Here is a 278745-nt window from a genome sequence, read left to right on the forward strand (position 1 = left end):
GCAATGTGAACACTTCTGCTTCCCAGGCACAGAGAAGGTGCTAGCAGGGAATTCTCTGCCTGCCTTTCCCCAGTGCTCTGCAATCTCTCCAGGACAACAGCAAATCTGGGGCTCTGTGCTTTCTTTCGTTCTGAACAAGTGTTACTGTTTTCTGCACAAAAGCGATTCTGCGAAGCAATGTGAACAGGCACAGAGAAGGTGCTAGCAGGGAATTCTCTGCCTGCCTTTCCCCAGTGCTCTGCAAGCTCTCCAGGACAACAGCAAATCTGGGGCTCTGTGCTTTCTTTCGTTCTGAACAAGTGTTAGTGTTTTCTGCACAAAAGCGATTCTGCGAAGCAATGTGAACAGGCACAGAGAAGGTGCTAGCAGGGAATTCTCTGCCTGCCTTTCCCCAGTGCTCTGCAAGCTCTCCAGGACAACATAGAATCTGGGGCTCTGTGCTTTCTTTCGTTCTGAACAAGTGTTAGTGTTTTCTGCACAAAAGCGATTCTGCGAAGCAATGTGAACACTTCTGCTTCCCAGGCACAGAGAAGGTGCTAGCAGGGAATTCTCTGCCTGCCTTTCCCCAGTGCTCTGCAAGCTCTCCAGGACAACAGCAAATCTGGGGCTCTGTGCTTTCTTTCGTTCTGAACAAGTGTTACTGTTTTCTGCACAAAAGCGATTCTGCCAAGCAATGTGAACAGGCACAGAGAAGGTGCTAGCAGGGAATTCTCTGCCTGCCTTTCCCCAGTGCTCTGCAAGCTCTCCAGGACAACATCAAATCTGGGGCTCTGTGCTTTCTTTCGTTCTGAACAAGTGTGACTGTTTTCTGCACAAAAGCGATTCTGCGAAGCAATGTGAACACTTCTGCTTCCCAGGCACAGAGAAGGTGCTAGCAGGGAATTCTCTGCCTGCCTTTCCCCAGAGCTCTGCAAGCTCTCCAGGACAACATCAAATCTGGGGCTCTGTGCTTTCTTTCGTTCTGAACAAGTGTGACTGTTTTCTGCACAAAAGCGATTCTGCGAAGCAATGTGAACAGGCACAGAGAAGGTGCTAGCAGGGAATTCTCTGCCTGCCTTTCCCCAGTGCTCTGCAAGCTCTCCAGGACAACATAGAATCTGGGGCTCTGTGCTTTCTTTCGTTCTGAACAAGTGTGACTGTTTTCTGCACAAAAGCGATTCTGCGAAGCAATGTGAACACTTCTGCTTCCCAGGCACAGAGAACGTGCTAGCAGGGAATTCTCTGCCTGCCTTTCCCCAGTGCTCTGCAAGCTCTCCAGGACAACATAAAATCTGGGGCTCTGTGCTTTCTTTCGTTCTGAACAAGTGTTACTGTTTTCTGCACAAAAGCGATTCTGCCAAGCAATGTGAACACTTCTGCTTCCCAGGCACAGAGAAGGTGCTAGCAGGGAATTCTCTGCCTGCCTTTCCCCAGTGCTCTGCAAGCTCTCCAGGACAACAGCAAATCTGGGGCTCTGTGCTTTCTTTCGTTCTGAACAAGTGTGACTGTTTTCTGCACAAAAGCGATTCTGCGAAGCAATGTGAACACTTCTGCTTCCCAGGCACAGAGAAGGTGCTAGCAGGGAATTCTCTGCCTGCCTTTCCCCAGTGCTCTGCAATCTCTCCAGGACAACAGCAAATCTGGGGCTCTGTGCTTTCTTTCGTTCTGAACAAGTGTTACTGTTTTCTGCACAAAAGCGATTCTGCGAAGCAATGTGAACAGGCACAGAGAAGGTGCTAGCAGGGAATTCTCTGCCTGCCTTTCCCCAGTGCTCTGCAAGCTCTCCAGGACAACAGCAAATCTGGGGCTCTGTGCTTTCTTTCGTTCTGAACAAGTGTGACTGTTTTCTGCACAAAAGCGATTCTGCGAAGCAATGTGAACACTTCTGCTTCCCAGGCACAGAGAATGTGCTAGCAGGGAATTCTCTGCCTGCCTTTCCCCAGTGCTCTGCAAGCTCTCCAGGACAACAGCAAATCTGGGGCTCTGTGCTTTCTTTCGTTCTGAACAAGTGTTACTGTTTTCTGCACAAAAGCGATTCTGCCAAGCAATGTGAACAGGCACAGAGAAGGTGCTAGCAGGGAATTCTCTGCCTGCCTTTCCCCAGTGCTCTGCAAGCTCTCCAGGACAACATCAAATCTGGGGCTCTGTGCTTTCTTTCGTTCTGAACAAGTGTGACTGTTTTCTGCACAAAAGCGATTCTGCGAAGCAATGTGAACACTTCTGCTTCCCAGGCACAGAGAAGGTGCTAGCAGGGAATTCTCTGCCTGCCTTTCCCCAGAGCTCTGCAAGCTCTCCAGGACAACATCAAATCTGGGGCTCTGTGCTTTCTTTCGTTCTGAACAAGTGTTACTGTTTTCTGCACAAAAGCGATTCTGCGAAGCAATGTGAACAGGCACAGAGAAGGTGCTAGCAGGGAATTCTCTGCCTGCCTTTCCCCAGTGCTCTGCAAGCTCTCCAGGACAACATAAAATCTGGGGCTCTGTGCTTTCTTTCGTTCTGAACAAGTGTTACTGTTTTCTGCACAAAAGCGATTCTGCCAAGCAATGTGAACACTTCTGCTTCCCAGGCACAGAGAAGGTGCTAGCAGGGAATTCTCTGCCTGCCTTTCCCCAGTGCTCTGCAAGCTCTCCAGGACAACAGCAAATCTGGGGCTCTGTGCTTTCTTTCGTTCTGAACAAGTGTTACTGTTTTCTGCACAAAAGCGATTCTGCGAAGCAATGTGAACAGGCACAGAGAAGGTGCTAGCAGGGAATTCTCTGCCTGCCTTTCCCCAGTGCTCTGCAAGCTCTCCAGGACAACAGCAAATCTGGGGCTCTGTGCTTTCTTTCGTTCTGAACAAGTGTTAGTGTTTTCTGCACAAAAGCGATTCTGCGAAGCAATGTGAACACTTCTGCTTCCCAGGCACAGAGAAGGTGCTAGCAGGGAATTCTCTGCCTGCCTTTCCCCAGTGCTCTGCAAGCTCTCCAGGACAACATAGAATCTGGGGCTCTGTGCTTTCTTTCGTTCTGAACAAGTGTGACTGTTTTCTGCACAAAAGCGATTCTGCGAAGCAATGTGAACACTTCTGCTTCCCAGGCACAGAGAAGGTGCTAGCAGGGAATTCTCTGCCTGCCTTTCCCCAGTGCTCTGCAAGCTCTCCAGGACAACAGCAAATCTGGGGCTCTGTGCTTTCTTTCGTTCTGAACAAGTGTGACTGTTTTCTGCACAAAAGCGATTCTGCGAAGCAATGTGAACACTTCTGCTTCCCAGGCACAGAGAAGGTGCTAGCAGGGAATTCTCTGCCTGCCTTTCCCCAGTGCTCTGCAAGCTCTCCAGGACAACATAGAATCTGGGGCTCTGTGCTTTCTTTCGTTCTGAACAAGTGTTACTGTTTTCTGCACAAAAGCGATTCTGCCAAGCAATGTGAACACTTCTGCTTCCCAGGCACAGAGAAGGTGCTAGCAGGGAATTCTCTGCCTGCCTTTCCCCAGTGCTCTGCAAGCTCTCCAGGACAACATAGAATCTGGGGCTCTGTGCTTTCTTTCGTTCTGAACAAGTGTGACTGTTTTCTGCACAAAAGCGATTCTGCGAAGCAATGTGAACACTTCTGCTTCCCAGGCACAGAGAAGGTGCTAGCAGGGAATTCTCTGCCTGCCTTTCCCCAGTGCTCTGCAAGCTCTCCAGGACAACATAGAATCTGGGGCTCTGTACGTTCTTTCGTTCTGAACAAGTGTTAGTGTTTTCTGCACAAAAGCGATTCTGCGAAGCAATGTGAACAGGCACAGAGAAGGTGCTAGCAGGGAATTCTCTGCCTGCCTTTCCCCAGTGCTCTGCAAGCTCTCCAGGACAACAGCAAATCTGGGGCTCTGTGCTTTCTTTCGTTCTGAACAAGTGTGACTGTTTTCTGCACAAAAGCGATTCTGCGAAGCAATGTGAACACTTCTGCTTCCCAGGCACAGAGAAGGTGCTAGCAGGGAATTCTCTGCCTGCCTTTCCCCAGTGCTCTGCAAGCTCTCCAGGACAACATAGACTCTGGGGCTCTGTGCTTTCTTTCGTTCTGAACAAGTGTTACTGTTTTCTGCACAAAAGCGATTCTGCGAAGCAATGTGAACACTTCTGCTTCCCAGGCACAGAGAAGGTGCTAGCAGGGAATTCTCTGCCTGCATTTCCCCAGTGCTCTGCAAGCTCTCCAGGACAACATAGAATCTGGGGCTCTGTGCTTTCTTTCGTTCTGAACAAGTGTTAGTGTTTTCTGCACAAAAGCGATTCTGCCAAGCAATGTGAACACTTCTGCTTCCCAGGCACAGAGAAGGTGCTAGCAGGGAATTCTCTGCCTGCCTTTCCCCAGTGCTCTGCAAGCTCTCCAGGACAACATAGAATCTGGGGCTCTGTGCTTTCTTTCGTTCTGAACAAGTGTGACTGTTTTCTGCACAAAAGCGATTCTGCGAAGCAATGTGAACACTTCTGCTTCCCAGGCACAGAGAAGGTGCTAGCAGGGAATTCTCTGCCTGCCTTTCCCCAGTGCTCTGCAAGCTCTCCAGGACAACAGCAAATCTGGGGCTCTGTGCTTTCTTTCGTTCTGAACAAGTGTTAGTGTTTTCTGCACAAAAGCGATTCTGCCAAGCAATGTGAACACTTCTGCTTCCCAGGCACAGAGAAGGTGCTAGCAGGGAATTCTCTGCCTGCCTTTCCCCAGTGCTCTGCAAGCTCTCCAGGACAACAGCAAATCTTGGGCTCTGTGCTTTCTTTCGTTCTGAACAAGTGTTAGTGTTTTCTGCACAAAAGCGATTCTGCCAAGCAATGTGAACAGGCACAGAGAAGGTGCTAGCAGGGAATTCTCTGCCTGCCTTTCCCCAGTGCTCTGCAAGCTCTCCAGGACAACATAAAATCTGGGGCTCTGTGCTTTCTTTCGTTCTGAACAAGTGTTACTGTTTTCTGCACAAAAGCGATTCTGCCAAGCAATGTGAACAGGCACAGAGAAGGTGCTAGCAGGGAATTCTCTGCCTGCCTTTCCCCAGTGCTCTGCAAGCTCTCCAGGACAACATAGAATCTGGGGCTCTGTGCTTTCTTTCGTTTTGAACAAGTGTTAGTGTTTTCTGCACAAAAGCGATTCTGCCAAGCAATGTGAACACTTCTGCTTCCCAGGTACAGAGAATGTGCTAGCAGGGAATTCTCTGCCTGCCTTTCCCCAGTGCTCTGCAAGCTCTCCAGGACAACATAGACTCTGGGGCTCTGTGCTTTCTTTCGTTCTGAACAGGTGTTACTGTTTTCTGCACAAAAGCGATTCTGCGAAGCAATGTGAACAGGCACAGAGAAGGTGCTAGCAGGGAATTCTCTGCCTGCCTTTCCCCAGTGCTCTGCAAGCTCTCCAGGACAACAGCAAATCTGGGGCTCTGTGCTTTCTTTCGTTCTGAACAAGTGTGACTGTTTTCTGCACAAAAGCGATTCTGCGAAGCAATGTGAACACTTCTGCTTCCCAGGCACAGAGAAGGTGCTAGCAGGGAATTCTCTGCCTGCCTTTCCCCAGTGCTCTGCAAGCTCTCCAGGACAACATAGAATCTGGGGCTCTGTGCTTTCTTTCGTTCTGAACAAGTGTGACTGTTTTCTGCACAAAAGCGATTCTGCGAAGCAATGTGAACACTTCTGCTTCCCAGGCACAGAGAAGGTGCTAGCAGGGAATTCTCTGCCTGCCTTTCCCCAGTGCTCTGCAAGCTCTCCAGGACAACATAGAATCTGGGGCTCTGTGCTTTCTTTCGTTCTGAACAAGTGTTACTGTTTTCTGCACAAAAGCGATTCTGCGAAGCAATGTGAACACTTCTGCTTCCCAGGTACAGAGAAGGTGCTAGCAGGGAATTCTCTGCCTGCCTTTCCCCAGTGCTCTGCAAGCTCTCCAGGACAACAGCAAATCTGGGGCTCTGTGCTTTCTTTCGTTCTGAACAAGTGTTAGTGTTTTCTGCACAAAAGCGATTCTGCGAAGCAATGTGAACAGGCACAGAGAAGGTGCTAGCAGGGAATTCTCTGCCTGCCTTTCCCCAGTGCTCTGCAAGCTCTCCAGGACAACATAGAATCTGGGGCTCTGTGCTTTCTTTCGTTCTGAACAAGTGTGACTGTTTTCTGCACAAAAGCGATTCTGCGAAGCAATGTGAACACTTCTGCTTCCCAGGCACAGAGAAGGTGCTAGCAGGGAATTCTCTGCCTGCCTTTCCCCAGTGCTCTGCAAGCTCTCCAGGACAACATAGAATCTGGGGCTCTGTGCTTTCTTTCGTTCTGAACAAGTGTGACTGTTTTCTGCACAAAAGCGATTCTGCGAAGCAATGTGAACACTTCTGCTTCCCAGGCACAGAGAAGGTGCTAGCAGGGAATTCTCTGCCTGCCTTTCCCCAGTGCTCTGCAAGCTCTCCAGGACAACATAGAATCTGGGGCTCTGTGCTTTCTTTCGTTCTGAACAAGTGTGACTGTTTTCTGCACAAAAGCGATTCTGCGAAGCAATGTGAACACTTCTGCTTCCCAGGTACAGAGAAGGTGCTAGCAGGGAATTCTCTGCCTGCCTTTCCCCAGTGCTCTGCAAGCTCTCCAGGACAACAGCAAATCTGGGGCTCTGTGCTTTCTTTCGTTCTGAACAAGTGTTACTGTTTTCTGCACAAAAGCGATTCTGCGAAGCAATGTGAACAGGCACAGAGAAGGTGCTAGCAGGGAATTCTCTGCCTGCCTTTCCCCAGTGCTCTGCAAGCTCTCCAGGACAACATAGAATCTGGGGCTCTGTGCTTTCTTTCGTTCTGAACAAGTGTTAGTGTTTTCTGCACAAAAGCGATTCTGCCAAGCAATGTGAACACTTCTGCTTCCCAGGCACAGAGAAGGTGCTAGCAGGGAATTCTCTGCCTGCCTTTCCCCAGTGCTCTGCAAGCTCTCCAGGACAACATAGAATCTGGGGCTCTGTGCTTTCTTTCGTTCTGAACAAGTGTGACTGTTTTCTGCACAAAAGCGATTCTGCGAAGCAATGTGAACAGGCACAGAGAAGGTGCTAGCAGGGAATTCTCTGCCTGCCTTTCCCCAGAGCTCTGCAAGCTCTCCAGGACAACATAAAATCTGGGGCTCTGTGCTTTCTTTCGTTCTGAACAAGTGTTACTGTTTTCTGCACAAAAGCGATTCTGCCAAGCAATGTGAACACTTCTGCTTCCCAGGCACAGAGAAGGTGCTAGCAGGGAATTCTCTGCCTGCCTTTCCCCAGTGCTCTGCAAGCTCTCCAGGACAACATAGAATCTGGGGCTCTGTGCTTTCTTTCGTTCTGAACAAGTGTGACTGTTTTCTGCACAAAAGCGATTCTGCGAAGCAATGTGAACACTTCTGCTTCCCAGGCACAGAGAAGGTGCTAGCAGGGAATTCTCTGCCTGCCTTTCCCCAGTGCTCTGCAATCTCTCCAGGACAACAGCAAATCTGGGGCTCTGTGCTTTCTTTCGTTCTGAACAAGTGTTACTGTTTTCTGCACAAAAGCGATTCTGCGAAGCAATGTGAACAGGCACAGAGAAGGTGCTAGCAGGGAATTCTCTGCCTGCCTTTCCCCAGTGCTCTGCAAGCTCTCCAGGACAACAGCAAATCTGGGGCTCTGTGCTTTCTTTCGTTCTGAACAAGTGTGACTGTTTTCTGCACAAAAGCGATTCTGCGAAGCAATGTGAACACTTCTGCTTCCCAGGCACAGAGAAGGTGCTAGCAGGGAATTCTCTGCCTGCCTTTCCCCAGTGCTCTGCAATCTCTCCAGGACAACAGCAAATCTGGGGCTCTGTGCTTTCTTTCGTTCTGAACAAGTGTTACTGTTTTCTGCACAAAAGCGATTCTGCGAAGCAATGTGAACAGGCACAGAGAAGGTGCTAGCAGGGAATTCTCTGCCTGCCTTTCCCCAGTGCTCTGCAAGCTCTCCAGGACAACAGCAAATCTGGGGCTCTGTGCTTTCTTTCGTTCTGAACAAGTGTGACTGTTTTCTGCACAAAAGCGATTCTGCGAAGCAATGTGAACACTTCTGCTTCCCAGGCACAGAGAATGTGCTAGCAGGGAATTCTCTGCCTGCCTTTCCCCAGTGCTCTGCAAGCTCTCCAGGACAACAGCAAATCTGGGGCTCTGTGCTTTCTTTCGTTCTGAACAAGTGTTACTGTTTTCTGCACAAAAGCGATTCTGCCAAGCAATGTGAACAGGCACAGAGAAGGTGCTAGCAGGGAATTCTCTGCCTGCCTTTCCCCAGTGCTCTGCAAGCTCTCCAGGACAACATCAAATCTGGGGCTCTGTGCTTTCTTTCGTTCTGAACAAGTGTGACTGTTTTCTGCACAAAAGCGATTCTGCGAAGCAATGTGAACACTTCTGCTTCCCAGGCACAGAGAAGGTGCTAGCAGGGAATTCTCTGCCTGCCTTTCCCCAGAGCTCTGCAAGCTCTCCAGGACAACATCAAATCTGGGGCTCTGTGCTTTCTTTCGTTCTGAACAAGTGTTACTGTTTTCTGCACAAAAGCGATTCTGCGAAGCAATGTGAACAGGCACAGAGAAGGTGCTAGCAGGGAATTCTCTGCCTGCCTTTCCCCAGTGCTCTGCAAGCTCTCCAGGACAACATAAAATCTGGGGCTCTGTGCTTTCTTTCGTTCTGAACAAGTGTTACTGTTTTCTGCACAAAAGCGATTCTGCCAAGCAATGTGAACACTTCTGCTTCCCAGGCACAGAGAAGGTGCTAGCAGGGAATTCTCTGCCTGCCTTTCCCCAGTGCTCTGCAAGCTCTCCAGGACAACAGCAAATCTGGGGCTCTGTGCTTTCTTTCGTTCTGAACAAGTGTTACTGTTTTCTGCACAAAAGCGATTCTGCGAAGCAATGTGAACAGGCACAGAGAAGGTGCTAGCAGGGAATTCTCTGCCTGCCTTTCCCCAGTGCTCTGCAAGCTCTCCAGGACAACAGCAAATCTGGGGCTCTGTGCTTTCTTTCGTTCTGAACAAGTGTTAGTGTTTTCTGCACAAAAGCGATTCTGCGAAGCAATGTGAACACTTCTGCTTCCCAGGCACAGAGAAGGTGCTAGCAGGGAATTCTCTGCCTGCCTTTCCCCAGTGCTCTGCAAGCTCTCCAGGACAACATAGAATCTGGGGCTCTGTGCTTTCTTTCGTTCTGAACAAGTGTGACTGTTTTCTGCACAAAAGCGATTCTGCGAAGCAATGTGAACACTTCTGCTTCCCAGGCACAGAGAAGGTGCTAGCAGGGAATTCTCTGCCTGCCTTTCCCCAGTGCTCTGCAAGCTCTCCAGGACAACAGCAAATCTGGGGCTCTGTGCTTTCTTTCGTTCTGAACAAGTGTGACTGTTTTCTGCACAAAAGCGATTCTGCGAAGCAATGTGAACACTTCTGCTTCCCAGGCACAGAGAAGGTGCTAGCAGGGAATTCTCTGCCTGCCTTTCCCCAGTGCTCTGCAAGCTCTCCAGGACAACATAGAATCTGGGGCTCTGTGCTTTCTTTCGTTCTGAACAAGTGTTACTGTTTTCTGCACAAAAGCGATTCTGCCAAGCAATGTGAACACTTCTGCTTCCCAGGCACAGAGAAGGTGCTAGCAGGGAATTCTCTGCCTGCCTTTCCCCAGTGCTCTGCAAGCTCTCCAGGACAACATAGAATCTGGGGCTCTGTGCTTTCTTTCGTTCTGAACAAGTGTGACTGTTTTCTGCACAAAAGCGATTCTGCGAAGCAATGTGAACACTTCTGCTTCCCAGGCACAGAGAAGGTGCTAGCAGGGAATTCTCTGCCTGCCTTTCCCCAGTGCTCTGCAAGCTCTCCAGGACAACATAGAATCTGGGGCTCTGTACGTTCTTTCGTTCTGAACAAGTGTTAGTGTTTTCTGCACAAAAGCGATTCTGCGAAGCAATGTGAACAGGCACAGAGAAGGTGCTAGCAGGGAATTCTCTGCCTGCCTTTCCCCAGTGCTCTGCAAGCTCTCCAGGACAACAGCAAATCTGGGGCTCTGTGCTTTCTTTCGTTCTGAACAAGTGTGACTGTTTTCTGCACAAAAGCGATTCTGCGAAGCAATGTGAACACTTCTGCTTCCCAGGCACAGAGAAGGTGCTAGCAGGGAATTCTCTGCCTGCCTTTCCCCAGTGCTCTGCAAGCTCTCCAGGACAACATAGACTCTGGGGCTCTGTGCTTTCTTTCGTTCTGAACAAGTGTTACTGTTTTCTGCACAAAAGCGATTCTGCGAAGCAATGTGAACACTTCTGCTTCCCAGGCACAGAGAAGGTGCTAGCAGGGAATTCTCTGCCTGCATTTCCCCAGTGCTCTGCAAGCTCTCCAGGACAACATAGAATCTGGGGCTCTGTGCTTTCTTTCGTTCTGAACAAGTGTTAGTGTTTTCTGCACAAAAGCGATTCTGCCAAGCAATGTGAACACTTCTGCTTCCCAGGCACAGAGAAGGTGCTAGCAGGGAATTCTCTGCCTGCCTTTCCCCAGTGCTCTGCAAGCTCTCCAGGACAACATAGAATCTGGGGCTCTGTGCTTTCTTTCGTTCTGAACAAGTGTTACTGTTTTCTGCACAAAAGCGATTCTGCGAAGCAATGTGAACACTTCTGCTTCCCAGGCACAGAGAAGGTGCTAGCAGGGAATTCTCTGCCTGCCTTTCCCCAGTGCTCTGCAAGCTCTCCAGGACAACAGCAAATCTGGGGCTCTGTGCTTTCTTTCGTTCTGAACAAGTGTTAGTGTTTTCTGCACAAAAGCGATTCTGCCAAGCAATGTGAACACTTCTGCTTCCCAGGCACAGAGAAGGTGCTAGCAGGGAATTCTCTGCCTGCCTTTCCCCAGTGCTCTGCAAGCTCTCCAGGACAACAGCAAATCTTGGGCTCTGTGCTTTCTTTCGTTCTGAACAAGTGTTAGTGTTTTCTGCACAAAAGCGATTCTGCCAAGCAATGTGAACAGGCACAGAGAAGGTGCTAGCAGGGAATTCTCTGCCTGCCTTTCCCCAGTGCTCTGCAAGCTCTCCAGGACAACATAAAATCTGGGGCTCTGTGCTTTCTTTCGTTCTGAACAAGTGTTACTGTTTTCTGCACAAAAGCGATTCTGCCAAGCAATGTGAACAGGCACAGAGAAGGTGCTAGCAGGGAATTCTCTGCCTGCCTTTCCCCAGTGCTCTGCAAGCTCTCCAGGACAACATAGAATCTGGGGCTCTGTGCTTTCTTTCGTTTTGAACAAGTGTTAGTGTTTTCTGCACAAAAGCGATTCTGCCAAGCAATGTGAACACTTCTGCTTCCCAGGTACAGAGAATGTGCTAGCAGGGAATTCTCTGCCTGCCTTTCCCCAGTGCTCTGCAAGCTCTCCAGGACAACATAGACTCTGGGGCTCTGTGCTTTCTTTCGTTCTGAACAGGTGTTACTGTTTTCTGCACAAAAGCGATTCTGCGAAGCAATGTGAACAGGCACAGAGAAGGTGCTAGCAGGGAATTCTCTGCCTGCCTTTCCCCAGTGCTCTGCAAGCTCTCCAGGACAACAGCAAATCTGGGGCTCTGTGCTTTCTTTCGTTCTGAACAAGTGTGACTGTTTTCTGCACAAAAGCGATTCTGCGAAGCAATGTGAACACTTCTGCTTCCCAGGCACAGAGAAGGTGCTAGCAGGGAATTCTCTGCCTGCCTTTCCCCAGTGCTCTGCAAGCTCTCCAGGACAACATAGAATCTGGGGCTCTGTGCTTTCTTTCGTTCTGAACAAGTGTGACTGTTTTCTGCACAAAAGCGATTCTGCGAAGCAATGTGAACACTTCTGCTTCCCAGGCACAGAGAAGGTGCTAGCAGGGAATTCTCTGCCTGCCTTTCCCCAGTGCTCTGCAAGCTCTCCAGGACAACATAGAATCTGGGGCTCTGTGCTTTCTTTCGTTCTGAACAAGTGTTACTGTTTTCTGCACAAAAGCGATTCTGCGAAGCAATGTGAACACTTCTGCTTCCCAGGTACAGAGAAGGTGCTAGCAGGGAATTCTCTGCCTGCCTTTCCCCAGTGCTCTGCAAGCTCTCCAGGACAACAGCAAATCTGGGGCTCTGTGCTTTCTTTCGTTCTGAACAAGTGTTAGTGTTTTCTGCACAAAAGCGATTCTGCGAAGCAATGTGAACAGGCACAGAGAAGGTGCTAGCAGGGAATTCTCTGCCTGCCTTTCCCCAGTGCTCTGCAAGCTCTCCAGGACAACATAGAATCTGGGGCTCTGTGCTTTCTTTCGTTCTGAACAAGTGTGACTGTTTTCTGCACAAAAGCGATTCTGCGAAGCAATGTGAACACTTCTGCTTCCCAGGCACAGAGAAGGTGCTAGCAGGGAATTCTCTGCCTGCCTTTCCCCAGTGCTCTGCAAGCTCTCCAGGACAACATAGAATCTGGGGCTCTGTGCTTTCTTTCGTTCTGAACAAGTGTGACTGTTTTCTGCACAAAAGCGATTCTGCGAAGCAATGTGAACACTTCTGCTTCCCAGGCACAGAGAAGGTGCTAGCAGGGAATTCTCTGCCTGCCTTTCCCCAGTGCTCTGCAAGCTCTCCAGGACAACATAGAATCTGGGGCTCTGTGCTTTCTTTCGTTCTGAACAAGTGTGACTGTTTTCTGCACAAAAGCGATTCTGCGAAGCAATGTGAACACTTCTGCTTCCCAGGTACAGAGAAGGTGCTAGCAGGGAATTCTCTGCCTGCCTTTCCCCAGTGCTCTGCAAGCTCTCCAGGACAACAGCAAATCTGGGGCTCTGTGCTTTCTTTCGTTCTGAACAAGTGTTACTGTTTTCTGCACAAAAGCGATTCTGCGAAGCAATGTGAACAGGCACAGAGAAGGTGCTAGCAGGGAATTCTCTGCCTGCCTTTCCCCAGTGCTCTGCAAGCTCTCCAGGACAACATAGAATCTGGGGCTCTGTGCTTTCTTTCGTTCTGAACAAGTGTTAGTGTTTTCTGCACAAAAGCGATTCTGCCAAGCAATGTGAACACTTCTGCTTCCCAGGCACAGAGAAGGTGCTAGCAGGGAATTCTCTGCCTGCCTTTCCCCAGTGCTCTGCAAGCTCTCCAGGACAACATAGAATCTGGGGCTCTGTGCTTTCTTTCGTTCTGAACAAGTGTGACTGTTTTCTGCACAAAAGCGATTCTGCGAAGCAATGTGAACACTTCTGCTTCCCAGGCACAGAGAAGGTGCTAGCAGGGAATTCTCTGCCTGCCTTTCCCCAGTGCTCTGCAATCTCTCCAGGACAACAGCAAATCTGGGGCTCTGTGCTTTCTTTCGTTCTGAACAAGTGTTACTGTTTTCTGCACAAAAGCGATTCTGCGAAGCAATGTGAACAGGCACAGAGAAGGTGCTAGCAGGGAATTCTCTGCCTGCCTTTCCCCAGTGCTCTGCAAGCTCTCCAGGACAACAGCAAATCTGGGGCTCTGTGCTTTCTTTCGTTCTGAACAAGTGTGACTGTTTTCTGCACAAAAGCGATTCTGCGAAGCAATGTGAACACTTCTGCTTCCCAGGCACAGAGAAGGTGCTAGCAGGGAATTCTCTGCCTGCCTTTCCCCAGTGCTCTGCAAGCTCTCCAGGACAACAGCAAATCTGGGGCTCTGTGCTTTCTTTCGTTCTGAACAAGTGTTAGTGTTTTCTGCACAAAAGCGATTCTGCGAAGCAATGTGAACAGGCACAGAGAAGGTGCTAGCAGGGAATTCTCTGCCTGCCTTTCCCCAGTGCTCTGCAAGCTCTCCAGGACAACATAGAATCTGGGGCTCTGTGCTTTCTTTCGTTCTGAACAAGTGTTACTGTTTTCTGCACAAAAGCGATTCTGCCAAGCAATGTGAACACTTCTGCTTCCCAGGCACAGAGAAGGTGCTAGCAGGGAATTCTCTGCCTGCCTTTCCCCAGTGCTCTGCAAGCTCTCCAGGACAACATAGAATCTGGGGCTCTGTGCTTTCTTTCGTTCTGAACAAGTGTTAGTGTTTTCTGCACAAAAGCGATTCTGCGAAGCAATGTGAACACTTCTGCTTCCCAGGCACAGAGAAGGTGCTAGCAGGGAATTCTCTGCCTGCCTTTCCCCAGTGCTCTGCAAGCTCTCCAGGACAACAGCAAATCTGGGGCTCTGTGCTTTCTTTCGTTCTGAACAAGTGTGACTGTTTTCTGCACAAAAGCGATTCTGCGAAGCAATGTGAACAGGCACAGAGAAGGTGCTAGCAGGGAATTCTCTGCCTGCCTTTCCCCAGTGCTCTGCAAGCTCTCCAGGACAACATCAAATCTGGGGCTCTGTGCTTTCTTTCGTTCTGAACAAGTGTGACTGTTTTCTGCACAAAAGCGATTCTGCGAAGCAATGTGAACACTTCTGCTTCCCAGGCACAGAGAAGGTGCTAGCAGGGAATTCTCTGCCTGCCTTTCCCCAGAGCTCTGCAAGCTCTCCAGGACAACATCAAATCTGGGGCTCTGTGCTTTCTTTCGTTCTGAACAAGTGTGACTGTTTTCTGCACAAAAGCGATTCTGCGAAGCAATGTGAACAGGCACAGAGAAGGTGCTAGCAGGGAATTCTCTGCCTGCCTTTCCCCAGTGCTCTGCAAGCTCTCCAGGACAACATAGAATCTGGGGCTCTGTGCTTTCTTTCGTTCTGAACAAGTGTGACTGTTTTCTGCACAAAAGCGATTCTGCGAAGCAATGTGAACACTTCTGCTTCCCAGGCACAGAGAAGGTGCTAGCAGGGAATTCTCTGCCTGCCTTTCCCCAGTGCTCTGCAAGCTCTCCAGGACAACATAAAATCTGGGGCTCTGTGCTTTCTTTCGTTCTGAACAAGTGTTACTGTTTTCTGCACAAAAGCGATTCTGCCAAGCAATGTGAACACTTCTGCTTCCCAGGCACAGAGAAGGTGCTAGCAGGGAATTCTCTGCCTGCCTTTCCCCAGTGCTCTGCAAGCTCTCCAGGACAACAGCAAATCTGGGGCTCTGTGCTTTCTTTCGTTCTGAACAAGTGTTAGTGTTTTCTGCACAAAAGCGATTCTGCGAAGCAATGTGAACACTTCTGCTTCCCAGGCACAGAGAAGGTGCTAGCAGGGAATTCTCTGCCTGCCTTTCCCCAGTGCTCTGCAAGCTCTCCAGGACAACAGCAAATCTGGGGCTCTGTGCTTTCTTTCGTTCTGAACAAGTGTTACTGTTTTCTGCACAAAAGCGATTCTGCGAAGCAATGTGAACAGGCACAGAGAAGGTGCTAGCAGGGAATTCTCTGCCTGCCTTTCCCCAGTGCTCTGCAAGCTCTCCAGGACAACAGCAAATCTGGGGCTCTGTGCTTTCTTTCGTTCTGAACAAGTGTTAGTGTTTTCTGCACAAAAGCGATTCTGCGAAGCAATGTGAACACTTCTGCTTCCCAGGCACAGAGAAGGTGCTAGCAGGGAATTCTCTGCCTGCCTTTCCCCAGTGCTCTGCAAGCTCTCCAGGACAACATAGAATCTGGGGCTCTGTGCTTTCTTTCGTTCTGAACAAGTGTGACTGTTTTCTGCACAAAAGCGATTCTGCGAAGCAATGTGAACACTTCTGCTTCCCAGGCACAGAGAAGGTGCTAGCAGGGAATTCTCTGCCTGCCTTTCCCCAGTGCTCTGCAAGCTCTCCAGGACAACAGCAAATCTGGGGCTCTGTGCTTTCTTTCGTTCTGAACAAGTGTGACTGTTTTCTGCACAAAAGCGATTCTGCGAAGCAATGTGAACAGGCACAGAGAAGGTGCTAGCAGGGAATTCTCTGCCTGCCTTTCCCCAGTGCTCTGCAAGCTCTCCAGGACAACAGCAAATCTGGGGCTCTGTGCTTTCTTTCGTTCTGAACAAGTGTGACTGTTTTCTGCACAAAAGCGATTCTGCGAAGCAATGTGAACACTTCTGCTTCCCAGGCACAGAGAAGGTGCTAGCAGGGAATTCTCTGCCTGCCTTTCCCCAGTGCTCTGCAAGCTCTCCAGGACAACAGCAAATCTGGGGCTCTGTGCTTTCTTTCGTTCTGAACAAGTGTTACTGTTTTCTGCACAAAAGCGATTCTGCCAAGCAATGTGAACAGGCACAGAGAAGGTGCTAGCAGGGAATTCTCTGCCTGCCTTTCCCCAGTGCTCTGCAAGCTCTCCAGGACAACATCAAATCTGGGGCTCTGTGCTTTCTTTCGTTCTGAACAAGTGTGACTGTTTTCTGCACAAAAGCGATTCTGCGAAGCAATGTGAACACTTCTGCTTCCCAGGCACAGAGAAGGTGCTAGCAGGGAATTCTCTGCCTGCCTTTCCCCAGAGCTCTGCAAGCTCTCCAGGACAACATCAAATCTGGGGCTCTGTGCTTTCTTTCGTTCTGAACAAGTGTTACTGTTTTCTGCACAAAAGCGATTCTGCCAAGCAATGTGAACACTTCTGCTTCCCAGGCACAGAGAAGGTGCTAGCAGGGAATTCTCTGCCTGCCTTTCCCCAGTGCTCTGCAAGCTCTCCAGGACAACAGCAAATCTGGGGCTCTGTGCTTTCTTTCGTTCTGAACAAGTGTGACTGTTTTCTGCACAAAAGCGATTCTGCGAAGCAATGTGAACAGGCACAGAGAAGGTGCTAGCAGGGAATTCTCTGCCTGCCTTTCCCCAGTGCTCTGCAAGCTCTCCAGGACAACAGCAAATCTGGGGCTCTGTGCTTTCTTTCGTTCTGAACAAGTGTTAGTGTTTTCTGCACAAAAGCGATTCTGCGAAGCAATGTGAACACTTCTGCTTCCCAGGCACAGAGAAGGTGCTAGCAGGGAATTCTCTGCCTGCCTTTCCCCAGTGCTCTGCAAGCTCTCCAGGACAACATAGAATCTGGGGCTCTGTGCTTTCTTTCGTTCTGAACAAGTGTGACTGTTTTCTGCACAAAAGCGATTCTGCGAAGCAATGTGAACACTTCTGCTTCCCAGGCACAGAGAAGGTGCTAGCAGGGAATTCTCTGCCTGCCTTTCCCCAGTGCTCTGCAAGCTCTCCAGGACAACAGCAAATCTGGGGCTCTGTGCTTTCTTTCGTTCTGAACAAGTGTGACTGTTTTCTGCACAAAAGCGATTCTGCGAAGCAATGTGAACACTTCTGCTTCCCAGGCACAGAGAAGGTGCTAGCAGGGAATTCTCTGCCTGCCTTTCCCCAGTGCTCTGCAAGCTCTCCAGGACAACATAGAATCTGGGGCTCTGTGCTTTCTTTCGTTCTGAACAAGTGTTAGTGTTTTCTGCACAAAAGCGATTCTGCCAAGCAATGTGAACACTTCTGCTTCCCAGGCACAGTGAAGGTGCTAGCAGGGAATTCTCTGCCTGCCTTTCCCCAGTGCTCTGCAAGCTCTCCAGGACAACATAGAATCTGGGGCTCTGTGCTTTCTTTCGTTCTGAACAAGTGTTAGTGTTTTCTGCACAAAAGCGATTCTGCGAAGCAATGTGAACACTTCTGCTTCCCAGGCACAGAGAAGGTGCTAGCAGGGAATTCTCTGCCTGCCTTTCCCCAGTGCTCTGCAAGCTCTCCAGGACAACATAGAATCTGGGGCTCTGTGCTTTCTTTCGTTCTGAACAAGTGTGACTGTTTTCTGCACAAAAGCGATTCTGCGAAGCAATGTGAACAGGCACAGAGAAGGTGCTAGCAGGGAATTCTCTGCCTGCCTTTCCCCAGTGCTCTGCAAGCTCTCCAGGACAACAGCAAATCTGGGGCTCTGTGCTTTCTTTCGTTCTGAACAAGTGTGACTGTTTTCTGCACAAAAGCGATTCTGCGAAGCAATGTGAACACTTCTGCTTCCCAGGCACAGAGAAGGTGCTAGCAGGGAATTCTCTGCCTGCCTTTCCCCAGTGCTCTGCAAGCTCTCCAGGACAACATAGACTCTGGGGCTCTGTGCTTTCTTTCGTTCTGAACAAGTGTTACTGTTTTCTGCACAAAAGCGATTCTGCGAAGCAATGTGAACACTTCTGCTTCCCAGGCACAGAGAAGGTGCTAGCAGGGAATTCTCTGCCTGCCTTTCCCCAGTGCTCTGCAAGCTCTCCAGGACAACAGCAAATCTTGGGCTCTGTGCTTTCTTTCGTTCTGAACAAGTGTTAGTGTTTTCTGCACAAAAGCGATTCTGCCAAGCAATGTGAACAGGCACAGAGAAGGTGCTAGCAGGGAATTCTCTGCCTGCCTTTCCCCAGTGCTCTGCAAGCTCTCCAGGACAACATAAAATCTGGGGCTCTGTGCTTTCTTTCGTTCTGAACAAGTGTTACTGTTTTCTGCACAAAAGCGATTCTGCCAAGCAATGTGAACAGGCACAGAGAAGGTGCTAGCAGGGAATTCTCTGCCTGCCTTTCCCCAGTGCTCTGCAAGCTCTCCAGGACAACATAGAATCTGGGGCTCTGTGCTTTCTTTCGTTTTGAACAAGTGTTAGTGTTTTCTGCACAAAAGCGATTCTGCCAAGCAATGTGAACACTTCTGCTTCCCAGGTACAGAGAATGTGCTAGCAGGGAATTCTCTGCCTGCCTTTCCCCAGTGCTCTGCAAGCTCTCCAGGACAACATAGACTCTGGGGCTCTGTGCTTTCTTTCGTTCTGAACAGGTGTTACTGTTTTCTGCACAAAAGCGATTCTGCGAAGCAATGTGAACAGGCACAGAGAAGGTGCTAGCAGGGAATTCTCTGCCTGCCTTTCCCCAGTGCTCTGCAAGCTCTCCAGGACAACAGCAAATCTGGGGCTCTGTGCTTTCTTTCGTTCTGAACAAGTGTGACTGTTTTCTGCACAAAAGCGATTCTGCGAAGCAATGTGAACACTTCTGCTTCCCAGGCACAGAGAAGGTGCTAGCAGGGAATTCTCTGCCTGCCTTTCCCCAGTGCTCTGCAAGCTCTCCAGGACAACATAGAATCTGAGGCTCTGTGCTTTCTTTCGTTCTGAACAAGTGTGACTGTTTTCTGCACAAAAGCGATTCTGCCAAGCAATGTGAACACTTCTGCTTCCCAGGCACAGAGAAGGTGCTAGCAGGGAATTCTCTGCCTGCCTTTCCCCAGTGCTCTGCAAGCTCTCCAGGACAACATAGAATCTGGGGCTCTGTGCTTTCTTTCGTTCTGAACAAGTGTTAGTGTTTTCTGCACAAAAGCGATTCTGCGAAGCAATGTGAACACTTCTGCTTCCCAGGCACAGAGAAGGTGCTAGCAGGGAATTCTCTGCCTGCCTTTCCCCAGTGCTCTGCAAGCTCTCCAGGACAACAGCAAATCTGGGGCTCTGTGCTTTCTTTCGTTCTGAACAAGTGTGACTGTTTTCTGCACAAAAGCGATTCTGCGAAGCAATGTGAACACTTCTGCTTCCCAGGCACAGAGAAGGTGCTAGCAGGGAATTCTCTGCCTGCCTTTCCCCAGTGCTCTGCAAGCTCTCCAGGACAACATAAAATCTGGGGCTCTGTGCTTTCTTTCCTTCTGAACAAGCGTTAGTGTTTTCTGCACAAAAGCGATTCTGCGAAGCAATGTGAACACTTCTGCTTCCCAGGCACAGAGAAGGTGCTAGCAGGGAATTCTCTGCCTGCCTTTCCCCAGTGCTCTGCAAGCTCTCCAGGACAACAGCAAATCTGGGGCTCTCTGCTTTCTTTCGTTGTGAACAAGTGTTAGTGTTTTCTGCACAAAAGCGATTCTGCCAAGCAATGTGAACACTTCTGCTTCCCAGGTACAGAGAATGTGCTAGCAGGGAATTCTCTGCCTGCCTTTCCCCAGTGCTCTGCAAGCTCTCCAGGACAACATAGAATCTGGGGCTCTGTGCTTTCTTTCGTTCTGAACAAGTGTTACTGTTTTCTGCACAAAAGCGATTCTGCGAAGCAATGTGAACAGGCACAGAGAAGGTGCTAGCAGGGAATTCTCTGCCTGCCTTTCCCCAGTGCTCTGCAAGCTCTCCAGGACAACAGCAAATCTGGGGCTCTGTGCTTTCTTTCGTTCTGAACAAGTGTGACTGTTTTCTGCACAAAAGCGATTCTGCGAAGCAATGTGAACACTTCTGCTTCCCAGGCACAGAGAAGGTGCTAGCAGGGAATTCTCTGCCTGCCTTTCCCCAGTGCTCTGCAAGCTCTCCAGGACAACAGCAAATCTGGGGCTCTGTGCTTTCTTTCGTTCTGAACAAGTGTTACTGTTTTCTGCACAAAAGCGATTCTGCCAAGCAATGTGAACAGGCACAGAGAAGGTGCTAGCAGGGAATTCTCTGCCTGCCTTTCCCCAGTGCTCTGCAAGCTCTCCAGGACAACATCAAATCTGGGGCTCTGTGCTTTCTTTCGTTCTGAACAAGTGTGACTGTTTTCTGCACAAAAGCGATTCTGCGAAGCAATGTGAACACTTCTGCTTCCCAGGCACAGAGAAGGTGCTAGCAGGGAATTCTCTGCCTGCCTTTCCCCAGTGCTCTGCAAGCTCTCCAGGACAACAGCAAATCTGGGGCTCTGTGCTTTCTTTCGTTCTGAACAAGTGTGACTGTTTTCTGCACAAAAGCGATTCTGCGAAGCAATGTGAACACTTCTGCTTCCCAGGCACAGAGAAGGTGCTAGCAGGGAATTCTCTGCCTGCCTTTCCCCAGTGCTCTGCAAGCTCTCCAGGACAACATAGAATCTGGGGCTCTGTGCTTTCTTTCGTTCTGAACAAGTGTTAGTGTTTTCTGCACAAAAGCGATTCTGCCAAGCAATGTGAACACTTCTGCTTCCCAGGCACAGAGAAGGTGCTAGCAGGGAATTCTCTGCCTGCCTTTCCCCAGTGCTCTGCAAGCTCTCCAGGACAACATAGAATCTGGGGCTCTGTGCTTTCTTTCGTTCTGAACAAGTGTTAGTGTTTTCTGCACAAAAGCGATTCTGCGAAGCAATGTGAACACTTCTGCTTCCCAGGCACAGAGAAGGTGCTAGCAGGGAATTCTCTGCCTGCCTTTCCCCAGTGCTCTGCAAGCTCTCCAGGACAACATAGAATCTGGGGCTCTGTGCTTTCTTTCGTTCTGAACAAGTGTGACTGTTTTCTGCACAAAAGCGATTCTGCGAAGCAATGTGAACACTTCTGCTTCCCAGGCACAGAGAAGGTGCTAGCAGGGAATTCTCTGCCTGCCTTTCCCCAGTGCTCTGCAAGCTCTCCAGGACAACATAGAATCTGGGGCTCTGTGCTTTCTTTCGTTCTGAACAAGTGTTAGTGTTTTCTGCACAAAAGCGATTCTGCCAAGCAATGTGAACAGGCACAGAGAAGGTGCTAGCAGGGAATTCTCTGCCTGCCTTTCCCCAGTGCTCTGCAAGCTCTCCAGGACAACAGCAAATCTGGGGCTCTGTGCTTTCTTTCGTTCTGAACAAGTGTGACTGTTTTCTGCACAAAAGCGATTCTGCGAAGCAATGTGAACACTTCTGCTTCCCAGGCACAGAGAAGGTGCTAGCAGGGAATTCTCTGCCTGCCTTTCCCCAGTGCTCTGCAAGCTCTCCAGGACAACAGCAAATCTGGGGCTCTCTGCTTTCTTTCGTTCTGAACAAGTGTTAGTGTTTTCTGCACAAAAGCGATTCTGCCAAGCAATGTGAACACTTCTGCTTCCCAGGTACAGAGAATGTGCTAGCAGGGAATTCTCTGCCTGCCTTTCCCCAGTGCTCTGCAAGCTCTCCAGGACAACAGCAAATCTTGGGCTCTGTGCTTTCTTTCGTTCTGAACAAGTGTTAGTGTTTTCTGCACAAAAGCGATTCTGCCAAGCAATGTGAACAGGCACAGAGAAGGTGCTAGCAGGGAATTCTCTGCCTGCCTTTCCCCAGTGCTCTGCAAGCTCTCCAGGACAACATAAAATCTGGGGCTCTGTGCTTTCTTTCGTTCTGAACAAGTGTTACTGTTTTCTGCACAAAAGCGATTCTGCCAAGCAATGTGAACAGGCACAGAGAAGGTGCTAGCAGGGAATTCTCTGCCTGCCTTTCCCCAGTGCTCTGCAAGCTCTCCAGGACAACATAGAATCTGGGGCTCTGTGCTTTCTTTCGTTTTGAACAAGTGTTAGTGTTTTCTGCACAAAAGCGATTCTGCCAAGCAATGTGAACACTTCTGCTTCCCAGGTACAGAGAATGTGCTAGCAGGGAATTCTCTGCCTGCCTTTCCCCAGTGCTCTGCAAGCTCTCCAGGACAACATAGACTCTGGGGCTCTGTGCTTTCTTTCGTTCTGAACAGGTGTTACTGTTTTCTGCACAAAAGCGATTCTGCGAAGCAATGTGAACAGGCACAGAGAAGGTGCTAGCAGGGAATTCTCTGCCTGCCTTTCCCCAGTGCTCTGCAAGCTCTCCAGGACAACAGCAAATCTGGGGCTCTGTGCTTTCTTTCGTTCTGAACAAGTGTGACTGTTTTCTGCACAAAAGCGATTCTGCGAAGCAATGTGAACACTTCTGCTTCCCAGGCACAGAGAAGGTGCTAGCAGGGAATTCTCTGCCTGCCTTTCCCCAGTGCTCTGCAAGCTCTCCAGGACAACATAGAATCTGGGGCTCTGTGCTTTCTTTCGTTCTGAACAAGTGTGACTGTTTTCTGCACAAAAGCGATTCTGCGAAGCAATGTGAACACTTCTGCTTCCCAGGCACAGAGAAGGTGCTAGCAGGGAATTCTCTGCCTGCCTTTCCCCAGTGCTCTGCAAGCTCTCCAGGACAACATAGAATCTGGGGCTCTGTGCTTTCTTTCGTTCTGAACAAGTGTTACTGTTTTCTGCACAAAAGCGATTCTGCGAAGCAATGTGAACACTTCTGCTTCCCAGGTACAGAGAAGGTGCTAGCAGGGAATTCTCTGCCTGCCTTTCCCCAGTGCTCTGCAAGCTCTCCAGGACAACAGCAAATCTGGGGCTCTGTGCTTTCTTTCGTTCTGAACAAGTGTTAGTGTTTTCTGCACAAAAGCGATTCTGCGAAGCAATGTGAACAGGCACAGAGAAGGTGCTAGCAGGGAATTCTCTGCCTGCCTTTCCCCAGTGCTCTGCAAGCTCTCCAGGACAACATAGAATCTGGGGCTCTGTGCTTTCTTTCGTTCTGAACAAGTGTGACTGTTTTCTGCACAAAAGCGATTCTGCGAAGCAATGTGAACACTTCTGCTTCCCAGGCACAGAGAAGGTGCTAGCAGGGAATTCTCTGCCTGCCTTTCCCCAGTGCTCTGCAAGCTCTCCAGGACAACATAGAATCTGGGGCTCTGTGCTTTCTTTCGTTCTGAACAAGTGTGACTGTTTTCTGCACAAAAGCGATTCTGCGAAGCAATGTGAACACTTCTGCTTCCCAGGCACAGAGAAGGTGCTAGCAGGGAATTCTCTGCCTGCCTTTCCCCAGTGCTCTGCAAGCTCTCCAGGACAACATAGAATCTGGGGCTCTGTGCTTTCTTTCGTTCTGAACAAGTGTGACTGTTTTCTGCACAAAAGCGATTCTGCGAAGCAATGTGAACACTTCTGCTTCCCAGGTACAGAGAAGGTGCTAGCAGGGAATTCTCTGCCTGCCTTTCCCCAGTGCTCTGCAAGCTCTCCAGGACAACAGCAAATCTGGGGCTCTGTGCTTTCTTTCGTTCTGAACAAGTGTTACTGTTTTCTGCACAAAAGCGATTCTGCGAAGCAATGTGAACAGGCACAGAGAAGGTGCTAGCAGGGAATTCTCTGCCTGCCTTTCCCCAGTGCTCTGCAAGCTCTCCAGGACAACAGCAAATCTGGGGCTCTGTGCTTTCTTTCGTTCTGAACAAGTGTGACTGTTTTCTGCACAAACGCGATTCTGCGAAGCAATGTGAACACTTCTGCTTCCCAGGCACAGAGAAGGTGCTAGCAGGGAATTCTCTGCCTGCCTTTCCCCAGTGCTCTGCAAGCTCTCCAGGACAACATAGAATCTGGGGCTCTGTGCTTTCTTTCGTTCTGAACAAGTGTGACTGTTTTCTGCACAAAAGCGATTCTGCGAAGCAATGTGAACAGGCACAGAGAAGGTGCTAGCAGGGAATTCTCTGCCTGCCTTTCCCCAGAGCTCTGCAAGCTCTCCAGGACAACATAAAATCTGGGGCTCTGTGCTTTCTTTCGTTCTGAACAAGTGTTACTGTTTTCTGCACAAAAGCGATTCTGCCAAGCAATGTGAACACTTCTGCTTCCCAGGCACAGAGAAGGTGCTAGCAGGGAATTCTCTGCCTGCCTTTCCCCAGTGCTCTGCAAGCTCTCCAGGACAACATAGAATCTGGGGCTCTGTGCTTTCTTTCGTTCTGAACAAGTGTGACTGTTTTCTGCACAAAAGCGATTCTGCGAAGCAATGTGAACACTTCTGCTTCCCAGGCACAGAGAAGGTGCTAGCAGGGAATTCTCTGCCTGCCTTTCCCCAGTGCTCTGCAAGCTCTCCAGGACAACATAGAATCTGGGGCTCTGTGCTTTCTTTAGTTCTGAACAAGTGTTACTGTTTTCTGCACAAAAGCGATTCTGCGAAGCAATGTGAACAGGCACAGAGAAGGTGCTAGCAGGGAATTCTCTGCCTGCCTTTCCCCAGTGCTCTGCAAGCTCTCCAGGACAACAGCAAATCTGGGGCTCTGTGCTTTCTTTCGTTCTGAACAAGTGTGACTGTTTTCTGCACAAAAGCGATTCTGCGAAGCAATGTGAACACTTCTGCTTCCCAGGCACAGAGAAGGTGCTAGCAGGGAATTCTCTGCCTGCCTTTCCCCAGTGCTCTGCAAGCTCTCCAGGACAACAGCAAATCTGGGGCTCTGTGCTTTCTTTCGTTCTGAACAAGTGTTAGTGTTTTCTGCACAAAAGCGATTCTGCGAAGCAATGTGAACAGGCACAGAGAAGGTGCTAGCAGGGAATTCTCTGCCTGCCTTTCCCCAGTGCTCTGCAAGCTCTCCAGGACAACATAGAATCTGGGGCTCTGTGCTTTCTTTCGTTCTGAACAAGTGTTAGTGTTTTCTGCACAAAAGCGATTCTGCGAAGCAATGTGAACACTTCTGCTTCCCAGGCACAGAGAAGGTGCTAGCAGGGAATTCTCTGCCTGCCTTTCCCCAGTGCTCTGCAAGCTCTCCAGGACAACAGCAAATCTGGGGCTCTGTGCTTTCTTTCGTTCTGAACAAGTGTTACTGTTTTCTGCACAAAAGCGATTCTGCCAAGCAATGTGAACAGGCACAGAGAAGGTGCTAGCAGGGAATTCTCTGCCTGCCTTTCCCCAGTGCTCTGCAAGCTCTCCAGGACAACATCAAATCTGGGGCTCTGTGCTTTCTTTCGTTCTGAACAAGTGTGACTGTTTTCTGCACAAAAGCGATTCTGCGAAGCAATGTGAACACTTCTGCTTCCCAGGCACAGAGAAGGTGCTAGCAGGGAATTCTCTGCCTGCCTTTCCCCAGAGCTCTGCAAGCTCTCCAGGACAACATCAAATCTGGGGCTCTGTGCTTTCTTTCGTTCTGAACAAGTGTGACTGTTTTCTGCACAAAAGCGATTCTGCGAAGCAATGTGAACAGGCACAGAGAAGGTGCTAGCAGGGAATTCTCTGCCTGCCTTTCCCCAGTGCTCTGCAAGCTCTCCAGGACAACATAGAATCTGGGGCTCTGTGCTTTCTTTCGTTCTGAACAAGTGTGACTGTTTTCTGCACAAAAGCGATTCTGCGAAGCAATGTGAACACTTCTGCTTCCCAGGCACAGAGAAGGTGCTAGCAGGGAATTCTCTGCCTGCCTTTCCCCAGTGCTCTGCAAGCTCTCCAGGACAACATAAAATCTGGGGCTCTGTGCTTTCTTTCGTTCTGAACAAGTGTTACTGTTTTCTGCACAAAAGCGATTCTGCCAAGCAATGTGAACACTTCTGCTTCCCAGGCACAGAGAAGGTGCTAGCAGGGAATTCTCTGCCTGCCTTTCCCCAGTGCTCTGCAAGCTCTCCAGGACAACAGCAAATCTGGGGCTCTGTGCTTTCTTTCGTTCTGAACAAGTGTTAGTGTTTTCTGCACAAAAGCGATTCTGCGAAGCAATGTGAACACTTCTGCTTCCCAGGCACAGAGAAGGTGCTAGCAGGGAATTCTCTGCCTGCCTTTCCCCAGTGCTCTGCAAGCTCTCCAGGACAACAGCAAATCTGGGGCTCTGTGCTTTCTTTCGTTCTGAACAAGTGTTACTGTTTTCTGCACAAAAGCGATTCTGCCAAGCAATGTGAACAGGCACAGAGAAGGTGCTAGCAGGGAATTCTCTGCCTGCCTTTCCCCAGTGCTCTGCAAGCTCTCCAGGACAACAGCAAATCTGGGGCTCTGTGCTTTCTTTCGTTCTGAACAAGTGTTAGTGTTTTCTGCACAAAAGCGATTCTGCGAAGCAATGTGAACACTTCTGCTTCCCAGGCACAGAGAAGGTGCTAGCAGGGAATTCTCTGCCTGCCTTTCCCCAGTGCTCTGCAAGCTCTCCAGGACAACAGCAAATCTGGGGCTCTGTGCTTTCTTTCGTTCTGAACAAGTGTGACTGTTTTCTGCACAAAAGCGATTCTGCGAAGCAATGTGAACACTTCTGCTTCCCAGGCACAGAGAAGGTGCTAGCAGGGAATTCTCTGCCTGCCTTTCCCCAGTGCTCTGCAAGCTCTCCAGGACAACAGCAAATCTGGGGCTCTGTGCTTTCTTTCGTTCTGAACAAGTGTGACTGTTTTCTGCACAAAAGCGATTCTGCGAAGCAATGTGAACAGGCACAGAGAAGGTGCTAGCAGGGAATTCTCTGCCTGCCTTTCCCCAGTGCTCTGCAAGCTCTCCAGGACAACATAGAATCTGGGGCTCTGTGCTTTCTTTCGTTCTGAACAAGTGTGACTGTTTTCTGCACAAAAGCGATTCTGCGAAGCAATGTGAACACTTCTGCTTCCCAGGCACAGAGAAGGTGCTAGCAGGGAATTCTCTGCCTGCCTTTCCCCAGTGCTCTGCAAGCTCTCCAGGACAACAGCAAATCTGGGGCTCTGTGCTTTCTTTCGTTCTGAACAAGTGTTACTGTTTTCTGCACAAAAGCGATTCTGCCAAGCAATGTGAACAGGCACAGAGAAGGTGCTAGCAGGGAATTCTCTGCCTGCCTTTCCCCAGTGCTCTGCAAGCTCTCCAGGACAACATCAAATCTGGGGCTCTGTGCTTTCTTTCGTTCTGAACAAGTGTGACTGTTTTCTGCACAAAAGCGATTCTGCGAAGCAATGTGAACACTTCTGCTTCCCAGGCACAGAGAAGGTGCTAGCAGGGAATTCTCTGCCTGCCTTTCCCCAGAGCTCTGCAAGCTCTCCAGGACAACATCAAATCTGGGGCTCTGTGCTTTCTTTCGTTCTGAACAAGTGTTACTGTTTTCTGCACAAAAGCGATTCTGCCAAGCAATGTGAACACTTCTGCTTCCCAGGCACAGAGAAGGTGCTAGCAGGGAATTCTCTGCCTGCCTTTCCCCAGTGCTCTGCAAGCTCTCCAGGACAACAGCAAATCTGGGGCTCTGTGCTTTCTTTCGTTCTGAACAAGTGTGACTGTTTTCTGCACAAAAGCGATTCTGCGAAGCAATGTGAACAGGCACAGAGAAGGTGCTAGCAGGGAATTCTCTGCCTGCCTTTCCCCAGTGCTCTGCAAGCTCTCCAGGACAACAGCAAATCTGGGGCTCTGTGCTTTCTTTCGTTCTGAACAAGTGTTAGTGTTTTCTGCACAAAAGCGATTCTGCGAAGCAATGTGAACACTTCTGCTTCCCAGGCACAGAGAAGGTGCTAGCAGGGAATTCTCTGCCTGCCTTTCCCCAGTGCTCTGCAAGCTCTCCAGGACAACATAGAATCTGGGGCTCTGTGCTTTCTTTCGTTCTGAACAAGTGTGACTGTTTTCTGCACAAAAGCGATTCTGCGAAGCAATGTGAACACTTCTGCTTCCCAGGCACAGAGAAGGTGCTAGCAGGGAATTCTCTGCCTGCCTTTCCCCAGTGCTCTGCAAGCTCTCCAGGACAACATCAAATCTGGGGCTCTGTGCTTTCTTTCGTTCTGAACAAGTGTGACTGTTTTCTGCACAAAAGCGATTCTGCGAAGCAATGTGAACACTTCTGCTTCCCAGGCACAGAGAAGGTGCTAGCAGGGAATTCTCTGCCTGCCTTTCCCCAGTGCTCTGCAAGCTCTCCAGGACAACATAGAATCTGGGGCTCTGTGCTTTCTTTCGTTCTGAACAAGTGTTAGTGTTTTCTGCACAAAAGCGATTCTGCCAAGCAATGTGAACACTTCTGCTTCCCAGGCACAGTGAAGGTGCTAGCAGGGAATTCTCTGCCTGCCTTTCCCCAGTGCTCTGCAAGCTCTCCAGGACAACATAGAATCTGGGGCTCTGTGCTTTCTTTCGTTCTGAACAAGTGTTACTGTTTTCTGCACAAAAGCGATTCTGCGAAGCAATGTGAACACTTCTGCTTCCCAGGCACAGAGAAGGTGCTAGCAGGGAATTCTCTGCCTGCCTTTCCCCAGTGCTCTGCAAGCTCTCCAGGACAACAGCAAATCTGGGGCTCTGTGCTTTCTTTCGTTCTGAACAAGTGTGACTGTTTTCTGCACAAAAGCGATTCTGCGAAGCAATGTGAACAGGCACAGAGAAGGTGCTAGCAGGGAATTCTCTGCCTGCCTTTCCCCAGTGCTCTGCAAGCTCTCCAGGACAACAGCAAATCTGGGGCTCTGTGCTTTCTTTCGTTCTGAACAAGTGTGACTGTTTTCTGCACAAAAGCGATTCTGCGAAGCAATGTGAACACTTCTGCTTCCCAGGCACAGAGAAGGTGCTAGCAGGGAATTCTCTGCCTGCCTTTCCCCAGTGCTCTGCAAGCTCTCCAGGACAACAGCAAATCTGGGGCTCTGTGCTTTCTTTCGTTCTGAACAAGTGTTACTGTTTTCTGCACAAAAGCGATTCTGCCAAGCAATGTGAACAGGCACAGAGAAGGTGCTAGCAGGGAATTCTCTGCCTGCCTTTCCCCAGTGCTCTGCAAGCTCTCCAGGACAACATCAAATCTGGGGCTCTGTGCTTTCTTTCGTTCTGAACAAGTGTGACTGTTTTCTGCACAAAAGCGATTCTGCGAAGCAATGTGAACACTTCTGCTTCCCAGGCACAGAGAAGGTGCTAGCAGGGAATTCTCTGCCTGCCTTTCCCCAGAGCTCTGCAAGCTCTCCAGGACAACATCAAATCTGGGGCTCTGTGCTTTCTTTCGTTCTGAACAAGTGTTACTGTTTTCTGCACAAAAGCGATTCTGCCAAGCAATGTGAACACTTCTGCTTCCCAGGCACAGAGAAGGTGCTAGCAGGGAATTCTCTGCCTGCCTTTCCCCAGTGCTCTGCAAGCTCTCCAGGACAACAGCAAATCTGGGGCTCTGTGCTTTCTTTCGTTCTGAACAAGTGTGACTGTTTTCTGCACAAAAGCGATTCTGCGAAGCAATGTGAACACTTCTGCTTCCCAGGCACAGAGAAGGTGCTAGCAGGGAATTCTCTGCCTGCCTTTCCCCAGTGCTCTGCAAGCTCTCCAGGACAACAGCAAATCTGGGGCTCTCTGCTTTCTTTCGTTCTGAACAAGTGTTAGTGTTTTCTGCACAAAAGCGATTCTGCCAAGCAATGTGAACACTTCTGCTTCCCAGGTACAGAGAATGTGCTAGCAGGGAATTCTCTGCCTGCCTTTCCCCAGTGCTCTGCAAGCTCTCCAGGACAACAGCAAATCTTGGGCTCTGTGCTTTCTTTCGTTCTGAACAAGTGTTAGTGTTTTCTGCACAAAAGCGATTCTGCCAAGCAATGTGAACAGGCACAGAGAAGGTGCTAGCAGGGAATTCTCTGCCTGCCTTTCCCCAGTGCTCTGCAAGCTCTCCAGGACAACATAAAATCTGGGGCTCTGTGCTTTCTTTCGTTCTGAACAAGTGTTACTGTTTTCTGCACAAAAGCGATTCTGCCAAGCAATGTGAACAGGCACAGAGAAGGTGCTAGCAGGGAATTCTCTGCCTGCCTTTCCCCAGTGCTCTGCAAGCTCTCCAGGACAACATAGAATCTGGGGCTCTGTGCTTTCTTTCGTTTTGAACAAGTGTTAGTGTTTTCTGCACAAAAGCGATTCTGCCAAGCAATGTGAACACTTCTGCTTCCCAGGTACAGAGAATGTGCTAGCAGGGAATTCTCTGCCTGCCTTTCCCCAGTGCTCTGCAAGCTCTCCAGGACAACATAGACTCTGGGGCTCTGTGCTTTCTTTCGTTCTGAACAGGTGTTACTGTTTTCTGCACAAAAGCGATTCTGCGAAGCAATGTGAACAGGCACAGAGAAGGTGCTAGCAGGGAATTCTCTGCCTGCCTTTCCCCAGTGCTCTGCAAGCTCTCCAGGACAACAGCAAATCTGGGGCTCTGTGCTTTCTTTCGTTCTGAACAAGTGTGACTGTTTTCTGCACAAAAGCGATTCTGCGAAGCAATGTGAACACTTCTGCTTCCCAGGCACAGAGAAGGTGCTAGCAGGGAATTCTCTGCCTGCCTTTCCCCAGTGCTCTGCAAGCTCTCCAGGACAACATAGAATCTGGGGCTCTGTGCTTTCTTTCGTTCTGAACAAGTGTGACTGTTTTCTGCACAAAAGCGATTCTGCGAAGCAATGTGAACACTTCTGCTTCCCAGGCACAGAGAAGGTGCTAGCAGGGAATTCTCTGCCTGCCTTTCCCCAGTGCTCTGCAAGCTCTCCAGGACAACATAGAATCTGGGGCTCTGTGCTTTCTTTCGTTCTGAACAAGTGTTACTGTTTTCTGCACAAAAGCGATTCTGCGAAGCAATGTGAACACTTCTGCTTCCCAGGTACAGAGAAGGTGCTAGCAGGGAATTCTCTGCCTGCCTTTCCCCAGTGCTCTGCAAGCTCTCCAGGACAACAGCAAATCTGGGGCTCTGTGCTTTCTTTCGTTCTGAACAAGTGTTAGTGTTTTCTGCACAAAAGCGATTCTGCGAAGCAATGTGAACAGGCACAGAGAAGGTGCTAGCAGGGAATTCTCTGCCTGCCTTTCCCCAGTGCTCTGCAAGCTCTCCAGGACAACATAGAATCTGGGGCTCTGTGCTTTCTTTCGTTCTGAACAAGTGTGACTGTTTTCTGCACAAAAGCGATTCTGCGAAGCAATGTGAACACTTCTGCTTCCCAGGCACAGAGAAGGTGCTAGCAGGGAATTCTCTGCCTGCCTTTCCCCAGTGCTCTGCAAGCTCTCCAGGACAACATAGAATCTGGGGCTCTGTGCTTTCTTTCGTTCTGAACAAGTGTGACTGTTTTCTGCACAAAAGCGATTCTGCGAAGCAATGTGAACACTTCTGCTTCCCAGGCACAGAGAAGGTGCTAGCAGGGAATTCTCTGCCTGCCTTTCCCCAGTGCTCTGCAAGCTCTCCAGGACAACATAGAATCTGGGGCTCTGTGCTTTCTTTCGTTCTGAACAAGTGTGACTGTTTTCTGCACAAAAGCGATTCTGCGAAGCAATGTGAACACTTCTGCTTCCCAGGTACAGAGAAGGTGCTAGCAGGGAATTCTCTGCCTGCCTTTCCCCAGTGCTCTGCAAGCTCTCCAGGACAACAGCAAATCTGGGGCTCTGTGCTTTCTTTCGTTCTGAACAAGTGTTACTGTTTTCTGCACAAAAGCGATTCTGCGAAGCAATGTGAACAGGCACAGAGAAGGTGCTAGCAGGGAATTCTCTGCCTGCCTTTCCCCAGTGCTCTGCAAGCTCTCCAGGACAACAGCAAATCTGGGGCTCTGTGCTTTCTTTCGTTCTGAACAAGTGTGACTGTTTTCTGCACAAACGCGATTCTGCGAAGCAATGTGAACACTTCTGCTTCCCAGGCACAGAGAAGGTGCTAGCAGGGAATTCTCTGCCTGCCTTTCCCCAGTGCTCTGCAAGCTCTCCAGGACAACATAGAATCTGGGGCTCTGTGCTTTCTTTCGTTCTGAACAAGTGTGACTGTTTTCTGCACAAAAGCGATTCTGCGAAGCAATGTGAACAGGCACAGAGAAGGTGCTAGCAGGGAATTCTCTGCCTGCCTTTCCCCAGAGCTCTGCAAGCTCTCCAGGACAACATAAAATCTGGGGCTCTGTGCTTTCTTTCGTTCTGAACAAGTGTTACTGTTTTCTGCACAAAAGCGATTCTGCCAAGCAATGTGAACACTTCTGCTTCCCAGGCACAGAGAAGGTGCTAGCAGGGAATTCTCTGCCTGCCTTTCCCCAGTGCTCTGCAAGCTCTCCAGGACAACATAGAATCTGGGGCTCTGTGCTTTCTTTCGTTCTGAACAAGTGTGACTGTTTTCTGCACAAAAGCGATTCTGCGAAGCAATGTGAACACTTCTGCTTCCCAGGCACAGAGAAGGTGCTAGCAGGGAATTCTCTGCCTGCCTTTCCCCAGTGCTCTGCAAGCTCTCCAGGACAACATAGAATCTGGGGCTCTGTGCTTTCTTTAGTTCTGAACAAGTGTTACTGTTTTCTGCACAAAAGCGATTCTGCGAAGCAATGTGAACAGGCACAGAGAAGGTGCTAGCAGGGAATTCTCTGCCTGCCTTTCCCCAGTGCTCTGCAAGCTCTCCAGGACAACAGCAAATCTGGGGCTCTGTGCTTTCTTTCGTTCTGAACAAGTGTGACTGTTTTCTGCACAAAAGCGATTCTGCGAAGCAATGTGAACACTTCTGCTTCCCAGGCACAGAGAAGGTGCTAGCAGGGAATTCTCTGCCTGCCTTTCCCCAGTGCTCTGCAAGCTCTCCAGGACAACAGCAAATCTGGGGCTCTGTGCTTTCTTTCGTTCTGAACAAGTGTTAGTGTTTTCTGCACAAAAGCGATTCTGCGAAGCAATGTGAACAGGCACAGAGAAGGTGCTAGCAGGGAATTCTCTGCCTGCCTTTCCCCAGTGCTCTGCAAGCTCTCCAGGACAACATAGAATCTGGGGCTCTGTGCTTTCTTTCGTTCTGAACAAGTGTTAGTGTTTTCTGCACAAAAGCGATTCTGCGAAGCAATGTGAACACTTCTGCTTCCCAGGCACAGAGAAGGTGCTAGCAGGGAATTCTCTGCCTGCCTTTCCCCAGTGCTCTGCAAGCTCTCCAGGACAACAGCAAATCTGGGGCTCTGTGCTTTCTTTCGTTCTGAACAAGTGTTACTGTTTTCTGCACAAAAGCGATTCTGCCAAGCAATGTGAACAGGCACAGAGAAGGTGCTAGCAGGGAATTCTCTGCCTGCCTTTCCCCAGTGCTCTGCAAGCTCTCCAGGACAACATCAAATCTGGGGCTCTGTGCTTTCTTTCGTTCTGAACAAGTGTGACTGTTTTCTGCACAAAAGCGATTCTGCGAAGCAATGTGAACACTTCTGCTTCCCAGGCACAGAGAAGGTGCTAGCAGGGAATTCTCTGCCTGCCTTTCCCCAGAGCTCTGCAAGCTCTCCAGGACAACATCAAATCTGGGGCTCTGTGCTTTCTTTCGTTCTGAACAAGTGTGACTGTTTTCTGCACAAAAGCGATTCTGCGAAGCAATGTGAACAGGCACAGAGAAGGTGCTAGCAGGGAATTCTCTGCCTGCCTTTCCCCAGTGCTCTGCAAGCTCTCCAGGACAACATAGAATCTGGGGCTCTGTGCTTTCTTTCGTTCTGAACAAGTGTGACTGTTTTCTGCACAAAAGCGATTCTGCGAAGCAATGTGAACACTTCTGCTTCCCAGGCACAGAGAAGGTGCTAGCAGGGAATTCTCTGCCTGCCTTTCCCCAGTGCTCTGCAAGCTCTCCAGGACAACATAAAATCTGGGGCTCTGTGCTTTCTTTCGTTCTGAACAAGTGTTACTGTTTTCTGCACAAAAGCGATTCTGCCAAGCAATGTGAACACTTCTGCTTCCCAGGCACAGAGAAGGTGCTAGCAGGGAATTCTCTGCCTGCCTTTCCCCAGTGCTCTGCAAGCTCTCCAGGACAACAGCAAATCTGGGGCTCTGTGCTTTCTTTCGTTCTGAACAAGTGTTAGTGTTTTCTGCACAAAAGCGATTCTGCGAAGCAATGTGAACACTTCTGCTTCCCAGGCACAGAGAAGGTGCTAGCAGGGAATTCTCTGCCTGCCTTTCCCCAGTGCTCTGCAAGCTCTCCAGGACAACAGCAAATCTGGGGCTCTGTGCTTTCTTTCGTTCTGAACAAGTGTTACTGTTTTCTGCACAAAAGCGATTCTGCCAAGCAATGTGAACAGGCACAGAGAAGGTGCTAGCAGGGAATTCTCTGCCTGCCTTTCCCCAGTGCTCTGCAAGCTCTCCAGGACAACAGCAAATCTGGGGCTCTGTGCTTTCTTTCGTTCTGAACAAGTGTTAGTGTTTTCTGCACAAAAGCGATTCTGCGAAGCAATGTGAACACTTCTGCTTCCCAGGCACAGAGAAGGTGCTAGCAGGGAATTCTCTGCCTGCCTTTCCCCAGTGCTCTGCAAGCTCTCCAGGACAACAGCAAATCTGGGGCTCTGTGCTTTCTTTCGTTCTGAACAAGTGTGACTGTTTTCTGCACAAAAGCGATTCTGCGAAGCAATGTGAACACTTCTGCTTCCCAGGCACAGAGAAGGTGCTAGCAGGGAATTCTCTGCCTGCCTTTCCCCAGTGCTCTGCAAGCTCTCCAGGACAACAGCAAATCTGGGGCTCTGTGCTTTCTTTCGTTCTGAACAAGTGTGACTGTTTTCTGCACAAAAGCGATTCTGCGAAGCAATGTGAACAGGCACAGAGAAGGTGCTAGCAGGGAATTCTCTGCCTGCCTTTCCCCAGTGCTCTGCAAGCTCTCCAGGACAACATAGAATCTGGGGCTCTGTGCTTTCTTTCGTTCTGAACAAGTGTGACTGTTTTCTGCACAAAAGCGATTCTGCGAAGCAATGTGAACACTTCTGCTTCCCAGGCACAGAGAAGGTGCTAGCAGGGAATTCTCTGCCTGCCTTTCCCCAGTGCTCTGCAAGCTCTCCAGGACAACAGCAAATCTGGGGCTCTGTGCTTTCTTTCGTTCTGAACAAGTGTTACTGTTTTCTGCACAAAAGCGATTCTGCCAAGCAATGTGAACAGGCACAGAGAAGGTGCTAGCAGGGAATTCTCTGCCTGCCTTTCCCCAGTGCTCTGCAAGCTCTCCAGGACAACATCAAATCTGGGGCTCTGTGCTTTCTTTCGTTCTGAACAAGTGTGACTGTTTTCTGCACAAAAGCGATTCTGCGAAGCAATGTGAACACTTCTGCTTCCCAGGCACAGAGAAGGTGCTAGCAGGGAATTCTCTGCCTGCCTTTCCCCAGAGCTCTGCAAGCTCTCCAGGACAACATCAAATCTGGGGCTCTGTGCTTTCTTTCGTTCTGAACAAGTGTTACTGTTTTCTGCACAAAAGCGATTCTGCCAAGCAATGTGAACACTTCTGCTTCCCAGGCACAGAGAAGGTGCTAGCAGGGAATTCTCTGCCTGCCTTTCCCCAGTGCTCTGCAAGCTCTCCAGGACAACAGCAAATCTGGGGCTCTGTGCTTTCTTTCGTTCTGAACAAGTGTGACTGTTTTCTGCACAAAAGCGATTCTGCGAAGCAATGTGAACAGGCACAGAGAAGGTGCTAGCAGGGAATTCTCTGCCTGCCTTTCCCCAGTGCTCTGCAAGCTCTCCAGGACAACAGCAAATCTGGGGCTCTGTGCTTTCTTTCGTTCTGAACAAGTGTTAGTGTTTTCTGCACAAAAGCGATTCTGCGAAGCAATGTGAACACTTCTGCTTCCCAGGCACAGAGAAGGTGCTAGCAGGGAATTCTCTGCCTGCCTTTCCCCAGTGCTCTGCAAGCTCTCCAGGACAACATAGAATCTGGGGCTCTGTGCTTTCTTTCGTTCTGAACAAGTGTGACTGTTTTCTGCACAAAAGCGATTCTGCGAAGCAATGTGAACACTTCTGCTTCCCAGGCACAGAGAAGGTGCTAGCAGGGAATTCTCTGCCTGCCTTTCCCCAGTGCTCTGCAAGCTCTCCAGGACAACATCAAATCTGGGGCTCTGTGCTTTCTTTCGTTCTGAACAAGTGTGACTGTTTTCTGCACAAAAGCGATTCTGCGAAGCAATGTGAACACTTCTGCTTCCCAGGCACAGAGAAGGTGCTAGCAGGGAATTCTCTGCCTGCCTTTCCCCAGTGCTCTGCAAGCTCTCCAGGACAACATAGAATCTGGGGCTCTGTGCTTTCTTTCGTTCTGAACAAGTGTTAGTGTTTTCTGCACAAAAGCGATTCTGCCAAGCAATGTGAACACTTCTGCTTCCCAGGCACAGTGAAGGTGCTAGCAGGGAATTCTCTGCCTGCCTTTCCCCAGTGCTCTGCAAGCTCTCCAGGACAACATAGAATCTGGGGCTCTGTGCTTTCTTTCGTTCTGAACAAGTGTTACTGTTTTCTGCACAAAAGCGATTCTGCGAAGCAATGTGAACACTTCTGCTTCCCAGGCACAGAGAAGGTGCTAGCAGGGAATTCTCTGCCTGCCTTTCCCCAGTGCTCTGCAAGCTCTCCAGGACAACAGCAAATCTGGGGCTCTGTGCTTTCTTTCGTTCTGAACAAGTGTGACTGTTTTCTGCACAAAAGCGATTCTGCGAAGCAATGTGAACAGGCACAGAGAAGGTGCTAGCAGGGAATTCTCTGCCTGCCTTTCCCCAGTGCTCTGCAAGCTCTCCAGGACAACAGCAAATCTGGGGCTCTGTGCTTTCTTTCGTTCTGAACAAGTGTGACTGTTTTCTGCACAAAAGCGATTCTGCGAAGCAATGTGAACACTTCTGCTTCCCAGGCACAGAGAAGGTGCTAGCAGGGAATTCTCTGCCTGCCTTTCCCCAGTGCTCTGCAAGCTCTCCAGGACAACAGCAAATCTGGGGCTCTGTGCTTTCTTTCGTTCTGAACAAGTGTTACTGTTTTCTGCACAAAAGCGATTCTGCCAAGCAATGTGAACAGGCACAGAGAAGGTGCTAGCAGGGAATTCTCTGCCTGCCTTTCCCCAGTGCTCTGCAAGCTCTCCAGGACAACATCAAATCTGGGGCTCTGTGCTTTCTTTCGTTCTGAACAAGTGTGACTGTTTTCTGCACAAAAGCGATTCTGCGAAGCAATGTGAACACTTCTGCTTCCCAGGCACAGAGAAGGTGCTAGCAGGGAATTCTCTGCCTGCCTTTCCCCAGAGCTCTGCAAGCTCTCCAGGACAACATCAAATCTGGGGCTCTGTGCTTTCTTTCGTTCTGAACAAGTGTTACTGTTTTCTGCACAAAAGCGATTCTGCCAAGCAATGTGAACACTTCTGCTTCCCAGGCACAGAGAAGGTGCTAGCAGGGAATTCTCTGCCTGCCTTTCCCCAGTGCTCTGCAAGCTCTCCAGGACAACAGCAAATCTGGGGCTCTGTGCTTTCTTTCGTTCTGAACAAGTGTGACTGTTTTCTGCACAAAAGCGATTCTGCGAAGCAATGTGAACAGGCACAGAGAAGGTGCTAGCAGGGAATTCTCTGCCTGCCTTTCCCCAGTGCTCTGCAAGCTCTCCAGGACAACAGCAAATCTGGGGCTCTGTGCTTTCTTTCGTTCTGAACAAGTGTTAGTGTTTTCTGCACAAAAGCGATTCTGCGAAGCAATGTGAACACTTCTGCTTCCCAGGCACAGAGAAGGTGCTAGCAGGGAATTCTCTGCCTGCCTTTCCCCAGTGCTCTGCAAGCTCTCCAGGACAACATAGAATCTGGGGCTCTGTGCTTTCTTTCGTTCTGAACAAGTGTGACTGTTTTCTGCACAAAAGCGATTCTGCGAAGCAATGTGAACACTTCTGCTTCCCAGGCACAGAGAAGGTGCTAGCAGGGAATTCTCTGCCTGCCTTTCCCCAGTGCTCTGCAAGCTCTCCAGGACAACAGCAAATCTGGGGCTCTGTGCTTTCTTTCGTTCTGAACAAGTGTGACTGTTTTCTGCACAAAAGCGATTCTGCGAAGCAATGTGAACACTTCTGCTTCCCAGGCACAGAGAAGGTGCTAGCAGGGAATTCTCTGCCTGCCTTTCCCCAGTGCTCTGCAAGCTCTCCAGGACAACATAGAATCTGGGGCTCTGTGCTTTCTTTCGTTCTGAACAAGTGTTAGTGTTTTCTGCACAAAAGCGATTCTGCCAAGCAATGTGAACACTTCTGCTTCCCAGGCACAGTGAAGGTGCTAGCAGGGAATTCTCTGCCTGCCTTTCCCCAGTGCTCTGCAAGCTCTCCAGGACAACATAGAATCTGGGGCTCTGTGCTTTCTTTCGTTCTGAACAAGTGTTAGTGTTTTCTGCACAAAAGCGATTCTGCGAAGCAATGTGAACACTTCTGCTTCCCAGGCACAGAGAAGGTGCTAGCAGGGAATTCTCTGCCTGCCTTTCCCCAGTGCTCTGCAAGCTCTCCAGGACAACATAGAATCTGGGGCTCTGTGCTTTCTTTCGTTCTGAACAAGTGTGACTGTTTTCTGCACAAAAGCGATTCTGCGAAGCAATGTGAACACTTCTGCTTCCCAGGCACAGAGAAGGTGCTAGCAGGGAATTCTCTGCCTGCCTTTCCCCAGTGCTCTGCAAGCTCTCCAGGACAACATAGAATCTGGGGCTCTGTGCTTTCTTTCGTTCTGAACAAGTGTTAGTGTTTTCTGCACAAAAGCGATTCTGCGAAGCAATGTGAACAGGCACAGAGAAGGTGCTAGCAGGGAATTCTCTGCCTGCCTTTCCCCAGTGCTCTGCAAGCTCTCCAGGACAACAGCAAATCTGGGGCTCTGTGCTTTCTTTCGTTCTGAACAAGTGTGACTGTTTTCTGCACAAAAGCGATTCTGCGAAGCAATGTGAACACTTCTGCTTCCCAGGCACAGAGAAGGTGCTAGCAGGGAATTCTCTGCCTGCCTTTCCCCAGTGCTCTGCAAGCTCTCCAGGACAACATAGACTCTGGGGCTCTGTGCTTTCTTTCGTTCTGAACAAGTGTTACTGTTTTCTGCACAAAAGCGATTCTGCGAAGCAATGTGAACACTTCTGCTTCCCAGGCACAGAGAAGGTGCTAGCAGGGAATTCTCTGCCTGCCTTTCCCCAGTGCTCTGCAAGCTCTCCAGGACAACAGCAAATCTTGGGCTCTGTGCTTTCTTTCGTTCTGAACAAGTGTTAGTGTTTTCTGCACAAAAGCGATTCTGCCAAGCAATGTGAACAGGCACAGAGAAGGTGCTAGCAGGGAATTCTCTGCCTGCCTTTCCCCAGTGCTCTGCAAGCTCTCCAGGACAACATAAAATCTGGGGCTCTGTGCTTTCTTTCGTTCTGAACAAGTGTTACTGTTTTCTGCACAAAAGCGATTCTGCCAAGCAATGTGAACAGGCACAGAGAAGGTGCTAGCAGGGAATTCTCTGCCTGCCTTTCCCCAGTGCTCTGCAAGCTCTCCAGGACAACATAGAATCTGGGGCTCTGTGCTTTCTTTCGTTTTGAACAAGTGTTAGTGTTTTCTGCACAAAAGCGATTCTGCCAAGCAATGTGAACACTTCTGCTTCCCAGGTACAGAGAATGTGCTAGCAGGGAATTCTCTGCCTGCCTTTCCCCAGTGCTCTGCAAGCTCTCCAGGACAACATAGACTCTGGGGCTCTGTGCTTTCTTTCGTTCTGAACAGGTGTTACTGTTTTCTGCACAAAAGCGATTCTGCGAAGCAATGTGAACAGGCACAGAGAAGGTGCTAGCAGGGAATTCTCTGCCTGCCTTTCCCCAGTGCTCTGCAAGCTCTCCAGGACAACAGCAAATCTGGGGCTCTGTGCTTTCTTTCGTTCTGAACAAGTGTGACTGTTTTCTGCACAAAAGCGATTCTGCGAAGCAATGTGAACACTTCTGCTTCCCAGGCACAGAGAAGGTGCTAGCAGGGAATTCTCTGCCTGCCTTTCCCCAGTGCTCTGCAAGCTCTCCAGGACAACATAGAATCTGAGGCTCTGTGCTTTCTTTCGTTCTGAACAAGTGTGACTGTTTTCTGCACAAAAGCGATTCTGCCAAGCAATGTGAACACTTCTGCTTCCCAGGCACAGAGAAGGTGCTAGCAGGGAATTCTCTGCCTGCCTTTCCCCAGTGCTCTGCAAGCTCTCCAGGACAACATAGAATCTGGGGCTCTGTGCTTTCTTTCGTTCTGAACAAGTGTTAGTGTTTTCTGCACAAAAGCGATTCTGCGAAGCAATGTGAACACTTCTGCTTCCCAGGCACAGAGAAGGTGCTAGCAGGGAATTCTCTGCCTGCCTTTCCCCAGTGCTCTGCAAGCTCTCCAGGACAACAGCAAATCTGGGGCTCTGTGCTTTCTTTCGTTCTGAACAAGTGTGACTGTTTTCTGCACAAAAGCGATTCTGCGAAGCAATGTGAACACTTCTGCTTCCCAGGCACAGAGAAGGTGCTAGCAGGGAATTCTCTGCCTGCCTTTCCCCAGTGCTCTGCAAGCTCTCCAGGACAACATAAAATCTGGGGCTCTGTGCTTTCTTTCCTTCTGAACAAGCGTTAGTGTTTTCTGCACAAAAGCGATTCTGCGAAGCAATGTGAACACTTCTGCTTCCCAGGCACAGAGAAGGTGCTAGCAGGGAATTCTCTGCCTGCCTTTCCCCAGTGCTCTGCAAGCTCTCCAGAACAACAGCAAATCTGGGGCTCTCTGCTTTCTTTCGTTGTGAACAAGTGTTAGTGTTTTCTGCACAAAAGCGATTCTGCCAAGCAATGTGAACACTTCTGCTTCCCAGGCACAGAGAAGGTGCTAGCAGGGAATTCTCTGCCTGCCTTTCCCCAGTGCTCTGCAAGCTCTCCAGGACAACAGCAAATCTGGGGCTCTGTGCTTTCTTTCGTTCTGAACAAGTGTTACTGTTTTCTGCACAAAAGCGATTCTGCGAAGCAATGTGAACAGGCACAGAGAAGGTGCTAGCAGGGAATTCTCTGCCTGCCTTTCCCCAGTGCTCTGCAAGCTCTCCAGGACAACAGCAAATCTGGGGCTCTGTGCTTTCTTTCGTTCTGAACAAGTGTGACTGTTTTCTGCACAAAAGCGATTCTGCGAAGCAATGTGAACACTTCTGCTTCCCAGGCACAGAGAAGGTGCTAGCAGGGAATTCTCTGCCTGCCTTTCCCCAGTGCTCTGCAAGCTCTCCAGGACAACATAGAATCTGGGGCTCTGTGCTTTCTTTCGTTCTGAACAAGTGTGACTGTTTTCTGCACAAAAGCGATTCTGCGAAGCAATGTGAACACTTCTGCTTCCCAGGCACAGAGAAGGTGCTAGCAGGGAATTCTCTGCCTGCCTTTCCCCAGTGCTCTGCAAGCTCTCCAGGACAACAGCAAATCTGGGGCTCTGTGCTTTCTTTCGTTCTGAACAAGTGTGACTGTTTTCTGCACAAAAGCGATTCTGCGAAGCAATGTGAACAGGCACAGAGAAGGTGCTAGCAGGGAATTCTCTGCCTGCCTTTCCCCAGTGCTCTGCAAGCTCTCCAGGACAACAGCAAATCTGGGGCTCTGTGCTTTCTTTCGTTCTGAACAAGTGTGACTGTTTTCTGCACAAAAGCGATTCTGCGAAGCAATGTGAACACTTCTGCTTCCCAGGCACAGAGAAGGTGCTAGCAGGGAATTCTCTGCCTGCCTTTCCCCAGTGCTCTGCAAGCTCTCCAGGACAACAGCAAATCTGGGGCTCTGTGCTTTCTTTCGTTCTGAACAAGTGTTACTGTTTTCTGCACAAAAGCGATTCTGCCAAGCAATGTGAACAGGCACAGAGAAGGTGCTAGCAGGGAATTCTCTGCCTGCCTTTCCCCAGTGCTCTGCAAGCTCTCCAGGACAACATCAAATCTGGGGCTCTGTGCTTTCTTTCGTTCTGAACAAGTGTGACTGTTTTCTGCACAAAAGCGATTCTGCGAAGCAATGTGAACACTTCTGCTTCCCAGGCACAGAGAAGGTGCTAGCAGGGAATTCTCTGCCTGCCTTTCCCCAGAGCTCTGCAAGCTCTCCAGGACAACATCAAATCTGGGGCTCTGTGCTTTCTTTCGTTCTGAACAAGTGTTACTGTTTTCTGCACAAAAGCGATTCTGCCAAGCAATGTGAACACTTCTGCTTCCCAGGCACAGAGAAGGTGCTAGCAGGGAATTCTCTGCCTGCCTTTCCCCAGTGCTCTGCAAGCTCTCCAGGACAACAGCAAATCTGGGGCTCTGTGCTTTCTTTCGTTCTGAACAAGTGTGACTGTTTTCTGCACAAAAGCGATTCTGCGAAGCAATGTGAACAGGCACAGAGAAGGTGCTAGCAGGGAATTCTCTGCCTGCCTTTCCCCAGTGCTCTGCAAGCTCTCCAGGACAACAGCAAATCTGGGGCTCTGTGCTTTCTTTCGTTCTGAACAAGTGTTAGTGTTTTCTGCACAAAAGCGATTCTGCGAAGCAATGTGAACACTTCTGCTTCCCAGGCACAGAGAAGGTGCTAGCAGGGAATTCTCTGCCTGCCTTTCCCCAGTGCTCTGCAAGCTCTCCAGGACAACATAGAATCTGGGGCTCTGTGCTTTCTTTCGTTCTGAACAAGTGTGACTGTTTTCTGCACAAAAGCGATTCTGCGAAGCAATGTGAACACTTCTGCTTCCCAGGCACAGAGAAGGTGCTAGCAGGGAATTCTCTGCCTGCCTTTCCCCAGTGCTCTGCAAGCTCTCCAGGACAACATAGAATCTGGGGCTCTGTGCTTTCTTTCGTTCTGAACAAGTGTTAGTGTTTTCTGCACAAAAGCGATTCTGCGAAGCAATGTGAACAGGCACAGAGAAGGTGCTAGCAGGGAATTCTCTGCCTGCCTTTCCCCAGTGCTCTGCAAGCTCTCCAGGACAACAGCAAATCTGGGGCTCTGTGCTTTCTTTCGTTCTGAACAAGTGTGACTGTTTTCTGCACAAAAGCGATTCTGCGAAGCAATGTGAACACTTCTGCTTCCCAGGCACAGAGAAGGTGCTAGCAGGGAATTCTCTGCCTGCCTTTCCCCAGTGCTCTGCAAGCTCTCCAGGACAACATAGACTCTGGGGCTCTGTGCTTTCTTTCGTTCTGAACAAGTGTTACTGTTTTCTGCACAAAAGCGATTCTGCGAAGCAATGTGAACACTTCTGCTTCCCAGGCACAGAGAAGGTGCTAGCAGGGAATTCTCTGCCTGCCTTTCCCCAGTGCTCTGCAAGCTCTCCAGGACAACAGCAAATCTTGGGCTCTGTGCTTTCTTTCGTTCTGAACAAGTGTTAGTGTTTTCTGCACAAAAGCGATTCTGCCAAGCAATGTGAACAGGCACAGAGAAGGTGCTAGCAGGGAATTCTCTGCCTGCCTTTCCCCAGTGCTCTGCAAGCTCTCCAGGACAACATAAAATCTGGGGCTCTGTGCTTTCTTTCGTTCTGAACAAGTGTTACTGTTTTCTGCACAAAAGCGATTCTGCCAAGCAATGTGAACAGGCACAGAGAAGGTGCTAGCAGGGAATTCTCTGCCTGCCTTTCCCCAGTGCTCTGCAAGCTCTCCAGGACAACATAGAATCTGGGGCTCTGTGCTTTCTTTCGTTTTGAACAAGTGTTAGTGTTTTCTGCACAAAAGCGATTCTGCCAAGCAATGTGAACACTTCTGCTTCCCAGGTACAGAGAATGTGCTAGCAGGGAATTCTCTGCCTGCCTTTCCCCAGTGCTCTGCAAGCTCTCCAGGACAACATAGACTCTGGGGCTCTGTGCTTTCTTTCGTTCTGAACAGGTGTTACTGTTTTCTGCACAAAAGCGATTCTGCGAAGCAATGTGAACAGGCACAGAGAAGGTGCTAGCAGGGAATTCTCTGCCTGCCTTTCCCCAGTGCTCTGCAAGCTCTCCAGGACAACAGCAAATCTGGGGCTCTGTGCTTTCTTTCGTTCTGAACAAGTGTGACTGTTTTCTGCACAAAAGCGATTCTGCGAAGCAATGTGAACACTTCTGCTTCCCAGGCACAGAGAAGGTGCTAGCAGGGAATTCTCTGCCTGCCTTTCCCCAGTGCTCTGCAAGCTCTCCAGGACAACATAGAATCTGAGGCTCTGTGCTTTCTTTCGTTCTGAACAAGTGTGACTGTTTTCTGCACAAAAGCGATTCTGCCAAGCAATGTGAACACTTCTGCTTCCCAGGCACAGAGAAGGTGCTAGCAGGGAATTCTCTGCCTGCCTTTCCCCAGTGCTCTGCAAGCTCTCCAGGACAACATAGAATCTGGGGCTCTGTGCTTTCTTTCGTTCTGAACAAGTGTTAGTGTTTTCTGCACAAAAGCGATTCTGCGAAGCAATGTGAACACTTCTGCTTCCCAGGCACAGAGAAGGTGCTAGCAGGGAATTCTCTGCCTGCCTTTCCCCAGTGCTCTGCAAGCTCTCCAGGACAACAGCAAATCTGGGGCTCTGTGCTTTCTTTCGTTCTGAACAAGTGTGACTGTTTTCTGCACAAAAGCGATTCTGCGAAGCAATGTGAACACTTCTGCTTCCCAGGCACAGAGAAGGTGCTAGCAGGGAATTCTCTGCCTGCCTTTCCCCAGTGCTCTGCAAGCTCTCCAGGACAACATAAAATCTGGGGCTCTGTGCTTTCTTTCCTTCTGAACAAGCGTTAGTGTTTTCTGCACAAAAGCGATTCTGCGAAGCAATGTGAACACTTCTGCTTCCCAGGCACAGAGAAGGTGCTAGCAGGGAATTCTCTGCCTGCCTTTCCCCAGTGCTCTGCAAGCTCTCCAGAACAACAGCAAATCTGGGGCTCTCTGCTTTCTTTCGTTGTGAACAAGTGTTAGTGTTTTCTGCACAAAAGCGATTCTGCCAAGCAATGTGAACACTTCTGCTTCCCAGGCACAGAGAAGGTGCTAGCAGGGAATTCTCTGCCTGCCTTTCCCCAGTGCTCTGCAAGCTCTCCAGGACAACAGCAAATCTGGGGCTCTGTGCTTTCTTTCGTTCTGAACAAGTGTTACTGTTTTCTGCACAAAAGCGATTCTGCGAAGCAATGTGAACAGGCACAGAGAAGGTGCTAGCAGGGAATTCTCTGCCTGCCTTTCCCCAGTGCTCTGCAAGCTCTCCAGGACAACAGCAAATCTGGGGCTCTGTGCTTTCTTTCGTTCTGAACAAGTGTGACTGTTTTCTGCACAAAAGCGATTCTGCGAAGCAATGTGAACACTTCTGCTTCCCAGGCACAGAGAAGGTGCTAGCAGGGAATTCTCTGCCTGCCTTTCCCCAGTGCTCTGCAAGCTCTCCAGGACAACATAGAATCTGGGGCTCTGTGCTTTCTTTCGTTCTGAACAAGTGTGACTGTTTTCTGCACAAAAGCGATTCTGCGAAGCAATGTGAACACTTCTGCTTCCCAGGCACAGAGAAGGTGCTAGCAGGGAATTCTCTGCCTGCCTTTCCCCAGTGCTCTGCAAGCTCTCCAGGACAACAGCAAATCTGGGGCTCTGTGCTTTCTTTCGTTCTGAACAAGTGTGACTGTTTTCTGCACAAAAGCGATTCTGCGAAGCAATGTGAACAGGCACAGAGAAGGTGCTAGCAGGGAATTCTCTGCCTGCCTTTCCCCAGTGCTCTGCAAGCTCTCCAGGACAACAGCAAATCTGGGGCTCTGTGCTTTCTTTCGTTCTGAACAAGTGTGACTGTTTTCTGCACAAAAGCGATTCTGCGAAGCAATGTGAACACTTCTGCTTCCCAGGCACAGAGAAGGTGCTAGCAGGGAATTCTCTGCCTGCCTTTCCCCAGTGCTCTGCAAGCTCTCCAGGACAACAGCAAATCTGGGGCTCTGTGCTTTCTTTCGTTCTGAACAAGTGTTACTGTTTTCTGCACAAAAGCGATTCTGCCAAGCAATGTGAACAGGCACAGAGAAGGTGCTAGCAGGGAATTCTCTGCCTGCCTTTCCCCAGTGCTCTGCAAGCTCTCCAGGACAACATCAAATCTGGGGCTCTGTGCTTTCTTTCGTTCTGAACAAGTGTGACTGTTTTCTGCACAAAAGCGATTCTGCGAAGCAATGTGAACACTTCTGCTTCCCAGGCACAGAGAAGGTGCTAGCAGGGAATTCTCTGCCTGCCTTTCCCCAGAGCTCTGCAAGCTCTCCAGGACAACATCAAATCTGGGGCTCTGTGCTTTCTTTCGTTCTGAACAAGTGTTACTGTTTTCTGCACAAAAGCGATTCTGCCAAGCAATGTGAACACTTCTGCTTCCCAGGCACAGAGAAGGTGCTAGCAGGGAATTCTCTGCCTGCCTTTCCCCAGTGCTCTGCAAGCTCTCCAGGACAACAGCAAATCTGGGGCTCTGTGCTTTCTTTCGTTCTGAACAAGTGTGACTGTTTTCTGCACAAAAGCGATTCTGCGAAGCAATGTGAACAGGCACAGAGAAGGTGCTAGCAGGGAATTCTCTGCCTGCCTTTCCCCAGTGCTCTGCAAGCTCTCCAGGACAACAGCAAATCTGGGGCTCTGTGCTTTCTTTCGTTCTGAACAAGTGTTAGTGTTTTCTGCACAAAAGCGATTCTGCGAAGCAATGTGAACACTTCTGCTTCCCAGGCACAGAGAAGGTGCTAGCAGGGAATTCTCTGCCTGCCTTTCCCCAGTGCTCTGCAAGCTCTCCAGGACAACATAGAATCTGGGGCTCTGTGCTTTCTTTCGTTCTGAACAAGTGTGACTGTTTTCTGCACAAAAGCGATTCTGCGAAGCAATGTGAACACTTCTGCTTCCCAGGCACAGAGAAGGTGCTAGCAGGGAATTCTCTGCCTGCCTTTCCCCAGTGCTCTGCAAGCTCTCCAGGACAACAGCAAATCTGGGGCTCTGTGCTTTCTTTCGTTCTGAACAAGTGTGACTGTTTTCTGCACAAAAGCGATTCTGCGAAGCAATGTGAACACTTCTGCTTCCCAGGCACAGAGAAGGTGCTAGCAGGGAATTCTCTGCCTGCCTTTCCCCAGTGCTCTGCAAGCTCTCCAGGACAACATAGAATCTGGGGCTCTGTGCTTTCTTTCGTTCTGAACAAGTGTTAGTGTTTTCTGCACAAAAGCGATTCTGCCAAGCAATGTGAACACTTCTGCTTCCCAGGCACAGTGAAGGTGCTAGCAGGGAATTCTCTGCCTGCCTTTCCCCAGTGCTCTGCAAGCTCTCCAGGACAACATAGAATCTGGGGCTCTGTGCTTTCTTTCGTTCTGAACAAGTGTTAGTGTTTTCTGCACAAAAGCGATTCTGCGAAGCAATGTGAACACTTCTGCTTCCCAGGCACAGAGAAGGTGCTAGCAGGGAATTCTCTGCCTGCCTTTCCCCAGTGCTCTGCAAGCTCTCCAGGACAACATAGAATCTGGGGCTCTGTGCTTTCTTTCGTTCTGAACAAGTGTGACTGTTTTCTGCACAAAAGCGATTCTGCGAAGCAATGTGAACACTTCTGCTTCCCAGGCACAGAGAAGGTGCTAGCAGGGAATTCTCTGCCTGCCTTTCCCCAGTGCTCTGCAAGCTCTCCAGGACAACATAGAATCTGGGGCTCTGTGCTTTCTTTCGTTCTGAACAAGTGTTAGTGTTTTCTGCACAAAAGCGATTCTGCGAAGCAATGTGAACAGGCACAGAGAAGGTGCTAGCAGGGAATTCTCTGCCTGCCTTTCCCCAGTGCTCTGCAAGCTCTCCAGGACAACAGCAAATCTGGGGCTCTGTGCTTTCTTTCGTTCTGAACAAGTGTGACTGTTTTCTGCACAAAAGCGATTCTGCGAAGCAATGTGAACACTTCTGCTTCCCAGGCACAGAGAAGGTGCTAGCAGGGAATTCTCTGCCTGCCTTTCCCCAGTGCTCTGCAAGCTCTCCAGGACAACATAGACTCTGGGGCTCTGTGCTTTCTTTCGTTCTGAACAAGTGTTACTGTTTTCTGCACAAAAGCGATTCTGCGAAGCAATGTGAACACTTCTGCTTCCCAGGCACAGAGAAGGTGCTAGCAGGGAATTCTCTGCCTGCCTTTCCCCAGTGCTCTGCAAGCTCTCCAGGACAACAGCAAATCTTGGGCTCTGTGCTTTCTTTCGTTCTGAACAAGTGTTAGTGTTTTCTGCACAAAAGCGATTCTGCCAAGCAATGTGAACAGGCACAGAGAAGGTGCTAGCAGGGAATTCTCTGCCTGCCTTTCCCCAGTGCTCTGCAAGCTCTCCAGGACAACATAAAATCTGGGGCTCTGTGCTTTCTTTCGTTCTGAACAAGTGTTACTGTTTTCTGCACAAAAGCGATTCTGCCAAGCAATGTGAACAGGCACAGAGAAGGTGCTAGCAGGGAATTCTCTGCCTGCCTTTCCCCAGTGCTCTGCAAGCTCTCCAGGACAACATAGAATCTGGGGCTCTGTGCTTTCTTTCGTTTTGAACAAGTGTTACTGTTTTCTGCACAAAAGCGATTCTGCCAAGCAATGTGAACACTTCTGCTTCCCAGGTACAGAGAATGTGCTAGCAGGGAATTCTCTGCCTGCCTTTCCCCAGTGCTCTGCAAGCTCTCCAGGACAACATAGACTCTGGGGCTCTGTGCTTTCTTTCGTTCTGAACAGGTGTTACTGTTTTCTGCACAAAAGCGATTCTGCGAAGCAATGTGAACAGGCACAGAGAAGGTGCTAGCAGGGAATTCTCTGCCTGCCTTTCCCCAGTGCTCTGCAAGCTCTCCAGGACAACAGCAAATCTGGGGCTCTGTGCTTTCTTTCGTTCTGAACAAGTGTGACTGTTTTCTGCACAAAAGCGATTCTGCGAAGCAATGTGAACACTTCTGCTTCCCAGGCACAGAGAAGGTGCTAGCAGGGAATTCTCTGCCTGCCTTTCCCCAGTGCTCTGCAAGCTCTCCAGGACAACATAGAATCTGAGGCTCTGTGCTTTCTTTCGTTCTGAACAAGTGTGACTGTTTTCTGCACAAAAGCGATTCTGCCAAGCAATGTGAACACTTCTGCTTCCCAGGCACAGAGAAGGTGCTAGCAGGGAATTCTCTGCCTGCCTTTCCCCAGTGCTCTGCAAGCTCTCCAGGACAACATAGAATCTGGGGCTCTGTGCTTTCTTTCGTTCTGAACAAGTGTTAGTGTTTTCTGCACAAAAGCGATTCTGCGAAGCAATGTGAACACTTCTGCTTCCCAGGCACAGAGAAGGTGCTAGCAGGGAATTCTCTGCCTGCCTTTCCCCAGTGCTCTGCAAGCTCTCCAGGACAACAGCAAATCTGGGGCTCTGTGCTTTCTTTCGTTCTGAACAAGTGTGACTGTTTTCTGCACAAAAGCGATTCTGCGAAGCAATGTGAACACTTCTGCTTCCCAGGCACAGAGAAGGTGCTAGCAGGGAATTCTCTGCCTGCCTTTCCCCAGTGCTCTGCAAGCTCTCCAGGACAACATAAAATCTGGGGCTCTGTGCTTTCTTTCCTTCTGAACAAGCGTTAGTGTTTTCTGCACAAAAGCGATTCTGCGAAGCAATGTGAACACTTCTGCTTCCCAGGCACAGAGAAGGTGCTAGCAGGGAATTCTCTGCCTGCCTTTCCCCAGTGCTCTGCAAGCTCTCCAGGACAACAGCAAATCTGGGGCTCTCTGCTTTCTTTCGTTGTGAACAAGTGTTAGTGTTTTCTGCACAAAAGCGATTCTGCCAAGCAATGTGAACACTTCTGCTTCCCAGGTACAGAGAATGTGCTAGCAGGGAATTCTCTGCCTGCCTTTCCCCAGTGCTCTGCAAGCTCTCCAGGACAACATAGAATCTGGGGCTCTGTGCTTTCTTTCGTTCTGAACAAGTGTTACTGTTTTCTGCACAAAAGCGATTCTGCGAAGCAATGTGAACAGGCACAGAGAAGGTGCTAGCAGGGAATTCTCTGCCTGCCTTTCCCCAGTGCTCTGCAAGCTCTCCAGGACAACAGCAAATCTGGGGCTCTGTGCTTTCTTTCGTTCTGAACAAGTGTGACTGTTTTCTGCACAAAAGCGATTCTGCGAAGCAATGTGAACACTTCTGCTTCCCAGGCACAGAGAAGGTGCTAGCAGGGAATTCTCTGCCTGCCTTTCCCCAGTGCTCTGCAAGCTCTCCAGGACAACAGCAAATCTGGGGCTCTGTGCTTTCTTTCGTTCTGAACAAGTGTTACTGTTTTCTGCACAAAAGCGATTCTGCCAAGCAATGTGAACAGGCACAGAGAAGGTGCTAGCAGGGAATTCTCTGCCTGCCTTTCCCCAGTGCTCTGCAAGCTCTCCAGGACAACATCAAATCTGGGGCTCTGTGCTTTCTTTCGTTCTGAACAAGTGTGACTGTTTTCTGCACAAAAGCGATTCTGCGAAGCAATGTGAACACTTCTGCTTCCCAGGCACAGAGAAGGTGCTAGCAGGGAATTCTCTGCCTGCCTTTCCCCAGTGCTCTGCAAGCTCTCCAGGACAACAGCAAATCTGGGGCTCTGTGCTTTCTTTCGTTCTGAACAAGTGTGACTGTTTTCTGCACAAAAGCGATTCTGCGAAGCAATGTGAACACTTCTGCTTCCCAGGCACAGAGAAGGTGCTAGCAGGGAATTCTCTGCCTGCCTTTCCCCAGTGCTCTGCAAGCTCTCCAGGACAACATAGAATCTGGGGCTCTGTGCTTTCTTTCGTTCTGAACAAGTGTTAGTGTTTTCTGCACAAAAGCGATTCTGCCAAGCAATGTGAACACTTCTGCTTCCCAGGCACAGAGAAGGTGCTAGCAGGGAATTCTCTGCCTGCCTTTCCCCAGTGCTCTGCAAGCTCTCCAGGACAACATAGAATCTGGGGCTCTGTGCTTTCTTTCGTTCTGAACAAGTGTTAGTGTTTTCTGCACAAAAGCGATTCTGCGAAGCAATGTGAACACTTCTGCTTCCCAGGCACAGAGAAGGTGCTAGCAGGGAATTCTCTGCCTGCCTTTCCCCAGTGCTCTGCAAGCTCTCCAGGACAACATAGAATCTGGGGCTCTGTGCTTTCTTTCGTTCTGAACAAGTGTGACTGTTTTCTGCACAAAAGCGATTCTGCGAAGCAATGTGAACACTTCTGCTTCCCAGGCACAGAGAAGGTGCTAGCAGGGAATTCTCTGCCTGCCTTTCCCCAGTGCTCTGCAAGCTCTCCAGGACAACATAGAATCTGGGGCTCTGTGCTTTCTTTCGTTCTGAACAAGTGTTAGTGTTTTCTGCACAAAAGCGATTCTGCCAAGCAATGTGAACAGGCACAGAGAAGGTGCTAGCAGGGAATTCTCTGCCTGCCTTTCCCCAGTGCTCTGCAAGCTCTCCAGGACAACAGCAAATCTGGGGCTCTGTGCTTTCTTTCGTTCTGAACAAGTGTGACTGTTTTCTGCACAAAAGCGATTCTGCGAAGCAATGTGAACACTTCTGCTTCCCAGGCACAGAGAAGGTGCTAGCAGGGAATTCTCTGCCTGCCTTTCCCCAGTGCTCTGCAAGCTCTCCAGGACAACAGCAAATCTGGGGCTCTCTGCTTTCTTTCGTTCTGAACAAGTGTTAGTGTTTTCTGCACAAAAGCGATTCTGCCAAGCAATGTGAACACTTCTGCTTCCCAGGTACAGAGAATGTGCTAGCAGGGAATTCTCTGCCTGCCTTTCCCCAGTGCTCTGCAAGCTCTCCAGGACAACAGCAAATCTTGGGCTCTGTGCTTTCTTTCGTTCTGAACAAGTGTTAGTGTTTTCTGCACAAAAGCGATTCTGCCAAGCAATGTGAACAGGCACAGAGAAGGTGCTAGCAGGGAATTCTCTGCCTGCCTTTCCCCAGTGCTCTGCAAGCTCTCCAGGACAACATAAAATCTGGGGCTCTGTGCTTTCTTTCGTTCTGAACAAGTGTTACTGTTTTCTGCACAAAAGCGATTCTGCCAAGCAATGTGAACAGGCACAGAGAAGGTGCTAGCAGGGAATTCTCTGCCTGCCTTTCCCCAGTGCTCTGCAAGCTCTCCAGGACAACATAGAATCTGGGGCTCTGTGCTTTCTTTCGTTTTGAACAAGTGTTAGTGTTTTCTGCACAAAAGCGATTCTGCCAAGCAATGTGAACACTTCTGCTTCCCAGGTACAGAGAATGTGCTAGCAGGGAATTCTCTGCCTGCCTTTCCCCAGTGCTCTGCAAGCTCTCCAGGACAACATAGACTCTGGGGCTCTGTGCTTTCTTTCGTTCTGAACAGGTGTTACTGTTTTCTGCACAAAAGCGATTCTGCGAAGCAATGTGAACAGGCACAGAGAAGGTGCTAGCAGGGAATTCTCTGCCTGCCTTTCCCCAGTGCTCTGCAAGCTCTCCAGGACAACAGCAAATCTGGGGCTCTGTGCTTTCTTTCGTTCTGAACAAGTGTGACTGTTTTCTGCACAAAAGCGATTCTGCGAAGCAATGTGAACACTTCTGCTTCCCAGGCACAGAGAAGGTGCTAGCAGGGAATTCTCTGCCTGCCTTTCCCCAGTGCTCTGCAAGCTCTCCAGGACAACATAGAATCTGAGGCTCTGTGCTTTCTTTCGTTCTGAACAAGTGTGACTGTTTTCTGCACAAAAGCGATTCTGCCAAGCAATGTGAACACTTCTGCTTCCCAGGCACAGAGAAGGTGCTAGCAGGGAATTCTCTGCCTGCCTTTCCCCAGTGCTCTGCAAGCTCTCCAGGACAACAGCAAATCTGGGGCTCTGTGCTTTCTTTCGTTGTGAACAAGTGTTAGTGTTTTCTGCACAAAAGCGATTCTGCCAAGCAATGTGAACACTTCTGCTTCCCAGGTACAGAGAATGTGCTAGCAGGGAATTCTCTGCCTGCCTTTCCCCAGTGCTCTGCAAGCTCTCCAGGACAACATAGAATCTGGGGCTCTGTGCTTTCTTTCGTTCTGAACAAGTGTTACTGTTTTCTGCACAAAAGCGATTCTGCGAAGCAATGTGAACAGGCACAGAGAAGGTGCTAGCAGGGAATTCTCTGCCTGCCTTTCCCCAGTGCTCTGCAAGCTCTCCAGGACAACAGCAAATCTGGGGCTCTGTGCTTTCTTTCGTTCTGAACAAGTGTGACTGTTTTCTGCACAAAAGCGATTCTGCGAAGCAATGTGAACACTTCTGCTTCCCAGGCACAGAGAAGGTGCTAGCAGGGAATTCTCTGCCTGCCTTTCCCCAGTGCTCTGCAAGCTCTCCAGGACAACATAGAATCTGGGGCTCTGTGCTTTCTTTCGTTCTGAACAAGTGTTACTGTTTTCTGCACAAAAGCGATTCTGCGAAGCAATGTGAACACTTCTGCTTCCCAGGCACAGAGAAGGTGCTAGCAGGGAATTCTCTGCCTGCCTTTCCCCAGTGCTCTGCAAGCTCTCCAGGACAACATAAAATCTGGGGCTCTGTGCTTTCTTTCGTTCTGAACAAGTGTGACTGTTTTCTGCACAAAAGCGATTCTGCCAAGCAATGTGAACACTTCTGCTTCCCAGGCACAGAGAAGGTGCTAGCAGGGAATTCTCTGCCTGCCTTTCCCCAGTGCTCTGCAAGCTCTCCAGGACAACAGCAAATCTGGGGCTCTGTGCTTTCTTTCGTTCTGAACAAGTGTGACTGTTTTCTGCACAAAAGCGATTCTGCGAAGCAATGTGAACACTTCTGCTTCCCAGGCACAGAGAAGGTGCTAGCAGGGAATTCTCTGCCTGCCTTTCCCCAGTGCTCTGCAAGCTCTCCAGGACAACATAGAATCTGGGGCTCTGTGCTTTCTTTCGTTCTGAACAAGTGTGACTGTTTTCTGCACAAAAGCGATTCTGCCAAGCAATGTGAACACTTCTGCTTCCCAGGCACAGAGAAGGTGCTAGCAGGGAATTCTCTGCCTGCCTTTCCCCAGTGCTCTGCAAGCTCTCCAGGACAACATAGAATCTGAGGCTCTGTGCTTTCTTTCGTTCTGAACAAGTGTGACTGTTTTCTGCACAAAAGCGATTCTGCGAAGCAATGTGAACACTTCTGCTTCCCAGGCACAGAGAAGGTGCTAGCAGGGAATTCTCTGCCTGCCTTTCCCCAGTGCTCTGCAAGCTCTCCAGGACAACATAGAATCTGGGGCTCTGTGCTTTCTTTCGTTCTGAACAAGTGTTACTGTTTTCTGCACAAAAGCGATTCTGCGAAGCAATGTGAACACTTCTGCTTCCCAGGCACAGAGAACGTGCTAGCAGGGAATTCTCTGCCTGCCTTTCCCCAGTGCTCTGCAAGCTCTCCAGGACAACAGCAAATCTGGGGCTCTGTGCTTTCTTTCGTTCTGAACAAGTGTTAGTGTTTTCTGCACAAAAGCGATTCTGCCAAGCAATGTGAACACTTCTGCTTCCCAGGCACAGAGAACGTGCTAGCAGGGAATTCTCTGCCTGCCTTTCCCCAGTGCTCTGCAAGCTCTCCAGGACAACATAGAATCTGGGGCTCTGTGCTTTCTTTCGTTCTGAACAAGTGTGACTGTTTTCTGCACAAAAGCGATTCTGCGAAGCAATGTGAACACTTCTGCTTCCCAGGCACAGAGAAGGTGCTAGCAGGGAATTCTCTGCCTGCCTTTCCCCAGTGCTCTGCAAGCTCTCCAGGACAACAGCAAATCTGGGGCTCTGTGCTTTCTTTCGTTCTGAACAAGTGTGACTGTTTTCTGCACAAAAGCGATTCTGCGAAGCAATGTGAACACTTCTGCTTCCCAGGCACAGAGAAGGTGCTAGCAGGGAATTCTCTGCCTGCCTTTCCCCAGTGCTCTGCAAGCTCTCCAGGACAACATCAAATCTGGGGCTCTGTGCTTTCTTTCGTTCTGAACAAGTGTTAGTGTTTTCTGCACAAAAGCGATTCTGCCAAGCAATGTGAACACTTCTGCTTCCCAGGCACAGAGAAGGTGCTAGCAGGGAATTCTCTGCCTGCCTTTCCCCAGTGCTCTGCAAGCTCTCCAGGACAACAGCAAATCTGGGGCTCTGTGCTTTCTTTCGTTCTGAACAAGTGTTACTGTTTTCTGCACAAAAGCGATTCTGCGAAGCAATGTGAACACTTCTGCTTCCCAGGCACAGAGAAGGTGCTAGCAGGGAATTCTCTGCCTGCCTTTCCCCAGTGCTCTGCAAGCTCTCCAGGACAACAGCAAATCTGGGGCTCTGTGCTTTCTTTCGTTCTGAACAAGTGTTACTGTTTTCTGCACAAAAGCGATTCTGCGAAGCAATGTGAACACTTCTGCTTCCCAGGCACAGAGAAGGTGCTAGCAGGGAATTCTCTGCCTGCCTTTCCCCAGTGCTCTGCAAGCTCTCCAGGACAACATAAAATCTGGGGCTCTGTGCTTTCTTTCGTTCTGAACAAGTGTTAGTGTTTTCTGCACAAAAGCGATTCTGCGAAGCAATGTGAACACTTCTGCTTCCCAGGCACAGAGAAGGTGCTAGCAGGGAATTCTCTGCCTGCCTTTCCCCAGTGCTCTGCAAGCTCTCCAGGACAACATAGAATCTGGGGCTCTGTGCTTTCTTTCGTTCTGAACAAGTGTGACTGTTTTCTGCACAAAAGCGATTCTGCGAAGCAATGTGAACACTTCTGCTTCCCAGGCACAGAGAAGGTGCTAGCAGGGAATTCTCTGCCTGCCTTTCCCCAGTGCTCTGCAAGCTCTCCAGGACAACATAGAATCTGGGGCTCTGTGCTTTCTTTCGTTCTGAACAAGTGTGACTGTTTTCTGCACAAAAGCGATTCTGCGAAGCAATGTGAACACTTCTGCTTCCCAGGCACAGAGAAGGTGCTAGCAGGGAATTCTCTGCCTGCCTTTCCCCAGTGCTCTGCAAGCTCTCCAGGACAACAGCAAATCTGGGGCTCTGTGCTTTCTTTCGTTCTGAACAAGTGTTACTGTTTTCTGCACAAAAGCGATTCTGCGAAGCAATGTGAACACTTCTGCTTCCCAGGCACAGAGAAGGTGCTAGCAGGGAATTCTCTGCCTGCCTTTCCCCAGTGCTCTGCAAGCTCTCCAGGACAACATAGAATCTGGGGCTCTGTGCTTTCTTTCGTTCTGAACAAGTGTTACTGTTTTCTGCACAAAAGCGATTCTGCGAAGCAATGTGAACACTTCTGCTTCCCAGGCACAGAGAAGGTGCTAGCAGGGAATTCTCTGCCTGCCTTTCCCCAGTGCTCTGCAAGCTCTCCAGGACAACAGCAAATCTGGGGCTCTGTGCTTTCTTTCGTTCTGAACAAGTGTTACTGTTTTCTGCACAAAAGCGATTCTGTGAAGCAATGTGAACACTTCTGCTTCCCAGGCACAGAGAAGGTGCTAGCAGGGAATTCTCTGCCTGCCTTTCCCCAGTGCTCTGCAAGCTCTCCAGGACAACAGCAAATCTGGGGCTCTCTGCTTTCTTTCGTTCTGAACAAGTGTTAGTGTTTTCTGCACAAAAGCGATTCTGCCAAGCAATGTGAACACTTCTGCTTCCCAGGTACAGAGAATGTGCTAGCAGGGAATTCTCTGCCTGCCTTTCCCCAGTGCTCTGCAAGCTCTCCAGGACAACATAAAATCTGGGGCTCTGTGCTTTCTTTCGTTCTGAACAACTGTTACTGTTTTCTGCACAAAAGAGATTCTGCGAAGCAATGTGAACAGGCACCGAGAAGGTGCTAGCAGGGAATTCTCTGCCTGCCTTTCCCCAGTGCTCTGCAAGCTCTCCAGGACAACAGCAAATCTGGGGCTCTGTGCTTTCTTTCGTTCTGAACAAGTGTGACTGTTTTCTGCACAAAAGCGATTCTGCGAAGCAATGTGAACACTTCTGCTTCCCAGGCACAGAGAAGGTGCTAGCAGGGAATTCTCTGCCTGCCTTTCCCCAGTGCTCTGCAAGCTCTCCAGGACAACATAGAATCTGGGGCTCTGTGCTTTCTTTCGTTCTGAACAAGTGTGACTGTTTTCTGCACAAAAGCGATTCTGCGAAGCAATGTGAACACTTCTGCTTCCCAGGCACAGAGAAGGTGCTAGCAGGGAATTCTCTGCCTGCCTTTCCCCAGTGCTCTGCAAGCTCTCCAGGACAACATAAAATCTGGGGCTCTGTGCTTTCTTTCGTTCTGAACAAGTGTGACTGTTTTCTGCACAAAAGCGATTCTGCCAAGCAATGTGAACACTTCTGCTTCCCAGGCACAGAGAAGGTGCTAGCAGGGAATTCTCTGCCTGCCTTTCCCCAGTGCTCTGCAAGCTCTCCAGGACAACATAGAATCTGGGGCTCTGTGCTTTCTTTCGTTCTGAACAAGTGTGACTGTTTTCTGCACAAAAGCGATTCTGCGAAGCAATGTGAACACTTCTGCTTCCCAGGCACAGAGAAGGTGCTAGCAGGGAATTCTCTGCCTGCCTTTCCCCAGTGCTCTGCAAGCTCTCCAGGAGAACATAAAATCTGGGGCTCTGTGCTTTCTTTCGTTCTGAACAAGTGTGACTGTTTTCTGCACAAAAGCGATTCTGCCAAGCAATGTGAACACTTCTGCTTCCCAGGTACAGAGAATGTGCTAGCAGGGAATTCTCTGCCTGCCTTTCCCCAGTGCTCTGCAAGCTCTCCAGGACAACATAGAATCTGGGGCTCTGTGCTTTCTTTCGTTCTGAACAGGTGTTACTGTTTTCTGCACAAAAGCGATTCTGCGAAGCAATGTGAACACTTCTGCTTCCCAGGCACAGAGAAGGTGCTAGCAGGGAATTCTCTGCCTGCCTTTCCCCAGTGCTCTGCAAGCTCTCCAGGACAACATAGAATCTGAGGCTCTGTGCTTTCTTTCGTTCTGAACAAGTCTTACTGTTTTCTGCACAAAAGCGATTCTGCGAAGCAATGTGAACACTTCTGCTTCCCAGGCACAGAGAAGGTGCTAGCAGGGAATTCTCTGCCTGCCTTTCCCCAGTGCTCTGCAAGCTCTCCAGGACAACAGCAAATCTGGGGCTCTGTGCTTTCTTTCGTTCTGAACAAGTGTGACTGTTTTCTGCACAAAAGCGATTCTGCGAAGCAATGTGAACACTTCTGCTTCCCAGGCACAGAGAAGGTGCTAGCAGGGAATTCTCTGCCTGCCTTTCCCCAGTGCTCTGCAAGCTCTCCAGGACAACAGCAAATCTGGGGCTCTGTGCTTTCTTTCGTTCTGAACAAGTGTTACTGTTTTCTGCACAAAAGCGATTCTGCGAAGCAATGTGAACACTTCTGCTTCCCAGGCACAGAGAAGGTGCTAGCAGGGAATTCTCTGCCTGCCTTTCCCCAGTGCTCTGCAAGCTCTCCAGGACAACATAGAATCTGGGGCTCTGTGCTTTCTTTCGTTCTGAACAAGTGTTACTGTTTTCTGCACAAAAGCGATTCTGCAAAGCAATGTGAACACTTCTGCTTCCCAGGCACAGAGAAGGTGCTAGCAGGGAATTCTCTGCCTGCCTTTCCCCAGTGCTCTGCAAGCTCTCCAGGACAACAGCAAATCTGGGGCTCTCTGCTTTCTTTCGTTCTGAACAAGTGTTAGTGTTTTCTGCACAAAAGCGATTCTGCCAAGCAATGTGAACACTTCTGCTTCCCAGGTACAGAGAATGTGCTAGCAGGGAATTCTCTGCCTGCCTTTCCCCAGTGCTCTGCAAGCTCTCCAGGACAACATAGACTCTGGGGCTCTGTGCTTTCTTTCGTTCTGAACAGGTGTTACTGTTTTCTGCACAAAAGCGATTCTGCGAAGCAATGTGAACAGTCACAGAGAAGGTGCTAGCAGGGAATTCTCTGCCTGCCTTTCCCCAGTGCTCTGCAAGCTCTCCAGGACAACATAGAATCTGGGGCTCTGTGCTTTCTTTCGTTCTGAACAAGTGTTACTGTTTTCTGCACAAAAGCGATTCTGCGAAGCAATGTGAACACTTCTGCTTCCCAGGCACAGAGAACGTGCTAGCAGGGAATTCTCTGCCTGCCTTTCCCCAGTGCTCTGCAAGCTCTCCAGGACAACAGCAAATCTGGGGCTCTGTGCTTTCTTTCGTTCTGAACAAGTGTTAGTGTTTTCTGCACAAAAGCGATTCTGCCAAGCAATGTGAACACTTCTGCTTCCCAGGCACAGAGAACGTGCTAGCAGGGAATTCTCTGCCTGCCTTTCCCCAGTGCTCTGCAAGCTCTCCAGGACAACATAGAATCTGGGGCTCTGTGCTTTCTTTCGTTCTGAACAAGTGTGACTGTTTTCTGCACAAAAGCGATTCTGCGAAGCAATGTGAACACTTCTGCTTCCCAGGCACAGAGAAGGTGCTAGCAGGGAATTCTCTGCCTGCCTTTCCCCAGTGCTCTGCAAGCTCTCCAGGACAACAGCAAATCTGGGGCTCTGTGCTTTCTTTCGTTCTGAACAAGTGTGACTGTTTTCTGCACAAAAGCGATTCTGCGAAGCAATGTGAACACTTCTGCTTCCCAGGCACAGAGAAGGTGCTAGCAGGGAATTCTCTGCCTGCCTTTCCCCAGTGCTCTGCAAGCTCTCCAGGACAACATCAAATCTGGGGCTCTGTGCTTTCTTTCGTTCTGAACAAGTGTTAGTGTTTTCTGCACAAAAGCGATTCTGCCAAGCAATGTGAACACTTCTGCTTCCCAGGCACAGAGAAGGTGCTAGCAGGGAATTCTCTGCCTGCCTTTCCCCAGTGCTCTGCAAGCTCTCCAGGACAACAGCAAATCTGGGGCTCTGTGCTTTCTTTCGTTCTGAACAAGTGTTACTGTTTTCTGCACAAAAGCGATTCTGCGAAGCAATGTGAACACTTCTGCTTCCCAGGCACAGAGAAGGTGCTAGCAGGGAATTCTCTGCCTGCCTTTCCCCAGTGCTCTGCAAGCTCTCCAGGACAACAGCAAATCTGGGGCTCTGTGCTTTCTTTCGTTCTGAACAAGTGTTACTGTTTTCTGCACAAAAGCGATTCTGCGAAGCAATGTGAACACTTCTGCTTCCCAGGCACAGAGAAGGTGCTAGCAGGGAATTCTCTGCCTGCCTTTCCCCAGTGCTCTGCAAGCTCTCCAGGACAACATAAAATCTGGGGCTCTGTGCTTTCTTTCGTTCTGAACAAGTGTGACTGTTTTCTGCACAAAAGCGATTCTGCCAAGCAATGTGAACACTTCTGCTTCCCAGGCACAGAGAAGGTGCTAGCAGGGAATTCTCTGCCTGCCTTTCCCCAGTGCTCTGCAAGCTCTCCAGGACAACATAGAATCTGGGGCTCTGTGCTTTCTTTCGTTCTGAACAAGTGTGACTGTTTTCTGCACAAAAGCGATTCTGCGAAGCAATGTGAACACTTCTGCTTCCCAGGCACAGAGAAGGTGCTAGCAGGGAATTCTCTGCCTGCCTTTCCCCAGTGCTCTGCAAGCTCTCCAGGACAACATAGAATCTGGGGCTCTGTGCTTTCTTTCGTTCTGAACAAGTGTGACTGTTTTCTGCACAAAAGCGATTCTGCGAAGCAATGTGAACACTTCTGCTTCCCAGGCACAGAGAAGGTGCTAGCAGGGAATTCTCTGCCTGCCTTTCCCCAGTGCTCTGCAAGCTCTCCAGGACAACAGCAAATCTGGGGCTCTGTGCTTTCTTTCGTTCTGAACAAGTGTTACTGTTTTCTGCACAAAAGCGATTCTGCGAAGCAATGTGAACACTTCTGCTTCCCAGGCACAGAGAAGGTGCTAGCAGGGAATTCTCTGCCTGCCTTTCCCCAGTGCTCTGCAAGCTCTCCAGGACAACATAGAATCTGGGGCTCTGTGCTTTCTTTCGTTCTGAACAAGTGTTACTGTTTTCTGCACAAAAGCGATTCTGCGAAGCAATGTGAACACTTCTGCTTCCCAGGCACAGAGAAGGTGCTAGCAGGGAATTCTCTGCCTGCCTTTCCCCAGTGCTCTGCAAGCTCTCCAGGACAACAGCAAATCTGGGGCTCTGTGCTTTCTTTCGTTCTGAACAAGTGTTACTGTTTTCTGCACAAAAGCGATTCTGTGAAGCAATGTGAACACTTCTGCTTCCCAGGCACAGAGAAGGTGCTAGCAGGGAATTCTCTGCCTGCCTTTCCCCAGTGCTCTGCAAGCTCTCCAGGACAACAGCAAATCTGGGGCTCTCTGCTTTCTTTCGTTCTGAACAAGTGTTAGTGTTTTCTGCACAAAAGCGATTCTGCCAAGCAATGTGAACACTTCTGCTTCCCAGGTACAGAGAATGTGCTAGCAGGGAATTCTCTGCCTGCCTTTCCCCAGTGCTCTGCAAGCTCTCCAGGACAACATAAAATCTGGGGCTCTGTGCTTTCTTTCGTTCTGAACAACTGTTACTGTTTTCTGCACAAAAGAGATTCTGCGAAGCAATGTGAACAGGCACAGAGAAGGTGCTAGCAGGGAATTCTCTGCCTGCCTTTCCCCAGTGCTCTGCAAGCTCTCCAGGACAACAGCAAATCTGGGGCTCTGTGCTTTCTTTCGTTCTGAACAAGTGTGACTGTTTTCTGCACAAAAGCGATTCTGCGAAGCAATGTGAACACTTCTGCTTCCCAGGCACAGAGAAGGTGCTAGCAGGGAATTCTCTGCCTGCCTTTCCCCAGTGCTCTGCAAGCTCTCCAGGACAACAGCAAATCTGGGGCTCTGTGCTTTCTTTCGTTCTGAACAAGTGTGACTGTTTTCTGCACAAAAGCGATTCTGCGAAGCAATGTGAACACTTCTGCTTCCCAGGCACAGAGAAGGTGCTAGCAGGGAATTCTCTGCCTGCCTTTCCCCAGTGCTCTGCAAGCTCTCCAGGACAACATAAAATCTGGGGCTCTGTGCTTTCTTTCGTTCTGAACAAGTGTGACTGTTTTCTGCACAAAAGCGATTCTGCCAAGCAATGTGAACACTTCTGCTTCCCAGGCACAGAGAAGGTGCTAGCAGGGAATTCTCTGCCTGCCTTTCCCCAGTGCTCTGCAAGCTCTCCAGGACAACATAGAATCTGGGGCTCTGTGCTTTCTTTCGTTCTGAACAAGTGTGACTGTTTTCTGCACAAAAGCGATTCTGCGAAGCAATGTGAACACTTCTGCTTCCCAGGCACAGAGAAGGTGCTAGCAGGGAATTCTCTGCCTGCCTTTCCCCAGTGCTCTGCAAGCTCTCCAGGAGAACATAAAATCTGGGGCTCTGTGCTTTCTTTCGTTCTGAACAAGTGTTAGTGTTTTCTGCACAAAAGCGATTCTGCGAAGCAATGTGAACACTTCTGCTTCCCAGGCACAGAGAAGGTGCTAGCAGGGAATTCTCTGCCTGCCTTTCCCCAGTGCTCTGCAAGCTCTCCAGGACAACATAGAATCTGGGGCTCTGTGCTTTCTTTCGTTCTGAACAAGTGTGACTGTTTTCTGCACAAAAGCGATTCTGCGAAGCAATGTGAACACTTCTGCTTCCCAGGCACAGAGAAGGTGCTAGCAGGGAATTCTCTGCCTGCCTTTCCCCAGTGCTCTGCAAGCTCTCCAGGACAACATAGAATCTGAGGCTCTGTGCTTTCTTTCGTTCTGAACAAGTCTTACTGTTTTCTGCACAAAAGCGATTCTGCGAAGCAATGTGAACACTTCTGCTTCCCAGGCACAGAGAAGGTGCTAGCAGGGAATTCTCTGCCTGCCTTTCCCCAGTGCTCTGCAAGCTCTCCAGGACAACAGCAAATCTGGGGCTCTGTGCTTTCTTTCGTTCTGAACAAGTGTGACTGTTTTCTGCACAAAAGCGATTCTGCGAAGCAATGTGAACACTTCTGCTTCCCAGGCACAGAGAAGGTGCTAGCAGGGAATTCTCTGCCTGCCTTTCCCCAGTGCTCTGCAAGCTCTCCAGGACAACAGCAAATCTGGGGCTCTGTGCTTTCTTTCGTTCTGAACAAGTGTTACTGTTTTCTGCACAAAAGCGATTCTGCGAAGCAATGTGAACACTTCTGCTTCCCAGGCACAGAGAAGGTGCTAGCAGGGAATTCTCTGCCTGCCTTTCCCCAGTGCTCTGCAAGCTCTCCAGGACAACATAGAATCTGGGGCTCTGTGCTTTCTTTCGTTCTGAACAAGTGTTACTGTTTTCTGCACAAAAGCGATTCTGCAAAGCAATGTGAACACTTCTGCTTCCCAGGCACAGAGAAGGTGCTAGCAGGGAATTCTCTGCCTGCCTTTCCCCAGTGCTCTGCAAGCTCTCCAGGACAACAGCAAATCTGGGGCTCTCTGCTTTCTTTCGTTCTGAACAAGTGTTAGTGTTTTCTGCACAAAAGCGATTCTGCCAAGCAATGTGAACACTTCTGCTTCCCAGGTACAGAGAATGTGCTAGCAGGGAATTCTCTGCCTGCCTTTCCCCAGTGCTCTGCAAGCTCTCCAGGACAACATAGACTCTGGGGCTCTGTGCTTTCTTTCGTTCTGAACAGGTGTTACTGTTTTCTGCACAAAAGCGATTCTGCGAAGCAATGTGAACAGTCACAGAGAAGGTGCTAGCAGGGAATTCTCTGCCTGCCTTTCCCCAGTGCTCTGCAAGCTCTCCAGGACAACATAGAATCTGGGGCTCTGTGCTTTCTTTCGTTCTGAACAAGTGTTACTGTTTTCTGCACAAAAGCGATTCTGCGAAGCAATGTGAACACTTCTGCTTCCCAGGCACAGAGAACGTGCTAGCAGGGAATTCTCTGCCTGCCTTTCCCCAGTGCTCTGCAAGCTCTCCAGGACAACAGCAAATCTGGGGCTCTGTGCTTTCTTTCGTTCTGAACAAGTGTTAGTGTTTTCTGCACAAAAGCGATTCTGCCAAGCAATGTGAACACTTCTGCTTCCCAGGCACAGAGAACGTGCTAGCAGGGAATTCTCTGCCTGCCTTTCCCCAGTGCTCTGCAAGCTCTCCAGGACAACATAGAATCTGGGGCTCTGTGCTTTCTTTCGTTCTGAACAAGTGTGACTGTTTTCTGCACAAAAGCGATTCTGCGAAGCAATGTGAACACTTCTGCTTCCCAGGCACAGAGAAGGTGCTAGCAGGGAATTCTCTGCCTGCCTTTCCCCAGTGCTCTGCAAGCTCTCCAGGACAACAGCAAATCTGGGGCTCTGTGCTTTCTTTCGTTCTGAACAAGTGTGACTGTTTTCTGCACAAAAGCGATTCTGCGAAGCAATGTGAACACTTCTGCTTCCCAGGCACAGAGAAGGTGCTAGCAGGGAATTCTCTGCCTGCCTTTCCCCAGTGCTCTGCAAGCTCTCCAGGACAACATCAAATCTGGGGCTCTGTGCTTTCTTTCGTTCTGAACAAGTGTTAGTGTTTTCTGCACAAAAGCGATTCTGCCAAGCAATGTGAACACTTCTGCTTCCCAGGCACAGAGAAGGTGCTAGCAGGGAATTCTCTGCCTGCCTTTCCCCAGTGCTCTGCAAGCTCTCCAGGACAACAGCAAATCTGGGGCTCTGTGCTTTCTTTCGTTCTGAACAAGTGTTACTGTTTTCTGCACAAAAGCGATTCTGCGAAGCAATGTGAACACTTCTGCTTCCCAGGCACAGAGAAGGTGCTAGCAGGGAATTCTCTGCCTGCCTTTCCCCAGTGCTCTGCAAGCTCTCCAGGACAACATAGAATCTGGGGCTCTGTGCTTTCTTTCGTTCTGAACAAGTGTTACTGTTTTCTGCACAAAAGCGATTCTGCGAAGCAATGTGAACACTTCTGCTTCCCAGGCACAGAGAAGGTGCTAGCAGGGAATTCTCTGCCTGCCTTTCCCCAGTGCTCTGCAAGCTCTCCAGGACAACATAAAATCTGGGGCTCTGTGCTTTCTTTCGTTCTGAACAAGTGTGACTGTTTTCTGCACAAAAGCGATTCTGCCAAGCAATGTGAACACTTCTGCTTCCCAGGCACAGAGAAGGTGCTAGCAGGGAATTCTCTGCCTGCCTTTCCCCAGTGCTCTGCAAGCTCTCCAGGACAACATAGAATCTGGGGCTCTGTGCTTTCTTTCGTTCTGAACAAGTGTGACTGTTTTCTGCACAAAAGCGATTCTGCGAAGCAATGTGAACACTTCTGCTTCCCAGGCACAGAGAAGGTGCTAGCAGGGAATTCTCTGCCTGCCTTTCCCCAGTGCTCTGCAAGCTCTCCAGGACAACAGCAAATCTGGGGCTCTGTGCTTTCTTTCGTTCTGAACAAGTGTTACTGTTTTCTGCACAAAAGCGATTCTGCGAAGCAATGTGAACACTTCTGCTTCCCAGGCACAGAGAAGGTGCTAGCAGGGAATTCTCTGCCTGCCTTTCCCCAGTGCTCTGCAAGCTCTCCAGGACAACATAGAATCTGGGGCTCTGTGCTTTCTTTCGTTCTGAACAAGTGTTACTGTTTTCTGCACAAAAGCGATTCTGCGAAGCAATGTGAACACTTCTGCTTCCCAGGCACAGAGAAGGTGCTAGCAGGGAATTCTCTGCCTGCCTTTCCCCAGTGCTCTGCAAGCTCTCCAGGACAACAGCAAATCTGGGGCTCTGTGCTTTCTTTCGTTCTGAACAAGTGTTACTGTTTTCTGCACAAAAGCGATTCTGTGAAGCAATGTGAACACTTCTGCTTCCCAGGCACAGAGAAGGTGCTAGCAGGGAATTCTCTGCCTGCCTTTCCCCAGTGCTCTGCAAGCTCTCCAGGACAACAGCAAATCTGGGGCTCTCTGCTTTCTTTCGTTCTGAACAAGTGTTAGTGTTTTCTGCACAAAAGCGATTCTGCCAAGCAATGTGAACACTTCTGCTTCCCAGGTACAGAGAATGTGCTAGCAGGGAATTCTCTGCCTGCCTTTCCCCAGTGCTCTGCAAGCTCTCCAGGACAACATAAAATCTGGGGCTCTGTGCTTTCTTTCGTTCTGAACAACTGTTACTGTTTTCTGCACAAAAGAGATTCTGCGAAGCAATGTGAACAGGCACAGAGAAGGTGCTAGCAGGGAATTCTCTGCCTGCCTTTCCCCAGTGCTCTGCAAGCTCTCCAGGACAACAGCAAATCTGGGGCTCTGTGCTTTCTTTCGTTCTGAACAAGTGTGACTGTTTTCTGCACAAAAGCGATTCTGCGAAGCAATGTGAACACTTCTGCTTCCCAGGCACAGAGAAGGTGCTAGCAGGGAATTCTCTGCCTGCCTTTCCCCAGTGCTCTGCAAGCTCTCCAGGACAACATAAAATCTGGGGCTCTGTGCTTTCTTTCGTTCTGAACAAGTGTGACTGTTTTCTGCACAAAAGCGATTCTGCCAAGCAATGTGAACACTTCTGCTTCCCAGGCACAGAGAAGGTGCTAGCAGGGAATTCTCTGCCTGCCTTTCCCCAGTGCTCTGCAAGCTCTCCAGGACAACATAGAATCTGGGGCTCTGTGCTTTCTTTCGTTCTGAACAAGTGTGACTGTTTTCTGCACAAAAGCGATTCTGCGAAGCAATGTGAACACTTCTGCTTCCCAGGCACAGAGAAGGTGCTAGCAGGGAATTCTCTGCCTGCCTTTCCCCAGTGCTCTGCAAGCTCTCCAGGAGAACATAAAATCTGGGGCTCTGTGCTTTCTTTCGTTCTGAACAAGTGTGACTGTTTTCTGCACAAAAGCGATTCTGCCAAGCAATGTGAACACTTCTGCTTCCCAGGCACAGAGAAGGTGCTAGCAGGGAATTCTCTGCCTGCCTTTCCCCAGTGCTCTGCAAGCTCTCCAGGACAACATAGAATCTGGGGCTCTGTGCTTTCTTTCGTTCTGAACAAGTGTGACTGTTTTCTGCACAAAAGCGATTCTGCGAAGCAATGTGAACACTTCTGCTTCCCAGGCACAGAGAAGGTGCTAGCAGGGAATTCTCTGCCTGCCTTTCCCCAGTGCTCTGCAAGCTCTCCAGGACAACATAGAATCTGAGGCTCTGTGCTTTCTTTCGTTCTGAACAAGTCTTACTGTTTTCTGCACAAAAGCGATTCTGCGAAGCAATGTGAACACTTCTGCTTCCCAGGCACAGAGAAGGTGCTAGCAGGGAATTCTCTGCCTGCCTTTCCCCAGTGCTCTGCAAGCTCTCCAGGACAACAGCAAATCTGGGGCTCTGTGCTTTCTTTCGTTCTGAACAAGTGTGACTGTTTTCTGCACAAAAGCGATTCTGCGAAGCAATGTGAACACTTCTGCTTCCCAGGCACAGAGAAGGTGCTAGCAGGGAATTCTCTGCCTGCCTTTCCCCAGTGCTCTGCAAGCTCTCCAGGACAACAGCAAATCTGGGGCTCTGTGCTTTCTTTCGTTCTGAACAAGTGTTACTGTTTTCTGCACAAAAGCGATTCTGCGAAGCAATGTGAACACTTCTGCTTCCCAGGCACAGAGAAGGTGCTAGCAGGGAATTCTCTGCCTGCCTTTCCCCAGTGCTCTGCAAGCTCTCCAGGACAACATAGAATCTGGGGCTCTGTGCTTTCTTTCGTTCTGAACAAGTGTTACTGTTTTCTGCACAAAAGCGATTCTGCAAAGCAATGTGAACACTTCTGCTTCCCAGGCACAGAGAAGGTGCTAGCAGGGAATTCTCTGCCTGCCTTTCCCCAGTGCTCTGCAAGCTCTCCAGGACAACAGCAAATCTGGGGCTCTCTGCTTTCTTTCGTTCTGAACAAGTGTTAGTGTTTTCTGCACAAAAGCGATTCTGCCAAGCAATGTGAACACTTCTGCTTCCCAGGTACAGAGAATGTGCTAGCAGGGAATTCTCTGCCTGCCTTTCCCCAGTGCTCTGCAAGCTCTCCAGGACAACATAGACTCTGGGGCTCTGTGCTTTCTTTCGTTCTGAACAGGTGTTACTGTTTTCTGCACAAAAGCGATTCTGCGAAGCAATGTGAACAGTCACAGAGAAGGTGCTAGCAGGGAATTCTCTGCCTGCCTTTCCCCAGTGCTCTGCAAGCTCTCCAGGACAACATAGAATCTGGGGCTCTGTGCTTTCTTTCGTTCTGAACAAGTGTGACTGTTTTCTGCACAAAAGCGATTCTGCCAAGCAATGTGAACACTTCTGCTTCCCAGGCACAGAGAAGGTGCTAGCAGGGAATTCTCTGCCTGCCTTTCCCCAGTGCTCTGCAAGCTCTCCAGGACAACATAGAATCTGGGGCTCTGTGCTTTCTTTCGTTCTGAACAAGTGTGACTGTTTTCTGCACAAAAGCGATTCTGCGAAGCAATGTGAACACTTCTGCTTCCCAGGCACAGAGAAGGTGCTAGCAGGGAATTCTCTGCCTGCCTTTCCCCAGTGCTCTGCAAGCTCTCCAGGACAACATAGAATCTGAGGCTCTGTGCTTTCTTTCGTTCTGAACAAGTGTTACTGTTTTCTGCACAAAAGCGATTCTGCGAAGCAATGTGAACACTTCTGCTTCCCAGGCACAGAGAAGGTGCTAGCAGGGAATTCTCTGCCTGCCTTTCCCCAGTGCTCTGCAAGCTCTCCAGGACAACATAGAATCTGGGGCTCTGTGCTTTCTTTCGTTCTGAACAAGTGTGACTGTTTTCTGCACAAAAGCGATTCTGCGAAGCAATGTGAACACTTCTGCTTCCCAGGCACAGAGAACGTGCTAGCAGGGAATTCTCTGCCTGCCTTTCCCCAGTGCTCTGCAAGCTCTCCAGGACAACAGCAAATCTGGGGCTCTGTGCTTTCTTTCGTTCTGAACAAGTGTTAGTGTTTTCTGCACAAAAGCGATTCTGCCAAGCAATGTGAACACTTCTGCTTCCCAGGCACAGAGAAGGTGCTAGCAGGGAATTCTCTGCCTGCCTTTCCCCAGTGCTCTGCAAGCTCTCCAGGACAACATAGAATCTGGGGCTCTGTGCTTTCTTTCGTTCTGAACAAGTGTGACTGTTTTCTGCACAAAAGCGATTCTGCGAAGCAATGTGAACACTTCTGCTTCCCAGGCACAGAGAAGGTGCTAGCAGGGAATTCTCTGCCTGCCTTTCCCCAGTGCTCTGCAAGCTCTCCAGGACAACAGCAAATCTGGGGCTCTGTGCTTTCTTTCGTTCTGAACAAGTGTTACTGTTTTCTGCACAAAAGCGATTCTGCGAAGCAATGTGAACACTTCCGCTTCCCAGGCACAGAGAAGGTGCTAGCAGGGAATTCTCTGCCTGCCTTTCCCCAGTGCTCTGCAAGCTCTCCAGGACAACATAGAATCTGGGGCTCTGTGCTTTCTTTCGTTCTGAACAAGTGTTACTGTTTTCTGCACAAAAGCGATTCTGCGAAGCAATGTGAACACTTCTGCTTCCCAGGCACAGAGAAGGTGCTAGCAGGGAATTCTCTGCCTGCCTTTCCCCAGTGCTCTGCAAGCTCTCCAGGACAACAGCAAATCTGGGGCTCTGTGCTTTCTTTCGTTCTGAACAAGTGTGACTGTTTTCTGCACAAAAGCGATTCTGTGAAGCAATGTGAACACTTCTGCTTCCCAGGCACAGAGAAGGTGCTAGCAGGGAATTCTCTGCCTGCCTTTCCCCAGTGCTCTGCAAGCTCTCCAGGACAACAGCAAATCTGGGGCTCTGTGCTTTCTTTCGTTCTGAACAAGTGTTACTGTTTTCTGCACAAAAGCGATTCTGCGAAGCAATGTGAACACTTCTGCTTCCCAGGTACAGAGAATGTGCTAGCAGGGAATTCTCTGCCTGCCTTTCCCCAGTGCTCTGCAAGCTCTCCAGGACAACAGCAAATCTGGGGCTCTGTGCTTTCTTTCGTTCTGAACAAGTGTTACTGTTTTCTGCACAAAAGCGATTCTGCGAAGCAATGTGAACACTTCTGCTTCCCAGGCACAGAGAAGGTGCTAGCAGGGAATTCTCTGCCTGCCTTTCCCCAGTGCTCTGCAAGCTCTCCAGGACAACATAAAATCTGGGGCTCTGTGCTTTCTTTCGTTCTGAACAAGTGTGACTGTTTTCTGCACAAAAGCGATTCTGCCAAGCAATGTGAACACTTCTGCTTCCCAGGCACAGAGAAGGTGCTAGCAGGGAATTCTCTGCCTGCCTTTCCCCAGTGCTCTGCAAGCTCTCCAGGAGAACATAAAATCTGGGGCTCTGTGCTTTCTTTCGTTCTGAACAAGTGTGACTGTTTTCTGCACAAAAGCGATTCTGCCAAGCAATGTGAACACTTCTGCTTCCCAGGCACAGAGAAGGTGCTAGCAGGGAATTCTCTGCCTGCCTTTCCCCAGTGCTCTGCAAGCTCTCCAGGACAACATAGAATCTGGGGCTCTGTGCTTTCTTTCGTTCTGAACAAGTGTGACTGTTTTCTGCACAAAAGCGATTCTGCGAAGCAATGTGAACACTTCTGCTTCCCAGGCACAGAGAAGGTGCTAGCAGGGAATTCTCTGCCTGCCTTTCCCCAGTGCTCTGCAAGCTCTCCAGGACAACATAGAATCTGAGGCTCTGTGCTTTCTTTCGTTCTGAACAAGTGTTACTGTTTTCTGCACAAAAGCGATTCTGCGAAGCAATGTGAACACTTCTGCTTCCCAGGCACAGAGAAGGTGCTAGCAGGGAATTCTCTGCCTGCCTTTCCCCAGTGCTCTGCAAGCTCTCCAGGACAACAGCAAATCTGGGGCTCTGTGCTTTCTTTCGTTCTGAACAAGTGTGACTGTTTTCTGCACAAAAGCGATTCTGCGAAGCAATGTGAACACTTCTGCTTCCCAGGCACAGAGAACGTGCTAGCAGGGAATTCTCTGCCTGCCTTTCCCCAGTGCTCTGCAAGCTCTCCAGGACAACAGCAAATCTGGGGCTCTGTGCTTTCTTTCGTTCTGAACAAGTGTTAGTGTTTTCTGCACAAAAGCGATTCTGCCAAGCAATGTGAACACTTCTGCTTCCCAGGCACAGAGAAGGTGCTAGCAGGGAATTCTCTGCCTGCCTTTCCCCAGTGCTCTGCAAGCTCTCCAGGACAACATAGAATCTGGGGCTCTGTGCTTTCTTTCGTTCTGAACAAGTGTTACTGTTTTCTGCACAAAAGCGATTCTGCAAAGCAATGTGAACACTTCTGCTTCCCAGGCACAGAGAAGGTGCTAGCAGGGAATTCTCTGCCTGCCTTTCCCCAGTGCTCTGCAAGCTCTCCAGGACAACATAGACTCTGGGGCTCTGTGCTTTCTTTCGTTCTGAACAGGTGTTACTGTTTTCTGCACAAAAGCGATTCTGCGAAGCAATGTGAACAGGCACAGAGAAGGTGCTAGCAGGGAATTCTCTGCCTGCCTTTCCCCAGTGCTCTGCAAGCTCTCCAGGACAACATAGAATCTGGGGCTCTGTGCTTTCTTTCGTTCTGAACAAGTGTGACTGTTTTCTGCACAAAAGCGATTCTGCCAAGCAATGTGAACACTTCTGCTTCCCAGGCACAGAGAACGTGCTAGCACGGAATTCTCTGCCTGCCTTTCCCCAGTGCTCTGCAAGCTCTCCAGGACAACAGCAAATCTGGGGCTCTGTGCTTTCTTTCGTTCTGAACAAGTGTGACTGTTTTCTGCACAAAAGCGATTCTGCGAAGCAATGTGAACACTTCTGCTTCCCAGGCACAGAGAAGGTGCTAGCAGGGAATTCTCTGCCTGCCTTTCCCCAGTGCTCTGCAAGCTCTCCAGGACAACAGCAAATCTGGGGCTCTGTGCTTTCTTTCGTTCTGAACAAGTGTTACTGTTTTCTGCACAAAAGCGATTCTGCGAAGCAATGTGAACACTTCTGCTTCCCAGGCACAGAGAAGGTGCTAGCAGGGAATTCTCTGCCTGCCTTTCCCCAGTGCTCTGCAAGCTCTCCAGGACAACATAGAATCTGGGGCTCTGTGCTTTCTTTCGTTCTGAACAAGTGTGACTGTTTTCTGCACAAAAGCGATTCTGCGAAGCAATGTGAACACTTCTGCTTCCCAGGCACAGAGAAGGTGCTAGCAGGGAATTCTCTGCCTGCCTTTCCCCAGTGCTCTGCAAGCTCTCCAGGACAACATAGAATCTGAGGCTCTGTGCTTTCTTTCGTTCTGAACAAGTGTGACTGTTTTCTGCACAAAAGCGATTCTGCGAAGCAATGTGAACACTTCTGCTTCCCAGGCACAGAGAAGGTGCTAGCAGGGAATTCTCTGCCTGCCTTTCCCCAGTGCTCTGCAAGCTCTCCAGGACAACATAGAATCTGAGGCTCTGTGCTTTCTTTCGTTCTGAACAAGTGTTACTGTTTTCTGCACAAAAGCGATTCTGCGAAGCAATGTGAACACTTCTGCTTCCCAGGCACAGAGAAGGTGCTAGCAGGGAATTCTCTGCCTGCCTTTCCCCAGTGCTCTGCAAGCTCTCCAGGACAACATAGAATCTGGGGCTCTGTGCTTTCTTTCGTTCTGAACAAGTGTGACTGTTTTCTGCACAAAAGCGATTCTGCGAAGCAATGTGAACACTTCTGCTTCCCAGGCACAGAGAAGGTGCTAGCAGGGAATTCTCTGCCTGCCTTTCCCCAGTGCTCTGCAAGCTCTCCAGGACAACAGCAAATCTGGGGCTCTGTGCTTTCTTTCGTTCTGAACAAGTGTGACTGTTTTCTGCACAAAAGCGATTCTGCCAAGCAATGTGAACACTTCTGCTTCCCAGGCACAGAGAAGGTGCTAGCAGGGAATTCTCTGCCTGCCTTTCCCCAGTGCTCTGCAAGCTCTCCAGGACAACATAGAATCTGGGGCTCTGTGCTTTCTTTCGTTCTGAACAAGTGTGACTGTTTTCTGCACAAAAGCGATTCTGCGAAGCAATGTGAACACTTCTGCTTCCCAGGCACAGAGAAGGTGCTAGCAGGGAATTCTCTGCCTGCCTTTCCCCAGTGCTCTGCAAGCTCTCCAGGACAACATAGAATCTGGGGCTCTGTGCTTTCTTTCGTTCTGAACAAGTGTTACTGTTTTCTGCACAAAAGCGATTCTGCGAAGCAATGTGAACAGGCACAGAGAAGGTGCTAGCAGGGAATTCTCTGCCTGCCTTTCCCCAGTGCTCTGCAAGCTCTCCAGGACAACATAGAATCTGGGGCTCTGTGCTTTCTTTCGTTCTGAACAAGTGTGACTGTTTTCTGCACAAAAGCGATTCTGCGAAGCAATGTGAACACTTCTGCTTCCCAGGCACAGAGAAGGTGCTAGCAGGGAATTCTCTGCCTGCCTTTCCCCAGTGCTCTGCAAGCTCTCCAGGACAACAGCAAATCTGGGGCTCTGTGCTTTCTTTCGTTCTGAACAAGTGTGACTGTTTTCTGCACAAAAGCGATTCTGCCAAGCAATGTGAACACTTCTGCTTCCCAGGTACAGAGAATGTGCTAGCAGGGAATTCTCTGCCTGTCTTTCCCCAGTGCTCTGCAAGCTCTCCAGGACAACATAAAATCTGGGGCTCTGTGCTTTCTTTCGTTCTGAACAACTGTTACTGTTTTCTGCACAAAAGAGATTCTGCGAAGCAATGTGAACAGGCACAGAGAAGGTGCTAGCAGGGAATTCTCTGCCTGCCTTTCCCCAGTGCTCTGCAAGCTCTCCAGGACAACAGCAAATCTGGGGCTCTGTGCTTTCTTTCGTTCTGAACAAGTGTGACTGTTTTCTGCACAAAAGCGATTCTGCGAAGCAATGTGAACACTTCTGCTTCCCAGGCACAGAGAAGGTGCTAGCAGGGAATTCTCTGCCTGCCTTTCCCCAGTGCTCTGCAAGCTCTCCAGGACAACATAAAATCTGGGGCTCTGTGCTTTCTTTCGTTCTGAACAAGTGTGACTGTTTTCTGCACAAAAGCGATTCTGCCAAGCAATGTGAACACTTCTGCTTCCCAGGCACAGAGAAGGTGCTAGCAGGGAATTCTCTGCCTGCCTTTCCCCAGTGCTCTGCAAGCTCTCCAGGACAACATAGAATCTGGGGCTCTGTGCTTTCTTTCGTTCTGAACAAGTGTGACTGTTTTCTGCACAAAAGCGATTCTGCGAAGCAATGTGAACACTTCTGCTTCCCAGGCACAGAGAAGGTGCTAGCAGGGAATTCTCTGCCTGCCTTTCCCCAGTGCTCTGCAAGCTCTCCAGGACAACATAGAATCTGAGGCTCTGTGCTTTCTTTCGTTCTGAACAAGTGTGACTGTTTTCTGCACAAAAGCGATTCTGCGAAGCAATGTGAACACTTCTGCTTCCCAGGCACAGAGAAGGTGCTAGCAGGGAATTCTCTGCCTGCCTTTCCCCAGTGCTCTGCAAGCTCTCCAGGACAACATAGAATCTGAGGCTCTGTGCTTTCTTTCGTTCTGAACAAGTGTGACTGTTTTCTGCACAAAAGCGATTCTGCGAAGCAATGTGAACACTTCTGCTTCCCAGGCACAGAGAACGTGCTAGCAGGGAATTCTCTGCCTGCCTTTCCCCAGTGCTCTGCAAGCTCTCCAGGACAACAGCAAATCTGGGGCTCTGTGCTTTCTTTCGTTCTGAACAAGTGTGACTGTTTTCTGCACAAAAGCGATTCTGCCAAGCAATGTGAACACTTCTGCTTCCCAGGCACAGAGAAGGTGCTAGCAGGGAATTCTCTGCCTGCCTTTCCCCAGTGCTCTGCAAGCTCTCCAGGACAACATAGAATCTGGGGCTCTGTGCTTTCTTTCGTTCTGAACAAGTGTGACTGTTTTCTGCACAAAAGCGATTCTGCGAAGCAATGTGAACACTTCTGCTTCCCAGGCACAGAGAAGGTGCTAGCAGGGAATTCTCTGCCTGCCTTTCCCCAGTGCTCTGCAAGCTCTCCAGGACAACATAGAATCTGGGGCTCTGTGCTTTCTTTCGTTCTGAACAAGTGTTACTGTTTTCTGCACAAAAGCGATTCTGCGAAGCAATGTGAACAGGCACAGAGAAGGTGCTAGCAGGGAATTCTCTGCCTGCCTTTCCCCAGTGCTCTGCAAGCTCTCCAGGACAACATAGAATCTGGGGCTCTGTGCTTTCTTTCGTTCTGAACAAGTGTGACTGTTTTCTGCACAAAAGCGATTCTGCGAAGCAATGTGAACACTTCTGCTTCCCAGGCACAGAGAAGGTGCTAGCAGGGAATTCTCTGCCTGCCTTTCCCCAGTGCTCTGCAAGCTCTCCAGGACAACATAAAATCTGGGGCTCTGTGCTTTCTTTCGTTCTGAACAGGTGTGACTGTTTTCTGCACAAAAGCGATTCTGCGAAGCAATGTGAACAGGCACAGAGAAGGTGCTAGCAGGGAATTCTCTGCCTGCCTTTCCCCAGTGCTCTGCAAGCTCTCCAGGGCAACAGCAAATCTGGGGCTCTGTGCTTTCTTTCGTTCTGAACAAGTGTGACTGTTTTCTGCACAAAAGCGATTCTGCGAAGCAATGTGAACACTTCTGCTTCCCAGGCACAGAGAAGGTGCTAGCAGGGAATTCTCTGCCTGCCTTTCCCCAGTGCTCTGCAAGCTCTCCAGGACAACATAGATTCTGGGGCTCTGTGCTTTCTTTCCTTCTGAACAAGTGTTACTGTTTTCTGCACAAAAGCGATTCTGCGAAGCAATGTGAACACTTCTGCTTCCCAGGCACAGAGAAGGTGCTAGCAGGGAATTCTCTGCCTGCCTTTCCCCAGTGCTCTGCAAGCTCTCCAGGACAACATAGAATCTGGGGCTCTGTGCTTTCTTTCGTTCTGAACAAGTGTTACTGTTTTCTGCACAAAAGCGATTCTGCGAAGCAATGTGAACACTTCTGCTTCCCAGGCACAGAGAAGGTGCTAGCAGGGAATTCTCTGCCTGCCTTTCCCCAGTGCTCTGCAAGCTCTCCAGGACAACATAAAATCTGGGGCTCTGTGCTTTCTTTCGTTCTGAACAACTGTTACTGTTTTCTGCACAAAAGAGATTCTGCGAAGCAATGTGAACAGGCACAGAGAAGGTGCTAGCAGGGAATTCTCTGCCTGCCTTTCCCCAGTGCTCTGCAAGCTCTCCAGGACAACAGCAAATCTGGGGCTCTGTGCTTTCTTTCGTTCTGAACAAGTGTGACTGTTTTCTGCACAAAAGCGATTCTGCGAAGCAATGTGAACACTTCTGCTTCCCAGGCACAGAGAAGGTGCTAGCAGGGAATTCTCTGCCTGCCTTTCCCCAGTGCTCTGCAAGCTCTCCAGGACAACATAAAATCTGGGGCTCTGTGCTTTCTTTCGTTCTGAACAAGTGTGACTGTTTTCTGCATAAAAGCGATTCTGCCAAGCAATGTGAACACTTCTGCTTCCCAGGCACAGAGAAGGTGCTAGCAGGGAATTCTCTGCCTGCCTTTCCCCAGTGCTCTGCAAGCTCTCCAGGACAACATAGAATCTGGGGCTCTGTGCTTTCTTTCGTTCTGAACAAGTGTGACTGTTTTCTGCACAAAAGCGATTCTGCGAAGCAATGTGAACACTTCTGCTTCCCAGGCACAGAGAAGGTGCTAGCAGGGAATTCTCTGCCTGCCTTTCCCCAGTGCTCTGCAAGCTCTCCAGGACAACATAGAATCTGGGGCTCTGTGCTTTCTTTCGTTCTGAACAAGTGTGACTGTTTTCTGCACAAAAGCGATTCTGCGAAGCAATGTGAACACTTCTGCATCCCAGGCACAGAGAAGGTGCTAGCAGGGAATTCTCTGCCTGCCTTTCCCCAGTGCTCTGCAAGCTCTCCAGGACAACAGCAAATCTGGGGCTCTGTGCTTTCTTTCGTTCTGAACAAGTGTGACTGTTTTCTGCACAAAAGCGATTCTGCGAAGCAATGTGAACACTTCTGCTTCCCAGGCACAGAGAAGGTGCTAGCAGGGAATTCTCTGCCTGCCTTTCCCCAGTGCTCTGCAAGCTCTCCAGGACAACATAAAATCTGGGGCTCTGTGCTTTCTTTCGTTCTGAACAGGTGTGACTGTTTTCTGCACAAAAGCGATTCTGCGAAGCAATGTGAACAGGCACAGAGAAGGTGCTAGCAGGGAATTCTCTGCCTGCCTTTCCCCAGTGCTCTGCAAGCTCTCCAGGACAACAGCAAATCTGGGGCTCTGTGCTTTCTTTCGTTCTGAACAAGTGTGACTGTTTTCTGCACAAAAGCGATTCTGCGAAGCAATGTGAACACTTCTGCTTCCCAGGCACAGAGAATGTGCTAGCAGGGAATTCTCTGCCTGCCTTTCCCCAGTGCTCTGCAAGCTCTCCAGGACAACATAGACTCTGGGGCTCTGTGCTTTCTTTCGTTCTGAACAAGTGTTACTGTTTTCTGCACAAAAGCGATTCTGCGAAGCAATGTGAACAGGCACAGAGAAGGTGCTAGCAGGGAATTCTCTGCCTGCCTTTCCCCAGTGCTCTGCAAGCTCTCCAGGACAACATAGAATCTGGGGCTCTGTGCTTTCTTTCGTTCTGAACAAGTGTGACTGTTTTCTGCACAAAAGCGATTCTGCGAAGCAATGTGAACACTTCTGCTTCCCAGGCACAGAGAAGGTGCTAGCAGGGAATTCTCTGCCTGCCTTTCCCCAGTGCTCTGCAAGCTCTCCAGGACAACATAGAATCTGGGGCTCTGTGCTTTCTTTCGTTCTGAACAAGTGTGACTGTTTTCTGCACAAAAGCGATTCTGCGAAGCAATGTGAACACTTCTGCTTCCCAGGCACAGAGAAGGTGCTAGCAGGGAATTCTCTGCCTGCCTTTCCCCAGTGCTCTGCAAGCTCTCCAGGACAACAGCAAATCTGGGGCTCTGTGCTTTCTTTCGTTCTGAACAAGTGTGACTGTTTTCTGCACAAAAGCGATTCTGCGAAGCAATGTGAACACTTCTGCTTCCCAGGCACAGAGAAGGTGCTAGCAGGGAATTCTCTGCCTGCCTTTCCCCAGTGCTCTGCAAGCTCTCCAGGACAACAGCAAATCTGGGGCTCTGTGCTTTCTTTCGTTCTGAACAAGTGTTACTGTTTTCTGCACAAAAGCGATTCTGCGAAGCAATGTGAACACTTCTGCTTCCCAGGCACAGAGAAAGTGCTAGCAGGGAATTCTCTGCCTGCCTTTCCCCAGTGCTCTGCAAGCTCTCCAGGACAACATAAAATCTGGGGCTCTGTGCTTTCTTTCGTTCTGAACAAGTGTGACTGTTTTCTGCACAAAAGCGATTCTGCCAAGCAATGTGAACACTTCTGCTTCCCAGGCACAGAGAACGTGCTAGCAGGGAATTCTCTGCCTGCCTTTCCCCAGTGCTCTGCAAGCTCTCCAGGACAACAGCAAATCTGGGGCTCTGTGCTTTCTTTCGTTCTGAACAAGTGTGACTGTTTTCTGCACAAAAGCGATTCTGCCAAGCAATGTGAACACTTCTGCTTCCCAGGCACAGAGAAGGTGCTAGCAGGGAATTCTCTGCCTGCCTTTCCCCAGTGCTCTGCAAGCTCTCCAGGACAACATAGAATCTGGGGCTCTGTGCTTTCTTTCGTTCTGAACAAGTGTGACTGTTTTCTGCACAAAAGCGATTCTGCGAAGCAATGTGAACACTTCTGCTTCCCAGGCACAGAGAAGGTGCTAGCAGGGAATTCTCTGCCTGCCTTTCCCCAGTGCTCTGCAAGCTCTCCAGGACAACAGCAAATCTGGGGCTCTGTGCTTTCTTTCGTTCTGAACAAGTGTGACTGTTTTCTGCACAAAAGCGATTCTGCCAAGCAATGTGAACACTTCTGCTTCCCAGGCACAGAGAAGGTGCTAGCAGGGAATTCTCTGCCTGCCTTTCCCCAGTGCTCTGCAAGCTCTCCAGGACAACATAGAATCTGGGGCTCTGTGCTTTCTTTCGTTCTGAACAAGTGTGACTGTTTTCTGCACAAAAGCGATTCTGCGAAGCAATGTGAACACTTCTGCTTCCCAGGCACAGAGAAGGTGCTAGCAGGGAATTCTCTGCCTGCCTTTCCCCAGTGCTCTGCAAGCTCTCCAGGACAACATAGAATCTGGGGCTCTGTGCTTTCTTTCGTTCTGAACAAGTGTGACTGTTTTCTGCACAAAAGCGATTCTGCGAAGCAATGTGAACACTTCTGCTTCCCAGGCACAGAGAAGGTGCTAGCAGGGAATTCTCTGCCTGCCTTTCCCCAGTGCTCTGCAAGCTCTCCAGGACAACATAGAATCTGGGGCTCTGTGCTTTCTTTCGTTCTGAACAAGTGTTACTGTTTTCTGCACAAAAGCGATTCTGCGAAGCAATGTGAACAGGCACAGAGAAGGTGCTAGCAGGGAATTCTCTGCCTGCCTTTCCCCAGTGCTCTGCAAGCTCTCCAGGACAACATAGAATCTGGGGCTCTGTGCTTTCTTTCGTTCTGAACAAGTGTGACTGTTTTCTGCACAAAAGCGATTCTGCGAAGCAATGTGAACACTTCTGCTTCCCAGGCACAGAGAAGGTGCTAGCAGGGAATTCTCTGCCTGCCTTTCCCCAGTGCTCTGCAAGCTCTCCAGGACAACAGCAAATCTGGGGCTCTCTGCTTTCTTTCGTTCTGAACAAGTGTTAGTGTTTTCTGCACAAAAGAGATTCTGCGAAGCAATGTGAACAGGCACAGAGAAGGTGCTAGCAGGGAATTCTCTGCCTGCCTTTCCCCAGTGCTCTGCAAGCTCTCCAGGACAACAGCAAATCTGGGGCTCTGTGCTTTCTTTCGTTCTGAACAAGTGTGACTGTTTTCTGCACAAAAGCGATTCTGCGAAGCAATGTGAACAGGCACAGAGAAGGTGCTAGCAGGGAATTCTCTGCCTGCCTTTCCCCAGTGCTCTGCAAGCTCTCCAGGACAACATAAAATCTGGGGCTCTGTGCTTTCTTTCGTTCTGAACAACTGTTACTGTTTTCTGCACAAAAGAGATTCTGCGAAGCAATGTGAACAGGCACAGAGAAGGTGCTAGCAGGGAATTCTCTGCCTGCCTTTCCCCAGTGCTCTGCAAGCTCTCCAGGACAACAGCAAATCTGGGGCTCTGTGCTTTCTTTCGTTCTGAACAAGTGTGACTGTTTTCTGCACAAAAGCGATTCTGCGAAGCAATGTGAACACTTCTGCTTCCCAGGCACAGAGAAGGTGCTAGCAGGGAATTCTCTGCCTGCCTTTCCCCAGTGCTCTGCAAGCTCTCCAGGACAACATAAAATCTGGGGCTCTGTGCTTTCTTTCGTTCTGAACAAGTGTGACTGTTTTCTGCATAAAAGCGATTCTGCCAAGCAATGTGAACACTTCTGCTTCCCAGGCACAGAGAAGGTGCTAGCAGGGAATTCTCTGCCTGCCTTTCCCCAGTGCTCTGCAAGCTCTCCAGGACAACATAGAATCTGGGGCTCTGTGCTTTCTTTCGTTCTGAACAAGTGTGACTGTTTTCTGCACAAAAGCGATTCTGCGAAGCAATGTGAACACTTCTGCTTCCCAGGCACAGAGAAGGTGCTAGCAGGGAATTCTCTGCCTGCCTTTCCCCAGTGCTCTGCAAGCTCTCCAGGACAACAGCAAATCTGGGGCTCTGTGCTTTCTTTCGTTCTGAACAAGTGTTAGTGTTTTCTGCACAAAAGCGATTCTGCGAAGCAATGTGAACACTTCTGCATCCCAGGCACAGAGAAGGTGCTAGCAGGGAATTCTCTGCCTGCCTTTCCCCAGTGCTCTGCAAGCTCTCCAGGACAACAGCAAATCTGGGGCTCTGTGCTTTCTTTCGTTCTGAACAAGTGTGACTGTTTTCTGCACAAAAGCGATTCTGCCAAGCAATGTGAACACTTCTGCTTCCCAGGCACAGAGAAGGTGCTAGCAGGGAATTCTCTGCCTGCCTTTCCCCAGTGCTCTGCAAGCTCTCCAGGACAACATAAAATCTGGGGCTCTGTGCTTTCTTTCGTTCTGAACAGGTGTGACTGTTTTCTGCACAAAAGCGATTCTGCGAAGCAATGTGAACAGGCACAGAGAAGGTGCTAGCAGGGAATTCTCTGCCTGCCTTTCCCCAGTGCTCTGCAAGCTCTCCAGGACAACAGCAAATCTGGGGCTCTGTGCTTTCTTTCGTTCTGAACAAGTGTGACTGTTTTCTGCACAAAAGCGATTCTGCGAAGCAATGTGAACACTTCTGCTTCCCAGGCACAGAGAAGGTGCTAGCAGGGAATTCTCTGCCTGCCTTTCCCCAGTGCTCTGCAAGCTCTCCAGGACAACATAGAATCTGGGGCTCTGTGCTTTCTTTCGTTCTGAACAAGTGTTACTGTTTTCTGCACAAAAGCGATTCTGCGAAGCAATGTGAACACTTCTGCTTCCCAGGCACAGAGAAGGTGCTAGCAGGGAATTCTCTGCCTGCCTTTCCCCAGTGCTCTGCAAGCTCTCCAGGACAACATAGAATCTGGGGCTCTGTGCTTTCTTTCGTTCTGAACAAGTGTGACTGTTTTCTGCACAAAAGCGATTCTGCGAAGCAATGTGAACACTTCTGCATCCCAGGCACAGAGAAGGTGCTAGCAGGGAATTCTCTGCCTGCCTTTCCCCAGTGCTCTGCAAGCTCTCCAGGACAACAGCAAATCTGGGGCTCTGTGCTTTCTTTCGTTCTGAACAAGTGTGACTGTTTTCTGCACAAAAGCGATTCTGCGAAGCAATGTGAACACTTCTGCTTCCCAGGCACAGAGAAGGTGCTAGCAGGGAATTCTCTGCCTGCCTTTCCCCAGTGCTCTGCAAGCTCTCCAGGACAACATAAAATCTGGGGCTCTGTGCTTTCTTTCGTTCTGAACAGGTGTGACTGTTTTCTGCACAAAAGCGATTCTGCGAAGCAATGTGAACAGGCACAGAGAAGGTGCTAGCAGGGAATTCTCTGCCTGCCTTTCCCCAGTGCTCTGCAAGCTCTCCAGGACAACAGCAAATCTGGGGCTCTGTGCTTTCTTTCGTTCTGAACAAGTGTGACTGTTTTCTGCACAAAAGCGATTCTGCGAAGCAATGTGAACACTTCTGCTTCCCAGGCACAGAGAAGGTGCTAGCAGGGAATTCTCTGCCTGCCTTTCCCCAGTGCTCTGCAAGCTCTCCAGGACAACATAGATTCTGGGGCTCTGTGCTTTCTTTCGTTCTGAACAAGTGTTACTGTTTTCTGCACAAAAGCGATTCTGCGAAGCAATGTGAACACTTCTGCTTCCCAGGCACAGAGAACGTGCTAGCAGGGAATTCTCTGCCTGCCTTTCCCCAGTGCTCTGCAAGCTCTCCAGGACAACAGCAAATCTGGGGCTCTGTGCTTTCTTTCGTTCTGAACAAGTGTTACTGTTTTCTGCACAAAAGCGATTCTGCGAAGCAATGTGAACACTTCTGCTTCCCAGGCACAGAGAATGTGCTAGCAGGGAATTCTCTGCCTGCCTTTCCCCAGTGCTCTGCAAGCTCTCCAGGACAACATAGACTCTGGGGCTCTGTGCTTTCTTTCGTTCTGAACAAGTGTTACTGTTTTCTGCACAAAAGCGATTCTGCGAAGCAATGTGAACACTTCTGCTTCCCAGGCACAGAGAAGGTGCTAGCAGGGAATTCTCTGCCTGCCTTTCCCCAGTGCTCTGCAAGCTCTCCAGGACAACATAGAATCTGGGGCTCTGTGCTTTCTTTCGTTCTGAACAAGTGTGACTGTTTTCTGCACAAAAGCGATTCTGCAAAGCAATGTGAACACTTCTGCTTCCCAGGCACAGAGAAGGTGCTAGCAGGGAATTCTCTGCCTGCCTTTCCCCAGTGCTCTGCAAGCTCTCCAGGACAACAGCAAATCTGGGGCTCTGTGCTTTCTTTCGTTCTGAACAAGTGTGACTGTTTTCTGCACAAAAGCGATTCTGCCAAGCAATGTGAACACTTCTGCTTCCCAGGCACAGAGAAGGTGCTAGCAGGGAATTCTCTGCCTGCCTTTCCCCAGTGCTCTGCAAGCTCTCCAGGACAACAGCAAATCTGGGGCTCTGTGCTTTCTTTCGTTCTGAACAAGTGTGACTGTTTTCTGCACAAAAGCGATTCTGCGAAGCAATGTGAACACTTCTGCTTCCCAGGCACAGAGAAGGTGCTAGCAGGGAATTCTCTGCCTGCCTTTCCCCAGTGCTCTGCAAGCTCTCCAGGACAACATAGAATCTGGGGCTCTGTGCTTTCTTTCGTTCTGAACAAGTGTGACTGTTTTCTGCACAAAAGCGATTCTGCGAAGCAATGTGAACACTTCTGCTTCCCAGGCACAGAGAAGGTGCTAGCAGGGAATTCTCTGCCTGCCTTTCCCCAGTGCTCTGCAAGCTCTCCAGGACAACATAGAATCTGGGGCTCTGTGCTTTCTTTCGTTCTGAACAAGTGTGACTGTTTTCTGCACAAAAGCGATTCTGCGAAGCAATGTGAACACTTCTGCTTCCCAGGCACAGAGAAGGTGCTAGCAGGGAATTCTCTGCCTGCCTTTCCCCAGTGCTCTGCAAGCTCTCCAGGACAACAGCAAATCTGGGGCTCTCTGCTTTCTTTCGTTCTGAACAAGTGTTAGTGTTTTCTGCACAAAAGAGATTCTGCGAAGCAATGTGAACAGGCACAGAGAAGGTGCTAGCAGGGAATTCTCTGCCTGCCTTTCCCCAGTGCTCTGCAAGCTCTCCAGGACAACAGCAAATCTGGGGCTCTGTGCTTTCTTTCGTTCTGAACAAGTGTGACTGTTTTCTGCACAAAAGCGATTCTGCGAAGCAATGTGAACAGGCACAGAGAAGGTGCTAGCAGGGAATTCTCTGCCTGCCTTTCCCCAGTGCTCTGCAAGCTCTCCAGGACAACATAAAATCTGGGGCTCTGTGCTTTCTTTCGTTCTGAACAACTGTTACTGTTTTCTGCACAAAAGAGATTCTGCGAAGCAATGTGAACAGGCACAGAGAAGGTGCTAGCAGGGAATTCTCTGCCTGCCTTTCCCCAGTGCTCTGCAAGCTCTCCAGGACAACAGCAAATCTGGGGCTCTGTGCTTTCTTTCGTTCTGAACAAGTGTGACTGTTTTCTGCACAAAAGCGATTCTGCGAAGCAATGTGAACACTTCTGCTTCCCAGGCACAGAGAAGGTGCTAGCAGGGAATTCTCTGCCTGCCTTTCCCCAGTGCTCTGCAAGCTCTCCAGGACAACATAAAATCTGGGGCTCTGTGCTTTCTTTCGTTCTGAACAAGTGTGACTGTTTTCTGCATAAAAGCGATTCTGCGAAGCAATGTGAACACTTCTGCTTCCCAGGCACAGAGAAGGTGCTAGCAGGGAATTCTCTGCCTGCCTTTCCCCAGTGCTCTGCAAGCTCTCCAGGACAACAGCAAATCTGGGGCTCTGTGCTTTCTTTCGTTCTGAACAAGTGTGACTGTTTTCTGCACAAAAGCGATTCTGCGAAGCAATGTGAACACTTCTGCTTCCCAGGCACAGAGAAGGTGCTAGCAGGGAATTCTCTGCCTGCCTTTCCCCAGTGCTCTGCAAGCTCTCCAGGACAACAGCAAATCTGGGGCTCTGTGCTTTCTTTCGTTCTGAACAAGTGTTAGTGTTTTCTGCACAAAAGCGATTCTGCGAAGCAATGTGAACACTTCTGCATCCCAGGCACAGAGAAGGTGCTAGCAGGGAATTCTCTGCCTGCCTTTCCCCAGTGCTCTGCAAGCTCTCCAGGACAACAGCAAATCTGGGGCTCTGTGCTTTCTTTCGTTCTGAACAAGTGTGACTGTTTTCTGCACAAAAGCGATTCTGCCAAGCAATGTGAACACTTCTGCTTCCCAGGCACAGAGAAGGTGCTAGCAGGGAATTCTCTGCCTGCCTTTCCCCAGTGCTCTGCAAGCTCTCCAGGACAACATAAAATCTGGGGCTCTGTGCTTTCTTTCGTTCTGAACAGGTGTGACTGTTTTCTGCACAAAAGCGATTCTGCGAAGCAATGTGAACAGGCACAGAGAAGGTGCTAGCAGGGAATTCTCTGCCTGCCTTTCCCCAGTGCTCTGCAAGCTCTCCAGGACAACAGCAAATCTGGGGCTCTGTGCTTTCTTTCGTTCTGAACAAGTGTGACTGTTTTCTGCACAAAAGCGATTCTGCGAAGCAATGTGAACACTTCTGCTTCCCAGGCACAGAGAAGGTGCTAGCAGGGAATTCTCTGCCTGCCTTTCCCCAGTGCTCTGCAAGCTCTCCAGGACAACATAGAATCTGGGGCTCTGTGCTTTCTTTCGTTCTGAACAAGTGTTACTGTTTTCTGCACAAAAGCGATTCTGCGAAGCAATGTGAACACTTCTGCTTCCCAGGCACAGAGAAGGTGCTAGCAGGGAATTCTCTGCCTGCCTTTCCCCAGTGCTCTGCAAGCTCTCCAGGACAACATAGAATCTGGGGCTCTGTGCTTTCTTTCGTTCTGAACAAGTGTGACTGTTTTCTGCACAAAAGCGATTCTGCGAAGCAATGTGAACACTTCTGCTTCCCAGGCACAGAGAAGGTGCTAGCAGGGAATTCTCTGCCTGCCTTTCCCCAGTGCTCTGCAAGCTCTCCAGGACAACAGCAAATCTGGGGCTCTGTGCTTTCTTTCGTTCTGAACAAGTGTTACTGTTTTCTGCACAAAAGCGATTCTGTGAAGCAATGTGAACACTTCTGCTTCCCAGGCACAGAGAAGGTGCTAGCAGGGAATTCTCTGCCTGCCTTTCCCCAGTGCTCTGCAAGCTCTCCAGGACAACAGCAAATCTGGGGCTCTCTGCTTTCTTTCGTTCTGAACAAGTGCTAGTGTTTTCTGCACAAATGCGATTCTGCCAAGCAATGTGAACACTTCTGCTTCCCAGGTACAGAGAACGTGCTAGCAGGGAATTCTCTGCCTGCCTTTCCCCAGTGCTCTGCAAGCTCTCCAGGACAACATAAAATCTGGGGCTCTGTGCTTTCTTTCGTTCTGAACAACTGTTACTGTTTTCTGCACAAAAGAGATTCTGCGAAGCAATGTGAACAGGCACAGAGAAGGTGCTAGCAGGGAATTCTCTGCCTGCCTTTCCCCAGTGCTCTGCAAGCTCTCCAGGACAACATAGAATCTGGGGCTCTGTGCTTTCTTTCGTTCTGAACAAGTGTGACTGTTTTCTGCACAAAAGCGATTCTGCGAAGCAATGTGAACACTTCTGCTTCCCAGGCACAGAGAAGGTGCTAGCAGGGAATTCTCTGCCTGCCTTTCCCCAGTGCTCTGCAAGCTCTCCAGGACAACAGCAAATCTGGGGCTCTGTGCTTTCTTTCGTTCTGAACAAGTGTTACTGTTTTCTGCACAAAAGCGATTCTGTGAAGCAATGTGAACACTTCTGCTTCCCAGGCACAGAGAAGGTGCTAGCAGGGAATTCTCTGCCTGCCTTTCCCCAGTGCTCTGCAAGCTCTCCAGGACAACATAAAATCTGGGGCTCTGTGCTTTCTTTCGTTCTGAACAAGTGTGACTGTTTTCTGCACAAAAGCGATTCTGCGAAGCAATGTGAACACTTCTGCTTCCCAGGCACAGAGAAGGTGCTAGCAGGGAATTCTCTGCCTGCCTTTCCCCAGTGCTCTGCAAGCTCTCCAGGACAACAGCAAATCTGGGGCTCTGTGCTTTCTTTCGTTCTGAACAAGTGTGACTGTTTTCTGCACAAAAGCGATTCTGCGAAGCAATGTGAACACTTCTGCTTCCCAGGCACAGAGAAGGTGCTAGCAGGGAATTCTCTGCCTGCCTTTCCCCAGTGCTCTGCAAGCTCTCCAGGACAACATAAAATCTGGGCTCTGTGCTTTCTTTTGTTCTGAACAAGTGTGACTGTTTTCTGCACAAAAGCGATTCTGCCAAGCAATGTGAACACTTCTGCTTCCCAGGCACAGAGAAGGTGCTAGCAGGGAATTCTCTGCCTGCCTTTCCCCAGTGCTCTGCAAGCTCTCCAGGACAACAGCAAATCTGGGGCTCTCTGCTTTCTTTCGTTCTGAACAAGTGTTAGTGTTTTCTGCACAAAAGCGATTCTGCCAAGCAATGTGAACACTTCTGCTTCCCAGGTACAGAGAATGTGCTAGCAGGGAATTCTCTGCCTGCCTTTCCCCAGTGCTCTGCAAGCTCTCCAGGACAACATAGACTCTGGGGCTCTGTGCTTTCTTTCGTTCTGAACAGGTGTTACTGTTTTCTGCACAAAAGCGATTCTGCGAAGCAATGTGAACAGGCACAGAGAAGGTGCTAGCAGGGAATTCTCTGCCTGCCTTTCCCCAGTGCTCTGCAAGCTCTCCAGGACAACAGCAAATCTGGGGCTCTGTGCTTTCTTTCGTTCTGAACAAGTGTGACTGTTTTCTGCACAAAAGCGATTCTGCGAAGCAATGTGAACACTTCTGCTTCCCAGACACAGAGAAGGTGCTAGCAGGGAATTCTCTGCCTGCCTTTCCCCAGTGCTCTGCAAGCTCTCCAGGACAACATAAAATCTGGGGCTCTGTGCTTTCTTTCGTTCTGAACAAGTGTGACTGTTTTCTGCACAAAAGCGATTCTGCCAAGCAATGTGAACACTTCTGCTTCCCAGGCACAGAGAAGGTGCTAGCAGGGAATTCTCTGCCTGCCTTTCCCCAGTGCTCTGCAAGCTCTCCAGGACAACATAGAATCTGGGGCTCTGTGCTTTCTTTCGTTCTGAACAAGTGTGACTGTTTTCTGCACAAAAGCGATTCTGCGAAGCAATGTGAACACTTCTGCTTCCCAGGCACAGAGAAGGTGCTAGCAGGGAATTCTCTGCCTGCCTTTCCCCAGTGCTCTGCAAGCTCTCCAGGACAACATAAAATCTGGGGCTCTGTGCTTTCTTTCCTTCTGAACAAGTGTGACTGTTTTCTGCACAAAAGCGATTCTGCGAAGCAATGTGAACACTTCTGCTTCCCAGGCACAGAGAAGGTGCTAGCAGGGAATTCTCTGCCTGCCTTTCCCCAGTGCTCTGCAAGCTCTCCAGGACAACATAGAATCTGGGGCTCTGTGCTTTCTTTCGTTCTGAACAAGTGTTACTGTTTTCTGCACAAAAGCGATTCTGCGAAGCAATGTGAACACTTCTGCTTCCCAGGCACAGAGAAGGTGCTAGCAGGGAATTCTCTGCCTGCCTTTCCCCAGTGCTCTGCAAGCTCTCCAGGACAACATAAAATCTGGGGCTCTGTGCTTTCTTTCCTTCTGAACAAGTGTGACTGTTTTCTGCACAAAAGCGATTCTGCGAAGCAATGTGAACACTTCTGCTTCCCAGGCACAGAGAAGGTGCTAGCAGGGAATTCTCTGCCTGCCTTTCCCCAGTGCTCTGCAAGCTCTCCAGGACAACATAGAATCTGGGGCTCTGTGCTTTCTTTCGTTCTGAACAAGTGTTAGTGTTTTCTGCACAAAAGCGATTCTGCCAAGCAATGTGAACACTTCTGCTTCCCAGGTACAGAGAATGTGCTAGCAGGGAATTCTCTGCCTGCCTTTCCCCAGTGCTCTGCAAGCTCTCCAGGACAACATAGACTCTGGGGCTCTGTGCTTTCTTTCGTTCTGAACAGGTGTTACTGTTTTCTGCACAAAAGCGATTCTGCGAAGCAATGTGAACAGGCACAGAGAAGGTGCTAGCAGGGAATTCTCTGCCTGCCTTTCCCCAGTGCTCTGCAAGCTCTCCAGGACAACATAGAATCTGGGGCTCTGTGCTTTCTTTCGTTCTGAACAAGTGTGACTGTTTTCTGCACAAAAGCGATTCTGCGAAGCAATGTGAACACTTCTGCTTCCCAGGCACAGAGAAGGTGCTAGCAGGGAATTCTCTGCCTGCCTTTCCCCAGTGCTCTGCAAGCTCTCCAGGACAACATAGAATCTGGGGCTCTGTGCTTTCTTTCGTTCTGAACAAGTGTGACTGTTTTCTGCACAAAAGCGATTCTGCGAAGCAATGTGAACACTTCTGCTTCCCAGGCACAGAGAAGGTGCTAGCAGGGAATTCTCTGCCTGCCTTTCCCCAGTGCTCTGCAAGCTCTCCAGGACAACATAGAATCTGGGGCTCTGTGCTTTCTTTCGTTCTGAACAAGTGTGACTGTTTTCTGCACAAAAGCGATTCTGCGAAGCAATGTGAACACTTCTGCTTCCCAGGCACAGAGAAGGTGCTAGCAGGGAATTCTCTGCCTGCCTTTCCCCAGTGCTCTGCAAGCTCTCCAGGACAACATAGAATCTGAGGCTCTGTGCTTTCTTTCGTTCTGAACAAGTGTTACTGTTTTCTGCACAAAAGCGATTCTGCGAAGCAATGTGAACACTTCTGCTTCCCAGGCACAGAGAAGGTGCTAGCAGGGAATTCTCTGCCTGCCTTTCCCCAGTGCTCTGCAAGCTCTCCAGGACAACAGCAAATCTGGGGCTCTGTGCTTTCTTTCGTTCTGAACAAGTGTGACTGTTTTCTGCACAAAAGCGATTCTGCGAAGCAATGTGAACACTTCTGCTTCCCAGGCACAGAGAAGGTGCTAGCAGGGAATTCTCTGCCTGCCTTTCCCCAGTGCTCTGCAAGCTCTCCAGGACAACAGCAAATCTGGGGCTCTGTGCTTTCTTTCGTTCTGAACAAGTGTGACTGTTTTCTGCACAAAAGCGATTCTGCGAAGCAATGTGAACACTTCTGCTTCCCAGGCACAGAGAAGGTGCTAGCAGGGAATTCTCTGCCTGCCTTTCCCCAGTGCTCTGCAAGCTCTCCAGGACAACAGCAAATCTGGGGCTCTGTGCTTTCTTTCGTTCTGAACAAGTGTTACTGTTTTCTGCACAAAAGCGATTCTGCGAAGCAATGTGAACACTTCTGCTTCCCAGGCACAGAGAAGGTGCTAGCAGGGAATTCTCTGCCTGCCTTTCCCCAGTGCTCTGCAAGCTCTCCAGGACAACATAGAATCTGAGGCTCTGTGCTTTCTTTCGTTCTGAACAATTGTGACTGTTTTCTGCACAAAAGCGATTCTGCGAAGCAATGTGAACACTTCTGCTTCCCAGGCACAGAGAAGGTGCTAGCAGGGAATTCTCTGCCTGCCTTTCCCCAGTGCTCTGCAAGCTCTCCAGGACAACATAGAATCTGGGGCTCTGTGCTTTCTTTCGTTCTGAACAAGTGTTACTGTTTTCTGCACAAAAGCGATTCTGCGAAGCAATGTGAACACTTCTGCTTCCCAGGCACAGAGAAGGTGCTAGCAGGGAATTCTCTGCCTGCCTTTCCCCAGTGCTCTGCAAGCTCTCCAGGACAACAGCAAATCTGGGGCTCTGTGCTTTCTTTCGTTCTGAACAAGTGTGACTGTTTTCTGCACAAAAGCGATTCTGCCAAGCAATGTGAACACTTCTGCTTCCCAGGCACAGAGAAGGTGCTAGCAGGGAATTCTCTGCCTGCCTTTCCCCAGTGCTCTACAAGCTCTCCAGGACAACAGCAAATCTGGGGCTCTCTGCTTTCTTTCGTTCTGAACAAGTGTTAGTGTTTTCTGCACAAAAGCGATTCTGCCAAGCAATGTGAACACTTCTGCTTCCCAGGTACAGAGAATGTGCTAGCAGGGAATTCTCTGCCTGCCTTTCCCCAGTGCTCTGCAAGCTCTCCAGGACAACATAGACTCTGGGGCTCTGTGCTTTCTTTCGTTCTGAACAGGTGTTACTGTTTTCTGCACAAAAGCGATTCTGCGAAGCAATGTGAACACTTCTGCTTCCCAGGCACAGAGAAGGTGCTAGCAGGGAATTCTCTGCCTGCCTTTCCCCAGTGCTCTGCAAGCTCTCCAGGACAACAGCAAATCTGGGGCTCTGTGCTTTCTTTCGTTCTGAACAAGTGTTACTGTTTTCTGCACAAAAGCGATTCTGCGAAGCAATGTGAACACTTCTGCTTCCCAGGCACAGAGAAGGTGCTAGCAGGGAATTCTCTGCCTGCCTTTCCCCAGTGCTCTGCAAGCTCTCCAGGACAACAGCAAATCTGGGGCTCTGTGCTTTCTTTCGTTCTGAACAAGTGTTAGTGTTTTCTGCACAAAAGCGATTCTGCGAAGCAATGTGAACACTTCTGCTTCCCAGGCACAGAGAAGGTGCTAGCAGGGAATTCTCTGCCTGCCTTTCCCCAGTGCTCTGCAAGCTCTCCAGGACAACATAGAATCTGGGGCTCTGTGCTTTCTTTCGTTCTGAACAAGTGTTACTGTTTTCTGCACAAAAGCGATTCTGCGAAGCAATGTGAACACTTCTGCTTCCCAGGCACAGAGAAGGTGCTAGCAGGGAATTCTCTGCCTGCCTTTCCCCAGTGCTCTGCAAGCTCTCCAGGACAACAGCAAATCTGGGGCTCTGTGCTTTCTTTCGTTCTGAACAAGTGTTACTGTTTTCTGCACAAAAGCGATTCTGTGAAGCAATGTGAACACTTCTGCTTCCCAGGCACAGAGAAGGTGCTAGCAGGGAATTCTCTGCCTGCCTTTCCCCAGTGCTCTGCAAGCTCTCCAGGACAACAGCAAATCTGGGGCTCTCTGCTTTCTTTCGTTCTGAACAAGTGTTAGTGTTTTCTGCACAAAAGCGATTCTGCCAAGCAATGTGAACACTTCTGCTTCCCAGGTACAGAGAATGTGCTAGCAGGGAATTCTCTGCCTGCCTTTCCCCAGTGCTCTGCAAGCTCTCCAGGACAACATAAAATCTGGGGCTCTGTGCTTTCTTTCGTTCTGAACAACTGTTACTGTTTTCTGCACAAAAGAGATTCTGCGAAGCAATGTGAACAGGCACAGAGAAGGTGCTAGCAGGGAATTCTCTGCCTGCCTTTCCCCAGTGCTCTGCAAGCTCTCCAGGACAACAGCAAATCTGGGGCTCTGTGCTTTCTTTCGTTCTGAACAAGTGTGACTGTTTTCTGCACAAAAGCGATTCTGCGAAGCAATGTGAACACTTCTGCTTCCCAGGCACAGAGAAGGTGCTAGCAGGGAATTCTCTGCCTGCCTTTCCCCAGTGCTCTGCAAGCTCTCCAGGACAACAGCAAATCTGGGGCTCTGTGCTTTCTTTCGTTCTGAACAAGTGTGACTGTTTTCTGCACAAAAGCGATTCTGCGAAGCAATGTGAACACTTCTGCTTCCCAGGCACAGAGAAGGTGCTAGCAGGGAATTCTCTGCCTGCCTTTCCCCAGTGCTCTGCAAGCTCTCCAGGACAACAGCAAATCTGGGGCTCTGTGCTTTCTTTCGTTCTGAACAAGTGTGACTGTTTTCTGCACAAAAGCGATTCTGCGAAGCAATGTGAACACTTCTGCATCCCAGGCACAGAGAAGGTGCTAGCAGGGAATTCTCTGCCTGCCTTTCCCCAGTGCTCTGCAAGCTCTCCAGGACAACATAAAATCTGGGGCTCTGTGCTTTCTTTCGTTCTGAACAAGTGTGACTGTTTTCTGCACAAAAGCGATTCTGCGAAGCAATGTGAACACTTCTGCTTCCCAGGCACAGAGAAGGTGCTAGCAGGGAATTCTCTGCCTGCCTTTCCCCAGTGCTCTGCAAGCTCTCCAGGACAACATAGACTCTGGGGCTCTGTGCTTTCTTTCGTTCTGAACAAGTGTGACTGTTTTCTGCACAAAAGCGATTCTGCGAAGCAATGTGAACAGGCACAGAGAAGGTGCTAGCAGGGAATTCTCTGCCTGCCTTTCCCCAGTGCTCTGCAAGCTCTCCAGGACAACATAGAATCTGGGGCTCTGTGCTTTCTTTCCTTCTGAACAAGTGTGACTGTTTTCTGCACAAAAGCGATTCTGCGAAGCAATGTGAACACTTCTGCTTCCCAGGCACAGAGAAGGTGCTAGCAGGGAATTCTCTGCCTGCCTTTCCCCAGTGCTCTGCAAGCTCTCCAGGACAACAGCAAATCTGGGGCTCTGTGCTTTCTTTCGTTCTGAACAAGTGTTAGTGTTTTCTGCACAAAAGCGATTCTGCGAAGCAATGTGAACACTTCTGCTTCCCAGGCACAGAGAAGGTGCTAGCAGGGAATTCTCTGCCTGCCTTTCCCCAGTGCTCTGCAAGCTCTCCAGGACAACATAAAATCTGGGGCTCTGTGCTTTCTTTCGTTCTGAACAAGTGTGACTGTTTTCTGCACAAAAGCGATTCTGCGAAGCAATGTGAACACTTCTGCTTCCCAGGCACAGAGAAGGTGCTAGCAGGGAATTCTCTGCCTGCCTTTCCCCAGTGCTCTGCAAGCTCTCCAGGACAACAGCAAATCTGGGGCTCTGTGCTTTCTTTCGTTCTGAACAAGTGTGACTGTTTTCTGCACAAAAGCGATTCTGCGAAGCAATGTGAACACTTCTGCTTCCCAGGCACAGAGAAGGTGCTAGCAGGGAATTCTCTGCCTGCCTTTCCCCAGTGCTCTGCAAGCTCTCCAGGACAACATAGAATCTGGGGCTCTGTGCTTTCTTTCGTTCTGAACAAGTGTTACTGTTTTCTGCACAAAAGCGATTCTGCGAAGCAATGTGAACACTTCTGCTTCCCAGGCACAGAGAAGGTGCTAGCAGGGAATTCTCTGCCTGCCTTTCCCCAGTGCTCTGCAAGCTCTCCAGGACAACATAAAATCTGGGGCTCTGTGCTTTCTTTCGTTCTGAACAAGTGTGACTGTTTTCTGCACAAAAGCGATTCTGCCAAGCAATGTGAACACTTCTGCTTCCCAGGCACAGAGAAGGTGCTAGCAGGGAATTCTCTGCCTGCCTTTCCCCAGTGCTCTGCAAGCTCTCCAGGACAACATAAAATCTGGGGCTCTGTGCTTTCTTTCGTTCTGAACAAGTGTGACTGTTTTCTGCACAAAAGCGATTCTGCGAAGCAATGTGAACACTTCTGCTTCCCAGGCACAGAGAAGGTGCTAGCAGGGAATTCTCTGCCTGCCTTTCCCCAGTGCTCTGCAAGCTCTCCAGGACAACATAGACTCTGGGGCTCTGTGCTTTCTTTCGTTCTGAACAAGTGTGACTGTTTTCTGCACAAAAGCGATTCTGCGAAGCAATGTGAACAGGCACAGAGAAGGTGCTAGCAGGGAATTCTCTGCCTGCCTTTCCCCAGTGCTCTGCAAGCTCTCCAGGACAACATAGAATCTGGGGCTCTGTGCTTTCTTTCCTTCTGAACAAGTGTGACTGTTTTCTGCACAAAAGCGATTCTGCGAAGCAATGTGAACACTTCTGCTTCCCAGGCACAGAGAAGGTGCTAGCAGGGAATTCTCTGCCTGCCTTTCCCCAGTGCTCTGCAAGCTCTCCAGGACAACAGCAAATCTGGGGCTCTGTGCTTTCTTTCGTTCTGAACAAGTGTTAGTGTTTTCTGCACAAAAGCGATTCTGCGAAGCAATGTGAACACTTCTGCTTCCCAGGCACAGAGAAGGTGCTAGCAGGGAATTCTCTGCCTGCCTTTCCCCAGTGCTCTGCAAGCTCTCCAGGACAACATAAAATCTGGGGCTCTGTGCTTTCTTTCGTTCTGAACAAGTGTGACTGTTTTCTGCACAAAAGCGATTCTGCGAAGCAATGTGAACACTTCTGCTTCCCAGGCACAGAGAAGGTGCTAGCAGGGAATTCTCTGCCTGCCTTTCCCCAGTGCTCTGCAAGCTCTCCAGGACAACAGCAAATCTGGGGCTCTGTGCTTTCTTTCGTTCTGAACAAGTGTTACTGTTTTCTGCACAAAAGCGATTCTGCGAAGCAATGTGAACACTTCTGCTTCCCAGGCACAGAGAAGGTGCTAGCAGGGAATTCTCTGCCTGCCTTTCCCCAGTGCTCTGCAAGCTCTCCAGGACAAGAGCAAATCTGGGGCTCTGTGCTTTCTTTCGTTCTGAACAAGTGTTACTGTTTTCTGCACAAAAGCGATTCTGCGAAGCAATGTGAACACTTCTGCTTCCCAGGCACAGAGAAGGTGCTAGCAGGGAATTCTCTGCCTGCCTTTCCCCAGTGCTCTGCAAGCTCTCCAGGACAACATAGAATCTGGGGCTCTGTGCTTTCTTTCGTTCTGAACAAGTGTTACTGTTTTCTGCACAAAAGCGATTCTGCGAAGCAATGTGAACACTTCTGCTTCCCAGGCACAGAGAAGGTGCTAGCAGGGAATTCTCTGCCTGCCTTTCCCCAGTGCTCTGCAAGCTCTCCAGGACAACAGCAAATCTGGGGCTCTGTGCTTTCTTTCGTTCTGAACAAGTGTTACTGTTTTCTGCACAAAAGCGATTCTGTGAAGCAATGTGAACACTTCTGCTTCCCAGGCACAGAGAAGGTGCTAGCAGGGAATTCTCTGCCTGCCTTTCCCCAGTGCTCTGCAAGCTCTCCAGGACAACAGCAAATCTGGGGCTCTCTGCTTTCTTTCGTTCTGAACAAGTGTTAGTGTTTTCTGCACAAAAGCGATTCTGCCAAGCAATGTGAACACTTCTGCTTCCCAGGTACAGAGAATGTGCTAGCAGGGAATTCTCTGCCTGCCTTTCCCCAGTGCTCTGCAAGCTCTCCAGGACAACAGCAAATCTGGGGCTCTGTGCTTTCTTTCGTTCTGAACAAGTGTGACTGTTTTCTGCACAAATGCGATTCTGCGAAGCAATGTGAACACTTCTGCTTCCCAGGCACAGAGAAGGTGCTAGCAGGGAATTCTCTGCCTGCCTTTCCCCAGTGCTCTGCAAGCTCTCCAGGACAACAGCAAATCTGGGGCTCTGTGCTTTCTTTCGTTCTGAACAAGTGTGACTGTTTTCTGCACAAAAGCGATTCTGCGAAGCAATGTGAACACTTCTGCTTCCCAGGCACAGAGAAGGTGCTAGCAGGGAATTCTCTGCCTGCCTTTCCCCAGTGCTCTGCAAGCTCTCCAGGACAACAGAAAATCTGGGGCTCTGTGCTTTCTTTCGTTCTGAACAAGTGTGACTGTTTTCTGCACAAAAGCGATTCTGCGAAGCAATGTGAACACTTCTGCATCCCAGGCACAGAGAAGGCGCTAGCAGGGAATTCTCTGCCTGCCTTTCCCCAGTGCTCTGCAAGCTCTCCAGGACAACAGCAAATCTGGGGCTCTGTGCTTTCTTTCGTTCTGAACAAGTGTGACTGTTTTCTGCACAAAAGCGATTCTGCGAAGCAATGTGAACACTTCTGCTTCCCAGGCACAGAGAAGGTGCTAGCAGGGAATTCTCTGCCTGCCTTTCCCCAGTGCTCTGCAAGCTCTCCAGGACAACATAAAATCTGGGGCTCTGTGCTTTCTTTCGTTCTGAACAGGTGTGACTGTTTTCTGCACAAAAGCGATTCTGCGAAGCAATGTGAACAGGCACAGAGAAGGTGCTAGCAGGGAATTCTCTGCCTGCCTTTCCCCAGTGCTCTGCAAGCTCTCCAGGACAACAGCAAATCTGGGGCTCTGTGCTTTCTTTCGTTCTGAACAAGTGTGACTGTTTTCTGCACAAAAGCGATTCTGCGAAGCAATGTGAACACTTCTGCTTCCCAGGCACAGAGAAGGTGCTAGCAGGGAATTCTCTGCCTGCCTTTCCCCAGTGCTCTGCAAGCTCTCCAGGACAACATAGAATCTGGGGCTCTGTGCTTTCTTTCGTTCTGAACAAGTGTTACTGTTTTCTGCACAAAAGCGATTCTGCGAAGCAATGTGAACACTTCTGCTTCCCAGGCACAGAGAAGGTGCTAGCAGGGAATTCTCTGCCTGCCTTTCCCCAGTGCTCTGCAAGCTCTCCAGGACAACATAGAATCTGGGGCTCTGTGCTTTCTTTCGTTCTGAACAAGTGTGACTGTTTTCTGCACAAAAGCGATTCTGCGAAGCAATGTGAACACTTCTGCTTCCCAGGCACAGAGAAGGTGCTAGCAGGGAATTCTCTGCCTGCCTTTCCCCAGTGCTCTGCAAGCTCTCCAGGACAACAGCAAATCTGGGGCTCTGTGCTTTCTTTCGTTCTGAACAAGTGTTACTGTTTTCTGCACAAAAGCGATTCTGTGAAGCAATGTGAACACTTCTGCTTCCCAGGCACAGAGAAGGTGCTAGCAGGGAATTCTCTGCCTGCCTTTCCCCAGTGCTCTGCAAGCTCTCCAGGACAACAGCAAATCTGGGGCTCTCTGCTTTCTTTCGTTCTGAACAAGTGTTAGTGTTTTCTGCACAAAAGCGATTCTGCCAAGCAATGTGAACACTTCTGCTTCCCAGGTACAGAGAACGTGCTAGCAGGGAATTCTCTGCCTGCCTTTCCCCAGTGCTCTGCAAGCTCTCCAGGACAACATAAAATCTGGGGCTCTGTGCTTTCTTTCGTTCTGAACAACTGTTACTGTTTTCTGCACAAAAGAGATTCTGCGAAGCAATGTGAACAGGCACAGAGAAGGTGCTAGCAGGGAATTCTCTGCCTGCCTTTCCCCAGTGCTCTGCAAGCTCTCCAGGACAACATAGAATCTGGGGCTCTGTGCTTTCTTTCGTTCTGAACAAGTGTTACTGTTTTCTGCACAAAAGCGATTCTGCGAAGCAATGTGAACACTTCTGCTTCCCAGGCACAGAGAAGGTGCTAGCAGGGAATTCTCTGCCTGCCTTTCCCCAGTGCTCTGCAAGCTCTCCAGGACAACAGCAAATCTGGGGCTCTGTGCTTTCTTTCGTTCTGAACAAGTGTTACTGTTTTCTGCACAAAAGCGATTCTGTGAAGCAATGTGAACACTTCTGCTTCCCAGGCACAGAGAAGGTGCTAGCAGGGAATTCTCTGCCTGCCTTTCCCCAGTGCTCTGCAAGCTCTCCAGGACAACAGCAAATCTGGGGCTCTGTGCTTTCTTTCGTTCTGAACAAGTGTGACTGTTTTCTGCACAAAAGCGATTCTGCGAAGCAATGTGAACACTTCTGCTTCCCAGGCACAGAGAAGGTGCTAGCAGGGAATTCTCTGCCTGCCTTTCCCCAGTGCTCTGCAAGCTCTCCAGGACAACATAGAATCTGGGGCTCTGTGCTTTCTTTCGTTCTGAACAAGTGTTACTGTTTTCTGCACAAAAGCGATTCTGCGAAGCAATGTGAACACTTCTGCTTCCCAGGCACAGAGAAGGTGCTAGCAGGGAATTCTCTGCCTGCCTTTCCCCAGTGCTCTGCAAGCTCTCCAGGACAACAGCAAATCTGGGGCTCTGTGCTTTCTTTCGTTCTGAACAAGTGTTACTGTTTTCTGCACAAAAGCGATTCTGTGAAGCAATGTGAACACTTCTGCTTCCCAGGCACAGAGAAGGTGCTAGCAGGGAATTCTCTGCCTGCCTTTCCCCAGTGCTCTGCAAGCTCTCCAGGACAACAGCAAATCTGGGGCTCTCTGCTTTCTTTCGTTCTGAACAAGTGTTAGTGTTTTCTGCACAAAAGCGATTCTGCCAAGCAATGTGAACACTTCTGCTTCCCAGGTACAGAGAATGTGCTAGCAGGGAATTCTCTGCCTGCCTTTCCCCAGTGCTCTGCAAGCTCTCCAGGACAACAGCAAATCTGGGGCTCTGTGCTTTCTTTCGTTCTGAACAACTGTTACTGTTTTCTGCACAAAAGAGATTCTGCGAAGCAATGTGAACAGGCACAGAGAAGGTGCTAGCAGGGAATTCTCTGCCTGCCTTTCCCCAGTGCTCTGCAAGCTCTCCAGGACAACAGCAAATCTGGGGCTCTGTGCTTTCTTTCGTTCTGAACAAGTGTGACTGTTTTCTGCACAAAAGCGATTCTGCGAAGCAATGTGAACACTTCTGCTTCCCAGGCACAGAGAAGGTGCTAGCAGGGAATTCTCTGCCTGCCTTTCCCCAGTGCTCTGCAAGCTCTCCAGGACAACAGCAAATCTGGGGCTCTGTGCTTTCTTTCGTTCTGAACAAGTGTGACTGTTTTCTGCACAAAAGCGATTCTGCGAAGCAATGTGAACACTTCTGCATCCCAGGCACAGAGAAGGTGCTAGCAGGGAATTCTCTGCCTGCCTTTCCCCAGTGCTCTGCAAGCTCTCCAGGACAACATAGACTCTGGGGCTCTGTGCTTTCTTTCGTTCTGAACAAGTGTGACTGTTTTCTGCACAAAAGCGATTCTGCGAAGCAATGTGAACACTTCTGCTTCCCAGGCACAGAGAAGGTGCTAGCAGGGAATTCTCTGCCTGCCTTTCCCCAGTGCTCTGCAAGCTCTCCAGGACAACATAAAATCTGGGGCTCTGTGCTTTCTTTCGTTCTGAACAGGTGTGACTGTTTTCTGCACAAAAGCGATTCTGCGAAGCAATGTGAACAGGCACAGAGAAGGTGCTAGCAGGGAATTCTCTGCCTGCCTTTCCCCAGTGCTCTGCAAGCTCTCCAGGACAACAGCAAATCTGGGGCTCTGTGCTTTCTTTCGTTCTGAACAAGTGTGACTGTTTTCTGCACAAAAGCGATTCTGCGAAGCAATGTGAACACTTCTGCTTCCCAGGCACAGAGAAGGTGCTAGCAGGGAATTCTCTGCCTGCCTTTCCCCAGTGCTCTGCAAGCTCTCCAGGACAACATAGAATCTGGGGCTCTGTGCTTTCTTTCGTTCTGAACAAGTGTTACTGTTTTCTGCACAAAAGCGATTCTGCGAAGCAATGTGAACACTTCTGCTTCCCAGGCACAGAGAAGGTGCTAGCAGGGAATTCTCTGCCTGCCTTTCCCCAGTGCTCTGCAAGCTCTCCAGGACAACAGCAAATCTGGGGCTCTGTGCTTTCTTTCGTTCTGAACAAGTGTTACTGTTTTCTGCACAAAAGCGATTCTGTGAAGCAATGTGAACACTTCTGCTTCCCAGGCACAGAGAAGGTGCTAGCAGGGAATTCTCTGCCTGCCTTTCCCCAGTGCTCTGCAAGCTCTCCAGGACAACAGCAAATCTGGGGCTCTCTGCTTTCTTTCGTTCTGAACAAGTGTTAGTGTTTTCTGCACAAAAGCGATTCTGCCAAGCAATGTGAACACTTCTGCTTCCCAGGTACAGAGAACGTGCTAGCAGGGAATTCTCTGCCTGCCTTTCCCCAGTGCTCTGCAAGCTCTCCAGGACAACATAAAATCTGGGGCTCTGTGCTTTCTTTCGTTCTGAACAACTGTTACTGTTTTCTGCACAAAAGAGATTCTGCGAAGCAATGTGAACAGGCACAGAGAAGGTGCTAGCAGGGAATTCTCTGCCTGCCTTTCCCCAGTGCTCTGCAAGCTCTCCAGGACAACATAGAATCTGGGGCTCTGTGCTTTCTTTCGTTCTGAACAAGTGTGACTGTTTTCTGCACAAAAGCGATTCTGCGAAGCAATGTGAACACTTCTGCTTCCCAGGCACAGAGAAGGTGCTAGCAGGGAATTCTCTGCCTGCCTTTCCCCAGTGCTCTGCAAGCTCTCCAGGACAACAGCAAATCTGGGGCTCTGTGCTTTCTTTCGTTCTGAACAAGTGTGACTGTTTTCTGCACAAAAGCAATTCTGCGAAGCAATGTGAACACTTCTGCTTCCCAGGCACAGAGAAGGTGCTAGCAGGGAATTCTCTGCCTGCCTTTCCCCAGTGCTCTGCAAGCTCTCCAGGACAACATAAAATCTGGGGCTCTGTGCTTTCTTTTGTTCTGAACAAGTGTGACTGTTTTCTGCACAAAAGCGATTCTGCCAAGCAATGTGAACACTTCTGCTTCCCAGGCACAGAGAAGGTGCTAGCAGGGAATTCTCTGCCTGCCTTTCCCCAGTGCTCTGCAAGCTCTCCAGGACAACAGCAAATCTGGGGCTCTCTGCTTTCTTTCGTTCTGAACAAGTGTTAGTGTTTTCTGCACAAAAGCGATTCTGCCAAGCAATGTGAACACTTCTGCTTCCCAGGTACAGAGAATGTGCTAGCAGGGAATTCTCTGCCTGCCTTTCCCCAGTGCTCTGCAAGCTCTCCAGGACAACATAGACTCTGGGGCTCTGTGCTTTCTTTCGTTCTGAACAACTGTTACTGTTTTCTGCACAAAAGAGATTCTGCGAAGCAATGTGAACAGGCACAGAGAAGGTGCTAGCAGGGAATTCTCTGCCTGCCTTTCCCCAGTGCTCTGCAAGCTCTCCAGGACAACAGCAAATCTGGGGCTCTGTGCTTTCTTTCGTTCTGAACAAGTGTGACTGTTTTCTGCACAAAAGCGATTCTGCGAAGCAATGTGAACACTTCTGCTTCCCAGGCACAGAGAAGGTGCTAGCAGGGAATTCTCTGCCTGCCTTTCCCCAGTGCTCTGCAAGCTCTCCAGGACAACATAGAATCTGGGGCTCTGTGCTTTCTTTCGTTCTGAACAAGTGTTAGTGTTTTCTGCACAAAAGCGATTCTGCGAAGCAATGTGAACACTTCTGCTTCCCAGGCACAGAGAAGGTGCTAGCAGGGAATTCTCTGCCTGCCTTTCCCCAGTGCTCTGCAAGCTCTCCAGGACAACATAAAATCTGGGGCTCTGTGCTTTCTTTCGTTCTGAACAAGTGTGACTGTTTTCTGCACAAAAGCGATTCTGCCAAGCAATGTGAACACTTCTGCTTCCCAGGCACAGAGAAGGTGCTAGCAGGGAATTCTCTGCCTGCCTTTCCCCAGTGCTCTGCAAGCTCTCCAGGACAACATAGAATCTGGGGCTCTGTGCTTTCTTTCGTTCTGAACAAGTGTTAGTGTTTTCTGCACAAAAGCGATTCTGCGAAGCAATGTGAACACTTCTGCTTCCCAGGCACAGAGAAGGTGCTAGCAGGGAATTCTCTGCCTGCCTTTCCCCAGTGCTCTGCAAGCTCTCCAGGACAACATAAAATCTGGGGCTCTGTGCTTTCTTTCGTTCTGAACAGGTGTTACTGTTTTCTGCACAAAAGCGATTCTGCGAAGCAATGTGAACACTTCTGCTTCCCAGGCACAGAGAAGGTGCTAGCAGGGAATTCTCTGCCTGCCTTTCCCCAGTGCTCTGCAAGCTCTCCAGAACAACATAAAATCTGGGGCTCTGTGCTTTCTTTCGTTCTGAACAAGTGTGACTGTTTTCTGCACAAAAGCGATTCTGCGAAGCAATGTGAACAGGCACAGAGAAGGTGCTAGCAGGGAATTCTCTGCCTGCCTTTCCCCAGTGCTCTGCAAGCTCTCCAGGACAACATAGAATCTGGGGCTCTGTGCTTTCTTTCCTTCTGAACAAGTGTGACTGTTTTCTGCACAAAAGCGATTCTGCCAAGCAATGTGAACACTTCTGCTTCCCAGGCACAGAGAAGGTGCTAGCAGGGAATTCTCTGCCTGCCTTTCCCCAGTGCTCTGCAAGCTCTCCAGTACAACAGCAAATCTGGGGCTCTGTGCTTTCTTTCGTTCTGAACAAGTGTGACTGTTTTCTGCACAAAAGCGATTCTGCGAAGCAATGTGAACACTTCTGCTTCCCAGGCACAGAGAAGGTGCTAGCAGGGAATTCTCTGCCTGCCTTTCCCCAGTGCTCTGCAAGCTCTCCAGGACAACATAAAATCTGGGGCTCTGTGCTTTCTTTCGTTCTGAACAAGTGTGACTGTTTTCTGCACAAAAGCGATTCTGCGAAGCAATGTGAACACTTCTGCTTCCCAGGCACAGAGAAGGTGCTAGCAGGGAATTCTCTGCCTGCCTTTCCCCAGTGCTCTGCAAGCTCTCCAGGACAACATAGAATCTGGGGCTCTGTGCTTTCTTTCGTTCTGAACAAGTGTTAGTGTTTTCTGCACAAAAGCGATTCTGCCAAGCAATGTGAACACTTCTGCTTCCCAGGTACAGAGAATGTGCTAGCAGGGAATTCTCTGCCTGCCTTTCCCCAGTGCTCTGCAAGCTCTCCAGGACAACATAGACTCTGGGGCTCTGTGCTTTCTTTCGTTCTGAACAGGTGTTACTGTTTTCTGCACAAAAGCGATTCTGCGAAGCAATGTGAACAGGCACAGAGAAGGTGCTAGCAGGGAATTCTCTGCCTGCCTTTCCCCAGTGCTCTGCAAGCTCTCCAGGACAACATAGAATCTGGGGCTCTGTGCTTTCTTTCGTTCTGAACAAGTGTGACTGTTTTCTGCACAAAAGCGATTCTGCGAAGCAATGTGAACACTTCTGCTTCCCAGGCACAGAGAAGGTGCTAGCAGGGAATTCTCTGCCTGCCTTTCCCCAGTGCTCTGCAAGCTCTCCAGGACAACATAGAATCTGGGGCTCTGTGCTTTCTTTCGTTCTGAACAAGTGTGACTGTTTTCTGCACAAAAGCGATTCTGCGAAGCAATGTGAACACTTCTGCTTCCCAGGCACAGAGAAGGTGCTAGCAGGGAATTCTCTGCCTGCCTTTCCCCAGTGCTCTGCAAGCTCTCCAGGACAACATAGAATCTGGGGCTCTGTGCTTTCTTTCGTTCTGAACAAGTGTGACTGTTTTCTGCACAAAAGCGATTCTGCGAAGCAATGTGAACACTTCTGCTTCCCAGGCACAGAGAAGGTGCTAGCAGGGAATTCTCTGCCTGCCTTTCCCCAGTGCTCTGCAAGCTCTCCAGGACAACATAGAATCTGGGGCTCTGTGCTTTCTTTCGTTCTGAACAAGTGTGACTGTTTTCTGCACAAAAGCGATTCTGCGAAGCAATGTGAACACTTCTGCTTCCCAGGCACAGAGAAGGTGCTAGCAGGGAATTCTCTGCCTGCCTTTCCCCAGTGCTCTGCAAGCTCTCCAGGACAACATAGAATCTGAGGCTCTGTGCTTTCTTTCGTTCTGAACAAGTGTTACTGTTTTCTGCACAAAAGCGATTCTGCGAAGCAATGTGAACACTTCTGCTTCCCAGGCACAGAGAAGGTGCTAGCAGGGAATTCTCTGCCTGCCTTTCCCCAGTGCTCTGCAAGCTCTCCAGGACAACATAGAATCTGGGGCTCTGTGCTTTCTTTCGTTCTGAACAAGTGTTACTGTTTTCTGCACAAAAGCGATTCTGCGAAGCAATGTGAACACTTCTGCTTCCCAGGCACAGAGAAGGTGCTAGCAGGGAATTCTCTGCCTGCCTTTCCCCAGTGCTCTGCAAGCTCTCCAGGACAACAGCAAATCTGGGGCTCTGTGCTTTCTTTCGTTCTGAACAAGTGTGACTGTTTTCTGCACAAAAGCGATTCTGCGAAGCAATGTGAACACTTCTGCTTCCCAGGCACAGAGAAGGTGCTAGCAGGGAATTCTCTGCCTGCCTTTCCCCAGTGCTCTGCAAGCTCTCCAGGACAACAGCAAATCTGGGGCTCTGTGCTTTCTTTCGTTCTGAACAAGTGTTACTGTTTTCTGCACAAAAGCGATTCTGCGAAGCAATGTGAACACTTCTGCTTCCCAGGCACAGAGAAGGTGCTAGCAGGGAATTCTCTGCCTGCCTTTCCCCAGTGCTCTGCAAGCTCTCCAGGACAACATAGAATCTGAGGCTCTGTGCTTTCTTTCGTTCTGAACAAGTGTTACTGTTTTCTGCACAAAAGCGATTCTGCGAAGCAATGTGAACACTTCTGCTTCCCAGGCACAGAGAAGGTGCTAGCAGGGAATTCTCTGCCTGCCTTTCCCCAGTGCTCTGCAAGCTCTCCAGGACAACATAGAATCTGGGGCTCTGTGCTTTCTTTCGTTCTGAACAAGTGTTACTGTTTTCTGCACAAAAGCGATTCTGCGAAGCAATGTGAACACTTCTGCTTCCCAGGCACAGAGAAGGTGCTAGCAGGGAATTCTCTGCCTGCCTTTCCCCAGTGCTCTGCAAGCTCTCCAGGACAACAGCAAATCTGGGGCTCTGTGCTTTCTTTCGTTCTGAACAAGTGTGACTGTTTTCTGCACAAAAGCGATTCTGCGAAGCAATGTGAACACTTCTGCTTCCCAGGCACAGAGAAGGTGCTAGCAGGGAATTCTCTGCCTGCCTTTCCCCAGTGCTCTGCAAGCTCTCCAGGACAACAGCAAATCTGGGGCTCTCTGCTTTCTTTCGTTCTGAACAAGTGTTAGTGTTTTCTGCACAAAAGCGATTCTGCCAAGCAATGTGAACACTTCTGCTTCCCAGGTACAGAGAATGTGCTAGCAGGGAATTCTCTGCCTGCCTTTCCCCAGTGCTCTGCAAGCTCTCCAGGACAACAGCAAATCTGGGGCTCTGTGCTTTCTTTCGTTCTGAACAACTGTTACTGTTTTCTGCACAAAAGAGATTCTGCGAAGCAATGTGAACAGGCACAGAGAAGGTGCTAGCAGGGAATTCTCTGCCTGCCTTTCCCCAGTGCTCTGCAAGCTCTCCAGGACAACAGCAAATCTGGGGCTCTGTGCTTTCTTTCGTTCTGAACAAGTGTGACTGTTTTCTGCACAAAAGCGATTCTGCGAAGCAATGTGAACACTTCTGCTTCCCAGGCACAGAGAAGGTGCTATCAGGGAATTCTCTGCCTGCCTTTCCCCAGTGCTCTGCAAGCTCTCCAGGACAACAGCAAATCTGGGGCTCTGTGCTTTCTTTCGTTCTGAACAAGTGTTACTGTTTTCTGCACAAAAGCGATTCTGCGAAGCAATGTGAACACTTCTGCTTCCCAGGCACAGAGAAGGTGCTAGCAGGGAATTCTCTGCCTGCCTTTCCCCAGTGCTCTGCAAGCTCTCCAGGACAACAGCAAATCTGGGGCTCTGTGCTTTCTTCCGTTCTGAACAAGTGTGACTGTTTTCTGCACAAAAGCGATTCTGCCAAGCAATGTGAACACTTCTGCTTCCCAGGCACAGAGAAGGTGCTAGCAGGGAATTCTCTGCCTGCCTTTCCCCAGTGCTCTGCAAGCTCTCCAGGACAACATTGAATCTGGGGCTCTGTGCTTTCTTTCGTTCTGAACAAGTGTGACTGTTTTCTGCACAAAAGCGATTCTGCGAAGCAATGTGAACACTTCTGCTTCCCAGGCACAGAGAAGGTGCTAGCAGGGAATTCTCTGCCTGCCTTTCCCCAGTGCTCTGCAAGCTCTCCAGGACAACATAGAATCTGGGGCTCTGTGCTTTCTTTCGTTCTGAACAAGTGTTACTGTTTTCTGCACAAAAGCGATTCTGCGAAGCAATGTGAACACTTCTGCTTCCCAGGCACAGAGAAGGTGCTAGCAGGGAATTCTCTGCCTGCCTTTCCCCAGTGCTCTGCAAGCTCTCCAGGACAACATAGAATCTGGGGCTCTGTGCTTTCTTTCGTTCTGAACAAGTGTGACTGTTTTCTGCACAAAAGCGATTCTGCGAAGCAATGTGAACACTTCTGCATCCCAGGCACAGAGAAGGTGCTAGCAGGGAATTCTCTGCCTGCCTTTCCCCAGTGCTCTGCAAGCTCTCCAGGACAACAGCAAATCTGGGGTTCTGTGCTTTCTTTCGTTCTGAACAAGTGTGACTGTTTTCTGCACAAAAGCGATTCTGCGAAGCAATGTGAACACTTCTGCTTCCCAGGCACAGAGAAGGTGCTAGCAGGGAATTCTCTGCCTGCCTTTCCCCAGTGCTCTGCAAGCTCTCCAGGACAACATAGAATCTGGGGCTCTGTGCTTTCTTTCGTTCTGAACAAGTGTTACTGTTTTCTGCACAAAAGCGATTCTGCGAAGCAATGTGAACACTTCTGCTTCCCAGGCACAGAGAAGGTGCTAGCAGGGAATTCTCTGCCTGCCTTTCCCCAGTGCTCTGCAAGCTCTCCAGGACAACAGCAAATCTGGGGCTCTGTGCTTTCTTTCGTTCTGAACAAGTGTGACTGTTTTCTGCACAAAAGCGATTCTGCGAAGCAATGTGAACACTTCTGCTTCCCAGGCACAGAGAAGGTGCTAGCAGGGAATTCTCTGCCTGCCTTTCCCCAGTGCTCTGCAAGCTCTCCAGGACAACATAAAATCTGGGGCTCTGTGCTTTCTTTCGTTCTGAACAGGTGTTACTGTTTTCTGCACAAAAGCGATTCTGCGAAGCAATGTGAACACTTCTGCTTCCCAGGCACAGAGAAGGTGCTAGCAGGGAATTCTCTGCCTGCCTTTCCCCAGTGCTCTGCAAGCTCTCCAGGACAACATAAAATCTGGGGCTCTGTGCTTTCTTTCGTTCTGAACAAGTGTTAGTGTTTTCTGCACAAAAGCGATTCTGCGAAGCAATGTGAACACTTCTGCTTCCCAGGCACAGAGAAGGTGCTAGCAGGGAATTCTCTGCCTGCCATTCCCCAGTGCTCTGCAAGCTCTCCAGGACAACAGCAAATCTGGGGCTCTGTGCTTTCTTTCGTTCTGAACAAGTGTTACTGTTTTCTGCACAAAAGCGATTCTGTGAAGCAATGTGAACACTTCTGCTTCCCAGGCACAGAGAAGGTGCTAGCAGGGAATTCTCTGCCTGCCTTTCCCCAGTGCTCTGCAAGCTCTCCAGGACAACAGCAAATCTGGGGCTCTCTGCTTTCTTTCGTTCTGAACAAGTGTTAGTGTTTTCTGCACAAAAGCGATTCTGCCAAGCAATGTGAACACTTCTGCTTCCCAGGTACAGAGAAGGTGCTAGCAGGGAATTCTCTGCCTGCCTTTCCCCAGTGCTCTGCAAGCTCTCCAGGACAACATAAAATCTGGGGCTCTGTGCTTTCTTTCGTTCTGAACAACTGTTACTGTTTTCTGCACAAAAGAGATTCTGCGAAGCAATGTGAACAGGCACAGAGAAGGTGCTAGCAGGGAATTCTCTGCCTGCCTTTCCCCAGTGCTCTGCAAGCTCTCCAGGACAACAGCAAATCTGGGGCTCTGTGCTTTCTTTCGTTCTGAACAAGTGTGACTGTTTTCTGCACAAAAGCGATTCTGCGAAGCAATGTGAACACTTCTGCTTCCCAGGCACAGAGAAGGTGCTAGCAGGGAATTCTCTGCCTGCCTTTCCCCAGTGCTCTGCAAGCTCTCCAGGACAACAGCAAATCTGGGGCTCTGTGCTTTCTTTCGTTCTGAACAAGTGTTACTGTTTTCTGCACAAAAGCGATTCTGCGAAGCAATGTGAACACTTCTGCTTCCCAGGCACAGAGAAGGTGCTAGCAGGGAATTCTCTGCCTGCCTTTCCCCAGTGCTCTGCAAGCTCTCCAGGACAACAGCAAATCTGGGGCTCTGTGCTTTCTTCCGTTCTGAACAAGTGTGACTGTTTTCTGCACAAAAGCGATTCTGCCAAGCAATGTGAACACTTCTGCTTCCCAGGCACAGAGAAGGTGCTAGCAGGGAATTCTCTGCCTGCCTTTCCCCAGTGCTCTGCAAGCTCTCCAGGACAACATAAAATCTGGGGCTCTGTGCTTTCTTTCGTTCTGAACAGGTGTTACTGTTTTCTGCACAAAAGCGATTCTGCGAAGCAATGTGAACACTTCTGCTTCCCAGGCACAGAGAAGGTGCTAGCAGGGAATTCTCTGCCTGCCTTTCCCCAGTGCTCTGCAAGCTCTCCAGGACAACATAAAATCTGGGGCTCTGTGCTTTCTTTCGTTCTGAACAAGTGTTACTGTTTTCTGCACAAAAGCGATTCTGCGAAGCAATGTGAACACTTCTGCTTCCCAGGCACAGAGAAGGTGCTAGCAGGGAATTCTCTGCCTGCCTTTCCCCAGTGCTCTGCAAGCTCTCCAGGACAACAGCAAATCTGGGGCTCTGTGCTTTCTTTCGTTCTGAACAAGTGTTACTGTTTTCTGCACAAAAGCGATTCTGTGAAGCAATGTGAACACTTCTGCTTCCCAGGCACAGAGAAGGTGCTAGCAGGGAATTCTCTGCCTGCCTTTCCCCAGTGCTCTGCAAGCTCTCCAGGACAACAGCAAATCTGGGGCTCTCTGCTTTCTTTCGTTCTGAACAAGTGTTAGTGTTTTCTGCACAAAAGCGATTCTGCCAAGCAATGTGAACACTTCTGCTTCCCAGGTACAGAGAAGGTGCTAGCAGGGAATTCTCTGCCTGCCTTTCCCCAGTGCTCTGCAAGCTCTCCAGGACAACATAAAATCTGGGGCTCTGTGCTTTCTTTCGTTCTGAACAACTGTTACTGTTTTCTGCACAAAAGAGATTCTGCGAAGCAATGTGAACAGGCACAGAGAAGGTGCTAGCAGGGAATTCTCTGCCTGCCTTTCCCCAGTGCTCTGCAAGCTCTCCAGGACAACAGCAAATCTGGGGCTCTGTGCTTTCTTTCGTTCTGAACAAGTGTGACTGTTTTCTGCACAAAAGCGATTCTGCGAAGCAATGTGAACACTTCTGCTTCCCAGGCACAGAGAAGGTGCTAGCAGGGAATTCTCTGCCTGCCTTTCCCCAGTGCTCTGCAAGCTCTCCAGGACAACAGCAAATCTGGGGCTCTGTGCTTTCTTTCGTTCTGAACAAGTGTTACTGTTTTCTGCACAAAAGCGATTCTGCGAAGCAATGTGAACACTTCTGCTTCCCAGGCACAGAGAAGGTGCTAGCAGGGAATTCTCTGCCTGCCTTTCCCCAGTGCTCTGCAAGCTCTCCAGGACAACAGCAAATCTGGGGCTCTGTGCTTTCTTCCGTTCTGAACAAGTGTGACTGTTTTCTGCACAAAAGCGATTCTGCCAAGCAATGTGAACACTTCTGCTTCCCAGGCACAGAGAAGGTGCTAGCAGGGAATTCTCTGCCTGCCTTTCCCCAGTGCTCTGCAAGCTCTCCAGGACAACATTGAATCTGGGGCTCTGTGCTTTCTTTCGTTCTGAACAAGTGTGACTGTTTTCTGCACAAAAGCGATTCTGCGAAGCAATGTGAACACTTCTGCTTCCCAGGCACAGAGAAGGTGCTAGCAGGGAATTCTCTGCCTGCCTTTCCCCAGTGCTCTGCAAGCTCTCCAGGACAACAGCAAATCTGGGGCTCTGTGCTTTCTTTCGTTCTGAACAAGTGTTAGTGTTTTCTGCACAAAAGCGATTCTGCGAAGCAATGTGAACACTTCTGCTTCCCAGGCACAGAGAAGGTGCTAGCAGGGAATTCTCTGCCTGCCTTTCCCCAGTGCTCTGCAAGCTCTCCAGGACAACAGCAAATCTGGGGCTCTGTGCTTTCTTTCGTTCTGAACAAGTGTTACTGTTTTCTGCACAAAAGCGATTCTGCGAAGCAATGTGAACACTTTTGCTTCCCAGGCACAGAGAAGGTGCTAGCAGGGAATTCTCTGCCTGCCTTTCCCCAGTGCTCTGCAAGCTCTCCAGGACAACATAGAATCTGGGGCTCTGTGCTTTCTTTCGTTCTGAACAAGTGTGACTGTTTTCTGCACAAAAGCGATTCTGCGAAGCAATGTGAACACTTCTGCTTCCCAGGCACAGAGAAGGTGCTAGCAGGGAATTCTCTGCCTGCCTTTCCCCAGTGCTCTGCAAGCTCTCCAGGACAACAGCAAATCTGGGGCTCTGTGCTTTCTTTCGTTCTGAACAAGTGTTACTGTTTTCTGCACAAAAGCGATTCTGCGAAGCAATGTGAACACTTCTGCTTCCCAGGCACAGAGAAGGTGCTAGCAGGGAATTCTCTGCCTGCCTTTCCCCAGTGCTCTGCAAGCTCTCCAGGACAACAGCAAATCTGGGGCTCTGTGCTTTCTTTCGTTCTGAACAAGTGTGACTGTTTTCTGCACAAAAGCGATTCTGCGAAGCAATGTGAACACTTCTGCTTCCCAGGCACAGAGAAGGTGCTAGCAGGGAATTCTCTGCCTGCCTTTCCCCAGTGCTCTGCAAGCTCTCCAGGACAACATAAAATCTGGGGCTCTGTGCTTTCTTTCGTTCTGAACAAGTGTTAGTGTTTTCTGCACAAAAGCGATTCTGCGAAGCAATGTGAACACTTCTGCTTCCCAGGCACAGAGAAGGTGCTAGCAGGGAATTCTCTGCCTGCCTTTCCCCAGTGCTCTGCAAGCTCTCCAGGACAACAGCAAATCTGGGGCTCTGTGCTTTCTTTCGTTCTGAACAAGTGTTACTGTTTTCTGCACAAAAGCGATTCTGCCAAGCAATGTGAACACTTCTGCTTCCCAGGCACAGAGAAGGTGCTAGCAGGGAATTCTCTGCCTGCCTTTCCCCAGTGCTCTGCAAGCTCTCCAGGACAACATTGAATCTGGGGCTCTGTGCTTTCTTTCGTTCTGAACAAGTGTGACTGTTTTCTGCACAAAAGCGATTCTGCGAAGCAATGTGAACACTTCTGCTTCCCAGGCACAGAGAAGGTGCTAGCAGGGAATTCTCTGCCTGCCTTTCCCCAGTGCTCTGCAAGCTCTCCAGGACAACATAGAATCTGAGGCTCTGTGCTTTCTTTCGTTCTGAACAGGTGTTACTGTTTTCTGCACAAAAGCGATTCTGCGAAGCAATGTGAACACTTCTGCTTCCCAGGCACAGAGAAGGTGCTAGCAGGGAATTCTCTGCCTGCCTTTCCCCAGTGCTCTGCAAGCTCTCCAGGACAACATAAAATCTGGGGCTCTGTGCTTTCTTTCGTTCTGAACAAGTGTTACTGTTTTCTGCACAAAAGCGATTCTGCGAAGCAATGTGAACACTTGTGCTTCCCAGGCACAGAGAAGGTGCTAGCAGGGAATTCTCTGCCTGCCTTTCCCCAGTGCTCTGCAAGCTCTCCAGGACAACATAGAATCTGGGGCTCTGTGCTTTCTTTCGTTCTGAACAAGTGTGACTGTTTTCTGCACAAAAGCGATTCTGCCAAGCAATGTGAACACTTCTGCTTCCCAGGCACAGAGAAGGTGCTAGCAGGGAATTCTCTGCCTGCCTTTCCCCAGTGCTCTGCAAGCTCTCCAGGACAACATAGAATCTGGGGCTCTGTGCTTTCTTTCGTTCTGAACAAGTGTTAGTGTTTTCTGCACAAAAGCGATTCTGCGAAGCAATGTGAACACTTCTGCTTCCCAGGCACAGAGAAGGTGCTAGCAGGGAATTCTCTGCCTGCCTTTCCCCAGTGCTCTGCAAGCTCTCCAGGACAACATAAAATCTGGGGCTCTGTGCTTTCTTTCGTTCTGAACAAGTGTGACTGTTTTCTGCACAAAAGCGATTCTGCCAAGCAATGTGAACACTTCTGCTTCCCAGGCACAGAGAAGGTGCTAGCAGGGAATTCTCTGCCTGCCTTTCCCCAGTGCTCTGCAAGCTCTCCAGGACAACATAGAATCTGGGGCTCTGTGCTTTCTTTCGTTCTGAACAAGTGTTAGTGTTTTCTGCACAAAAGCGATTCTGCGAAGCAATGTGAACACTTCTGCTTCCCAGGCACAGAGAAGGTGCTAGCAGGGAATTCTCTGCCTGCCTTTCCCCAGTGCTCTGCAAGCTCTCCAGGACAACATAAAATCTGGGGCTCTGTGCTTTCTTTCGTTCTGAACAGGTGTTACTGTTTTCTGCACAAAAGCGATTCTGCGAAGCAATGTGAACACTTCTGCTTCCCAGGCACAGAGAAGGTGCTAGCAGGGAATTCTCTGCCTGCCTTTCCCCAGTGCTCTGCAAGCTCTCCAGGACAACATAGAATCTGGGGCTCTGTGCTTTCTTTCGTTCTGAACAAGTGTTACTGTTTTCTGCACAAAAGCGATTCTGCGAAGCAATGTGAACACTTCTGCTTCCCAGGCACAGAGAAGGTGCTAGCAGGGAATTCTCTGCCTGCCTTTCCCCAGTGCTCTGCAAGCTCTCCAGGACAACATAGAATCTGGGGCTCTGTGCTTTCTTTCGTTCTGAACAAGTGTGACTGTTTTCTGCACAAAAGCGATTCTGCGAAGCAATGTGAACACTTCTGCTTCCCAGGCACAGAGAAGGTGCTAGCAGGGAATTCTCTGCCTGCCTTTCCGCAGTGCTCTGCAAGCTCTCCAGGACAACATAAAATCTGGGGCTCTGTGCTTTCTTTCGTTCTGAACAAGTGTGACTGTTTTCTGCACAAAAGCGATTCTGCGAAGCAATGTGAACACTTGTGCTTCCCAGGCACAGAGAAGGTGCTAGCAGGGAATTCTCTGCCTGCCTTTCCCCAGTGCTCTGCAAGCTCTCCAGGACAACAGCAAATCTGGGGCTCTGTGCTTTCTTTCGTTCTGAACAAGTGTGACTGTTTTCTGCACAAAAGCGATTCTGCGAAGCAATGTGAACACTTCTGCTTCCCAGGCACAGAGAAGGTGCTAGCAGGGAATTCTCTGCCTGCCTTTCCCCAGTGCTCTGCAAGCTCTCCAGGACAACATAGAATCTGGGGCTCTGTGCTTTCTTTCGTTCTGAACAAGTGTGACTGTTTTCTGCACAAAAGCGATTCTGCGAAGCAATGTGAACACTTCTGCTTCCCAGGCACAGAGAAGGTGCTAGCAGGGAATTCTCTGCCTGCCTTTCCGCAGTGCTCTGCAAGCTCTCCAGGACAACATAAAATCTGGGGCTCTGTGCTTTCTTTCGTTCTGAACAAGTGTGACTGTTTTCTGCACAAAAGCGATTCTGCGAAGCAATGTGAACACTTGTGCTTCCCAGGCACAGAGAAGGTGCTAGCAGGGAATTCTCTGCCTGCCTTTCCCCAGTGCTCTGCAAGCTCTCCAGGACAACAGCAAATCTGGGGCTCTGTGCTTTCTTTCGTTCTGAACAAGTGTGACTGTTTTCTGCACAAAAGCGATTCTGCGAAGCAATGTGAACACTTCTGCTTCCCAGGCACAGAGAAGGTGCTAGCAGGGAATTCTCTGCCTGCCTTTCCGCAGTGCTCTGCAAGCTCTCCAGGACAACATAAAATCTGGGGCTCTGTGCTTTCTTTCGTTCTGAACAAGTGTGACTGTTTTCTGCACAAAAGCGATTCTGCGAAGCAATGTGAACACTTGTGCTTCCCAGGCACAGAGAAGGTGCTAGCAGGGAATTCTCTGCCTGCCTTTCCCCAGTGCTCTGCAAGCTCTCCAGGACAACAGCAAATCTGGGGCTCTGTGCTTTCTTTCGTTCTGAACAAGTGTGACTGTTTTCTGCACAAAAGCGATTCTGCGAAGCAATGTGAACACTTCTGCTTCCCAGGCACAGAGAAGGTGCTAGCAGGGAATTCTCTGCCTGCCTTTCCCCAGTGCTCTGCAAGCTCTCCAGGACAACATAGAATCTGGGGCTCTGTGCTTTCTTTCGTTCTGAACAAGTGTGACTGTTTTCTGCACAAAAGCGATTCTGCGAAGCAATGTGAACACTTCTGCTTCCCAGGCACAGAGAAGGTGCTAGCAGGGAATTCTCTGCCTGCCTTTCCCCAGTGCTCTGCAAGCTCTCCAGGACAACATAAAATCTGGGGCTCTGTGCTTTCTTTCGTTCTGAACAAGTGTTACTGTTTTCTGCACAAAAGCGATTCTGTGAAGCAATGTGAACACTTCTGCTTCCCAGGCACAGAGAAGGTGCTAGCAGGGAATTCTCTGCCTGCCTTTCCCCAGTGCTCTGCAAGCTCTCCAGGACAACAGCAAATCTGGGGCTCTGTGCTTTCTTTCGTTCTGAACAAGTGTTACTGTTTTCTGCACAAAAGCGATTCTGCCAAGCAATGTGAACACTTCTGCTTCCCAGGTACAGAGAATGTGCTAGCAGGGAATTCTCTGCCTGCCTTTCCCCAGTGCTCTGCAAGCTCTCCAGGACAACATAGACTCTGGGGCTCTGTGCTTTCTTTCGTTCTGAACAGGTGTGACTGTTTTCTGCACAAAAGCGATTCTGCGAAGCAATGTGAACAGGCACAGAGAAGGTGCTAGCAGGGAATTCTCTGCCTGCCTTCCCCAGTGGTCTGCAAGCTCTCCAGGACAACAGCAAATCTGGGGCTCTCTGCTTTCTTTCGTTCTGAACAAGTGTGACTGTTTTCTGCACAAAAGCGATTCTGCGAAGCAATGTGAACACTTCTGCTTCACAGGCACAGAGAAGGTGCTAGTAGGGAATTCTCTGCCTGCCTTTCCCCAGTGCTCTGCAAGCTCTCCAGGACAACATAAAATCTGGGGCTCTGTGCTTTCTTTCGTTCTGAACAAGTGTGACTGTTTTCTGCACAAAAGCGATTCTGCGAAGCAATGTGAACACTTCTGCTTCCCAGGCACAGAGAAGGTGCTAGCAGGGAATTCTCTGCCTGCCTTTCCCCAGTGCTCTGCAAGCTCTCCAGGACAACATAGAATCTGGGGCTCTGTGCTTTCTTTCGTTCTGAACAAGTGTGACTGTTTTCTGCACAAAAGCGATTCTGCCAAGCAATGTGAACACTTCTGCTTCCCAGGCACAGAGAAGGTGCTAGCAGGGAATTCTCTGCCTGCCTTTCCCCAGTGCTCTGCAAGCTCTCCAGGACAACATAAAATCTGGGGCTCTGTGCTTTCTTTCGTTCTGAACAAGTGTGACTGTTTTCTGCACAAAAGCGATTCTGCGAAGCAATGTGAACACTTCTGCTTCCCAGGCACAGAGAAGGTGCTAGCAGGGAATTCTCTGCCTGCCTTTCCCCAGTGCTCTGCAAGCTCTCCAGGACAACATAGAATCTGAGGCTCTGTGCTTTCTTTCGTTCTGAACAAGTGTTACTGTTTTCTGCACAAAAGCGATTCTGCGAAGCAATGTGAACACTTCTGCTTCCCAGGCACAGAGAAGGTGCTAGCAGGGAATTCTCTGCCTGCCTTTCCCCAGTGCTCTGCAAGCTCTCCAGGACAACATAGAATCTGGGGCTCTGTGCTTTCTTTCGTTCTGAACAAGTGTGACTGTTTTCTGCACAAAAGCGATTCTGCGAAGCAATGTGAACACTTCTGCTTCCCAGGCACAGAGAAGGTGCTAGCAGGGAATTCTCTGCCTGCCTTTCCCCAGTGCTCTGCAAGCTCTCCAGGACAACATAAAATCTGGGGCTCTGTGCTTTCTTTCCTTCTGAACAAGTGTTAGTGTTTTCTGCACAAAAGCGATTCTGCGAAGCAATGTGAACACTTCTGCTTCCCAGGCACAGAGAAGGTGCTAGCAGGGAATTCTCTGCCTGCCTTTCCCCAGTGCTCTGCAAGCTCTCCAGGACAACATAGAATCTGGGGCTCTGTGCTTTCTTTCGTTCTGAACAAGTGTGACTGTTTTCTGCACAAAAGCGATTCTGCGAAGCAATGTGAACACTTCTGCTTCCCAGGCACAGAGAAGGTGCTAGCAGGGAATTCTCTGCCTGCCTTTCCCCAGTGCTCTGCAAGCTCTCCAGGACTACATAGAATCTGGGGCTCTGTGCTTTCTTTCGTTCTGAACAAGTGTGACTGTTTTCTGCACAAAAGCGATTCTGCGAAGCAATGTGAACACTTCTGCTTCCCAGGCACAGAGAAGGTGCTAGCAGGGAATTCTCTGCCTGCCTTTCCCCAGTGCTCTGCAAGCTCTCCAGGACAACATAGAATCTGGGGCTCTGTGCTTTCTTTCGTTCTGAACAAGTGTTAGTGTTTTCTGCACAAAAGCGATTCTGCGAAGCAATGTGAACACTTCTGCTTCCCAGGCACAGAGAAGGTGCTAGCAGGGAATTCTCTGCCTGCCTTTCCCCAGTGCTCTGCAAGCTCTCCAGGACAACATAGAATCTGAGGCTCTGTGCTTTCTTTCGTTCTGAACAAGTGTTACTGTTTTCTGCACAAAAGCGATTCTGCGAAGCAATGTGAACACTTCTGCTTCCCAGGCACAGAGAAGGTGCTAGCAGGGAATTCTCTGCCTGCCTTTCCCCAGTGCTCTGCAAGCTCTCCAGGACAACATAGAATCTGGGGCTCTGTGCTTTCTTTCGTTCTGAACAAGTGTGACTGTTTTCTGCACAAAAGCGATTCTGCGAAGCAATGTGAACACTTCTGCTTCCCAGGCACAGAGAAGGTGCTAGCAGGGAATTCTCTGCCTGCCTTTCCCCAGTGCTCTGCAAGCTCTCCAGGACAACATAGAATCTGGGGCTCTGTGCTTTCTTTCGTTCTGAACAAGTGTTACTGTTTTCTGCACAAAAGCGATTCTGCGAAGCAATGTGAACACTTCTGCTTCCCAGGCACAGAGAAGGTGCTAGCAGGGAATTCTCTGCCTGCCTTTCCCCAGTGGTCTGCAAGCTCTCCAGGACAACAGCAAATCTGGGGCTCTGTGCTTTCTTTCGTTCTGAACAAGTGTGACTGTTTTCTGCACAAAAGCGATTCTGCGAAGCAATGTGAACACTTCTGCTTCCCAGGCACAGAGAAGGTGCTAGCAGGGAATTCTCTGCCTGCCTTTCCCCAGTGCTCTGCAAGCTCTCCAGGACAACATAAAATCTGGGGCTCTGTACTTTCTTTCCTTCTGAACAAGTGTGACTGTTTTCTGCACAAAAGCGATTCTGCGAAGCAATGTGAACACTTCTGCTTCCCAGGCACAGAGAAGGTGCTAGCAGGGAATTCTCTGCCTGCCTTTCCCCAGTGCTCTGCAAGCTCTCCAGGACAACATAGAATCTGGGGCTCTGTGCTTTCTTTCGTTCTGAACAAGTGTGACTGTTTTCTGCACAAAAGCGATTCTGCGAAGCAATGTGAACACTTCTGCTTACCAGGCACAGAGAAGGTGCTAGCAGGGAATTCTCTGCCTGCCTTTCCCCAGTGGTCTGCAAGCTCTCCAGGACAACATAGAATCTGGGGCTCTGTGCTTTCTTTCGTTCTGAACAAGTGTTACTGTTTTCTGCACAAAAGCGATTCTGCGAAGCAATGTGAACACTTCTGCTTCCCAGGCACAGAGAAGGTGCTAGCAGGGAATTCTCTGCCTGCCTTTCCCCAGTGCTCTGCAAGCTCTCCAGGACAACAGCAAATCTGGGGCTCTGTGCTTTCTTTCGTTCTGAACAAGTGTGACTGTTTTCTGCACAAAAGCGATTCTGCGAAGCAATGTGAACACTTCTGCTTCCCAGGCACAGAGAAGGTGCTAGCAGGGAATTCTCTGCCTGCCTTTCCCCAGTGCTCTGCAAGCTCTCCAGGACAACATAAAATCTGGGGCTCTGTGCTTTCTTTCCTTCTGAACAAGTGTTAGTGTTTTCTGCACAAAAGCGATTCTGCGAAGCAATGTGAACACTTCTGCTTCCCAGGCACAGAGAAGGTGCTAGCAGGGAATTCTCTGCCTGCCTTTCCCCAGTGCTCTGCAAGCTCTCCAGGACAACAGCAAATCTGGGGCTCTGTGCTTTCTTTCGTTCTGAACAAGTGTGACTGTTTTCTGCACAAAAGCGATTCTGCGAAGCAATGTGAACACTTCTGCTTCCCAGGCACAGAGAAGGTGCTAGCAGGGAATTCTCTGCCTGCCTTTCCCCAGTGCTCTGCAAGCTCTCCAGGACAACATAAAATCTGGGGCTCTGTGCTTTCTTTCCTTCTGAACAAGTGTGACTGTTTTCTGCACAAAAGCGATTCTGCGAAGCAATGTGAACACTTCTGCTTCCCAGGCACAGAGAAGGTGCTAGCAGGGAATTCTCTGCCTGCCTTTCCCCAGTGCTCTGCAAGCTCTCCAGGACAACATAGAATCTGAGGCTCTGTGCTTTCTTTCGTTCTGAACAAGTGTGACTGTTTTCTGCACAAAAGCGATTCTGCGAAGCAATGTGAACACTTCTGCTTCCCAGGCACAGAGAAGGTGCTAGCAGGGAATTCTCTGCCTGCCTTTCCCCAGTGCTCTGCAAGCTCTCCAGGACAACAGCAAATCTGGGGCTCTGTGCTTTCTTTCGTTCTGAACAAGTGTTACTGTTTTCTGCACAAAAGCGATTCTGCGAAGCAATGTGAACACTTCTGCTTCCCAGGCACAGAGAAGGTGCTAGCAGGGAATTCTCTGCCTGCCTTTCCCCAGTGCTCTGCAAGCTCTCCAGGACAACATAAAATCTGGGGCTCTGTGCTTTCTTTCGTTCTGAACAAGTGTTACTGTTTTCTGCACAAAAGCGATTCTGCGAAGCAATGTGAACACTTCTGCTTCCCAGGCACAGAGAAGGTGCTAGCAGGGAATTCTCTGCCTGCCTTTCCCCAGTGCTCTGCAAGCTCTCCAGTACAACAGCAAATCTGGGGCTCTCTGCTTTCTTTCGTTCTGAACAAGTGTTAGTGTTTTCTGCACAAAAGCGATTCTGCCAAGCAATGTGAACACTTCTGCTTCCCAGGTACAGAGAATGTGCTAGCAGGGAATTCTCTGCCTGCCTTTCCCCAGTGCTCTGCAAGCTCTCCAGGACAACATAGACTCTGGGGCTCTGTGCTTTCTTTCGTTCTGAACAGGTGTTACTGTTTTCTGCACAAAAGCGATTCTGCGAAGCAATGTGAACACTTCTGCTTCCCAGGCACAGAGAAGGTGCTAGCAGGGAATTCTCTGCCTGCCTTTCCCCAGTGCTCTGCAAGCTCTCCAGGACAACATAAAATCTGGGGCTCTGTGCTTTCTTTCCTTCTGAACAAGTGTGACTGTTTTCTGCACAAAAGCGATTCTGCCAAGCAATGTGAACACTTCTGCTTCCCAGGCACAGAGAAGGTGCTAGCAGGGAATTCTCTGCCTGCCTTTCCCCAGTGCTCTGCAAGCTCTCCAGGACAACATAGAATCTGGGGCTCTGTGCTTTCTTTCGTTCTGAACAAGTGTTAGTGTTTTCTGCACAAAAGCGATTCTGCGAAGCAATGTGAACACTTCTGCATCCCAGGCACCGAGAAGGTGCTAGCAGGGAATTCTCTGCCTGCCTTTCCCCAGTGCTCTGCAAGCTCTCCAGGACAACAGCAAATCTGGGGTTCTGTGCTTTCTTTCGTTCTGAACAAGTGTGACTGTTTTCTGCACAAAAGCGATTCTGCGAAGCAATGTGAACACTTCTGCTTCCCAGGCACAGAGAAGGTGCTAGCAGGGAATTCTCTGCCTGCCTTTCCCCAGTGCTCTGCAAGCTCTCCAGGACAACATAGAATCTGGGGCTCTGTGCTTTCTTTCGTTCTGAACAAGTGTTACTGTTTTCTGCACAAAAGCGATTCTGCGAAGCAATGTGAACACTTCTGCTTCCCAGGCACAGAGAAGGTGCTAGCAGGGAATTCTCTGCCTGCCTTTCCCCAGTGCTCTGCAAGCTCTCCAGGACAACATAGAATCTGGGGCTCTGTGCTTTCTTTCGTTCTGAACAAGTGTGACTGTTTTCTGCACAAAAGCGATTCTGCGAAGCAATGTGAACACTTCTGCTTCCCAGGCACAGAGAAGGTGCTAGCAGGGAATTCTCTGCCTGCCTTTCCCCAGTGCTCTGCAAGCTCTCCAGGACAACAGCAAATCTGGGGCTCTGTGCTTTCTTTCGTTCTGAACAAGTGTGACTGTTTTCTGCACAAAAGCGATTCTGCGAAGCAATGTGAACACTTCTGCTTCCCAGGCACAGAGAAGGTGCTAGCAGGGAATTCTCTGCCTGCCTTTCCCCAGTGGTCTGCAAGCTCTCCAGGACAACATCAAATCTGGGGCTCTGTGCTTTCTTTCGTTCTGAACAAGTGTGACTGTTTTCTGCACAAAAGCGATTCTGCGAAGCAATGTGAACACTTCTGCTTCCCAGGCACAGAGAATGTGCTAGCAGGGAATTCTCTGCCTGCCTTTCCGCAGTGCTCTGCAAGCTCTCCAGGACAACATAAAATCTGGGGCTCTGTGCTTTCTTTCGTTCTGAACAAGTGTGACTGTTTTCTGCACAAAAGCGATTCTGCGAAGCAATGTGAACACTTGTGCTTCCCAGGCACAGAGAAGGTGCTAGCAGGGAATTCTCTGCCTGCCTTTCCCCAGTGCTCTGCAAGCTCTCCAGGACAACAGCAAATCTGGGGCTCTGTGCTTTCTTTCGTTCTGAACAAGTGTGACTGTTTTCTGCACAAAAGCGATTCTGCGAAGCAATGTGAACACTTCTGCTTCCCAGGCACAGAGAAGGTGCTAGCAGGGAATTCTCTGCCTGCCTTTCCCCAGTGCTCTGCAAGCTCTCCAGGACAACATAGAATCTGGGGCTCTGTGCTTTCTTTCGTTCTGAACAAGTGTTACTGTTTTCTGCACAAAAGCGATTCTGCGAAGCAATGTGAACACTTCTGCTTCCCAGGCACAGAGAAGGTGCTAGCAGGGAATTCTCTGCCTGCCTTTCCCCAGTGCTCTGCAAGCTCTCCAGGACAACATAAAATCTGGGGCTCTGTGCTTTCTTTCGTTCTGAACAAGTGTTACTGTTTTCTGCACAAAAGCGATTCTGTGAAGCAATGTGAACACTTCTGCTTCCCAGGCACAGAGAAGGTGCTAGCAGGGAATTCTCTGCCTGCCTTTCCCCAGTGCTCTGCAAGCTCTCCAGGACAACAGCAAATCTGGGGCTCTGTGCTTTCTTTCGTTCTGAACAAGTGTTACTGTTTTCTGCACAAAAGCGATTCTGCCAAGCAATGTGAACACTTCTGCTTCCCAGGTACAGAGAATGTGCTAGCAGGGAATTCTCTGCCTGCCTTTCCCCAGTGCTCTGCAAGCTCTCCAGGACAACATAGAATCTGGGGCTCTGTGCTTTCTTTCGTTCTGAACAGGTGTGACTGTTTTCTGCACAAAAGCGATTCTGCGAAGCAATGTGAACAGGCACAGAGAAGGTGCTAGCAGGGAATTCTCTGCCTGCCTTTCCCCAGTGGTCTGCAAGCTCTCCAGGACAACAGCAAATCTGGGGCTCTGTGCTTTCTTTCGTTCTGAACAAGTGTGACTGTTTTCTGCACAAAAGCGATTCTGCGAAGCAATGTGAACACTTCTGCTTCACAGGCACAGAGAAGGTGCTAGTAGGGAATTCTCTGCCTGCCTTTCCCCAGTGCTCTGCAAGCTCTCCAGGACAACATAAAATCTGGGGCTCTGTGCTTTCTTTCGTTCTGAACAAGTGTGACTGTTTTCTGCACAAAAGCGATTCTGCGAAGCAATGTGAACACTTCTGCTTCCCAGGCACAGAGAAGGTGCTAGCAGGGAATTCTCTGCCTGCCTTTCCCCAGTGCTCTGCAAGCTCTCCAGGACAACATAGAATCTGGGGCTCTGTGCTTTCTTTCGTTCTGAACAAGTGTGACTGTTTTCTGCACAAAAGCGATTCTGCCAAGCAATGTGAACACTTCTGCTTCCCAGGCACAGAGAAGGTGCTAGCAGGGAATTCTCTGCCTGCCTTTCCCCAGTGCTCTGCAAGCTCTCCAGGACAACATAAAATCTGGGGCTCTGTGCTTTCTTTCGTTCTGAACAGGTGTTACTGTTTTCTGCACAAAAGCGATTCTGCGAAGCAATGTGAACACTTCTGCTTCCCAGGCACAGAGAAGGTGCTAGCAGGGAATTCTCTGCCTGCCTTTCCCCAGTGCTCTGCAAGCTCTCCAGGACAACATAGAATCTGAGGCTCTGTGCTTTCTTTCATTCTGAACAAGTGTTACTGTTTTCTGCACAAAAGCGATTCTGCGAAGCAATGTGAACACTTCTGCTTCCCAGGCACAGAGAAGGTGCTAGCAGGGAATTCTCTGCCTGCCTTTCCCCAGTGCTCTGCAAGCTCTCCAGGACAACATAGAATCTGGGGCTCTGTGCTTTCTTTCGTTCTGAACAAGTGTTACTGTTTTCTGCACAAAAGCGATTCTGCGAAGCAATGTGAACACTTCTGCTTCCCAGGCACAGAGAAGGTGCTAGCAGGGAATTCTCTGCCTGCCTTTCCCCAGTGCTCTGCAAGCTCTCCAGGACAACAGTAAATCTGGGGCTCTGTGCTTTCTTTCGTTCTGAACAAGTGTGACTGTTTTCTGCACAAAAGCGATTCTGCCAAGCAATGTGAACACTTCTGCTTCCCAGGCACAGAGAAGGTGCTAGCAGGGAATTCTCTGCCTGCCTTTCCCCAGTGCTCTGCAAGCTCTCCAGGACAACAGCAAATCTGGGGCTCTGTGCTTTCTTTCGTTCTGAACAAGTGTTACTGTTTTCTGCACAAAAGCGATTCTGCCAAGCAATGTGAACACTTCTGCTTCCCAGGTACAGAGAATGTGCTAGCAGGGAATTCTCTGCCTGCCTTTCCCCAGTGCTCTGCAAGCTCTCCAGGACAACATAGAATCTGGGGCTCTGTGCTTTCTTTCGTTCTGAACAGGTGTGACTGTTTTCTGCACAAAAGCGATTCTGCGAAGCAATGTGAACAGGCACAGAGAAGGTGCTAGCAGGGAATTCTCTGCCTGCCTTTCCCCAGTGGTCTGCAAGCTCTCCAGGACAACAGCAAATCTGGGGCTCTGTGCTTTCTTTCGTTCTGAACAAGTGTGACTGTTTTCTGCACAAAAGCGATTCTGCGAAGCAATGTGAACACTTCTGCTTCACAGGCACAGAGAAGGTGCTAGTAGGGAATTCTCTGCCTGCCTTTCCCCAGTGCTCTGCAAGCTCTCCAGGACAACATAAAATCTGGGGCTCTGTGCTTTCTTTCGTTCTGAACAAGTGTGACTGTTTTCTGCACAAAAGCGATTCTGCGAAGCAATGTGAACACTTCTGCTTCCCAGGCACAGAGAAGGTGCTAGCAGGGAATTCTCTGCCTGCCTTTCCCCAGTGCTCTGCAAGCTCTCCAGGACAACATAGAATCTGGGGCTCTGTGCTTTCTTTCGTTCTGAACAGGTGTGACTGTTTTCTGCACAAAAGCGATTCTGCGAAGCAATGTGAACAGGCACAGAGAAGGTGCTAGCAGGGAATTCTCTGCCTGCCTTTCCCCAGTGGTCTGCAAGCTCTCCAGGACAACAGCAAATCTGGGGCTCTGTGCTTTCTTTCGTTCTGAACAAGTGTGACTGTTTTCTGCACAAAAGCGATTCTGCGAAGCAATGTGAACACTTCTGCTTCACAGGCACAGAGAAGGTGCTAGTAGGGAATTCTCTGCCTGCCTTTCCCCAGTGCTCTGCAAGCTCTCCAGGACAACATAAAATCTGGGGCTCTGTGCTTTCTTTCGTTCTGAACAAGTGTGACTGTTTTCTGCACAAAAGCGATTCTGCGAAGCAATGTGAACACTTCTGCTTCCCAGGCACAGAGAAGGTGCTAGCAGGGAATTCTCTGCCTGCCTTTCCCCAGTGCTCTGCAAGCTCTCCAGGACAACATAGAATCTGGGGCTCTGTGCTTTCTTTCGTTCTGAACAAGTGTGACTGTTTTCTGCACAAAAGCGATTCTGCCAAGCAATGTGAACACTTCTGCTTCCCAGGCACAGAGAAGGTGCTAGCAGGGAATTCTCTGCCTGCCTTTCCCCAGTGCTCTGCAAGCTCTCCAGGACAACATAAAATCTGGGGCTCTGTGCTTTCTTTCGTTCTGAACAGGTGTTACTGTTTTCTGCACAAAAGCGATTCTGCGAAGCAATGTGAACACTTCTGCTTCCCAGGCACAGAGAAGGTGCTAGCAGGGAATTCTCTGCCTGCCTTTCCCCAGTGCTCTGCAAGCTCTCCAGGACAACATAGAATCTGAGGCTCTGTGCTTTCTTTCGTTCTGAACAAGTGTTACTGTTTTCTGCACAAAAGCGATTCTGCGAAGCAATGTGAACACTTCTGCTTCCCAGGCACAGAGAAGGTGCTAGCAGGGAATTCTCTGCCTGCCTTTCCCCAGTGCTCTGCAAGCTCTCCAGGACAACATAGAATCTGGGGCTCTGTGCTTTCTTTCGTTCTGAACAAGTGTTACTGTTTTCTGCACAAAAGCGATTCTGCGAAGCAATGTGAACACTTCTGCTTCCCAGGCACAGAGAAGGTGCTAGCAGGGAATTCTCTGCCTGCCTTTCCCCAGTGCTCTGCAAGCTCTCCAGGACAACATAAAATCTGGGGCTCTGTGCTTTCTTTCGTTCTGAACAAGTGTTACTGTTTTCTGCACAAAAGCGATTCTGCGAAGCAATGTGAACACTTCTGCTTCCCAGGCACAGAGAAGGTGCTAGCAGGGAATTCTCTGCCTGCCTTTCCCCAGTGCTCTGCAAGCTCTCCAGGACAACAGCAAATCTGGGGCTCTGTGCTTTCTTTCGTTCTGAACAAGTGTGACTGTTTTCTGCACAAAAGCGATTCTGCGAAGCAATGTGAACACTTCTGCTTCACAGGCACAGAGAAGGTGCTAGTAGGGAATTCTCTGCCTGCCTTTCCCCAGTGCTCTGCAAGCTCTCCAGGACAACATAAAATCTGGGGCTCTGTGCTTTCTTTCGTTCTGAACAAGTGTGACTGTTTTCTGCACAAAAGCGATTCTGCGAAGCAATGTGAACACTTCTGCTTCCCAGGCACAGAGAAGGTGCTAGCAGGGAATTCTCTGCCTGCCTTTCCCCAGTGCTCTGCAAGCTCTCCAGGACAACATAGAATCTGGGGCTCTGTGCTTTCTTTCGTTCTGAACAAGTGTGACTGTTTTCTGCACAAAAGCGATTCTGCCAAGCAATGTGAACACTTCTGCTTCCCAGGCACAGAGAAGGTGCTAGCAGGGAATTCTCTGCCTGCCTTTCCCCAGTGCTCTGCAAGCTCTCCAGGACAACATAAAATCTGGGGCTCTGTGCTTTCTTTCGTTCTGAACAGGTGTTACTGTTTTCTGCACAAAAGCGATTCTGCGAAGCAATGTGAACACTTCTGCTTCCCAGGCACAGAGAAGGTGCTAGCAGGGAATTCTCTGCCTGCCTTTCCCCAGTGCTCTGCAAGCTCTCCAGGACAACATAGAATCTGAGGCTCTGTGCTTTCTTTCGTTCTGAACAAGTGTTACTGTTTTCTGCACAAAAGCGATTCTGCGAAGCAATGTGAACACTTCTGCTTCCCAGGCACAGAGAAGGTGCTAGCAGGGAATTCTCTGCCTGCCTTTCCCCAGTGCTCTGCAAGCTCTCCAGGACAACATAGAATCTGGGGCTCTGTGCTTTCTTTCGTTCTGAACAAGTGTTACTGTTTTCTGCACAAAAGCGATTCTGCGAAGCAATGTGAACAGGCACAGAGAAGGTGCTAGCAGGGAATTCTCTGCCTGCCTTTCCCCAGTGGTCTGCAAGCTCTCCAGGACAACAGCAAATCTGGGGCTCTGTGCTTTCTTTCCTTCTGAACAAGTGTGACTGTTTTCTGCACAAAAGCGATTCTGCGAAGCAATGTGAACACTTCTGCTTCCCAGGCACAGAGAAGGTGCTAGCAGGGAATTCTCTGCCTGCCTTTCCCCAGTGCTCTGCAAGCTCTCCAGGACAACATAGAATCTGGGGCTCTGTGCTTTCTTTCGTTCTGAACAACTGTTACTGTTTTCTGCACAAAAGCGATTCTGCGAAGCAATGTGAACAGGCACAGAGAAGGTGCTAGCAGGGAATTCTCTGCCTGCCTTTCCCCAGTGCTCTGCAAGCTCTCCAGGACAACATAGAATCTGGGGCTCTGTGCTTTCTTTCGTTCTGAACAAGTGTTAGTGTTTTCTGCACAAAAGCGATTCTGCGAAGCAATGTGAACACTTCTGCTTCCCAGGCACAGAGAAGGTGCTAGCAGGGAATTCTCTGCCTGCCTTTCCCCAGTGCTCTGCAAGCTCTCCAGGACAACATAGAATCTGGGGCTCTGTGCTTTCTTTCGTTCTGAACAAGTGTTAGTGTTTTCTGCACAAAAGCGATTCTGCGAAGCAATGTGAACACTTCTGCTTCCCAGGCACAGAGAAGGTGCTAGCAGGGAATTCTCTGCCTGCCTTTCCCCAGTGCTCTGCAAGCTCTCCAGGACAACATAGAATCTGAGGCTCTGTGCTTTCTTTCGTTCTGAACAAGTGTGACTGTTTTCTGCACAAAAGCGATTCTGCGAAGCAATGTGAACACTTCTGCTTCCCAGGCACAGAGAAGGTGCTAGCAGGGAATTCTCTGCCTGCCTTTCCCCAGTGCTCTGCAAGCTCTCCAGGACAACATAGAATCTGGGGCTCTGTGCTTTCTTTCGTTCTGAACAAGTGTTACTGTTTTCTGCACAAAAGCGATTCTGCGAAGCAATGTGAACACTTCTGCTTCCCAGGCACAGAGAAGGTGCTAGCAGGGAATTCTCTGCCTGCCTTTCCCCAGTGCTCTGCAAGCTCTCCAGGACAACAGCAAATCTGGGGCTCTGTGCTTTCTTTCGTTCTGAACAAGTGTGACTGTTTTCTGCACAAAAGCGATTCTGCGAAGCAATGTGAACACTTCTGCTTCCCAGGCACAGAGAAGGTGCTAGCAGGGAATTCTCTGCCTGCCTTTCCCCAGTGCTCAGCAAGCTCTCCAGGACAACATAAAATCTGGGGCTCTGTGCTTTCTTTCCTTCTGAACAAGTGTGACTGTTTTCTGCACAAAAGCGATTCTGCGAAGCAATGTGAACACTTCTGCTTCCCAGGCACAGAGAAGGTGCTAGCAGGGAATTCTCTGCCTGCCTTTCCCCAGTGCTCTGCAAGCTCTCCAGGACAACATAGAATCTGAGGCTCTGTGCTTTCTTTCGTTCTGAACAAGTTTTACTGTTTTCTGCACAAAAGCGATTCTGCGAAGCAATGTGAACACTTCTGCTTCCCAGGCACAGAGAAGGTGCTAGCAGGGAATTCTCTGCCTGCCTTTCCCCAGTGCTCTGCAAGCTCTCCAGGACAACAGCAAATCTGGGGCTCTCTGCTTTCTTTCGTTCTGAACAAGTGTTAGTGTTTTCTGCACAAAAGCGATTCTGCCAAGCAATGTGAACACTTCTGCTTCCCAGGTACAGAGAATGTGCTAGCAGGGAATTCTCTGCCTGCCTTTCCCCAGTGCTCTGCAAGCTCTCCAGGACAACATAGACTCTGGGGCTCTGTGCTTTCTTTCGTTCTGAACAGGTGTTACTGTTTTCTGCACAAAAGCGATTCTGCGAAGCAATGTGAACAGGCACAGAGAAGGTGCTAGCAGGGAATTCTCTGCCTGCCTTTCCCCAGTGCTCTGCAAGCTCTCCAGGACAACAGCAAATCTGGGGCTCTGTGCTTTCTTTCGTTCTGAACAAGTGTGACTGTTTTCTGCACAAAAGCGATTCTGCGAAGCAATGTGAACACTTCTGCTTCCCAGGCACAGAGAAGGTGCTAGCAGGGAATTCTCTGCCTGCCTTTCCCCAGTGCTCTGCAAGCTCTCCAGGACAACATAGAATCTGGGGCTCTGTGCTTTCTTTCGTTCTGAACAAGTGTTAGTGTTTTCTGCACAAAAGCGATTCTGCGAAGCAATGTGAACACTTCTGCTTCCCAGGCACAGAGAAGGTGCTAGCAGGGAATTCTCTGCCTGCCTTTCCCCAGTGCTCTGCAAGCTCTCCAGGACAACATAAAATCTGGGGCTCTGTGCTTTCTTTCGTTCTGAACAAGTGTGACTGTTTTCTGCACAAAAGCGATTCTGCGAAGCAAAGTGAACACTTGTGTTTCCCAGGCACAGAGAAGGTGCTAGCAGGGAATTCTCTGCCTGCCTTTCCCCAGTGCTCTGCAAGCTCTCCAGGACAACATAGAATCTGAGGCTCTGTGCTTTCTTTCGTTCTGAACAAGTGTTACTGTTTTCTGCACAAAAGCGATTCTGCGAAGCAATGTGAACACTTCTGCTTCCCAGGCACAGAGAAGGTGCTAGCAGGGAATTCTCTGCCTGCCTTTCCCCAGTGCTCTGCAAGCTCTCCAGGACAACATAGAATCTGGGGCTCTGTGCTTTCTTTCGTTCTGAACAAGTGTTACTGTTTTCTGCACAAAAGCGATTCTGCGAAGCAATGTGAACACTTCTGCTTCCCAGGCACAGAGAAGGTGCTAGCAGGGAATTCTCTGCCTGCCTTTCCCCAGTGCTCTGCAAGCTCTCCAGGACAACATAAAATCTGGGGCTCTGTGCTTTCTTTCGTTCTGAACAAGTGTGACTGTTTTCTGCACAAAAGCGATTCTGCGAAGCAATGTGAACACTTCTGCTTCCCAGGCACAGAGAAGGTGCTAGCAGGGAATTCTCTGCCTGCCTTTCCCCAGTGCTCTGCAAGCTCTCCAGGACAACAGCAAATCTGGGGCTCTGTGCTTTCTTTCGTTCTGAACAAGTGTTAGTGTTTTCTGCACAAAAGCGATTCTGCCAAGCAATGTGAACACTTCTGCTTCCCAGGTACAGAGAATGTGCTAGCAGGGAATTCTCTGCCTGCCTTTCCCCAGTGCTCTGCAAGCTCTCCAGGACAACATAGACTCTGGGGCTCTGTGCTTTCTTTCGTTCTGAACAGGTGTTACTGTTTTCTGCACAAAAGCGATTCTGCGAAGCAATGTGAACACTTCTGCTTCCCAGGCACAGAGAAGGTGCTAGCAGGGAATTCTCTGCCTGCCTTTCCCCAGTGCTCTGCAAGCTCTCCAGGACAACATAAAATCTGGGGCTCTGTGCTTTCTTTCGTTCTGAACAAGTGTTAGTGTTTTCTGCACAAAAGCGATTCTGCGAAGCAATGTGAACACTTCTGCTTCCCAGGCACAGAGAAGGTGCTAGCAGGGAATTCTCTGCCTGCCATTCCCCAGTGCTCTGCAAGCTCTCCAGGACAACAGCAAATCTGGGGCTCTGTGCTTTCTTTCGTTCTGAACAAGTGTTACTGTTTTCTGCACAAAAGCGATTCTGTGAAGCAATGTGAACACTTCTGCTTCCCAGGCACAGAGAAGGTGCTAGCAGGGAATTCTCTGCCTGCCTTTCCCCAGTGCTCTGCAAGCTCTCCAGGACAACAGCAAATCTGGGGCTCTCTGCTTTCTTTCGTTCTGAACAAGTGTTAGTGTTTTCTGCACAAAAGCGATTCTGCCAAGCAATGTGAACACTTCTGCTTCCCAGGTACAGAGAAGGTGCTAGCAGGGAATTCTCTGCCTGCCTTTCCCCAGTGCTCTGCAAGCTCTCCAGGACAACATAAAATCTGGGGCTCTGTGCTTTCTTTCGTTCTGAACAACTGTTACTGTTTTCTGCACAAAAGAGATTCTGCGAAGCAATGTGAACAGGCACAGAGAAGGTGCTAGCAGGGAATTCTCTGCCTGCCTTTCCCCAGTGCTCTGCAAGCTCTCCAGGACAACAGCAAATCTGGGGCTCTGTGCTTTCTTTCGTTCTGAACAAGTGTGACTGTTTTCTGCACAAAAGCGATTCTGCGAAGCAATGTGAACACTTCTGCTTCCCAGGCACAGAGAAGGTGCTAGCAGGGAATTCTCTGCCTGCCTTTCCCCAGTGCTCTGCAAGCTCTCCAGGACAACAGCAAATCTGGGGCTCTGTGCTTTCTTTCGTTCTGAACAAGTGTTACTGTTTTCTGCACAAAAGCGATTCTGCGAAGCAATGTGAACACTTCTGCTTCCCAGGCACAGAGAAGGTGCTAGCAGGGAATTCTCTGCCTGCCTTTCCCCAGTGCTCTGCAAGCTCTCCAGGACAACAGCAAATCTGGGGCTCTGTGCTTTCTTCCGTTCTGAACAAGTGTGACTGTTTTCTGCACAAAAGCGATTCTGCCAAGCAATGTGAACACTTCTGCTTCCCAGGCACAGAGAAGGTGCTAGCAGGGAATTCTCTGCCTGCCTTTCCCCAGTGCTCTGCAAGCTCTCCAGGACAACATAAAATCTGGGGCTCTGTGCTTTCTTTCGTTCTGAACAGGTGTTACTGTTTTCTGCACAAAAGCGATTCTGCGAAGCAATGTGAACACTTCTGCTTCCCAGGCACAGAGAAGGTGCTAGCAGGGAATTCTCTGCCTGCCTTTCCCCAGTGCTCTGCAAGCTCTCCAGGACAACATAAAATCTGGGGCTCTGTGCTTTCTTTCGTTCTGAACAAGTGTTACTGTTTTCTGCACAAAAGCGATTCTGCGAAGCAATGTGAACACTTCTGCTTCCCAGGCACAGAGAAGGTGCTAGCAGGGAATTCTCTGCCTGCCTTTCCCCAGTGCTCTGCAAGCTCTCCAGGACAACAGCAAATCTGGGGCTCTGTGCTTTCTTTCGTTCTGAACAAGTGTTACTGTTTTCTGCACAAAAGCGATTCTGTGAAGCAATGTGAACACTTCTGCTTCCCAGGCACAGAGAAGGTGCTAGCAGGGAATTCTCTGCCTGCCTTTCCCCAGTGCTCTGCAAGCTCTCCAGGACAACAGCAAATCTGGGGCTCTCTGCTTTCTTTCGTTCTGAACAAGTGTTAGTGTTTTCTGCACAAAAGCGATTCTGCCAAGCAATGTGAACACTTCTGCTTCCCAGGTACAGAGAAGGTGCTAGCAGGGAATTCTCTGCCTGCCTTTCCCCAGTGCTCTGCAAGCTCTCCAGGACAACATAAAATCTGGGGCTCTGTGCTTTCTTTCGTTCTGAACAACTGTTACTGTTTTCTGCACAAAAGAGATTCTGCGAAGCAATGTGAACAGGCACAGAGAAGGTGCTAGCAGGGAATTCTCTGCCTGCCTTTCCCCAGTGCTCTGCAAGCTCTCCAGGACAACAGCAAATCTGGGGCTCTGTGCTTTCTTTCGTTCTGAACAAGTGTGACTGTTTTCTGCACAAAAGCGATTCTGCGAAGCAATGTGAACACTTCTGCTTCCCAGGCACAGAGAAGGTGCTAGCAGGGAATTCTCTGCCTGCCTTTCCCCAGTGCTCTGCAAGCTCTCCAGGACAACAGCAAATCTGGGGCTCTGTGCTTTCTTTCGTTCTGAACAAGTGTTACTGTTTTCTGCACAAAAGCGATTCTGCGAAGCAATGTGAACACTTCTGCTTCCCAGGCACAGAGAAGGTGCTAGCAGGGAATTCTCTGCCTGCCTTTCCCCAGTGCTCTGCAAGCTCTCCAGGACAACAGCAAATCTGGGGCTCTGTGCTTTCTTCCGTTCTGAACAAGTGTGACTGTTTTCTGCACAAAAGCGATTCTGCCAAGCAATGTGAACACTTCTGCTTCCCAGGCACAGAGAAGGTGCTAGCAGGGAATTCTCTGCCTGCCTTTCCCCAGTGCTCTGCAAGCTCTCCAGGACAACATAGAATCTGGGGCTCTGTGCTTTCTTTCGTTCTGAACAAGTGTGACTGTTTTCTGCACAAAAGCGATTCTGCGAAGCAATGTGAACACTTCTGCTTCCCAGGCACAGAGAAGGTGCTAGCAGGGAATTCTCTGCCTGCCTTTCCCCAGTGCTCTGCAAGCTCTCCAGGACAACAGCAAATCTGGGGCTCTGTGCTTTCTTTCGTTCTGAACAAGTGTTACTGTTTTCTGCACAAAAGCGATTCTGCGAAGCAATGTGAACACTTCTGCTTCCCAGGCACAGAGAAGGTGCTAGCAGGGAATTCTCTGCCTGCCTTTCCCCAGTGCTCTGCAAGCTCTCCAGGACAACAGCAAATCTGGGGCTCTGTGCTTTCTTTCGTTCTGAACAAGTGTGACTGTTTTCTGCACAAAAGCGATTCTGCGAAGCAATGTGAACACTTCTGCTTCCCAGGCACAGAGAAGGTGCTAGCAGGGAATTCTCTGCCTGCCTTTCCCCAGTGCTCTGCAAGCTCTCCAGGACAACATAAAATCTGGGGCTCTGTGCTTTCTTTCGTTCTGAACAAGTGTTAGTGTTTTCTGCACAAAAGCGATTCTGCGAAGCAATGTGAACACTTCTGCTTCCCAGGCACAGAGAAGGTGCTAGCAGGGAATTCTCTGCCTGCCTTTCCCCAGTGCTCTGCAAGCTCTCCAGGACAACAGCAAATCTGGGGCTCTGTGCTTTCTTTCGTTCTGAACAAGTGTTACTGTTTTCTGCACAAAAGCGATTCTGCCAAGCAATGTGAACACTTCTGCTTCCCAGGCACAGAGAAGGTGCTAGCAGGGAATTCTCTGCCTGCCTTTCCCCAGTGCTCTGCAAGCTCTCCAGGACAACATTGAATCTGGGGCTCTGTGCTTTCTTTCGTTCTGAACAAGTGTGACTGTTTTCTGCACAAAAGCGATTCTGCGAAGCAATGTGAACACTTCTGCTTCCCAGGCACAGAGAAGGTGCTAGCAGGGAATTCTCTGCCTGCCTTTCCCCAGTGCTCTGCAAGCTCTCCAGGACAACATAGAATCTGAGGCTCTGTGCTTTCTTTCGTTCTGAACAGGTGTTACTGTTTTCTGCACAAAAGCGATTCTGCGAAGCAATGTGAACACTTCTGCTTCCCAGGCACAGAGAAGGTGCTAGCAGGGAATTCTCTGCCTGCCTTTCCCCAGTGCTCTGCAAGCTCTCCAGGACAACATAAAATCTGGGGCTCTGTGCTTTCTTTCGTTCTGAACAAGTGTTACTGTTTTCTGCACAAAAGCGATTCTGCGAAGCAATGTGAACACTTGTGCTTCCCAGGCACAGAGAAGGTGCTAGCAGGGAATTCTCTGCCTGCCTTTCCCCAGTGCTCTGCAAGCTCTCCAGGACAACATAGAATCTGGGGCTCTGTGCTTTCTTTCGTTCTGAACAAGTGTGACTGTTTTCTGCACAAAAGCGATTCTGCCAAGCAATGTGAACACTTCTGCTTCCCAGGCACAGAGAAGGTGCTAGCAGGGAATTCTCTGCCTGCCTTTCCCCAGTGCTCTGCAAGCTCTCCAGGACAACATAGAATCTGGGGCTCTGTGCTTTCTTTCGTTCTGAACAAGTGTTAGTGTTTTCTGCACAAAAGCGATTCTGCGAAGCAATGTGAACACTTCTGCTTCCCAGGCACAGAGAAGGTGCTAGCAGGGAATTCTCTGCCTGCCTTTCCCCAGTGCTCTGCAAGCTCTCCAGGACAACATAAAATCTGGGGCTCTGTGCTTTCTTTCGTTCTGAACAAGTGTGACTGTTTTCTGCACAAAAGCGATTCTGCCAAGCAATGTGAACACTTCTGCTTCCCAGGCACAGAGAAGGTGCTAGCAGGGAATTCTCTGCCTGCCTTTCCCCAGTGCTCTGCAAGCTCTCCAGGACAACATAGAATCTGGGGCTCTGTGCTTTCTTTCGTTCTGAACAAGTGTTAGTGTTTTCTGCACAAAAGCGATTCTGCGAAGCAATGTGAACACTTCTGCTTCCCAGGCACAGAGAAGGTGCTAGCAGGGAATTCTCTGCCTGCCTTTCCCCAGTGCTCTGCAAGCTCTCCAGGACAACATAAAATCTGGGGCTCTGTGCTTTCTTTCGTTCTGAACAGGTGTTACTGTTTTCTGCACAAAAGCGATTCTGCGAAGCAATGTGAACACTTCTGCTTCCCAGGCACAGAGAAGGTGCTAGCAGGGAATTCTCTGCCTGCCTTTCCCCAGTGCTCTGCAAGCTCTCCAGGACAACATAGAATCTGGGGCTCTGTGCTTTCTTTCGTTCTGAACAAGTGTTACTGTTTTCTGCACAAAAGCGATTCTGCGAAGCAATGTGAACACTTCTGCTTCCCAGGCACAGAGAAGGTGCTAGCAGGGAATTCTCTGCCTGCCTTTCCCCAGTGCTCTGCAAGCTCTCCAGGACAACATAGAATCTGGGGCTCTGTGCTTTCTTTCGTTCTGAACAAGTGTGACTGTTTTCTGCACAAAAGCGATTCTGCGAAGCAATGTGAACACTTCTGCTTCCCAGGCACAGAGAAGGTGCTAGCAGGGAATTCTCTGCCTGCCTTTCCGCAGTGCTCTGCAAGCTCTCCAGGACAACATAAAATCTGGGGCTCTGTGCTTTCTTTCGTTCTGAACAAGTGTGACTGTTTTCTGCACAAAAGCGATTCTGCGAAGCAATGTGAACACTTGTGCTTCCCAGGCACAGAGAAGGTGCTAGCAGGGAATTCTCTGCCTGCCTTTCCCCAGTGCTCTGCAAGCTCTCCAGGACAACAGCAAATCTGGGGCTCTGTGCTTTCTTTCGTTCTGAACAAGTGTGACTGTTTTCTGCACAAAAGCGATTCTGCGAAGCAATGTGAACACTTCTGCTTCCCAGGCACAGAGAAGGTGCTAGCAGGGAATTCTCTGCCTGCCTTTCCCCAGTGCTCTGCAAGCTCTCCAGGACAACATAGAATCTGGGGCTCTGTGCTTTCTTTCGTTCTGAACAAGTGTGACTGTTTTCTGCACAAAAGCGATTCTGCGAAGCAATGTGAACACTTCTGCTTCCCAGGCACAGAGAAGGTGCTAGCAGGGAATTCTCTGCCTGCCTTTCCGCAGTGCTCTGCAAGCTCTCCAGGACAACATAAAATCTGGGGCTCTGTGCTTTCTTTCGTTCTGAACAAGTGTGACTGTTTTCTGCACAAAAGCGATTCTGCGAAGCAATGTGAACACTTGTGCTTCCCAGGCACAGAGAAGGTGCTAGCAGGGAATTCTCTGCCTGCCTTTCCCCAGTGCTCTGCAAGCTCTCCAGGACAACAGCAAATCTGGGGCTCTGTGCTTTCTTTCGTTCTGAACAAGTGTGACTGTTTTCTGCACAAAAGCGATTCTGCGAAGCAATGTGAACACTTCTGCTTCCCAGGCACAGAGAAGGTGCTAGCAGGGAATTCTCTGCCTGCCTTTCCGCAGTGCTCTGCAAGCTCTCCAGGACAACATAAAATCTGGGGCTCTGTGCTTTCTTTCGTTCTGAACAAGTGTGACTGTTTTCTGCACAAAAGCGATTCTGCGAAGCAATGTGAACACTTGTGCTTCCCAGGCACAGAGAAGGTGCTAGCAGGGAATTCTCTGCCTGCCTTTCCCCAGTGCTCTGCAAGCTCTCCAGGACAACAGCAAATCTGGGGCTCTGTGCTTTCTTTCGTTCTGAACAAGTGTGACTGTTTTCTGCACAAAAGCGATTCTGCGAAGCAATGTGAACACTTCTGCTTCCCAGGCACAGAGAAGGTGCTAGCAGGGAATTCTCTGCCTGCCTTTCCCCAGTGCTCTGCAAGCTCTCCAGGACAACATAGAATCTGGGGCTCTGTGCTTTCTTTCGTTCTGAACAAGTGTGACTGTTTTCTGCACAAAAGCGATTCTGCGAAGCAATGTGAACACTTCTGCTTCCCAGGCACAGAGAAGGTGCTAGCAGGGAATTCTCTGCCTGCCTTTCCCCAGTGCTCTGCAAGCTCTCCAGGACAACATAAAATCTGGGGCTCTGTGCTTTCTTTCGTTCTGAACAAGTGTTACTGTTTTCTGCACAAAAGCGATTCTGTGAAGCAATGTGAACACTTCTGCTTCCCAGGCACAGAGAAGGTGCTAGCAGGGAATTCTCTGCCTGCCTTTCCCCAGTGCTCTGCAAGCTCTCCAGGACAACAGCAAATCTGGGGCTCTGTGCTTTCTTTCGTTCTGAACAAGTGTTACTGTTTTCTGCACAAAAGCGATTCTGCCAAGCAATGTGAACACTTCTGCTTCCCAGGTACAGAGAATGTGCTAGCAGGGAATTCTCTGCCTGCCTTTCCCCAGTGCTCTGCAAGCTCTCCAGGACAACATAGACTCTGGGGCTCTGTGCTTTCTTTCGTTCTGAACAGGTGTGACTGTTTTCTGCACAAAAGCGATTCTGCGAAGCAATGTGAACAGGCACAGAGAAGGTGCTAGCAGGGAATTCTCTGCCTGCCTTCCCCAGTGGTCTGCAAGCTCTCCAGGACAACAGCAAATCTGGGGCTCTCTGCTTTCTTTCGTTCTGAACAAGTGTGACTGTTTTCTGCACAAAAGCGATTCTGCGAAGCAATGTGAACACTTCTGCTTCACAGGCACAGAGAAGGTGCTAGTAGGGAATTCTCTGCCTGCCTTTCCCCAGTGCTCTGCAAGCTCTCCAGGACAACATAAAATCTGGGGCTCTGTGCTTTCTTTCGTTCTGAACAAGTGTGACTGTTTTCTGCACAAAAGCGATTCTGCGAAGCAATGTGAACACTTCTGCTTCCCAGGCACAGAGAAGGTGCTAGCAGGGAATTCTCTGCCTGCCTTTCCCCAGTGCTCTGCAAGCTCTCCAGGACAACATAGAATCTGGGGCTCTGTGCTTTCTTTCGTTCTGAACAAGTGTGACTGTTTTCTGCACAAAAGCGATTCTGCCAAGCAATGTGAACACTTCTGCTTCCCAGGCACAGAGAAGGTGCTAGCAGGGAATTCTCTGCCTGCCTTTCCCCAGTGCTCTGCAAGCTCTCCAGGACAACATAAAATCTGGGGCTCTGTGCTTTCTTTCGTTCTGAACAAGTGTGACTGTTTTCTGCACAAAAGCGATTCTGCGAAGCAATGTGAACACTTCTGCTTCCCAGGCACAGAGAAGGTGCTAGCAGGGAATTCTCTGCCTGCCTTTCCCCAGTGCTCTGCAAGCTCTCCAGGACAACATAGAATCTGAGGCTCTGTGCTTTCTTTCGTTCTGAACAAGTGTTACTGTTTTCTGCACAAAAGCGATTCTGCGAAGCAATGTGAACACTTCTGCTTCCCAGGCACAGAGAAGGTGCTAGCAGGGAATTCTCTGCCTGCCTTTCCCCAGTGCTCTGCAAGCTCTCCAGGACAACATAGAATCTGGGGCTCTGTGCTTTCTTTCGTTCTGAACAAGTGTGACTGTTTTCTGCACAAAAGCGATTCTGCGAAGCAATGTGAACACTTCTGCTTCCCAGGCACAGAGAAGGTGCTAGCAGGGAATTCTCTGCCTGCCTTTCCCCAGTGCTCTGCAAGCTCTCCAGGACAACATAAAATCTGGGGCTCTGTGCTTTCTTTCCTTCTGAACAAGTGTTAGTGTTTTCTGCACAAAAGCGATTCTGCGAAGCAATGTGAACACTTCTGCTTCCCAGGCACAGAGAAGGTGCTAGCAGGGAATTCTCTGCCTGCCTTTCCCCAGTGCTCTGCAAGCTCTCCAGGACAACATAGAATCTGGGGCTCTGTGCTTTCTTTCGTTCTGAACAAGTGTGACTGTTTTCTGCACAAAAGCGATTCTGCGAAGCAATGTGAACACTTCTGCTTCCCAGGCACAGAGAAGGTGCTAGCAGGGAATTCTCTGCCTGCCTTTCCCCAGTGCTCTGCAAGCTCTCCAGGACTACATAGAATCTGGGGCTCTGTGCTTTCTTTCGTTCTGAACAAGTGTGACTGTTTTCTGCACAAAAGCGATTCTGCGAAGCAATGTGAACACTTCTGCTTCCCAGGCACAGAGAAGGTGCTAGCAGGGAATTCTCTGCCTGCCTTTCCCCAGTGCTCTGCAAGCTCTCCAGGACAACATAGAATCTGGGGCTCTGTGCTTTCTTTCGTTCTGAACAAGTGTTAGTGTTTTCTGCACAAAAGCGATTCTGCGAAGCAATGTGAACACTTCTGCTTCCCAGGCACAGAGAAGGTGCTAGCAGGGAATTCTCTGCCTGCCTTTCCCCAGTGCTCTGCAAGCTCTCCAGGACAACATAGAATCTGAGGCTCTGTGCTTTCTTTCGTTCTGAACAAGTGTTACTGTTTTCTGCACAAAAGCGATTCTGCGAAGCAATGTGAACACTTCTGCTTCCCAGGCACAGAGAAGGTGCTAGCAGGGAATTCTCTGCCTGCCTTTCCCCAGTGCTCTGCAAGCTCTCCAGGACAACATAGAATCTGGGGCTCTGTGCTTTCTTTCGTTCTGAACAAGTGTTACTGTTTTCTGCACAAAAGCGATTCTGCGAAGCAATGTGAACACTTCTGCTTCCCAGGCACAGAGAAGGTGCTAGCAGGGAATTCTCTGCCTGCCTTTCCCCAGTGCTCTGCAAGCTCTCCAGGACAACATAGAATCTGGGGCTCTGTGCTTTCTTTCGTTCTGAACAAGTGTTACTGTTTTCTGCACAAAAGCGATTCTGCGAAGCAATGTGAACACTTCTGCTTCCCAGGCACAGAGAAGGTGCTAGCAGGGAATTCTCTGCCTGCCTTTCCCCAGTGGTCTGCAAGCTCTCCAGGACAACAGCAAATCTGGGGCTCTGTGCTTTCTTTCGTTCTGAACAAGTGTGACTGTTTTCTGCACAAAAGCGATTCTGCGAAGCAATGTGAACACTTCTGCTTCCCAGGCACAGAGAAGGTGCTAGCAGGGAATTCTCTGCCTGCCTTTCCCCAGTGCTCTGCAAGCTCTCCAGGACAACATAAAATCTGGGGCTCTGTACTTTCTTTCCTTCTGAACAAGTGTGACTGTTTTCTGCACAAAAGCGATTCTGCGAAGCAATGTGAACACTTCTGCTTCCCAGGCACAGAGAAGGTGCTAGCAGGGAATTCTCTGCCTGCCTTTCCCCAGTGCTCTGCAAGCTCTCCAGGACAACATAGAATCTGGGGCTCTGTGCTTTCTTTCGTTCTGAACAAGTGTGACTGTTTTCTGCACAAAAGCGATTCTGCGAAGCAATGTGAACACTTCTGCTTACCAGGCACAGAGAAGGTGCTAGCAGGGAATTCTCTGCCTGCCTTTCCCCAGTGGTCTGCAAGCTCTCCAGGACAACATAGAATCTGGGGCTCTGTGCTTTCTTTCGTTCTGAACAAGTGTTACTGTTTTCTGCACAAAAGCGATTCTGCGAAGCAATGTGAACACTTCTGCTTCCCAGGCACAGAGAAGGTGCTAGCAGGGAATTCTCTGCCTGCCTTTCCCCAGTGCTCTGCAAGCTCTCCAGGACAACAGCAAATCTGGGGCTCTGTGCTTTCTTTCGTTCTGAACAAGTGTGACTGTTTTCTGCACAAAAGCGATTCTGCGAAGCAATGTGAACACTTCTGCTTCCCAGGCACAGAGAAGGTGCTAGCAGGGAATTCTCTGCCTGCCTTTCCCCAGTGCTCTGCAAGCTCTCCAGGACAACATAAAATCTGGGGCTCTGTGCTTTCTTTCCTTCTGAACAAGTGTTAGTGTTTTCTGCACAAAAGCGATTCTGCGAAGCAATGTGAACACTTCTGCTTCCCAGGCACAGAGAAGGTGCTAGCAGGGAATTCTCTGCCTGCCTTTCCCCAGTGCTCTGCAAGCTCTCCAGGACAACAGCAAATCTGGGGCTCTGTGCTTTCTTTCGTTCTGAACAAGTGTGACTGTTTTCTGCACAAAAGCGATTCTGCGAAGCAATGTGAACACTTCTGCTTCCCAGGCACAGAGAAGGTGCTAGCAGGGAATTCTCTGCCTGCCTTTCCCCAGTGCTCTGCAAGCTCTCCAGGACAACATAAAATCTGGGGCTCTGTGCTTTCTTTCCTTCTGAACAAGTGTGACTGTTTTCTGCACAAAAGCGATTCTGCGAAGCAATGTGAACACTTCTGCTTCCCAGGCACAGAGAAGGTGCTAGCAGGGAATTCTCTGCCTGCCTTTCCCCAGTGCTCTGCAAGCTCTCCAGGACAACATAGAATCTGAGGCTCTGTGCTTTCTTTCGTTCTGAACAAGTGTGACTGTTTTCTGCACAAAAGCGATTCTGCGAAGCAATGTGAACACTTCTGCTTCCCAGGCACAGAGAAGGTGCTAGCAGGGAATTCTCTGCCTGCCTTTCCCCAGTGCTCTGCAAGCTCTCCAGGACAACAGCAAATCTGGGGCTCTGTGCTTTCTTTCGTTCTGAACAAGTGTTACTGTTTTCTGCACAAAAGCGATTCTGCGAAGCAATGTGAACACTTCTGCTTCCCAGGCACAGAGAAGGTGCTAGCAGGGAATTCTCTGCCTGCCTTTCCCCAGTGCTCTGCAAGCTCTCCAGGACAACATAAAATCTGGGGCTCTGTGCTTTCTTTCGTTCTGAACAAGTGTTACTGTTTTCTGCACAAAAGCGATTCTGCGAAGCAATGTGAACACTTCTGCTTCCCAGGCACAGAGAAGGTGCTAGCAGGGAATTCTCTGCCTGCCTTTCCCCAGTGCTCTGCAAGCTCTCCAGTACAACAGCAAATCTGGGGCTCTCTGCTTTCTTTCGTTCTGAACAAGTGTTAGTGTTTTCTGCACAAAAGCGATTCTGCCAAGCAATGTGAACACTTCTGCTTCCCAGGTACAGAGAATGTGCTAGCAGGGAATTCTCTGCCTGCCTTTCCCCAGTGCTCTGCAAGCTCTCCAGGACAACATAGACTCTGGGGCTCTGTGCTTTCTTTCGTTCTGAACAGGTGTTACTGTTTTCTGCACAAAAGCGATTCTGCGAAGCAATGTGAACACTTCTGCTTCCCAGGCACAGAGAAGGTGCTAGCAGGGAATTCTCTGCCTGCCTTTCCCCAGTGCTCTGCAAGCTCTCCAGGACAACATAAAATCTGGGGCTCTGTGCTTTCTTTCCTTCTGAACAAGTGTGACTGTTTTCTGCACAAAAGCGATTCTTCCAAGCAATGTGAACACTTCTGCTTCCCAGGCACAGAGAAGGTGCTAGCAGGGAATTCTCTGCCTGCCTTTCCCCAGTGCTCTGCAAGCTCTCCAGGACAACATAGAATCTGGGGCTCTGTGCTTTCTTTCGTTCTGAACAAGTGTTAGTGTTTTCTGCACAAAAGCGATTCTGCGAAGCAATGTGAACACTTCTGCATCCCAGGCACCGAGAAGGTGCTAGCAGGGAATTCTCTGCCTGCCTTTCCCCAGTGCTCTGCAAGCTCTCCAGGACAACAGCAAATCTGGGGTTCTGTGCTTTCTTTCGTTCTGAACAAGTGTGACTGTTTTCTGCACAAAAGCGATTCTGCGAAGCAATGTGAACACTTCTGCTTCCCAGGCACAGAGAAGGTGCTAGCAGGGAATTCTCTGCCTGCCTTTCCCCAGTGCTCTGCAAGCTCTCCAGGACAACATAGAATCTGGGGCTCTGTGCTTTCTTTCGTTCTGAACAAGTGTTACTGTTTTCTGCACAAAAGCGATTCTGCGAAGCAATGTGAACACTTCTGCTTCCCAGGCACAGAGAAGGTGCTAGCAGGGAATTCTCTGCCTGCCTTTCCCCAGTGCTCTGCAAGCTCTCCAGGACAACATAGAATCTGGGGCTCTGTGCTTTCTTTCGTTCTGAACAATTGTGACTGTTTTCTGCACAAAAGCGATTCTGCGAAGCAATGTGAACACTTCTGCTTCCCAGGCACAGAGAAGGTGCTAGCAGGGAATTCTCTGCCTGCCTTTCCCCAGTGCTCTGCAAGCTCTCCAGGACAACAGCAAATCTGGGGCTCTGTGCTTTCTTTCGTTCTGAACAAGTGTGACTGTTTTCTGCACAAAAGCGATTCTGCGAAGCAATGTGAACACTTCTGCTTCCCAGGCACAGAGAAGGTGCTAGCAGGGAATTCTCTGCCTGCCTTTCCCCAGTGGTCTGCAAGCTCTCCAGGACAACATCAAATCTGGGGCTCTGTGCTTTCTTTCGTTCTGAACAAGTGTTACTGTTTTCTGCACAAAAGCGATTCTGCGAAGCAATGTGAACACTTCTGCTTCCCAGGCACAGAGAATGTGCTAGCAGGGAATTCTCTGCCTGCCTTTCCGCAGTGCTCTGCAAGCTCTCCAGGACAACATAAAATCTGGGGCTCTGTGCTTTCTTTCGTTCTGAACAAGTGTGACTGTTTTCTGCACAAAAGCGATTCTGCGAAGCAATGTGAACACTTGTGCTTCCCAGGCACAGAGAAGGTGCTAGCAGGGAATTCTCTGCCTGCCTTTCCCCAGTGCTCTGCAAGCTCTCCAGGACAACAGCAAATCTGGGGCTCTGTGCTTTCTTTCGTTCTGAACAAGTGTGACTGTTTTCTGCACAAAAGCGATTCTGCGAAGCAATGTGAACACTTCTGCTTCCCAGGCACAGAGAAGGTGCTAGCAGGGAATTCTCTGCCTGCCTTTCCCCAGTGCTCTGCAAGCTCTCCAGGACAACATAGAATCTGGGGCTCTGTGCTTTCTTTCGTTCTGAACAAGTGTGACTGTTTTCTGCACAAAAGCGATTCTGCGAAGCAATGTGAACACTTCTGCTTCCCAGGCACAGAGAAGGTGCTAGCAGGGAATTCTCTGCCTGCCTTTCCCCAGTGCTCTGCAAGCTCTCCAGGACAACATAGAATCTGGGGCTCTGTGCTTTCTTTCGTTCTGAACAAGTGTGACTGTTTTCTGCACAAAAGCGATTCTGCCAAGCAATGTGAACACTTCTGCTTCCCAGGCACAGAGAAGGTGCTAGCAGGGAATTCTCTGCCTGCCTTTCCCCAGTGCTCTGCAAGCTCTCCAGGACAACATAAAATCTGGGGCTCTGTGCTTTCTTTCGTTCTGAACAGGTGTTACTGTTTTCTGCACAAAAGCGATTCTGCGAAGCAATGTGAACACTTCTGCTTCCCAGGCACAGAGAAGGTGCTAGCAGGGAATTCTCTGCCTGCCTTTCCCCAGTGCTCTGCAAGCTCTCCAGGACAACATAGAATCTGAGGCTCTGTGCTTTCTTTCATTCTGAACAAGTGTTACTGTTTTCTGCACAAAAGCGATTCTGCGAAGCAATGTGAACACTTCTGCTTCCCAGGCACAGAGAAGGTGCTAGCAGGGAATTCTCTGCCTGCCTTTCCCCAGTGCTCTGCAAGCTCTCCAGGACAACATAGAATCTGGGGCTCTGTGCTTTCTTTCGTTCTGAACAAGTGTTACTGTTTTCTGCACAAAAGCGATTCTGCGAAGCAATGTGAACACTTCTGCTTCCCAGGCACAGAGAAGGTGCTAGCAGGGAATTCTCTGCCTGCCTTTCCCCAGTGCTCTGCAAGCTCTCCAGGACAACAGTAAATCTGGGGCTCTGTGCTTTCTTTCGTTCTGAACAAGTGTGACTGTTTTCTGCACAAAAGCGATTCTGCGAAGCAATGTGAACACTTCTGCTTCCCAGGCACAGAGAAGGTGCTAGCAGGGAATTCTCTGCCTGCCTTTCCCCAGTGCTCTGCAAGCTCTCCAGGACAACAGCAAATCTGGGGCTCTGTGCTTTCTTTCGTTCTGAACAAGTGTTACTGTTTTCTGCACAAAAGCGATTCTGCCAAGCAATGTGAACACTTCTGCTTCCCAGGTACAGAGAATGTGCTAGCAGGGAATTCTCTGCCTGCCTTTCCCCAGTGCTCTGCAAGCTCTCCAGGACAACATAGAATCTGGGGCTCTGTGCTTTCTTTCGTTCTGAACAGGTGTGACTGTTTTCTGCACAAAAGCGATTCTGCGAAGCAATGTGAACAGGCACAGAGAAGGTGCTAGCAGGGAATTCTCTGCCTGCCTTTCCCCAGTGGTCTGCAAGCTCTCCAGGACAACAGCAAATCTGGGGCTCTGTGCTTTCTTTCGTTCTGAACAAGTGTGACTGTTTTCTGCACAAAAGCGATTCTGCGAAGCAATGTGAACACTTCTGCTTCACAGGCACAGAGAAGGTGCTAGTAGGGAATTCTCTGCCTGCCTTTCCCCAGTGCTCTGCAAGCTCTCCAGGACAACATAAAATCTGGGGCTCTGTGCTTTCTTTCGTTCTGAACAAGTGTGACTGTTTTCTGCACAAAAGCGATTCTGCGAAGCAATGTGAACACTTCTGCTTCCCAGGCACAGAGAAGGTGCTAGCAGGGAATTCTCTGCCTGCCTTTCCCCAGTGCTCTGCAAGCTCTCCAGGACAACATAGAATCTGGGGCTCTGTGCTTTCTTTCGTTCTGAACAGGTGTGACTGTTTTCTGCACAAAAGCGATTCTGCGAAGCAATGTGAACAGGCACAGAGAAGGTGCTAGCAGGGAATTCTCTGCCTGCCTTTCCCCAGTGGTCTGCAAGCTCTCCAGGACAACAGCAAATCTGGGGCTCTGTGCTTTCTTTCGTTCTGAACAAGTGTGACTGTTTTCTGCACAAAAGCGATTCTGCGAAGCAATGTGAACACTTCTGCTTCACAGGCACAGAGAAGGTGCTAGTAGGGAATTCTCTGCCTGCCTTTCCCCAGTGCTCTGCAAGCTCTCCAGGACAACATAAAATCTGGGGCTCTGTGCTTTCTTTCGTTCTGAACAAGTGTGACTGTTTTCTGCACAAAAGCGATTCTGCGAAGCAATGTGAACACTTCTGCTTCCCAGGCACAGAGAAGGTGCTAGCAGGGAATTCTCTGCCTGCCTTTCCCCAGTGCTCTGCAAGCTCTCCAGGACAACATAGAATCTGGGGCTCTGTGCTTTCTTTCGTTCTGAACAAGTGTGACTGTTTTCTGCACAAAAGCGATTCTGCCAAGCAATGTGAACACTTCTGCTTCCCAGGCACAGAGAAGGTGCTAGCAGGGAATTCTCTGCCTGCCTTTCCCCAGTGCTCTGCAAGCTCTCCAGGACAACATAAAATCTGGGGCTCTGTGCTTTCTTTCGTTCTGAACAGGTGTTACTGTTTTCTGCACAAAAGCGATTCTGCGAAGCAATGTGAACACTTCTGCTTCCCAGGCACAGAGAAGGTGCTAGCAGGGAATTCTCTGCCTGCCTTTCCCCAGTGCTCTGCAAGCTCTCCAGGACAACATAGAATCTGAGGCTCTGTGCTTTCTTTCGTTCTGAACAAGTGTTACTGTTTTCTGCACAAAAGCGATTCTGCGAAGCAATGTGAACACTTCTGCTTCCCAGGCACAGAGAAGGTGCTAGCAGGGAATTCTCTGCCTGCCTTTCCCCAGTGCTCTGCAAGCTCTCCAGGACAACATAGAATCTGGGGCTCTGTGCTTTCTTTCGTTCTGAACAAGTGTTACTGTTTTCTGCACAAAAGCGATTCTGCGAAGCAATGTGAACACTTCTGCTTCCCAGGCACAGAGAAGGTGCTAGCAGGGAATTCTCTGCCTGCCTTTCCCCAGTGCTCTGCAAGCTCTCCAGGACAACATAAAATCTGGGGCTCTGTGCTTTCTTTCGTTCTGAACAAGTGTTACTGTTTTCTGCACAAAAGCGATTCTGCGAAGCAATGTGAACACTTCTGCTTCCCAGGCACAGAGAAGGTGCTAGCAGGGAATTCTCTGCCTGCCTTTCCCCAGTGCTCTGCAAGCTCTCCAGGACAACAGCAAATCTGGGGCTCTGTGCTTTCTTTCGTTCTGAACAAGTGTGACTGTTTTCTGCACAAAAGCGATTCTGCGAAGCAATGTGAACACTTCTGCTTCACAGGCACAGAGAAGGTGCTAGTAGGGAATTCTCTGCCTGCCTTTCCCCAGTGCTCTGCAAGCTCTCCAGGACAACATAAAATCTGGGGCTCTGTGCTTTCTTTCGTTCTGAACAAGTGTGACTGTTTTCTGCACAAAAGCGATTCTGCGAAGCAATGTGAACACTTCTGCTTCCCAGGCACAGAGAAGGTGCTAGCAGGGAATTCTCTGCCTGCCTTTCCCCAGTGCTCTGCAAGCTCTCCAGGACAACATAGAATCTGGGGCTCTGTGCTTTCTTTCGTTCTGAACAAGTGTGACTGTTTTCTGCACAAAAGCGATTCTGCCAAGCAATGTGAACACTTCTGCTTCCCAGGCACAGAGAAGGTGCTAGCAGGGAATTCTCTGCCTGCCTTTCCCCAGTGCTCTGCAAGCTCTCCAGGACAACATAGAATCTGAGGCTCTGTGCTTTCTTTCGTTCTGAACAAGTGTTACTGTTTTCTGCACAAAAGCGATTCTGCGAAGCAATGTGAACACTTCTGCTTCCCAGGCACAGAGAAGGTGCTAGCAGGGAATTCTCTGCCTGCCTTTCCCCAGTGCTCTGCAAGCTCTCCAGGACAACATAGAATCTGGGGCTCTGTGCTTTCTTTCGTTCTGAACAAGTGTTACTGTTTTCTGCACAAAAGCGATTCTGCGAAGCAATGTGAACAGGCACAGAGAAGGTGCTAGCAGGGAATTCTCTGCCTGCCTTTCCCCAGTGGTCTGCAAGCTCTCCAGGACAACAGCAAATCTGGGGCTCTGTGCTTTCTTTCCTTCTGAACAAGTGTGACTGTTTTCTGCACAAAAGCGATTCTGCGAAGCAATGTGAACACTTCTGCTTCCCAGGCACAGAGAAGGTGCTAGCAGGGAATTCTCTGCCTGCCTTTCCCCAGTGCTCTGCAAGCTCTCCAGGACAACATAGAATCTGGGGCTCTGTGCTTTCTTTCGTTCTGAACAACTGTTACTGTTTTCTGCACAAAAGCGATTCTGCGAAGCAATGTGAACAGGCACAGAGAAGGTGCTAGCAGGGAATTCTCTGCCTGCCTTTCCCCAGTGCTCTGCAAGCTCTCCAGGACAACATAGAATCTGGGGCTCTGTGCTTTCTTTCGTTCTGAACAAGTGTTAGTGTTTTCTGCACAAAAGCGATTCTGCGAAGCAATGTGAACACTTCTGCTTCCCAGGCACAGAGAAGGTGCTAGCAGGGAATTCTCTGCCTGCCTTTCCCCAGTGCTCTGCAAGCTCTCCAGGACAACATAGAATCTGGGGCTCTGTGCTTTCTTTCGTTCTGAACAAGTGTTAGTGTTTTCTGCACAAAAGCGATTCTGCGAAGCAATGTGAACACTTCTGCTTCCCAGGCACAGAGAAGGTGCTAGCAGGGAATTCTCTGCCTGCCTTTCCCCAGTGCTCTGCAAGCTCTCCAGGACAACATAGAATCTGAGGCTCTGTGCTTTCTTTCGTTCTGAACAAGTGTGACTGTTTTCTGCACAAAAGCGATTCTGCGAAGCAATGTGAACACTTCTGCTTCCCAGGCACAGAGAAGGTGCTAGCAGGGAATTCTCTGCCTGCCTTTCCCCAGTGCTCTGCAAGCTCTCCAGGACAACATAGAATCTGGGGCTCTGTGCTTTCTTTCGTTCTGAACAAGTGTTACTGTTTTCTGCACAAAAGCGATTCTGCGAAGCAATGTGAACACTTCTGCTTCCCAGGCACAGAGAAGGTGCTAGCAGGGAATTCTCTGCCTGCCTTTCCCCAGTGCTCTGCAAGCTCTCCAGGACAACAGCAAATCTGGGGCTCTGTGCTTTCTTTCGTTCTGAACAAGTGTGACTGTTTTCTGCACAAAAGCGATTCTGCGAAGCAATGTGAACACTTCTGCTTCCCAGGCACAGAGAAGGTGCTAGCAGGGAATTCTCTGCCTGCCTTTCCCCAGTGCTCAGCAAGCTCTCCAGGACAACATAAAATCTGGGGCTCTGTGCTTTCTTTCCTTCTGAACAAGTGTGACTGTTTTCTGCACAAAAGCGATTCTGCGAAGCAATGTGAACACTTCTGCTTCCCAGGCACAGAGAAGGTGCTAGCAGGGAATTCTCTGCCTGCCTTTCCCCAGTGCTCTGCAAGCTCTCCAGGACAACATAGAATCTGAGGCTCTGTGCTTTCTTTCGTTCTGAACAAGTTTTACTGTTTTCTGCACAAAAGCGATTCTGCGAAGCAATGTGAACACTTCTGCTTCCCAGGCACAGAGAAGGTGCTAGCAGGGAATTCTCTGCCTGCCTTTCCCCAGTGCTCTGCAAGCTCTCCAGGACAACAGCAAATCTGGGGCTCTCTGCTTTCTTTCGTTCTGAACAAGTGTTAGTGTTTTCTGCACAAAAGCGATTCTGCCAAGCAATGTGAACACTTCTGCTTCCCAGGTACAGAGAATGTGCTAGCAGGGAATTCTCTGCCTGCCTTTCCCCAGTGCTCTGCAAGCTCTCCAGGACAACATAGACTCTGGGGCTCTGTGCTTTCTTTCGTTCTGAACAGGTGTTACTGTTTTCTGCACAAAAGCGATTCTGCGAAGCAATGTGAACAGGCACAGAGAAGGTGCTAGCAGGGAATTCTCTGCCTGCCTTTCCCCAGTGCTCTGCAAGCTCTCCAGGACAACAGCAAATCTGGGGCTCTGTGCTTTCTTTCGTTCTGAACAAGTGTGACTGTTTTCTGCACAAAAGCGATTCTGCGAAGCAATGTGAACACTTCTGCTTCCCAGGCACAGAGAAGGTGCTAGCAGGGAATTCTCTGCCTGCCTTTCCCCAGTGCTCTGCAAGCTCTCCAGGACAACATAGAATCTGGGGCTCTGTGCTTTCTTTCGTTCTGAACAAGTGTTAGTGTTTTCTGCACAAAAGCGATTCTGCGAAGCAATGTGAACACTTCTGCTTCCCAGGCACAGAGAAGGTGCTAGCAGGGAATTCTCTGCCTGCCTTTCCCCAGTGCTCTGCAAGCTCTCCAGGACAACATAAAATCTGGGGCTCTGTGCTTTCTTTCGTTCTGAACAAGTGTGACTGTTTTCTGCACAAAAGCGATTCTGCGAAGCAAAGTGAACACTTGTGTTTCCCAGGCACAGAGAAGGTGCTAGCAGGGAATTCTCTGCCTGCCTTTCCCCAGTGCTCTGCAAGCTCTTCAGGACAACATAGAATCTGAGGCTCTGTGCTTTCTTTCGTTCTGAACAAGTGTTACTGTTTTCTGCACAAAAGCGATTCTGCGAAGCAATGTGAACACTTCTGCTTCCCAGGCACAGAGAAGGTGCTAGCAGGGAATTCTCTGCCTGCCTTTCCCCAGTGCTCTGCAAGCTCTCCAGGACAACATAGAATCTGGGGCTCTGTGCTTTCTTTCGTTCTGAACAAGTGTTACTGTTTTCTGCACAAAAGCGATTCTGCGAAGCAATGTGAACACTTCTGCTTCCCAGGCACAGAGAAGGTGCTAGCAGGGAATTCTCTGCCTGCCTTTCCCCAGTGCTCTGCAAGCTCTCCAGGACAACATAAAATCTGGGGCTCTGTGCTTTCTTTCGTTCTGAACAAGTGTGACTGTTTTCTGCACAAAAGCGATTCTGCGAAGCAATGTGAACACTTCTGCTTCCCAGGCACAGAGAAGGTGCTAGCAGGGAATTCTCTGCCTGCCTTTCCCCAGTGCTCTGCAAGCTCTCCAGGACAACAGCAAATCTGGGGCTCTGTGCTTTCTTTCGTTCTGAACAAGTGTTAGTGTTTTCTGCACAAAAGCGATTCTGCCAAGCAATGTGAACACTTCTGCTTCCCAGGTACAGAGAATGTGCTAGCAGGGAATTCTCTGCCTGCCTTTCCCCAGTGCTCTGCAAGCTCTCCAGGACAACATAGACTCTGGGGCTCTGTGCTTTCTTTCGTTCTGAACAGGTGTTACTGTTTTCTGCACAAAAGCGATTCTGCGAAGCAATGTGAACACTTCTGCTTCCCAGGCACAGAGAAGGTGCTAGCAGGGAATTCTCTGCCTGCCTTTCCCCAGTGCTCTGCAAGCTCTCCAGGACAACATAAAATCTGGGGCTCTGTGCTTTCTTTCCTTCTGAACAAGTGTGACTGTTTTCTGCACAAAAGCGATTCTGCCAAGCAATGTGAACACTTCTGCTTCCCAGGCACAGAGAAGGTGCTAGCAGGGAATTCTCTGCCTGCCTTTCCCCAGTGCTCTGCAAGCTCTCCAGGACAACATAAAATCTGGGGCTCTGTGCTTTCTTTCGTTCTGAACAAGTGTGACTGTTTTCTGCACAAAAGCGATTCTGCGAAGCAATGTGAACACTTCTGCTTCCCAGGCACAGAGAAGGTGCTAGCAGGGAATTCTCTGCCTGCCTTTCCCCAGTGCTCTGCAAGCTCTCCAGGACAACAGCAAATCTGGGGCTCTGTGCTTTCTTTCGTTCTGAACAAGTGTTAGTGTTTTCTGCACAAAAGCGATTCTGCCAAGCAATGTGAACACTTCTGCTTCCCAGGTACAGAGAATGTGCTAGCAGGGAATTCTCTGCCTGCCTTTCCCCAGTGCTCTGCAAGCTCTCCAGGACAACATAAAATCTGGGGCTCTGTGCTTTCTTTCGTTCTGAACAACTGTTACTGTTTTCTGCACAAAAGAGATTCTGCGAAGCAATGTGAACAGGCACAGAGAAGGTGCTAGCAGGGAATTCTCTGCCTGCCTTTCCCCAGTGCTCTGCAAGCTCTCCAGGACAACAGCAAATCTGGGGCTCTGTGCTTTCTTTCGTTCTGAACAAGTGTTACTGTTTTCTGCACAAAAGCGATTCTGCGAAGCAATGTGAACACTTCTGCTTCCCAGGCACAGAGAAGGTGCTAGCAGGGAATTCTCTGCCTGCCTTTCCCCAGTGCTCTGCAAGCTCTCCAGGACAACAGCAAATCTGGGGCTCTGTGCTTTCTTTCGTTCTGAACAAGTGTGACTGTTTTCTGCACAAAAGCGATTCTGCCAAGCAATGTGAACACTTCTGCTTCCCAGGCACAGAGAAGGTGCTAGCAGGGAATTCTCTGCCTGCCTTTCCCCAGTGCTCTGCAAGCTCTCCAGGACAACATAAAATCTGGGGCTCTGTGCTTTCTTTCGTTCTGAACAAGTGTGACTGTTTTCTGCACAAAAGCGATTCTGCGAAGCAATGTGAACACTTCTGCTTCCCAGGCACAGAGAAGGTGCTAGCAGGGAATTCTCTGCCTGCCTTTCCCCAGTGCTCTGCAAGCTCTCCAGGACAACATAGAATCTGGGGCTCTGTGCTTTCTTTCGTTCTGAACAAGTGTGACTGTTTTCTGCACAAAAGCGATTCTGCGAAGCAATGTGAACACTTCTGCTTCCCAGGCACAGAGAAGGTGCTAGCAGGGAATTCTCTGCCTGCCTTTCCCCAGTGCTCTGCAAGCTCTCCAGGACAACATAGAATCTGGGGCTCTGTGCTTTCTTTCGTTCTGAACAAGTGTTAGTGTTTTCTGCACAAAAGCGATTCTGCGAAGCAATGTGAACACTTCTGCTTCCCAGGCACAGAGAAGGTGCTAGCAGGGAATTCTCTGCCTGCCTTTCCCCAGTGCTCTGCAAGCTCTCCAGGACAACATAAAATCTGGGGCTCTGTGCTTTCTTTCGTTCTGAACAGGTGTTACTGTTTTCTGCACAAAAGCGATTCTGCGAAGCAATGTGAACACTTCTGCTTCCCAGGCACAGAGAAGGTGCTAGCAGGGAATTCTCTGCCTGCCTTTCCCCAGTGCTCTGCAAGCTCTCCAGGACAACATAGAATCTGGGGCTCTGTGCTTTCTTTCGTTCTGAACAAGTGTTACTGTTTTCTGCACAAAAGCGATTCTGCGAAGCAATGTGAACACTTCTGCTTCCCAGGCACAGAGAAGGTGCTAGCAGGGAATTCTCTGCCTGCCTTTCCCCAGTGCTCTGCAAGCTCTCCAGGACAACAGCAAATCTGGGGCTCTGTGCTTTCTTTCGTTCTGAACAAGTGTTACTGTTTTCTGCACAAAAGCGATTCTGTGAAGCAATGTGAACACTTCTGCTTCCCAGGCACAGAGAAGGTGCTAGCAGGGAATTCTCTGCCTGCCTTTCCCCAGTGCTCTGCAAGCTCTCCAGGACAACAGCAAATCTGGGGCTCTCTGCTTTCTTTTGTTCTGAACAAGTGTTAGTGTTTTCTGCACAAAAGCGATTCTGCCAAGCAATGTGAACACTTCTGCTTCCCAGGTACAGAGAATGTGCTAGCAGGGAATTCTCTGCCTGCCTTTCCCCAGTGCTCTGCAAGCTCTCCAGGACAACATAAAATCTGGGGCTCTGTGCTTTCTTTCGTTCTGAACAGGTGTGACTGTTTTCTGCACAAAAGCGATTCTGCGAAGCAATGTGAACAGGCACAGAGAAGGTGCTAGCAGGGAATTCTCTGCCTGCCTTTCCCCAGTGCTCTGCAAGCTCTCCAGGACAACATAGAATCTGGGGCTCTGTGCTTTCTTTCGTTCTGAACAAGTTTTACTGTTTTCTGCACAAAAGCGATTCTGCGAAGCAATGTGAACACTTCTGCTTCCCAGGCACAGAGAAGGTGCTAGCAGGGAATTCTCTGCCTGCCTTTCCCCAGTGCTCTGCAAGCTCTCCAGGACAACATAGAATCTGAGGCTCTGTGCTTTCTTTCGTTCTGAACAAGTGTTACTGTTTTCTGCACAAAAGCGATTCTGCGAAGCAATGTGAACACTTCTGCTTCCCAGGCACAGAGAAGGTGCTAGCAGGGAATTCTCTGCCTGCCTTTCCCCAGTGCTCTGCAAGCTCTCCAGGACAACATAGAATCTGGGGCTCTGTGCTTTCTTTCGTTCTGAACAAGTGTGACTGTTTTCTGCACAAAAGCGATTCTGCGAAGCAATGTGAACACTTCTGCTTCCCAGGCACAGAGAAGGTGCTAGCAGGGAATTCTCTGCCTGCCTTTCCCCAGTGCTCTGCAAGCTCTCCAGGACAACATAGAATCTGGGGCTCTGTGCTTTCTTTCGTTCTGAACAAGTGTTACTGTTTTCTGCACAAAAGCGATTCTGCGAAGCAATGTGAACACTTCTGCTTCCCAGGCACAGAGAAGGTGCTAGCAGGGAATTCTCTGCCTGCCTTTCCCCAGTGCTCTGCAAGCTCTCCAGGACAACATAGAATCTGGGGCTCTGTGCTTTCTTTCGTTCTGAACAAGTGTTAGTGTTTTCTGCACAAAAGCGATTCTGCGAAGCAATGTGAACACTTCTGCTTCCCAGGCACAGAGAAGGTGCTAGCAGGGAATTCTCTGCCTGCCTTTCCCCAGTGCTCTGCAAGCTCTCCAGGACAACAGCAAATCTGGGGCTCTGTGCTTTCTTTCGTTCTGAACAAGTGTGACTGTTTTCTGCACAAAAGCGATTCTGCGAAGCAATGTGAACACTTCTGCTTCCCAGGCACAGAGAAGGTGCTAGCAGGGAATTCTCTGCCTGCCTTTCCCCAGTGCTCTGCAAGCTCTCCAGGACAACATAGAATCTGGGGCTCTGTGCTTTCTTTCGTTCTGAACAAGTGTGACTGTTTTCTGCACAAAAGCGATTCTGCCAAGCAATGTGAACACTTCTGCTTCCCAGGCACAGAGAAGGTGCTAGCAGGGAATTCTCTGCCTGCCTTTCCCCAGTGCTCTGCAAGCTCTCCAGGACAACATAGAATCTGGGGCTCTGTGCTTTCTTTCGTTCTGAACAAGTTTTACTGTTTTCTGCACAAAAGCGATTCTGCGAAGCAATGTGAACACTTCTGCTTCCCAGGCACAGAGAAGGTGCTAGCAGGGAATTCTCTGCCTGCCTTTCCCCAGTGCTCTGCAAGCTCTCCAGGACAACATAGAATCTGAGGCTCTGTGCTTTCTTTCGTTCTGAACAAGTGTTACTGTTTTCTGCACAAAAGCGATTCTGCGAAGCAATGTGAACACTTCTGCTTCCCAGGCACAGAGAAGGTGCTAGCAGGGAATTCTCTGCCTGCCTTTCCCCAGTGCTCTGCAAGCTCTCCAGGACAACAGCAAATCTGGGGCTCTGTGCTTTCTTTCGTTCTGAACAAGTGTGACTGTTTTCTGCACAAAAGCGATTCTGCCAAGCAATGTGAACACTTCTGCTTCCCAGGCACAGAGAAGGTGCTAGCAGGGAATTCTCTGCCTGCCTTTCCCCAGTGCTCTGCAAGCTCTCCAGGACAACATAGAATCTGGGGCTCTGTGCTTTCTTTCGTTCTGAACAAGTGTTAGTGTTTTCTGCACAAAAGCGATTCTGCCAAGCAATGTGAACACTTCTGCTTCCCAGGCACAGAGAAGGTGCTAGCAGGGAATTCTCTGCCTGCCTTTCCCCAGTGCTCTGCAAGCTCTCCAGGACAACAGCAAATCTGGGGCTCTGTGCTTTCTTTCGTTCTGAACAAGTGTGACTGTTTTCTGCACAAAAGCGATTCTGCGAAGCAATGTGAACACTTCTGCTTCCCAGGCACAGAGAAGGTGCTAGCAGGGAATTCTCTGCCTGCCTTTCCCCAGTGCTCTGCAAGCTCTCCAGGACAACAGCAAATCTGGGGCTCTGTGCTTTCTTTCGTTCTGAACAAGTGTTACTGTTTTCTGCACAAAAGCGATTCTGTGAAGCAATGTGAACACTTCTGCTTCCCAGGCACAGAGAAGGTGCTAGCAGGGAATTCTCTGCCTGCCTTTCCCCAGTGCTCTGCAAGCTCTCCAGGACAACAGCAAATCTGGGGCTCTGTGCTTTCTTTCGTTCTGAACAAGTGTTAGTGTTTTCTGCACAAAAGCGATTCTGCGAAGCAATGTGAACACTTCTGCTTCCCAGGCACAGAGAAAGTGCTAGCAGGGAATTCTCTGCCTGCCTTTCCCCAGTGCTCTGCAAGCTCTCCAGGACAACATAGAATCTGGGGCTCTGTGCTTTCTTTCGTTCTGAACAAGTGTTACTGTTTTCTGCACAAAAGCGATTCTGCGAAGCAATGTGAACACTTCTGCTTCCCAGGCACAGAGAAGGTGCTAGCAGGGAATTCTCTGCCTGCCTTTCCCCAGTGCTCTGCAAGCTCTACAGGACAACATAAAATCTGGGGCTCTGTGCTTTCTTTCGTTCTGAACAGGTGTGACTGTTTTCTGCACAAAAGCGATTCTGCGAAGCAATGTGAACAGGCACAGAGAAGGTGCTAGCAGGGAATTCTCTGCCTGCCTTTCCCCAGTGGTCTGCAAGCTCTCCAGGACAACATAGAATCTGGGGCTCTGTGCTTTCTTTCGTTCTGAACAAGTGTGACTGTTTTCTGCACAAAAGCGATTCTGCGAAGCAATGTGAACACTTCTGCTTCCCAGGCACAGAGAAGGTGCTAGTAGGGAATTCTCTGCCTGCCTTTCCCCAGTGCTCTGCAAGCTCTCCAGGACAACAGCAAATCTGGGGCTCTGTGCTTTCTTTCGTTCTGAACAAGTGTGACTGTTTTCTGCACAAAAGCGATTCTGCGAAGCAATGTGAACACTTCTGCTTCCCAGGCACAGAGAAGGTGCTAGCAGGGAATTCTCTGCCTGCCTTTCCCCAGTGCTCTGCAAGCTCTCCAGGACAACATAGAATCTGAGGCTCTGTGCTTTCTTTCGTTCTGAACAAGTGTTACTGTTTTCTGCACAAAAGCGATTCTGCGAAGCAATGTGAACACTTCTGCTTCCCAGGCACAGAGAAGGTGCTAGCAGGGAATTCTCTGCCTGCCTTTCCCCAGTGCTCTGCAAGCTCTCCAGGACAACATAGAATCTGGGGCTCTGTGCTTTCTTTCGTTCTGAACAAGTGTGACTGTTTTCTGCACAAAAGCGATTCTGCGAAGCAATGTGAACACTTCTGCTTCCCAGGCACAGAGAAGGTGCTAGCAGGGAATTCTCTGCCTGCCTTTCCCCAGTGCTCTGCAAGCTCTCCAGGACAACATAAAATCTGGGGCTCTGTGCTTTCTTTCCTTCTGAACAAGTGTGACTGTTTTCTGCACAAAAGCGATTCTGCGAAGCAATGTGAACACTTCTGCTTCCCAGGCACAGAGAAGGTGCTAGCAGGGAATTCTCTGCCTGCCTTTCCCCAGTGCTCTGCAAGCTCTCCAGGACAACATAGAATCTGGGGCTCTGTGCTTTCTTTCGTTCTGAACAGGTGTTACTGTTTTCTGCACAAAAGCGATTCTGCGAAGCAATGTGAACAGGCACAGAGAAGGTGCTAGCAGGGAATTCTCTGCCTGCCTTTCCCCAGTGCTCTGCAAGCTCTCCAGGACAACATAGAATCTGGGGCTCTGTGCTTTCTTTCGTTCTGAACAAGTGTGACTGTTTTCTGCACAAAAGCGATTCTGCGAAGCAATGTGAACACTTCTGCTTCCCAGGCACAGAGAAGGTGCTAGCAGGGAATTCTCTGCCTGCCTTTCCCCAGTGCTCTGCAAGCTCTCCAGGACAACATAGAATCTGGGGCTCTGTGCTTTCTTTCGTTCTGAACAAGTGTTAGTGTTTTCTGCACAAAAGCGATTCTGCGAAGCAATGTGAACACTTCTGCTTCCCAGGCACAGAGAAGGTGCTAGCAGGGAATTCTCTGCCTGCCTTTCCCCAGTGCTCTGCAAGCTCTCCAGGACAACATAGAATCTGAGGCTCTGTGCTTTCTTTCGTTCTGAACAAGTGTTACTGTTTTCTGCACAAAAGCGATTCTGCGAAGCAATGTGAACACTTCTGCTTCCCAGGCACAGAGAAGGTGCTAGCAGGGAATTCTCTGCCTGCCTTTCCCCAGTGCTCTGCAAGCTCTCCAGGACAACATAGAATCTGGGGCTCTGTGCTTTCTTTCGTTCTGAACAAGTGTTACTGTTTTCTGCACAAAAGCGATTCTGCGAAGCAATGTGAACACTTCTGCTTCCCAGGCACAGAGAAGGTGCTAGCAGGGAATTCTCTGCCTGCCTTTCCCCAGTGCTCTGCAAGCTCTCCAGGACAACAGCAAATCTGGGGCTCTGTGCTTTCTTTCGTTCTGAACAAGTGTGACTGTTTTCTGCACAAAAGCGATTCTGCGAAGCAATGTGAACACTTCTGCTTCCCAGGCACAGAGAAGGTGCTAGCAGGGAATTCTCTGCCTGCCTTTCCCCAGTGCTCTGCAAGCTCTCCAGGACAACATAAAATCTGGGGCTCTGTGCTTTCTTTCCTTCTGAACAAGTGTGACTGTTTTCTGCACAAAAGCGATTCTGCGAAGCAATGTGAACACTTCTGCTTCCCAGGCACAGAGAAGGTGCTAGCAGGGAATTCTCTGCCTGCCTTTCCCCAGTGCTCTGCAAGCTCTCCAGGACAACATAGAATCTGAGGCTCTGTGCTTTCTTTCGTTCTGAACAAGTTTTACTGTTTTCTGCACAAAAGCGATTCTGCGAAGCAATGTGAACACTTCTGCTTCCCAGGCACAGAGAAGGTGCTAGCAGGGAATTCTCTGCCTGCCTTTCCCCAGTGCTCTGCAAGCTCTCCAGGACAACAGCAAATCTGGGGCTCTGTGCTTTCTTTCGTTCTGAACAAGTGTTAGTGTTTTCTGCACAAAAGCGATTCTGCCAAGCAATGTGAACACTTCTGCTTCCCAGGTACAGAGAATGTGCTAGCAGGGAATTCTCTGCCTGCCTTTCCCCAGTGCTCTGCAAGCTCTCCAGGACAACATAGACTCTGGGGCTCTGTGCTTTCTTTCGTTCTGAACAGGTGTTACTGTTTTCTGCACAAAAGCGATTCTGCGAAGCAATGTGAACACTTCTGCTTCCCAGGCACAGAGAAGGTGCTAGCAGGGAATTCTCTGCCTGCCTTTCCCCAGTGCTCTGCAAGCTCTCCAGGACAACATAAAATCTGGGGCTCTGTGCTTTCTTTCGTTCTGAACAAGTGTGACTGTTTTCTGCACAAAAGCGATTCTGCGAAGCAATGTGAACACTTCTGCTTCCCAGGCACAGAGAAGGTGCTAGCAGGGAATTCTCTGCCTGCCTTTCCCCAGTGCTCTGCAAGCTCTCCAGGACAACATAGAATCTGGGGCTCTGTGCTTTCTTTCGTTCTGAACAGGTGTTACTGTTTTCTGCACAAAAGCGATTCTGCGAAGCAATGTGAACAGGCACAGAGAAGGTGCTAGCAGGGAATTCTCTGCCTGCCTTTCCCCAGTGCTCTGCAAGCTCTCCAGGACAACATAGAATCTGGGGCTCTGTGCTTTCTTTCGTTCTGAACAAGTGTGACTGTTTTCTGCACAAAAGCGATTCTGCGAAGCAATGTGAACACTTCTGCTTCCCAGGCACAGAGAAGGTGCTAGCAGGGAATTCTCTGCCTGCCTTTCCCCAGTGCTCTGCAAGCTCTCCAGCACAACAGCAAATCTGGGGCTCTGTGCTTTCTTTCGTTCTGAACAAGTGTTACTGTTTTCTGCACAAAAGCGATTCTGCGAAGCAATGTGAACACTTCTGCTTCCCAGGCACAGAGAAGGTGCTAGCAGGGAATTCTCTGCCTGCCTTTCCCCAGTGCTCTGCAAGCTCTCCAGGACAACAGCAAATCTGGGGCTCTGTGCTTTCTTTCCTTCTGAACAAGTGTTACTGTTTTCTGCACAAAAGCGATTCTGCCAAGCAATGTGAACACTTCTGCTTCCCAGGCACAGAGAAGGTGCTAGCAGGGAATTCTCTGCCTGCCTTTCCCCAGTGCTCTGCAAGCTCTCCAGGACAACATAGAATCTGGGGCTCTGTGCTTTCTTTCGTTCTGAACAGGTGTTACTGTTTTCTGCACAAAAGCGATTCTGCGAAGCAATGTGAACAGGCACAGAGAAGGTGCTAGTAGGGAATTCTCTGCCTGCCTTTCCCCAGTGCTCTGCAAGCTCTCCAGGACAACATAGAATCTGGGGCTCTGTGCTTTCTTTCGTTCTGAACAGGTGTTACTGTTTTCTGCACAAAAGCGATTCTGCGAAGCAATGTGAACAGGCACAGAGAAGGTGCTAGTAGGGAATTCTCTGCCTGCCTTTCCCCAGTGCTCTGCAAGCTCTCCAGGACAACATAGAATCTGGGGCTCTGTGCTTTCTTTCGTTCTGAACAAGTGTGACTGTTTTCTGCACAAAAGCGATTCTGCCAAGCAATGTGAACACTTCTGCTTCCCAGGCACAGAGAAGGTGCTAGCAGGGAATTCTCTGCCTGCCTTTCCCCAGTGCTCTGCAAGCTCTCCAGGACAACATAGAATCTGGGGCTCTGTGCTTTCTTTCGTTCTGAACAAGTGTGACTGTTTTCTGCACAAAAGCGATTCTGCGAAGCAATGTGAACACTTCTGCTTCCCAGGCACAGAGAAGGTGCTAGCAGGGAATTCTCTGCCTGCCTTTCCCCAGTGCTCTGCAAGCTCTCCAGGACAACATAGAATCTGGGGCTCTGTGCTTTCTTTCGTTCTGAACAAGTGTGACTGTTTTCTGCACAAAAGCGATTCTGCGAAGCAATGTGAACACTTCTGCTTCCCAGGCACAGAGAAGGTGCTAGCAGGGAATTCTCTGCCTGCCTTTCCCCAGTGCTCTGCAAGCTCTCCAGGACAACATAGAATCTGAGGCTCTGTGCTTTCTTTCGTTCTGAACAAGTTTTACTGTTTTCTGCACAAAAGCGATTCTGCGAAGCAATGTGAACACTTCTGCTTCCCAGGCACAGAGAAGGTGCTAGCAGGGAATTCTCTGCCTGCCTTTCCCCAGTGCTCTGCAAGCTCTCCAGGACAACAGCAAATCTGGGGCTCTGTGCTTTCTTTCGTTCTGAACAAGTGTTAGTGTTTTCTGCACAAAAGCGATTCTGCCAAGCAATGTGAACACTTCTGCTTCCCAGGTACAGAGAATGTGCTAGCAGGGAATTCTCTGCCTGCCTTTCCCCAGTGCTCTGCAAGCTCTCCAGGACAACATAGACTCTGGGGCTCTGTGCTTTCTTTCGTTCTGAACAGGTGTTACTGTTTTCTGCACAAAAGCGATTCTGCGAAGCAATGTGAACACTTCTGCTTCCCAGGCACAGAGAAGGTGCTAGCAGGGAATTCTCTGCCTGCCTTTCCCCAGTGCTCTGCAAGCTCTCCAGGACAACATAAAATCTGGGGCTCTGTGCTTTCTTTCCTTCTGAACAAGTGTGACTGTTTTCTGCACAAAAGCGATTCTGCGAAGCAATGTGAACACTTCTGCTTCCCAGGCACAGAGAAGGTGCTAGCAGGGAATTCTCTGCCTGCCTTTCCCCAGTGCTCTGCAAGCTCTCCAGGACAACATAGAATCTGGGGCTCTGTGCTTTCTTTCGTTCTGAACAGGTGTTACTGTTTTCTGCACAAAAGCGATTCTGCGAAGCAATGTGAACAGGCACAGAGAAGGTGCTAGCAGGGAATTCTCTGCCTGCCTTTCCCCAGTGCTCTGCAAGCTCTCCAGGACAACATAGAATCTGGGGCTCTGTGCTTTCTTTCGTTCTGAACAAGTGTTACTGTTTTCTGCACAAAAGCGATTCTGCGAAGCAATGTGAACACTTCTGCTTCCCAGGCACAGAGAAGGTGCTAGCAGGGAATTCTCTGCCTGCCTTTCCCCAGTGCTCTGCAAGCTCTCCAGGACAACATAGAATCTGGGGCTCTGTGCTTTCTTTCGTTCTGAACAAGTGTTAGTGTTTTCTGCACAAAAGCGATTCTGCGAAGCAATGTGAACACTTCTGCTTCCCAGGCACAGAGAAGGTGCTAGCAGGGAATTCTCTGCCTGCCTTTCCCCAGTGCTCTGCAAGCTCTCCAGGACAACATAGAATCTGAGGCTCTGTGCTTTCTTTCGTTCTGAACAAGTGTTACTGTTTTCTGCACAAAAGCGATTCTGCGAAGCAATGTGAACACTTCTGCTTCCCAGGCACAGAGAAGGTGCTAGCAGGGAATTCTCTGCCTGCCTTTCCCCAGTGCTCTGCAAGCTCTCCAGGACAACATAGAATCTGGGGCTCTGTGCTTTCTTTCGTTCTGAACAAGTGTTACTGTTTTCTGCACAAAAGCGATTCTGCGAAGCAATGTGAACACTTCTGCTTCCCAGGCACAGAGAAGGTGCTAGCAGGGAATTCTCTGCCTGCCTTTCCCCAGTGCTCTGCAAGCTCTCCAGGACAACAGCAAATCTGGGGCTCTGTGCTTTCTTTCGTTCTGAACAAGTGTGACTGTTTTCTGCACAAAAGCGATTCTGCGAAGCAATGTGAACACTTCTGCTTCCCAGGCACAGAGAAGGTGCTAGCAGGGAATTCTCTGCCTGCCTTTCCCCAGTGCTCTGCAAGCTCTCCAGGACAACATAAAATCTGGGGCTCTGTGCTTTCTTTCCTTCTGAACAAGTGTGACTGTTTTCTGCACAAAAGCGATTCTGCGAAGCAATGTGAACACTTCTGCTTCCCAGGCACAGAGAAGGTGCTAGCAGGGAATTCTCTGCCTGCCTTTCCCCAGTGCTCTGCAAGCTCTCCAGGACAACAGCAAATCTGGGGCTCTGTGCTTTCTTTCGTTCTGAACAAGTGTTAGTGTTTTCTGCACAAAAGCGATTCTGCCAAGCAATGTGAACACTTCTGCTTCCCAGGTACAGAGAATGTGCTAGCAGGGAATTCTCTGCCTGCCTTTCCCCAGTGCTCTGCAAGCTCTCCAGGACAACATAGACTCTGGGGCTCTGTGCTTTCTTTCGTTCTGAACAGGTGTTACTGTTTTCTGCACAAAAGCGATTCTGCGAAGCAATGTGAACAGGCACAGAGAAGGTGCTAGCAGGGAATTCTCTGCCTGCCTTTCCCCAGTGCTCTGCAAGCTCTCCAGGACAACAGCAAATCTGGGGCTCTGTGCTATCTTTCGTTCTGAACAAGTGTGACTGTTTTCTGCACAAAAGCGATTCTGCGAAGCAATGTGAACACTTCTGCTTCCCAGGCACAGAGAAGGTGCTAGCAGGGAATTCTCTGCCTGCCTTTCCCCAGTGCTCTGCAAGCTCTCCAGGACAACATAGAATCTGGGGCTCTGTGCTTTCTTTCGTTCTGAACAAGTGTTAGTGTTTTCTGCACAAAAGCGATTCTGCGAAGCAATGTGAACACTTCTGCTTCCCAGGCACAGAGAAGGTGCTAGCAGGGAATTCTCTGCCTGCCTTTCCCCAGTGCTCTGCAAGCTCTCCAGGACAACAGCAAATCTGGGGCTCTGTGCTTTCTTTCGTTCTGAACAAGTGTTACTGTTTTCTGCACAAAAGCGATTCTGCCAAGCAATGTGAACACTTCTGCTTCCCAGGCACAGAGAAGGTGCTAGCAGGGAATTCTCTGCCTGCCTTTCCCCAGTGCTCTGCAAGCTCTCCAGGACAACATAGAATCTGGGGCTCTGTGCTTTCTTTCGTTCTGAACAGGTGTTACTGTTTTCTGCACAAAAGCGATTCTGCGAAGCAATGTGAACAGGCACAGAGAAGGTGCTAGTAGGGAATTCTCTGCCTGCCTTTCCCCAGTGCTCTGCAAGCTCTCCAGGACAACATAGAATCTGGGGCTCTGTGCTTTCTTTCGTTCTGAACAAGTGTGACTGTTTTCTGCACAAAAGCGATTCTGCCAAGCAATGTGAACACTTCTGCTTCCCAGGCACAGAGAAGGTGCTAGCAGGGAATTCTCTGCCTGCCTTTCCCCAGTGCTCTGCAAGCTCTCCAGGACAACATAGAATCTGGGGCTCTGTGCTTTCTTTCGTTCTGAACAAGTGTGACTGTTTTCTGCACAAAAGCGATTCTGCGAAGCAATGTGAACACTTCTGCTTCCCAGGCACAGAGAAGGTGCTAGCAGGGAATTCTCTGCCTGCCTTTCCCCAGTGCTCTGCAAGCTCTCCAGGACAACAGCAAATCTGGGGCTCTGTGCTTTCTTTCGTTCTGAACAAGTGTTACTGTTTTCTGCACAAAAGCGATTCTGTGAAGCAATGTGAACACTTCTGCTTCCCAGGCACAGAGAAGGTGCTAGCAGGGAATTCTCTGCCTGCCTTTCCCCAGTGCTCTGCAAGCTCTCCAGGACAACAGCAAATCTGGGGCTCTGTGCTTTCTTTCGTTCTGAACAAGTGTTAGTGTTTTCTGCACAAAAGCGATTCTGCGAAGCAATGTGAACACTTCTGCTTCCCAGGCACAGAGAAAGTGCTAGCAGGGAATTCTCTGCCTGCCTTTCCCCAGTGCTCTGCAAGCTCTCCAGGACAACATAGAATCTGGGGCTCTGTGCTTTCTTTCGTTCTGAACAAGTGTTACTGTTTTCTGCACAAAAGCGATTCTGCGAAGCAATGTGAACACTTCTGCTTCCCAGGCACAGAGAAGGTGCTAGCAGGGAATTCTCTGCCTGCCTTTCCCCAGTGCTCTGCAAGCTCTACAGGACAACATAAAATCTGGGGCTCTGTGCTTTCTTTCGTTCTGAACAGGTGTGACTGTTTTCTGCACAAAAGCGATTCTGCGAAGCAATGTGAACAGGCACAGAGAAGGTGCTAGCAGGGAATTCTCTGCCTGCCTTTCCCCAGTGGTCTGCAAGCTCTCCAGGACAACATAGAATCTGGGGCTCTGTGCTTTCTTTCGTTCTGAACAAGTGTGACTGTTTTCTGCACAAAAGCGATTCTGCGAAGCAATGTGAACACTTCTGCTTCCCAGGCACAGAGAAGGTGCTAGTAGGGAATTCTCTGCCTGCCTTTCCCCAGTGCTCTGCAAGCTCTCCAGGACAACAGCAAATCTGGGGCTCTGTGCTTTCTTTCGTTCTGAACAAGTGTGACTGTTTTCTGCACAAAAGCGATTCTGCGAAGCAATGTGAACACTTCTGCTTCCCAGGCACAGAGAAGGTGCTAGCAGGGAATTCTCTGCCTGCCTTTCCCCAGTGCTCTGCAAGCTCTCCAGGACAACATAGAATCTGAGGCTCTGTGCTTTCTTTCGTTCTGAACAAGTGTTACTGTTTTCTGCACAAAAGCGATTCTGCGAAGCAATGTGAACACTTCTGCTTCCCAGGCACAGAGAAGGTGCTAGCAGGGAATTCTCTGCCTGCCTTTCCCCAGTGCTCTGCAAGCTCTCCAGGACAACATAGAATCTGGGGCTCTGTGCTTTCTTTCGTTCTGAACAAGTGTGACTGTTTTCTGCACAAAAGCGATTCTGCGAAGCAATGTGAACACTTCTGCTTCCCAGGCACAGAGAAGGTGCTAGCAGGGAATTCTCTGCCTGCCTTTCCCCAGTGCTCTGCAAGCTCTCCAGGACAACATAAAATCTGGGGCTCTGTGCTTTCTTTCCTTCTGAACAAGTGTGACTGTTTTCTGCACAAAAGCGATTCTGCGAAGCAATGTGAACACTTCTGCTTCCCAGGCACAGAGAAGGTGCTAGCAGGGAATTCTCTGCCTGCCTTTCCCCAGTGCTCTGCAAGCTCTCCAGGACAACATAGAATCTGGGGCTCTGTGCTTTCTTTCGTTCTGAACAGGTGTTACTGTTTTCTGCACAAAAGCGATTCTGCGAAGCAATGTGAACAGGCACAGAGAAGGTGCTAGCAGGGAATTCTCTGCCTGCCTTTCCCCAGTGCTCTGCAAGCTCTCCAGGACAACATAGAATCTGGGGCTCTGTGCTTTCTTTCGTTCTGAACAAGTGTGACTGTTTTCTGCACAAAAGCGATTCTGCGAAGCAATGTGAACACTTCTGCTTCCCAGGCACAGAGAAGGTGCTAGCAGGGAATTCTCTGCCTGCCTTTCCCCAGTGCTCTGCAAGCTCTCCAGGACAACATAGAATCTGGGGCTCTGTGCTTTCTTTCGTTCTGAACAAGTGTTAGTGTTTTCTGCACAAAAGCGATTCTGCGAAGCAATGTGAACACTTCTGCTTCCCAGGCACAGAGAAGGTGCTAGCAGGGAATTCTCTGCCTGCCTTTCCCCAGTGCTCTGCAAGCTCTCCAGGACAACATAGAATCTGAGGCTCTGTGCTTTCTTTCGTTCTGAACAAGTGTTACTGTTTTCTGCACAAAAGCGATTCTGCGAAGCAATGTGAACACTTCTGCTTCCCAGGCACAGAGAAGGTGCTAGCAGGGAATTCTCTGCCTGCCTTTCCCCAGTGCTCTGCAAGCTCTCCAGGACAACATAGAATCTGGGGCTCTGTGCTTTCTTTCGTTCTGAACAAGTGTTACTGTTTTCTGCACAAAAGCGATTCTGCGAAGCAATGTGAACACTTCTGCTTCCCAGGCACAGAGAAGGTGCTAGCAGGGAATTCTCTGCCTGCCTTTCCCCAGTGCTCTGCAAGCTCTCCAGGACAACAGCAAATCTGGGGCTCTGTGCTTTCTTTCGTTCTGAACAAGTGTGACTGTTTTCTGCACAAAAGCGATTCTGCGAAGCAATGTGAACACTTCTGCTTCCCAGGCACAGAGAAGGTGCTAGCAGGGAATTCTCTGCCTGCCTTTCCCCAGTGCTCTGCAAGCTCTCCAGGACAACATAAAATCTGGGGCTCTGTGCTTTCTTTCCTTCTGAACAAGTGTGACTGTTTTCTGCACAAAAGCGATTCTGCGAAGCAATGTGAACACTTCTGCTTCCCAGGCACAGAGAAGGTGCTAGCAGGGAATTCTCTGCCTGCCTTTCCCCAGTGCTCTGCAAGCTCTCCAGGACAACATAGAATCTGAGGCTCTGTGCTTTCTTTCGTTCTGAACAAGTTTTACTGTTTTCTGCACAAAAGCGATTCTGCGAAGCAATGTGAACACTTCTGCTTCCCAGGCACAGAGAAGGTGCTAGCAGGGAATTCTCTGCCTGCCTTTCCCCAGTGCTCTGCAAGCTCTCCAGGACAACAGCAAATCTGGGGCTCTGTGCTTTCTTTCGTTCTGAACAAGTGTTAGTGTTTTCTGCACAAAAGCGATTCTGCCAAGCAATGTGAACACTTCTGCTTCCCAGGTACAGAGAATGTGCTAGCAGGGAATTCTCTGCCTGCCTTTCCCCAGTGCTCTGCAAGCTCTCCAGGACAACATAGACTCTGGGGCTCTGTGCTTTCTTTCGTTCTGAACAGGTGTTACTGTTTTCTGCACAAAAGCGATTCTGCGAAGCAATGTGAACACTTCTGCTTCCCAGGCACAGAGAAGGTGCTAGCAGGGAATTCTCTGCCTGCCTTTCCCCAGTGCTCTGCAAGCTCTCCAGGACAACAGCAAATCTGGGGCTCTGTGCTTTCTTTCGTTCTGAACAAGTGTGACTGTTTTCTGCACAAAAGCGATTCTGCCAAGCAATGTGAACACTTCTGCTTCCCAGGCACAGAGAAGGTGCTAGCAGGGAATTCTCTGCCTGCCTTTCCCCAGTGCTCTGCAAGCTCTCCAGGACAACATAAAATCTGGGGCTCTGTGCTTTCTTTCGTTCTGAACAAGTGTGACTGTTTTCTGCACAAAAGCGATTCTGCGAAGCAATGTGAACACTTCTGCTTCCCAGGCACAGAGAAGGTGCTAGCAGGGAATTCTCTGCCTGCCTTTCCCCAGTGCTCTGCAAGCTCTCCAGGACAACATAGAATCTGGGGCTCTGTGCTTTCTTTCGTTCTGAACAAGTGTGACTGTTTTCTGCACAAAAGCGATTCTGCGAAGCAATGTGAACACTTCTGCTTCCCAGGCACAGAGAAGGTGCTAGCAGGGAATTCTCTGCCTGCCTTTCCCCAGTGCTCTGCAAGCTCTCCAGGACAACATAGAATCTGGGGCTCTGTGCTTTCTTTCGTTCTGAACAAGTGTTAGTGTTTTCTGCACAAAAGCGATTCTGCGAAGCAATGTGAACACTTCTGCTTCCCAGGCACAGAGAAGGTGCTAGCAGGGAATTCTCTGCCTGCCTTTCCCCAGTGCTCTGCAAGCTCTCCAGGACAACATAAAATCTGGGGCTCTGTGCTTTCTTTCGTTCTGAACAGGTGTTACTGTTTTCTGCACAAAAGCGATTCTGCGAAGCAATGTGAACACTTCTGCTTCCCAGGCACAGAGAAGGTGCTAGCAGGGAATTCTCTGCCTGCCTTTCCCCAGTGCTCTGCAAGCTCTCCAGGACAACATAGAATCTGGGGCTCTGTGCTTTCTTTCGTTCTGAACAAGTGTTACTGTTTTCTGCACAAAAGCGATTCTGCGAAGCAATGTGAACACTTCTGCTTCCCAGGCACAGAGAAGGTGCTAGCAGGGAATTCTCTGCCTGCCTTTCCCCAGTGCTCTGCAAGCTCTCCAGGACAACAGCAAATCTGGGGCTCTGTGCTTTCTTTCGTTCTGAACAAGTGTTACTGTTTTCTGCACAAAAGCGATTCTGTGAAGCAATGTGAACACTTCTGCTTCCCAGGCACAGAGAAGGTGCTAGCAGGGAATTCTCTGCCTGCCTTTCCCCAGTGCTCTGCAAGCTCTCCAGGACAACAGCAAATCTGGGGCTCTCTGCTTTCTTTTGTTCTGAACAAGTGTTAGTGTTTTCTGCACAAAAGCGATTCTGCCAAGCAATGTGAACACTTCTGCTTCCCAGGTACAGAGAATGTGCTAGCAGGGAATTCTCTGCCTGCCTTTCCCCAGTGCTCTGCAAGCTCTCCAGGACAACATAAAATCTGGGGCTCTGTGCTTTCTTTCGTTCTGAACAGGTGTGACTGTTTTCTGCACAAAAGCGATTCTGCGAAGCAATGTGAACAGGCACAGAGAAGGTGCTAGCAGGGAATTCTCTGCCTGCCTTTCCCCAGTGCTCTGCAAGCTCTCCAGGACAACATAGAATCTGGGGCTCTGTGCTTTCTTTCGTTCTGAACAAGTTTTACTGTTTTCTGCACAAAAGCGATTCTGCGAAGCAATGTGAACACTTCTGCTTCCCAGGCACAGAGAAGGTGCTAGCAGGGAATTCTCTGCCTGCCTTTCCCCAGTGCTCTGCAAGCTCTCCAGGACAACATAGAATCTGAGGCTCTGTGCTTTCTTTCGTTCTGAACAAGTGTTACTGTTTTCTGCACAAAAGCGATTCTGCGAAGCAATGTGAACACTTCTGCTTCCCAGGCACAGAGAAGGTGCTAGCAGGGAATTCTCTGCCTGCCTTTCCCCAGTGCTCTGCAAGCTCTCCAGGACAACATAGAATCTGGGGCTCTGTGCTTTCTTTCGTTCTGAACAAGTGTGACTGTTTTCTGCACAAAAGCGATTCTGCGAAGCAATGTGAACACTTCTGCTTCCCAGGCACAGAGAAGGTGCTAGCAGGGAATTCTCTGCCTGCCTTTCCCCAGTGCTCTGCAAGCTCTCCAGGACAACATAGAATCTGGGGCTCTGTGCTTTCTTTCGTTCTGAACAAGTGTTACTGTTTTCTGCACAAAAGCGATTCTGCGAAGCAATGTGAACACTTCTGCTTCCCAGGCACAGAGAAGGTGCTAGCAGGGAATTCTCTGCCTGCCTTTCCCCAGTGCTCTGCAAGCTCTCCAGGACAACATAGAATCTGGGGCTCTGTGCTTTCTTTCGTTCTGAACAAGTGTTAGTGTTTTCTGCACAAAAGCGATTCTGCGAAGCAATGTGAACACTTCTGCTTCCCAGGCACAGAGAAGGTGCTAGCAGGGAATTCTCTGCCTGCCTTTCCCCAGTGCTCTGCAAGCTCTCCAGGACAACAGCAAATCTGGGGCTCTGTGCTTTCTTTCGTTCTGAACAAGTGTGACTGTTTTCTGCACAAAAGCGATTCTGCGAAGCAATGTGAACACTTCTGCTTCCCAGGCACAGAGAAGGTGCTAGCAGGGAATTCTCTGCCTGCCTTTCCCCAGTGCTCTGCAAGCTCTCCAGGACAACATAGAATCTGGGGCTCTGTGCTTTCTTTCGTTCTGAACAAGTGTGACTGTTTTCTGCACAAAAGCGATTCTGCCAAGCAATGTGAACACTTCTGCTTCCCAGGCACAGAGAAGGTGCTAGCAGGGAATTCTCTGCCTGCCTTTCCCCAGTGCTCTGCAAGCTCTCCAGGACAACATAGAATCTGGGGCTCTGTGCTTTCTTTCGTTCTGAACAAGTTTTACTGTTTTCTGCACAAAAGCGATTCTGCGAAGCAATGTGAACACTTCTGCTTCCCAGGCACAGAGAAGGTGCTAGCAGGGAATTCTCTGCCTGCCTTTCCCCAGTGCTCTGCAAGCTCTCCAGGACAACATAGAATCTGAGGCTCTGTGCTTTCTTTCGTTCTGAACAAGTGTTACTGTTTTCTGCACAAAAGCGATTCTGCGAAGCAATGTGAACACTTCTGCTTCCCAGGCACAGAGAAGGTGCTAGCAGGGAATTCTCTGCCTGCCTTTCCCCAGTGCTCTGCAAGCTCTCCAGGACAACAGCAAATCTGGGGCTCTGTGCTTTCTTTCGTTCTGAACAAGTGTGACTGTTTTCTGCACAAAAGCGATTCTGCCAAGCAATGTGAACACTTCTGCTTCCCAGGCACAGAGAAGGTGCTAGCAGGGAATTCTCTGCCTGCCTTTCCCCAGTGCTCTGCAAGCTCTCCAGGACAACATAGAATCTGGGGCTCTGTGCTTTCTTTCGTTCTGAACAAGTGTGACTGTTTTCTGCACAAAAGCGATTCTGCGAAGCAATGTGAACACTTCTGCTTCCCAGGCACAGAGAAGGTGCTAGCAGGGAATTCTCTGCCTGCCTTTCCCCAGTGCTCTGCAAGCTCTCCAGGACAACAGCAAATCTGGGGCTCTGTGCTTTCTTTCGTTCTGAACAAGTGTGACTGTTTTCTGCACAAAAGCGATTCTGCGAAGCAATGTGAACACTTCTGCTTCCCAGGCACAGAGAAGGTGCTAGCAGGGAATTCTCTGCCTGCCTTTCCCCAGTGCTCTGCAAGCTCTCCAGGACAACAGCAAATCTGGGGCTCTGTGCTTTCTTTCGTTCTGAACAAGTGTTACTGTTTTCTGCACAAAAGCGATTCTGCGAAGCAATGTGAACACTTCTGCTTCCCAGGCACAGAGAAAGTGCTAGCAGGGAATTCTCTGCCTGCCTTTCCCCAGTGCTCTGCAAGCTCTCCAGGACAACATAGAATCTGGGGCTCTGTGCTTTCTTTCGTTCTGAACAAGTGTTACTGTTTTCTGCACAAAAGCGATTCTGCGAAGCAATGTGAACACTTCTGCTTCCCAGGCACAGAGAAGGTGCTAGCAGGGAATTCTCTGCCTGCCTTTCCCCAGTGCTCTGCAAGCTCTACAGGACAACATAAAATCTGGGGCTCTGTGCTTTCTTTCGTTCTGAACAGGTGTGACTGTTTTCTGCACAAAAGCGATTCTGCGAAGCAATGTGAACAGGCACAGAGAAGGTGCTAGCAGGGAATTCTCTGCCTGCCTTTCCCCAGTGGTCTGCAAGCTCTCCAGGACAACATAGAATCTGGGGCTCTGTGCTTTCTTTCGTTCTGAACAAGTGTGACTGTTTTCTGCACAAAAGCGATTCTGCGAAGCAATGTGAACACTTCTGCTTCCCAGGCACAGAGAAGGTGCTAGTAGGGAATTCTCTGCCTGCCTTTCCCCAGTGCTCTGCAAGCTCTCCAGGACAACAGCAAATCTGGGGCTCTGTGCTTTCTTTCGTTCTGAACAAGTGTGACTGTTTTCTGCACAAAAGCGATTCTGCGAAGCAATGTGAACACTTCTGCTTCCCAGGCACAGAGAAGGTGCTAGCAGGGAATTCTCTGCCTGCCTTTCCCCAGTGCTCTGCAAGCTCTCCAGGACAACATAGAATCTGAGGCTCTGTGCTTTCTTTCGTTCTGAACAAGTGTTACTGTTTTCTGCACAAAAGCGATTCTGCGAAGCAATGTGAACACTTCTGCTTCCCAGGCACAGAGAAGGTGCTAGCAGGGAATTCTCTGCCTGCCTTTCCCCAGTGCTCTGCAAGCTCTCCAGGACAACATAGAATCTGGGGCTCTGTGCTTTCTTTCGTTCTGAACAAGTGTGACTGTTTTCTGCACAAAAGCGATTCTGCGAAGCAATGTGAACACTTCTGCTTCCCAGGCACAGAGAAGGTGCTAGCAGGGAATTCTCTGCCTGCCTTTCCCCAGTGCTCTGCAAGCTCTCCAGGACAACATAAAATCTGGGGCTCTGTGCTTTCTTTCCTTCTGAACAAGTGTGACTGTTTTCTGCACAAAAGCGATTCTGCGAAGCAATGTGAACACTTCTGCTTCCCAGGCACAGAGAAGGTGCTAGCAGGGAATTCTCTGCCTGCCTTTCCCCAGTGCTCTGCAAGCTCTCCAGGACAACATAGAATCTGGGGCTCTGTGCTTTCTTTCGTTCTGAACAGGTGTTACTGTTTTCTGCACAAAAGCGATTCTGCGAAGCAATGTGAACAGGCACAGAGAAGGTGCTAGCAGGGAATTCTCTGCCTGCCTTTCCCCAGTGCTCTGCAAGCTCTCCAGGACAACATAGAATCTGGGGCTCTGTGCTTTCTTTCGTTCTGAACAAGTGTGACTGTTTTCTGCACAAAAGCGATTCTGCGAAGCAATGTGAACACTTCTGCTTCCCAGGCACAGAGAAGGTGCTAGCAGGGAATTCTCTGCCTGCCTTTCCCCAGTGCTCTGCAAGCTCTCCAGGACAACATAGAATCTGGGGCTCTGTGCTTTCTTTCGTTCTGAACAAGTGTTAGTGTTTTCTGCACAAAAGCGATTCTGCGAAGCAATGTGAACACTTCTGCTTCCCAGGCACAGAGAAGGTGCTAGCAGGGAATTCTCTGCCTGCCTTTCCCCAGTGCTCTGCAAGCTCTCCAGGACAACATAGAATCTGAGGCTCTGTGCTTTCTTTCGTTCTGAACAAGTGTTACTGTTTTCTGCACAAAAGCGATTCTGCGAAGCAATGTGAACACTTCTGCTTCCCAGGCACAGAGAAGGTGCTAGCAGGGAATTCTCTGCCTGCCTTTCCCCAGTGCTCTGCAAGCTCTCCAGGACAACATAGAATCTGGGGCTCTGTGCTTTCTTTCGTTCTGAACAAGTGTTACTGTTTTCTGCACAAAAGCGATTCTGCGAAGCAATGTGAACACTTCTGCTTCCCAGGCACAGAGAAGGTGCTAGCAGGGAATTCTCTGCCTGCCTTTCCCCAGTGCTCTGCAAGCTCTCCAGGACAACAGCAAATCTGGGGCTCTGTGCTTTCTTTCGTTCTGAACAAGTGTGACTGTTTTCTGCACAAAAGCGATTCTGCGAAGCAATGTGAACACTTCTGCTTCCCAGGCACAGAGAAGGTGCTAGCAGGGAATTCTCTGCCTGCCTTTCCCCAGTGCTCTGCAAGCTCTCCAGGACAACATAAAATCTGGGGCTCTGTGCTTTCTTTCCTTCTGAACAAGTGTGACTGTTTTCTGCACAAAAGCGATTCTGCGAAGCAATGTGAACACTTCTGCTTCCCAGGCACAGAGAAGGTGCTAGCAGGGAATTCTCTGCCTGCCTTTCCCCAGTGCTCTGCAAGCTCTCCAGGACAACATAGAATCTGAGGCTCTGTGCTTTCTTTCGTTCTGAACAAGTTTTACTGTTTTCTGCACAAAAGCGATTCTGCGAAGCAATGTGAACACTTCTGCTTCCCAGGCACAGAGAAGGTGCTAGCAGGGAATTCTCTGCCTGCCTTTCCCCAGTGCTCTGCAAGCTCTCCAGGACAACAGCAAATCTGGGGCTCTGTGCTTTCTTTCGTTCTGAACAAGTGTTAGTGTTTTCTGCACAAAAGCGATTCTGCCAAGCAATGTGAACACTTCTGCTTCCCAGGTACAGAGAATGTGCTAGCAGGGAATTCTCTGCCTGCCTTTCCCCAGTGCTCTGCAAGCTCTCCAGGACAACATAGACTCTGGGGCTCTGTGCTTTCTTTCGTTCTGAACAGGTGTTACTGTTTTCTGCACAAAAGCGATTCTGCGAAGCAATGTGAACACTTCTGCTTCCCAGGCACAGAGAAGGTGCTAGCAGGGAATTCTCTGCCTGCCTTTCCCCAGTGCTCTGCAAGCTCTCCAGGACAACATAAAATCTGGGGCTCTGTGCTTTCTTTCGTTCTGAACAAGTGTGACTGTTTTCTGCACAAAAGCGATTCTGCGAAGCAATGTGAACACTTCTGCTTCCCAGGCACAGAGAAGGTGCTAGCAGGGAATTCTCTGCCTGCCTTTCCCCAGTGCTCTGCAAGCTCTCCAGGACAACATAGAATCTGGGGCTCTGTGCTTTCTTTCGTTCTGAACAGGTGTTACTGTTTTCTGCACAAAAGCGATTCTGCGAAGCAATGTGAACAGGCACAGAGAAGGTGCTAGCAGGGAATTCTCTGCCTGCCTTTCCCCAGTGCTCTGCAAGCTCTCCAGGACAACATAGAATCTGGGGCTCTGTGCTTTCTTTCGTTCTGAACAAGTGTGACTGTTTTCTGCACAAAAGCGATTCTGCGAAGCAATGTGAACACTTCTGCTTCCCAGGCACAGAGAAGGTGCTAGCAGGGAATTCTCTGCCTGCCTTTCCCCAGTGCTCTGCAAGCTCTCCAGCACAACAGCAAATCTGGGGCTCTGTGCTTTCTTTCGTTCTGAACAAGTGTTACTGTTTTCTGCACAAAAGCGATTCTGCGAAGCAATGTGAACACTTCTGCTTCCCAGGCACAGAGAAGGTGCTAGCAGGGAATTCTCTGCCTGCCTTTCCCCAGTGCTCTGCAAGCTCTCCAGGACAACAGCAAATCTGGGGCTCTGTGCTTTCTTTCCTTCTGAACAAGTGTTACTGTTTTCTGCACAAAAGCGATTCTGCCAAGCAATGTGAACACTTCTGCTTCCCAGGCACAGAGAAGGTGCTAGCAGGGAATTCTCTGCCTGCCTTTCCCCAGTGCTCTGCAAGCTCTCCAGGACAACATAGAATCTGGGGCTCTGTGCTTTCTTTCGTTCTGAACAGGTGTTACTGTTTTCTGCACAAAAGCGATTCTGCGAAGCAATGTGAACAGGCACAGAGAAGGTGCTAGTAGGGAATTCTCTGCCTGCCTTTCCCCAGTGCTCTGCAAGCTCTCCAGGACAACATAGAATCTGGGGCTCTGTGCTTTCTTTCGTTCTGAACAGGTGTTACTGTTTTCTGCACAAAAGCGATTCTGCGAAGCAATGTGAACAGGCACAGAGAAGGTGCTAGTAGGGAATTCTCTGCCTGCCTTTCCCCAGTGCTCTGCAAGCTCTCCAGGACAACATAGAATCTGGGGCTCTGTGCTTTCTTTCGTTCTGAACAAGTGTGACTGTTTTCTGCACAAAAGCGATTCTGCCAAGCAATGTGAACACTTCTGCTTCCCAGGCACAGAGAAGGTGCTAGCAGGGAATTCTCTGCCTGCCTTTCCCCAGTGCTCTGCAAGCTCTCCAGGACAACATAGAATCTGGGGCTCTGTGCTTTCTTTCGTTCTGAACAAGTGTGACTGTTTTCTGCACAAAAGCGATTCTGCGAAGCAATGTGAACACTTCTGCTTCCCAGGCACAGAGAAGGTGCTAGCAGGGAATTCTCTGCCTGCCTTTCCCCAGTGCTCTGCAAGCTCTCCAGGACAACATAGAATCTGGGGCTCTGTGCTTTCTTTCGTTCTGAACAAGTGTGACTGTTTTCTGCACAAAAGCGATTCTGCGAAGCAATGTGAACACTTCTGCTTCCCAGGCACAGAGAAGGTGCTAGCAGGGAATTCTCTGCCTGCCTTTCCCCAGTGCTCTGCAAGCTCTCCAGGACAACATAGAATCTGAGGCTCTGTGCTTTCTTTCGTTCTGAACAAGTTTTACTGTTTTCTGCACAAAAGCGATTCTGCGAAGCAATGTGAACACTTCTGCTTCCCAGGCACAGAGAAGGTGCTAGCAGGGAATTCTCTGCCTGCCTTTCCCCAGTGCTCTGCAAGCTCTCCAGGACAACAGCAAATCTGGGGCTCTGTGCTTTCTTTCGTTCTGAACAAGTGTTAGTGTTTTCTGCACAAAAGCGATTCTGCCAAGCAATGTGAACACTTCTGCTTCCCAGGTACAGAGAATGTGCTAGCAGGGAATTCTCTGCCTGCCTTTCCCCAGTGCTCTGCAAGCTCTCCAGGACAACATAGACTCTGGGGCTCTGTGCTTTCTTTCGTTCTGAACAGGTGTTACTGTTTTCTGCACAAAAGCGATTCTGCGAAGCAATGTGAACACTTCTGCTTCCCAGGCACAGAGAAGGTGCTAGCAGGGAATTCTCTGCCTGCCTTTCCCCAGTGCTCTGCAAGCTCTCCAGGACAACATAAAATCTGGGGCTCTGTGCTTTCTTTCCTTCTGAACAAGTGTGACTGTTTTCTGCACAAAAGCGATTCTGCGAAGCAATGTGAACACTTCTGCTTCCCAGGCACAGAGAAGGTGCTAGCAGGGAATTCTCTGCCTGCCTTTCCCCAGTGCTCTGCAAGCTCTCCAGGACAACATAGAATCTGGGGCTCTGTGCTTTCTTTCGTTCTGAACAGGTGTTACTGTTTTCTGCACAAAAGCGATTCTGCGAAGCAATGTGAACAGGCACAGAGAAGGTGCTAGCAGGGAATTCTCTGCCTGCCTTTCCCCAGTGCTCTGCAAGCTCTCCAGGACAACATAGAATCTGGGGCTCTGTGCTTTCTTTCGTTCTGAACAAGTGTTACTGTTTTCTGCACAAAAGCGATTCTGCGAAGCAATGTGAACACTTCTGCTTCCCAGGCACAGAGAAGGTGCTAGCAGGGAATTCTCTGCCTGCCTTTCCCCAGTGCTCTGCAAGCTCTCCAGGACAACATAGAATCTGGGGCTCTGTGCTTTCTTTCGTTCTGAACAAGTGTTAGTGTTTTCTGCACAAAAGCGATTCTGCGAAGCAATGTGAACACTTCTGCTTCCCAGGCACAGAGAAGGTGCTAGCAGGGAATTCTCTGCCTGCCTTTCCCCAGTGCTCTGCAAGCTCTCCAGGACAACATAGAATCTGGGGCTCTGTGCTTTCTTTCGTTCTGAACAAGTGTGACTGTTTTCTGCACAAAAGCGATTCTGCGAAGCAATGTGAACACTTCTGCTTCCCAGGCACAGAGAAGGTGCTAGCAGGGAATTCTCTGCCTGCCTTTCCCCAGTGCTCTGCAAGCTCTCCAGGACAACATAGAATCTGGGGCTCTGTGCTTTCTTTCGTTCTGAACAAGTGTTACTGTTTTCTGCACAAAAGCGATTCTGCGAAGCAATGTGAACACTTCTGCTTCCCAGGCACAGAGAAGGTGCTAGCAGGGAATTCTCTGCCTGCCTTTCCCCAGTGCTCTGCAAGCTCTCCAGGACAACAGCAAATCTGGGGCTCTGTGCTTTCTTTCGTTCTGAACAAGTGTGACTGTTTTCTGCACAAAAGCGATTCTGCGAAGCAATGTGAACACTTCTGCTTCCCAGGCACAGAGAAGGTGCTAGCAGGGAATTCTCTGCCTGCCTTTCCCCAGTGCTCTGCAAGCTCTCCAGGACAACATAAAATCTGGGGCTCTGTGCTTTCTTTCCTTCTGAACAAGTGTGACTGTTTTCTGCACAAAAGCGATTCTGCGAAGCAATGTGAACACTTCTGCTTCCCAGGCACAGAGAAGGTGCTAGCAGGGAATTCTCTGCCTGCCTTTCCCCAGTGCTCTGCAAGCTCTCCAGGACAACATAGAATCTGAGGCTCTGTGCTTTCTTTCGTTCTGAACAAGTTTTACTGTTTTCTGCACAAAAGCGATTCTGCGAAGCAATGTGAACACTTCTGCTTCCCAGGCACAGAGAAGGTGCTAGCAGGGAATTCTCTGCCTGCCTTTCCCCAGTGCTCTGCAAGCTCTCCAGGACAACAGCAAATCTGGGGCTCTGTGCTTTCTTTCGTTCTGAACAAGTGTTAGTGTTTTCTGCACAAAAGCGATTCTGCCAAGCAATGTGAACACTTCTGCTTCCCAGGTACAGAGAATGTGCTAGCAGGGAATTCTCTGCCTGCCTTTCCCCAGTGCTCTGCAAGCTCTCCAGGACAACATAGACTCTGGGGCTCTGTGCTTTCTTTCGTTCTGAACAGGTGTTACTGTTTTCTGCACAAAAGCGATTCTGCGAAGCAATGTGAACAGGCACAGAGAAGGTGCTAGCAGGGAATTCTCTGCCTGCCTTTCCCCAGTGCTCTGCAAGCTCTCCAGGACAACAGCAAATCTGGGGCTCTGTGCTATCTTTCGTTCTGAACAAGTGTGACTGTTTTCTGCACAAAAGCGATTCTGCGAAGCAATGTGAACACTTCTGCTTCCCAGGCACAGAGAAGGTGCTAGCAGGGAATTCTCTGCCTGCCTTTCCCCAGTGCTCTGCAAGCTCTCCAGGACAACATAGAATCTGGGGCTCTGTGCTTTCTTTCGTTCTGAACAAGTGTTAGTGTTTTCTGCACAAAAGCGATTCTGCGAAGCAATGTGAACACTTCTGCTTCCCAGGCACAGAGAAGGTGCTAGCAGGGAATTCTCTGCCTGCCTTTCCCCAGTGCTCTGCAAGCTCTCCAGGACAACAGCAAATCTGGGGCTCTGTGCTTTCTTTCGTTCTGAACAAGTGTTACTGTTTTCTGCACAAAAGCGATTCTGCCAAGCAATGTGAACACTTCTGCTTCCCAGGCACAGAGAAGGTGCTAGCAGGGAATTCTCTGCCTGCCTTTCCCCAGTGCTCTGCAAGCTCTCCAGGACAACATAGAATCTGGGGCTCTGTGCTTTCTTTCGTTCTGAACAGGTGTTACTGTTTTCTGCACAAAAGCGATTCTGCGAAGCAATGTGAACAGGCACAGAGAAGGTGCTAGCAGGGAATTCTCTGCCTGCCTTTCCCCAGTGCTCTGCAAGCTCTCCAGGACAACATAGAATCTGGGGCTCTGTGCTTTCTTTCGTTCTGAACAAGTGTGACTGTTTTCTGCACAAAAGCGATTCTGCCAAGCAATGTGAACACTTCTGCTTCCCAGGCACAGAGAAGGTGCTAGCAGGGAATTCTCTGCCTGCCTTTCCCCAGTGCTCTGCAAGCTCTCCAGGACAACATAGAATCTGGGGCTCTGTGCTTTCTTTCGTTCTGAACAAGTGTGACTGTTTTCTGCACAAAAGCGATTCTGCGAAGCAATGTGAACACTTCTGCTTCCCAGGCACAGAGAAGGTGCTAGCAGGGAATTCTCTGCCTGCCTTTCCCCAGTGCTCTGCAAGCTCTCCAGGACAACAGCAAATCTGGGGCTCTGTGCTTTCTTTCGTTCTGAACAAGTGTTACTGTTTTCTGCACAAAAGCGATTCTGTGAAGCAATGTGAACACTTCTGCTTCCCAGGCACAGAGAAGGTGCTAGCAGGGAATTCTCTGCCTGCCTTTCCCCAGTGCTCTGCAAGCTCTCCAGGACAACAGCAAATCTGGGGCTCTGTGCTTTCTTTCGTTCTGAACAAGTGTTAGTGTTTTCTGCACAAAAGCGATTCTGCGAAGCAATGTGAACACTTCTGCTTCCCAGGCACAGAGAAAGTGCTAGCAGGGAATTCTCTGCCTGCCTTTCCCCAGTGCTCTGCAAGCTCTCCAGGACAACATAGAATCTGGGGCTCTGTGCTTTCTTTCGTTCTGAACAAGTGTTACTGTTTTCTGCACAAAAGCGATTCTGCGAAGCAATGTGAACACTTCTGCTTCCCAGGCACAGAGAAGGTGCTAGCAGGGAATTCTCTGCCTGCCTTTCCCCAGTGCTCTGCAAGCTCTACAGGACAACATAAAATCTGGGGCTCTGTGCTTTCTTTCGTTCTGAACAGGTGTGACTGTTTTCTGCACAAAAGCGATTCTGCGAAGCAATGTGAACAGGCACAGAGAAGGTGCTAGCAGGGAATTCTCTGCCTGCCTTTCCCCAGTGGTCTGCAAGCTCTCCAGGACAACATAGAATCTGGGGCTCTGTGCTTTCTTTCGTTCTGAACAAGTGTGACTGTTTTCTGCACAAAAGCGATTCTGCGAAGCAATGTGAACACTTCTGCTTCCCAGGCACAGAGAAGGTGCTAGTAGGGAATTCTCTGCCTGCCTTTCCCCAGTGCTCTGCAAGCTCTCCAGGACAACAGCAAATCTGGGGCTCTGTGCTTTCTTTCGTTCTGAACAAGTGTGACTGTTTTCTGCACAAAAGCGATTCTGCGAAGCAATGTGAACACTTCTGCTTCCCAGGCACAGAGAAGGTGCTAGCAGGGAATTCTCTGCCTGCCTTTCCCCAGTGCTCTGCAAGCTCTCCAGGACAACATAGAATCTGAGGCTCTGTGCTTTCTTTCGTTCTGAACAAGTGTTACTGTTTTCTGCACAAAAGCGATTCTGCGAAGCAATGTGAACACTTCTGCTTCCCAGGCACAGAGAAGGTGCTAGCAGGGAATTCTCTGCCTGCCTTTCCCCAGTGCTCTGCAAGCTCTCCAGGACAACATAGAATCTGGGGCTCTGTGCTTTCTTTCGTTCTGAACAAGTGTGACTGTTTTCTGCACAAAAGCGATTCTGCGAAGCAATGTGAACACTTCTGCTTCCCAGGCACAGAGAAGGTGCTAGCAGGGAATTCTCTGCCTGCCTTTCCCCAGTGCTCTGCAAGCTCTCCAGGACAACATAAAATCTGGGGCTCTGTGCTTTCTTTCCTTCTGAACAAGTGTGACTGTTTTCTGCACAAAAGCGATTCTGCGAAGCAATGTGAACACTTCTGCTTCCCAGGCACAGAGAAGGTGCTAGCAGGGAATTCTCTGCCTGCCTTTCCCCAGTGCTCTGCAAGCTCTCCAGGACAACATAGAATCTGGGGCTCTGTGCTTTCTTTCGTTCTGAACAGGTGTTACTGTTTTCTGCACAAAAGCGATTCTGCGAAGCAATGTGAACAGGCACAGAGAAGGTGCTAGCAGGGAATTCTCTGCCTGCCTTTCCCCAGTGCTCTGCAAGCTCTCCAGGACAACATAGAATCTGGGGCTCTGTGCTTTCTTTCGTTCTGAACAAGTGTGACTGTTTTCTGCACAAAAGCGATTCTGCGAAGCAATGTGAACACTTCTGCTTCCCAGGCACAGAGAAGGTGCTAGCAGGGAATTCTCTGCCTGCCTTTCCCCAGTGCTCTGCAAGCTCTCCAGGACAACATAGAATCTGGGGCTCTGTGCTTTCTTTCGTTCTGAACAAGTGTTAGTGTTTTCTGCACAAAAGCGATTCTGCGAAGCAATGTGAACACTTCTGCTTCCCAGGCACAGAGAAGGTGCTAGCAGGGAATTCTCTGCCTGCCTTTCCCCAGTGCTCTGCAAGCTCTCCAGGACAACATAGAATCTGAGGCTCTGTGCTTTCTTTCGTTCTGAACAAGTGTTACTGTTTTCTGCACAAAAGCGATTCTGCGAAGCAATGTGAACACTTCTGCTTCCCAGGCACAGAGAAGGTGCTAGCAGGGAATTCTCTGCCTGCCTTTCCCCAGTGCTCTGCAAGCTCTCCAGGACAACATAGAATCTGGGGCTCTGTGCTTTCTTTCGTTCTGAACAAGTGTTACTGTTTTCTGCACAAAAGCGATTCTGCGAAGCAATGTGAACACTTCTGCTTCCCAGGCACAGAGAAGGTGCTAGCAGGGAATTCTCTGCCTGCCTTTCCCCAGTGCTCTGCAAGCTCTCCAGGACAACAGCAAATCTGGGGCTCTGTGCTTTCTTTCGTTCTGAACAAGTGTGACTGTTTTCTGCACAAAAGCGATTCTGCGAAGCAATGTGAACACTTCTGCTTCCCAGGCACAGAGAAGGTGCTAGCAGGGAATTCTCTGCCTGCCTTTCCCCAGTGCTCTGCAAGCTCTCCAGGACAACATAAAATCTGGGGCTCTGTGCTTTCTTTCCTTCTGAACAAGTGTGACTGTTTTCTGCACAAAAGCGATTCTGCGAAGCAATGTGAACACTTCTGCTTCCCAGGCACAGAGAAGGTGCTAGCAGGGAATTCTCTGCCTGCCTTTCCCCAGTGCTCTGCAAGCTCTCCAGGACAACATAGAATCTGAGGCTCTGTGCTTTCTTTCGTTCTGAACAAGTTTTACTGTTTTCTGCACAAAAGCGATTCTGCGAAGCAATGTGAACACTTCTGCTTCCCAGGCACAGAGAAGGTGCTAGCAGGGAATTCTCTGCCTGCCTTTCCCCAGTGCTCTGCAAGCTCTCCAGGACAACAGCAAATCTGGGGCTCTGTGCTTTCTTTCGTTCTGAACAAGTGTTAGTGTTTTCTGCACAAAAGCGATTCTGCCAAGCAATGTGAACACTTCTGCTTCCCAGGTACAGAGAATGTGCTAGCAGGGAATTCTCTGCCTGCCTTTCCCCAGTGCTCTGCAAGCTCTCCAGGACAACATAGACTCTGGGGCTCTGTGCTTTCTTTCGTTCTGAACAGGTGTTACTGTTTTCTGCACAAAAGCGATTCTGCGAAGCAATGTGAACACTTCTGCTTCCCAGGCACAGAGAAGGTGCTAGCAGGGAATTCTCTGCCTGCCTTTCCCCAGTGCTCTGCAAGCTCTCCAGGACAACATAAAATCTGGGGCTCTGTGCTTTCTTTCGTTCTGAACAAGTGTGACTGTTTTCTGCACAAAAGCGATTCTGCGAAGCAATGTGAACACTTCTGCTTCCCAGGCACAGAGAAGGTGCTAGCAGGGAATTCTCTGCCTGCCTTTCCCCAGTGCTCTGCAAGCTCTCCAGGACAACATAGAATCTGGGGCTCTGTGCTTTCTTTCGTTCTGAACAGGTGTTACTGTTTTCTGCACAAAAGCGATTCTGCGAAGCAATGTGAACAGGCACAGAGAAGGTGCTAGCAGGGAATTCTCTGCCTGCCTTTCCCCAGTGCTCTGCAAGCTCTCCAGGACAACATAGAATCTGGGGCTCTGTGCTTTCTTTCGTTCTGAACAAGTGTGACTGTTTTCTGCACAAAAGCGATTCTGCGAAGCAATGTGAACACTTCTGCTTCCCAGGCACAGAGAAGGTGCTAGCAGGGAATTCTCTGCCTGCCTTTCCCCAGTGCTCTGCAAGCTCTCCAGCACAACAGCAAATCTGGGGCTCTGTGCTTTCTTTCGTTCTGAACAAGTGTTACTGTTTTCTGCACAAAAGCGATTCTGCGAAGCAATGTGAACACTTCTGCTTCCCAGGCACAGAGAAGGTGCTAGCAGGGAATTCTCTGCCTGCCTTTCCCCAGTGCTCTGCAAGCTCTCCAGGACAACAGCAAATCTGGGGCTCTGTGCTTTCTTTCCTTCTGAACAAGTGTGACTGTTTTCTGCACAAAAGCGATTCTGCCAAGCAATGTGAACACTTCTGCTTCCCAGGCACAGAGAAGGTGCTAGCAGGGAATTCTCTGCCTGCCTTTCCCCAGTGCTCTGCAAGCTCTCCAGGACAACATAGAATCTGGGGCTCTGTGCTTTCTTTCGTTCTGAACAGGTGTTACTGTTTTCTGCACAAAAGCGATTCTGCGAAGCAATGTGAACAGGCACAGAGAAGGTGCTAGTAGGGAATTCTCTGCCTGCCTTTCCCCAGTGCTCTGCAAGCTCTCCAGGACAACATAGAATCTGGGGCTCTGTGCTTTCTTTCGTTCTGAACAAGTGTGACTGTTTTCTGCACAAAAGCGATTCTGCCAAGCAATGTGAACACTTCTGCTTCCCAGGCACAGAGAAGGTGCTAGCAGGGAATTCTCTGCCTGCCTTTCCCCAGTGCTCTGCAAGCTCTCCAGGACAACATAGAATCTGGGGCTCTGTGCTTTCTTTCGTTCTGAACAAGTGTGACTGTTTTCTGCACAAAAGCGATTCTGCGAAGCAATGTGAACACTTCTGCTTCCCAGGCACAGAGAAGGTGCTAGCAGGGAATTCTCTGCCTGCCTTTCCCCAGTGCTCTGCAAGCTCTCCAGGACAACATAGAATCTGGGGCTCTGTGCTTTCTTTCGTTCTGAACAAGTGTGACTGTTTTCTGCACAAAAGCGATTCTGCGAAGCAATGTGAACACTTCTGCTTCCCAGGCACAGAGAAGGTGCTAGCAGGGAATTCTCTGCCTGCCTTTCCCCAGTGCTCTGCAAGCTCTCCAGGACAACATAGAATCTGAGGCTCTGTGCTTTCTTTCGTTCTGAACAAGTTTTACTGTTTTCTGCACAAAAGCGATTCTGCGAAGCAATGTGAACACTTCTGCTTCCCAGGCACAGAGAAGGTGCTAGCAGGGAATTCTCTGCCTGCCTTTCCCCAGTGCTCTGCAAGCTCTCCAGGACAACAGCAAATCTGGGGCTCTGTGCTTTCTTTCGTTCTGAACAAGTGTTAGTGTTTTCTGCACAAAAGCGATTCTGCCAAGCAATGTGAACACTTCTGCTTCCCAGGTACAGAGAATGTGCTAGCAGGGAATTCTCTGCCTGCCTTTCCCCAGTGCTCTGCAAGCTCTCCAGGACAACATAGACTCTGGGGCTCTGTGCTTTCTTTCGTTCTGAACAGGTGTTACTGTTTTCTGCACAAAAGCGATTCTGCGAAGCAATGTGAACACTTCTGCTTCCCAGGCACAGAGAAGGTGCTAGCAGGGAATTCTCTGCCTGCCTTTCCCCAGTGCTCTGCAAGCTCTCCAGGACAACATAAAATCTGGGGCTCTGTGCTTTCTTTCCTTCTGAACAAGTGTGACTGTTTTCTGCACAAAAGCGATTCTGCGAAGCAATGTGAACACTTCTGCTTCCCAGGCACAGAGAAGGTGCTAGCAGGGAATTCTCTGCCTGCCTTTCCCCAGTGCTCTGCAAGCTCTCCAGGACAACATAGAATCTGGGGCTCTGTGCTTTCTTTCGTTCTGAACAGGTGTTACTGTTTTCTGCACAAAAGCGATTCTGCGAAGCAATGTGAACAGGCACAGAGAAGGTGCTAGCAGGGAATTCTCTGCCTGCCTTTCCCCAGTGCTCTGCAAGCTCTCCAGGACAACATAGAATCTGGGGCTCTGTGCTTTCTTTCGTTCTGAACAAGTGTTACTGTTTTCTGCACAAAAGCGATTCTGCGAAGCAATGTGAACACTTCTGCTTCCCAGGCACAGAGAAGGTGCTAGCAGGGAATTCTCTGCCTGCCTTTCCCCAGTGCTCTGCAAGCTCTCCAGGACAACATAGAATCTGGGGCTCTGTGCTTTCTTTCGTTCTGAACAAGTGTTAGTGTTTTCTGCACAAAAGCGATTCTGCGAAGCAATGTGAACACTTCTGCTTCCCAGGCACAGAGAAGGTGCTAGCAGGGAATTCTCTGCCTGCCTTTCCCCAGTGCTCTGCAAGCTCTCCAGGACAACATAGAATCTGAGGCTCTGTGCTTTCTTTCGTTCTGAACAAGTGTTACTGTTTTCTGCACAAAAGCGATTCTGCGAAGCAATGTGAACACTTCTGCTTCCCAGGCACAGAGAAGGTGCTAGCAGGGAATTCTCTGCCTGCCTTTCCCCAGTGCTCTGCAAGCTCTCCAGGACAACATAGAATCTGGGGCTCTGTGCTTTCTTTCGTTCTGAACAAGTGTTACTGTTTTCTGCACAAAAGCGATTCTGCGAAGCAATGTGAACACTTCTGCTTCCCAGGCACAGAGAAGGTGCTAGCAGGGAATTCTCTGCCTGCCTTTCCCCAGTGCTCTGCAAGCTCTCCAGGACAACAGCAAATCTGGGGCTCTGTGCTTTCTTTCGTTCTGAACAAGTGTGACTGTTTTCTGCACAAAAGCGATTCTGCGAAGCAATGTGAACACTTCTGCTTCCCAGGCACAGAGAAGGTGCTAGCAGGGAATTCTCTGCCTGCCTTTCCCCAGTGCTCTGCAAGCTCTCCAGGACAACATAAAATCTGGGGCTCTGTGCTTTCTTTCCTTCTGAACAAGTGTGACTGTTTTCTGCACAAAAGCGATTCTGCGAAGCAATGTGAACACTTCTGCTTCCCAGGCACAGAGAAGGTGCTAGCAGGGAATTCTCTGCCTGCCTTTCCCCAGTGCTCTGCAAGCTCTCCAGGACAACATAGAATCTGAGGCTCTGTGCTTTCTTTCGTTCTGAACAAGTTTTACTGTTTTCTGCACAAAAGCGATTCTGCGAAGCAATGTGAACACTTCTGCTTCCCAGGCACAGAGAAGGTGCTAGCAGGGAATTCTCTGCCTGCCTTTCCCCAGTGCTCTGCAAGCTCTCCAGGACAACAGCAAATCTGGGGCTCTGTGCTTTCTTTCGTTCTGAACAAGTGTTAGTGTTTTCTGCACAAAAGCGATTCTGCCAAGCAATGTGAACACTTCTGCTTCCCAGGTACAGAGAATGTGCTAGCAGGGAATTCTCTGCCTGCCTTTCCCCAGTGCTCTGCAAGCTCTCCAGGACAACATAGACTCTGGGGCTCTGTGCTTTCTTTCGTTCTGAACAGGTGTTACTGTTTTCTGCACAAAAGCGATTCTGCGAAGCAATGTGAACAGGCACAGAGAAGGTGCTAGCAGGGAATTCTCTGCCTGCCTTTCCCCAGTGCTCTGCAAGCTCTCCAGGACAACAGCAAATCTGGGGCTCTGTGCTATCTTTCGTTCTGAACAAGTGTGACTGTTTTCTGCACAAAAGCGATTCTGCGAAGCAATGTGAACACTTCTGCTTCCCAGGCACAGAGAAGGTGCTAGCAGGGAATTCTCTGCCTGCCTTTCCCCAGTGCTCTGCAAGCTCTCCAGGACAACATAGAATCTGGGGCTCTGTGCTTTCTTTCGTTCTGAACAAGTGTTAGTGTTTTCTGCACAAAAGCGATTCTGCGAAGCAATGTGAACACTTCTGCTTCCCAGGCACAGAGAAGGTGCTAGCAGGGAATTCTCTGCCTGCCTTTCCCCAGTGCTCTGCAAGCTCTCCAGGACAACAGCAAATCTGGGGCTCTGTGCTTTCTTTCGTTCTGAACAAGTGTTACTGTTTTCTGCACAAAAGCGATTCTGCCAAGCAATGTGAACACTTCTGCTTCCCAGGCACAGAGAAGGTGCTAGCAGGGAATTCTCTGCCTGCCTTTCCCCAGTGCTCTGCAAGCTCTCCAGGACAACATAGAATCTGGGGCTCTGTGCTTTCTTTCGTTCTGAACAGGTGTTACTGTTTTCTGCACAAAAGCGATTCTGCGAAGCAATGTGAACAGGCACAGAGAAGGTGCTAGTAGGGAATTCTCTGCCTGCCTTTCCCCAGTGCTCTGCAAGCTCTCCAGGACAACATAGAATCTGGGGCTCTGTGCTTTCTTTCGTTCTGAACAAGTGTGACTGTTTTCTGCACAAAAGCGATTCTGCCAAGCAATGTGAACACTTCTGCTTCCCAGGCACAGAGAAGGTGCTAGCAGGGAATTCTCTGCCTGCCTTTCCCCAGTGCTCTGCAAGCTCTCCAGGACAACATAGAATCTGGGGCTCTGTGCTTTCTTTCGTTCTGAACAAGTGTGACTGTTTTCTGCACAAAAGCGATTCTGCGAAGCAATGTGAACACTTCTGCTTCCCAGGCACAGAGAAGGTGCTAGCAGGGAATTCTCTGCCTGCCTTTCCCCAGTGCTCTGCAAGCTCTCCAGGACAACATAGAATCTGGGGCTCTGTGCTTTCTTTCGTTCTGAACAAGTGTGACTGTTTTCTGCACAAAAGCGATTCTGCGAAGCAATGTGAACACTTCTGCTTCCCAGGCACAGAGAAGGTGCTAGCAGGGAATTCTCTGCCTGCCTTTCCCCAGTGCTCTGCAAGCTCTCCAGGACAACATAGAATCTGAGGCTCTGTGCTTTCTTTCGTTCTGAACAAGTGTTACTGTTTTCTGCACAAAAGCGATTCTGCGAAGCAATGTGAACACTTCTGCTTCCCAGGCACAGAGAAGGTGCTAGCAGGGAATTCTCTGCCTGCCTTTCCCCAGTGCTCTGCAAGCTCTCCAGGACAACATAGAATCTGGGGCTCTGTGCTTTCTTTCGTTCTGAACAAGTGTTACTGTTTTCTGCACAAAAGCGATTCTGCGAAGCAATGTGAACACTTCTGCTTCCCAGGCACAGAGAAGGTGCTAGCAGGGAATTCTCTGCCTGCCTTTCCCCAGTGCTCTGCAAGCTCTCCAGGACAACATAGAATCTGAGGCTCTGTGCTTTCTTTCGTTCTGAACAAGTTTTACTGTTTTCTGCACAAAAGCGATTCTGCGAAGCAATGTGAACACTTCTGCTTCCCAGGCACAGAGAAGGTGCTAGCAGGGAATTCTCTGCCTGCCTTTCCCCAGTGCTCTGCAAGCTCTCCAGGACAACAGCAAATCTGGGGCTCTGTGCTTTCTTTCGTTCTGAACAAGTGTTAGTGTTTTCTGCACAAAAGCGATTCTGCCAAGCAATGTGAACACTTCTGCTTCCCAGGTACAGAGAATGTGCTAGCAGGGAATTCTCTGCCTGCCTTTCCCCAGTGCTCTGCAAGCTCTCCAGGACAACATAGACTCTGGGGCTCTGTGCTTTCTTTCGTTCTGAACAGGTGTTACTGTTTTCTGCACAAAAGCGATTCTGCGAAGCAATGTGAACAGGCACAGAGAAGGTGCTAGCAGGGAATTCTCTGCCTGCCTTTCCCCAGTGCTCTGCAAGCTCTCCAGGACAACAGCAAATCTGGGGCTCTGTGCTTTCTTTCGTTCTGAACAAGTGTGACTGTTTTCTGCACAAAAGCGATTCTGCGAAGCAATGTGAACACTTCTGCTTCCCAGGCACAGAGAAGGTGCTAGCAGGGAATTCTCTGCCTGCCTTTCCCCAGTGCTCTGCAAGCTCTCCAGGACAACATAGAATCTGGGGCTCTGTGCTTTCTTTCGTTCTGAACAAGTGTGACTGTTTTCTGCACAAAAGCGATTCTGCGAAGCAATGTGAACACTTCTGCTTCCCAGGCACAGAGAAGGTGCTAGCAGGGAATTCTCTGCCTGCCTTTCCCCAGTGCTCTGCAAGCTCTCCAGGACAACATAAAATCTGGGGCGCTGTGCTTTCTTTCCTTCTGAACAAGTGTGACTGTTTTCTGCACAAAAGCGATTCTGCCAAGCAATGTGAACACTTCTGCTTCCCAGGCACAGAGAAGGTGCTAGCAGGGAATTCTCTGCCTGCCTTTCCCCAGTGCTCTGCAAGCTCTCCAGGACAACATAGAATCTGGGGCTCTGTGCTTTCTTTCGTTCTGAACAGGTGTTACTGTTTTCTGCACAAAAGCGATTCTGCGAAGCAATGTGAACAGGCACAGAGAAGGTGCTAGTAGGGAATTCTCTGCCTGCCTTTCCCCAGTGCTCTGCAAGCTCTCCAGGACAACATAGAATCTGGGGCTCTGTGCTTTCTTTCGTTCTGAACAAGTGTGACTGTTTTCTGCACAAAAGCGATTCTGCGAAGCAATGTGAACACTTCTGCTTCCCAGGCACAGAGAAGGTGCTAGCAGGGAATTCTCTGCCTGCCTTTCCCCAGTGCTCTGCAAGCTCTCCAGGACAACATAGAATCTGGGGCTCTGTGCTTTCTTTCGTTCTGAACAAGTGTGACTGTTTTCTGCACAAAAGCGATTCTGCGAAGCAATGTGAACACTTCTGCTTCCCAGGCACAGAGAAGGTGCTAGCAGGGAATTCTCTGCCTGCCTTTCCCCAGTGCTCTGCAAGCTCTCCAGGACAACATAGAATCTGGGGCTCTGTGCTTTCTTTCGTTCTGAACAAGTGTGACTGTTTTCTGCACAAAAGCGATTCTGCGAAGCAATGTGAACACTTCTGCTTCCCAGGCACAGAGAAGGTGCTAGCAGGGAATTCTCTGCCTGCCTTTCCCCAGTGCTCTGCAAGCTCTCCAGGACAACATAGAATCTGAGGCTCTGTGCTTTCTTTCGTTCTGAACAAGTGTTACTGTTTTCTGCACAAAAGCGATTCTGCGAAGCAATGTGAACACTTCTGCTTCCCAGGCACAGAGAAGGTGCTAGCAGGGAATTCTCTGCCTGCCTTTCCCCAGTGCTCTGCAAGCTCTCCAGGACAACATAGAATCTGGGGCTCTGTGCTTTCTTTCGTTCTGAACAAGTGTTACTGTTTTCTGCACAAAAGCGATTCTGCGAAGCAATGTGAACACTTCTGCTTCCCAGGCACAGAGAAGGTGCTAGCAGGGAATTCTCTGCCTGCCTTTCCCCAGTGCTCTGCAAGCTCTCCAGGACAACAGCAAATCTGGGGCTCTGTGCTTTCTTTCGTTCTGAACAAGTGTGACTGTTTTCTGCACAAAAGCGATTCTGCGAAGCAATGTGAACACTTCTGCTTCCCAGGCACAGAGAAGGTGCTAGCAGGGAATTCTCTGCCTGCCTTTCCCCAGTGCTCTGCAAGCTCTCCAGGACAACATAAAATCTGGGGCTCTGTGCTTTCTTTCGTTCTGAACAAGTGTGACTGTTTTCTGCACAAAAGCGATTCTGCGAAGCAATGTGAACACTTCTGCTTCCCAGGCACAGAGAAGGTGCTAGCAGGGAATTCTCTGCCTGCCTTTCCCCAGTGCTCTGCAAGCTCTCCAGGACAACATAGAATCTGAGGCTCTGTGCTTTCTTTCGTTCTGAACAAGTGTTACTGTTTTCTGCACAAAAGCGATTCTGCGAAGCAATGTGAACACTTCTGCTTCCCAGGCACAGAGAAGGTGCTAGCAGGGAATTCTCTGCCTGCCTTTCCCCAGTGCTCTGCAAGCTCTCCAGGACAACAGCAAATCTGGGGCTCTGTGCTTTCTTTCGTTCTGAACAAGTGTTACTGTTTTCTGCACAAAAGCGATTCTGCGAAGCAATGTGAACACTTCTGCTTCCCAGGCACAGAGAAGGTGCTAGCAGGGAATTCTCTGCCTGCCTTTCCCCAGTGCTCTGCAAGCTCTCCAGGACAACATAAAATCTGGGGCTCTGTGCTTTCTTTCGTTCTGAACAAGTGTTACTGTTTTCTGCACAAAAGCGATTCTGCGAAGCAATGTGAACACTTCTGCTTCCCAGGCACAGAGAAGGTGCTAGCAGGGAATTCTCTGCCTGCCTTTCCCCAGTGCTCTGCAAGCTCTCCAGGACAACAGCAAATCTGGGGCTCTCTGCTTTCTTTCGTTCTGAACAAGTGTTAGTGTTTTCTGCACAAAAGCGATTCTGCGAAGCAATGTGAACACTTCTGCTTCCCAGGTACAGAGAATGTGCTAGCAGGGAATTCTCTGCCTGCCTTTCCCCAGTGCTCTGCAAGCTCTCCAGGACAACATAGACTCTGGGGCTCTGTGCTTTCTTTCGTTCTGAACAGGTGATACTGTTTTCTGCACAAAAGCGATTCTGCGAAGCAATGTGAACACTTCTGCTTCCCAGGCACAGAGAAGGTGCTAGCAGGGAATTCTCTGCCTGCCTTTCCCCAGTGCTCTGCAAGCTCTCCAGGACAACATAAAATCTGGGGCTCTGTGCTTTCTTTCCTTCTGAACAAGTGTGACTGTTTTCTGCACAAAAGCGATTCTGCCAAGCAATGTGAACACTTCTGCTTCCCAGGCACAGAGAAGGTGCTAGCAGGGAATTCTCTGCCTGCCTTTCCCCAGTGCTCTGCAAGCTCTCCAGGACAACATAAAATCTGGGGCTCTGTGCTTTCTTTCGTTCTGAACAAGTGTGACTGTTTTCTGCACAAAAGCGATTCTGCGAAGCAATGTGAACACTTCTGCTTCCCAGGCACAGAGAAGGTGCTAGCAGGGAATTCTCTGCCTGCCTTTCCCCAGTGCTCTGCAAGCTCTCCAGGACAACAGCAAATCTGGGGCTCTCTGCTTTCTTTCGTTCTGAACAAGTGTTAGTGTTTTCTGCACAAAAGCGATTCTGCCAAGCAATGTGAACACTTCTGCTTCCCAGGTACAGAGAATGTGCTAGCAGGGAATTCTCTGCCTGCCTTTCCCCAGTGCTCTGCAAGCTCTCCAGGACAACATAAAATCTGGGGCTCTGTGCTTTCTTTCGTTCTGAACAACTGTTACTGTTTTCTGCACAAAAGAGATTCTGCGAAGCAATGTGAACAGGCACAGAGAAGGTGCTAGCAGGGAATTCTCTGCCTGCCTTTCCCCAGTGCTCTGCAAGCTCTCCAGGACAACAGCAAATCTGGGGCTCTGTGCTTTCTTTCGTTCTGAACAAGTGTTACTGTTTTCTGCACAAAAGCGATTCTGCGAAGCAATGTGAACACTTCTGCTTCCCAGGCACAGAGAAGGTGCTAGCAGGGAATTCTCTGCCTGCCTTTCCCCAGTGCTCTGCAAGCTCTCCAGGACAACATAAAATCTGGGGCTCTGTGCTTTCTTTCGTTCTGAACAAGTGTGACTGTTTTCTGCACAAAAGCGATTCTGCCAAGCAATGTGAACACTTCTGCTTCCCAGGCACAGAGAAGGTGCTAGCAGGGAATTCTCTGCCTGCCTTTCCCCAGTGCTCTGCAAGCTCTCCAGGACAACATAAAATCTGGGGCTCTGTGCTTTCTTTCGTTCTGAACAAGTGTGACTGTTTTCTGCACAAAAGCGATTCTGCGAAGCAATGTGAACACTTCTGCTTCCCAGGCACAGAGAAGGTGCTAGCAGGGAATTCTCTGCCTGCCTTTCCCCAGTGCTCTGCAAGCTCTCCAGGACAACATAGAATCTGAGGCTCTGTGCTTTCTTTCGTTCTGAACAAGTGTTACTGTTTTCTGCACAAAAGCGATTCTGCGAAGCAATGTGAACACTTCTGCTTCCCAGGCACAGAGAAGGTGCTAGCAGGGAATTCTCTGCCTGCCTTTCCCCAGTGCTCTGCAAGCTCTCCAGGACAACATAGAATCTGGGGCTCTGTGCTTTCTTTCGTTCTGAACAAGTGTGACTGTTTTCTGCACAAAAGCGATTCTGCGAAGCAATGTGAACACTTCTGCTTCCCAGGCACAGAGAAGGTGCTAGCAGGGAATTCTCTGCCTGCCTTTCCCCAGTGCTCTGCAAGCTCTCCAGGACAACATAGAATCTGGGGCTCTGTGCTTTCTTTCGTTCTGAACAAGTGTTAGTGTTTTCTGCACAAAAGCGATTCTGCGAAGCAATGTGAACACTTCTGCTTCCCAGGCACAGAGAAGGTGCTAGCAGGGAATTCTCTGCCTGCCTTTCCCCAGTGCTCTGCAAGCTCTCCAGGACAACATAAAATCTGGGGCTCTGTGCTTTCTTTCGTTCTGAACAGGTGTTACTGTTTTCTGCACAAAAGCGATTCTGCGAAGCAATGTGAACACTTCTGCTTCCCAGGCACAGAGAAGGTGCTAGCAGGGAATTCTCTGCCTGCCTTTCCCCAGTGCTCTGCAAGCTCTCCAGGACAACATAGAATCTGGGGCTCTGTGCTTTCTTTCGTTCTGAACAAGTGTTACTGTTTTCTGCACAAAAGCGATTCTGCGAAGCAATGTGAACACTTCTGCTTCCCAGGCACAGAGAAGGTGCTAGCAGGGAATTCTCTGCCTGCCTTTCCCCAGTGCTCTGCAAGCTCTCCAGGACAACAGCAAATCTGGGGCTCTGTGCTTTCTTTCGTTCTGAACAAGTGTTACTGTTTTCTGCACAAAAGCGATTCTGTGAAGCAATGTGAACACTTCTGCTTCCCAGGCACAGAGAAGGTGCTAGCAGGGAATTCTCTGCCTGCCTTTCCCCAGTGCTCTGCAAGCTCTCCAGGACAACAGCAAATCTGGGGCTCTCTGCTTTCTTTTGTTCTGAACAAGTGTTAGTGTTTTCTGCACAAAAGCGATTCTGCCAAGCAATGTGAACACTTCTGCTTCCCAGGTACAGAGAATGTGCTAGCAGGGAATTCTCTGCCTGCCTTTCCCCAGTGCTCTGCAAGCTCTCCAGGACAACATAAAATCTGGGGCTCTGTGCTTTCTTTCGTTCTGAACAGGTGTGACTGTTTTCTGCACAAAAGCGATTCTGCGAAGCAATGTGAACAGGCACAGAGAAGGTGCTAGCAGGGAATTCTCTGCCTGCCTTTCCCCAGTGCTCTGCAAGCTCTCCAGGACAACATAGAATCTGGGGCTCTGTGCTTTCTTTCGTTCTGAACAAGTGTGACTGTTTTCTGCACAAAAGCGATTCTGCAAAGCAATGGGAACACTTCTGCTTCCCAGGCACAGAGAAGGTGCTAGCAGGGAATTCTCTGCCTGCCTTTCCCCAGTGCTCTGCAAGCTCTCCAGGACAACATAGAATCTGGGGCTCTGTGCTTTCTTTCGTTCTGAACAAGTGTGACTGTTTTCTGCACAAAAGCGATTCTGCGAAGCAATGTGAACACTTCTGCTTCCCAGGCACAGAGAAGGTGCTAGCAGGGAATTCTCTGCCTGCCTTTCCCCAGTGCTCTGCAAGCTCTCCAGGACAACATAGAATCTGAGGCTCTGTGCTTTCTTTCGTTCTGAACAAGTGTTACTGTTTTCTGCACAAAAGCGATTCTGCGAAGCAATGTGAACACTTCTGCTTCCCAGGCACAGAGAAGGTGCTAGCAGGGAATTCTCTGCCTGCCTTTCCCCAGTGCTCTGCAAGCTCTCCAGGACAACATAGAATCTGGGGCTCTGTGCTTTCTTTCCTTCTGAACAAGTGTGACTGTTTTCTGCACAAAAGCGATTCTGCGAAGCAATGTGAACACTTCTGCTTCCCAGGCACAGAGAAGGTGCTAGCAGGGAATTCTCTGCCTGCCTTTCCCCAGTGCTCTGCAAGCTCTCCAGGACAACATAGAATCTGGGGCTCTGTGCTTTCTTTCGTTCTGAACAAGTGTTACTGTTTTCTGCACAAAAGCGATTCTGCGAAGCAATGTGAACACTTCTGCTTCCCAGGCACAGAGAAGGTGCTAGCAGGGAATTCTCTGCCTGCCTTTCCCCAGTGCTCTGCAAGCTCTGCAGGACAACATAGAATCTGGGGCTCTGTGCTTTCTTTCGTTCTGAACAAGTGTTAGTGTTTTCTGCACAAAAGCGATTCTGCGAAGCAATGTGAACACTTCTGCTTCCCAGGCACAGAGAAGGTGCTAGCAGGGAATTCTCTGCCTGCCTTTCCCCAGTGCTCTGCAAGCTCTCCAGGACAACAGCAAATCTGGGGCTCTGTGCTTTCTTTCGTTCTGAACAAGTGTGACTGTTTTCTGCACAAAAGCGATTCTGCGAAGCAATGTGAACACTTCTGCTTCCCAGGCACAGAGAAGGTGCTAGCAGGGAATTCTCTGCCTGCCTTTCCCCAGTGCTCTGCAAGCTCTCCAGGACAACATAGAATCTGAGGCTCTGTGCTTTCTTTCGTTCTGAACAAGTGTTACTGTTTTCTGCACAAAAGCGATTCTGCCAAGCAATGTGAACACTTCTGCTTCCCAGGCACAGAGAAGGTGCTAGCAGGGAATTCTCTGCCTGCCTTTCCCCAGTGCTCTGCAAGCTCTCCAGCACAACAGCAAATCTGGGGCTCTGTGCTTTCTTTCGTTCTGAACAAGTGTGACTGTTTTCTGCACAAAAGCGATTCTGCCAAGCAATGTGAACACTTCTGCTTCCCAGGCACAGAGAAGGTGCTAGCAGGGAATTCTCTGCCTGCCTTTCCCCAGTGCTCTGCAAGCTCTCCAGGACAACAGCAAATCTGGGGCTCTGTGCTTTCTTTCGTTCTGAACAAGTGTTAGTGTTTTCTGCACAAAAGCGATTCTGCCAAGCAATGTGAACACTTCTGCTTCCCAGGCACAGAGAAGGTGCTAGCAGGGAATTCTCTGCCTGCCTTTCCCCAGTGCTCTGCAAGCTCTCCAGGACAACATAGAATCTGGGGCTCTGTGCTTTCTTTCGTTCTGAACAAGTGTGACTGTTTTCTGCACAAAAGCGATTCTGCGAAGCAATGTGAACACTTCTGCTTCCCAGGCACAGAGAAGGTGCTAGCAGGGAATTCTCTGCCTGCCTTTCCCCAGTGCTCTGCAAGCTCTCCAGGACAACATAGAATCTGGGGCTCTGTGCTTTCTTTCGTTCTGAACAAGTGTGACTGTTTTCTGCACAAAAGCGATTCTGCGAAGCAATGTGAACACTTCTGCTTCCCAGGCACAGAGAAGGTGCTAGCAGGGAATTCTCTGCCTGCCTTTCCCCAGTGCTCTGCAAGCTCTCCAGGACAACATAGAATCTGGGGCTCTGTGCTTTCTTTCGTTCTGAACAAGTGTTACTGTTTTCTGCACAAAAGCGATTCTGCGAAGCAATGTGAACACTTCTGCTTCCCAGGCACAGAGAAGGTGCTAGCAGGGAATTCTCTGCCTGCCTTTCCCCAGTGCTCTGCAAGCTCTCCAGGACAACAGCAAATCTGGGGCTCTGTGCTTTCTTTCGTTCTGAACAAGTGTTACTGTTTTCTGCACAAAAGCGATTCTGCGAAGCAATGTGAACACTTCTGCTTCCCAGGCACAGAGAAGGTGCTAGCAGGGAATTCTCTGCCTGCCTTTCCCCAGTGCTCTGCAAGCTCTCCAGGACAACAGCAAATCTGGGGCTCTGTGCTTTCTTTCGTTCTGAACAAGTGTGACTGTTTTCTGCACAAAAGCGATTCTGCCAAGCAATGTGAACACTTCTGCTTCCCAGGCACAGAGAAGGTGCTAGCAGGGAATTCTCTGCCTGCCTTTCCCCAGTGCTCTGCAAGCTCTCCAGGACAACAGCAAATCTGGGGCTCTGTGCTTTCTTTCGTTCTGAACAAGTGTTACTGTTTTCTGCACAAAAGCGATTCTGCGAAGCAATGTGAACACTTCTGCTTCCCAGGCACAGAGAAGGTGCTAGCAGGGAATTCTCTGCCTGCCTTTCCCCAGTGCTCTGCAAGCTCTCCAGGACAACATAGAATCTGGGGCTCTGTGCTTTCTTCCGTTCTGAACAAGTGTGACTGTTTTCTGCACAAAAGCGATTCTGCCAAGCAATGTGAACACTTCTGCTTCCCAGGCACAGAGAAGGTGCTAGCAGGGAATTCTCTGCCTGCCTTTCCCCAGTGCTCTGCAAGCTCTCCAGGACAACATAGAATCTGGGGCTCTGTGCTTTCTTTCGTTCTGAAGAAGTGTTACTGTTTTCTGCACAAAAGCGATTCTGCGAAGCAATGTGAACACTTCTACTTCCCAGGCACAGAGAAGGTGCTAGCAGGGAATTCTCTGCCTGCCTTTCCCCAGTGCTCTGCAAGCTCTCCAGGACAACATAGAATCTGAGGCTCTGTGCTTTCTTTCGTTCTGAACAAGTGTTACTGTTTTCTGCACAAAAGCGATTCTGCGAAGCAATGTGAACACTTCTGCTTCCCAGGCACAGAGAAGGTGCTAGCAGGGAATTCTCTGCCTGCCTTTCCCCAGTGCTCTGCAAGCTCTCCAGGACAACATAAAATCTGGGGCTCTGTGCTTTCTTTCGTTCTGAACAAGTGTTACTGTTTTCTGCACAAAAGCGATTCTGCGAAGCAATGTGAACACTTCTGCTTCCCAGGCACAGAGAAGGTGCTAGCAGGGAATTCTCTGCCTGCCTTTCCCCAGTGCTCTGCAAGCTCTCCAGGACAACATAGAATCTGGGGCTCTGTGCTTTCTTTCGTTCTGAACAAGTGTGACTGTTTTCTGCACAAAAGCGATTCTGCGAAGCAATGTGAACACTTCTGCATCCCAGGCACAGAGAAGGTGCTAGCAGGGAATTCTCTGCCTGCCTTTCCCCAGTGCTCTGCAAGCTCTCCAGGACAACAGCAAATCTGGGGCTCTGTGCTTTCTTTCGTTCTGAACAAGTGTGACTGTTTTCTGCACAAAAGCGATTCTGCGAAGCAATGTGAACACTTCTGCTTCCCAGGCACAGAGAAGGTGCTAGCAGGGAATTCTCTGCCTGCCTTTCCCCAGTGCTCTGCAAGCTCTCCAGGACAACATAGAATCTGGGGCTCTGTGCTTTCTTTCGTTCTGAACAAGTGTTACTGTTTTCTGCACAAAAGCGATTCTGCGAAGCAATGTGAACACTTCTGCTTCCCAGGCACAGAGAAGGTGCTAGCAGGGAATTCTCTGCCTGCCTTTCCCCAGTGCTCTGCAAGCTCTCCAGGACAACAGCAAATCTGGGGCTCTGTGCTTTCTTTCGTTCTGAACAAGTGTGACTGTTTTCTGCACAAAAGCGATTCTGCGAAGCAATGTGAACACTTCTGCTTCCCAGGCACAGAGAAGGTGCTAGCAGGGAATTCTCTGCCTGCCTTTCCCCAGTGCTCTGCAAGCTCTCCAGGACAACATAAAATCTGGGGCTCTGTGCTTTCTTTCGTTCTGAACAGGTGTGACTGTTTTCTGCACAAAAGCGATTCTGCGAAGCAATGTGAACAGGCACAGAGAAGGTGCTAGCAGGGAATTCTCTGCCTGCCTTTCCCCAGTGCTCTGCAAGCTCTCCAGGACAACATAGAATCTGGGGCTCTGTGCTTTCTTTCGTTCTGAACAAGTGTGACTGTTTTCTGCACAAAAGCGATTCTGCGAAGCAATGTGAACACTTCTGCTTCCCAGGCACAGAGAAGGTGCTAGCAGGGAATTCTCTGCCTGCCTTTCCCCAGTGCTCTGCAAGCTCTCCAGGACAACATAGAATCTGGGGCTCTGTGCTTTCTTTCGTTCTGAACAAGTTTTACTGTTTTCTGCACAAAAGCGATTCTGCGAAGCAATGTGAACACTTCTGCTTCCCAGGCACAGAGAAGGTGCTAGCAGGGAATTCTCTGCCTGCCTTTCCCCAGTGCTCTGCAAGCTCTCCAGGACAACATAGAATCTGAGGCTCTGTGCTTTCTTTCGTTCTGAACAAGTGTTACTGTTTTCTGCACAAAAGCGATTCTGCGAAGCAATGTGAACACTTCTGCTTCCCAGGCACAGAGAAGGTGCTAGCAGGGAATTCTCTGCCTGCCTTTCCCCAGTGCTCTGCAAGCTCTCCAGGACAACAGCAAATCTGGGGCTCTGTGCTTTCTTTCGTTCTGAACAAGTGTGACTGTTTTCTGCACAAAAGCGATTCTGCCAAGCAATGTGAACACTTCTGCTTCCCAGGCACAGAGAAGGTGCTAGCAGGGAATTCTCTGCCTGCCTTTCCCCAGTGCTCTGCAAGCTCTCCAGGACAACATAGAATCTGGGGCTCTGTGCTTTCTTTCGTTCTGAACAAGTGTGACTGTTTTCTGCACAAAAGCGATTCTGCGAAGCAATGTGAACACTTCTGCTTCCCAGGCACAGAGAAGGTGCTAGCAGGGAATTCTCTGCCTGCCTTTCCCCAGTGCTCTGCAAGCTCTCCAGGACAACATAGAATCTGGGGCTCTGTGCTTTCTTTCGTTCTGAACAAGTGTTACTGTTTTCTGCACAAAAGCGATTCTGCGAAGCAATGTGAACACTTCTGCTTCCCAGGCACAGAGAAGGTGCTAGCAGGGAATTCTCTGCCTGCCTTTCCCCAGTGCTCTGCAAGCTCTCCAGGACAACATAGAATCTGGGGCTCTGTGCTTTCTTTCGTTCTGAACAAGTGTTAGTGTTTTCTGCACAAAAGCGATTCTGCGAAGCAATGTGAACACTTCTGCTTCCCAGGCACAGAGAAGGTGCTAGCAGGGAATTCTCTGCCTGCCTTTCCCCAGTGCTCTGCAAGCTCTCCAGGACAACATAGAATCTGGGGCTCTGTGCTTTCTTTCGTTCTGAACAAGTGTTAGTGTTTTCTGCACAAAAGCGATTCTGCGAAGCAATGTGAACACTTCTGCTTCCCAGGCACAGAGAAGGTGCTAGCAGGGAATTCTCTGCCTGCCTTTCCCCAGTGCTCTGCAAGCTCTCCAGGACAACAGCAAATCTGGGGCTCTGTGCTTTCTTTCGTTCTGAACAAGTGTTACTGTATTCTGCACAAAAGCGATTCTGTGAAGCAATGTGAACACTTCTGCTTCCCAGGCACAGAGAAGGTGCTAGCAGGGAATTCTCTGCCTGCCTTTCCCCAGTGCTCTGCAAGCTCTCCAGGACAACAGCAAATCTGGGGCTCTGTGCTTTCTTTCGTTCTGAACAAGTGTTAGTGTTTTCTGCACAAAAGCGATTCTGCGAAGCAATGTGAACACTTCTGCTTCCCAGGCACAGAGAAAGTGCTAGCAGGGAATTCTCTGCCTGCCTTTCCCCAGTGCTCTGCAACCTCTACAGGACAACATAAAATCTGGGGCTCTGTGCTTTCTTTCGTTCTGAACAGGTGTGACTGTTTTCTGCACAAAAGCGATTCTGCGAAGCAATGTGAACAGGCACAGAGAAGGTGCTAGCAGGGAATTCTCTGCCTGCCTTTCCCCAGTGGTCTGCAAGCTCTCCAGGACAACATAGAATCTGGGGCTCTGTGCTTTCTTTCGTTCTGAACAAGTGTGACTGTTTTCTGCACAAAAGCGATTCTGCGAAGCAATGTGAACACTTCTGCTTCCCAGGCACAGAGAAGGTGCTAGTAGGGAATTCTCTGCCTGCCTTTCCCCAGTGCTCTGCAAGCTCTCCAGGACAACATAAAATCTGGGGCTCTGTGCTTTCTTTCGTTCTGAACAAGTGTGACTGTTTTCTGCACAAAAGCGATTCTGCGAAGCAATGTGAACACTTCTGCTTCCCAGGCACAGAGAAGGTGCTAGCAGGGAATTCTCTGCCTGCCTTTCCCCAGTGCTCTGCAAGCTCTCCAGGACAACATAGAATCTGGGGCTCTGTGCTTTCTTTCGTTCTGAACAAGTGTTACTGTTTTCTGCACAAAAGCGATTCTGCGAAGCAATGTGAACACTTCTGCTTCCCAGGCACAGAGAAGGTGCTAGCAGGGAATTCTCTGCCTGCCTTTCCCCAGTGCTCTGCAAGCTCTCCAGGACAACAGCAAATCTGGGGCTCTGTGCTTTCTTTCGTTCTGAACAAGTGTTAGTGTTTTCTGCACAAAAGCGATTCTGCCAAGCAATGTGAACACTTCTGCTTCCCAGGTACAGAGAATGTGCTAGCAGGGAATTCTCTGCCTGCCTTTCCCCAGTGCTCTGCAAGCTCTCCAGGACAACATAGACTCTGGGGCTCTGTGCTTTCTTTCGTTCTGAACAGGTGTTACTGTTTTCTGCACAAAAGCGATTCTGCGAAGCAATGTGAACACTTCTGCTTCCCAGGCACAGAGAAGGTGCTAGCAGGGAATTCTCTGCCTGCCTTTCCCCAGTGCTCTGCAAGCTCTCCAGGACAACATAGAATCTGGGGCTCTGTGCTTTCTTTCGTTCTGAACAAGTTTTACTGTTTTCTGCACAAAAGCGATTCTGCGAAGCAATGTGAACACTTCTGCTTCCCAGGCACAGAGAAGGTGCTAGCAGGGAATTCTCTGCCTGCCTTTCCCCAGTGCTCTGCAAGCTCTCCAGGACAACATAGAATCTGAGGCTCTGTGCTTTCTTTCGTTCTGAACAAGTGTTACTGTTTTCTGCACAAAAGCGATTCTGCGAAGCAATGTGAACACTTCTGCTTCCCAGGCACAGAGAAGGTGCTAGCAGGGAATTCTCTGCCTGCCTTTCCCCAGTGCTCTGCAAGCTCTCCAGCACAACAGCAAATCTGGGGCTCTGTGCTTTCTTTCGTTCTGAACAAGTGTGACTGTTTTCTGCACAAAAGCGATTCTGCGAAGCAATGTGAACACTTCTGCTTCCCAGGCACAGAGAAGGTGCTAGCAGGGAATTCTCTGCCTGCCTTTCCCCAGTGCTCTGCAAGCTCTCCAGGACAACAGCAAATCTGGGGCTCTGTGCTTTCTTTCGTTCTGAACAAGTGTTAGTGTTTTCTGCACAAAAGCGATTCTGCCAAGCAATGTGAACACTTCTGCTTCCCAGGCACAGAGAAGGTGCTAGCAGGGAATTCTCTGCCTGCCTTTCCCCAGTGCTCTGCAAGCTCTCCAGGACAACATAGAATCTGGGGCTCTGTGCTTTCTTTCGTTCTGAACAAGTGTGACTGTTTTCTGCACAAAAGCGATTCTGCGAAGCAATGTGAACACTTCTGCTTCCCAGGCACAGAGAAGGTGCTAGCAGGGAATTCTCTGCCTGCCTTTCCCCAGTGCTCTGCAAGCTCTCCAGGACAACATAGAATCTGGGGCTCTGTGCTTTCTTTCGTTCTGAACAAGTGTTACTGTTTTCTGCACAAAAGCGATTCTGCGAAGCAATGTGAACACTTCTGCTTCCCAGGCACAGAGAAGGTGCTAGCAGGGAATTCTCTGCCTGCCTTTCCCCAGTGCTCTGCAAGCTCTCCAGGACAACATAGAATCTGGGGCTCTGTGCTTTCTTTCGTTCTGAACAAGTGTTACTGTTTTCTGCACAAAAGCGATTCTGCGAAGCAATGTGAACACTTCTGCTTCCCAGGCACAGAGAAGGTGCTAGCAGGGAATTCTCTGCCTGCCTTTCCCCAGTGCTCTGCAAGCTCTCCAGGACAACAGCAAATCTGGGGCTCTGTGCTTTCTTTCGTTCTGAACAAGTGTGACTGTTTTCTGCACAAAAGCGATTCTGCCAAGCAATGTGAACACTTCTGCTTCCCAGGCACAGAGAAGGTGCTAGCAGGGAATTCTCTGCCTGCCTTTCCCCAGTGCTCTGCAAGCTCTCCAGGACAACATAGAATCTGAGGCTCTGTGCTTTCTTTCGTTCTGAACAAGTGTTACTGTTTTCTGCACAAAAGCGATTCTGCGAAGCAATGTGAACACTTCTGCTTCCCAGGCACAGAGAAGGTGCTAGCAGGGAATTCTCTGCCTGCCTTTCCCCAGTGCTCTGCAAGCTCTCCAGGACAACAGCAAATCTGGGGCTCTGTGCTTTCTTTCGTTCTGAACAAGTGTGACTGTTTTCTGCACAAAAGCGATTCTGCCAAGCAATGTGAACACTTCTGCTTCCCAGGCACAGAGAAGGTGCTAGCAGGGAATTCTCTGCCTGCCTTTCCCCAGTGCTCTGCAAGCTCTCCAGGACAACATAGAATCTGGGGCTCTGTGCTTTCTTTCGTTCTGAACAAGTGTTACTGTTTTCTGCACAAAAGCGATTCTGCGAAGCAATGTGAACACTTCTGCTTCCCAGGCACAGAGAAGGTGCTAGCAGGGAATTCTCTGCCTGCCTTTCCCCAGTGCTCTGCAAGCTCTCCAGGACAACATAGAATCTGGGGCTCTGTGCTTTCTTTCGTTCTGAACAAGTGTTACTGTTTTCTGCACAAAAGCGATTCTGCGAAGCAATGTGAACACTTCTGCTTCCCAGGCACAGAGAAGGTGCTAGCAGGGAATTCTCTGCCTGCCTTTCCCCAGTGCTCTGCAAGCTCTCCAGGACAACATAGAATCTGGGGCTCTGTGCTTTCTTTCGTTCTGAACAAGTGTTAGTGTTTTCTGCACAAAAGCGATTCTGCGAAGCAATGTGAACACTTCTGCTTCCCAGGCACAGAGAAGGTGCTAGCAGGGAATTCTCTGCCTGCCTTTCCCCAGTGCTCTGCAAGCTCTCCAGGACAACAGCAAATCTGGGGCTCTGTGCTTTCTTTCGTTCTGAACAAGTGTTACTGTTTTCTGCACAAAAGCGATTCTGTGAAGCAATGTGAACACTTCTGCTTCCCAGGCACAGAGAAGGTGCTAGCAGGGAATTCTCTGCCTGCCTTTCCCCAGTGCTCTGCAAGCTCTCCAGGACAACAGCAAATCTGGGGCTCTGTGCTTTCTTTCGTTCTGAACAAGTGTTAGTGTTTTCTGCACAAAAGCGATTCTGCGAAGCAATGTGAACACTTCTGCTTCCCAGGCACAGAGAAAGTGCTAGCAGGGAATTCTCTGCCTGCCTTTCCCCAGTGCTCTGCAAGCTCTACAGGACAACATAAAATCTGGGGCTCTGTGCTTTCTTTCGTTCTGAACAGGTGTGACTGTTTTCTGCACAAAAGCGATTCTGCGAAGCAATGTGAACAGGCACAGAGAAGGTGCTAGCAGGGAATTCTCTGCCTGCCTTTCCCCAGTGGTCTGCAAGCTCTCCAGGACAACATAGAATCTGGGGCTCTGTGCTTTCTTTCGTTCTGAACAAGTGTGACTGTTTTCTGCACAAAAGCGATTCTGCGAAGCAATGTGAACACTTCTGCTTCCCAGGCACAGAGAAGGTGCTAGTAGGGAATTCTCTGCCTGCCTTTCCCCAGTGCTCTGCAAGCTCTCCAGGACAACATAAAATCTGGGGCTCTGTGCTTTCTTTCGTTCTGAACAAGTGTGACTGTTTTCTGCACAAAAGCGATTCTGCGAAGCAATGTGAACACTTCTGCTTCCCAGGCACAGAGAAGGTGCTAGCAGGGAATTCTCTGCCTGCCTTTCCCCAGTGCTCTGCAAGCTCTCCAGGACAACATAGAATCTGGGGCTCTGTGCTTTCTTTCGTTCTGAACAAGTGTTACTGTTTTCTGCACAAAAGCGATTCTGCGAAGCAATGTGAACACTTCTGCTTCCCAGGCACAGAGAAGGTGCTAGCAGGGAATTCTCTGCCTGCCTTTCCCCAGTGCTCTGCAAGCTCTCCAGGACAACAGCAAATCTGGGGCTCTCTGCTTTCTTTCGTTCTGAACAAGTGTTAGTGTTTTCTGCACAAAAGCGATTCTGCCAAGCAATGTGAACACTTCTGCTTCCCAGGTACAGAGAATGTGCTAGCAGGGAATTCTCTGCCTGCCTTTCCCCAGTGCTCTGCAAGCTCTCCAGGACAACATAGACTCTGGGGCTCTGTGCTTTCTTTCGTTCTGAACAGGTGTTACTGTTTTCTGCACAAAAGCGATTCTGCGAAGCAATGTGAACACTTCTGCTTCCCAGGCACAGAGAAGGTGCTAGCAGGGAATTCTCTGCCTGCCTTTCCCCAGTGCTCTGCAAGCTCTCCAGGACAACATAGAATCTGGGGCTCTGTGCTTTCTTTCGTTCTGAACAAGTTTTACTGTTTTCTGCACAAAAGCGATTCTGCGAAGCAATGTGAACACTTCTGCTTCCCAGGCACAGAGAAGGTGCTAGCAGGGAATTCTCTGCCTGCCTTTCCCCAGTGCTCTGCAAGCTCTCCAGGACAACATAGAATCTGAGGCTCTGTGCTTTCTTTCGTTCTGAACAAGTGTTACTGTTTTCTGCACAAAAGCGATTCTGCGAAGCAATGTGAACACTTCTGCTTCCCAGGCACAGAGAAGGTGCTAGCAGGGAATTCTCTGCCTGCCTTTCCCCAGTGCTCTGCAAGCTCTCCAGCACAACAGCAAATCTGGGGCTCTGTGCTTTCTTTCGTTCTGAACAAGTGTGACTGTTTTCTGCACAAAAGCGATTCTGCGAAGCAATGTGAACACTTCTGCTTCCCAGGCACAGAGAAGGTGCTAGCAGGGAATTCTCTGCCTGCCTTTCCCCAGTGCTCTGCAAGCTCTCCAGGACAACAGCAAATCTGGGGCTCTGTGCTTTCTTTCGTTCTGAACAAGTGTTAGTGTTTTCTGCACAAAAGCGATTCTGCCAAGCAATGTGAACACTTCTGCTTCCCAGGCACAGAGAAGGTGCTAGCAGGGAATTCTCTGCCTGCCTTTCCCCAGTGCTCTGCAAGCTCTCCAGGACAACATAGAATCTGGGGCTCTGTGCTTTCTTTCGTTCTGAACAAGTGTGACTGTTTTCTGCACAAAAGCGATTCTGCGAAGCAATGTGAACACTTCTGCTTCCCAGGCACAGAGAAGGTGCTAGCAGGGAATTCTCTGCCTGCCTTTCCCCAGTGCTCTGCAAGCTCTCCAGGACAACATAGAATCTGGGGCTCTGTGCTTTCTTTCGTTCTGAACAAGTGTTACTGTTTTCTGCACAAAAGCGATTCTGCGAAGCAATGTGAACACTTCTGCTTCCCAGGCACAGAGAAGGTGCTAGCAGGGAATTCTCTGCCTGCCTTTCCCCAGTGCTCTGCAAGCTCTCCAGGACAACATAGAATCTGGGGCTCTGTGCTTTCTTTCGTTCTGAACAAGTGTTACTGTTTTCTGCACAAAAGCGATTCTGCGAAGCAATGTGAACACATCTGCTTCCCAGGCACAGAGAAGGTGCTAGCAGGGAATTCTCTGCCTGCCTTTCCCCAGTGCTCTGCAAGCTCTCCAGGACAACAGCAAATCTGGGGCTCTGTGCTTTCTTTCGTTCTGAACAAGTGTTACTGTTTTCTGCACAAAAGCGATTCTGCGAAGCAATGTGAACACTTCTGCTTCCCAGGCACAGAGAAGGTGCTAGCAGGGAATTCTCTGCCTGCCTTTCCCCAGTGCTCTGCAAGCTCTCCAGGACAACAGTAAATCTGGGGCTCTGTGCTTTCTTTCGTTCTGAACAAGTGTGACTGTTTTCTGCACAAAAGCGATTCTGCCAAGCAATGTGAACACTTCTGCTTCCCAGGCACAGAGAAGGTGCTAGCAGGGAATTCTCTGCCTGCCTTTCCCCAGTGCTCTGCAAGCTCTCCAGGACAACAGCAAATCTGGGGCTCTGTGATTTCTTTCGTTCTGAACAAGTGTGACTGTTTTCTGCACAAAAGCGATTCTGCGAAGCAATGTGAACACTTCTGCTTCCAAGGCACAGAGAAGGTGCTAGCAGGGAATTCTCTGCCTGCCTTTCCCCAGTGCTCTGCAAGCTCTCCAGGACAACAGCAAACCTGGGGCTCTGTGCTTTCTTTCGTTCTGAACAAGTGTGACTGTTTTCTGCACAAAAGCGATTCTGCCAAGCAATGTGAACACTTCTGCTTCCCAGGCACAGAGAAGGTGCTAGCAGGGAATTCTCTGCCTGCCTTTCCCCAGTGCTCTGCAAGCTCTCCAGGACAACATAGAATCTGAGGCTCTGTGCTTTCTTTCGTTCTGAACAAGTGTTAGCATTTTCTGCACAAAAGCGATTCTGCGAAGCAATGTGAACACTTCTGCTTCCCAGGCACAGAGAAGGTGCTAGCAGGGAATTCTCTGCCTGCCTTTCCCCAGTGCTCTGCAAGCTCTCCAGGACAACATAGAATCTGGGGCTCTGTGCTTTCTTTCGTTCTGAACAAGTGTGACTGTTTTCTGCACAAAAGCGATTCTGCGAAGCAATGTGAACACTTCTGCTTCCCAGGCACAGAGAAGGTGCTAGCAGGGAATTCTCTGCCTGCCTTTCCCCAGTGCTCTGCAAGCTCTCCAGGACAACAGCAAATCTGGGGCTCTGTGCTTTCTTTCGTTCTGAACAAGTGTGACTGTTTTCTGCACAAAAGCGATTCTGCGAAGCAATGTGAACACTTCTGCTTCCCAGGCACAGAGAAGGTGCTAGCAGGGAATTCTCTGCCTGCCTTTCCCCAGTGCTCTGCAAGCTCTCCAGGACAACATAAAATCTGGGGCTCTGTGCTTTCTTTCCTTCTGAACAAGTGTTAGTGTTTTCTGCACAAAAGCGATTCTGCGAAGCAATGTGAACACTTCTGCTTCCCAGGCACAGAGAAGGTGCTAGCAGGGAATTCTCTGCCTGCCTTTCCCCAGTGCTCTGCAAGCTCTCCAGGACAACAGCAAATCTGGGGCTCTGTGCTTTCTTTCGTTCTGAACAAGTGTTAGTGTTTTCTGCACAAAAGCGATTCTGCCAAGCAATGTGAACACTTCTGCTTCCCAGGCACAGAGAAGGTGCTAGCAGGGAATTCTCTGCCTGCCTTTCCCCAGTGCTCTGCAAGCTCTCCAGGACAACATAGAATCTGGGGCTCTGTGCTTTCTTTCGTTCTGAACAAGTGTGACTGTTTTCTGCACAAAAGCGATTCTGCGAAGCAATGTGAACACTTCTGCTTCCCAGGCACAGAGAAGGTGCTAGCAGGGAATTCTCTGCCTGCCTTTCCCCAGTGCTCTGCAAGCTCTCCAGGACAACATAGAATCTGGGGCTCTGTGCTTTCTTTCGTTCTGAACAAGTGTTACTGTTTTCTGCACAAAAGCGATTCTGCGAAGCAATGTGAACACTTCTGCTTCCCAGGCACAGAGAAGGTGCTAGCAGGGAATTCTCTGCCTGCCTTTCCCCAGTGCTCTGCAAGCTCTCCAGCACAACAGCAAATCTGGGGCTCTGTGCTTTCTTTCGTTCTGAACAAGTGTTACTGTTTTCTGCACAAAAGCGATTCTGCGAAGCAATGTGAACACTTCTGCTTCCCAGGCACAGAGAAGGTGCTAGCAGGGAATTCTCTGCCTGCCTTTCCCCAGTGCTCTGCAAGCTCTCCAGGACAACAGCAAATCTGGGGCTCTGTGCTTTCTTTCGTTCTGAACAAGTGTTACTGTTTTCTGCACAAAAGCGATTCTGCGAAGCAATGTGAACACTTCTGCTTCCCAGGCACAGAGAAGGTGCTAGCAAGGAATTCTCTGCCTGCCTTTCCCCAGTGCTCTGCAAGCTCTCCAGGACAACATAGAATCTGGGGCTCTGTGCTTTCTTTCCTTCTGAACAAGTGTGACTGTTTTCTGCACAAAAGCGATTCTGCGAAGCAATGTGAACACTTCTGCTTCCCAGGCACAGAGAAGGTGCTAGCAGGGAATTCTCTGCCTGCCTTTCCCCAGTGCTCTGCAAGCTCTCCAGGACAACATAAAATCTGGGGCTCTGTGCTTTCTTTCCTTCTGAACAAGTGTTAGTGTTTTCTGCACAAAAGCGATTCTGCGAAGCAATGTGAACACTTCTGCTTCCCAGGCACAGAGAAGGTGCTAGCAGGGAATTCTCTGCCTGCCTTTCCCCAGTGCTCTGCAAGCTCTCCAGGACAACAGCAAATCTGGGGCTCTCTGCTTTCTTTCGTTCTGAACAAGTGTTAGTGTTTTCTGCACAAAAGCGATTCTGCCAAGCAATGTGAACACTTCTGCTTCCCAGGTACAGAGAATGTGCTAGCAGGGAATTCTCTGCCCGCCTTTCCCCAGTGCTCTGCAAGCTCTCCAGGACAACATAGACTCTGGGGTTCTGTGCTTTCTTTCGTTCTGAACAGGTGTTACTGTTTTCTGCACAAAAGCGATTCTGCGAAGCAATGTGAACAGGCACAGAGAAGGTGCTAGCAGGGAATTCTCTGCCTGCCTTTCCCCAGTGCTCTGCAAGCTCTCCAGGACAACAGCAAATCTGGGGCTCTGTGCTTTCTTTCGTTCTGAACAAGTGTTAGTGTTTTCTGCACAAAAGCGATTCTGCGAAGCAATGTGAACACTTCTGCTTCCCAGGCACAGAGAAGGTGCTAGCAGGGAATTCTCTGCCTGCCTTTCCCCAGTGCTCTGCAAGCTCTCCAGGACAACATAGAATCTGGGGCTCTGTGCTTTCTTTCGTTCTGAACAAGTGTTACTGTTTTCTGCACAAAAGCGATTCTGCGAAGCAATGTGAACACTTCTGCTTCCCAGGCACAGAGAAGGTGCTAGCAGGGAATTCTCTGCCTGCCTTTCCCCAGTGCTCTGCAAGCTCTCCAGCACAACAGCAAATCTGGGGCTCTGTACTTTCTTTCGTTCTGAACAAGTGTGACTGTTTTCTGCACAAAAGCGATTCTGCGAAGCAATGTGAACACTTCTGCTTCCCAGGCACAGAGAAGGTGCTAGCAGGGAATTCTCTGCCTGCCTTTCCCCAGTGCTCTGCAAGCTCTCCAGGACAACAGCAAATCTGGGGCTCTGTGCTTTCTTTCGTTCTGAACAAGTGTGACTGTTTTCTGCACAAAAGCGATTCTGCGAAGCAATGTGAACACTTCTGCTTCCCAGGCACAGAGAAGGTGCTAGCAGGGAATTCTCTGCCTGCCTTTCCCCAGTGCTCTGCAAGCTCTCCAGGACAACATAAAATCTGGGGCTCTGTGCTTTCTTTCGTTCTGAACAGGTGTGACTGTTTTCTGCACAAAAGCGATTCTGCGAAGCAATGTGAACAGGCACAGAGAAGGTGCTAGCAGGGAATTCTCTGCCTGCCTTTCCCCAGTGGTCTGCAAGCTCTCCAGGACAACATAGAATCTGGGGCTCTGTGCTTTCTTTCGTTCTGAACAAGTGTGACTGTTTTCTGCACAAAAGCGATTCTGCGAAGCAATGTGAACACTTCTGCTTCCCAGGCACAGAGAAGGTGCTAGTAGGGAATTCTCTGCCTGCCTTTCCCCAGTGCTCTGCAAGCTCTCCAGGACAACATAAAATCTGGGGCTCTGTGCTTTCTTTCGTTCTGAACAAGTGTGACTGTTTTCTGCACAAAAGCGATTCTGCGAAGCAATGTGAACACTTCTGCTTCCCAGGCACAGAGAAGGTGCTAGCAGGGAATTCTCTGCCTGCCTTTCCCCAGTGCTCTGCAAGCTCTCCAGGACAACATAGAATCTGGGGCTCTGTGCTTTCTTTCGTTCTGAACAAGTGTGACTGTTTTCTGCACAAAAGCGATTCTGCGAAGCAATGTGAACACTTCTGCTTCCCAGGCACAGAGAAGGTGCTAGCAGGGAATTCTCTGCCTGCTTTTCCCCAGTGCTCTGCAAGCTCTCCAGGACAACATAGAATCTGGGGCTCTGTGCTTTCTTTCGTTCTGAACAAGTGTTACTGTTTTCTGCACAAAAGCGATTCTGCGAAGCAATGTGAACACTTCTGCTTCCCAGGCACAGAGAAGGTGCTAGCAGGGAATTCTCTGCCTGCCTTTCCCCAGTGCTCTGCAAGCTCTCCAGGACAACATAAAATCTGGGGCTCTGTGCTTTCTTTCGTTCTGAACAAGTGTGACTGTTTTCTGCACAAAAGCGATTCTGCCAAGCAATGTGAACACTTCTGCTTCCCAGGCACAGAGAAGGTGCTAGCAGGGAATTCTCTGCCTGCCTTTCCCCAGTGCTCTGCAAGCTCTCCAGGACAACATAGAATCTGGGGTTCTGTGCTTTCTTTCCTTCTGAACAAGTGTTAGTGTTTTCTGCACAAAAGCGATTCTGCGAAGCAATGTGAACACTTCTGCTTCCCAGGCACAGAGAAGGTGCTAGCAAGGAATTCTCTGCCTGCCTTTCCCCAGTGCTCTGCAAGCTCTCCAGGACAACATAGAATCTGGGGCTCTGTGCTTTCTTTCCTTCTGAACAAGTGTGACTGTTTTCTGCACAAAAGCGATTCTGCGAAGCAATGTGAACACTTCTGCTTCCCAGGCACAGAGAAGGTGCTAGCAGGGAATTCTCTGCCTGCCTTTCCCCAGTGCTCTGCAAGCTCTCCAGGACAACATAAAATCTGGGGCTCTGTGCTTTCTTTCCTTCTGAACAAGTGTTAGTGTTTTCTGCACAAAAGCGATTCTGCGAAGCAATGTGAACACTTCTGCTTCCCAGGCACAGAGAAGGTGCTAGCAGGGAATTCTCTGCCTGCCTTTCCCCAGTGCTCTGCAAGCTCTCCAGGACAACAGCAAATCTGGGGCTCTCTGCTTTCTTTCGTTCTGAACAAGTGTTAGTGTTTTCTGCACAAAAGCGATTCTGCCAAGCAATGTGAACACTTCTGCTTCCCAGGTACAGAGAATGTGCTAGCAGGGAATTCTCTGCCTGCCTTTCCCCAGTGCTCTGCAAGCTCTCCAGGACAACATAGACTCTGGGGTTCTGTGCTTTCTTTCGTTCTGAACAGGTGTTACTGTTTTCTGCACAAAAGCGATTCTGCGAAGCAATGTGAACAGGCACAGAGAAGGTGCTAGCAGGGAATTCTCTGCCTGCCTTTCCCCAGTGCTCTGCAAGCTCTCCAGGACAACATAGAATCTGGGGCTCTGTGCTTTCTTTCGTTCTGAACAAGTGTGACTGTTTTCTGCACAAAAGCGATTCTGCGAAGCAATGTGAACACTTCTGCTTCCCAGGCACAGAGAAGGTGCTAGCAGGGAATTCTCTGCCTGCCTTTCCCCAGTGCTCTGCAAGCTCTCCAGGACAACATAGAATCTGGGGCTCTGTGCTTTCTTTCGTTCTGAACAAGTGTGACTGTTTTCTGCACAAAAGCGATTCTGCGAAGCAATGTGAACACTTCTGCTTCCCAGGCACAGAGAAGGTGCTAGCAGGGAATTCTCTGCCTGCCTTTCCCCAGTGCTCTGCAAGCTCTCCAGCACAACAGCAAATCTGGGGCTCTGTACTTTCTTTCGTTCTGAACAAGTGTGACTGTTTTCTGCACAAAAGCGATTCTGCGAAGCAATGTGAACACTTCTGCTTCCCAGGCACAGAGAAGGTGCTAGCAGGGAATTCTCTGCCTGCCTTTCCCCAGTGCTCTGCAAGCTCTCCAGGACAACAGCAAATCTGGGGCTCTGTGCTTTCTTTCGTTCTGAACAAGTGTGACTGTTTTCTGCACAAAAGCGATTCTGCGAAGCAATGTGAACACTTCTGCTTCCCAGGCACAGAGAAGGTGCTAGCAGGGAATTCTCTGCCTGCCTTTCCCCAGTGCTCTGCAAGCTCTCCAGGACAACATAAAATCTGGGGCTCTGTGCTTTCTTTCGTTCTGAACAGGTGTGACTGTTTTCTGCACAAAAGCGATTCTGCGAAGCAATGTGAACAGGCACAGAGAAGGTGCTAGCAGGGAATTCTCTGCCTGCCTTTCCCCAGTGGTCTGCAAGCTCTCCAGGACAACATAGAATCTGGGGCTCTGTGCTTTCTTTCGTTCTGAACAAGTTTTACTGTTTTCTGCACAAAAGCGATTCTGCGAAGCAATGTGAACACTTCTGCTTCCCAGGCACAGAGAAGGTGCTAGCAGGGAATTCTCTGCCTGCCTTTCCCCAGTGCTCTGCAAGCTCTCCAGGACAACATAGAATCTGAGGCTCTGTGCTTTCTTTCGTTCTGAACAAGTGTTACTGTTTTCTGCACAAAAGCGATTCTGCGAAGCAATGTGAACACTTCTGCTTCCCAGGCACAGAGAAGGTGCTAGCAGGGAATTCTCTGCCTGCCTTTCCCCAGTGCTCTGCAAGCTCTCCAGCACAACAGCAAATCTGGGGCTCTGTGCTTTCTTTCGTTCTGAACAAGTGTGACTGTTTTCTGCACAAAAGCGATTCTGCGAAGCAATGTGAACACTTCTGCTTCCCAGGCACAGAGAAGGTGCTAGCAGGGAATTCTCTGCCTGCCTTTCCCCAGTGCTCTGCAAGCTCTCCAGGACAACAGCAAATCTGGGGCTCTGTGCTTTCTTTCGTTCTGAACAAGTGTTAGTGTTTTCTGCACAAAAGCGATTCTGCCAAGCAATGTGAACACTTCTGCTTCCCAGGCACAGAGAAGGTGCTAGCAGGGAATTCTCTGCCTGCCTTTCCCCAGTGCTCTGCAAGCTCTCCAGGACAACATAGAATCTGGGGCTCTGTGCTTTCTTTCGTTCTGAACAAGTGTGACTGTTTTCTGCACAAAAGCGATTCTGCGAAGCAATGTGAACACTTCTGCTTCCCAGGCACAGAGAAGGTGCTAGCAGGGAATTCTCTGCCTGCCTTTCCCCAGTGCTCTGCAAGCTCTCCAGGACAACATAGAATCTGGGGCTCTGTGCTTTCTTTCGTTCTGAACAAGTGTTACTGTTTTCTGCACAAAAGCGATTCTGCGAAGCAATGTGAACACTTCTGCTTCCCAGGCACAGAGAAGGTGCTAGCAGGGAATTCTCTGCCTGCCTTTCCCCAGTGCTCTGCAAGCTCTCCAGGACAACATAGAATCTGGGGCTCTGTGCTTTCTTTCGTTCTGAACAAGTGTTACTGTTTTCTGCACAAAAGCGATTCTGCGAAGCAATGTGAACACTTCTGCTTCCCAGGCACAGAGAAGGTGCTAGCAGGGAATTCTCTGCCTGCCTTTCCCCAGTGCTCTGCAAGCTCTCCAGGACAACAGCAAATCTGGGGCTCTGTGCTTTCTTTCGTTCTGAACAAGTGTTACTGTTTTCTGCACAAAAGCGATTCTGCGAAGCAATGTGAACACTTCTGCTTCCCAGGCACAGAGAAGGTGCTAGCAGGGAATTCTCTGCCTGCCTTTCCCCAGTGCTCTGCAAGCTCTCCAGGACAACAGTAAATCTGGGGCTCTGTGCTTTCTTTCGTTCTGAACAAGTGTGACTGTTTTCTGCACAAAAGCGATTCTGCCAAGCAATGTGAACACTTCTGCTTCCCAGGCACAGAGAAGGTGCTAGCAGGGAATTCTCTGCCTGCCTTTCCCCAGTGCTCTGCAAGCTCTCCAGGACAACAGCAAATCTGGGGCTCTGTGATTTCTTTCGTTCTGAACAAGTGTGACTGTTTTCTGCACAAAAGCGATTCTGCGAAGCAATGTGAACACTTCTGCTTCCAAGGCACAGAGAAGGTGCTAGCAGGGAATTCTCTGCCTGCCTTTCCCCAGTGCTCTGCAAGCTCTCCAGGACAACAGCAAACCTGGGGCTCTGTGCTTTCTTTCGTTCTGAACAAGTGTGACTGTTTTCTGCACAAAAGCGATTCTGCCAAGCAATGTGAACACTTCTGCTTCCCAGGCACAGAGAAGGTGCTAGCAGGGAATTCTCTGCCTGCCTTTCCCCAGTGCTCTGCAAGCTCTCCAGGACAACATAGAATCTGAGGCTCTGTGCTTTCTTTCGTTCTGAACAAGTGTTAGCATTTTCTGCACAAAAGCGATTCTGCGAAGCAATGTGAACACTTCTGCTTCCCAGGCACAGAGAAGGTGCTAGCAGGGAATTCTCTGCCTGCCTTTCCCCAGTGCTCTGCAAGCTCTCCAGGACAACATAGAATCTGGGGCTCTGTGCTTTCTTTCGTTCTGAACAAGTGTGACTGTTTTCTGCACAAAAGCGATTCTGCGAAGCAATGTGAACACTTCTGCTTCCCAGGCACAGAGAAGGTGCTAGCAGGGAATTCTCTGCCTGCCTTTCCCCAGTGCTCTGCAAGCTCTCCAGGACAACAGCAAATCTGGGGCTCTGTGCTTTCTTTCGTTCTGAACAAGTGTGACTGTTTTCTGCACAAAAGCGATTCTGCGAAGCAATGTGAACACTTCTGCTTCCCAGGCACAGAGAAGGTGCTAGCAGGGAATTCTCTGCCTGCCTTTCCCCAGTGCTCTGCAAGCTCTCCAGGACAACATAAAATCTGGGGCTCTGTGCTTTCTTTCCTTCTGAACAAGTGTTACTGTTTTCTGCACAAAAGCGATTCTGCGAAGCAATGTGAACACTTCTGCTTCCCAGGCACAGAGAAGGTGCTAGCAGGGAATTCTCTGCCTGCCTTTCCCCAGTGCTCTGCAAGCTCTCCAGGACAACATCAAATCTGGGGCTCTGTGCTTTCTTTCGTTCTGAACAAGTGTTAGTGTTTTCTGCACAAAAGCGATTCTGCCAAGCAATGTGAACACTTCTGCTTCCCAGGCACAGAGAAGGTGCTAGCAGGGAATTCTCTGCCTGCCTTTCCCCAGTGCTCTGCAAGCTCTCCAGGACAACATAGAATCTGGGGCTCTGTGCTTTCTTTCGTTCTGAACAAGTGTGACTGTTTTCTGCACAAAAGCGATTCTGCGAAGCAATGTGAACACTTCTGCTTCCCAGGCACAGAGAAGGTGCTAGCAGGGAATTCTCTGCCTGCCTTTCCCCAGTGCTCTGCAAGCTCTCCAGGACAACATAGAATCTGGGGCTCTGTGCTTTCTTTCGTTCTGAACAAGTGTTACTGTTTTCTGCACAAAAGCGATTCTGCGAAGCAATGTGAACACTTCTGCTTCCCAGGCACAGAGAAGGTGCTAGCAGGGAATTCTCTGCCTGCCTTTCCCCAGTGCTCTGCAAGCTCTCCAGGACAACATAGAATCTGGGGCTCTGTGCTTTCTTTCGTTCTGAACAAGTGTTACTGTTTTCTGCACAAAAGCGATTCTGCGAAGCAATGTGAACACTTCTGCTTCCCAGGCACAGAGAAGGTGCTAGCAGGGAATTCTCTGCCTGCCTTTCCCCAGTGCTCTGCAAGCTCTCCAGGACAACAGCAAATCTGGGGCTCTGTGCTTTCTTTCGTTCTGAACAAGTGTTACTGTTTTCTGCACAAAAGCGATTCTGCGAAGCAATGTGAACACTTCTGCTTCCCAGGCACAGAGAAGGTGCTAGCAAGGAATTCTCTGCCTGCCTTTCCCCAGTGCTCTGCAAGCTCTCCAGGACAACATAGAATCTGGGGCTCTGTGCTTTCTTTCCTTCTGAACAAGTGTGACTGTTTTCTGCACAAAAGCGATTCTGCGAAGCAATGTGAACACTTCTGCTTCCCAGGCACAGAGAAGGTGCTAGCAGGGAATTCTCTGCCTGCCTTTCCCCAGTGCTCTGCAAGCTCTCCAGGACAACAGCAAATCTGGGGCTCTGTGCTTTCTTTCGTTCTGAACAAGTGTTAGTGTTTTCTGCACAAAAGCGATTCTGCCAAGCAATGTGAACACTTCTGCTTCCCAGGCACAGAGAAGGTGCTAGCAGGGAATTCTCTGCCTGCCTTTCCCCAGTGCTCTGCAAGCTCTCCAGGACAACATAGAATCTGGGGCTCTGTGCTTTCTTTCGTTCTGAACAAGTGTGACTGTTTTCTGCACAAAAGCGATTCTGCGAAGCAATGTGAACACTTCTGCTTCCCAGGCACAGAGAAGGTGCTAGCAGGGAATTCTCTGCCTGCCTTTCCCCAGTGCTCTGCAAGCTCTCCAGGACAACATAGAATCTGGGGCTCTGTGCTTTCTTTCGTTCTGAACAAGTGTGACTGTTTTCTGCACAAAAGCGATTCTGCGAAGCAATGTGAACACTTCTGCTTCCCAGGCACAGAGAAGGTGCTAGCAGGGAATTCTCTGCCTGCCTTTCCCCAGTGCTCTGCAAGCTCTCCAGCACAACAGCAAATCTGGGGCTCTGTGCTTTCTTTCGTTCTGAACAAGTGTTACTGTTTTCTGCACAAAAGCGATTCTGCGAAGCAATGTGAACACTTCTGCTTCCCAGGCACAGAGAAGGTGCTAGCAGGGAATTCTCTGCCTGCCTTTCCCCAGTGCTCTGCAAGCTCTCCAGGACAACAGCAAATCTGGGGCTCTGTGCTTTCTTTCGTTCTGAACAAGTGTTACTGTTTTCTGCACAAAAGCGATTCTGCGAAGCAATGTGAACACTTCTGCTTCCCAGGCACAGAGAAGGTGCTAGCAAGGAATTCTCTGCCTGCCTTTCCCCAGTGCTCTGCAAGCTCTCCAGGACAACATAGAATCTGGGGCTCTGTGCTTTCTTTCCTTCTGAACAAGTGTGACTGTTTTCTGCACAAAAGCGATTCTGCGAAGCAATGTGAACACTTCTGCTTCCCAGGCACAGAGAAGGTGCTAGCAGGGAATTCTCTGCCTGCCTTTCCCCAGTGCTCTGCAAGCTCTCCAGGACAACATAAAATCTGGGGCTCTGTGCTTTCTTTCCTTCTGAACAAGTGTTAGTGTTTTCTGCACAAAAGCGATTCTGCGAAGCAATGTGAACACTTCTGCTTCCCAGGCACAGAGAAGGTGCTAGCAGGGAATTCTCTGCCTGCCTTTCCCCAGTGCTCTGCAAGCTCTCCAGGACAACAGCAAATCTGGGGCTCTCTGCTTTCTTTCGTTCTGAACAAGTGTTAGTGTTTTCTGCACAAAAGCGATTCTGCCAAGCAATGTGAACACTTCTGCTTCCCAGGTACAGAGAATGTGCTAGCAGGGAATTCTCTGCCCGCCTTTCCCCAGTGCTCTGCAAGCTCTCCAGGACAACATAGACTCTGGGGTTCTGTGCTTTCTTTCGTTCTGAACAGGTGTTACTGTTTTCTGCACAAAAGCGATTCTGCGAAGCAATGTGAACAGGCACAGAGAAGGTGCTAGCAGGGAATTCTCTGCCTGCCTTTCCCCAGTGCTCTGCAAGCTCTCCAGGACAACAGCAAATCTGGGGCTCTGTGCTTTCTTTCGTTCTGAACAAGTGTTAGTGTTTTCTGCACAAAAGCGATTCTGCGAAGCAATGTGAACACTTCTGCTTCCCAGGCACAGAGAAGGTGCTAGCAGGGAATTCTCTGCCTGCCTTTCCCCAGTGCTCTGCAAGCTCTCCAGGACAACATAGAATCTGGGGCTCTGTGCTTTCTTTCGTTCTGAACAAGTGTTACTGTTTTCTGCACAAAAGCGATTCTGCGAAGCAATGTGAACACTTCTGCTTCCCAGGCACAGAGAAGGTGCTAGCAGGGAATTCTCTGCCTGCCTTTCCCCAGTGCTCTGCAAGCTCTCCAGCACAACAGCAAATCTGGGGCTCTGTACTTTCTTTCGTTCTGAACAAGTGTGACTGTTTTCTGCACAAAAGCGATTCTGCGAAGCAATGTGAACACTTCTGCTTCCCAGGCACAGAGAAGGTGCTAGCAGGGAATTCTCTGCCTGCCTTTCCCCAGTGCTCTGCAAGCTCTCCAGGACAACAGCAAATCTGGGGCTCTGTGCTTTCTTTCGTTCTGAACAAGTGTGACTGTTTTCTGCACAAAAGCGATTCTGCGAAGCAATGTGAACACTTCTGCTTCCCAGGCACAGAGAAGGTGCTAGCAGGGAATTCTCTGCCTGCCTTTCCCCAGTGCTCTGCAAGCTCTCCAGGACAACATAAAATCTGGGGCTCTGTGCTTTCTTTCGTTCTGAACAGGTGTGACTGTTTTCTGCACAAAAGCGATTCTGCGAAGCAATGTGAACAGGCACAGAGAAGGTGCTAGCAGGGAATTCTCTGCCTGCCTTTCCCCAGTGGTCTGCAAGCTCTCCAGGACAACATAGAATCTGGGGCTCTGTGCTTTCTTTCGTTCTGAACAAGTGTGACTGTTTTCTGCACAAAAGCGATTCTGCGAAGCAATGTGAACACTTCTGCTTCCCAGGCACAGAGAAGGTGCTAGTAGGGAATTCTCTGCCTGCCTTTCCCCAGTGCTCTGCAAGCTCTCCAGGACAACATAAAATCTGGGGCTCTGTGCTTTCTTTCGTTCTGAACAAGTGTGACTGTTTTCTGCACAAAAGCGATTCTGCGAAGCAATGTGAACACTTCTGCTTCCCAGGCACAGAGAAGGTGCTAGCAGGGAATTCTCTGCCTGCCTTTCCCCAGTGCTCTGCAAGCTCTCCAGGACAACATAGAATCTGGGGCTCTGTGCTTTCTTTCGTTCTGAACAAGTGTGACTGTTTTCTGCACAAAAGCGATTCTGCGAAGCAATGTGAACACTTCTGCTTCCCAGGCACAGAGAAGGTGCTAGCAGGGAATTCTCTGCCTGCTTTTCCCCAGTGCTCTGCAAGCTCTCCAGGACAACATAGAATCTGGGGCTCTGTGCTTTCTTTCGTTCTGAACAAGTGTTACTGTTTTCTGCACAAAAGCGATTCTGCGAAGCAATGTGAACACTTCTGCTTCCCAGGCACAGAGAAGGTGCTAGCAGGGAATTCTCTGCCTGCCTTTCCCCAGTGCTCTGCAAGCTCTCCAGGACAACATAAAATCTGGGGCTCTGTGCTTTCTTTCGTTCTGAACAAGTGTGACTGTTTTCTGCACAAAAGCGATTCTGCCAAGCAATGTGAACACTTCTGCTTCCCAGGCACAGAGAAGGTGCTAGCAGGGAATTCTCTGCCTGCCTTTCCCCAGTGCTCTGCAAGCTCTCCAGGACAACATAGAATCTGGGGTTCTGTGCTTTCTTTCCTTCTGAACAAGTGTTAGTGTTTTCTGCACAAAAGCGATTCTGCGAAGCAATGTGAACACTTCTGCTTCCCAGGCACAGAGAAGGTGCTAGCAAGGAATTCTCTGCCTGCCTTTCCCCAGTGCTCTGCAAGCTCTCCAGGACAACATAGAATCTGGGGCTCTGTGCTTTCTTTCCTTCTGAACAAGTGTGACTGTTTTCTGCACAAAAGCGATTCTGCGAAGCAATGTGAACACTTCTGCTTCCCAGGCACAGAGAAGGTGCTAGCAGGGAATTCTCTGCCTGCCTTTCCCCAGTGCTCTGCAAGCTCTCCAGGACAACATAAAATCTGGGGCTCTGTGCTTTCTTTCCTTCTGAACAAGTGTTAGTGTTTTCTGCACAAAAGCGATTCTGCGAAGCAATGTGAACACTTCTGCTTCCCAGGCACAGAGAAGGTGCTAGCAGGGAATTCTCTGCCTGCCTTTCCCCAGTGCTCTGCAAGCTCTCCAGGACAACAGCAAATCTGGGGCTCTCTGCTTTCTTTCGTTCTGAACAAGTGTTAGTGTTTTCTGCACAAAAGCGATTCTGCCAAGCAATGTGAACACTTCTGCTTCCCAGGTACAGAGAATGTGCTAGCAGGGAATTCTCTGCCTGCCTTTCCCCAGTGCTCTGCAAGCTCTCCAGGACAACATAGACTCTGGGGTTCTGTGCTTTCTTTCGTTCTGAACAGGTGTTACTGTTTTCTGCACAAAAGCGATTCTGCGAAGCAATGTGAACAGGCACAGAGAAGGTGCTAGCAGGGAATTCTCTGCCTGCCTTTCCCCAGTGCTCTGCAAGCTCTCCAGGACAACATAGAATCTGGGGCTCTGTGCTTTCTTTCGTTCTGAACAAGTGTGACTGTTTTCTGCACAAAAGCGATTCTGCGAAGCAATGTGAACACTTCTGCTTCCCAGGCACAGAGAAGGTGCTAGCAGGGAATTCTCTGCCTGCCTTTCCCCAGTGCTCTGCAAGCTCTCCAGGACAACATAGAATCTGGGGCTCTGTGCTTTCTTTCGTTCTGAACAAGTGTGACTGTTTTCTGCACAAAAGCGATTCTGCGAAGCAATGTGAACACTTCTGCTTCCCAGGCACAGAGAAGGTGCTAGCAGGGAATTCTCTGCCTGCCTTTCCCCAGTGCTCTGCAAGCTCTCCAGCACAACAGCAAATCTGGGGCTCTGTACTTTCTTTCGTTCTGAACAAGTGTGACTGTTTTCTGCACAAAAGCGATTCTGCGAAGCAATGTGAACACTTCTGCTTCCCAGGCACAGAGAAGGTGCTAGCAGGGAATTCTCTGCCTGCCTTTCCCCAGTGCTCTGCAAGCTCTCCAGGACAACAGCAAATCTGGGGCTCTGTGCTTTCTTTCGTTCTGAACAAGTGTGACTGTTTTCTGCACAAAAGCGATTCTGCGAAGCAATGTGAACACTTCTGCTTCCCAGGCACAGAGAAGGTGCTAGCAGGGAATTCTCTGCCTGCCTTTCCCCAGTGCTCTGCAAGCTCTCCAGGACAACATAAAATCTGGGGCTCTGTGCTTTCTTTCGTTCTGAACAGGTGTGACTGTTTTCTGCACAAAAGCGATTCTGCGAAGCAATGTGAACAGGCACAGAGAAGGTGCTAGCAGGGAATTCTCTGCCTGCCTTTCCCCAGTGGTCTGCAAGCTCTCCAGGACAACATAGAATCTGGGGCTCTGTGCTTTCTTTCGTTCTGAACAAGTTTTACTGTTTTCTGCACAAAAGCGATTCTGCGAAGCAATGTGAACACTTCTGCTTCCCAGGCACAGAGAAGGTGCTAGCAGGGAATTCTCTGCCTGCCTTTCCCCAGTGCTCTGCAAGCTCTCCAGGACAACATAGAATCTGAGGCTCTGTGCTTTCTTTCGTTCTGAACAAGTGTTACTGTTTTCTGCACAAAAGCGATTCTGCGAAGCAATGTGAACACTTCTGCTTCCCAGGCACAGAGAAGGTGCTAGCAGGGAATTCTCTGCCTGCCTTTCCCCAGTGCTCTGCAAGCTCTCCAGCACAACAGCAAATCTGGGGCTCTGTGCTTTCTTTCGTTCTGAACAAGTGTGACTGTTTTCTGCACAAAAGCGATTCTGCGAAGCAATGTGAACACTTCTGCTTCCCAGGCACAGAGAAGGTGCTAGCAGGGAATTCTCTGCCTGCCTTTCCCCAGTGCTCTGCAAGCTCTCCAGGACAACAGCAAATCTGGGGCTCTGTGCTTTCTTTCGTTCTGAACAAGTGTTAGTGTTTTCTGCACAAAAGCGATTCTGCCAAGCAATGTGAACACTTCTGCTTCCCAGGCACAGAGAAGGTGCTAGCAGGGAATTCTCTGCCTGCCTTTCCCCAGTGCTCTGCAAGCTCTCCAGGACAACATAGAATCTGGGGCTCTGTGCTTTCTTTCGTTCTGAACAAGTGTGACTGTTTTCTGCACAAAAGCGATTCTGCGAAGCAATGTGAACACTTCTGCTTCCCAGGCACAGAGAAGGTGCTAGCAGGGAATTCTCTGCCTGCCTTTCCCCAGTGCTCTGCAAGCTCTCCAGGACAACATAGAATCTGGGGCTCTGTGCTTTCTTTCGTTCTGAACAAGTGTTACTGTTTTCTGCACAAAAGCGATTCTGCGAAGCAATGTGAACACTTCTGCTTCCCAGGCACAGAGAAGGTGCTAGCAGGGAATTCTCTGCCTGCCTTTCCCCAGTGCTCTGCAAGCTCTCCAGGACAACATAGAATCTGGGGCTCTGTGCTTTCTTTCGTTCTGAACAAGTGTTACTGTTTTCTGCACAAAAGCGATTCTGCGAAGCAATGTGAACACTTCTGCTTCCCAGGCACAGAGAAGGTGCTAGCAGGGAATTCTCTGCCTGCCTTTCCCCAGTGCTCTGCAAGCTCTCCAGGACAACAGCAAATCTGGGGCTCTGTGCTTTCTTTCGTTCTGAACAAGTGTTACTGTTTTCTGCACAAAAGCGATTCTGCGAAGCAATGTGAACACTTCTGCTTCCCAGGCACAGAGAAGGTGCTAGCAGGGAATTCTCTGCCTGCCTTTCCCCAGTGCTCTGCAAGCTCTCCAGGACAACAGTAAATCTGGGGCTCTGTGCTTTCTTTCGTTCTGAACAAGTGTGACTGTTTTCTGCACAAAAGCGATTCTGCCAAGCAATGTGAACACTTCTGCTTCCCAGGCACAGAGAAGGTGCTAGCAGGGAATTCTCTGCCTGCCTTTCCCCAGTGCTCTGCAAGCTCTCCAGGACAACAGCAAATCTGGGGCTCTGTGATTTCTTTCGTTCTGAACAAGTGTGACTGTTTTCTGCACAAAAGCGATTCTGCGAAGCAATGTGAACACTTCTGCTTCCAAGGCACAGAGAAGGTGCTAGCAGGGAATTCTCTGCCTGCCTTTCCCCAGTGCTCTGCAAGCTCTCCAGGACAACAGCAAACCTGGGGCTCTGTGCTTTCTTTCGTTCTGAACAAGTGTGACTGTTTTCTGCACAAAAGCGATTCTGCCAAGCAATGTGAACACTTCTGCTTCCCAGGCACAGAGAAGGTGCTAGCAGGGAATTCTCTGCCTGCCTTTCCCCAGTGCTCTGCAAGCTCTCCAGGACAACATAGAATCTGAGGCTCTGTGCTTTCTTTCGTTCTGAACAAGTGTTAGCATTTTCTGCACAAAAGCGATTCTGCGAAGCAATGTGAACACTTCTGCTTCCCAGGCACAGAGAAGGTGCTAGCAGGGAATTCTCTGCCTGCCTTTCCCCAGTGCTCTGCAAGCTCTCCAGGACAACATAGAATCTGGGGCTCTGTGCTTTCTTTCGTTCTGAACAAGTGTGACTGTTTTCTGCACAAAAGCGATTCTGCGAAGCAATGTGAACACTTCTGCTTCCCAGGCACAGAGAAGGTGCTAGCAGGGAATTCTCTGCCTGCCTTTCCCCAGTGCTCTGCAAGCTCTCCAGGACAACAGCAAATCTGGGGCTCTGTGCTTTCTTTCGTTCTGAACAAGTGTGACTGTTTTCTGCACAAAAGCGATTCTGCGAAGCAATGTGAACACTTCTGCTTCCCAGGCACAGAGAAGGTGCTAGCAGGGAATTCTCTGCCTGCCTTTCCCCAGTGCTCTGCAAGCTCTCCAGGACAACATAAAATCTGGGGCTCTGTGCTTTCTTTCCTTCTGAACAAGTGTTACTGTTTTCTGCACAAAAGCGATTCTGCGAAGCAATGTGAACACTTCTGCTTCCCAGGCACAGAGAAGGTGCTAGCAGGGAATTCTCTGCCTGCCTTTCCCCAGTGCTCTGCAAGCTCTCCAGGACAACAGCAAATCTGGGGCTCTGTGCTTTCTTTCGTTCTGAACAAGTGTTAGTGTTTTCTGCACAAAAGCGATTCTGCCAAGCAATGTGAACACTTCTGCTTCCCAGGCACAGAGAAGGTGCTAGCAGGGAATTCTCTGCCTGCCTTTCCCCAGTGCTCTGCAAGCTCTCCAGGACAACATAGAATCTGGGGCTCTGTGCTTTCTTTCGTTCTGAACAAGTGTGACTGTTTTCTGCACAAAAGCGATTCTGCGAAGCAATGTGAACACTTCTGCTTCCCAGGCACAGAGAAGGTGCTAGCAGGGAATTCTCTGCCTGCCTTTCCCCAGTGCTCTGCAAGCTCTCCAGGACAACATAGAATCTGGGGCTCTGTGCTTTCTTTCGTTCTGAACAAGTGTTACTGTTTTCTGCACAAAAGCGATTCTGCGAAGCAATGTGAACACTTCTGCTTCCCAGGCACAGAGAAGGTGCTAGCAGGGAATTCTCTGCCTGCCTTTCCCCAGTGCTCTGCAAGCTCTCCAGGACAACATAGAATCTGGGGCTCTGTGCTTTCTTTCGTTCTGAACAAGTGTTACTGTTTTCTGCACAAAAGCGATTCTGCGAAGCAATGTGAACACTTCTGCTTCCCAGGCACAGAGAAGGTGCTAGCAGGGAATTCTCTGCCTGCCTTTCCCCAGTGCTCTGCAAGCTCTCCAGGACAACAGCAAATCTGGGGCTCTGTGCTTTCTTTCGTTCTGAACAAGTGTTACTGTTTTCTGCACAAAAGCGATTCTGCGAAGCAATGTGAACACTTCTGCTTCCCAGGCACAGAGAAGGTGCTAGCAAGGAATTCTCTGCCTGCCTTTCCCCAGTGCTCTGCAAGCTCTCCAGGACAACATAGAATCTGGGGCTCTGTGCTTTCTTTCCTTCTGAACAAGTGTGACTGTTTTCTGCACAAAAGCGATTCTGCGAAGCAATGTGAACACTTCTGCTTCCCAGGCACAGAGAAGGTGCTAGCAGGGAATTCTCTGCCTGCCTTTCCCCAGTGCTCTGCAAGCTCTCCAGGACAACATAAAATCTGGGGCTCTGTGCTTTCTTTCCTTCTGAACAAGTGTTAGTGTTTTCTGCACAAAAGCGATTCTGCGAAGCAATGTGAGCACTTCTGCTTCCCAGGCACAGAGAAGGTGCTAGCAGGGAATTCTCTGCCTGCCTTTCCCCAGTGCTCTGCAAGCTCTCCAGGACAACAGCAAATCTGGGGCTCTCTGCTTTCTTTCGTTCTGAACAAGTGTTAGTGTTTTCTGCACAAAAGCGATTCTGCCAAGCAATGTGAACACTTCTGCTTCCCAGGTACAGAGAATGTGCTAGCAGGGAATTCTCTGCCTGCCTTTCCCCAGTGCTCTGCAAGCTCTCCAGGACAACATAGACTCTGGGGTTCTGTGCTTTCTTTCGTTCTGAACAGGTGTTACTGTTTTCTGCACAAAAGCGATTCTGCGAAGCAATGTGAACAGGCACAGAGAAGGTGCTAGCAGGGAATTCTCTGCCTGCCTTTCCCCAGTGCTCTGCAAGCTCTCCAGGACAACATCAAATCTGGGGCTCTGTGCTTTCTTTCGTTCTGAACAAGTGTGACTGTTTTCTGCACAAAAGCGATTCTGCGAAGCAATGTGAACACTTCTGCTTCCCAGGCACAGAGAAGGTGCTAGCAGGGAATTCTCTGCCTGCCTTTCCCCAGTGCTCTGCAAGCTCTCCAGGACAACATAGAATCTGGGGCTCTGTGCTTTCTTTCGTTCTGAACAAGTGTTACTGTTTTCTGCACAAAAGCGATTCTGCGAAGCAATGTGAACACTTCTGCTTCCCAGGCACAGAGAAGGTGCTAGCAGGGAATTCTCTGCCTGCCTTTCCCCAGTGCTCTGCAAGCTCTCCAGCACAACAGCAAATCTGGGGCTCTGTACTTTCTTTCGTTCTGAACAAGTGTGACTGTTTTCTGCACAAAAGCGATTCTGCGAAGCAATGTGAACACTTCTGCTTCCCAGGCACAGAGAAGGTGCTAGCAGGGAATTCTCTGCCTGCCTTTCCCCAGTGCTCTGCAAGCTCTCCAGGACAACAGCAAATCTGGGGCTCTGTGCTTTCTTTCGTTCTGAACAAGTGTGACTGTTTTCTGCACAAAAGCGATTCTGCGAAGCAATGTGAACACTTCTGCTTCCCAGGCACAGAGAAGGTGCTAGCAGGGAATTCTCTGCCTGCCTTTCCCCAGTGCTCTGCAAGCTCTCCAGGACAACATAAAATCTGGGGCTCTGTGCTTTCTTTCGTTCTGAACAGGTGTGACTGTTTTCTGCACAAAAGCGATTCTGCGAAGCAATGTGAACAGGCACAGAGAAGGTGCTAGCAGGGAATTCTCTGCCTGCCTTTCCCCAGTGGTCTGCAAGCTCTCCAGGACAACATAGAATCTGGGGCTCTGTGCTTTCTTTCGTTCTGAACAAGTGTGACTGTTTTCTGCACAAAAGCGATTCTGCGAAGCAATGTGAACACTTCTGCTTCCCAGGCACAGAGAAGGTGCTAGTAGGGAATTCTCTGCCTGCCTTTCCCCAGTGCTCTGCAAGCTCTCCAGGACAACATAAAATCTGGGGCTCTGTGCTTTCTTTCGTTCTGAACAAGTGTGACTGTTTTCTGCACAAAAGCGATTCTGCGAAGCAATGTGAACACTTCTGCTTCCCAGGCACAGAGAAGGTGCTAGCAGGGAATTCTCTGCCTGCCTTTCCCCAGTGCTCTGCAAGCTCTCCAGGACAACATAGAATCTGGGGCTCTGTGCTTTCTTTCGTTCTGAACAAGTGTGACTGTTTTCTGCACAAAAGCGATTCTGCGAAGCAATGTGAACACTTCTGCTTCCCAGGCACAGAGAAGGTGCTAGCAAGGAATTCTCTGCCTGCCTTTCCCCAGTGCTCTGCAAGCTCTCCAGGACAACATAGAATCTGGGGCTCTGTGCTTTCTTTCCTTCTGAACAAGTGTGACTGTTTTCTGCACAAAAGCGATTCTGCGAAGCAATGTGAACACTTCTGCTTCCCAGGCACAGAGAAGGTGCTAGCAGGGAATTCTCTGCCTGCCTTTCCCCAGTGCTCTGCAAGCTCTCCAGGACAACATAAAATCTGGGGCTCTGTGCTTTCTTTCCTTCTGAACAAGTGTTAGTGTTTTCTGCACAAAAGCGATTCTGCGAAGCAATGTGAGCACTTCTGCTTCCCAGGCACAGAGAAGGTGCTAGCAGGGAATTCTCTGCCTGCCTTTCCCCAGTGCTCTGCAAGCTCTCCAGGACAACAGCAAATCTGGGGCTCTCTGCTTTCTTTCGTTCTGAACAAGTGTTAGTGTTTTCTGCACAAAAGCGATTCTGCCAAGCAATGTGAACACTTCTGCTTCCCAGGTACAGAGAATGTGCTAGCAGGGAATTCTCTGCCTGCCTTTCCCCAGTGCTCTGCAAGCTCTCCAGGACAACATAGACTCTGGGGTTCTGTGCTTTCTTTCGTTCTGAACAGGTGTTACTGTTTTCTGCACAAAAGCGATTCTGCGAAGCAATGTGAACAGGCACAGAGAAGGTGCTAGCAGGGAATTCTCTGCCTGCCTTTCCCCAGTGCTCTGCAAGCTCTCCAGGACAACATCAAATCTGGGGCTCTGTGCTTTCTTTCGTTCTGAACAAGTGTGACTGTTTTCTGCACAAAAGCGATTCTGCGAAGCAATGTGAACACTTCTGCTTCCCAGGCACAGAGAAGGTGCTAGCAGGGAATTCTCTGCCTGCCTTTCCCCAGTGCTCTGCAAGCTCTCCAGGACAACATAGAATCTGGGGCTCTGTGCTTTCTTTCGTTCTGAACAAGTGTTACTGTTTTCTGCACAAAAGCGATTCTGCGAAGCAATGTGAACACTTCTGCTTCCCAGGCACAGAGAAGGTGCTAGCAGGGAATTCTCTGCCTGCCTTTCCCCAGTGCTCTGCAAGCTCTCCAGCACAACAGCAAATCTGGGGCTCTGTACTTTCTTTCGTTCTGAACAAGTGTGACTGTTTTCTGCACAAAAGCGATTCTGCGAAGCAATGTGAACACTTCTGCTTCCCAGGCACAGAGAAGGTGCTAGCAGGGAATTCTCTGCCTGCCTTTCCCCAGTGCTCTGCAAGCTCTCCAGGACAACAGCAAATCTGGGGCTCTGTGCTTTCTTTCGTTCTGAACAAGTGTGACTGTTTTCTGCACAAAAGCGATTCTGCGAAGCAATGTGAACACTTCTGCTTCCCAGGCACAGAGAAGGTGCTAGCAGGGAATTCTCTGCCTGCCTTTCCCCAGTGCTCTGCAAGCTCTCCAGGACAACATAAAATCTGGGGCTCTGTGCTTTCTTTCGTTCTGAACAGGTGTGACTGTTTTCTGCACAAAAGCGATTCTGCGAAGCAATGTGAACAGGCACAGAGAAGGTGCTAGCAGGGAATTCTCTGCCTGCCTTTCCCCAGTGGTCTGCAAGCTCTCCAGGACAACATAGAATCTGGGGCTCTGTGCTTTCTTTCGTTCTGAACAAGTGTGACTGTTTTCTGCACAAAAGCGATTCTGCGAAGCAATGTGAACACTTCTGCTTCCCAGGCACAGAGAAGGTGCTAGTAGGGAATTCTCTGCCTGCCTTTCCCCAGTGCTCTGCAAGCTCTCCAGGACAACATAAAATCTGGGGCTCTGTGCTTTCTTTCGTTCTGAACAAGTGTGACTGTTTTCTGCACAAAAGCGATTCTGCGAAGCAATGTGAACACTTCTGCTTCCCAGGCACAGAGAAGGTGCTAGCAGGGAATTCTCTGCCTGCCTTTCCCCAGTGCTCTGCAAGCTCTCCAGGACAACATAGAATCTGGGGCTCTGTGCTTTCTTTCGTTCTGAACAAGTGTGACTGTTTTCTGCACAAAAGCGATTCTGCGAAGCAATGTGAACACTTCTGCTTCCCAGGCACAGAGAAGGTGCTAGCAGGGAATTCTCTGCCTGCCTTTCCCCAGTGCTCTGCAAGCTCTCCAGGACAACATAGAATCTGGGGCTCTGTGCTTTCTTTCGTTCTGAACAAGTGTTACTGTTTTCTGCACAAAAGCGATTCTGCGAAGCAATGTGAACACTTCTGCTTCCCAGGCACAGAGAAGGTGCTAGCAGGGAATTCTCTGCCTGCCTTTCCCCAGTGCTCTGCAAGCTCTCCAGGACAACATAGAATCTGGGGCTCTGTGCTTTCTTTCGTTCTGAACAAGTGTTACTGTTTTCTGCACAAAAGCGATTCTGCGAAGCAATGTGAACACTTCTGCTTCCCAGGCACAGAGAAGGTGCTAGCAGGGAATTCTCTGCCTGCCTTTCCCCAGTGCTCTGCAAGCTCTCCAGGACAACAGCAAATCTGGGGCTCTGTGCTTTCTTTCGTTCTGAACAAGTGTTACTGTTTTCTGCACAAAAGCGATTCTGCGAAGCAATGTGAACACTTCTGCTTCCAAGGCACAGAGAAGGTGCTAGCAGGGAATTCTCTGCCTGCCTTTCCCCAGTGCTCTGCAAGCTCTCCAGGACAACATAAAATCTGGGGCTCTGTGCTTTCTTTCGTTCTGAACAAGTGTGACTGTTTTCTGCACAAAAGCGATTCTGCCAAGCAATGTGAACACTTCTGCTTCCCAGGCACAGAGAAGGTGCTAGCAGGGAATTCTCTGCCTGCCTTTCCCCAGTGCTCTGCAAGCTCTCCAGGACAACATAGAATCTGGGGTTCTGTGCTTTCTTTCCTTCTGAACAAGTGTTAGTGTTTTCTGCACAAAAGCGATTCTGCGAAGCAATGTGAACACTTCTGCTTCCCAGGCACAGAGAAGGTGCTAGCAAGGAATTCTCTGCCTGCCTTTCCCCAGTGCTCTGCAAGCTCTCCAGGACAACATAGAATCTGGGGCTCTGTGCTTTCTTTCCTTCTGAACAAGTGTGACTGTTTTCTGCACAAAAGCGATTCTGCGAAGCAATGTGAACACTTCTGCTTCCCAGGCACAGAGAAGGTGCTAGCAGGGAATTCTCTGCCTGCCTTTCCCCAGTGCTCTGCAAGCTCTCCAGGACAACATAAAATCTGGGGCTCTGTGCTTTCTTTCCTTCTGAACAAGTGTTAGTGTTTTCTGCACAAAAGCGATTCTGCGAAGCAATGTGAACACTTCTGCTTCCCAGGCACAGAGAAGGTGCTAGCAGGGAATTCTCTGCCTGCCTTTCCCCAGTGCTCTGCAAGCTCTCCAGGACAACAGCAAATCTGGGGCTCTCTGCTTTCTTTCGTTCTGAACAAGTGTTAGTGTTTTCTGCACAAAAGCGATTCTGCCAAGCAATGTGAACACTTCTGCTTCCCAGGTACAGAGAATGTGCTAGCAGGGAATTCTCTGCCTGCCTTTCCCCAGTGCTCTGCAAGCTCTCCAGGACAACATAGACTCTGGGGTTCTGTGCTTTCTTTCGTTCTGAACAGGTGTTACTGTTTTCTGCACAAAAGCGATTCTGCGAAGCAATGTGAACAGGCACAGAGAAGGTGCTAGCAGGGAATTCTCTGCCTGCCTTTCCCCAGTGCTCTGCAAGCTCTCCAGGACAACATAGAATCTGGGGCTCTGTGCTTTCTTTCGTTCTGAACAAGTGTGACTGTTTTCTGCACAAAAGCGATTCTGCGAAGCAATGTGAACACTTCTGCTTCCCAGGCACAGAGAAGGTGCTAGCAGGGAATTCTCTGCCTGCCTTTCCCCAGTGCTCTGCAAGCTCTCCAGGACAACATAGAATCTGGGGCTCTGTGCTTTCTTTCGTTCTGAACAAGTGTGACTGTTTTCTGCACAAAAGCGATTCTGCGAAGCAATGTGAACACTTCTGCTTCCCAGGCACAGAGAAGGTGCTAGCAGGGAATTCTCTGCCTGCCTTTCCCCAGTGCTCTGCAAGCTCTCCAGCACAACAGCAAATCTGGGGCTCTGTACTTTCTTTCGTTCTGAACAAGTGTGACTGTTTTCTGCACAAAAGCGATTCTGCGAAGCAATGTGAACACTTCTGCTTCCCAGGCACAGAGAAGGTGCTAGCAGGGAATTCTCTGCCTGCCTTTCCCCAGTGCTCTGCAAGCTCTCCAGGACAACAGCAAATCTGGGGCTCTGTGCTTTCTTTCGTTCTGAACAAGTGTGACTGTTTTCTGCACAAAAGCGATTCTGCGAAGCAATGTGAACACTTCTGCTTCCCAGGCACAGAGAAGGTGCTAGCAGGGAATTCTCTGCCTGCCTTTCCCCAGTGCTCTGCAAGCTCTCCAGGACAACATAAAATCTGGGGCTCTGTGCTTTCTTTCGTTCTGAACAGGTGTGACTGTTTTCTGCACAAAAGCGATTCTGCGAAGCAATGTGAACAGGCACAGAGAAGGTGCTAGCAGGGAATTCTCTGCCTGCCTTTCCCCAGTGGTCTGCAAGCTCTCCAGGACAACATAGAATCTGGGGCTCTGTGCTTTCTTTCGTTCTGAACAAGTGTGACTGTTTTCTGCACAAAAGCGATTCTGCGAAGCAATGTGAACACTTCTGCTTCCCAGGCACAGAGAAGGTGCTAGTAGGGAATTCTCTGCCTGCCTTTCCCCAGTGCTCTGCAAGCTCTCCAGGACAACATAAAATCTGGGGCTCTGTGCTTTCTTTCGTTCTGAACAAGTGTTACTGTTTTCTGCACAAAAGCGATTCTGCGAAGCAATGTGAACACTTCTGCTTCCCAGGCACAGAGAAGGTGCTAGCAGGGAATTCTCTGCCTGCCTTTCCCCAGTGCTCTGCAAGCTCTCCAGGACAACAGCAAATCTGGGGCTCTGTGCTTTCTTTCGTTCTGAACAAGTGTTACTGTTTTCTGCACAAAAGCGATTCTGCGAAGCAATGTGAACACTTCTGCTTCCCAGGCACAGAGAAGGTGCTAGCAGGGAATTCTCTGCCTGCCTTTCCCCAGTGCTCTGCAAGCTCTCCAGGACAACAGCAAATCTGGGGCTCTGTGCTTTCTTTCGTTCTGAACAAGTGTTACTGTTTTCTGCACAAAAGCGATTCTGCGAAGCAATGTGAACACTTCTGCTTCCCAGGCACAGAGAAGGTGCTAGCAGGGAATTCTCTGCCTGCCTTTCCCCAGTGCTCTGCAAGCTCTCCAGGACAACAGCAAATCTGGGGCTCTGTGCTTTCTTTCGTTCTGAACAAGTGTGACTGTTTTCTGCACAAAAGCGATTCTGCGAAGCAATGTGAACACTTCTGCTTCCCAGGCACAGAGAAGGTGCTAGCAGGGAATTCTCTGCCTGCCTTTCCCCAGTGCTCTGCAAGCTCTCCAGGACAACATAAAATCTGGGGCTCTGTGCTTTCTTTCCTTCTGAACAAGTGTTAGTGTTTTCTGCACAAAAGCGATTCTGCGAAGCAATGTGAACACTTCTGCTTCCCAGGCACAGAGAAGGTGCTAGCAGGGAATTCTCTGCCTGCCTTTCCCCAGTGCTCTGCAAGCTCTCCAGGACAACAGCAAATCTGGGGCTCTGTGCTTTCTTTCGTTCTGAACAAGTGTGACTGTTTTCTGCACAAAAGCGATTCTGCCAAGCAATGTGAACACTTCTGCTTCCCAGGCACAGAGAAGGTGCTAGCAGGGAATTCTCTGCCTGCCTTTCCCCAGTGCTCTGCAAGCTCTCCAGGACAACATAGAATCTGGGGCTCTGTGCTTTCTTTCGTTCTGAACAAGTGTGACTGTTTTCTGCACAAAAGCGATTCTGCGAAGCAATGTGAACACTTCTGCTTCCCAGGCACAGAGAAGGTGCTAGCAGGGAATTCTCTGCCTGCCTTTCCCCAGTGCTCTGCAAGCTCTCCAGCACAACAGCAAATCTGGGGCTCTGTACTTTCTTTCGTTCTGAACAAGTGTGACTGTTTTCTGCACAAAAGCGATTCTGCGAAGCAATGTGAACACTCTGCTTCCCAGGCACAGAGAAGGTGCTAGCAGGGAATTCTCTGCCTGCCTTTCCCCAGTGCTCTGCAAGCTCTCCAGGACAACAGCAAATCTGGGGCTCTGTGCTTTCTTTCGTTCTGAACAAGTGTTAGTGTTTTCTGCACAAAAGCGATTCTGCCAAGCAATGTGAACACTTCTGCTTCCCAGGCACAGAGAAGGTGCTAGCAGGGAATTCTCTGCCTGCCTTTCCCCAGTGCTCTGCAAGCTCTCCAGGACAACATAGAATCTGGGGCTCTGTGCTTTCTTTCGTTCTGAACAAGTGTTAGTGTTTTCTGCACAAAAGCGATTCTGCCAAGCAATGTGAACACTTCTGCTTCCCAGGCACAGAGAAGGTGCTAGCAGGGAATTCTCTGCCTGCCTTTCCCCAGTGCTCTGCAAGCTCTCCAGGACAACATAGAATCTGGGGCTCTGTGCTTTCTTTCGTTCTGAACAAGTGTGACTGTTTTCTGCACAAAAGCGATTCTGCGAAGCAATGTGAACACTTCTGCTTCCCAGGCACAGAGAAGGTGCTAGCAGGGAATTCTCTGCCTGCCTTTCCCCAGTGCTCTGCAAGCTCTCCAGGACAACAGCAAATCTGGGGCTTTGTGCTTTCTTTCGTTCTGAACAAGTGTGACTGTTTTCTGCACAAAAGCGATTCTGCGAAGCAATGTGAACACTTCTGCTTCCAAGGCACAGAGAAGGTGCTAGCAGGGAATTCTCTGCCTGCCTTTCCCCAGTGCTCTGCAAGCTCTCCAGGACAACAGCAAACCTGGGGCTCTGTGCTTTCTTTCGTTCTGAACAAGTGTGACTGTTTTCTGCACAAAAGCGATTCTGCCAAGCAATGTGAACACTTCTGCTTCCCAGGCACAGAGAAGGTGCTAGCAGGGAATTCTCTGCCTGCCTTTCCCCAGTGCTCTGCAAGCTCTCCAGGACAACATAGAATCTGAGGCTCTGTGCTTTCTTTCGTTCTGAACAAGTGTTAGCATTTTCTGCACAAAAGCGATTCTGCGAAGCAATGTGAACACTTCTGCTTCCCAGGCACAGAGAAGGTGCTAGCAGGGAATTCTCTGCCTGCCTTTCCCCAGTGCTCTGCAAGCTCTCCAGGACAACATAGAATCTGGGGCTCTGTGCTTTCTTTCGTTCTGAACAAGTGTGACTGTTTTCTGCACAAAAGCGATTCTGCGAAGCAATGTGAACACTTCTGCTTCCCAGGCACAGAGAAGGTGCTAGCAGGGAATTCTCTGCCTGCCTTTCCCCAGTGCTCTGCAAGCTCTCCAGGACAACAGCAAATCTGGGGCTCTGTGCTTTCTTTCGTTCTGAACAAGTGTGACTGTTTTCTGCACAAAAGCGATTCTGCGAAGCAATGTGAACACTTCTGCTTCCCAGGCACAGAGAAGGTGCTAGCAGGGAATTCTCTGCCTGCCTTTCCCCAGTGCTCTGCAAGCTCTCCAGGACAACATAAAATCTGGGGCTCTGTGCTTTCTTTCCTTCTGAACAAGTGTTAGTGTTTTCTGCACAAAAGCGATTCTGCGAAGCAATGTGAACACTTCTGCTTCCCAGGCACAGAGAAGGTGCTAGCAGGGAATTCTCTGCCTGCCTTTCCCCAGTGCTCTGCAAGCTCTCCAGGACAACAGCAAATCTGGGGCTCTGTGCTTTCTTTCGTTCTGAACAAGTGTTAGTGTTTTCTGCACAAAAGCGATTCTGCCAAGCAATGTGAACACTTCTGCTTCCCAGGCACAGAGAAGGTGCTAGCAGGGAATTCTCTGCCTGCCTTTCCCCAGTGCTCTGCAAGCTCTCCAGGACAACATAGAATCTGGGGCTCTGTGCTTTCTTTCGTTCTGAACAAGTGTGACTGTTTTCTGCACAAAAGCGATTCTGCGAAGCAATGTGAACACTTCTGCTTCCCAGGCACAGAGAAGGTGCTAGCAGGGAATTCTCTGCCTGCCTTTCCCCAGTGCTCTGCAAGCTCTCCAGGACAACATAGAATCTGGGGCTCTGTGCTTTCTTTCGTTCTGAACAAGTGTTACTGTTTTCTGCACAAAAGCGATTCTGCGAAGCAATGTGAACACTTCTGCTTCCCAGGCACAGAGAAGGTGCTAGCAGGGAATTCTCTGCCTGCCTTTCCCCAGTGCTCTGCAAGCTCTCCAGGACAACATAGAATCTGGGGCTCTGTGCTTTCTTTCGTTCTGAACAAGTGTTACTGTTTTCTGCACAAAAGCGATTCTGCGAAGCAATGTGAACACTTCTGCTTCCCAGGCACAGAGAAGGTGCTAGCAGGGAATTCTCTGCCTGCCTTTCCCCAGTGCTCTGCAAGCTCTCCAGGACAACATAAAATCTGGGGCTCTGTGCTTTCTTTCCTTCTGAACAAGTGTTAGTGTTTTCTGCACAAAAGCGATTCTGCGAAGCAATGTGAACACTTCTGCTTCCCAGGCACAGAGAAGGTGCTAGCAGGGAATTCTCTGCCTGCCTTTCCCCAGTGCTCTGCAAGCTCTCCAGGACAACAGCAAATCTGGGGCTCTCTGCTTTCTTTCGTTCTGAACAAGTGTTAGTGTTTTCTGCACAAAAGCGATTCTGCCAAGCAATGTGAACACTTCTGCTTCCCAGGTACAGAGAATGTGCTAGCAGGGAATTCTCTGCCTGCCTTTCCCCAGTGCTCTGCAAGCTCTCCAGGACAACATAGACTCTGGGGTTCTGTGCTTTCTTTCGTTCTGAACAGGTGTTACTGTTTTCTGCACAAAAGCGATTCTGCGAAGCAATGTGAACAGGCACAGAGAAGGTGCTAGCAGGGAATTCTCTGCCTGCCTTTCCCCAGTGCTCTGCAAGCTCTCCAGGACAACATAGAATCTGGGGCTCTGTGCTTTCTTTCGTTCTGAACAAGTGTGACTGTTTTCTGCACAAAAGCGATTCTGCGAAGCAATGTGAACACTTCTGCTTCCCAGGCACAGAGAAGGTGCTAGCAGGGAATTCTCTGCCTGCCTTTCCCCAGTGCTCTGCAAGCTCTCCAGGACAACATAGAATCTGGGGCTCTGTGCTTTCTTTCGTTCTGAACAAGTGTTACTGTTTTCTGCACAAAAGCGATTCTGCGAAGCAATGTGAACACTTCTGCTTCCCAGGCACAGAGAAGGTGCTAGCAGGGAATTCTCTGCCTGCCTTTCCCCAGTGCTCTGCAAGCTCTCCAGCACAACAGCAAATCTGGGGCTCTGTACTTTCTTTCGTTCTGAACAAGTGTGACTGTTTTCTGCACAAAAGCGATTCTGCGAAGCAATGTGAACACTTCTGCTTCCCAGGCACAGAGAAGGTGCTAGCAGGGAATTCTCTGCCTGCCTTTCCCCAGTGCTCTGCAAGCTCTCCAGGACAACAGCAAATCTGGGGCTCTGTGCTTTCTTTCGTTCTGAACAAGTGTGACTGTTTTCTGCACAAAAGCGATTCTGCGAAGCAATGTGAACACTTCTGCTTCCCAGGCACAGAGAAGGTGCTAGCAGGGAATTCTCTGCCTGCCTTTCCCCAGTGCTCTGCAAGCTCTCCAGGACAACATAAAATCTGGGGCTCTGTGCTTTCTTTCGTTCTGAACAGGTGTGACTGTTTTCTGCACAAAAGCGATTCTGCGAAGCAATGTGAACAGGCACAGAGAAGGTGCTAGCAGGGAATTCTCTGCCTGCCTTTCCCCAGTGGTCTGCAAGCTCTCCAGGACAACATAGAATCTGGGGCTCTGTGCTTTCTTTCGTTCTGAACAAGTTTTACTGTTTTCTGCACAAAAGCGATTCTGCGAAGCAATGTGAACACTTCTGCTTCCCAGGCACAGAGAAGGTGCTAGCAGGGAATTCTCTGCCTGCCTTTCCCCAGTGCTCTGCAAGCTCTCCAGGACAACATAGAATCTGAGGCTCTGTGCTTTCTTTCGTTCTGAACAAGTGTTACTGTTTTCTGCACAAAAGCGATTCTGCGAAGCAATGTGAACACTTCTGCTTCCCAGGCACAGAGAAGGTGCTAGCAGGGAATTCTCTGCCTGCCTTTCCCCAGTGCTCTGCAAGCTCTCCAGCACAACAGCAAATCTGGGGCTCTGTGCTTTCTTTCGTTCTGAACAAGTGTGACTGTTTTCTGCACAAAAGCGATTCTGCGAAGCAATGTGAACACTTCTGCTTCCCAGGCACAGAGAAGGTGCTAGCAGGGAATTCTCTGCCTGCCTTTCCCCAGTGCTCTGCAAGCTCTCCAGGACAACAGCAAATCTGGGGCTCTGTGCTTTCTTTCGTTCTGAACAAGTGTTAGTGTTTTCTGCACAAAAGCGATTCTGCCAAGCAATGTGAACACTTCTGCTTCCCAGGCACAGAGAAGGTGCTAGCAGGGAATTCTCTGCCTGCCTTTCCCCAGTGCTCTGCAAGCTCTCCAGGACAACATAGAATCTGGGGCTCTGTGCTTTCTTTCGTTCTGAACAAGTGTGACTGTTTTCTGCACAAAAGCGATTCTGCGAAGCAATGTGAACACTTCTGCTTCCCAGGCACAGAGAAGGTGCTAGCAGGGAATTCTCTGCCTGCCTTTCCCCAGTGCTCTGCAAGCTCTCCAGGACAACATAGAATCTGGGGCTCTGTGCTTTCTTTCGTTCTGAACAAGTGTTACTGTTTTCTGCACAAAAGCGATTCTGCGAAGCAATGTGAACACTTCTGCTTCCCAGGCACAGAGAAGGTGCTAGCAGGGAATTCTCTGCCTGCCTTTCCCCAGTGCTCTGCAAGCTCTCCAGGACAACATAGAATCTGGGGCTCTGTGCTTTCTTTCGTTCTGAACAAGTGTTACTGTTTTCTGCACAAAAGCGATTCTGCGAAGCAATGTGAACACTTCTGCTTCCCAGGCACAGAGAAGGTGCTAGCAGGGAATTCTCTGCCTGCCTTTCCCCAGTGCTCTGCAAGCTCTCCAGGACAACAGCAAATCTGGGGCTCTGTGCTTTCTTTCGTTCTGAACAAGTGTTACTGTTTTCTGCACAAAAGCGATTCTGCGAAGCAATGTGAACACTTCTGCTTCCCAGGCACAGAGAAGGTGCTAGCAGGGAATTCTCTGCCTGCCTTTCCCCAGTGCTCTGCAAGCTCTCCAGGACAACAGTAAATCTGGGGCTCTGTGCTTTCTTTCGTTCTGAACAAGTGTGACTGTTTTCTGCACAAAAGCGATTCTGCCAAGCAATGTGAACACTTCTGCTTCCCAGGCACAGAGAAGGTGCTAGCAGGGAATTCTCTGCCTGCCTTTCCCCAGTGCTCTGCAAGCTCTCCAGGACAACAGCAAATCTGGGGCTCTGTGATTTCTTTCGTTCTGAACAAGTGTGACTGTTTTCTGCACAAAAGCGATTCTGCGAAGCAATGTGAACACTTCTGCTTCCAAGGCACAGAGAAGGTGCTAGCAGGGAATTCTCTGCCTGCCTTTCCCCAGTGCTCTGCAAGCTCTCCAGGACAACAGCAAACCTGGGGCTCTGTGCTTTCTTTCGTTCTGAACAAGTGTGACTGTTTTCTGCACAAAAGCGATTCTGCCAAGCAATGTGAACACTTCTGCTTCCCAGGCACAGAGAAGGTGCTAGCAGGGAATTCTCTGCCTGCCTTTCCCCAGTGCTCTGCAAGCTCTCCAGGACAACATAGAATCTGAGGCTCTGTGCTTTCTTTCGTTCTGAACAAGTGTTAGCATTTTCTGCACAAAAGCGATTCTGCGAAGCAATGTGAACACTTCTGCTTCCCAGGCACAGAGAAGGTGCTAGCAGGGAATTCTCTGCCTGCCTTTCCCCAGTGCTCTGCAAGCTCTCCAGGACAACATAGAATCTGGGGCTCTGTGCTTTCTTTCGTTCTGAACAAGTGTGACTGTTTTCTGCACAAAAGCGATTCTGCGAAGCAATGTGAACACTTCTGCTTCCCAGGCACAGAGAAGGTGCTAGCAGGGAATTCTCTGCCTGCCTTTCCCCAGTGCTCTGCAAGCTCTCCAGGACAACAGCAAATCTGGGGCTCTGTGCTTTCTTTCGTTCTGAACAAGTGTGACTGTTTTCTGCACAAAAGCGATTCTGCGAAGCAATGTGAACACTTCTGCTTCCCAGGCACAGAGAAGGTGCTAGCAGGGAATTCTCTGCCTGCCTTTCCCCAGTGCTCTGCAAGCTCTCCAGGACAACATAAAATCTGGGGCTCTGTGCTTTCTTTCCTTCTGAACAAGTGTTAGTGTTTTCTGCACAAAAGCGATTCTGCGAAGCAATGTGAACACTTCTGCTTCCCAGGCACAGAGAAGGTGCTAGCAGGGAATTCTCTGCCTGCCTTTCCCCAGTGCTCTGCAAGCTCTCCAGGACAACAGCAAATCTGGGGCTCTGTGCTTTCTTTCGTTCTGAACAAGTGTTAGTGTTTTCTGCACAAAAGCGATTCTGCCAAGCAATGTGAACACTTCTGCTTCCCAGGCACAGAGAAGGTGCTAGCAGGGAATTCTCTGCCTGCCTTTCCCCAGTGCTCTGCAAGCTCTCCAGGACAACATAGAATCTGGGGCTCTGTGCTTTCTTTCGTTCTGAACAAGTGTGACTGTTTTCTGCACAAAAGCGATTCTGCGAAGCAATGTGAACACTTCTGCTTCCCAGGCACAGAGAAGGTGCTAGCAGGGAATTCTCTGCCTGCCTTTCCCCAGTGCTCTGCAAGCTCTCCAGGACAACATAGAATCTGGGGCTCTGTGCTTTCTTTCGTTCTGAACAAGTGTTACTGTTTTCTGCACAAAAGCGATTCTGCGAAGCAATGTGAACACTTCTGCTTCCCAGGCACAGAGAAGGTGCTAGCAGGGAATTCTCTGCCTGCCTTTCCCCAGTGCTCTGCAAGCTCTCCAGGACAACATAGAATCTGGGGCTCTGTGCTTTCTTTCGTTCTGAACAAGTGTTACTGTTTTCTGCACAAAAGCGATTCTGCGAAGCAATGTGAACACTTCTGCTTCCCAGGCACAGAGAAGGTGCTAGCAGGGAATTCTCTGCCTGCCTTTCCCCAGTGCTCTGCAAGCTCTCCAGGACAACAGCAAATCTGGGGCTCTGTGCTTTCTTTCGTTCTGAACAAGTGTTACTGTTTTCTGCACAAAAGCGATTCTGCGAAGCAATGTGAACACTTCTGCTTCCCAGGCACAGAGAAGGTGCTAGCAAGGAATTCTCTGCCTGCCTTTCCCCAGTGCTCTGCAAGCTCTCCAGGACAACATAGAATCTGGGGCTCTGTGCTTTCTTTCCTTCTGAACAAGTGTGACTGTTTTCTGCACAAAAGCGATTCTGCGAAGCAATGTGAACACTTCTGCTTCCCAGGCACAGAGAAGGTGCTAGCAGGGAATTCTCTGCCTGCCTTTCCCCAGTGCTCTGCAAGCTCTCCAGGACAACATAAAATCTGGGGCTCTGTGCTTTCTTTCCTTCTGAACAAGTGTTAGTGTTTTCTGCACAAAAGCGATTCTGCGAAGCAATGTGAGCACTTCTGCTTCCCAGGCACAGAGAAGGTGCTAGCAGGGAATTCTCTGCCTGCCTTTCCCCAGTGCTCTGCAAGCTCTCCAGGACAACAGCAAATCTGGGGCTCTCTGCTTTCTTTCGTTCTGAACAAGTGTTAGTGTTTTCTGCACAAAAGCGATTCTGCCAAGCAATGTGAACACTTCTGCTTCCCAGGTACAGAGAATGTGCTAGCAGGGAATTCTCTGCCTGCCTTTCCCCAGTGCTCTGCAAGCTCTCCAGGACAACATAGACTCTGGGGTTCTGTGCTTTCTTTCGTTCTGAACAGGTGTTACTGTTTTCTGCACAAAAGCGATTCTGCGAAGCAATGTGAACAGGCACAGAGAAGGTGCTAGCAGGGAATTCTCTGCCTGCCTTTCCCCAGTGCTCTGCAAGCTCTCCAGGACAACAGCAAATCTGGGGCTCTGTGCTTTCTTTCGTTCTGAACAAGTGTGACTGTTTTCTGCACAAAAGCGATTCTGCGAAGCAATGTGAACACTTCTGCTTCCCAGGCACAGAGAAGGTGCTAGCAGGGAATTCTCTGCCTGCCTTTCCCCAGTGCTCTGCAAGCTCTCCAGGACAACATAGAATCTGGGGCTCTGTGCTTTCTTTCGTTCTGAACAAGTGTTACTGTTTTCTGCACAAAAGCGATTCTGCGAAGCAATGTGAACACTTCTGCTTCCCAGGCACAGAGAAGGTGCTAGCAGGGAATTCTCTGCCTGCCTTTCCCCAGTGCTCTGCAAGCTCTCCAGCACAACAGCAAATCTGGGGCTCTGTACTTTCTTTCGTTCTGAACAAGTGTGACTGTTTTCTGCACAAAAGCGATTCTGCGAAGCAATGTGAACACTTCTGCTTCCCAGGCACAGAGAAGGTGCTAGCAGGGAATTCTCTGCCTGCCTTTCCCCAGTGCTCTGCAAGCTCTCCAGGACAACAGCAAATCTGGGGCTCTGTGCTTTCTTTCGTTCTGAACAAGTGTGACTGTTTTCTGCACAAAAGCGATTCTGCGAAGCAATGTGAACACTTCTGCTTCCCAGGCACAGAGAAGGTGCTAGCAGGGAATTCTCTGCCTGCCTTTCCCCAGTGCTCTGCAAGCTCTCCAGGACAACATAAAATCTGGGGCTCTGTGCTTTCTTTCGTTCTGAACAGGTGTGACTGTTTTCTGCACAAAAGCGATTCTGCGAAGCAATGTGAACAGGCACAGAGAAGGTGCTAGCAGGGAATTCTCTGCCTGCCTTTCCCCAGTGGTCTGCAAGCTCTCCAGGACAACATAGAATCTGGGGCTCTGTGCTTTCTTTCGTTCTGAACAAGTGTGACTGTTTTCTGCACAAAAGCGATTCTGCGAAGCAATGTGAACACTTCTGCTTCCCAGGCACAGAGAAGGTGCTAGTAGGGAATTCTCTGCCTGCCTTTCCCCAGTGCTCTGCAAGCTCTCCAGGACAACATAAAATCTGGGGCTCTGTGCTTTCTTTCGTTCTGAACAAGTGTGACTGTTTTCTGCACAAAAGCGATTCTGCGAAGCAATGTGAACACTTCTGCTTCCCAGGCACAGAGAAGGTGCTAGCAGGGAATTCTCTGCCTGCCTTTCCCCAGTGCTCTGCAAGCTCTCCAGGACAACATAGAATCTGGGGCTCTGTGCTTTCTTTCGTTCTGAACAAGTGTGACTGTTTTCTGCACAAAAGCGATTCTGCGAAGCAATGTGAACACTTCTGCTTCCCAGGCACAGAGAAGGTGCTAGCAGGGAATTCTCTGCCTGCCTTTCCCCAGTGCTCTGCAAGCTCTCCAGAACAACAGCAAATCTGGGGCTCTGTGCTTTCTTTTGTTCTGAACAAGTGTTAGTGTTTTCTGCACAAAAGCGATTCTGCGAAGCAATGTGAACACTTCTGCTTCCCAGGCACAGAGAAGGTGCTAGCAGGGAATTCTCTGCCTGCCTTTCCCCAGTGCTCTGCAAGCTCTCCAGGACAACATAGAATCTGGGGCTCTGTGCTTTCTTTCGTTCTGAACAAGTGTTACTGTTTTCTGCACAAAAGCGATTCTGCGAAGCAATGTGAACACTTCTGCTTCCCAGGCACAGAGAAGGTGCTAGCAGGGAATTCTCTGCCTGCCTTTCCCCAGTGCTCTGCAAGCTCTCCAGGACAACATCAAATCTGGGGCTCTGTGCTTTCTTTCGTTCTGAACAAGTGTTACTGTTTTCTGCACAAAAGCGATTCTGCGAAGCAATGTGAACACTTCTGCTTCCAAGGCACAGAGAAGGTGCTAGCAGGGAATTCTCTGCCTGCCTTTCCCCAGTGCTCTGCAAGCTCTCCAGGACAACATAAAATCTGGGGCTCTGTGCTTTCTTTCGTTCTGAACAAGTGTGACTGTTTTCTGCACAAAAGCGATTCTGCCAAGCAATGTGAACACTTCTGCTTCCCAGGCACAGAGAAGGTGCTAGCAGGGAATTCTCTGCCTGCCTTTCCCCAGTGCTCTGCAAGCTCTCCAGGACAACATAGAATCTGGGGTTCTGTGCTTTCTTTCCTTCTGAACAAGTGTTAGTGTTTTCTGCACAAAAGCGATTCTGCGAAGCAATGTGAACACTTCTGCTTCCCAGGCACAGAGAAGGTGCTAGCAAGGAATTCTCTGCCTGCCTTTCCCCAGTGCTCTGCAAGCTCTCCAGGACAACATAGAATCTGGGGCTCTGTGCTTTCTTTCCTTCTGAACAAGTGTGACTGTTTTCTGCACAAAAGCGATTCTGCGAAGCAATGTGAACACTTCTGCTTCCCAGGCACAGAGAAGGTGCTAGCAGGGAATTCTCTGCCTGCCTTTCCCCAGTGCTCTGCAAGCTCTCCAGGACAACATAAAATCTGGGGCTCTGTGCTTTCTTTCCTTCTGAACAAGTGTTAGTGTTTTCTGCACAAAAGCGATTCTGCGAAGCAATGTGAACACTTCTGCTTCCCAGGCACAGAGAAGGTGCTAGCAGGGAATTCTCTGCCTGCCTTTCCCCAGTGCTCTGCAAGCTCTCCAGGACAACAGCAAATCTGGGGCTCTCTGCTTTCTTTCGTTCTGAACAAGTGTTAGTGTTTTCTGCACAAAAGCGATTCTGCCAAGCAATGTGAACACTTCTGCTTCCCAGGTACAGAGAATGTGCTAGCAGGGAATTCTCTGCCTGCCTTTCCCCAGTGCTCTGCAAGCTCTCCAGGACAACATAGACTCTGGGGTTCTGTGCTTTCTTTCGTTCTGAACAGGTGTTACTGTTTTCTGCACAAAAGCGATTCTGCGAAGCAATGTGAACAGGCACAGAGAAGGTGCTAGCAGGGAATTCTCTGCCTGCCTTTCCCCAGTGCTCTGCAAGCTCTCCAGGACAACATAGAATCTGGGGCTCTGTGCTTTCTTTCGTTCTGAACAAGTGTGACTGTTTTCTGCACAAAAGCGATTCTGCGAAGCAATGTGAACACTTCTGCTTCCCAGGCACAGAGAAGGTGCTAGCAGGGAATTCTCTGCCTGCCTTTCCCCAGTGCTCTGCAAGCTCTCCAGGACAACATAGAATCTGGGGCTCTGTGCTTTCTTTCGTTCTGAACAAGTGTGACTGTTTTCTGCACAAAAGCGATTCTGCGAAGCAATGTGAACACTTCTGCTTCCCAGGCACAGAGAAGGTGCTAGCAGGGAATTCTCTGCCTGCCTTTCCCCAGTGCTCTGCAAGCTCTCCAGCACAACAGCAAATCTGGGGCTCTGTACTTTCTTTCGTTCTGAACAAGTGTGACTGTTTTCTGCACAAAAGCGATTCTGCGAAGCAATGTGAACACTTCTGCTTCCCAGGCACAGAGAAGGTGCTAGCAGGGAATTCTCTGCCTGCCTTTCCCCAGTGCTCTGCAAGCTCTCCAGGACAACAGCAAATCTGGGGCTCTGTGCTTTCTTTCGTTCTGAACAAGTGTGACTGTTTTCTGCACAAAAGCGATTCTGCGAAGCAATGTGAACACTTCTGCTTCCCAGGCACAGAGAAGGTGCTAGCAGGGAATTCTCTGCCTGCCTTTCCCCAGTGCTCTGCAAGCTCTCCAGGACAACATAAAATCTGGGGCTCTGTGCTTTCTTTCGTTCTGAACAGGTGTGACTGTTTTCTGCACAAAAGCGATTCTGCGAAGCAATGTGAACAGGCACAGAGAAGGTGCTAGCAGGGAATTCTCTGCCTGCCTTTCCCCAGTGGTCTGCAAGCTCTCCAGGACAACATAGAATCTGGGGCTCTGTGCTTTCTTTCGTTCTGAACAAGTGTGACTGTTTTCTGCACAAAAGCGATTCTGCGAAGCAATGTGAACACTTCTGCTTCCCAGGCACAGAGAAGGTGCTAGTAGGGAATTCTCTGCCTGCCTTTCCCCAGTGCTCTGCAAGCTCTCCAGGACAACATAAAATCTGGGGCTCTGTGCTTTCTTTCGTTCTGAACAAGTGTTACTGTTTTCTGCACAAAAGCGATTCTGCGAAGCAATGTGAACACTTCTGCTTCCCAGGCACAGAGAAGGTGCTAGCAGGGAATTCTCTGCCTGCCTTTCCCCAGTGCTCTGCAAGCTCTCCAGGACAACAGCAAATCTGGGGCTCTGTGCTTTCTTTCGTTCTGAACAAGTGTTACTGTTTTCTGCACAAAAGCGATTCTGCGAAGCAATGTGAACACTTCTGCTTCCCAGGCACAGAGAAGGTGCTAGCAGGGAATTCTCTGCCTGCCTTTCCCCAGTGCTCTGCAAGCTCTCCAGGACAACAGCAAATCTGGGGCTCTGTGCTTTCTTTCGTTCTGAACAAGTGTTACTGTTTTCTGCACAAAAGCGATTCTGCGAAGCAATGTGAACACTTCTGCTTCCCAGGCACAGAGAAGGTGCTAGCAGGGAATTCTCTGCCTGCCTTTCCCCAGTGCTCTGCAAGCTCTCCAGGACAACAGCAAATCTGGGGCTCTGTGCTTTCTTTCGTTCTGAACAAGTGTGACTGTTTTCTGCACAAAAGCGATTCTGCGAAGCAATGTGAACACTTCTGCTTCCCAGGCACAGAGAAGGTGCTAGCAGGGAATTCTCTGCCTGCCTTTCCCCAGTGCTCTGCAAGCTCTCCAGGACAACATAAAATCTGGGGCTCTGTGCTTTCTTTCCTTCTGAACAAGTGTTAGTGTTTTCTGCACAAAAGCGATTCTGCGAAGCAATGTGAACACTTCTGCTTCCCAGGCACAGAGAAGGTGCTAGCAGGGAATTCTCTGCCTGCCTTTCCCCAGTGCTCTGCAAGCTCTCCAGGACAACAGCAAATCTGGGGCTCTCTGCTTTCTTCCGTTCTGAACAAGTGTTAGTGTTTTCTGCACAAAAGCGATTCTGCCAAGCAATGTGAACACTTCTGCTTCCCAGGTACAGAGAATGTGCTAGCAGGGAATTCTCTGCCTGCCTTTCCCCAGTGCTCTGCAAGCTCTCCAGGACAACATAGAATCTGGGGCTCTGTGCTTTCTTTCGTTCTGAACAAGTGTGACTGTTTTCTGCACAAAAGCGATTCTGCCAAGCAATGTGAACACTTCTGCTTCCCAGGCACAGAGAAGGTGCTAGCAGGGAATTCTCTGCCTGCCTTTCCCCAGTGCTCTGCAAGCTCTCCAGGACAACATAGAATCTGGGGCTCTGTGCTTTCTTTCGTTCTGAACAAGTGTGACTGTTTTCTGCACAAAAGCGATTCTGCGAAGCAATGTGAACACTTCTGCTTCCCAGGCACAGAGAAGGTGCTAGCAGGGAATTCTCTGCCTGCCTTTCCCCAGTGCTCTGCAAGCTCTCCAGCACAACAGCAAATCTGGGGCTCTGTACTTTCTTTCGTTCTGAACAAGTGTGACTGTTTTCTGCACAAAAGCGATTCTGCGAAGCAATGTGAACACTCTGCTTCCCAGGCACAGAGAAGGTGCTAGCAGGGAATTCTCTGCCTGCCTTTCCCCAGTGCTCTGCAAGCTCTCCAGGACAACAGCAAATCTGGGGCTCTGTGCTTTCTTTCGTTCTGAACAAGTGTTAGTGTTTTCTGCACAAAAGCGATTCTGCCAAGCAATGTGAACACTTCTGCTTCCCAGGCACAGAGAAGGTGCTAGCAGGGAATTCTCTGCCTGCCTTTCCCCAGTGCTCTGCAAGCTCTCCAGGACAACATAGAATCTGGGGCTCTGTGCTTTCTTTCGTTCTGAACAAGTGTGACTGTTTTCTGCACAAAAGCGATTCTGCGAAGCAATGTGAACACTTCTGCTTCCCAGGCACAGAGAAGGTGCTAGCAGGGAATTCTCTGCCTGCCTTTCCCCAGTGCTCTGCAAGCTCTCCAGGACAACAGCAAATCTGGGGCTTTGTGCTTTCTTTCGTTCTGAACAAGTGTGACTGTTTTCTGCACAAAAGCGATTCTGCGAAGCAATGTGAACACTTCTGCTTCCAAGGCACAGAGAAGGTGCTAGCAGGGAATTCTCTGCCTGCCTTTCCCCAGTGCTCTGCAAGCTCTCCAGGACAACAGCAAACCTGGGGCTCTGTGCTTTCTTTCGTTCTGAACAAGTGTGACTGTTTTCTGCACAAAAGCGATTCTGCCAAGCAATGTGAACACTTCTGCTTCCCAGGCACAGAGAAGGTGCTAGCAGGGAATTCTCTGCCTGCCTTTCCCCAGTGCTCTGCAAGCTCTCCAGGACAACATAGAATCTGAGGCTCTGTGCTTTCTTTCGTTCTGAACAAGTGTTAGCATTTTCTGCACAAAAGCGATTCTGCGAAGCAATGTGAACACTTCTGCTTCCCAGGCACAGAGAAGGTGCTAGCAGGGAATTCTCTGCCTGCCTTTCCCCAGTGCTCTGCAAGCTCTCCAGGACAACATAGAATCTGGGGCTCTGTGCTTTCTTTCGTTCTGAACAAGTGTGACTGTTTTCTGCACAAAAGCGATTCTGCGAAGCAATGTGAACACTTCTGCTTCCCAGGCACAGAGAAGGTGCTAGCAGGGAATTCTCTGCCTGCCTTTCCCCAGTGCTCTGCAAGCTCTCCAGGACAACAGCAAATCTGGGGCTCTGTGCTTTCTTTCGTTCTGAACAAGTGTGACTGTTTTCTGCACAAAAGCGATTCTGCGAAGCAATGTGAACACTTCTGCTTCCCAGGCACAGAGAAGGTGCTAGCAGGGAATTCTCTGCCTGCCTTTCCCCAGTGCTCTGCAAGCTCTCCAGGACAACATAAAATCTGGGGCTCTGTGCTTTCTTTCCTTCTGAACAAGTGTTAGTGTTTTCTGCACAAAAGCGATTCTGCGAAGCAATGTGAACACTTCTGCTTCCCAGGCACAGAGAAGGTGCTAGCAGGGAATTCTCTGCCTGCCTTTCCCCAGTGCTCTGCAAGCTCTCCAGGACAACAGCAAATCTGGGGCTCTGTGCTTTCTTTCGTTCTGAACAAGTGTTAGTGTTTTCTGCACAAAAGCGATTCTGCCAAGCAATGTGAACACTTCTGCTTCCCAGGCACAGAGAAGGTGCTAGCAGGGAATTCTCTGCCTGCCTTTCCCCAGTGCTCTGCAAGCTCTCCAGGACAACATAGAATCTGGGGCTCTGTGCTTTCTTTCGTTCTGAACAAGTGTGACTGTTTTCTGCACAAAAGCGATTCTGCGAAGCAATGTGAACACTTCTGCTTCCCAGGCACAGAGAAGGTGCTAGCAGGGAATTCTCTGCCTGCCTTTCCCCAGTGCTCTGCAAGCTCTCCAGGACAACATAGAATCTGGGGCTCTGTGCTTTCTTTCGTTCTGAACAAGTGTTACTGTTTTCTGCACAAAAGCGATTCTGCGAAGCAATGTGAACACTTCTGCTTCCCAGGCACAGAGAAGGTGCTAGCAGGGAATTCTCTGCCTGCCTTTCCCCAGTGCTCTGCAAGCTCTCCAGGACAACATAGAATCTGGGGCTCTGTGCTTTCTTTCGTTCTGAACAAGTGTTACTGTTTTCTGCACAAAAGCGATTCTGCGAAGCAATGTGAACACTTCTGCTTCCCAGGCACAGAGAAGGTGCTAGCAGGGAATTCTCTGCCTGCCTTTCCCCAGTGCTCTGCAAGCTCTCCAGGACAACAGCAAATCTGGGGCTCTGTGCTTTCTTTCGTTCTGAACAAGTGTTACTGTTTTCTGCACAAAAGCGATTCTGCGAAGCAATGTGAACACTTCTGCTTCCCAGGCACAGAGAAGGTGCTAGCAAGGAATTCTCTGCCTGCCTTTCCCCAGTGCTCTGCAAGCTCTCCAGGACAACATAGAATCTGGGGCTCTGTGCTTTCTTTCCTTCTGAACAAGTGTGACTGTTTTCTGCACAAAAGCGATTCTGCGAAGCAATGTGAACACTTCTGCTTCCCAGGCACAGAGAAGGTGCTAGCAGGGAATTCTCTGCCTGCCTTTCCCCAGTGCTCTGCAAGCTCTCCAGGACAACATAAAATCTGGGGCTCTGTGCTTTCTTTCCTTCTGAACAAGTGTTAGTGTTTTCTGCACAAAAGCGATTCTGCGAAGCAATGTGAACACTTCTGCTTCCCAGGCACAGAGAAGGTGCTAGCAGGGAATTCTCTGCCTGCCTTTCCCCAGTGCTCTGCAAGCTCTCCAGGACAACAGCAAATCTGGGGCTCTCTGCTTTCTTTCGTTCTGAACAAGTGTTAGTGTTTTCTGCACAAAAGCGATTCTGCCAAGCAATGTGAACACTTCTGCTTCCCAGGTACAGAGAATGTGCTAGCAGGGAATTCTCTGCCTGCCTTTCCCCAGTGCTCTGCAAGCTCTCCAGGACAACATAGACTCTGGGGTTCTGTGCTTTCTTTCGTTCTGAACAGGTGTTACTGTTTTCTGCACAAAAGCGATTCTGCGAAGCAATGTGAACAGGCACAGAGAAGGTGCTAGCAGGGAATTCTCTGCCTGCCTTTCCCCAGTGCTCTGCAAGCTCTCCAGGACAACAGCAAATCTGGGGCTCTGTGCTTTCTTTCGTTCTGAACAAGTGTGACTGTTTTCTGCACAAAAGCGATTCTGCGAAGCAATGTGAACACTTCTGCTTCCCAGGCACAGAGAAGGTGCTAGCAGGGAATTCTCTGCCTGCCTTTCCCCAGTGCTCTGCAAGCTCTCCAGGACAACATAGAATCTGGGGCTCTGTGCTTTCTTTCGTTCTGAACAAGTGTTACTGTTTTCTGCACAAAAGCGATTCTGCGAAGCAATGTGAACACTTCTGCTTCCCAGGCACAGAGAAGGTGCTAGCAGGGAATTCTCTGCCTGCCTTTCCCCAGTGCTCTGCAAGCTCTCCAGCACAACAGCAAATCTGGGGCTCTGTACTTTCTTTCGTTCTGAACAAGTGTGACTGTTTTCTGCACAAAAGCGATTCTGCGAAGCAATGTGAACACTTCTGCTTCCCAGGCACAGAGAAGGTGCTAGCAGGGAATTCTCTGCCTGCCTTTCCCCAGTGCTCTGCAAGCTCTCCAGGACAACATAGAATCTGGGGCTCTGTGCTTTCTTTCGTTCTGAACAAGTGTGACTGTTTTCTGCACAAAAGCGATTCTGCGAAGCAATGTGAACACTTCTGCTTCCCAGGCACAGAGAAGGTGCTAGTAGGGAATTCTCTGCCTGCCTTTCCCCAGTGCTCTGCAAGCTCTCCAGGACAACATAAAATCTGGGGCTCTGTGCTTTCTTTCGTTCTGAACAAGTGTGACTGTTTTCTGCACAAAAGCGATTCTGCGAAGCAATGTGAACACTTCTGCTTCCCAGGCACAGAGAAGGTGCTAGCAGGGAATTCTCTGCCTGCCTTTCCCCAGTGCTCTGCAAGCTCTCCAGGACAACAGCAAATCTGGGGCTCTGTGCTTTCTTTCGTTCTGAACAAGTGTGACTGTTTTCTGCACAAAAGCGATTCTGCGAAGCAATGTGAACACTTCTGCTTCCCAGGCACAGAGAAGGTGCTAGCAGGGAATTCTCTGCCTGCCTTTCCCCAGTGCTCTGCAAGCTCTCCAGGACAACAGCAAATCTGGGGCTCTGTGCTTTCTTTCGTTCTGAACAAGTGTTACTGTTTTCTGCACAAAAGCGATTCTGCGAAGCAATGTGAACACTTCTGCTTCCCAGGCACAGAGAAGGTGCTAGCAGGGAATTCTCTGCCTGCCTTTCCCCAGTGCTCTGCAAGCTCTCCAGGACAACAGCAAATCTGGGGCTCTGTGCTTTCTTTCGTTCTGAACAAGTGTGACTGTTTTCTGCACAAAAGCGATTCTGCGAAGCAATGTGAACACTTCTGCTTCCCAGGCACAGAGAAGGTGCTAGCAGGGAATTCTCTGCCTGCCTTTCCCCAGTGCTCTGCAAGCTCTCCAGGACAACATAAAATCTGGGGCTCTGTGCTTTCTTTCCTTCTGAACAAGTGTTAGTGTTTTCTGCACAAAAGCGATTCTGCGAAGCAATGTGAACACTTCTGCTTCCCAGGCACAGAGAAGGTGCTAGCAGGGAATTCTCTGCCTGCCTTTCCCCAGTGCTCTGCAAGCTCTCCAGGACAACAGCAAATCTGGGGCTCTCTGCTTTCTTCCGTTCTGAACAAGTGTTAGTGTTTTCTGCACAAAAGCGATTCTGCCAAGCAATGTGAACACTTCTGCTTCCCAGGTACAGAGAATGTGCTAGCAGGGAATTCTCTGCCTGCCTTTCCCCAGTGCTCTGCAAGCTCTCCAGGACAACATAGAATCTGGGGCTCTGTGCTTTCTTTCGTTCTGAACAAGTGTGACTGTTTTCTGCACAAAAGCGATTCTGCCAAGCAATGTGAACACTTCTGCTTCCCAGGCACAGAGAAGGTGCTAGCAGGGAATTCTCTGCCTGCCTTTCCCCAGTGCTCTGCAAGCTCTCCAGGACAACATAGAATCTGGGGCTCTGTGCTTTCTTTCGTTCTGAACAAGTGTGACTGTTTTCTGCACAAAAGCGATTCTGCGAAGCAATGTGAACACTTCTGCTTCCCAGGCACAGAGAAGGTGCTAGCAGGGAATTCTCTGCCTGCCTTTCCCCAGTGCTCTGCAAGCTCTCCAGCACAACAGCAAATCTGGGGCTCTGTACTTTCTTTCGTTCTGAACAAGTGTGACTGTTTTCTGCACAAAAGCGATTCTGCGAAGCAATGTGAACACTCTGCTTCCCAGGCACAGAGAAGGTGCTAGCAGGGAATTCTCTGCCTGCCTTTCCCCAGTGCTCTGCAAGCTCTCCAGGACAACAGCAAATCTGGGGCTCTGTGCTTTCTTTCGTTCTGAACAAGTGTTAGTGTTTTCTGCACAAAAGCGATTCTGCCAAGCAATGTGAACACTTCTGCTTCCCAGGCACAGAGAAGGTGCTAGCAGGGAATTCTCTGCCTGCCTTTCCCCAGTGCTCTGCAAGCTCTCCAGGACAACATAGAATCTGGGGCTCTGTGCTTTCTTTCGTTCTGAACAAGTGTGACTGTTTTCTGCACAAAAGCGATTCTGCGAAGCAATGTGAACACTTCTGCTTCCCAGGCACAGAGAAGGTGCTAGCAGGGAATTCTCTGCCTGCCTTTCCCCAGTGCTCTGCAAGCTCTCCAGGACAATATCAAATCTGGGGCTTTGTGCTTTCTTTCGTTCTGAACAAGTGTGACTGTTTTCTGCACAAAAGCGATTCTGCGAAGCAATGTGAACACTTCTGCTTCCCAGGCACAGAGAAGGTGCTAGCAGGGAATTCTCTGCCTGCCTTTCCCCAGTGCTCTGCAAGCTCTCCAGGACAACATAGAATCTGGGGCTCTGTGCTTTCTTTCGTTCTGAACAAGTGTGACTGTTTTCTGCACAAAAGCGATTCTGCGAAGCAATGTGAACACTTCTGCTTCCCAGGCACAGAGAAGGTGCTAGCAGGGAATTCTCTGCCTGCCTTTCCCCAGTGCTCTGCAAGCTCTCCAGGACAACAGCAAATCTGGGGCTCTGTGCTTTCTTTCGTTCTGAACAAGTGTGACTGTTTTCTGCACAAAAGCGATTCTGCGAAGCAATGTGAACACTTCTGCTTCCCAGGCACAGAGAAGGTGCTAGCAGGGAATTCTCTGCCTGCCTTTCCCCAGTGCTCTGCAAGCTCTCCAGGACAACATAGAATCTGGGGCTCTGTGCTTTCTTTCGTTCTGAACAAGTGTTAGTGTTTTCTGCACAAAAGCGATTCTGCCAAGCAATGTGAACACTTCTGCTTCCCAGGTACAGAGAATGTGCTAGCAGGGAATTCTCTGCCTGCCTTTCCCCAGTGCTCTGCAAGCTCTCCAGGACAACAGCAAATCTGGGGCTCTGTGCTTTCTTTCGTTCTGAACAGGTGTTACTGTTTTCTGCACAAAAGCGATTCTGCGAAGCAATGTGAACAGGCACAGAGAAGGTGCTAGCAGGGAATTCTCTGCCTGCCTTTCCCCAGTGCTCTGCAAGCTCTCCAGGACAACAGCAAATCTGGGGCTCTGTGCTTTCTTTCGTTCTGAACAAGTGTGACTGTTTTCTGCACAAAAGCGATTCTGCGAAGCAATGTGAACACTTCTGCTTCCCAGGCACAGAGAAGGTGCTAGCAGGGAATTCTCTGCCTGCCTTTCCCCAGTGCTCTGCAAGCTCTCCAGGACAACATAAAATCTGGGGCTCTGTGCTTTCTTTCGTTCTGAACAAGTGTGACTGTTTTCTGCACAAAAGCGATTCTGCGAAGCAATGTGAACACTTCTGCTTCCCAGGCACAGAGAAGGTGCTAGCAGGGAATTCTCTGCCTGCCTTTCCCCAGTGCTCTGCAAGCTCTCCAGGACAACATAGAATCTGGGGCTCTATGCTTTCTTTCGTTCTGAACAAGTGTTAGTGTTTTCTGCACAAAAGCGATTCTGCGAAGCAATGTGAACACTTCTGCTTCCCAGGCACAGAGAAGGTGCTAGCAGGGAATTCTCTGCCTGCCTTTCCCCAGTGCTCTGCAAGCTCTCCAGGACAACATAGAATCTGAGGCTCTGTGCTTTCTTTCGTTCTGAACAAGTGTTACTGTTTTCTGCACAAAAGCGATTCTGCGAAGCAATGTGAACACTTCTGCTTCCCAGGCACAGAGAAGGTGCTAGCAGGGAATTCTCTGCCTGCCTTTCCCCAGTGCTCTGCAAGCTCTCCAGGACAACATAAAATCTGGGGCTCTGTGCTTTCTTTCGTTCTGAACAAGTGTTACTGTTTTCTGCACAAAAGCGATTCTGCGAAGCAATGTGAACACTTCTGCTTCCCAGGCACAGAGAAGGTGCTAGCAGGGAATTCTCTGCCTGCCTTTCCCCAGTGCTCTGCAAGCTCTCCAGCACAACAGCAAATCTGGGGCTCTGTGCTTTCTTTCGTTCTGAACAAGTGTTAGTGTTTTCTGCACAAAAGCGATTCTGCGAAGCAATGTGAACACTTCTGCTTCCCAGGCACAGAGAAGGTGCTAGCAGGGAATTCTCTGCCTGCCTTTCCCCAGTGCTCTGCAAGCTCTCCAGGACAACAGCAAATCTGGGGCTCTGTGCTTTCTTTCGTTCTGAACAAGTGTTAGTGTTTTCTGCACAAAAGCGATTCTGCGAAGCAATGTGAACAGGCACAGAGAAGGTGCTAGCAGGGAATTCTCTGCCTGCCTTTCCCCAGTGCTCTGCAACCTCTCCAGGACAACAGCAAATCTGGGGCTCTGTGCTTTCTTTCGTTCTGAACAAGTGTGACTGTTTTCTGCACAAAAGCGATTCTGCGAAGCAATGTGAACACTTCTGCTTCCCAGGCACAGAGAAGGTGCTAGCAGGGAATTCTCTGCCTGCCTTTCCCCAGTGCTCTGCAAGCTCTCCAGGACAACAGCAAATCTGGGGCTCTGTGCTTTCTTTCGTTCTGAACAAGTGTTACTGTTTTCTGCACAAAAGCGATTCTGCGAAGCAATGTGAACACTTCTGCTTCCCAGGCACAGAGAAGGTGCTAGCAGGGAATTCTCTGCCTGCCTTTCCCCAGTGCTCTGCAAGCTCTCCAGGACAACAGCAAATCTGGGGCTCTGTGCTTTCTTTCGTTCTGAACAAGTGTTACTGTTTTCTGCACAAAAGCGATTCTGCGAAGCAATGTGAACACTTCTGCTTCCCAGGCACAGAGAAGGTGCTAGCAGGGAATTCTCTGCCTGCCTTTCCCCAGTGCTCTGCAAGCTCTCCAGGACAACATAGAATCTGAGGCTCTGTGCTTTCTTTCGTTCTGAACAAGTGTTACTGTTTTCTGCACAAAAGCGATTCTGCGAAGCAATGTGAACACTTCTGCTTCCCAGGCACAGAGAAGGTGCTAGCAGGGAATTCTCTGCCTGCCTTTCCCCAGTGCTCTGCAAGCTCTCCAGGACAACATAGAATCTGGGGCTCTGTGCTTTCTTTCGTTCTGAACAGGTGTGACTGTTTTCTGCACAAAAGCGATTCTGCGAAGCAATGTGAACACTTCTGCATCCCAGGCACAGAGAAGGTGCTAGCAGGGAATTCTCTGCCTGCCTTTCCCCAGTGCTCTGCAAGCTCTCCAGGACAACAGCAAATCTGGGGTTCTGTGCTTTCTTTCGTTCTGAACAAGTGTGACTGTTTTCTGCACAAAAGCGATTCTGCGAAGCAATGTGAACACTTCTGCTTCCCAGGCACAGAGAAGGTGCTAGCAGGGAATTCTCTGCCTGCCTTTCCCCAGTGCTCTGCAAGCTCTCCAGGACAACATAGAATCTGGGGCTCTGTGCTTTCTTTCGTTCTGAACAAGTGTTACTGTTTTCTGCACAAAAGCGATTCTGCGAAGCAATGTGAACACTTCTGCTTCCCAGGCACAGAGAAGGTGCTAGCAGGGAATTCTCTGCCTGCCTTTCCCCAGTGCTCTGCAAGCTCTCCAGGACAACATAGAATCTGGGGCTCTGTGCTTTCTTTCGTTCTGAACAAGTGTTACTGTTTTCTGCACAAAAGCGATTCTGCGAAGCAATGTGAACACTTCTGCTTCCCAGGCACAGAGAAGGTGCTAGCAGGGAATTCTCTGCCTGCCTTTCCCCAGTGCTCTGCAAGCTCTCCAGGACAACAGCAAATCTGGGGCTCTGTGCTTTCTTTCGTTCTGAACAAGTGTGACTGTTTTCTGCACAAAAGCGATTCTGCGAAGCAATGTGAACAGGCACAGAGAAGGTGCTAGCAGGGAATTCTCTGCCTGCCTTTCCCCAGTGGTCTGCAAGCTCTCCAGGACAACAGCAAATCTGGGGCTCTGTGCTTTCTTTCGTTCTGAACAAGTGTGACTGTTTTCTGCACAAAAGCGATTCTGCGAAGCAATGTGAACACTTCTGCTTCCCAGGCACAGAGAAGGTGCTAGTAGGGAATTCTCTGCCTGCCTTTCCCCAGTGCTCTGCAAGCTCTCCAGGACAACATAAAATCTGGGGCTCTCTGCTTTCTTTCGTTCTGAACAAGTGTGACTGTTTTCTGCACAAAAGCGATTCTGCGAAGCAATGTGAACACTTCTGCTTCCCAGGCACAGAGAAGGTGCTAGCAGGGAATTCTCTGCCTGCCTTTCCCCAGTGCTCTGCAAGCTCTCCAGGACAACATAGAATCTGGGGCTCTGTGCTTTCTTTCGTTCTGAAGAAGTGTTACTGTTTTCTGCACAAAAGCGATTCTGCGAAGCAATGTGAACACTTCTGCTTCCCAGGCACAGAGAAGGTGCTAGCAGGGAATTCTCTGCCTGCCTTTCCCCAGTGCTCTGCAAGCTCTCCAGGACAACAGCAAATCTGGGGCTCTGTGCTTTCTTTCGTTCTGAACAAGTGTTAGTGTTTTCTGCACAAAAGCGATTCTGCGAAGCAATGTGAACACTTCTGCTTCCCAGGCACAGAGAAGGTGCTAGCAGGGAATTCTCTGCCTGCCTTTCCCCAGTGCTCTGCAAGCTCTCCAGGACAACAGCAAATCTGGGGCTCTGTGCTTTCTTTCGTTCTGAACAAGTGTTACTGTTTTCTGCACAAAAGCGATTCTGCGAAGCAATGTGAACACTTCTGCTTCCCAGGCACAGAGAAGGTGCTAGCAGGGAATTCTCTGCCTGCCTTTCCCCAGTGCTCTGCAAGCTCTCCAGGACAACAGCAAATCTGGGGCTCTCTGCTTTCTTTCGTTCTGAACAAGTGTTAGTGTTTTCTGCACAAAAGCGATTCTGCCAAGCAATGTGAACACCTCTGCTTCCCAGGTACAGAGAATGTGCTAGCAGGGAATTCTCTGCCTGCCTTTCCCCAGTGCTCTGCAAGCTCTCCAGGACAACATAGACTCTGGGGCTCTGTGCTTTCTTTCGTTCTGAACAGGTGTTACTGTTTTCTGCACAAAAGCGATTCTGCGAAGCAATGTGAACAGGCACAGAGAAGGTGCTAGCAGGGAATTCTCTGCCTGCCTTTCCCCAGTGCTCTGCAAGCTCTCCAGGACAACATAAAATCTGGGGCTCTGTGCTTTCTTTCGTTCTGAACAAGTGTTACTGTTTTCTGCACAAAAGCGATTCTGCGAAGCAATGTGAACACTTCTGCTTCCCAGGCACAGAGAAGGTGCTAGCAGGGAATTCTCTGCCTGCCTTTCCCCAGTGCTCTGCAAGCTCTCCAGGACAACATAGAATCTGGGGCTCTGTGCTTTCTTTCGTTCTGAACAAGTGTGACTGTTTTCTGCACAAAAGCGATTCTGCGAAGCAATGTGAACACTTCTGCATCCCAGGCACAGAGAAGGTGCTAGCAGGGAATTCTCTGCCTGCCTTTCCCCAGTGCTCTGCAAGCTCTCCAGGACAACAGCAAATCTGGGGTTCTGTGCTTTCTTTCGTTCTGAACAAGTGTGACTGTTTTCTGCACAAAAGCGATTCTGCGAAGCAATGTGAACACTTCTGCTTCCCAGGCACAGAGAAGGTGCTAGCAGGGAATTCTCTGCCTGCCTTTCCCCAGTGCTCTGCAAGCTCTCCAGGACAACATAGAATCTGGGGCTCTGTGCTTTCTTTCGTTCTGAACAAGTGTTACTGTTTTCTGCACAAAAGCGATTCTGCGAAGCAATGTGAACACTTCTGCTTCCCAGGCACAGAGAAGGTGCTAGCAGGGAATTCTCTGCCTGCCTTTCCCCACTGCTCTGCAAGCTCTCCAGGACAACATAGAATCTGGGGCTCTGTGCTTTCTTTCGTTCTGAACAAGTGTTACTGTTTTCTGCACAAAAGCGATTCTGCGAAGCAATGTGAACACTTCTGCTTCCCAGGCACAGAGAAGGTGCTAGCAGGGAATTCTCTGCCTGCCTTTCCCCAGTGCTCTGCAAGCTCTCCAGGACAACATAGAATCTGGGGCTCTGTGCTTTCTTTCGTTCTGAACAAGTGTGACTGTTTTCTGCACAAAAGCGATTCTGCGAAGCAATGTGAACACTTCTGCATCCCAGGCACAGAGAAGGTGCTAGCAGGGAATTCTCTGCCTGCCTTTCCCCAGTGCTCTGCAAGCTCTCCAGCACAACAGCAAATCTGGGGCTCTGTGCTTTCTTTCGTTCTGAACAAGTGTTAGTGTTTTCTGCACAAAAGCGATTCTGCGAAGCAATGTGAACACTTCTGCTTCCCAGGCACAGAGAAGGTGCTAGCAGGGAATTCTCTGCCTGCCTTTCCCCAGTGCTCTGCAAGCTCTCCAGGACAACATAGAATCTGGGGCTCTGTGCTTTCTTTCGTTCTGAACAAGTGTTACTGTTTTCTGCACAAAAGCGATTCTGCCAAGCAATGTGAACAGGCACAGAGAAGGTGCTAGCAGGGAATTCTCTGCCTGCCTTTCCCCAGTGCTCTGCAAGCTCTCCAGGACAACATAAAATCTGGGGCTCTGTGCTTTCTTTCGTTCTGAACAAGTGTGACTGTTTTCTGCACAAAAGCGATTCTGCGAAGCAATGTGAACACTTCTGCTTCCCAGGCACAGAGAAGGTGCTAGCAGGGAATTCTCTGCCTGCCTTTCCCCAGTGCTCTGCAAGCTCTCCAGCACAACAGCAAATCTGGGGCTCTGTGCTTTCTTTCGTTCTGAACAAGTGTTAGTGTTTTCTGCACAAAAGCGATTCTGCGAAGCAATGTGAACACTTCTGCTTCCCAGGCACAGAGAAGGTGCTAGCAGGGAATTCTCTGCCTGCCTTTCCCCAGTGCTCTGCAAGCTCTCCAGGACAACAGCAAATCTGGGGCTCTGTGCTTTCTTTCGTTCTGAACAAGTGTTACTGTTTTCTGCACAAAAGCGATTCTGCGAAGCAATGTGAACAGGCACAGAGAAGGTGCTAGCAGGGAATTCTCTGCCTGCCTTTCCCCAGTGCTCTGCAACCTCTCCAGGACAACAGCAAATCTGGGGCTCTGTGCTTTCTTTCGTTCTGAACAAGTGTGACTGTTTTCTGCACAAAAGCGATTCTGCGAAGCAATGTGAACACTTCTGCTTCCCAGGCACAGAGAAGGTGCTAGCAGGGAATTCTCTGCCTGCCTTTCCCCAGTGCTCTGCAAGCTCTCCAGGACAACAGCAAATCTGGGGCTCTGTGCTTTCTTTCGTTCTGAACAAGTGTTACTGTTTTCTGCACAAAAGCGATTCTGCGAAGCAATGTGAACACTTCTGCTTCCCAGGCACAGAGAAGGTGCTAGCAGGGAATTCTCTGCCTGCCTTTCCCCAGTGCTCTGCAAGCTCTCCAGGACAACAGCAAATCTGGGGCTCTGTGCTTTCTTTCGTTCTGAACAAGTGTTACTGTTTTCTGCACAAAAGCGATTCTGCGAAGCAATGTGAACACTTCTGCTTCCCAGGCACAGAGAAGGTGCTAGCAGGGAATTCTCTGCCTGCCTTTCCCCAGTGCTCTGCAAGCTCTCCAGGACAACATAGAATCTGGGGCTCTGTGCTTTCTTTCGTTCTGAACAAGTGTGACTGTTTTCTGCACAAAAGCGATTCTGCGAAGCAATGTGAACACTTCTGCTTCCCAGGCACAGAGAAGGTGCTAGCAGGGAATTCTCTGCCTGCCTTTCCCCAGTGCTCTGCAAGCTCTCCAGGACAACATCAAATCTGGGGCTCTGTGCTTTCTTTCGTTCTGAACAAGTGTGACTGTTTTCTGCACAAAAGCGATTCTGCGAAGCAATGTGAACACTTCTGCTTCCCAGGCACAGAGAAGGTGCTAGCAGGGAATTCTCTGCCTGCCTTTCCCCAGTGCTCTGCAAGCTCTCCAGCACAACAGCAAATCTGGGGCTCTGTGCTTTCTTTCGTTCTGAACAAGTGTTAGTGTTTTCTGCACAAAAGCGATTCTGCCAAGCAATGTGAACACTTCTGCTTCCCAGGTACAGAGAATGTGCTAGCAGGGAATTCTCTGCCTGCCTTTCCCCAGTGCTCTGCAAGCTCTCCAGGACAACATAGAATCTGGGGCTCTGTGCTTTCTTTCGTTCTGAACAAGTGTGACTGTTTTCTGCACAAAAGCGATTCTGCCAAGCAATGTGAACAGGCACAGAGAAGGTGCTAGCAGGGAATTCTCTGCCTGCCTTTCCCCAGTGCTCTGCAAGCTCTCCAGGACAACATAGAATCTGGGGCTCTGTGCTTTCTTTCGTTCTGAACAAGTGTTAGTGTTTTCTGCACAAAAGCGATTCTGCGAAGCAATGTGAACACTTCTGCTTCCCAGGCACAGAGAAGGTGCTAGCAGGGAATTCTCTGCCTGCCTTTCCCCAGTGCTCTGCAAGCTCTCCAGGACAACATAGAATCTGGGGCTCTGTGCTTTCTTTCGTTCTGAACAAGTGTTAGTGTTTTCTGCACAAAAGCGATTCTGCGAAGCAATGTGAACAGGCACAGAGAAGGTGCTAGCAGGGAATTCTCTGCCTGCCTTTCCCCAGTGCTCTGCAACCTCTCCAGGACAACAGCAAATCTGGGGCTCTGTGCTTTCTTTCGTTCTGAACAAGTGTGACTGTTTTCTGCACAAAAGCGATTCTGCGAAGCAATGTGAACACTTCTGCTTCCCAGGCACAGAGAAGGTGCTAGCAGGGAATTCTCTGCCTGCCTTTCCCCAGTGCTCTGCAAGCTCTCCAGGACAACAGCAAATCTGGGGCTCTGTGCTTTCTTTCGTTCTGAACAAGTGTTACTGTTTTCTGCACAAAAGCGATTCTGCGAAGCAATGTGAACACTTCTGCTTCCCAGGCACAGAGAAGGTGCTAGCAGGGAATTCTCTGCCTGCCTTTCCCCAGTGCTCTGCAAGCTCTCCAGGACAACATAGAATCTGGGGCTCTGTGCTTTCTTTCGTTCTGAACAAGTGTTAGTGTTTTCTGCACAAAAGCGATTCTGCGAAGCAATGTGAACACTTCTGCTTCCCAGGCACAGAGAAGGTGCTAGCAGGGAATTCTCTGCCTGCCTTTCCCCAGTGCTCTGCAAGCTCTCCAGGACAACATCAAATCTGGGGCTCTGTGCTTTCTTTCGTTCTGAACAAGTGTGACTGTTTTCTGCACAAAAGCGATTCTGCGAAGCAATGTGAACACTTCTGCTTCCCAGGCACAGAGAAGGTGCTAGCAGGGAATTCTCTGCCTGCCTTTCCCCAGTGCTCTGCAAGCTCTCCAGCACAACAGCAAATCTGGGGCTCTGTGCTTTCTTTCGTTCTGAACAAGTGTTAGTGTTTTCTGCACAAAAGCGATTCTTGCGAAGCAATGTGAACACTTCTGCTTCCCAGGTACAGAGAATGTGCTAGCAGGGAATTCTCTGCCTGCCTTTCCCCAGTGCTCTGCAAGCTCTCCAGGACAACATAGAATCTGGGGCTCTGTGCTTTCTTTCGTTCTGAACAAGTGTGACTGTTTTCTGCACAAAAGCGATTCTGCGAAGCAATGTGAACAGGCACAGAGAAGGTGCTAGCAGGGAATTCTCTGCCTGCCTTTCCCCAGTGCTCTGCAAGCTCTCCAGGACAACATAGAATCTGGGGCTCTGTGCTTTCTTTCGTTCTGAACAAGTGTTACTGTTTTCTGCACAAAAGCGATTCTGCGAAGCAATGTGAACACTTCTGCTTCCCAGGCACAGAGAAGGTGCTAGCAGGGAATTCTCTGCCTGCCTTTCCCCAGTGCTCTGCAAGCTCTCCAGGACAACAGCAAATCTGGGGCTCTGTGCTTTCTTTCGTTCTGAACAAGTGTTACTGTTTTCTGCACAAAAGCGATTCTGCCAAGCAATGTGAACAGGCACAGAGAAGGTGCTAGCAGGGAATTCTCTGCCTGCCTTTCCCCAGTGCTCTGCAAGCTCTCCAGGACAACATAGAATCTGAGGCTCTGTGCTTTCTTTCGTTCTGAACAAGTGTTAGCATTTTCTGCACAAAAGCGATTCTGCGAAGCAATGTGAACACTTCTGCTTCCCAGGCACAGAGAAGGTGCTAGCAGGGAATTCTCTGCCTGCCTTTCCCCAGTGCTCTGCAAGCTCTCCAGGACAACATAGAATCTGGGGCTCTGTGCTTTCTTTCGTTCTGAACAAGTGTGACTGTTTTCTGCACAAAAGCGATTCTGCGAAGCAATGTGAACACTTCTGCTTCCCAGGCACAGAGAAGGTGCTAGCAGGGAATTCTCTGCCTGCCTTTCCCCAGTGCTCTGCAAGCTCTCCAGGACAACAGCAAATCTGGGGCTCTGTGCTTTCTTTCGTTCTGAACAAGTGTGACTGTTTTCTGCACAAAAGCGATTCTGCGAAGCAATGTGAACACTTCTGCTTCCCAGGCACAGAGAAGGTGCTAGCAGGGAATTCTCTGCCTGCCTTTCCCCAGTGCTCTGCAAGCTCTCCAGGACAACATAAAATCTGGGGCTCTGTGCTTTCTTTCCTTCTGAACAAGTGTTAGTGTTTTCTGCACAAAAGCGATTCTGCGAAGCAATGTGAACACTTCTGCTTCCCAGGCACAGAGAAGGTGCTAGCAGGGAATTCTCTGCCTGCCTTTCCCCAGTGCTCTGCAAGCTCTCCAGGACAACAGCAAATCTGGGGCTCTGTGCTTTCTTTCGTTCTGAACAAGTGTTAGTGTTTTCTGCACAAAAGCGATTCTGCCAAGCAATGTGAACACTTCTGCTTCCCAGGCACAGAGAAGGTGCTAGCAGGGAATTCTCTGCCTGCCTTTCCCCAGTGCTCTGCAAGCTCTCCAGGACAACATAGAATCTGGGGCTCTGTGCTTTCTTTCGTTCTGAACAAGTGTGACTGTTTTCTGCACAAAAGCGATTCTGCGAAGCAATGTGAACACTTCTGCTTCCCAGGCACAGAGAAGGTGCTAGCAGGGAATTCTCTGCCTGCCTTTCCCCAGTGCTCTGCAAGCTCTCCAGGACAACATAGAATCTGGGGCTCTGTGCTTTCTTTCGTTCTGAACAAGTGTTACTGTTTTCTGCACAAAAGCGATTCTGCGAAGCAATGTGAACACTTCTGCTTCCCAGGCACAGAGAAGGTGCTAGCAGGGAATTCTCTGCCTGCCTTTCCCCAGTGCTCTGCAAGCTCTCCAGGACAACATAGAATCTGGGGCTCTGTGCTTTCTTTCGTTCTGAACAAGTGTTACTGTTTTCTGCACAAAAGCGATTCTGCGAAGCAATGTGAACACTTCTGCTTCCCAGGCACAGAGAAGGTGCTAGCAGGGAATTCTCTGCCTGCCTTTCCCCAGTGCTCTGCAAGCTCTCCAGGACAACAGCAAATCTGGGGCTCTGTGCTTTCTTTCGTTCTGAACAAGTGTTACTGTTTTCTGCACAAAAGCGATTCTGCGAAGCAATGTGAACACTTCTGCTTCCCAGGCACAGAGAAGGTGCTAGCAAGGAATTCTCTGCCTGCCTTTCCCCAGTGCTCTGCAAGCTCTCCAGGACAACATAGAATCTGGGGCTCTGTGCTTTCTTTCCTTCTGAACAAGTGTGACTGTTTTCTGCACAAAAGCGATTCTGCGAAGCAATGTGAACACTTCTGCTTCCCAGGCACAGAGAAGGTGCTAGCAGGGAATTCTCTGCCTGCCTTTCCCCAGTGCTCTGCAAGCTCTCCAGGACAACATAAAATCTGGGGCTCTGTGCTTTCTTTCCTTCTGAACAAGTGTTAGTGTTTTCTGCACAAAAGCGATTCTGCGAAGCAATGTGAACACTTCTGCTTCCCAGGCACAGAGAAGGTGCTAGCAGGGAATTCTCTGCCTGCCTTTCCCCAGTGCTCTGCAAGCTCTCCAGGACAACAGCAAATCTGGGGCTCTCTGCTTTCTTTCGTTCTGAACAAGTGTTAGTGTTTTCTGCACAAAAGCGATTCTGCCAAGCAATGTGAACACTTCTGCTTCCCAGGTACAGAGAATGTGCTAGCAGGGAATTCTCTGCCTGCCTTTCCCCAGTGCTCTGCAAGCTCTCCAGGACAACATAGACTCTGGGGTTCTGTGCTTTCTTTCGTTCTGAACAGGTGTTACTGTTTTCTGCACAAAAGCGATTCTGCGAAGCAATGTGAACAGGCACAGAGAAGGTGCTAGCAGGGAATTCTCTGCCTGCCTTTCCCCAGTGCTCTGCAAGCTCTCCAGGACAACAGCAAATCTGGGGCTCTGTGCTTTCTTTCGTTCTGAACAAGTGTGACTGTTTTCTGCACAAAAGCGATTCTGCGAAGCAATGTGAACACTTCTGCTTCCCAGGCACAGAGAAGGTGCTAGCAGGGAATTCTCTGCCTGCCTTTCCCCAGTGCTCTGCAAGCTCTCCAGGACAACATAGAATCTGGGGCTCTGTGCTTTCTTTCGTTCTGAACAAGTGTTACTGTTTTCTGCACAAAAGCGATTCTGCGAAGCAATGTGAACACTTCTGCTTCCCAGGCACAGAGAAGGTGCTAGCAGGGAATTCTCTGCCTGCCTTTCCCCAGTGCTCTGCAAGCTCTCCAGCACAACAGCAAATCTGGGGCTCTGTACTTTCTTTCGTTCTGAACAAGTGTGACTGTTTTCTGCACAAAAGCGATTCTGCGAAGCAATGTGAACACTTCTGCTTCCCAGGCACAGAGAAGGTGCTAGCAGGGAATTCTCTGCCTGCCTTTCCCCAGTGCTCTGCAAGCTCTCCAGGACAACATAGAATCTGGGGCTCTGTGCTTTCTTTCGTTCTGAACAAGTGTGACTGTTTTCTGCACAAAAGCGATTCTGCGAAGCAATGTGAACACTTCTGCTTCCCAGGCACAGAGAAGGTGCTAGTAGGGAATTCTCTGCCTGCCTTTCCCCAGTGCTCTGCAAGCTCTCCAGGACAACATAAAATCTGGGGCTCTGTGCTTTCTTTCGTTCTGAACAAGTGTGACTGTTTTCTGCACAAAAGCGATTCTGCGAAGCAATGTGAACACTTCTGCTTCCCAGGCACAGAGAAGGTGCTAGCAGGGAATTCTCTGCCTGCCTTTCCCCAGTGCTCTGCAAGCTCTCCAGGACAACAGCAAATCTGGGGCTCTGTGCTTTCTTTCGTTCTGAACAAGTGTGACTGTTTTCTGCACAAAAGCGATTCTGCGAAGCAATGTGAACACTTCTGCTTCCCAGGCACAGAGAAGGTGCTAGCAGGGAATTCTCTGCCTGCCTTTCCCCAGTGCTCTGCAAGCTCTCCAGGACAACAGCAAATCTGGGGCTCTGTGCTTTCTTTCGTTCTGAACAAGTGTTACTGTTTTCTGCACAAAAGCGATTCTGCGAAGCAATGTGAACACTTCTGCTTCCCAGGCACAGAGAAGGTGCTAGCAGGGAATTCTCTGCCTGCCTTTCCCCAGTGCTCTGCAAGCTCTCCAGGACAACAGCAAATCTGGGGCTCTGTGCTTTCTTTCGTTCTGAACAAGTGTGACTGTTTTCTGCACAAAAGCGATTCTGCGAAGCAATGTGAACACTTCTGCTTCCCAGGCACAGAGAAGGTGCTAGCAGGGAATTCTCTGCCTGCCTTTCCCCAGTGCTCTGCAAGCTCTCCAGGACAACATAAAATCTGGGGCTCTGTGCTTTCTTTCCTTCTGAACAAGTGTTAGTGTTTTCTGCACAAAAGCGATTCTGCGAAGCAATGTGAACACTTCTGCTTCCCAGGCACAGAGAAGGTGCTAGCAGGGAATTCTCTGCCTGCCTTTCCCCAGTGCTCTGCAAGCTCTCCAGGACAACAGCAAATCTGGGGCTCTCTGCTTTCTTCCGTTCTGAACAAGTGTTAGTGTTTTCTGCACAAAAGCGATTCTGCCAAGCAATGTGAACACTTCTGCTTCCCAGGTACAGAGAATGTGCTAGCAGGGAATTCTCTGCCTGCCTTTCCCCAGTGCTCTGCAAGCTCTCCAGGACAACATAGAATCTGGGGCTCTGTGCTTTCTTTCGTTCTGAACAAGTGTGACTGTTTTCTGCACAAAAGCGATTCTGCCAAGCAATGTGAACACTTCTGCTTCCCAGGCACAGAGAAGGTGCTAGCAGGGAATTCTCTGCCTGCCTTTCCCCAGTGCTCTGCAAGCTCTCCAGGACAACATAGAATCTGGGGCTCTGTGCTTTCTTTCGTTCTGAACAAGTGTGACTGTTTTCTGCACAAAAGCGATTCTGCGAAGCAATGTGAACACTTCTGCTTCCCAGGCACAGAGAAGGTGCTAGCAGGGAATTCTCTGCCTGCCTTTCCCCAGTGCTCTGCAAGCTCTCCAGCACAACAGCAAATCTGGGGCTCTGTACTTTCTTTCGTTCTGAACAAGTGTGACTGTTTTCTGCACAAAAGCGATTCTGCGAAGCAATGTGAACACTCTGCTTCCCAGGCACAGAGAAGGTGCTAGCAGGGAATTCTCTGCCTGCCTTTCCCCAGTGCTCTGCAAGCTCTCCAGGACAACAGCAAATCTGGGGCTCTGTGCTTTCTTTCGTTCTGAACAAGTGTTAGTGTTTTCTGCACAAAAGCGATTCTGCCAAGCAATGTGAACACTTCTGCTTCCCAGGCACAGAGAAGGTGCTAGCAGGGAATTCTCTGCCTGCCTTTCCCCAGTGCTCTGCAAGCTCTCCAGGACAACATAGAATCTGGGGCTCTGTGCTTTCTTTCGTTCTGAACAAGTGTGACTGTTTTCTGCACAAAAGCGATTCTGCGAAGCAATGTGAACACTTCTGCTTCCCAGGCACAGAGAAGGTGCTAGCAGGGAATTCTCTGCCTGCCTTTCCCCAGTGCTCTGCAAGCTCTCCAGGACAATATCAAATCTGGGGCTTTGTGCTTTCTTTCGTTCTGAACAAGTGTGACTGTTTTCTGCACAAAAGCGATTCTGCGAAGCAATGTGAACACTTCTGCTTCCCAGGCACAGAGAAGGTGCTAGCAGGGAATTCTCTGCCTGCCTTTCCCCAGTGCTCTGCAAGCTCTCCAGGACAACATAGAATCTGGGGCTCTGTGCTTTCTTTCGTTCTGAACAAGTGTGACTGTTTTCTGCACAAAAGCGATTCTGCGAAGCAATGTGAACACTTCTGCTTCCCAGGCACAGAGAAGGTGCTAGCAGGGAATTCTCTGCCTGCCTTTCCCCAGTGCTCTGCAAGCTCTCCAGGACAACAGCAAATCTGGGGCTCTGTGCTTTCTTTCGTTCTGAACAAGTGTGACTGTTTTCTGCACAAAAGCGATTCTGCGAAGCAATGTGAACACTTCTGCTTCCCAGGCACAGAGAAGGTGCTAGCAGGGAATTCTCTGCCTGCCTTTCCCCAGTGCTCTGCAAGCTCTCCAGGACAACATAGAATCTGGGGCTCTGTGCTTTCTTTCGTTCTGAACAAGTGTTAGTGTTTTCTGCACAAAAGCGATTCTGCCAAGCAATGTGAACACTTCTGCTTCCCAGGTACAGAGAATGTGCTAGCAGGGAATTCTCTGCCTGCCTTTCCCCAGTGCTCTGCAAGCTCTCCAGGACAACAGCAAATCTGGGGCTCTGTGCTTTCTTTCGTTCTGAACAGGTGTTACTGTTTTCTGCACAAAAGCGATTCTGCGAAGCAATGTGAACAGGCACAGAGAAGGTGCTAGCAGGGAATTCTCTGCCTGCCTTTCCCCAGTGCTCTGCAAGCTCTCCAGGACAACAGCAAATCTGGGGCTCTGTGCTTTCTTTCGTTCTGAACAAGTGTGACTGTTTTCTGCACAAAAGCGATTCTGCGAAGCAATGTGAACACTTCTGCTTCCCAGGCACAGAGAAGGTGCTAGCAGGGAATTCTCTGCCTGCCTTTCCCCAGTGCTCTGCAAGCTCTCCAGGACAACATAAAATCTGGGGCTCTGTGCTTTCTTTCGTTCTGAACAAGTGTGACTGTTTTCTGCACAAAAGCGATTCTGCGAAGCAATGTGAACACTTCTGCTTCCCAGGCACAGAGAAGGTGCTAGCAGGGAATTCTCTGCCTGCCTTTCCCCAGTGCTCTGCAAGCTCTCCAGGACAACATAGAATCTGGGGCTCTATGCTTTCTTTCGTTCTGAACAAGTGTTAGTGTTTTCTGCACAAAAGCGATTCTGCGAAGCAATGTGAACACTTCTGCTTCCCAGGCACAGAGAAGGTGCTAGCAGGGAATTCTCTGCCTGCCTTTCCCCAGTGCTCTGCAAGCTCTCCAGGACAACATAGAATCTGAGGCTCTGTGCTTTCTTTCGTTCTGAACAAGTGTTAGTGTTTTCTGCACAAAAGCGATTCTGCGAAGCAATGTGAACACTTCTGCTTCCCAGGCACAGAGAAGGTGCTAGCAGGGAATTCTCTGCCTGCCTTTCCCCAGTGCTCTGCAAGCTCTCCAGGACAACAGCAAATCTGGGGCTCTGTGCTTTCTTTCGTTCTGAACAAGTGTTAGTGTTTTCTGCACAAAAGCGATTCTGCGAAGCAATGTGAACAGGCACAGAGAAGGTGCTAGCAGGGAATTCTCTGCCTGCCTTTCCCCAGTGCTCTGCAACCTCTCCAGGACAACAGCAAATCTGGGGCTCTGTGCTTTCTTTCGTTCTGAACAAGTGTGACTGTTTTCTGCACAAAAGCGATTCTGCGAAGCAATGTGAACACTTCTGCTTCCCAGGCACAGAGAAGGTGCTAGCAGGGAATTCTCTGCCTGCCTTTCCCCAGTGCTCTGCAAGCTCTCCAGGACAACAGCAAATCTGGGGCTCTGTGCTTTCTTTCGTTCTGAACAAGTGTTACTGTTTTCTGCACAAAAGCGATTCTGCGAAGCAATGTGAACACTTCTGCTTCCCAGGCACAGAGAAGGTGCTAGCAGGGAATTCTCTGCCTGCCTTTCCCCAGTGCTCTGCAAGCTCTCCAGGACAACAGCAAATCTGGGGCTCTGTGCTTTCTTTCGTTCTGAACAAGTGTTACTGTTTTCTGCACAAAAGCGATTCTGCGAAGCAATGTGAACACTTCTGCTTCCCAGGCACAGAGAAGGTGCTAGCAGGGAATTCTCTGCCTGCCTTTCCCCAGTGCTCTGCAAGCTCTCCAGGACAACATAGAATCTGAGGCTCTGTGCTTTCTTTCGTTCTGAACAAGTGTTACTGTTTTCTGCACAAAAGCGATTCTGCGAAGCAATGTGAACACTTCTGCTTCCCAGGCACAGAGAAGGTGCTAGCAGGGAATTCTCTGCCTGCCTTTCCCCAGTGCTCTGCAAGCTCTCCAGGACAACATAGAATCTGGGGCTCTGTGCTTTCTTTCGTTCTGAACAGGTGTGACTGTTTTCTGCACAAAAGCGATTCTGCGAAGCAATGTGAACACTTCTGCATCCCAGGCACAGAGAAGGTGCTAGCAGGGAATTCTCTGCCTGCCTTTCCCCAGTGCTCTGCAAGCTCTCCAGGACAACAGCAAATCTGGGGTTCTGTGCTTTCTTTCGTTCTGAACAAGTGTGACTGTTTTCTGCACAAAAGCGATTCTGCGAAGCAATGTGAACACTTCTGCTTCCCAGGCACAGAGAAGGTGCTAGCAGGGAATTCTCTGCCTGCCTTTCCCCAGTGCTCTGCAAGCTCTCCAGGACAACATAGAATCTGGGGCTCTGTGCTTTCTTTCGTTCTGAACAAGTGTTACTGTTTTCTGCACAAAAGCGATTCTGCGAAGCAATGTGAACACTTCTGCTTCCCAGGCACAGAGAAGGTGCTAGCAGGGAATTCTCTGCCTGCCTTTCCCCAGTGCTCTGCAAGCTCTCCAGGACAACATAGAATCTGGGGCTCTGTGCTTTCTTTCGTTCTGAACAAGTGTTACTGTTTTCTGCACAAAAGCGATTCTGCGAAGCAATGTGAACACTTCTGCTTCCCAGGCACAGAGAAGGTGCTAGCAGGGAATTCTCTGCCTGCCTTTCCCCAGTGCTCTGCAAGCTCTCCAGGACAACAGCAAATCTGGGGCTCTGTGCTTTCTTTCGTTCTGAACAAGTGTGACTGTTTTCTGCACAAAAGCGATTCTGCGAAGCAATGTGAACAGGCACAGAGAAGGTGCTAGCAGGGAATTCTCTGCCTGCCTTTCCCCAGTGGTCTGCAAGCTCTCCAGGACAACAGCAAATCTGGGGCTCTGTGCTTTCTTTCGTTCTGAACAAGTGTGACTGTTTTCTGCACAAAAGCGATTCTGCGAAGCAATGTGAACACTTCTGCTTCCCAGGCACAGAGAAGGTGCTAGTAGGGAATTCTCTGCCTGCCTTTCCCCAGTGCTCTGCAAGCTCTCCAGGACAACATAAAATCTGGGGCTCTCTGCTTTCTTTCGTTCTGAACAAGTGTGACTGTTTTCTGCACAAAAGCGATTCTGCGAAGCAATGTGAACACTTCTGCTTCCCAGGCACAGAGAAGGTGCTAGCAGGGAATTCTCTGCCTGCCTTTCCCCAGTGCTCTGCAAGCTCTCCAGGACAACATAGAATCTGGGGCTCTGTGCTTTCTTTCGTTCTGAAGAAGTGTTACTGTTTTCTGCACAAAAGCGATTCTGCGAAGCAATGTGAACACTTCTGCTTCCCAGGCACAGAGAAGGTGCTAGCAGGGAATTCTCTGCCTGCCTTTCCCCAGTGCTCTGCAAGCTCTCCAGGACAACAGCAAATCTGGGGCTCTGTGCTTTCTTTCGTTCTGAACAAGTGTTAGTGTTTTCTGCACAAAAGCGATTCTGCGAAGCAATGTGAACACTTCTGCTTCCCAGGCACAGAGAAGGTGCTAGCAGGGAATTCTCTGCCTGCCTTTCCCCAGTGCTCTGCAAGCTCTCCAGGACAACAGCAAATCTGGGGCTCTGTGCTTTCTTTCGTTCTGAACAAGTGTTACTGTTTTCTGCACAAAAGCGATTCTGCGAAGCAATGTGAACACTTCTGCTTCCCAGGCACAGAGAAGGTGCTAGCAGGGAATTCTCTGCCTGCCTTTCCCCAGTGCTCTGCAAGCTCTCCAGGACAACAGCAAATCTGGGGCTCTCTGCTTTCTTTCGTTCTGAACAAGTGTTAGTGTTTTCTGCACAAAAGCGATTCTGCCAAGCAATGTGAACACCTCTGCTTCCCAGGTACAGAGAATGTGCTAGCAGGGAATTCTCTGCCTGCCTTTCCCCAGTGCTCTGCAAGCTCTCCAGGACAACATAGACTCTGGGGCTCTGTGCTTTCTTTCGTTCTGAACAGGTGTTACTGTTTTCTGCACAAAAGCGATTCTGCGAAGCAATGTGAACAGGCACAGAGAAGGTGCTAGCAGGGAATTCTCTGCCTGCCTTTCCCCAGTGCTCTGCAAGCTCTCCAGGACAACATAAAATCTGGGGCTCTGTGCTTTCTTTCGTTCTGAACAAGTGTTACTGTTTTCTGCACAAAAGCGATTCTGCGAAGCAATGTGAACACTTCTGCTTCCCAGGCACAGAGAAGGTGCTAGCAGGGAATTCTCTGCCTGCCTTTCCCCAGTGCTCTGCAAGCTCTCCAGGACAACATAGAATCTGGGGCTCTGTGCTTTCTTTCGTTCTGAACAAGTGTGACTGTTTTCTGCACAAAAGCGATTCTGCGAAGCAATGTGAACACTTCTGCATCCCAGGCACAGAGAAGGTGCTAGCAGGGAATTCTCTGCCTGCCTTTCCCCAGTGCTCTGCAAGCTCTCCAGGACAACAGCAAATCTGGGGTTCTGTGCTTTCTTTCGTTCTGAACAAGTGTGACTGTTTTCTGCACAAAAGCGATTCTGCGAAGCAATGTGAACACTTCTGCTTCCCAGGCACAGAGAAGGTGCTAGCAGGGAATTCTCTGCCTGCCTTTCCCCAGTGCTCTGCAAGCTCTCCAGGACAACATAGAATCTGGGGCTCTGTGCTTTCTTTCGTTCTGAACAAGTGTTACTGTTTTCTGCACAAAAGCGATTCTGCGAAGCAATGTGAACACTTCTGCTTCCCAGGCACAGAGAAGGTGCTAGCAGGGAATTCTCTGCCTGCCTTTCCCCACTGCTCTGCAAGCTCTCCAGGACAACATAGAATCTGGGGCTCTGTGCTTTCTTTCGTTCTGAACAAGTGTTACTGTTTTCTGCACAAAAGCGATTCTGCGAAGCAATGTGAACACTTCTGCTTCCCAGGCACAGAGAAGGTGCTAGCAGGGAATTCTCTGCCTGCCTTTCCCCAGTGCTCTGCAAGCTCTCCAGGACAACATAGAATCTGGGGCTCTGTGCTTTCTTTCGTTCTGAACAAGTGTGACTGTTTTCTGCACAAAAGCGATTCTGCGAAGCAATGTGAACACTTCTGCATCCCAGGCACAGAGAAGGTGCTAGCAGGGAATTCTCTGCCTGCCTTTCCCCAGTGCTCTGCAAGCTCTCCAGCACAACAGCAAATCTGGGGCTCTGTGCTTTCTTTCGTTCTGAACAAGTGTTAGTGTTTTCTGCACAAAAGCGATTCTGCGAAGCAATGTGAACACTTCTGCTTCCCAGGCACAGAGAAGGTGCTAGCAGGGAATTCTCTGCCTGCCTTTCCCCAGTGCTCTGCAAGCTCTCCAGGACAACATAGAATCTGGGGCTCTGTGCTTTCTTTCGTTCTGAACAAGTGTTACTGTTTTCTGCACAAAAGCGATTCTGCCAAGCAATGTGAACAGGCACAGAGAAGGTGCTAGCAGGGAATTCTCTGCCTGCCTTTCCCCAGTGCTCTGCAAGCTCTCCAGGACAACATAAAATCTGGGGCTCTGTGCTTTCTTTCGTTCTGAACAAGTGTGACTGTTTTCTGCACAAAAGCGATTCTGCGAAGCAATGTGAACACTTCTGCTTCCCAGGCACAGAGAAGGTGCTAGCAGGGAATTCTCTGCCTGCCTTTCCCCAGTGCTCTGCAAGCTCTCCAGCACAACAGCAAATCTGGGGCTCTGTGCTTTCTTTCGTTCTGAACAAGTGTTAGTGTTTTCTGCACAAAAGCGATTCTGCGAAGCAATGTGAACACTTCTGCTTCCCAGGCACAGAGAAGGTGCTAGCAGGGAATTCTCTGCCTGCCTTTCCCCAGTGCTCTGCAAGCTCTCCAGGACAACAGCAAATCTGGGGCTCTGTGCTTTCTTTCGTTCTGAACAAGTGTTACTGTTTTCTGCACAAAAGCGATTCTGCGAAGCAATGTGAACAGGCACAGAGAAGGTGCTAGCAGGGAATTCTCTGCCTGCCTTTCCCCAGTGCTCTGCAACCTCTCCAGGACAACAGCAAATCTGGGGCTCTGTGCTTTCTTTCGTTCTGAACAAGTGTGACTGTTTTCTGCACAAAAGCGATTCTGCGAAGCAATGTGAACACTTCTGCTTCCCAGGCACAGAGAAGGTGCTAGCAGGGAATTCTCTGCCTGCCTTTCCCCAGTGCTCTGCAAGCTCTCCAGGACAACAGCAAATCTGGGGCTCTGTGCTTTCTTTCGTTCTGAACAAGTGTTACTGTTTTCTGCACAAAAGCGATTCTGCGAAGCAATGTGAACACTTCTGCTTCCCAGGCACAGAGAAGGTGCTAGCAGGGAATTCTCTGCCTGCCTTTCCCCAGTGCTCTGCAAGCTCTCCAGGACAACAGCAAATCTGGGGCTCTGTGCTTTCTTTCGTTCTGAACAAGTGTTACTGTTTTCTGCACAAAAGCGATTCTGCGAAGCAATGTGAACACTTCTGCTTCCCAGGCACAGAGAAGGTGCTAGCAGGGAATTCTCTGCCTGCCTTTCCCCAGTGCTCTGCAAGCTCTCCAGGACAACATAGAATCTGGGGCTCTGTGCTTTCTTTCGTTCTGAACAAGTGTGACTGTTTTCTGCACAAAAGCGATTCTGCGAAGCAATGTGAACACTTCTGCTTCCCAGGCACAGAGAAGGTGCTAGCAGGGAATTCTCTGCCTGCCTTTCCCCAGTGCTCTGCAAGCTCTCCAGGACAACATCAAATCTGGGGCTCTGTGCTTTCTTTCGTTCTGAACAAGTGTGACTGTTTTCTGCACAAAAGCGATTCTGCGAAGCAATGTGAACACTTCTGCTTCCCAGGCACAGAGAAGGTGCTAGCAGGGAATTCTCTGCCTGCCTTTCCCCAGTGCTCTGCAAGCTCTCCAGCACAACAGCAAATCTGGGGCTCTGTGCTTTCTTTCGTTCTGAACAAGTGTTAGTGTTTTCTGCACAAAAGCGATTCTGCCAAGCAATGTGAACACTTCTGCTTCCCAGGTACAGAGAATGTGCTAGCAGGGAATTCTCTGCCTGCCTTTCCCCAGTGCTCTGCAAGCTCTCCAGGACAACATAGAATCTGGGGCTCTGTGCTTTCTTTCGTTCTGAACAAGTGTGACTGTTTTCTGCACAAAAGCGATTCTGCCAAGCAATGTGAACAGGCACAGAGAAGGTGCTAGCAGGGAATTCTCTGCCTGCCTTTCCCCAGTGCTCTGCAAGCTCTCCAGGACAACATAGAATCTGGGGCTCTGTGCTTTCTTTCGTTCTGAACAAGTGTTAGTGTTTTCTGCACAAAAGCGATTCTGCGAAGCAATGTGAACACTTCTGCTTCCCAGGCACAGAGAAGGTGCTAGCAGGGAATTCTCTGCCTGCCTTTCCCCAGTGCTCTGCAAGCTCTCCAGGACAACATAGAATCTGGGGCTCTGTGCTTTCTTTCGTTCTGAACAAGTGTTAGTGTTTTCTGCACAAAAGCGATTCTGCGAAGCAATGTGAACAGGCACAGAGAAGGTGCTAGCAGGGAATTCTCTGCCTGCCTTTCCCCAGTGCTCTGCAACCTCTCCAGGACAACAGCAAATCTGGGGCTCTGTGCTTTCTTTCGTTCTGAACAAGTGTGACTGTTTTCTGCACAAAAGCGATTCTGCGAAGCAATGTGAACACTTCTGCTTCCCAGGCACAGAGAAGGTGCTAGCAGGGAATTCTCTGCCTGCCTTTCCCCAGTGCTCTGCAAGCTCTCCAGGACAACAGCAAATCTGGGGCTCTGTGCTTTCTTTCGTTCTGAACAAGTGTTACTGTTTTCTGCACAAAAGCGATTCTGCGAAGCAATGTGAACACTTCTGCTTCCCAGGCACAGAGAAGGTGCTAGCAGGGAATTCTCTGCCTGCCTTTCCCCAGTGCTCTGCAAGCTCTCCAGGACAACATAGAATCTGGGGCTCTGTGCTTTCTTTCGTTCTGAACAAGTGTTAGTGTTTTCTGCACAAAAGCGATTCTGCGAAGCAATGTGAACACTTCTGCTTCCCAGGCACAGAGAAGGTGCTAGCAGGGAATTCTCTGCCTGCCTTTCCCCAGTGCTCTGCAAGCTCTCCAGGACAACATCAAATCTGGGGCTCTGTGCTTTCTTTCGTTCTGAACAAGTGTGACTGTTTTCTGCACAAAAGCGATTCTGCGAAGCAATGTGAACACTTCTGCTTCCCAGGCACAGAGAAGGTGCTAGCAGGGAATTCTCTGCCTGCCTTTCCCCAGTGCTCTGCAAGCTCTCCAGCACAACAGCAAATCTGGGGCTCTGTGCTTTCTTTCGTTCTGAACAAGTGTTAGTGTTTTCTGCACAAAAGCGATTCTTGCGAAGCAATGTGAACACTTCTGCTTCCCAGGTACAGAGAATGTGCTAGCAGGGAATTCTCTGCCTGCCTTTCCCCAGTGCTCTGCAAGCTCTCCAGGACAACATAGAATCTGGGGCTCTGTGCTTTCTTTCGTTCTGAACAAGTGTGACTGTTTTCTGCACAAAAGCGATTCTGCGAAGCAATGTGAACAGGCACAGAGAAGGTGCTAGCAGGGAATTCTCTGCCTGCCTTTCCCCAGTGCTCTGCAAGCTCTCCAGGACAACATAGAATCTGGGGCTCTGTGCTTTCTTTCGTTCTGAACAAGTGTTAGTGTTTTCTGCACAAAAGCGATTCTGCGAAGCAATGTGAACACTTCTGCTTCCCAGGCACAGAGAAGGTGCTAGCAGGGAATTCTCTGCCTGCCTTTCCCCAGTGCTCTGCAAGCTCTCCAGGACAACAGCAAATCTGGGGCTCTGTGCTTTCTTTCGTTCTGAACAAGTGTTACTGTTTTCTGCACAAAAGCGATTCTGCCAAGCAATGTGAACAGGCACAGAGAAGGTGCTAGCAGGGAATTCTCTGCCTGCCTTTCCCCAGTGGTCTGCAAGCTCTCCAGGACAACATAGAATCTGGGGCTCTGTGCTTTCTTTCGTTCTGAACAAGTGTGACTGTTTTCTGCACAAAAGCGATTCTGCGAAGCAATGTGAACACTTCTGCTTCCCAGGCACAGAGAAGGTGCTAGTAGGGAATTCTCTGCCTGCCTTTCCCCAGTGGTCTGCAAGCTCTCCAGGACAACATAGAATCTGGGGCTCTGTGCTTTCTTTCGTTCTGAACAAGTGTGACTGTTTTCTGCACAAAAGCGATTCTGCGAAGCAATGTGAACACTTCTGCTTCCCAGGCACAGAGAAGGTGCTAGCAGGGAATTCTCTGCCTGCCTTTCCCCAGTGCTCTGCAAGCTCTCCAGGACAACATAGAATCTGGGGCTCTGTGCTTTCTTTCGTTCTGAACAAGTGTGACTGTTTTCTGCACAAAAGCGATTCTGCGAAGCAATGTGAACACTTCTGCTTCCCAGGCACAGAGAAGGTGCTAGCAGGGAATTCTCTGCCTGCCTTTCCCCAGTGCTCTGCAAGCTCTCCAGGACAACATAGAATCTGGGGCTCTGTGCTTTCTTTCGTTCTGAACAAGTGTTACTGTTTTCTGCACAAAAGCGATTCTGCGAAGCAATGTGAACACTTCTGCTTCCCAGGCACAGAGAAGGTGCTAGCAGGGAATTCTCTGCCTGCCTTTCCCCAGTGCTCTGCAAGCTCTCCAGGACAACATAGAATCTGGGGCTCTGTGCTTTCTTTCGTTCTGAACAAGTGTTACTGTTTTCTGCACAAAAGCGATTCTGCGAAGCAATGTGAACACTTCTGCTTCCCAGGCACAGAGAAGGTGCTAGCAGGGAATTCTCTGCCTGCCTTTCCCCAGTGCTCTGCAAGCTCTCCAGGACAACAGCAAATCTGGGGCTCTGTGCTTTCTTTCGTTCTGAACAAGTGTTACTGTTTTCTGCACAAAAGCGATTCTGCGAAGCAATGTGAACACTTCTGCTTCCCAGGCACAGAGAAGGTGCTAGCAGGGAATTCTCTGCCTGCCTTTCCCCAGTGCTCTGCAAGCTCTCCAGGACAACATAAAATCTGGGGCTCTGTGCTTTCTTTCGTTCTGAACAAGTGTGACTGTTTTCTGCACAAAAGCGATTCTGCCAAGCAATGTGAACACTTCTGCTTCCCAGGCACAGAGAAGGTGCTAGCAGGGAATTCTCTGCCTGCCTTTCCCCAGTGCTCTGCAAGCTCTCCAGGACAACATAGAATCTGGGGTTCTGTGCTTTCTTTCCTTCTGAACAAGTGTTAGTGTTTTCTGCACAAAAGCGATTCTGCGAAGCAATGTGAACACTTCTGCTTCCCAGGCACAGAGAAGGTGCTAGCAAGGATTTCTCTGCCTGCCTTTCCCCAGTGCTCTGCAAGCTCTCCAGGACAACATAGAATCTGGGGCTCTGTGCTTTCTTTCCTTCTGAACAAGTGTGACTGTTTTCTGCACAAAAGCGATTCTGCGAAGCAATGTGAACACTTCTGCTTCCCAGGCACAGAGAAGGTGCTAGCAGGGAATTCTCTGCCTGCCTTTCCCCAGTGCTCTGCAAGCTCTCCAGGACAACATAAAATCTGGGGCTCTGTGCTTTCTTTCCTTCTGAACAAGTGTTAGTGTTTTCTGCACAAAAGCGATTCTGCGAAGCAATGTGAACACTTCTGCTTCCCAGGCACAGAGAAGGTGCTAGCAGGGAATTCTCTGCCTGCCTTTCCCCAGTGCTCTGCAAGCTCTCCAGGACAACAGCAAATCTGGGGCTCTCTGCTTTCTTTCGTTCTGAACAAGTGTTAGTGTTTTCTGCACAAAAGCGATTCTGCCAAGCAATGTGAACACTTCTGCTTCCCAGGTACAGAGAATGTGCTAGCAGGGAATTCTCTGCCTGCCTTTCCCCAGTGCTCTGCAAGCTCTCCAGGACAACATAGACTCTGGGGTTCTGTGCTTTCTTTCGTTCTGAACAGGTGTTACTGTTTTCTGCACAAAAGCGATTCTGCGAAGCAATGTGAACAGGCACAGAGAAGGTGCTAGCAGGGAATTCTCTGCCTGCCTTTCCCCAGTGCTCTGCAAGCTCTCCAGGACAACATAGAATCTGGGGCTCTGTGCTTTCTTTCGTTCTGAACAAGTGTTACTGTTTTCTGCACAAAAGCGATTCTGCGAAGCAATGTGAACACTTCTGCTTCCCAGGCACAGAGAAGGTGCTAGCAGGGAATTCTCTGCCTGCCTTTCCCCAGTGCTCTGCAAGCTCTCCAGCACAACAGCAAATCTGGGGCTCTGTACTTTCTTTCGTTCTGAACAAGTGTGACTGTTTTCTGCACAAAAGCGATTCTGCGAAGCAATGTGAACACTTCTGCTTCCCAGGCACAGAGAAGGTGCTAGCAGGGAATTCTCTGCCTGCCTTTCCCCAGTGCTCTGCAAGCTCTCCAGGACAACAGCAAATCTGGGGCTCTGTGCTTTCTTTCGTTCTGAACAAGTGTGACTGTTTTCTGCACAAAAGCGATTCTGCGAAGCAATGTGAACACTTCTGCTTCCCAGGCACAGAGAAGGTGCTAGCAGGGAATTCTCTGCCTGCCTTTCCCCAGTGCTCTGCAAGCTCTCCAGGACAACATAAAATCTGGGGCTCTGTGCTTTCTTTCGTTCTGAACAGGTGTGACTGTTTTCTGCACAAAAGCGATTCTGCGAAGCAATGTGAACAGGCACAGAGAAGGTGCTAGCAGGGAATTCTCTGCCTGCCTTTCCCCAGTGGTCTGCAAGCTCTCCAGGACAACATAGAATCTGGGGCTCTGTGCTTTCTTTCGTTCTGAACAAGTGTGACTGTTTTCTGCACAAAAGCGATTCTGCGAAGCAATGTGAACACTTCTGCTTCCCAGGCACAGAGAAGGTGCTAGCAGGGAATTCTCTGCCTGCCTTTCCCCAGTGCTCTGCAAGCTCTCCAGGACAACATAAAATCTGGGGCTCTGTGCTTTCTTTCGTTCTGAACAAGTGTGACTGTTTTCTGCACAAAAGCGATTCTGCGAAGCAATGTGAACACTTCTGCTTCCCAGGCACAGAGAAGGTGCTAGCAGGGAATTCTCTGCCTGCCTTTCCCCAGTGCTCTGCAAGCTCTCCAGGACAACAGCAAATCTGGGGCTCTGTGCTTTCTTTCGTTCTGAACAAGTGTTACTGTTTTCTGCACAAAAGCGATTCTGCGAAGCAATGTGAACACTTCTGCTTCCCAGGCACAGAGAAGGTGCTAGCAGGGAATTTTCTGCCTGCCTTTCCCCAGTGCTCTGCAAGCTCTCCAGGACAACAGCAAATCTGGGGCTCTGTGCTTTCTTTCGTTCTGAACAAGTGTTACTGTTTTCTGCACAAAAGCGATTCTGCGAAGCAATGTGAACACTTCTGCTTCCCAGGCACAGAGAAGGTGCTAGCAGGGAATTCTCTGCCTGCCTTTCCCCAGTGCTCTGCAAGCTCTCCAGGACAACAGCAAATCTGGGGCTCTGTGCTTTCTTTCGTTCTGAACAAGTGTGACTGTTTTCTGCACAAAAGCGATTCTGCGAAGCAATGTGAACACTTCTGCTTCCCAGGCACAGAGAAGGTGCTAGCAGGGAATTCTCTGCCTGCCTTTCCCCAGTGCTCTGCAAGCTCTCCAGGACAACAGCAAATCTGGGGCTCTGTGCTTTCTTTCGTTCTGAACAAGTGTTACTGTTTTCTGCACAAAAGCGATTCTGCGAAGCAATGTGAACACTTCTGCTTCCCAGGCACAGAGAAGGTGCTAGCAGGGAATTCTCTGCCTGCCTTTCCCCAGTGCTCTGCAAGCTCTCCAGGACAACATAGAATCTGGGGCTCTGTGCTTTCTTTCGTTCTGAACAAGTGTTAGTGTTTTCTGCACAAAAGCGATTCTGCCAAGCAATGTGAACACTTCTGCTTCCCAGGTACAGAGAATGTGCTAGCAGGGAATTCTCTGCCTGCCTTTCCCCAGTGCTCTGCAAGCTCTCCAGGACAACATAGACTCTGGGGCTCTGTGCTTTCTTTCGTTCTGAACAGGTGTTACTGTTTTCTGCACAAAAGCGATTCTGCGAAGCAATGTGAACAGGCACAGAGAAGGTGCTAGCAGGGAATTCTCTGCCTGCCTTTCCCCAGTGCTCTGCAAGCTCTCCAGGACAACATAAAATCTGGGGCTCTGTGCTTTCTTTCGTTCTGAACAAGTGTGACTGTTTTCTGCACAAAAGCGATTCTGCCAAGCAATGTGAACACTTCTGCTTCCCAGGCACAGAGAAGGTGCTAGCAGGGAATTCTCTGCCTGCCTTTCCCCAGTGCTCTGCAAGCTCTCCAGGACAACATAGAATCTGGGGCTCTATGCTTTCTTTCGTTCTGAACAAGTGTTAGCATTTTCTGCACAAAAGCGATTCTGCGAAGCAATGTGAACACTTCTGCTTCCCAGGCACAGAGAAGGTGCTAGCAGGGAATTCTCTGCCTGCCTTTCCCCAGTGCTCTGCAAGCTCTCCAGGACAACATAGAATCTGAGGCTCTGTGCTTTCTTTCGTTCTGAACAAGTGTTACTGTTTTCTGCACAAAAGCGATTCTGCGAAGCAATGTGAACACTTCTGCTTCCCAGGCACAGAGAAGGTGCTAGCAGGGAATTCTCTGCCTGCCTTTCCCCAGTGCTCTGCAAGCTCTCCAGGACAACATAAAATCTGGGGCTCTGTGCTTTCTTTCGTTCTGAACAAGTGTTACTGTTTTCTGCACAAAAGCGATTCTGCGAAGCAATGTGAACACTTCTGCTTCCCAGGCACAGAGAAGGTGCTAGCAGGGAATTCTCTGCCTGCCTTTCCCCAGTGCTCTGCAAGCTCTCCAGCACAACAGCAAATCTGGGGCTCTGTGCTTTCTTTCGTTCTGAACAAGTGTTAGTGTTTTCTGCACAAAAGCGATTCTGCGAAGCAATGTGAACACTTCTGCTTCCCAGGCACAGAGAAGGTGCTAGCAGGGAATTCTCTGCCTGCCTTTCCCCAGTGCTCTGCAAGCTCTCCAGGACAACAGCAAATCTGGGGCTCTGTGCTTTCTTTCGTTCTGAACAAGTGTTAGTGTTTTCTGCACAAAAGCGATTCTGCGAAGCAATGTGAACAGGCACAGAGAAGGTGCTAGCAGGGAATTCTCTGCCTGCCTTTCCCCAGTGCTCTGCAACCTCTCCAGGACAACAGCAAATCTGGGGCTCTGTGCTTTCTTTCGTTCTGAACAAGTGTGACTGTTTTCTGCACAAAAGCGATTCTGCGAAGCAATGTGAACACTTCTGCTTCCCAGGCACAGAGAAGGTGCTAGCAGGGAATTCTCTGCCTGCCTTTCCCCAGTGCTCTGCAAGCTCTCCAGGACAACAGCAAATCTGGGGCTCTGTGCTTTCTTTCGTTCTGAACAAGTGTTACTGTTTTCTGCACAAAAGCGATTCTGCGAAGCAATGTGAACACTTCTGCTTCCCAGGCACAGAGAAGGTGCTAGCAGGGAATTCTCTGCCTGCCTTTCCCCAGTGCTCTGCAAGCTCTCCAGGACAACAGCAAATCTGGGGCTCTGTGCTTTCTTTCGTTCTGAACAAGTGTTACTGTTTTCTGCACAAAAGCGATTCTGCGAAGCAATGTGAACACTTCTGCTTCCCAGGCACAGAGAAGGTGCTAGCAGGGAATTCTCTGCCTGCCTTTCCCCAGTGCTCTGCAAGCTCTCCAGGACAACATAGAATCTGAGGCTCTGTGCTTTCTTTCGTTCTGAACAAGTGTTACTGTTTTCTGCACAAAAGCGATTCTGCGAAGCAATGTGAACACTTCTGCTTCCCAGGCACAGAGAAGGTGCTAGCAGGGAATTCTCTGCCTGCCTTTCCCCAGTGCTCTGCAAGCTCTCCAGCACAACAGCAAATCTGGGGCTCTGTGCTTTCTTTCGTTCTGAACAAGTGTGACTGTTTTCTGCACAAAAGCGATTCTGCGAAGCAATGTGAACACTTCTGCTTCCCAGGCACAGAGAAGGTGCTAGCAGGGAATTCTCTGCCTGCCTTTCCCCAGTGCTCTGCAAGCTCTCCAGGACAACATAGAATCTGGGGCTCTGTGCTTTCTTTCGTTCTGAACAGGTGTGACTGTTTTCTGCACAAAAGCGATTCTGCGAAGCAATGTGAACACTTCTGCATCCCAGGCACAGAGAAGGTGCTAGCAGGGAATTCTCTGCCTGCCTTTCCCCAGTGCTCTGCAAGCTCTCCAGGACAACAGCAAATCTGGGGTTCTGTGCTTTCTTTCGTTCTGAACAAGTGTGACTGTTTTCTGCACAAAAGCGATTCTGCGAAGCAATGTGAACACTTCTGCTTCCCAGGCACAGAGAAGGTGCTAGCAGGGAATTCTCTGCCTGCCTTTCCCCAGTGCTCTGCAAGCTCTCCAGGACAACATAGAATCTGGGGCTCTGTGCTTTCTTTCGTTCTGAACAAGTGTTACTGTTTTCTGCACAAAAGCGATTCTGCGAAGCAATGTGAACACTTCTGCTTCCCAGGCACAGAGAAGGTGCTAGCAGGGAATTCTCTGCCTGCCTTTCCCCAGTGCTCTGCAAGCTCTCCAGGAAAACATAGAATCTGGGGCTCTGTGCTTTCTTTCGTTCTGAACAAGTGTTACTGTTTTCTGCACAAAAGCGATTCTGCGAAGCAATGTGAACACTTCTGCTTCCCAGGCACAGAGAAGGTGCTAGCAGGGAATTCTCTGCCTGCCTTTCCCCAGTGCTCTGCAAGCTCTCCAGGACAACAGCAAATCTGGGGCTCTGTGCTTTCTTTCGTTCTGAACAA

The sequence above is a fragment of the Strix aluco genome, chromosome 37, assembly GCF_031877795.1.
Source record: "Strix aluco isolate bStrAlu1 chromosome 37, bStrAlu1.hap1, whole genome shotgun sequence".
In the NCBI taxonomy this organism is placed as follows: domain Eukaryota; kingdom Metazoa; phylum Chordata; class Aves; order Strigiformes; family Strigidae; genus Strix; species Strix aluco.